The following is a 246,243-nucleotide window of genomic DNA, read 5'->3' as shown; positions in this document are numbered from 1 at the left end:
ATCAAGAAGTGTCCTCTCAAGAGCATGAAGCCTGGGTAAAGTAGTATGGAGGATATTGCCAAATTAAGGAGTTGGGTTTTTTTTTTTTTACGTCCTTCACTTCTTGTCCGACTCCATGGGGAATAAAAGGAGATTTGCCCCAAAGGGGAAAGAGGCTCTTGTTTCTTCAACACCTCAATGATTGCACATCTGGCAGGTCCACACATGAACATTCCGCACTCCGAAGGATGATCTGGGATGCTGCTGCAATGCTCATTGACTTTCTTTAGAGACCAGCACTCTTCCATTAAATTGGTCCACATACACAGGAATCACTTTCCCAGGAGGCAACCCTGTTACTACCTCATCGGAAGCAAAACCCCAAAACACGTGAAGTGCTCCCTAAGTTATTTTAGTAGCAGCCTTCATGGATCGGAATCGCCTTCCTCCGACACAATGAGGAATTTGTCTTGGGGACGGGGTTGCGTCATCTACGAACCCGCACACTAAAATAACTGTTTGTGGTAGTTGCTATGATGTATGTAAGATCAATGCATCGAATCATGGCGGTGCAAGGTCTGAAGAGACAAACCGCTGCAAGCACAAGGCATTTGGTGTTTGAACTGGAGCCTACCAGTCACATGGACAAGAACCCTACATCTGTGCAGTGGGTAGCAGTTTTTAGACACCACAAGTACTGTAACAAGTGGATGCTGGGTACGCGCAGCCTTGCTCCTGTCCTTCATAAGAAGGGTCCAATTACGTAGTCCAAAATTCAGTTCTCCTGCTGATCAGACAGATTCTGGAGAGAGTGCATTGCCATCGTTCTTCATAGCCATTGATAGCCTTGTTGTTGTTACATACCGTCACGTTTCCTCCAGTATATAGACTGTGAATTAGCAATCCCCCCAAATCTTCTGTCCTCAACAGTCCTGCTCAGCTCTTGCAAACTCGAGACTGTCGTTCGGCTTGAGCAGTCAACCCATCTCACATTTAGTCTTCCTCCTGTTGCCTTCAACCTTTCTCAGCGTTATCGTCTTTTCCAGGCGATCCTGCCTTCTCATGATGTGCCCAATTTCGTCCTTTTTGCCTTCAGAGATCATTCTTGATAGCCGTATCATTCATTTGTTTAAATGCTCTAAAAAGAAACTCAGTTGGTAACTGTCATCCACCCTAGGTTTAGGAATGAGAGGAGAACATGATCCAACCAAGGACAGATAGCCTTTAAGCAAAACCGACAGACAAACCTAACCTTTTTGAGGCGGGGATTTAAAAACACATTCTTGCTTTTGCACTCCAATCACAACACCATACATGTCTACTTGGAAGCAAGCCTTCCCAGAGTTCAATTAACTTACTCAGCATTATGTTACGTATAAAGACGCAACTCAGCCCCTTCCTTAAGGAATTCACCTCTTCCTGAATCCTCCTCCCCCCAAGTGTGCATGGACCAGATACACCATGTACTGCAGCTAAAACTGTGCTCATGACCTGGGGTTCAAATCCCAGGTAGCCGGCTCAAGGTTGACTCAGCTTTCCATCCTTCCGAGGTCGGTAAAATGAGTACCCAGCTTGCTGGGGGGGCAATGTGTAGCCTGTATAATTAAAATTGTAAACCGCCCGGAGAGTGCTTGTAGCGCTATGGGGCGGTATATAAGTCCAATAAATAAATAAATAAATAAATAAATAAATAAATCTGAAAGTGAATTCGACAATTTTAAAACGAAAGACAATGATAATTAAAAACATGACATTTAGTATCCCCTTCAAAATCCATCCCAAACATTTAGTCTAGCTTTGTGCTATTTTTCTTTCTGCAAGATCCTCACCAAGCCCTGACTAAATCTGTTGCAAACCTCTGCAGAACAGTGCAAAACTCGGGGCTTATGGAAGAACAAAGCAATACTGTACAAACCTTTGGCTTAGAGTTTGAGGAAATACCAAATGTTAGGATTTGTAGTAAACGGAGCTTACTTTTAACTACGTGCTGCGTGAACATTTCCTTCTGTCTCAGATCACCAGCTATGGGCTACATTGAATAACCCCACTTTCTAAGAAAGAGAGCAACAACATGTATAACATCCTTCATATCACATCCGTGTTATTCATAAAAACTTCACCAAAGCTAGCAAGCCTCAGTGGAGCATAATGCAGTGATGGTACATAATCCCATCCTGGCTCATTTGTAAAGTGCTCAGTACTCAGATTTTACTCGTTTTGCTTCAGAAGCATTGTTCGCTTTGCTCGAGAAACGCTGTGCTTGAAGAGCATGAGTAAAAGGAGACAGGAAATCCTTTATTCAAATCATACCTTGACCCACTAGGAGGCCTAAAGCATCTAATTATTGTCTGAGCCTTAGCCTGATTTCCCACCCTGTTCAACATGGGATCAATTATATTGGCCTACTTTACATAGTTGTTTAAAGTTAATACAGACGGGGCAAGCATGAATAATATACCTATGACACAGCTATTCTGTCTTTTTCTGAAGGAGATCGAGGCATATTTGCGTGGTCCCTTCACCCCATTTTATCCTCCAAGGAATCCTGTGAGTTAGTTTAGACGGAGAGAAAGTGTTCCAATGAGCTTTGTGGCTGAGAGGGGATTTAAACTGGGCCTCCCAGTCCTAATCCAACACTCGGATCAGCTACACTTACTGTGGCACCACCTTCAACTTAGTAGTTGTATTCGACACAATCTTTTATTTTTATTGACAATCCTTAAGGATAAGAAAACAATATGATCTATATACAAAACCTATAATCTAATACATGATACAATTGTATACCATCATTTTATATACAGTACACCAATAATATTGCTTCTACAGTATTTCAGTCTTTTTTCGCACAAAAATTTGTGGCATGTGCCCCACTTGATCAGGTGTGAACAGACTGCAATCCATAAAAGCTTTTGCCAAATAAAACATCTCAAGTGTGTAAAGTCACAAGATGCATTGTTGTTTTCGTTGCAACGGATTTACATGATTCCCGCCTTATGCATTTTTGCTCTTGTATATTATTTATACTAATGTATATTGTATAATCTATTGCATTTCAGTTCTCTGGACAATGAGAATTTGTGGGATACAAATCTTTATGGACACATTTGATTAACTTGGACAATGATAATTAAGTTGTTTGTGTAACATTTGTATTTGTTTACCAATACGCAGTGCAAGCATAGTCAGACGTTTAATCACTTACACCCCTGAGGCAGACTTTTCCAAGAGCTCTCTTTTTCATCATTCGCTTTCTAATGCTAACAGCATAAGTTTTCCGCTGAGAGCCACCCAGTTCTTCAGGTGTATCTGTTCCAGTTCTACTCTAATTCTGCAGGATGGTACATCAGTTTCCTGCTTATGCACAGGCTTTGGTCCATCAGTTTCCTGCTTATGCACAGGCTTTGCCCAAGCACTTGAGGAAACCCTTCCAGGTCCGGCTAATGTAAATGCACCTGAACGATGGGAACACTTCAAGACCGCTATGTATAACACTGCCTTGTCCACCTTTGGCAAGAAGAACAAAAAGATGGCTGACTGGTTCGAAGCCCATTCGGAGGAGTTAATGCCAGCCATCGAGGATAAGAGAAGAGCTCTAGCAGCATACAAAACCTGTCCTAGCGAGTACAACCTGCAAGCTCTTCGAGCCGCTCATAGCCAAGTCCAACAGGCTGCCAGGAGATGCTCCAATGATTATTGGCTTCAGCTCTGCTCTCAGATACAGATAGCAGTGGACACAGGTAACATCAAAGGAATGTATGATGGTATCAAGCAGGCCGTAGGTCCATTACAGAAGAAATCTGCTCCCTTGAAGTCTGCTACAGGTATGATCATCCAGGACCGAGCACAGCAGATGGAACACCGGGTGCAGCACTACTCCGAGCTATATTCCAGAGAGAATGTAGTAACCGAAGAAGCATTAAATAACATTGAGTTTCTGCCTGTCTTGGAAGAGCTGGACAGCGAACCAACCTTAGCAAAAATAAAAGCGGCCTTGGATTCCCTCGCCTCCAGCAAGGCACCTGGAAGGGACAACATCCCTGTTGAAGTGCTGAAATGTGGTAAGGAGATCATCACCACCGAACTGTATGAAATCTTTTGTCTCTGCTGGAGGGAAGGTGGAGTACCACAGGACATGAAGGATGCAAACATTGTCACATTGTACAAGAACAAAGAAGACAGGGGCGACTGCAATAACTACCGTGGCATCTCTCTTCTTAGCGTTGTAGGGAAGCTGCTTGCCCGTGTAGTGCTAAAGAGGCTCCAGGTGCTTGCAGACAGAGTCTATCCAGAATCACAGTGTGGATTTCGAGCTAATAGATCCACCATTGACATGGTATTCTCCCTCCAACAGTTGCAGGAGAAATGCAGGGAACAACAACAGCCACTCTTAGTGGCCTTCATAGACCTTACAAAAGCATTTGACTTGGTTAGCAGGGATGGCCTTTTTAAAATACTTCCCAAGATTGGATGTCCACCTCGTCTCCTTAACATCATCAGATCCTTCCATGAGGGAATGAAAGGCACTGTAGTTTTTGACGGCTCAACATCAGATCCCTTTGACATCCGAAGTGGAGTGAAACAGGGCTGTGTCCTCGCACCAACACTTTTTGGGATCTCTTTTGCTGTCATGCTGAGGCATGCCTTTGGAACTGCAACAGAAAGTGTCTATCTCCGGACTAGATCAGACAGAAAGCTCTTTAATCTCTCTAGATTGAGAGCAAAGACCAAAGTCCAACTGAAATGCATGCGGGACTTCCTCTTCGCAGATGATGCAGCCATTGTTGCTCACTCTGCTGAAGACCTCTAACAACTCATGAATCGTTTCAGCAAGGCCTGCCAAGACTTTGGACTAACAATCAGCCTGAAGAAAACACAAGTCATGGGCCAGGGCGTGGACTCACCTCCCTCTATTACCATCTCCACACAAGAATTGGAGGTTGTTCATGACTTTGTGTACCTTGGCTCAACCATCTCTGACAACCTCTCTCTGGATGTCGAGCTGGATAAACGCATTAGCAAAGCAGCTACCATGTTCTCTAGACTCACAAAGAGAGTATGGCTCAATAAGAAGCTGACGACACATACCAAGATCCAGGTCTATAGAGCCTGTGTCCTGAGCACCCTTCTGTACGGCAGTGAGTCCTGGACCATTTGTGCACGGCAGGAGAGGAAGCTGAACACCTTCCATATGCATTGCTTCCAACGGATTTTTGGTATCACCTGGCAGGACAAAGTTCCAAACAGAGTAGTCCTAGAATGATCTGGAATATTCAGCATGTATGCATTACTGAAACAGCGACGTCTACGTTGGCTTGGGCACGTCGTGAGAATGGCTGATGGTTGGATTCCAAAGGATCTCCTGTATGGAGAATTAGTGCAGGGAAATCACCCCAGAGGGAGACCACAGCTGCTATACAAGGACATCTGCAAGCGGGATCTGAAGGCCTTAGGAATAGACCTCAACAGATGGGAAACCCTGACATCTGACCGTTCAGCCTGGAGGCAGGCAGTGCATCACGGCCTCTCCCAATTTGAAGAGACCCTTGTCCAGCAGGCCGAGGCAAAGAGGAAGTCACCAAAGCAGCAAAACCAGGGAGCTGGACAGGGGACAGATTGGATTTGTCTTCAGTGTGGAAGAGATTGTCACTCTCGAATTGGCCTCTTCCGCCACACTAGACGCTGTTCCAAGTCTTCCATACAGAGCACATCACCATAGTCTTTCGAGACTGAAGGATGCCTAACTAACTGGCAGCTCTACATTAGCACAATCTACGCTGAGGTGGGGGAGAGGAGAGCCCACTTCCAGAACAGTCCAGGACTGCCTTCTTGTCAACTGAAAGGCCAGGAATAGCTGGCTATTACATTAACGTCCAGAACAAAGGAAAGATTCCTAAACGACTAAACAACAATAATGGTACAAGTGACTCCTAACCAACCACTCCAATTTTCGGGGTGAAGTTTTCCTTGGTCCTTCAGCCAGCCTGGCTCTTTGGGAACTCTTGAGTCCTTCCATTCTTCTCTAAAAACTGTCTCAAGTAGAAAAACTGTGGAAGAGACCCTGCAAGAAAGATCAGAGGACAGCCATGTTATGCCCCCACCCACGGCAAACTAAACTCTCGATGTGGAAGTAGCCAAGACGGTGATGGAACACACTTTTTTCTGTTAGCAGGAAATTAACAACCCTTTCAAAGGATATTGTAGTCAGCGGTTGCTATCACAACAGGTGAGCAGATGTGTTCTGTCTGTTGTAGTTTCACTATAGGAAAAAAAAATCAGCTTTTGATTTCCTTCCACCACCTCGATTTGGTGAGACCAATGCCTGTAAGTTCCATTTGCTGACCATCAGTCAAAAACCAGATACTGTACAAATGGACCTCTAGGATGCTGTTGACCAGCAAATCTTGTTGCCATGACAGCTGAGCAGGACAGTGGTGTGAGAAAGCCACATGGCCAGGTAGAATTGTGAACTGGCCAGTGTCGCTCTGATTCAGCAATAGAGAAAGCAGCCTAATTTTTTTGAACAAGTATGAAGGGAAATGTTTCAAGTTGGGTCTGAACACAAACTTTTATTTAAAACTCCGCATCTTTGTTTAGCTAGTTACTTTTACCTATTCCTGCTTGCCAACTTTAAAAAATGTTTAGGCACAATAGTCTTTTAGTAGGAATCATGTGTGACAAAAGTTAACAACCTACACACAGGTGTTTTTGAATTCTTGAATTCTGTTGTCTTTGAATTCTTGTTTTGTTTTTGTGCATGCTACAGGGCTTTATGCTTTTAATTAAAAAAAAACAGGCTACCAATAACTTAAAATGTCCAACTCAAAGGGAGTTTGGAATACACAGAAATCTCTTTTGCCTGCAGAAATCCCCTAATAATGCCAGCTAATAACAAAGATTTGCCAGTAGAACTAAGAGGACAATCAGGTGAAATTGTATTGGCTTTGGTTTGGTTCACCCGGTTTTCCAGCAATCACATGTGTTTTAAATAAAAGCAATATTTGGTGAGCTGTTCTGCTCCTTTCTGGCACAATGCTAGTGTTGCAGTTTATTTGATGCAATTGAGAGCATTCCTGATTATCCCGTTCCGCAGCCTGTGTGATTGCTTAATTCGCTCCAAACAGAGCCACAGACAGCGTTAATTTTGGTGAAAACCATGTGACATACACAGTGGGTTGTGACAATAGAAAAGCTGATGGAGAAACCTCCTCCTCTATTTTCCTCTTCTCACAATTTTTAAAAATATTCTTCTAAGTGATACAGTGTGGTTTCAGACATAAGAGGATCTATGCTAGGTTGATATAGTGCTGTAGCGCTATGCCATTTACTAACTTAGACCAAAAAAAAAAAAAAAAAGCAGAGAAGTTGCCATAGCCCATGGAATTACAGCTGCAACAAAATGCCAGGAAAGGTGTAGAGGCAGAGATGTCAATAACAGAAGTGGGGCAAACTGGAACACTCTGAAGAGCTGTCTGGATCCTTCTCACAGGAGAAGAAACATCTTCCATGTGAATGGAGGGATTGCTTAAAGGTGAGATAAAATAGATTGCACCAAGATAAGAGTTTTTAAAGCAAGACATGGATCAGTCCAAATTCCCTGTTTAGTCATACTCTGATTTGCTGACTAAGACCTATTAGCAAAAGAAATACAAAAAGGGTGAGGGAGGTACTGAGTTATACCAGACTGAAACCAAGGACACAGCTGTTAGACATACACAAAGTTAGGCTGAGGTGATAGGTTTTACATAATGTAAAACCTATCACCTCGGAGGGTTTCGCTGGTCTTACCAGTCACCAGTCTGGCCTTTAGAATTGCAGATAGCGAGGCTCACCTGGACATTAAAGTAAGTCCAGAACATGGACGCCAGATGGATGACTGGTCTGAGCACATCTGAGAAAATCACTCCAGTTTTGGCTCACCTGCACTGGTTACCTGTTGCGTCCCAGATCAGGTTCAAGGTTTTGATGCCCACGTACCAAGCTCTCCACGGTTTGGGACCACGTTGCTTTGTAAGACCTTCCGACCCCAATGTCATCTGCCCGCCTCACTGGATCCTCCCATACCTGCATGCACCATGCGGCCACCTTGAGGGAGGCCCGAAAATCTTCCACTAGAGCAATGGTTCCCAAACTTTTTCCACTTGCAACTCCCCTGAGCAGCAGCAGCAGCAGCAGAGCAGGAAGAATGGCGAGGGAGACGGGGTGGAGCAGAACCAAAGAAGCACGAAGGAGCCAGAGCTGAAGCCAGACGAAAAACAGGCACCAGAAGTGCTGCTGGCTCAGCGAAAAACAGAACAGAACAAAGAAAAGTGTTGGCATCGCTCCTGGCTGATTTGGAGGCACACCAGGGAGATGCTTTGAGGGGCACTACAGCGCACACTCTGGGAAACTCTGCACTAGAAGCAGGGCCTGCTCCGTGGTGGCTCCAACTTTATGGAATCAGCTTCTGGAGGGGCTACCCCTGGTTCATTCAGGAGAAAATGGAAGACATTTTTTAGGGTGGCCTTTCACACTGACCTGGGTTGAGATTTTGCTCATCTCTCATCCTGCTGCTTTTGGAAATTGTTCTGGTGCCATCAGAGTTGGTTTGTGTTTTTTTTTTTTTAGACTGTTGGTGTTTTTAATTGTTTGTTTTGTCTTTTGTCTTTTGTTTTAATCTGTTAAACAAAACCCCAGAATAGTGCTTTTGTATGAATGGGGTGGTAGAATCAATCAATCAGTAAGTTGTGGCACAATGGATAGAACATGTTGGAATCCGTGTCCTTTCACCCCCTGTCAAGTTTCAGAAGAATAATCACATTTAACATTTTGAGGACTTCCAGAAAGAGGTGTCAAGTTTTGAGAAGAGTAATTGTTATCATAATGATACATAGAACAGAGGAAGCATTAGTTAAGAAACTGCAGAATATCAGAACAGGTAAGAGTTTTTTGGTAGAAGGGTAGCTGTTAAAAAGTGATAAAGAAGTCACCGTCCAAAAAAAAGTAACACACCCTCACATCACTCCCTGGTCGGGAGTGCATTTTGGACCCCTTTCAAAACAGCCCTTCTGAGACCTTTTCCAACTGTGGAGCCGTGGATGAATGCAACAAACAAACAGCCATTTATTTGTTTTAAATGAAAAAAAAGTGTAGGGAGGGGGGAATGCTTTATATAAAGTTAAGTACAGTAAATCCTGAGTCGACCTTGTCCATGGCCTGTTGTCTTTGAATTTTAAATAGCACCTGAGGGGAAAGAGACTCAAGCAAAGCAAAATCCAAGCCCCACCTGTGAACAAAAAAATAAAAAAAAATTCAGTGCCCTGCAAAGTTGAGGGGATGTTTCTCTTGTTGATGGTGGTTGTGAGTTTTCCGGGCTGTTTGGCCTTGTTCTTAATGTTGTTTCTTATTTCTTATTCTTCTTCTTATAATTTCCCCCCCGGTTTAGGAGCAGCACCTGCTGGTGGGAATCAGAACAGCAGATATCCAGGCAGCTCTCCCCAAAATGCATTTATTGTCAAGATGGCTTTCTGGCCCAACTTTTATTTATTTATTTATTTATTTATTTATTTATTTATTTATTGGAGGGGGGGTGGCAAGCAGCCACGATGGCATTCTAGTTACTGGAAGAAAACTCTTTTCAAGTGAGAGGGAATAGGATTGGTTTTTCCGGTTTTGTCACCAGTCCTGAGGGAAGAAGCCATTGATCCTAACCCCTGAATAGAATTATGTGATTAAAAAAAAAAAGAAACTGGAACGAAAATAAAAAGCTTGCGCCCAACGTGGGGCTCGAACCCACGACCCTGGGATTAAGAGTCCCATGCTCTACCGACTGAGCTAGCCGGGCGATGTAGGCACACCTTTCACAGAAGTCTTCTTAAGTTTTGAAGCATGCGCACTTCTCACCCGCCCCACTACGCGCGTTACCACCGTGACTCGGCTGTCTGTGGTGAGCGCGCACGTAACACGAACGTAGCTCCGCCCCCTCCGGCCAGCCACCTCCACCATGCGACGTCATTGGCCGAGAGTCCGGACCCAGGGCCCAATGGCTTCGCACGTTGTTGAGCCGTGGCCGGGAAGCGTGAGTGGGTGATTGTCTGAGGGGGAGGCCCGAGAAGAAGGCGACGGAGAACGGAAGGGCCGGTGAGGAGGCGGGAAGGCGCTTTGCTGTCAGGTCTCCTTCGCCATGAGTTCCATCGGCACCGGGGTGAGCCAGCCTGCCTGAAAGGAAGGGAGGGGGAGGAGGCGGGGAAGCGGCGCTCGCCTCTCCCCGGTGAGCCAGCCAGGCAGGCTCCCTCCTGAGGAGAACCGGGGGGGAGGGGGGGCAGAAGGAGGCCGCAACGGCAACCTCGGGGGGAGGGGCGCTCCGGCTCCCGTCACAGACTGAGGGGAAGGGATGGGCTCCCGGTAAAGGGCGCGCTTCCCTCTGTCGCTACTTCGAGCGGACGGGGCGGCGTCGGGCCGCTGAGTCACGGGGCGAAAGCGAAAGCGGAGGAAGCCGGACGGCCGGAGGGGTGGGGATTCGGTGTGTGTGTGTGTGGGGGGGGGAAATAGAGACACCACCGACCCTCCGGGCCAGGCCGCCCTGCTTGAGAAAGGGAGGGAGCGGGCCGTGGCCGGGGTTAGGGTCGGGGTCTGTTGAAGGGAAGCCCGAATCGTGAGCGGCCTTGAGGGGTAACCTTAGCTATTGCACGAGGGGGTTGGGTTTCCCAGGCCGCTCGGCTGAAATGCGGGGCTTCCGAAGAGGTAGCCGTGGGCCGGACGGTTTCGGCCGGCGTTTAAAAAGCGGCGGCATTCTGGCCCTTTGAAGGCTGGCGCTTACTTGGGAATGAGCGGCTCCTGGATGACGATCCCGTTGGCTCAGAAAGAGATGAGATCGGAAATCATGTATTTTATTGGCTTTGGTTTGTGTGCCTCCCCCTTAGCACGGATACTTAGCCACAGGCTTGTATGCAGTGAAGACGGGATGGGGGGGCAGCCCCCTCCCCGTGAGGAGAGGGTACGGCGAAGGACATGAAAGTTCAGAGCGACCCTGGCATTATGTTGGACTCGTCTGGGGTATTGGCGGGAGCCTTGCAAATGGGCAGTGGGATACATTGGTTAAACTTTTAAAGTGTTGGACTGGGATTCGAGAGATCCGGGTTCTAGTCCTCACTGAGGCACTGAACTCACTGGATGATCCCAGGCCAGCTGGTGTGTCTCACTCAGACCCCACCTCACAGTAAGATAACACGAGGGAGGAGGGGATCATGCTTTTGTGTGATCATAAGGACTAGGACTGAATTACTAATAGTAGAATCCTGGACTCATCACCTCCAAATCCTAAATCCAATGGCTGGTTCCGTGGGATTTAGCAAGTACATAGAGCTTCACTGTGTAAGTACTGTACAGTGAGTTTTTGAACTGCAGAGTGGAATTGGCATATACAGTAGTGTGAATCACAAGTCCATGTCACTTTTCATATTAAAGTTTCATTCATAGATCTTCAGGAAACAGTTCAGTAGTGAGCAAATCATAATTTTAAAAAAACTTATTTTCCACCTGTCCTTTGTAACCGGCTGTGTCTTGGCCAGGAATTTTTTGAGAGTCTGTGATTGCTCTCCACAAGTTGTATGTAATTTAAAGAAGTCTTTGATAATAGGTGCTAATATAAACTGGAGATTCTGGCATCTGTTACCTGTGCTGATATTCAAGATCCGTACTTCACACTTTGCTTCAAGGTGTTTTCCATTGTATACTGTGTAAAATGGGCCTAAGATCAAGAGCTGAACTCTGAAACATTGCAATTCTTAGTTGGCCAGCAGAGGTTGCTGTTGACTGACATCAGTCAAACATCCTATGTAACTCTGGGACCAAACAACACAAGAGAGTGGAATGGATTTTGCTGATAACATAATTATTAATATAATTGCTTACAATACACTTATTTACAGTACACAGAAAAGAACCCAGGATCGCTGCCTTGCTCACCTGAACATATCAGATGTCTGTATTTTTGCAGTCACATTAAAGTAACCTCACATTTATACTGGATTTTTATAAAATAATGTACCCAAATTGAGAAATAATGTATTAGTGATTCTCATAGCATGTAATTGTTATGTCTACAATTCTCAGGGGACTGGAGCTTAAAATGTCGGTTTAACATCTTTTTATTTCCCTGTAATCTCTTTTAATGATATTAACATTCTCTTAATATCATTGCGCTAGTCTCTCTATACTTTAGTTAGTTGCCTTTTGAGTCATAGTACATTATATGTAGTATCTCATTCTTACTCTATCCAAATTAACATCAAGTTAAATTGGTGTGACTAGATGTTACCTTGGCCACTGGGAATACAGTGGTGCCTCGCTTAGCGATTGCTCCGTTTTACGGTGAAATTGCTTAGCGACGCTGTTTTTGCGATCGCAAAAGCAATCGCTTTGCGATGTTTCCTATGGGGAAAATTCACTTTGCGATGATTGCGGGGAAGCGATCATCGCAAAGCCTGCATTTTCGGCCAGCTGATCGGCGATTCCAAAATGGCCGCCGGGGAAAAAGTGGCCGCCCGCTGTTTTGCCTCGCTTTAGAGGCACCGAAAATGGCTGCCGCAATGGAGGATTTTCACATAAGGTTAGTTTTTAAGCCCATAGGAACGCATTAAATGCGTTTTAATGCGTTTCTATGGGCTTTTAAAAATCGCTTAGCGATGTTATCGCTTCGCAGCGAGTTTTTGCTGCACAGATTAACATCGCTAAGCGAGGCACCACTGTACTGTATTTGTAGCTTTGTTTAGCTGTAACATTAAACCATGGTTTAGCATTAAAAGAATACATAGTTACAGGGCTTTGTTGTTATCGCAGGAAGTTTTAGTTCAATTTTATATTAACTAATTTGTCCAAGCATGGTCATCAAATTGCAGTAAGCTCAGCTACTACTTCCTGAAACAAGAGCACTTCAAATTGAGGCATAACAAGCTTGTATGTTTTGGTAAAACGTGTTAAAATTATCCAGAGTACAGTGTTTGGATGGCATGGCAAGCCACAGCTAATTTAAAATGAAAGCAAATATGCACAAGCCTGGATCTGTGAGGGCTCATTCTTATAATCCTAAATGAAGCCTATAATTGCTGTAAGATCTGAAACAGAGGTCCCTAAGATTCTGTGCAAAACCTTGCTCTCCAGGTTAGTTAGGTGTGACGTTCTGTTCTCTTCTGCATCTGGGTATTTCAGAAGACTGTTGGATTCAACTGCATTGATTTTAATCTAGACAGTTCAAATGGCAATAAGGAAGTGCTACTTCATATCACTATGCTGCTTCTTATTTGTACTTTCAGATAAGTTATAAAAATAATAAGTAGGGATGTGCCCTTTTCTAAAAATCCCTTGTTCCAAAATTCTCCAAGAATTCCCCAGGCAAAATTCTGGAAGTTCTGCTTACAGACCCTCCCACCTTCCATTTGCTCACATGCCACATAACCCTCTGTGGATCCAGAACTAGTTGTATTAGGCATTCTAGGCCTTCATTTTCTGCTGCAGTGCTTGCTGGGCATGGTAGTCACAATGCCCTTCAGAGAATGCTTCCCAAAGAACGACAATATCCAGGAAACATTGTGGCATAGGAAATGAAGGTGTAGCATAGGGAAGTCAGGATACACGGAGCCTCGGAAAATACCGAGACTTGGAGTCCAACCCCCAAGAACTCCCAGAAGCCACATCCCTAATATACAGTCAGAATTCTATTACATACCTATGCCAGTGTATGTGGAGTGATGTGACTCACAGCAGCAAATTGCTGTAAAGTTGTCACTGGTTGTGTTCCTCTTTGTATGCCAAGTCATGTGACTGGAAGGCAAGAAGGAATACAGCTGGTGACTGTTGTGATTTCTGCTGCTGAACTTACTCATCTATATATAAATAAGAGGATGCTGGTAAGAAGATTCTGGTCAGTGTGATTCTGGTCATTCCTTGACTTATAGCATGCTTTACTTAGGAGAGCATGATGACACATAAGAATTTTGTATAAAAATAATCAAGATCATGTGCTTAATAATTCTTGTTTGCCTGCTTTGCATCAGCTTGTGTAAGATTGGTAACAACATTAAAAGACAATATTTAAAACTAGGAACTACATACACTGTGATATTTCAGACATGAACATATGCCACTGCTACTTGGCTGGGTAGGGGCTATGAACGCCCATAAATACTGCAATTGATTGAGGACTGTGCCTTAAGGATTTAGCTGTATCTTGGCCTTAATGTTGCCTGTTAATGTTGTAAGATGTCTCATCCGTTATTCCTAGTTTTAAATATTATCTTTTAATGATGTTAACTACCATTTGCATACTCATTTTCAACATTAAATATTGCCTTTCATTGTTTGTAAAGTGCCTTGAATCCTTTTTCAAGGAGAAAGGCAGAGTAAAAATATCTTAAATAAAAAAATAAAATATTGAAAGTTAGTAGGGAATACCATTGAACTTTGTGGAATTTATTTCTGAATAAATAGGAGCAGATGTTCTAACTTCCCCTTGATTGGGAAGAACTGTGTCTCATTTGCATTTATTTAGTAGGCACAGTATAAATACTCATAGGTTGAAATCCTGTTGCTTAGTGTTGTAGTTGCACTAGAATAGACCCACTGAATTAGTGGGGAGTTCGTGAGTCAACACCTCCATATGTTCCATTGAATCAAGTGGAATACTCTAAGCAATACGATTTTAGTCTGTTTCAGAAACATCTAGTTCTGCAGACAACATGGAGAGACACCCACAATCTTCAGACACCAAACTCCTATTTTGTCATTCTTCAATCTGGAATCATCCCAGTGGTTATCGGGGAGAAGTTAAATCTGCCCTTTTCTTTCGCTAGTAGGAGTAGCAACATGTCTGAAGAGAAAGGTCCAGCTCATACATAGGAGAACCTGGATTTTGCAGAATTCTTGCTTACTTTTAAAGTCCACATGTGATCGGGACCTTTCTCTTTAGACTCATCACTGTTCCCAAAGGTAGAAGGGAATGGGGCGGACCCAGCTTCTTGCCTGTAACTATGCTGATAATTCCATGTTAGGGAATGATTTAGTAGGACTTGATTGATGAGATATAATGAAATTTGTCCCTTCTTGATCCAACTGTATTTGGAAAAAAAAATCAAGTTGTGTTTCTGTTTTACAGTATGATCTGTCAGCCTCCACATTTTCTCCAGATGGCAGAGTATTTCAAGTAGAGTATGCTATGAAAGCTGTTGAGAATAGCAGGTAAGAATAAATCGATCTGTGTATGTGTGTGTGTGAGAGAAAGATAGAGAGTATATAAAAAAACCCTAGATCTATGCCAAGCTAATTTTGCAAATAATTTTTTTGGCAGAGAATAGCAGGAACTCATGAAAAATCACCTGGCAGGTATCCTTTGATTTATATTCTTCCATTGAGCAGGGGTTTGGATTCAATAGCCTTATAGGCCCCTTCCAACTTTATGATTCTATGAAGCTTATTTTCATACGGCTGGTTTGTCTGTACCAGTGGACATCACACAACAGATCTCATTTTTCAGAATTTGTGATCGCCTTTCTGTTGCAGTGATAGATAAATTGATTTCACAGTCGGGTTTGCAATCAGTTGGATGCATGCCTAGAGTGACCGTAGGTTTTTAGCTGGCAAATGTAAATAAAACATGGCAAGAAAAAGTTATTTAGGAATGAAGTTGTCATTTGGCAGATGGATTCCCCATTGAAATAAAAAGGGAAATTCCTGTAGCAGTACTGTCTTTTTTCACTCTCAGGCAGGGATCTTCCATTAATAGGTACCCTATAGTTTCCCATGGTGGTGATGGGGATTGAAGCACTATCTTTTTTCATTTTGATAAATATTTTACTCAGAATTGGGTTCTACAAATATTATTATTGTTGTTGTTGTTGTTGTTGTTGTCTGTTGTTAAAATCAATCCATGCTTATTAAACATTGTGATACATGGGTTCTGTTTATATTCATTTGTTAATACAGATTAGGGCCTAATCTACACTGCGTTTCTAACTAATATACTCCGAATTGAATTCCAATCCTTTTCTATTAAAATAGACAGAGTAAATGCTCTTCATAGACACAGGATTGCATCTTCATGTTCTATCTTGATAGAACACTGATTTCAGTAGAATCTGTTTTCAGTACAAAGGAACCTAGTATGATGGCCTAGGACTCTGGAGATCATGGTTCAAATCCCCACTTGGCCATGGAAACTGATTGGGGGAGTGAAACTGGTAAAACTGCTCCTTAAATATCTCACTTGCTTGGAAAGCCCTATTAGGGTCACTATATAAGTAGGCTCTGACTTGACAGCACATAACTAGCTAAACTTTCAGTGTGTCTGTGTAGAATTGGTGCTAGTAAGGGTTATATATACATAATTAAGTCTTATTGATTTCGGTTTATTTTACTCATGAATAAGTTCATGCAGAATTGTAGCACACATCTGTACATATTGCAGTAGGTACTGTAGCTGCTGAATTGAAGTAAGGGCTATTTACAGGGCAATGTAAAATAATTTATAAAACACATAGTTTATAAATCCATTCTTCAGGGAATGATTTTGTAATTAATTTCTCAGGCAGAGTGTTGGGAGGGACTTGTTTTACATCATTTTTTAAAAGAAAACCTATTCTTTAAAAAAGTTTCGTGTTCACTGGTTTTGAAACATTTGTCCTTCATTCCTTGAGCTCCTTTTATTTGGAAATATCCTGTCAACTAACTACTGTACTTAACTTATTTTCAGTACAGCAATTGGAATACGGTGTAAAGATGGTGTAGTCTTTGGAGTAGAGAAACTAGTTCTGTCCAAACTCTATGAAGAAGGATCCAATAAGCGTCTTTTTAATGTTGATCGGCATGTTGGAATGGTGAGTTGGTGCTCAGTCATTTTATGCTTCTTTTTTAGCACATGTCTGGGATTAAAGAGTAGTTATCCCATTGTTTAATGGCCTCAGGGGTAAGCAACAGGAAGAATACAATGCCTTAACTTGTGGGGGTGGAAATTCTGGTTTGACCAGTTCCAAAAGTATGTACTTTGTAATCATGTGCCTGATGTAAAGGATAATTGGAAAATGAGACATGAAGATTGGCATGTTGAGTCTCATATTCTTGACTTATTTTTAAAATGTTTATACTTATTTCAGGCAGTAGCAGGACTTCTGGCTGATGCCCGATCTTTAGCTGACATAGCAAGGGAAGAAGCTTCAAACTTTAGATCCAACTATGGTTATAACATTCCCCTGAAAGTAAGTAGAAGTGTGTGGACTTTTTGTTTTGTTTTTCGCTGCTGTTCATACAACTTGCGAAAGACTTGGATCCTGTTTACATGTATCACTAAGTCTCAGCCTTGCACATTCCTTCCTGTTCTTCCTGTGTAGCCAAAAGTAGTAGCTTGAAAACTCATGAATAATTTCAGAGTTTGCACTGTCAACCAGGCCTGGAATTCTGGTTAATACTAAGCATGGCTTGTTCCAGTAAGGTTGCTTTCTTAATCCATGGTTTGAAGATGGCTTGTTGGAGATTAACCATGTATAAGATTAAATACGGTTTATTATTCCAGGCAGCATGACAAACCAGAGTCAACCCAAATCATCTGAAATCCTACCTGGCTGCATGTTTGTGTGTGTGCACTGTAAGCATGAGGCTCACATCTGTATATAACAAGGAACCATGTTTTATTTTGATATGTGAATGTGATCAGAGCTTACGTCAGACCTTTGACACAAATGTTTCTATTTACATCATAACTTGATCATTTCCAAAGTTCTGAAATTGCACTCTTCTTCCCTGTAGCATCTTGCAGATAGAGTGGCAATGTACGTACATGCCTACACGCTATATAGTGCTGTCAGACCTTTTGGTTGCAGGTATGAACTTTCATCTGCTATATTGCCTTTTGTAATATGCCCTGTGAATACTGGTTCAAAGTATGTAATGAAGCTCTAAAACAGTGTATTAAAATGTATTTGCAACTACTAAATGCATGGCCAGCACACAATAAAGCTCTTCCTGCATTGGATTACTGCAAGGATTTCTAGAGCTCAAGGACACTTGGATACATGCATAATATACATGATAGAATTTTTAAGAGAAGTGGCTTAATTTGAAAGATAAAATGTAAAAATAAATGCACATGGGCTGATGAAAAGCTACTTTCAAACTGCTGTATGTTGGTGTTATTACTATAAAAATACTGCAAGAGACATTTTAACAGCGCTTTCTTCAACGAAATGGATTTTTCAAGAGACTTTTCGTTGAGCTTCTATAGAATAATTTTTCAGACACATCACTTGCCTCACCTGTCCTAAACAGCATTACTAAAAATTGGTGGGGGTATCCAGAATGCACTTCTAGTAAAGGTTACCCTCAGGATGTGACTTTACTTGTGTGGTCATCTTGTTTGGTCAGTTCAAGGTGTAAGCCTGTGAATGCTAAAGAAAGACTCATATCCTCCTCTTCGAAATTCTTCTCCAAATTGCTTTCTGGTTTTATATCCAGAACACTAAATCTGAAGGGTTTTTTTTATTCCTTTCTGTATAATTCTGAGTATGCTGGAAGCTTAAATTTAATGTTGAGGGGCTTAAAAAGGAATCATTGCCCAAGAAATATTCCCTCAGGGATGCTCTCAAGCTCTCTCTTGAAAATTATGGCATTCAGTTACAATGGAGGCCAATATTCTGCTGACACTTAATAATTAATAATTATTGAGTAAAGTAATAATTTTTGAGTAAAGTAATAACTTACTGCAGCACTACATAATAATCATTACTTAAATTGACCATCTTGAACTCCTTTGCCAAGTGCTAGGAAAATGTGCCTCGTACTGATCTAGAACACAAATGTGGCAGAATTCTCTTTTGATGCTTGACAGCACAATATAGGTCAGGAGCCCCAAACTTGGGTCTCCAGATGTTGGACTAAAACTCCCAGAAGCCTTCGCCACTCGCGCTGGCCAGGATTTCTGGGAGCTGTCGTCCAAGGACTGGCAACCTAAGGTTGGGAACTATTGATATAGGTTTCTTTGGCTTACTGTAGCAATTAAATTAACATCAGAATGTGTTACTGTTTGGGGAATAATATACTTTACTTACAAAGGGTTCCTTTTTTGCCATAACTATTCTTATCTTGACTGCGGCAAGTAGAGTCAATGAAAAAGTCACAAATGATTTCAGACTTTTTAAAATAGCAGCTACAGTAGGAATTATCCTGTAGTCACCAGAGATCAAACTTTACTTGATGGCAAATGATGATTATTAGGGACTAACAGGGTTCTTTCTAGTTGGTAATTTCTTTCTAACAGAATGTCTTTTCTTTCCAGCTTCATGTTGGGCTCATATGATGATGATGATGGTGCACAGCTATACATGATTGACCCATCAGGAGTTTCCTATGTGAGTGCTCTTAATAGAAAACATAGTTAAGATTTCTGTTCATATGGTAACTAGTAAAATATTATTTTAAATGTGTTTCCAGTAAAGGTACAAGCTCCTAGGAAACCTGACTAGAAATGTTCCCTCAGGCCTGAGGGCAGGTGTGAATAAGTAGAATATTTGTGTAATTGTAAACAAAGATTTCTTCCTTTCAGCCTTCTATCCTTCCCAGGTTGGTAAAATGAGTACCCATCTCGCTTGGGGGGGGGGGGGGGGAAGCAATGTATAGCCTGTGTAATTAACTTGTAAACCACACAGAGAGTGCTTGAAGCGCTATGAGGCTGTATATAAGTAGCACACTTTGCTTTTGCTTTTCCTTTTTTGGGTGGGATCTGAAATGACAGTAAGTTTGTGATTAAATCTTGAACAGTTTTTGTCACAATGAGATTGCTAGAAATACTGGGTATTTCCTAAGAATTGCTCCCACATTGCAAGGGGTAAATGAGTCCCCCAAGGACCTGTGAAGTCTGTGCTGGACAGTATGACCATAGAGTGTTGGGGTTTGGGTATAGAAGGGAAAGAGGCATCAACGGAAGCGGAGGTAGAGCTGTGTTGTATGCAGGAGACAATAGAACAGGATGGCCAAAGCTGAAGCAGCAAAAGCAAAAAACTGTCAAAGAGATCTTGCAGCCCCCTGCTAAGTAGATCACGTTAGTTCTAAGACCCAGGGAAACAAGCAGCCGGCACTCCTCCTTTGTACCTCCTGCTGCTTTAAAATACAGAGTCAACCCAAGTTCTCAGAGTTTTGCGGCAGCTGATCTGAGAGTTAACATTGCATAGGAGGGAAATGAAGAGATTTTAATTCCTTCCTAGTTTTAAATATTTTCTGCCCTTGTGCTGGCTGGAAAAGTTGCACTACTTCCTTCACTGGCCACCACTGATGTTTTCTCTTCCTCTCTTCCCTGCCAATAATAGAGGCAAATGTATTGTTTCGTGTTCACTTCTATAACGTCTCACCTTAAAATTAAATATTCACAGGTGGGAAATATATGCTGGGTAACTGTGATTGTACTGACTTCTTTCTCCTCACAAAATTAATCCTTTATTAGTTGAATCAGCGTAAAACATATTTGAAATGCTGCCTTGCTCTCTTCAGCAGTACCACAGTGGCTTTTTAGTTTAAAAGTACTGTAATACAAACAGAAAGGAGGCTAAAAAGAAAATCAGTGCATTCAGAATGTACACAACAAACTTGTAAGATTTCTGATAGAGAACAAAGTCCAAACCAGGAATTTACCTCCTCAAAAAAATGATTTGAGAAGTCAAGACTGCACTACTATTTTGATTTTGTAATTTATAAGTTTGTTTGGCATACTTAATCACAGTACAGTTTATTGCATTTGCTACAGGGATCGGTCTTTTTTTTTTTCTGCTTCTACAGGGTTACTGGGGATGTGCTATTGGTAAAGCACGGCAGGCAGCAAAGACTGAGATTGAAAAGCTCCAGGTAAGGTAGTGTTGTCATGTAATGTAATAAGCCCGATTTCATGTAATCATGTTTCTAAAAAAATGTATCAGATGCACAAACAAAATTAATGAAACAAGACACAAAAATGTTGTGGCATCTTGCAGACTTACATTTTAATGTGAGCTTTCATGTATCAAATCCACTTCCTCAGATATTAGACTGAGATTATATGACTGTCATATTTATACATGGTCCCATGACCAGTTGAGAATACAAATAAGGACAAAGGGACAATGGTTTATTAGTAAAGGAGTAGGACTGTGAATAATTATAATTAATTAAGGCAATTAATTAAGGTAATAATAGCGTTGATACAAGGCAAACTATGGGAATCAGGATAGGATTTCACACTTAGTAATGTTTTAGGAACTCTTGACTTATGTTTAATCCTTTTCAGTGTCCGGCATTGTATGTGGTTTTAGTGGGTTTTTTTCCCTATGACAGTCACTTTCAGGTCATTCAGAGACTGCCCAAGTAGACAGAAATGTTCTGAAAAGTCCTAAACAAATGTCACTCTTTACTTAGGGATTTCTGAAACACTAGGACAGTGATTTCCAAGTACTTTAGTCTTGGTTATCTGGAACTGTTGGCCTGTCAGTAGAACACCGGGCAACTGTAGGAAAGTTACCCTGCTCCCACATACAGTAGATGGCTTTCCAAACATTTCCTTTTTAAGTCCATTCTTTATTCATATGAAGTAATTATTGCACAATTTACAATTATGGATGTATATTAAAAAAGTAAAACAAAACGTTAAGATAATTAGATTACTTTAGACCAGAATTGGGCTACTTCAATAGTTCTATCTTGGCCATTTTCTAGAGCTTTTGTACACATGATGGGGCATAAATTGCAAGCACATAAGTGCTGCATTGATTGAATTTCTCCACATCGATAGAAAATTTGTTCTGTGTCCAAGCGGCCCCATTTTACATGATTTTTTTTGAGTATTTATTTAAGGACAGGGTAGGGTGTACAAAAAGTAAGGGGGAATAGGAAAAAGGGAAAAAAGATTAGGGGGATAGGAGAACACAGAGTATACAATCATCCAATCAATTCATATTACAATAACAAATCAACTTTTTGCTTTTTCACAGTTTGATTACCCTCCTGCTTTCACCTTATAATTTAATTTTAGTTTAATTCTATGTTACTCCAACACTATCTGGTAACTGCAGCCATTTATACAATAAATCCCATGGTTCCCATCAATTCATTGTTCGTTTTGAATTGAACAGTATTTCAGCCCCTTTGACAGGATATCCATTTTTGCCAGTTCCCATATTTTAACAATAAGTTTCTCTTGTTTCAGTATCTCTGCTTTCTTAAGATTTTTAACATAATGCTTCTTAATTTTGGAAGCTGCATAGGTCACTGGATAACTCTTTATCCCATCTATGTTACCTGGTGTCATGCCCAATAAAGATGGTTCTAGAATTTGTGCAACTTCATTTAACTGTTGTTTGGCATCTAATGTCCCCTCTTTCCATCTCTTTCATCAGATCTTCTATTTTGCTAAGACCTTCATTCACTTGCTGAAACCCTGTTATTATTGTCTTTTGCATAGTACTGTAATCTGCCATTCCTTTTTTGTTTCTTGTACAACTATTCCAAAACTTTGAGATTGAACAGACCAAGTCTCCATTTGATGCCTTAAATTTTTGGAGGCCATCTCAGGCTTTCCAATGAGTGGGGTTTGTATAGATGATACTATGTCCTTAACCACAATGATCACCCCTTAAATATCCTTCAACAGTTTCCACAATTTTATCAACAATCCAAACCCATAATCATAAACCTCTCCTTAGATCTCCCTCAAATCTTTATTCAAATATAATATAAAAATATATATTTATATTTTACATGATTCTTTGATCTTCTGACTTTGTTTCAACGTCTGTGTAAAATACACATGTACAGTGTCTTTCTGTGATAAAGAGAATCTGGTGGTGTGTGCAGGATTCAGCTTAACAATTTCTAACCCTTAAGTGTCACAATGATATGCCTCAATATATGAGGGTAGTCTTTTGATGACAATTGGAAAATTCCAAGCACTTAATTTGAGAATAATAGGAAGCTGTGTTTTCCTGTTGCTGGTAGAGATTCTTCTGCCACTTCTTTTCTTTTGCACACAGTGTTTGGAAGCTTACACTTCTGGTTTTAAATAAGTTGCAGCTGACGGTTTGGAACAATTCTGGTTTTCTTAAAACAACTTACTGTGAAGTTTGTAACTAAAATTATAACTGAACCATCTTAATTTCAAATGAACTTCATTATTGTGGTTACATCCCAAACCTTATACTAGTTCACCGGTAAAAATGTGGACTTTCTTATACATGCATGTAAAACTTCAGTCTTCAGGATATTTTTCAAATCTCAGGGGAATCTGACACCACCCGAGAAGCTTGCTACCACCAAAAAACTCTCTACCATCATTTTCATGTTTTCTACAACTCTATGCAGATGATCACTGTTTAAATCTTTTTCTATTATTCTTTATTTCAAATACAGTATTTTATCCCATCTTTCTTTTTAAGGTGGCTTACAGCAAATACCGATTTTCCACTTATCCATGCAGAGCTACTTGTTCACTCTTACCTAGTGGCAAAAAAAGTTCCTTTAAATCAAATATACTAATTCACTGCTTTCAGACCATTATTTCTTGCTGTTTGATCCTGAGATAAAACATTATTCAAAAAAAGTCTATATGATCCACTGCCTGACTCCAATAGCAAAGAATAGGATATGTTCAGAAAGGTTTACTGTAAACCTTTCTGAACATATCCTGTATTTCTCTGTGTATAAAATGACACTTTTCCCTAAAATAATTAGAGGAAAAATTGAGAGATGTTTTATACACAGAAGGAGGCAGTTGCACGTGCGTTCGGGTGTCTCTTGCTGCCGCTGCTACCCAGTTGCCTCTTCCAAAGCTCAGGGCTTGTCCTCTCCTCCATTGGCCAAGGCAGCAGCAGCAGGAGGAGGTGAAGGAGCATTCACACGCACTCGGGCGCCTCTTGCTGCTGCCTCCCTCATCCGCCCAGTCACCACCTCCAGTGGGACTGCTGGCTCACGTCCCCATTTTGTCCCTGGTGGCAGAGGCAAACAAGCACTTGGGCGCCTCTTCCTGATGCTGCCACAGGATCACCTCCTCCAGCGATCCTCTCCTTAAGGGCAGGGGACAAGGTGGCGATGTGAGCTGGATGAACTTGAGCTCCAGCAGTTGCACTGGAGGAGGTGATCTGGAGGGCAGCAGCAGGAGACGGAGGTGGAGGAACAGTTGCCCATTAACTGCTCCTCCGCCCCATCAAGGGTCGAAATTAGGGCGTCGTTTTATACATTTGGGGGGGGGTCGTATACATAGAAAAATATGGTAGCTGTTTGGCTGAAAACTTAACAATTCCCCAGGTTTTGATCAGTCTCTTTTGAAAGGATTGCCATTTTGGGAGACTTTCCTGACAAGGTAATTAACAAATTCTACCTAAGGTGTGTGTGTGTGTCATTAAGCCCCTTATTGACCAAGAATTACCTCTGTTTTATTTTGGAGTGAAGAAGATTCCCCATAAATGTTTGCCTGTCCACAAACTGTACATTCTGATTTAGTGGTACAGGCAAAGTAAGTTGCAGCAAGTTTGGGGCCTTCTGTATTTCCCTCCCCGTTTATTTGGGCACAGTCTTTTCACTAAATGAGTAGAGATTAGTTTCGTGAAATCTTAATCTTTTTATGATACTAATACAGAATTTTGTCACTTTTTTTGCATTCAACAAACTGTTGGCCTTCTGAACACCTTCACAGATGAAAGACATGACTTGCCGTGATGTTGTTAAAGAGGTTGCAAAGATGTAAGTCATTCTTACTGTCTACTTTTCATGCCCAGGTGGTCAGAGGTCAGTTTTCATTCAGAGGAAATTCAAGTTGGAGTAGAAAAATTACAGATCTTGGTCTGATTTCAAATAAGGCAGGCCACCTTCTCCACTTTCTGAATCAGATCTCTCTATTTGGATAAACTGGGCTTTCCATTTTTGATCATGCTTACAACCCTATTTAAACTGACTGAAGGAAGCCTGTTCCTTACTTTAACATATTTCAGCAGCCTATGTTTTATTACCACACTTTTTAAAATGAAAATGCAAACAAAAATCAGAATCTCACACTTCTTGTTTATAATTATCTCAAATAATTAGCATTTTCTTTTTGTTTCTAGAATCTACATAGTCCATGATGAAGTAAAAGATAAAGCTTTTGAACTGGAACTCAGCTGGGTTGGAGAAAGTAATGTATCACACAAACCTTATTTTGTTATGACTGCTATCTTGTGGAAATTTGTTTAGTCGTGTCCGACTCTTCGTGACGCCATCGGTCAGAGCTTTAACTATGCGAACCTTTGTCGACAAGGTGATGTCTCTGCTTTTTAAGATGCTGTCTAGGTTTCTCGTCACTTTCCTCCCATGAAGCAGGCCTCTTTTAATTTTGTGGCTGCTGTCACCATCTGCAGTGATCATGGAACCCAAGAAAGTAAAATCTGTCACTGCCTCCGTATCTTCCCCTTCTATTTGCCAGGAGGTGATGAGACCAGTGGCCATGATCTTAGTTTTTTTTTTGATGTTGAGCTTCAGACCATTTTTGCACTCTCCTCTTTCACCCTCATTAAGAGGTTCTTTAATTCCTCTTCACTTTCTGCCATCAGAGTGGTATCATCTGCATATTTCTTCCAGCAATCTTAACTCTAGCTTGGGATTCATCCAGTCCAGCCTTTCACATGATGTATTCTGCATATAAATAAGCAGGGAGACAATATACAGCCTTGTCGTACTGCTTTCCCAACTTTGAACCAATCGGTTGTTCCATAGCCAGTTCTAACTGTTGCTTCCTGTCCCACATACAGATTTCTCAGGAGATAAAGTGGCCAGGCACTCCCATTTCTTTAAGAATTTGCCATAGTTTGTTGTCAAAAGGCTTGTGGAAATAAGCCACATTTGAAAATTAATTTATACCTGAAATAGATTTACTTAAATGTAAAAAAAATGCTATTGTACTTTAAAAATTGTAACTGTTAACATGGTCTTAAATTCTGTTTTTTAAAATGTCCACAGTAACGAAAGGAAAACACGAAATGGTCCCAAAGGACATTAAGGAAGAAGCAGAGAAATATGCTAAGGTAACCATTTGAAATTTAGAGTATTTGGAATAGCTCCAAATATTTTCACTACTTGTTTAAACACACTTGCATATTTCATAATGAGTACCCAGCTTGCTGGGGGGGCAATGTGTAGCCTGTATAATTAAAAATTGTAAACCGCCCGGAGAGTGCTTGTAGCGCTATGGGGCGGTATATAAGTCCAATAAATAAATAAATAAATAAAAGAAACAGCCACAATCTTCACTGAAATTTTCAAAGCCTGTAAGGGCAATACCTTTATTTAAATATGTTCTTAAAATAAAATATTAAAACATCAAGTAGAAACAAGTGGAGACCTGACTTCTAGTCTGCTCTTGTACTTGTGCTTACATAAAGCTGGTGTAAAACAGTCAAAACTTTTTACTCCGCAGTGGGTTTTTTGTTTCACTATAGAATGTCTACTTTTTTTAAGCAAGCAGTACAAATTGATCTTTTCTATTTTTTCCAACAGGAATCTCTGAAAGAAGAGGATGAATCAGATGATGAAAACATGTAACATGTTGTTACTTTTAACACAGACGTTAATGTGTACTGCGGGCTTGTTTATGTATTTGCCATTATGTATGTGCTGGAAGAATATTTTGAGTAACTTACTTGCACTAAACATTTTTCCAATTACTATTTAGATCTCTGAGTATTATTGGTTCCTGGACTGAAATCAGATAAAAAGAGAAGGGTTGCTGCGGGATATAATCAGAAAAAGATATTTCATGTTTGACTGACATGCAAAGAACTAACAGTTCAATATACTGATCATGACTTCCCCTGTTTCTTCAACACTCCCTTTTGAAATATGTGTTTCAAAAAGAATTGACTTAAATATGGAAACATTCTGGTTTTGTTTTTAAAAAGGGAAGGTGTATATAATTAAAGAAAAAAAATCAAACCAGTGGATTATTTTGAGTTAGAATTCTATGTTTGATAGTTTAGTGCAGCAGTGAGCAATTTCTTCTAGTTACTATTGGCAGGGGGCATGTTTTCCCTCCCCCACTTACACATGTAAACTAACCTGGAAAGTCTCAAGGGCCATGCAATTTGCCAAGTCTCTTTTTTTGAGCAAGTAATATATTTTTCAAAGTAGGCAGTGGACTGCTATTTCTGATTTCTAAAAGCCAAAACCAGGCTAGGAGATTACATTTAATGGTAAGGCATATCTTTCCTGAGAGGCCAGGGGAGGTGACAGGGTACCTGGATAATAACTACTGTTTCTCGCTGTTTGCTTAATCTCTGCCATTTGATCATCAAACAGTGCATTAGTCATTTTCATGTGAACTGAATTATGGTAAGAATTCTGTTTTCCCAAAAATAAGACCTAACCTGAAAATAAGGCCTAGTATGATTTTTCAGGATGCTCCAAAAATAAGCCCCATTTAAGTGAAACCCTGCTCTCCATCCATTGTGCAGTAACCTGAAGATGACATGACTGTATTTGAATAAATGTAGATTGTTATACATGAAAAAAAATAAAACATCCCCTGAAAATAAGCTCTAATGCTTTCTTTGGAGCAAATGAGACCCTGTAGTTTTCAAAGAAACACAGTACTGTTGCTGTCTCAAGATGGTAAATGTGACTGAATTGTTAAGCATATATGAAGTGCCCCTTTCTCTGCTCATATGCTTTGAGGGACCTGCAAGCAGTTGTAGTCCATTTAGGACTTACTGTTATTGATAATTTTGTCATCGTTCCTGATTAGACAGTGTATATTGCCTGAGGGTATGCTAGTTGCTGGCTTTGAGCTAGAATGTGGGCCTTGTGGAGTAGAAAGGCTGCAGTTTCAAAGCATTTACCAAATAATGGATTTGTGCCTTAAGGTGGGAAAGTGATATCACCAACATTTTACTAAATATGGTGATGACCATGAGTAGTTTTGTATAATGGTAATCATACAGGAACTTTGACATCTGAGCATTCAGCTTGGAGGCAGGTGGTGCATCATGGCTTCTCCCAATTTGAAGAGACCCTTGTCCAGCAGGCCGAGGCAAAGAAGCAGACCCAAAAACAGCAAAACCAGGGAGCTGGACAGGGGACAGATTGGATTTGTGTGGAAGAGATTGTCACTCTCAAATTGGCCTTCTTAGCCATACTAGACAGTTTCAAGTCCTATTTAGAGCATGTTACCATCATGTCTGGAAACTAAAGAATGCCTAATCTGATCTGAATCATACAGAGTGATCTTCCGATTATTCCTACATACTAAGTATTTATAAAGTTTGGAAAGTAGCACCTACTTACAGGCAACATTCATGGAGCCCTCATTAAATGTTTTATGACACTTAATTCACATGTTCTCCTCTCAAATGACACCTGGCAGTCATCATTTACATCCCTGCTGCCCACAAAGCAACTATGTTCCCCCGCATGCTGAATTCTTTCCATTCCAGCCATTTAATGGTTAAAAGCAAGTCTTAATGCTATTTCTGCTGTTGCTTTTGAATTGTGAAAAAAAACTTTTCTGTGAAAGTAAATATAGTGGTAGGTTTATTGAATGAACAACACTTACTTAAATAAGAAATCAGTTGCAAGTGACAGAATAAAGGTTTCCTTCAAATGAGAATTGTATTCAGATTTGTCACGAATGAGATTACCACAACTGAAAACATGGCAATGAGCTACTTCATACGCTGGGAGATGTCCACACTTTGATTTTCAGGTGACTTGAGTTCTGAAGTCAATTGCCACAATGTGTCATTTAACACAATACATTTATTAAAAGCAATGCAAAATCCCGAGGCCCTGCCCCCGATAGAACTGCAGCAAGCATTTCCTGAACGGAATCACGGGACCCAACACCCAAGTCTCTTGGTACTCGAGGCAGAGTCCAGCCGCGGCCTTCGAAGTAGGGAGGAAAACCCCTAACACAGTCAGAGGCCATCATCATTATCATCAATCCAGTCGAAACGGATTTCCACATTGCGAAGACAATGGAAGCAGACACTCCCGAGGTCCACCGGCATTAGTGGGGCGGCAAGGGAGAGAAGCTCCCGCCGCCCCCCCCCCCAGCGTGGTAACAAAAGAACCGAGGAGTCCACGCTGCCTGCCAGCCTTCCATCGAAGGCTCTCCTCCCCTCCCCCGTCCCGGGAGGGATGCCAAGGCGGAAACGCTTTGCTTCGCCCCGCCCTTCTCATGGCGGCCGCGCCGGCGATGGCGTCACACTCGACTTCCGGTCCGCCGCCCCGCCCCTCAACCCGGCTGGTCTTGGCCCGGAGCCCAAGGGCCGCCGCCAACGGCCGCTTCTTTCCCCCATGAGGGAGGGGTCGTCGTTCCTTCAGCGCCGGGCGGAGGCCCCTTTCGCTTCCCCTCCACTGTCGCCGCCCTCCCATTTACCTCAGTGCGTTCGACTCCTCCCCCCCCCCCCGCGCTGGGCTTCGTTACCTCAGGCCTCAAGACGGTGTTGCCTGGCGGCTCCCGTCAGCTCTGCGGGGCTCATCTTCTGACTCCCTGTCTCCCTCCCCCGCCCAACTAAATGGAACTGCGACGTGACCGGACCGCACACAAAATGGCGCCGGCCGAAACAGAAAGAAAAAAATAATAGCAATAATCCCTAAGGCCGGGCGACGCATGCGCGTCACGAGACTCCTGCCTTCATTAGTCGTCGCCGGAGCCAGGCTTTCAGCCGTCCCCGCCCGCCGCCTTTTCGTATCCAGGAGACGGGGCCCGCTGACCAATCACCTGTCGCCGTCTCCTTCTCTTTTTTTCCTCAGCTTCCTGCCCCGCGACGCTGCGTCCAATCCCACCTCGCGGCGCTTCACATCCGGGTCCTGCCGCCCTCCGCCCTCCCTCACTCCAAGGGCCGGGAGCGATGAAAGTGGGGGCGGGTACAGAAGGCTGGATGGGACTGGTGGAAACTTTGACTTCACTCCCTTTTAAAGCCCTGGCTTACGGCCTTGGGCAGGGCAGGGCTGCGACTCGGGCCAATGAGAGGCCCTCTTTCCTTTCTAGCGAATAGGCGAGGCGGGGTGTGCGTGCGTGAAAACCCAGCCGCCCAATCGCAGCCGCGAAGTGGCCCGTTCCGCACTCCGAAGAAAGGCGGGGGAAGTCACGCAGCGCCCAATCAGCGAGGAGCAGGGCGGGTGGGGGGGGAAAAGAGAGAGAAGCCGAGGGGGCGGTGCGCGCGCGAGGGAGCGAGCGAGGAGGGGGGAGGAGCCAATGGGAGGCCGCGCAGCGCAGCTTCGGCTCAACAGCTTGTTATTTGGGTGCTGAGTGGCGCCGCCGCCGCCGCCGCCCGAGTGAGAGAGAGGCTGAGGGGAGGAAAGAGACCAAGAAGAAGAAGAAGAGGAAGAGGAGTCTCCAGCCGCTCGCTGGCTGAGGGGAAGCCGTGGAGCCCGGAGGGGGGCGGGGAAGGAGCGAAGGCGGAGCGGAGCCGCTGCTGCTGCTGCTGCCGCCGCCGGGATCGGTCGCCCTCGTCCTTCGCCGCTTGTTGCTGGTGGTGGCGGTGGGAGTGGGACGCGGTGCCTTTGGGCCGGGCCGCCCACCTCCCTCCACCCCTCCCTCTCTCCTTCCTTCCTCACACACGCGCCCGCCCGCTCGCCCGCCGGCGGAGGAGACTGGCTCGGTTTGGGAGTTGGTGGCCGAGCTCGAACGGAGGAGGAGGAGGTGAGGGGAAAGAGGCCGAGAGAGAGAGAAGGGGGGGACTCTGAGGGGAAGGGGCAGGATCCGTCCCTCCTCGCCCTCTGGACCGGGGACGGAGCCCTGTCGCTTCCTCGCTCGGGCCCGGAAGGGCGGCTTGAGGCGGGGAGCCGAGGGGGGGCTTCCTTTCCTTTCCCTTCCTGGCCCTCCTGACCTTATTGGGGAGTCCGCCGGTCCTCGTCCCTTGCTCCCTTTCCACTTCATTTGGGGGGTGGAAGAGAGACCGTGCCCCCCCTTTTATTTCCGCCCCCCCTTCTCTTCCCCTTCCACACCCGTCCCGGGCCCTAAACCTTTTCTCGGTGGGATCTTCCTGGGTTTCCTAGTCCTCTTCTTCTTCCTCTCTGTCCCCCCCCCCCGCCACACTTACATACGCAACACTCGTCTTACTAACCCCCTCCCCCCAAAATAGGCTTCCCTGTTTCCCTCTGTCATCCCAGGGATGGAGAGGGATCTGCGGGCCTTTGGGGTCCAGGGTGGCATTGGGGGTAAGGGCCAGGACTTGCACCCAAAGGCCAAGTGGAAGGGAAAGGGGGGGGAGTGTTGTGACCTGAAAGAGGCACAAGGTTTTTTGTAATGGAAGAGGGAAGGTGGCTTCAGAAGCCGAGGTGGGGTTAAAAAAACTCAAGGTCTGTATTTTTTTATGAAGTGTGGGGAAGTTTGTTTTTTCCTAGGTGAAGGAGAAGAGCTTCAGCAAATACGGAAGTTACCAGGAAAGGAAGGAGGGAGGGAGGGTCTGTAGGTGAAGGCTAGTAGGCCCAGGATGGTGTCCAGAAGTTGAACAAGGGATGCGGGGGGGGGGGAATCTGGGGGGGGCTTCCTGTAAGGTGGGGTGCAAGCTTTTGTGGTTTTATGTAGAGGAACCGTTGAAAGTGACAGCTGGAGCCCTCTGCACATTTGGGTATGAATTCCACTGACTTCATACTTTGAAATAAACACGCATGGCATCAAACCTTTTGGTTCCCCCTTTAGAGAACATATTCCTTAGACTTGTGCCATGTATTCGTTTTAGATCTAAGAAACGTGGGGCTGGAGATGGTGGTTCAGGTTTTCCTCTGTGCAGTCTCTTCCATTTCTTTTCCTTGTTTGCACAATCTCTATGCACAGGTTCTAAGGAGGGGGAACCCTGGCAGTTCCTGGTCCTGAAGTGATATAGAGATGAGAGAGAGCCGAAGGGGGAAATGGTGTCATTTGCTGCTGCTCAGTCAGGACTTCAAACCGACCATTTTTGACACACTTTTCATCACTTGCCATTCATCTTTCTAATGTATTTTAGGTCCTGGGTGGGTGGGGTAGTGATGCAAGGTGGATGTGCTGTATACACTGCAGAGGGCTGTGTAAGTCAATTCCACTCTTTAGAGCTCTGTCACCTTTTTTTTTTCCCAAGCATGCGAGTGAATTTGGTAATAATGTTGTCTTTTTCTATTCTAGGTTTTTTTCAGCTGTGGTAAAGACAAAGGATTTGCGCTGGAATCCCTCAAATAACCTTCTAAGATGAAGGTAAATACATTTTTGGAGAGCCTGTGTTCTTAAGCTTTCCTTTATTCTTTCAGCCAGCTGCTCACTGTATATTCTTGTGCTTACTTTTTCTAAAATGTTAAAAATCTATCATTCTATTCAACACACATTTGGCAAAATGTGGTCCACATCCTGTTGTGCCAACAGGTTTGTGACTTCCTAATCTGTCCCAACTGTGACTGCACATTTAGGAGTAGAGTCCTGATACTGCACAAAGGTATAGTAACATGCTTTTTATTAGGTGAGGCCATGCATCTTAAGCAGTAGAAGCCTATTTCATTATTTACAGCCTGCAGATGGGATTTGTCTTGTGGGGCCTTGTAAATACAATGCGTGTAGTCGTCTGCTGTATAAATAGTCTCTCTTATAGAAATAGTTGCAAACACCTACAATTGGTCCAGAAAGTGTTTTCCTGTTTCTCTCTCTCTCTTTTCCCCCCATGTCCAACTCTTGCCTACTTATTATTTGTTTATATGCTGCCTTTCTCCCCATAGGGGACCCATGAGACTATACAGCATGTACAGAGCCCTGTGTTTTCTTTTTTCGATTCCCCTGTATGTTTATTTCTCTATTCATATTTGGAAGTATACAGCTTTCATTTTTGCCCTGTGTACAGATTTCCATGAATCAGAGACGTAATATGTCAGAACTTTTCCATAAACACAGTGCCTGCCCCCCAAGGATTGGCTATGCTGGTTAACACTGATGGGAGGTTAGGGTTAGATTGTTTCCAGGGAAGGGAAATACATGTAATGAGAAGTATACCTATTTTAATGATGAACTTTAGCCATCATGACAGGGAAGCAAATGAAAAATAATATTGGTAGGGTACAAAGAGAATTTGTAAAACTTTCATTTGTGCACTTACTGTAATGTTGTTAATGCAGTGGTCTGAAAATCTTAAGAAATAAATTGATGCCCCCTTTCTGGTTTCCTGTTTTGCAGAATCTGAAACCTAGTTTGAAGTGCTTGAACTTACTGTTTTGAAGGCAGTTCAGTAAAAGTTGATGTGACATTGTTCTTGCTTTGTGGAGGGAGGATCTGTGAAGGTTTCGTGAAACAGATGGAGTTGACAACTGTTGCTTCAGTTGATACTTACTTTTTTGTGAACGCAAAATTAAAAGGAACATTTCTTTGAGTGTTTCAGGCATCTGTTGTGTTGCACCTGTATTTGTGTATGTGTTATTCTTCCATGTATTTCTTCACTTTTTGTTGTCACTTGGAGTATGTTTAATTTTTTATGAGCTACATCCTGATTTCAGGACGAAGTTTGCCAATCCATTTTAAAAGGCTGATAGTTATGTGGAGCTGTAGCTTCTAAATAGTGTGTCTAAACTGCCCACGTGCAGTTTTAGAGTTGTAAGTTCTTGCCTTTTTGAAAAAGAAGAAGAAACTTTAAAAAGGAAAAAAAGTGTTGCCTGTGTTTATTTTTTACTTATTAGCCAACATCCTCTTTTGTGTGTATACTTTTTTTGCGGTTAACTTAGAGGCAAATTGCTGTAAGTTAAAAAAAATCTTGGTAAGCATTATCTGTTGCATATAGAGTTGTGTTCGGTGAGCAACAGGTACTGCCTACAGAGATTTCTTGCGGCAATACAACTTTTAAACCTATGCCTTTGTGTAATTGTGCAACAAGATTTCAGCTACTGACTGAAAGTGTTTTTCTCCTTCAGACTGTTTCTGGAACAACCGTATTTTAATATCATACCTCTAATATCTCTGCTTCAGGAACCCTTTGTGGTCAGTAGTGCTTCAAGTGCATTGGCTGCAGTCATTTGCATACAGTTAAACTTTGAACAAATTCACAGTCGTGTGGGATTGTGCTTAATTTGTTTCCAGTGTCTCTGCTTGTGTGTTTGCATTTGCTGCTGCGTGTTTCTCTTAGTTGACCTTTGTTTTTAACTAATATTCTTGTTTTTCCAGGCAGCCGATGAGCCTGCCTACCTGACTGTGGGGACTGATGTCAGTGCCAAGTACCGGGGTGCCTTCTGTGAGGCAAAAATTAAGACAGTAAAACGACTGGTGAAAGTTAAGGTAAGAGGAAACACTCGTGGCAACTTGTTAAAGGCCATTCGGAAACATCAGAGGCTGACACATTGCTATTCTGACCAGTATTGCCTTAGTGACTCTTCTATAATATTAAAAGATTTAAGCAGCAACCTTCTATGTTTCTTGACATCTGTCTTCTGGGAAGTAAGACAGATTTAACTCAGCAGTGTTTGCATTTGAGTAAGCATAATTGCCAGCAGTCAGCTGTAGCTCAGTGTGGTGCATTTTTGTCAAGAATGTAGATATGCTGCTTTGTGTACGCAAGCTTTCTGGGTGATACTGGTTTTTAAATTGCTGGCTCATTTCTTTGGTTGACACAGATGGTTTTAGTTTGCTTAAATTCTTTCTAGATTATAACAATAGTTTACTATTGTTTTATTTTGCATTTCTTGCATACATAGACTTGAGCTTTTGAACACCTTTATTTGGAAGGAAGTGTTGATCTAACCAGGATGCTCATATATCTTAACTTGGATGTGGACTTGGCACTTCCAAAATAGACACCTCCTTCCAGTCATGTTCTTTGCTGGAGGAAGAGGGTGGAGTTGGGTTTTACAGATTCCCATTGCAGCTCCTATGTTGGTTGCTATGTTGCTCCTGTACCCTCTAGAACAGGTTCATGGGTCAGGGCTGGGGGTGGAGTGGGGAGGGTTCTCAGGAGAAATCATCTCTCCCTGGCCTTCAGTGGCAGCTTCCCTTGAAGGTATCTGTGGATTAGTTGTCTGGACCCAGGCCTCTGTAGATTAAAAACTGACCTGTGATCACCCCACAAATAAAATTATTTGATTTCTTTTTCTCAAAAATATTTAGGTGATTTTAAAGCAAGATAATTCAACTCAGCTAGTGCAAGATGACCAGGTGAAAGGACCTTTACGGGTATGTATGCGGGTGCTGTCTTCAGTTAGATCAATAAAATCTCTATTTGATGACTGGAAGTTGAATTGAAAGATTCCACATTTGTTTTGTTTTCTGAATGCATAATTATCTTCAGTCACTTTCAAAGAGAGGAAAAAAATGTACTGATTAGAGAAGATTGAAGAGGTTTCCCTGTAACAAAAAGTGTAGAAAGTTGACTAGCATGATTCATTTCAGTGTTGTTTATATGCCTATGTATCTATTTCTTTAAGCAATATTGATACAAAATTTCTGATGAAAAGTGGGGCTGTTGAAGGAAAAGCTTGATTCTGTGACAGCCCATACACACTCTGTACACCTGACAATGAAATACATTTTGGACTCAATTCATTGGAGATCCTTGCTCTTTAACCTTATTGAAATTAGAAATATTTAAGTGTGGCTAATATTCCTTGGATTGAGAACATTCATATTACTGCTGAAACAGACTTTGCTCTTGAAGTTTATAGAATTACTAATGCAGGTTAGATTTGAAGTTTGACTGCTGTGAGAAGGGTTGAAAAGTCCCATAAAAATAAATTACCATGTTGGATGGATTTGTTGTTATGAGTCTAGTATGGGGCATACTTTTCTTGTCACAGAAAAGTGACATCATGGTGTGGGTGGAAACGAGGAGGGATAATCTACACAACAGCTTATAAATATAAAAGGGCATAAGACAATGATTCTTGTCGAGAAAAAGCAAGATCCAATCCTTTTTCCTTGACTGCAGAGCAAGAGGCCAGGAGACCTGAAAGGTAGTATTCAGAGCGCAATCCTGCTATAAGCAAAATGCTGGCTTATTGTTGAGAATGCACACTGGGGAGAAAAATACATGTGAGTGCTCTGTATTTGAGGTCAAAGGTTGGGTTGGGCACTTAAGAGTTTAGGAAAAACCAGCTCTTTTTTGTGGGGGGAGGGCAAAATATTTGCACTGATATGTAGTCTGTTGCAGCAAAAACAAGGAAGAGTCTTACAGCACGTTAAGCATTAACTATATTTGGCAGAAGCTTTCATAAATTGTAGCACTCTGCCTCTGGAGTTTGCTGGAAGATACAGGATACTGTCAACTGGTTAGTCTTTCAAGGGATCCCAAGGCTTTTATTGGTTTTGGTGCAAATTTAACACTTGAAGGATTTTTTAAAGAGCATTTGTTTCCAAGAAGATGTAAACGTTTAATTTTCAAAATCATAGGCTGGTGCAGTTGTTGAGACCAAGATGCCAGATGGATCCTTTCAAGAAGCTGTCATCAGTAAACTGACCGATGCCAGCTGGTATACTGTAGGTAAGTAACTACCATACTACTAGTCTAACGATCAGTGCAAAAATAAGTTATATATAAGTTCAGCTTTCCTTGTACAAACCAGTTTCCCTAGCTTTCTTCTGTGTTCCTTTAAAACATGGCATCTATGTAATGAAGATTCCTAATTATGTCACTATGGTTTGGAATGGGGGAGGTGCTGGAATAAAAACAAACTGAAGTACATTTTTGCTACTTTAAGGCTACTGTTGAACAGGTCAGGAGAAAAATCCTTTTTTTTCTGGGGGCTCTTAGAAGTTCAGAAAGGAAATCAATAAAATCCCAAATAAGCATGGGAACTGTGTGGTCATTGGAACAAAAAATCAGCAAGCAAGGCAATATTTCTACTAGCTTTGAAGATTTAGTGGCTTTTGATCAACACTTAATAGATGTGTATTGCAGGATCATCAACAGTAGCAACCCAATGGCAGCGAGCAGTTATCTGAATACCTGTGTGTGTTAAAAGCAGTTCCTTGAATGTACAAAAGTTGTATATATGTGTTGAAGAACTCTAATTGAGGTTTCTTCCAGGCATTCTAGTTTCACTTGTGTGAAAAACTAATTAATATTGGAGAATAATTCAGTTTTTAAGAGGCTCCAGCCTGAACTGAGCTACAAGTTCATCATGGTGCAATTTGCGCTCATGTCTTGCCCATAGTCTTTCTAGAGACATGTAGTTGGCTGCTGTGGAAATAGAATGTTGGAGCTGGAAGATTTAGGTATAATCCAGTAGGACACTTGCCTTGTTTTTAAAGACTTTTTCTAAGTAATTCAGGTTTTGCTTTGGAAGTTCAGCTCTTTAGGAAAAGAACATAAAACAGGTAGTGGACCCGTGATTTCCCCAGGCTGCATAATTCTTACCTGGAGTTCACTGGATTTCTCCCTTGAGAGAGACCAAGGCATTTAGACCACTGCTGGAAGTGGCTAATAGAACAAGTGATTTCTAAGCTTGCTTCTTCAGTGCTCAATTTTGTGCTCAACTATTGTGGCCAGTGATAATGGGAGTTGTACTCTTAACAATAAATGGAGACTGAAGGCCAAGAACTACCGGGCTAGACTGATGTATAATGCGGTATTATACAGCTTAATATGCTCATAGTGAGTCTCCTGCCACCTGAGAATCAGTGACTGCAGCAAAAGGAAGTGTGTGGAAGTTTTCCAACTAGCTTTTGAATTAAATAATATTGTAGTGTTGTTTTTAGAATGATCTCCATGTTGCAGAGAGATAATTGCAGGGATTTGGACTGATTTTTCATCCCATTAGAACAATGGCTTCACTTGTAAGTTGCTTCTTTCAGGTTGTCTAAGTACTTTGCAGATAAATACTTCAGTAAATATTGACCTTTTGGAGAATGACTTATAAATGTTCTACGACTGGTTCACACAAATGTGAAAGGAGAAAAGTGTAGCAATAATCAAATTGAGCCTCTATCTTTTATTAAGATGTAAGAACTAAGGCTGGTTGATAACAGGAAGTGTATTTTACTAAACATTGTAGTAACTCAGCTTTATTGTGATTGGTGCATTAAGTTGAACTTTTTGGCTCTTGGAAGTCCCTTATGTGAGCACTAGGAAACTGTTGCTGTCCTGCTGCTCCTTCCTCATAGGATATGGTCTGGAAACATTTGACAAGGCTATGTAATAAAATAATACTTTTCTTTGGAAATAGTGAGATGTGTGTATGCTTTATGCAGATTTTGGCACTATTTCATTCGGAATATGAGCCTTCTGACTTGGAGAATTTTCCCTTGGCCTGTTCTTGTGACTTTTCAGTTCTTGTGACTTTTCAGCAGCCTGACTGAATAACTTGTTTTATATTTCCTTATCTCTAGTCTCTGGTTATGCTTTTAGCGGAGAACAGCTCATACTGAATTTTTGACTTAAACATGCTAAAATTTGTGACTTCATCATACTAAAAATGACTATATGGCCAAAGTCCTATTATTGGAGGTAATAGTAAGACCATTGTTGAAAAAGCCCTCCTTGGATTTTACTAATTAATCAGTATTCTGGGAGGAATATTCTGGGCAAGGTGCAGGAGGGGGTTGTAGCTTCTCAGCTTCAGCAGTTCTTCAATGAGACCGATTATCTAGAGCCATTTTAATTTGGCTTTAAGTTGGTAAAGGGACGGAGACAGCTTTGGTTGCCTTGATGGATGACTTACGCCAGAAGCTAGACAGGAGGAATATGTCCCACTTGGTTCTGTGGGACCTCTTAGTGGCTTTTGATGCCACCAACCATGGCCTATCTCTGTGATGCGACTTGGACAAACTATTTTTCTGGCTGCCTGAGTCAGGTTTTTAAATGGGTGTATTTGGTACAAATTTTAATAAAGATCAAACAAATACCACATTGATATGGTACACAAAAGAAACACCAAAATGCATTCAAAGCAATAAGGCACAACTAGACATTTAAAAACTCCATGTGAGCAACTAGTCAGTGAGTGAAAACTTGCCTGAAGAGAAAGGTCTTTGCCTGCTTGCAGAAGGACAGCATAGATAGGGCTGGCCATGTTTGAATGCAAGCCATTTAGGGCTTTATAGGTTAGAACCAGCACTTTGAATTGTGCCTGGAAATAGATGGGCAGCAAGTGAAGCTGCTGTAACAGGGGTGTTATGTATTCCTTATGACTGGCCCCAGTTAGCAAACTGGCTGCCACATTTTGGACCTGCTAACATTTCTGGGCATCTTCCAAAGGCAGCCCCATGTAGAGAGTATTACAGTAATCCATTCAGGATATAACTAAGACATGTGTCACCATGGCCCAACCAGACCTTTCCAGGAATGCATGAAGCTGGTGCACTAGTTTTGCTGTGTTTCCCTGAAAATAAGACAGAGTCTTATATTATTTTTTCCTCCAAAAATGCAATAGGGTTTATTTTCAGGGGATGTTTTATTTTTTTCATGTACAATGATCTACGTTTCTTCAAATACAGTCACGTCTTCTTCTGGTTCCTACACAAGGTTGGAGGGCAAGGTTTCACTTAACTGGGGTTAATTTTGGGGTAGGGCTTATATTATGAACATCCTGAAAAATTATACTAGGGTTTATTTTCAGGTTAGGTCTTATTTTCAGGGAAACAGGGTAGTTATGCAAAGGCACGTCTGGCCACTGCTGAAACCTGGGCGTCCAGGCTCAGAGATGAATCCAGGAGCACCCCAAAGCTGTCTACCTATGTTTTCAGGTGGAACATATAACCCCATTTAGCACAGGCTGAATCCCTATTCCTTCATCTGCCTTTCAGCTGACCAAGAGCACCTCTGTCTTGTCTGGATTAAGTTTCAGTTTATTCACCCCCATCCAGTCCATTACTGACAACAGACACTGATCTAGAGTTGAAACAGCTTCCTCAGATATAGACGCTAAGGAGAGATAGATTTGGTGTCATTTGGATACTGGTGATACCAAACCCCCAAAATCGGGGTGACCTTTCTGAGTGGTTTCATTGTACATGTTAAATAACATAGAGGGGATACAACAGAGCCCTGCAAGCCATTGACCAGGGTGTTGAACATGGAATGGAATCCCCCAGCGCCACCTTCTGAGTTCTGTCTTCCAGGAAGGACTGGAGCCAACATAGAATATTGCCTCCAAGTCCTGTTGCAGAGAGACAGGCCAGAAGAACACCATGGTTGATAGTACTGAAAGCCTTAGAGAGGTCTAGCAAAACCAATAGGGACACACACCCCATCTATTTCCCAGTGTAGGTCATCCACTAAGGTGACCAAAGCTGTCTCCATCCCAGAACCAGGCTTGAAGTCTGTTTCATCCAAGAACTGCCTCCAGCACCCTGCCCAAGAATATTACAGTTTTGACTAATTATTCAGCATTGTGTGATCCAAGGAGGGCTTTTTAACTGATGGTCTTACTATTGCCTCCTTTAAGGTATAAACTATATGGGAAATCAAATGGGAATGGGAATCGCTGTTTTTTTGTTTTAAACTATATTGGCTAGATGGTAGTGCTGCAATATAAAATCTGAAGTGGTCCAGCCTCCCAGTGTGACTGAAGGTCACCATAGTTAAGTGACCTAGCTCTTCCCATTCAAGTTCATTGTGTGTACATGACATCGACCTTCTATTGTAAATAATGCATCATTTTGAGCCTAAGCTTTTCATTGTGCAAACCTCAAAGAGAGTGGTCTAAAATCATTGCTTTTCATATTGCTAGCTCAGCCTCAGCACTGGACAGACGTAAGCATAATGCTGGCTCCTTGCAAATCCTAATTGGTTAACTGTAATTAGTGGGGTTAAGCAACAAGTCAGTGCTGGATCTTCACTGTCGCAGTGATTACTCTGAACTGATAACCGCATCTGACAACCTGCTTACCTGTGTCTCTGACAAAGCAAATAGACATCTGGGACGCTCTGTCCCTGGTTAATTAGGCAGCGATGCTAGCTCTCTGTCATTTTGCATCTCCCTCCGCATGAATCTGCCCTATTCCGAGAGCATCTACAGGGCTGCAGTCTTGGACATGGTCTTGGAAAGGCGGCGGCATTGGATCCCGTGGTTCATGTGTGTCGAATGGTGGCCGGAGGAAGCCGGGCAGTGGAGAAGGGTGAACCGGCCAGGTGGCCTCCCCTCTCATCAGCCCCATTCTGTGTGCAACACCCCGAGCAGTAGTATTGGGAGTGAAGGCTCTCCTTTATTTTGTCCTGAACATTTCCCCCAAAGGGTCACACAACCAGGCCATGTGCTGAAATGATTCGAGTGGTGAAGGAACTACGAGAGAGCCAAGCTTCAAATTCCTACTTCATCCGTAATGGCCTTGGGCACCTCTTTTGAACTCCTCTTTGCTGTATTTAAATATAACTCTCCGGGGGGGGGGGGGAGAGATGGACCAGTTATGTTTAGTGAGATAATTTGTTTAGTTGTGCCTTGTTCCTAGGTCTTTTAACCATACTATTTATATTGTATAAATTTCAGTAAATTTAGTAGTAACGGTGGGGCCAAAGCCTGAGCCTCCGGTATATACATGAAGTGCTTTGGAAACTCTATCCAAACTCTAAATGCTATGTATCTTTAACTCAGGGATATTTACTATTCAGGAGATGAATACGTTTGTTGCAGAGAGCACAGTTATAAGAGAGCAAAACATGGTCACTGTCTTCTGTCAGTTTCTGTCCTGGAAAACCTTAATTTTATCGTATCTTAAATGTACTGTTTAACAACAATTAAGCAGTACGTTGGAAAGGTCATGCTCAGGAAGGCTTAGATTTAAAGTAGGCTGCATGTGAAGTAGATTAAAAAGAAAGGTGATTTAAAACAGCAAGGAATATTTAGCTGGGTAAAAGTCGTAGGCGGAGGTACAGTATAATGGAAGTGTGTGGTTGTAATAAAAGAAAAAAAGTGGGTGAGGAGTCATATATTTATCTTTCCTCATTTACATTGCCAAGAAGAGTAGTGACAGCAGTATATTTGATCCAATGAAATAAATGTGACATGGTCGTAATAGTCTAGTAAAGGTATCACCAGTTTCCCTGCATTTGTGTTCTTTTGAAGACCACGCGGCCTTGTCCTGAATTTTTCCTGAAATGCAACATATGAATTGCATGAACATGTTGTGGCAGAAATTTGCTCATATCACATATTTAGTGTAATTCCCTGTGTAAAAACTAGTTCTGGATAAATACTAGAAAGGATTGTTTTCTTTTCCTGCAGTGTATCTTTGACAACTAGGTAGAATGGGATACATTAAAGATGAATTATGATGGTTTTATAGCTTGTGATTTCTTTCAGTGGCTTACAGGAAAAGGAAGGTTGATGGAAGTAATTAACTACCCATATGGCTCTGGTATATATGGTCTACTGCCAAAAGGAACAAGCACATCAAGAATCCCTGTATGTGGCTGTTTCTAAGAGTAGCCTCCACTCATCTCTCACATGTACGCTGTGAATATCAGAGCCATGTGTGAACCGTGCCAGTCAAATGTCATGTTTCTTCCCCCCCCCCCATTAAATGCATATCATTCCACCAACTTTGGATTTAAAGGAAGGATGGGCATCATGTGGCCACAACCTAATTTTTCCATCCTTCCCAGATAACATTTGGAATATCTTTTAAAAACCTGTGGCAATTAAAGTCACAGAGCTTCCAGCTTCTATTGCTCTCTCTGGCACTGAGAAAGGGGATCACAAAGGGGAGAATTATTTGTGATCCTGAGATGAAGGCCTATGTTTGATAGTTGGGGTCCTGTCTTCTCTGGCTACTAACAGATGCACCTCTGCACCTAACTCAAGAAAGCTTATTCATTTAATAATTTGTCTTGTTGCAGGAATGGACAACATGTGGCCAGTTGTGCTTGAACTACAGCTCCCATCAACCATAGCCAGTGTAGCCAGTAGTGAGGAATGCTGGGAAATGCAGTCTGACAACCTCTAGAGGATAACGGTTTCCCTACCCGTTAACTAATTAATTGTCAACAATAATATACTTAACTTTCATATCTGTACTTCTATTTATCAGTGTCTTGCACTAGAAATAATTGTCTCAGATGAGGGAGGCTGAAGGTAATTTTTATTGAGGTCACGAGGAGGGAGAGAATGTTTGGAGAATAATTGTGAATACAGCTTTTTATTCTATATTTTATTTTATCTATTGAAGAGGGGGATATATGTAAGTTCTAATAGGAACAATTATGACAGAGTGAGAGCGATGACACAGGTTCACTGTGACTCCAGAGTTCACATGGCAGAATGCTTTGATTATCTTAGAGGTTTCTTTTCTGAGGATTGCTATTTACTTGAATAATTCATTCTCTCTGTTTAGCTGATTTTTATTTTTAAAAAGTCCTCCCCTTTATTTGACATCATTTTGGTCTGGCTTTGTTCAGTGTTTGATGATGGAGACGAGAGGACACTGAGGCGGACATCATTGTGTTTGAAGGGGGAGAGGCATTTTGCAGAAAGTGAGGTAGGCTGTCAACTTGGAAGCTGTAAATTATTCCATTTATTTGACTGTCAGATTGGAAAATTAGTTTCTAACATCCTTCTCTATATTACAGACACTTGACCAACTGCCACTAACAAATCCAGAGCATTTTGGAACACCAGTCATTGCAAAGAAAACCAACAGAGGAAGGCGATCCTCTCTTCCTGTGTGAGTGTTTTGTGACACTGTATTTTTAAAATAGTATTAGCAGACTTTTTGCTAACTTAATGAGGTTTAATTTTCCCCAGGCAGGAGTAAAATAGGCAGATTTTGGCTTCCACTGTGAAAGGTTTGCCTCCCTCATAAGGAGTAAACATCTGCTGAAATCTGCCTTATGCTTGGTCAGATTAAAATTGTTACTACTGAATATTCCTTATGCACCAATGATAAGTCTACCGGATGGCAAATTTAATGTATAAGACACATTTGTATACTGTTTCACGGAAGTTGTGTCACTAGCTTTATGGGAGCCATGAACATAGAAGCAAACTGCATAGGGAATTCCAGACTTTTGAACATATCATTCTAAATGTAATTTACAATTTTCAAGGCGTTATCGTGCTGACCTGACCAGGGAAGGCATTTGGGCCACTCGGCACTTAACAGAAAAAACAAACAAACAAAGCCGAATGGTCCTTACCCAACACAAAGGCAAGGGCAGGTGATACCTTTATTGGACCACTGGCTGCTTTGTTCAGTTTTTTAGTATCGCTTACCCTTTGCCTCAAGCACATACGTTTTCCTTCCTATGGGCTGGCTATTGTCTTCCATGTCTTCCTGCCAGTTTCAGTTTACGGAGGCTAGAGTGTAAATACTCTTTGGTACCCCTTCTCCAGGAGGAGGGAGGGTTGGCCGTTCATCTGGCAACCAGACCTTCAAAGGAGCACTCCTAAGCAAAAGCAAAGCGTGCTGCTTATATACTGCCCCATAGCGCTTAAAGCACTCTCTGGGTGGTTTACAAGTTAATTATGCAGGCTACACATTGACCCCACTCCCAAGCCAGCTGGGTACTCATTTTACTGACCTCAGAAGGATAGAAACCTGAGTCAACCTTGAGCACTGCGTCATGAGGCTCTTCAAGATTCAGGGGGACTTCAGCTTTTGAATGCATTTGTGTGTTTCCTTTTGCTGTGTTGTATTGTGCTGCATCGTCGTCCACCCTCCATACAATAAACCCTCTAAGCCACCAAGGGCTCTCTGTTATCATCAGGACTGAATCAAACATAGACTCATAGGAGTGCTGGACACAGTACAAAACTGTCAATTAACTAGTAGTAAGGTCTGTTGAAATTAAAACAGAGGCTGGAATCTTACCAAGGGCTGTAGGGCATGGGAAGGATTTTTCCCTCCCCATGCTTTATTTGTTTTATTTATAGGCTGATAAAGGGAGCCAATAAAGATAGCCTTGCCCTAATCGTATTAGACGGTGGTTGGAATCCTTTTGGTACAACTCCACTGGCTGGTGAAATAAATCCCTAATTTAATTAAAAACTCTAGGGATCCGTTTGACCCTAGGGAAATCTTTGAGGAGCATTTAATATTTGAAACTTGTGGCTGTCCCATTCCAAGTGGCAGGACCACTGGTGGCAATTTTTGGATGTTAAATGCTCCCCCTCCAACGTCCAGAATCTCCCAAAATTTTCCCCAGGGCAAAAGGCATCTCTAGAGAGCCTCGGAATAGGAAGGGGGAGCAGGCGGTTTTCCCTCAAGCTGCATAAACAGTTTCCATAATCAGTTGACCAACATCATCACCATTTAGCCAGTGCAGTTACTCAACTGAATTTCAGCAGATTGCTTCTGAAATTTGGAAAAAAAAATCTCCTTTGTAAAGTTGAGGTAAGTGAAGTTCCTGTTCAGAGAAACAAATGGAAACACACTTGGAATACAAAGCATTGTAAGAAAAATAGAACTAGTTGGAACACGGCCTGAAGCTAGACCAGAAATCTTAGTTTTTTGGAATAGCAAGAGGAAAGGGGGACCCAGGAAGCCGAAGTCTCTTGGGCTTCCCGTGCCCTGGCTTTTCTTCATCTCTCTTGAAACTGAATCCTCTCTTTATCCAGCAACAGCTGAGGATCTCTTTCCTTCGAAGAGTTACAAGAGCTGTAAATACTGCAAGCCCCATCAAAATGCAACGGAGCTGCAAAAAATAATAATAATTTAAAAATACCCACCCACAAACAAACAAAGCCAGTTCTATCGGAATGTGATGGGGCTGCAAAAAATAAGTACACACACCAAAAAAAACCCCTGCAACCCCATCGGAATGCGATGGGGTTGTAAAAAACCAAACAAAATTAACACCAAAACAACAACACAGCACAGAAAACATAACCCCCCCAACCCAAACCCACCCTGCAAAACCCTGTAAATTTACTCACCCAGGAGCAGAAAGCAGCACCAGGCAGTCCAAAGCCTCTTGGACGCGCACACTCTAACCCCAACAGTTATTTGAATTCCCCGCCTTTTTCCCTCCTCTTTTCTGGTTGCAACTTGAAGCTCTGGCCACAAGTCGAAGCAAAATTTTGCGGCCGGAGCTGGTCGCAACTCGAAATGGTCATATGTTGGGACGTTCGTAAGTTGAGGCATCACTGCAGTGTTCATTTTTGCCATCAGTCCGGAGGTGTTTTCTCTTAACTCTGCAGGTGGAATGTACCTTGTCTGCTCCAGAGCAGGAAGCTTTTTGAGCAGAGGGGTTAGGTGGCGAGAGTGGGGTGGTTGGGATGGGACAGAAAGACCAAAGTCAGCAGAGGGATGAACTTCAAGAGTGAGTGTACAGAGACACTCTTCAGCCTCAGAACAGAATGGCCCTTTTTGAACGTTCTGTATTGTAACTTTAGTTGCTCAGCACACAAGTTGGGTTCCTTGATTCTAGGCCCAGCACCTCCGGGAAGAAGCTACCTAAATTCACTAGCATCGGAAGAGGTCTGAAATGTCGGATCTTGTTGTTGTGTTAACAGTTTTCCACAAATCGTGGAGGCTGATATGGAGTAGTACTTGACAAATTGAGCCTACAATATAATAGCTCTGATGAGGCAGTGGTTTCCTTTTAACTATTATTTCCATGTTCAGGCTGTCTCAATCACTGTATGCCTCCTAACCCTCTAGTAATGAAGATGAAAAAGAAGAAGAAAGTAGTGAAGAGGAGGAAGACGATAAGAGACGTCTTAACGATGAATTGCTTGGTAAAGTTGTCAGTGTGACAACCAGTTCTGAGGATGGAGAGTGGTATCCGGCTTTGGTGAGTAGGAAGTATTTAGGGGATTCATAAGAAGCTAGTGAAAACTGAGTGCTTTTCTAAGAGGTGAAGTTTTGGAACTGCATTGGGGCTAAAACATTGAGTTATCATAAAGGTAGAGTGAAACTTTAAATGTTAAGTTATGCCCTTGGGTCTTCTTCATCTGCCTAAGGACATTCTGTTTGTAACGTCTTTGCAATAGCAAAAAAGAGAAAATGTATTGAGTGCTCTAAAAATAATTCCCAATTAATTCTTCACGGAAACGTGTTTCTAATAAAGTGTAATTAAACTGTTGCATATTCCCTTCCAACACAACACAGATTTTTCTAGCCCACTGTCTGGAATGTAACTGTTTTTTCCAGTTCTGTTTGTATTCCAGTCTAAAATATTAAGTACACACAAATGCTGTTTTGTCTGATCGAACTTTTTTTGTGTAATATGTATCATCCCTGCCTTGAACTACTTTCTCCATTTCCCATTAATATATTCTGAGTAATTAATTTTTCAGGGAGGTCTCCACTTAAATTTTCACCAAAGCCAAGGGCCACTGCTAAATCAATGAGACACAGCCTCTTCCTTGTCTTTGTAAAGGGAAGGAGAGCTCAATCATGCTATGCTAAAATTTGGCATAAACAGATTTTTTGTGTGTGTGGTCTTAACTATAGTTCGTATGTTTGTGTTTGAGTGCTTGCCTCTGTTACTTGAGCACAATTTGTTAGGTGCAGTTTAACTCAAAATAATTTTTACCTAAGAGTAGCATACATTGCAGACATCTGAACTTCACTTTCTTTGATGCACCTTCAAGACTGTTAAGATTTTCTGCTGTATACATTTCCTAAGCAAGAGCATAAATATTATAAAATACAGATATTCAACCAGTTTTCAGTGTCCAGAACCCTTTTCCTGAACCTCTGATTATATAGCACCATGGAATTTATCTGCTTACATAATAGATAGTTCTGAAATGCTAAGGTTTTTGTTCTTTTTGTATATGTTGAGGAGGGTGCTAAGTAAGATCATTTACTTGGCTGTATCGTTTTTTTTTCCAGAAGTAAGAACTTTAAGCACAACAGGGCTAAGCTTTAAAGTCTGAGTTCACATTTTTGTCTTGCTTTTGCTTTGCAAAGAAAAGCAAACTTTTAGCCCTGTTTGAGGTTTGTGGAACTAGCTTCGAGAGATTGTGTAGGCTGTTTTACAGTAGGTAATTTCTAGCAGGAGTGTAATACAACTGAAACCCAGAAGTAGCATTCCTACTTAAGTAGATAATCAATCTGGTTTAATTTTTTTAAATGATTGATTAGAAGCGATCTGCTTGAAAGTGCTTCTTTTGTATATCTCTGAGAACCGCAAAGGGCACCGTCTGCCATCACCATCTGCGTAAGCTAAATCAACAGTGGCAAAAAGAGACCACATTTCCTTCCCCAAGTTACAGAATTTCCTTCCACTGTAGAATTGTGGAAGATTCAAGCCCAGAAGCCTTTTTGAAGAGTTTGTAAGACCTGCCTCTTAATTTTGGAGCCCAAAAGTCAATCTTGATTTGCTTTACAAAGGTGAGGAAATATAGTGGAGTTAAAATGAAATCTTAATCAGTGGGCAAAATCTATTGCTTAGCTATGCGGCCTTAGCTCGATATTACATGTGCAGTCGCTACAAAAGCACCAAGATGAAAGTGTTCTTGGACCTGTTAAAATTATATGGGAGGATCAAGTCTGTGTGTAAAGCTTTCACTTTGTGCTCTTATTGTTTGAGCAGCCACTTTTTCTGCTTCATCAAATATGACTGGAATTTTGGGGGTTTCGTAGGGACAGGCACATGCTTTGGTCTAAGGATTGTTGGGTTCACTATGTAGTTGCAAAGGGGTCCTGTTATTGATAACAATGACCATAAACCAGCACTTGCTGTTACATATCTATCATTCTTGAATGTAAACACTGTAAATGAGCCAGTTCTATTTGCGGATTTATTTAAAAATTGTGACATGAAAGTGAAAAAAATGGGAGGAGGGCAGAGGGAAATGTGAAAATGTAAGCACCTGTTATAAATGTTGTATAATAATAAAGCCAAATAATATTGTTCAGGATAGGGCAGGGTAAACAAGTTAACAGAGTGAGTTTGCCACCTCTCTCTTTGTGTGTGATCAGATGGAATGGTTGCCACTAAACAACAGCTTAGGGAGAAAGAGGTCCCCGCTAGCAGCTGGTCTTTCTTTTTAGATACATTTCTCACTTTATTAATATATAGATATGATCTGGGGATGTGAAAGGTCAGTGTCAGCAGGGCATGAATCTCTATTTGTAATAAGATATTGTGCATAATATTTTTAGATATTTTTCCTGTACATTTCTAAGATTTTAAAATAATCTTAGAAATGTACAGGAAAAATACCTAAAAATATCTTAAAAAATCTTAGAAATATAGGTATTGCAAAATAAATGCATGATGCAATAACTAAAAATGCTAAATTTGGGAAATTATACTGTTATGCTACTGGAATTTTCCCTGTAGCCTTGTTTCTACTAAATGGTAGAATGTATAAGAAATGGGAAGAGGTTGGAATTATAAAACATAGATACTGTATAATGTTTTGCCCAAATTGGAAGTAGTTTGTGCTGTTTAACTCCCAGGGTGGTGAAGTGGATAGAATGAAAGTTTAGGACTCTGGGGATCGAATCCCCACTTGGCTATGGAAACTAACTATAGGAGTGGAACTTATTAAACCTCTCCTTAAAACCTCTCACTTACATTGAAAGCTCTATTGGGTTCATTATAAGTTGGTTCCAACTTGACGCACACACATAACATTGATACACTCTCTACAACTGCTTCAGTCTTAATCTATTGTGATAGCAAAAAAGAAACCCTTCAATGTTATATAAAACTTTAGCCCATAAATGAGCGTCACTGTTCAGTCTTGGCAGATTTGAGCATACAAGCCTGTAACAGTTGTATGGTACAGCTGGGTTAAATATTTTCTCACGCATGGGCTTAACTTGTCATGAATGAACGATGTCGAAAGTAATAAGTAGGCTTGTTACCCTATTGCTCACTGTGTGAACAGGTGGAATGGCTCCCACTACATCAGTGGTTCCCAACCTTGGGTCCCCGGTTGTTCTTGGACTAAAACTCTCCGAAGCCTTCACCACTAGCTGTGTGGGCCAGGATTTCTGGGAGTCGCAGTCTTAAGAACATCTGGACAGACAAGCTTGGGAACCACTGCACTGGATGATAGTGGGGGACCTCATCGTTGCGGATCTGGTTAGGATTGCCTCTTTTAACTGTAAAGATCAACTATTTTGGAAGCAATCATAAATACATAGATTAATTAAGTATCTGGAATAGAGATGGGGGTTTTTGTATATGAATACGCATATCCCCCGGACATAATGAGGGCCCAGCCCCCTGGGGCTGGACAGTCCACTCACTGATCCGTCACTGCCACAGGCAGGAGGTGGGACAACAAGCCTTTCTGCTAGGTCGAAGAGTGGCTCACTGAACACGATCTTTGGAGCCATTGGAAGGCCCTGTGGCACCCGTGGTGAGTGGACTGTCCGGCCCCAGGAGGCTGGACCCTCATTATGTCCACGGATACCCCCATCTCTGATCTAATTTTCTGATCCTAACAAATAGCTATCACTGTAGCTATGTCACAGGAATTTTCCCTGTCCATTTTTAAAAGACCCGATAAGCTTCTGGCAATTAGTAGTGCATATTGTATTGAATTCCATAGGCTACATTGCTTAGGATGTGAAGTACGTTCATTTCTAATGTTCATGCTAGCTTTGTTATGTCCTAATTTTACATGATGTAATATTAGGACCCTGATGTTGGGAAAATGTGAAGGCAAGAGGAGAAAGGGATGACAGAGGACAAGATGGTTGGACAGTGTCATCGAAGCAACCAACATGAATTTGACCCAACTCCGGGAGGCAGTGGAAGATAGGAGGGCCTGATGTGCTGTGGTCCATGGGGTCACGAAGAGTCGGACACGACTTAATGACTAAACAACAACAAATGTTACATGAGAGGAGGAAAAGTCAATAACTGGAGTTTATTTCATTTAGAGAATTTACTATTGTCATGACCAAGGGGAGGTGCCATTACAAAGATGGAACAATTAGGTGTGACTATTGCCTTTTCTTAGAATGAAGAGTTTTAAGAGATCCGTAATGTTCTGTGTTTTATTTGAAACTTCAGGTCTTATCCCCCAGCTGCAGTGAGGATATTTCTGTGAAAAAGGACCAGTGTTTAGTTCGATCTTTCGCAGATTCCAAATTGTGAGTATCTTGCCTGTGGTTCTTTAAATCCTGGGGTATTGCAAAAGAAGGACCTGAAAACTTAAAATTGAAACATAGCCAAAAATGCTCCCAAAGCCCAACATTTTGGTTGATTACGTAGGCTATGATTTTTGAGTGCGTCTTAACCAGGCTTCAGTATAGATGCCTTTAGAGGCAATAATGCAAATTTGCAGTCCTACTTAGTGTTCAGCTGAAGCTTTTCTTTAGCCATTCCCAACCTCATGCTCTCCAGAAGGGGTAGGCTGCAACTCTTAGCCTTTAAGTGACCACACTGAGCAAGGCATGTAGGGATTGCAGACCAAAACATCTGGAGGGGGCAGGAGACTAGGAAGGCTTCTCTCCCTCCCCATATGTTTAATGATTTGTGTTTAAACAACAATTAGTGTGAGCTTTTCTGTGTCGATTAGCAGGAGTGTGACATGCACTTCAGATGAACCCAACAAAACTATTGATGAGATCTGCATCCATTCTGTGGGAGGATGGCTTGATAGAGAGGGATGAAATTTGTACATACTGTCTCTTAATAGCCCACAGTGTTTTTATTATTATTCATGTGTTAGGCTAGTAAATAATGCAGCCATTTGGAGTGTGTCACTGGCTGAAATCCTGTTGCTTAGAGTTCAACCAGAGTAAGCCAATGGAATCAGTGGAGATTTGGTGAGGCAACTCCTGCAAATTCCATTGATTCAAATAGGCCCGCTCATCACTAGTGTAAGCCCATTAGAATCAATGGAACGTACAGAGGAGTTGACTCACCAAATCCCCACTGATTAAGTGATCCTACTTGCCTGCCACTTACCATGCTAAGCAACAGGACTCCAGCCCTTGTTTCTTTTTCATCAATTTGAAGCTGAGAATAAGAAGGTAGCAACATGGCAGCCAGTAAATCGTAATCGTAGAGGAATTTGAACCCAGCTTTGGCTCTGGTGGCCTAAAAAGCAAAAACTTGTTATAATGAAAGACTTAAGGGAAAGATATCTCTCCTGGTTTTTTTAAATTTGCCAAATTCTCTTGCAGTTATTCCATAGCAAGAAAGGATATTGAGGAATTAGACATGCTGAACATTACAAAACAGGAGTTGTCCTCTAGAAAAGGTAGGATTATTTCACGTTTCATTATCTTAAGGTATTAATTGGACATGCAGTGCAGTCATTAATAGTCAAACTCCTTGGTGAAAATGCAGTTCCACATGTATGGTGAGTTGTTCATGCCAGCACAACAGAGACGGGTGTTTTGAAATGATCAGAAAGGAAGACATTGGAATATGACAATTCTTCCACACTGTTTTTTAAAAGAGGCTTGGATGCCAGCCATGGGCAGCTTCTTGTTTTTTCATGAAGTCTATTAATATCTTATAAATTAAGAGGTACTCATTGTGGCGATCCCCTCTGAAGCCCCTATTCCCTCAGGTCTTCGCGAGGTTCTCGCTCTTCTTTCTTCGCTGCCACCAGGTATTGCGGCTTCAATACCATTTAATCAAGGAGACAAGTGTGCTTTTAAAACTTAACTCATTTATTAGATCATGGAAGTTAACATCTGATTAATATTCAATAAGTAAATCACAGGTTGCTAATCACTTGTATTTGTATCAGTTCTACTTTGACTTAAAATCTCTAATGACTCTCTGTACCATTCAGTGTTCTTACAGATCTCTAACTCACTCTTAGTTCACTTTTAAGTTTCACACTGTCTCTCACTCACAGACTCTCTCCTCATGCTCCATACACCAGCCTTTATATCCAGCCCCCTCCCCCCCTTGGCTCCACCTTCCGTCCTCTCATTGGCTGCTACTACACTGTTCATCTGTGACAGACAGGTGAGGGCAGGGCTATTTGCTACACTCATTTGTTTGTTTGTTTGTTTATTTATTCATTCATTCATTCCATTTATACCCCACCTATCTGGTCATTGCGACTATAGGCAGAAGGAGCTCTCTTGCTGCTGCAACCTCAGTTTCCAGTTTTGTCACCCTCCTATACTTGGAGAACTATGCATTTTTGTAGGTAGAGATCTGCTATCTTACCATAGTCTCTCGAGACTGAAGGATGCCTACTTATGTGCTATCTGTGGTGCCTGGCACATAAGAAGGATTTCTGCTTCAGATTTCTTATTATTCATGTGCAGGAAAGCAATGAAACGGGGTGGAATTGGAGCACTGTAGTCCTTACTCTGGTGAATGCATACCAGTTTTATCACAGCTGAATAGACCTATGGGGACATGTAGATTTGCAGTGTCAGAGCTTTATACTTCTAAAATAAAGAATATTGCTATCTGACCATACAGTTGTAATGAATGATCAATTTAGGTGGTGCATGAACATAATGGATGTAATATTAGTTCATCTAATAAATTTTAGTTCATCCCAGGTCGTCAAAGCTATAGCACAGGTGCTGGTGCTCTCCTTCTCCCTCCCCTCCCCAGGCTCAGCTTGCTTGTTTCTCTTCATCCCCTCAACTGATCTTCCAGTCCCGGCAAGAGCTCAGGCTTCTCTGCCCAGCCCTCTTGGTTGACTCAGAAAAAATGATGGCGCAGCGAAGTCTGTGCTCTTGTTCATGACTGGGAGATTAGCTGAGGAGGTGGGAAAAGTAATCAAGCTGGACCTGATGTGCAGCTGTTTGAGCCTGGGGAGCGGCAGCACCTGTGCTGCTACCTTGATAAACTGAGATGTGCCCATCTCTACTTGAGACTTCGTCGTACTTACATGTGAATCAATGGTATTTTCAGTCGCCCTTAAGAGACTGAAATGGGTCTAGTACAAGAATGACTAAGATTGTACCTGACTCACTGAATTGCACCATCCGGGGGGGGAGGGGACTAGAATTTACTCTTTTCAGTCTAAGCATGGATCCAAACCTATGAAAGTTTATGGAGTTGGAATACATAAAGTTTATGGAGTTGGAATTACATTGGCCAAATTGGTCTCTTGAGACAATCAATGGAGCATTTCAGGACTGTGCTGTGGGGGTTGCCGTGGCACATATAGAAGGCCCTGGTTTCTCCAGCCATCCCGCTACCTCCAGGCAGAAGAATCTTGTTAGAAGACCTAGGAGACATCTGCATCCTACATCTGGGAATTTGTGATTTTAGAGAATTGCTGTCATTCACAGCAAGCAAGTCTTCAACCAGTGAATGGTTGGATTCTTCTTAACTTCATGTGGTTTGGGGTCTCTTCTAGCTAGCTTCTAATGAGAGTTTAGGCTCAGTTTTGTTCTAGAACCAACATAATTTGTCTTCCTGATAATCCATGGTATCCCCAAAGCTCTCCTCTTACCACATTTTGAATAAATCCATTTTTTTTTCATACTAGCTTTTTCCATTGTCCAGCATTATTGGGAACAGTGTAATAAGGGTAATAGTGGCCTTGGTCTCTAGCAACACATCCATAGACTCTGACAATCTTTTCTAGTTCCTTCATAGCTGCCTTTCCCACTCTCAGTCTTTTCTGATTATGCTGTTCTTCTCTCATCAAGATTTTTGTCATCTTAATGTTCAGTGGCAATTCTGCTTTTGCATTTTCTTCTTTCATTAGGGGTCATTTCTGGTCATCGTTGTTTTTTGCAAGACAGATGGTGTCTTCTGTGTACTTTAAATTATTGACCCTTCCACCAGTTTTCACTCCATCACAAGCTAAATTCATCTTGCTGTGTACATATGTTCTACACTGAATATATAATAATATGTACTCTCATTTGACACCTTTGTCTATTAGAAACTATTCTGTTTCCTACCATATTTTATCCTAATTACAAAGTACAGATCATTCAACAACACATTCAAAAGTTGTTATACACTGATTTGTTGTTGAACAGTCCATTGCTGTTCATGATGTACTGAGTCATTCTTTGCTGAAATCTATAAATCAGTAATCGGTATTTAAAAATTTGATAGTATGCTGAAGTAGCAAGTGTATAGAGTAATAGATGGATGCCTAATCCTAATAAGGCCATCATGTCCAACCCCATGGTCAGTACAGGAACCCTCTGCACAGTGCAGGACTGAATATATTTGCAACACAATCTCTAGGGCCAGTTCTTTTTCCAAATGCAACTTGAACATCTGTCATGTCTTACTCAATATGTGGTATGTAGAGCAAATATAAAACCAAAGAGGTCAAACACTTCGCAGACTAAGGTTTATTTCAGTGTAAGCTTTCATAGATTACAGTCGACTTCCTCAGAACAATAGATTGCAATCCACAAAAGCTTATAATGAAATGAATCTAATAGTCTCTAAGGTGTCACACTTTTTATTTTGCTATATATGCCGAAAGGACTAACACTGCTACCTTGTCGGAAAAACCCACACATTGTAAAGATTTTTGTTGTGAAGTTCTGAGCGTCACTTTGCTTGCATGTGAAATGAATGCACTGTCCTACAATTAATCTTTCATATCTCCTATCTTTAGAGTATGTTTCCAGTCTATGGGTCATTGTTTGTTTTCCATATTTGTGTACATATTCATGCTAGGATTTTGATAGATTCAGTCTCTGTAGACTGAAAAGTTCCGCTGGTGCGCCACTTCTTCTGTGATTATTTCTACCGAGTGCTTTGAGAAGAACTTTTAAAAATCGCAGGATTTCCATTGAAAGAGTTTTCTATGAAAAAAATTGTGTTTCATGTTTGCTGTATAGTTGTTCAATATGTGGTTTCTATTCTGTCTTTATTTTAACCTGATCAGATAATTTATTATTTTCATCATTCACTATCCCTAACTTCTGCTTACACTCTTCTTTGTGTTCATGAATCTTATGGAAGAAACTCTCTCTTCTCTTTTCTTTTGTTTAATAGGTCTTTGCCACCACATGTCGTTTGCTATAAAGTTGCAGTTAGGATCCCTATTTCTGATGCTATTTTTGCTTCATAAGTCATCTGCCATGGCTATTACTTTAACTTAGCTGCAAATATTGTCTTTTTGCATCTTCCTTGATTATATTTCTGGTTTCAGACTATAGTTTTTTCTTGTTCACAGCCAATTTTGCTTAGTAATTAAGCTGGTAAAAGGGAGAATTTGTAGATGCAGCTTCATTTTACTTTACAAATCAAGAACTGCTTTTTTGTTCTGCTTGGCAGGCCAATTTTGTGACTTTAAGTTGAAATTTAAACTGACTGAGCAAAAGACATAAGGCTAGTGCTAAGTGGAGACAACACAGTTTTGATTCTTAGTACAGTAATAGGCATCCTTCTTAGTACAGTACCTTGAATGATTAAGCATGAGCCGTTTTCCTCCGAAGGGTTACAAGAGGCCAGCAGCTTCTTCAGTCTGAAAGCTATACCTGCTAATTGGAAGATGGATATGCGTGAGATTTTGGAATCCTCGAGCAGCGACGAAGAAGAAGGAGCTGAAGCTCGAAGTGATGACGAAGTGGAGGAAAAAACTGAGAATAAAGAGGAAGAAGTAGTGGTGAGTGTTTTTGGCTTTCTGTTTGTACAGAAGTGCAAATTAATGTGTTCCAGATCAGCTTCTCAGATTGTGTGTTTGAAAAGAAAAGAACGTAGCAGGTTTTGAATTTAGCACTTTCCACATCTTTTGTATATAGCTCCCACCATCTCTCACCTTTGGTCATGCTTGCTGTGGCTGATAGGGAGGTTTGGGAATGCAAACACTCTCTCTCTCTCTCTCTCTCTCTCTCTCTCTCTCTCTCTCTCTCTCTTACAGCCCATGTTAAAAACAGTTCTGTGAAATGTTGGTGGCATTTTGGTTGCATTTGCAACAAATTAATTTTAAAAATTCTGATATGTTGGTAATAAGCAAGTGTATGGTACACACAGTTTGACTGCTTCCATTGGCTTCTGCAAAGGGAAAACCTGTAGTAACCAGGAATGTACAAACATAAGACATCTTAGCATTACTGTTCAAACCAAAGTGTCTGGCTTATTGTAGCACTCGGAGGATTTCCTCCTGTGTTACTGCAATAATGCAGTCTCTCCTGAGTTGCAGCCACTTGCCTTTTACAAAGGGTATGGAGACTGATCTTTTCAAACAGTCCTTAAAAAAACTATTTATTGAATTACAGCATTGAGATAATTACAGTGGTTTTGTTAATTTGTTAATTTGTTTATAATGATGCTTTTCCTCACCTTTATTATTTTTAATGAACATGCAAAATAAAACTGCAATAAATAAACATGTGTCACATAACAGATCAGTATTAGTCATGCAATATTCTGAATGCATGGATTACAGACCATAGAAGTCTGCAGGAATTCCCTCAGCTAAACTTCTGGTGGATTTAGCCAGTGGGGGAAAAGAAAGAAAACCGGAGGTGTTATAATGACACATTTCCCTTCAACAGCATTGGAGTTAGGGGCTTCTGATGCTCATGTTGTTCAAAATCCAAGTATAACTCTTATGCCCCCCAAAATGTAGCTATACAGCATGCATGCGCGTGTGCACGCACCTCTCCCCTGACCCGTGTCAACTTCTTGGAATGCCCAAGCACCATATCTGGCTGCCCTGTGGAGGCACCATGCCAGGAGAGGGAGCCAGCCGGACCACCCCCATCCAAGCGGGGAATGCTGCATTGCCAACAAGAGGGGCTCAATAAATCTGAGGCCCACCTTTCTCAAGTCACTTCCTGGAGATGGGTATCAGCATAGTACCCTGTTTCCCCCCAAATAAGACCTAACCTGAAAATAAGCCGTGGTAGGATTTTTCAGGATGCTCGTAATATAGGCTCTACCCCAGAAATAAGCCCCAGTTAAGTGAAACCCCACCCTCCACCTTTGTGCAGCAACCAGAAGATGACATTACTATAAAATAAAACATCCCCGGAAAATAAGCCCTGATGCGTTTTTTGGAGCAAACATTAATATAGTATAAGACCCTGTCTTATTTTCAGGAAAACACTATATTTATTGAATATTTATTTATTTAGTGAATTGTATGTATGTGTGTGTGTTTGGTCATACATGAATGTTTGTTTGTTTGAATTGCATGCTGCTTATTTCCATGCAATTCAAGGGAGTAGTGTACTTTCTCTCAGACATGATGAAGATGAAGGAAGGGACTAGGCATTATGGGAACTGCAAGGCATTATGGCTCTGGTAATTTCTTGAGAAACACCCTGTATGGAGTATAATAGGCAGAGTGACTATCAGGCCCATAATGCCTTGCAGCTCCCATAGAGCTCAGACCTGCCCAGCTACTTACTTCATCTTCATTATCTACATCATAAGCCATTGTTTCTAACTGAACATGATTAATTTGTGTTTTGTTTTATTAACGCCTGCAGAAGTTTGGCTGGGGGAATTCCTGCAGACCTCTAAGAGGATTGGCTAGAAATCCCATGGCTAGAATGTGTACTTTACCTTTTGATCCTGGCTTATGGGGCGGCGGCAGTAAGCCACATCTGGATTTAGACATAACGCTGTGGCTTACTCCTAGTTACTGTAGCCACCCTGACTTGTAGGAGGAACCAGGTAGAGGAACCCCTGTGTTGGCTTCTTCCCAGTAAGCTAGACAGCAGTTTTGGCATACAGCTTTGTGTGAATCTGATTATTGAAAGGGAAGAGTGCAGAAAAGCTCCAGTTCGCATACCCAATTTGGTTTTAGGGGCATTATATTTCTAGTGAATAGCATGTTCTGCCGATGGAAAACTAGGGAACAGAAGGGGAAAGTCTTATCAAGCAATTTTGGGAGGAATGTTGCCTTCCCAGCAGCATTAAAAAGCAGCTAATGATACAAGATGAATCTGTACGTCTCAGCGAGAGGAGAAAACAAAGGTTTCATCCTTCATCAGAAGGAATAGCACTTACCATTTTCATGGAAATTCTGAATCAACCATAGATGCACAACTACAGTAGATGTATACAAGAGGTATGATATCGCTGTTGAGTTGCATTCACTCATATTTAAGATTCATGAATAAAGAGTCAGGTGAAAAATATGTGCAGAGATATCTGTTCTTAATTTTATTTTACCCTAACATACAACAGCTATGCTAGATGTCTACCGCGTCTTTTCAAAGCACTGTATACTTGAAATAGGCCTTTAATTTACCTTTTAATCTCACATAGCTTTAATACGTTCGTCCAAGCTCTTTGACATCACTAACATTTCTGAAAGCCACATACAGATTAAATTCATATGAAACAAAATATTTACATATAGTTTGTTTTAGATTTCAGTTGTAATCAGATTCTTTAACCATTTTTTCTCCTGCAGGGGTATCTTTGTGTTTTACCGTTGTTTATTTTTGCTAACTGGTGGGTAACAAGTTTCATAGTTGGTTTGAACTTGGTCTTTGAATGGGCTGTATGAATTCCCCATTTGAATGATATTGCTGTACCTTGAAATGTATGCAACAGGCTGCAAAAGTAATGGCCATACTTGCTAAATGCAAAAATCAGATGCATGATACCTTTCAACATGTTAGGCTTTGTAGGATATATACAGGACCATTAGGGGGTCCTGGTCATCTCTCAATATATATAGAATATCCTATTATACTTTTAAATTGGATAGTGACACATAATTTAGCCTTCTTAGCAACCAGTTAAAAATTGTAACATAGCACCCAGAATTAGTTGAAGAGACTTCAGTCTGCAGTGTCACACCAACTTTTCCCCCCTGAAAGGTATAGTTGGAGACAGTTGGAGATGGTTCATTTGTGTGTGCTTTTCTACATGTTGCCACTACTGATGAAGGCTTCCATTCATCTATATGTATTAAATCTGAGTTTGAAAAGGTTAAATTAAATTCCTCTGTGAAATTTCTTAAGTCATGCATTATTTCCTCCAGGTGCCATGTAGAAAACTGGCCATTTAAGACTGGGCTAATCTTATGGTGTAAATCTTTGGGGAAATTGAATTTGGAACTGTTTATTCCCAAAGTGCTTCAAGAGGAAAGCAGACATTCCTGGTTGGATGATTGTTATATGCTTCCTCTGGAAGGTGTTCGGAAACTTCAGTGGGTCCAGAACATGGCAGCTAGATTGCTAATGGGGATTGGTCATAGGGATCACGTAACTACCACCACCCCAATTGCAGCAGCTCCACTGGCTGTTGATCTGTTTCCGGGCACAATTCAAAGTGCTGGTTCTAACCTTTTGTTGTTTAGTTGTGTCTGACTCTTCGTGACCCCTTGGACCAGAGCACGTCGGGCCCTCCTGTCTTCCACTGCCTCCCGGAGTTGGGTCAAATTCATGTTGGTCGCTTCAATGACACTGTCCAATCATCTCGTCTTCTGTCGTCCCCTTCTCCTCTTGCCTTCACACTTTCCCAACATCAGGGGCTTTTCCAGGGAGTCTTCTCTTCTCATGAGATGGCCAAAGTATTGGAGCCTCAGCTTCAGGATCTGTCTTTCCAGGGACCACTCAGGGTTGATTTCCTTCAGAACGGATAGGTTTGTTCTCCTTGCAGTCCAGGGGACTCTCAAGACTCTCCTCCAGCACCACAATTCAGAAGCATCAATTCTTCGATGGTCAGCTTTCTTTATGGTCCAGCTCTCACTTCCATACATCACTACAGGAAAAACCATAGCTTTGACCATGCAGACTTTTGTTGGTAAGGTGATATCTCTGCTTTTTAAGATGCTGTCAAGGTTTGTCATTGCTTTCCTCCCAAGAAGCAGTCATCTTTTAATTTCGTGGCTGCTGTCACCATCTGCAGTGATCATGGAGCTTAAGCCCTAAATGGCTTGGGTCCAAGCTGTCTCTAGAACCATGTCTCCCTTGCTTGGGTGTTAAGATCATTAGGAGAGGTCCCACCACCTTCACAGGTGTGTTTGGTAGGGAATGCAGGAGAGGGCCTTTTCTGTTGCTGCTCCCAGACTTTGGAACTCTTTCCCACAGGAGGAGAGGTTGGTGCGGTCTTTGCTTCTTCCACAAGCATACTAAAACCTTTCTCTCCAGGCAAGTTTACCTTTATTGAATGGCTGCCTGAGTGGGGTTTTTTAATGAATTGTTGTACCTTACTCTTTTGAATGTTTTGTTGTTTTAATTTCATTTACCTTTTTTACTGTGATATTTATTTTATCCTTTTTAGTTTTTGTATACTTACTATTTAAATATTGTCTTTTAACAATATAAGCCACATTGGTCTTTTCTAAAAAGAAGGCAAGGCAGAAATGTTTTAGATACGAAACTAAATTCACAGACTCGTTTTCTTGAGATTCAGATCTCACATAAACAGTCCAAACTTTACTTCCAGGTATCTCTTATTCTGTTTTATAACATGGTGTGTTTTATCTATACGGGACCTACACTTATTGACCTGTAAACAGATATTTACATTATCCCCATCAACCTGAAACCAAAGAAAGTTGAGCAACTGATTTTCCCCAGTGCCCTTAGACGTCAAGAAATTGAACTTCAGGTTATATTGAAATAACATGTGTTCTTTTAAACCTTTTCTTTCTGTCTATACAGTGAAGACTATAATTTTTCACTACAAATTAAAAAAATCCTGTCCCACCAAAACCATACTGTTATTCTTATGCCATAGCTTAGAGTGCATGTATTCATCTTTGTCCTATAGTTCATAAAATCCTTTTGTCAATTTTTTGTTATTTGATGTTTTTCACAGACATAAAAAAATTGATTCAAGGAAAAAAATCATGTTGGAAGTATTTTTCTTTCCCTGCCTTTTGCTAATTTTGTGAAATGTGCTAAGGGTAGTAGTTGACTGATGAATAAAGGAGATATTTTAAATGAGTAAAAATCATTAGTCTGAACACTATTAGCGTCAGAATTTATCAATAAATAGAGAGACTGTGAGAACAGAAAGTTGATAAATGGGGAGAAAAGTCATATGAAGGATAATGCATTTTGAGACTTTTCCTTGCAGTATCCAGTGCATAATATAAGCTCTTAATTTTTAGTGTAGATTGGCCCTCCCAGAAAGTGAGAAGTAATATTATTTTTACCTTACAGTTTTGAGTCGTGTCCAAATTCTGCAGGAGATCCCTGATGTTAGATTAACAGTGGCTGAAATCCTGTGGCTTAGCATGGTAAATTAGCTCCTTTATTGAGCTCCCCTTTATTCAAATGAGCCTACTCTAGTTATGACTTCCTTTAGCACCCTATGTTGCAACCAGAGTAGACCCAATTGATTAAATAGAGATGAATTAGTTGACTCATCTTATCCTCACTGATTCAGTGGGCCTACTTTAATGTCGCTTACTACACTAAGCAATAGTATTTCAGCCTGTCTTCAGCCTGTCTTTCTGGTGGGGAAAAAACATGGGATTGATGACTTCATGGGGAAAAGAACGCTGCAGTTGGAATATCCTGGAAATTATCAGGATACAGTAATGGGCATCTTTTGCCACTCTGAGCTTGTTTCTCAGGATGCCAGAAATGAAAAAAAAGTATTTTCTCTGTTACTACATCCCATTTCAGAGGAGGAACCAATGCAAGTGAGGGTAATACAAAAGTGTTGTGCATATTTGTTTTACAGCAGCTATGACTCTCAGCGTACCACTCGCCATGCATGCTTCATCTTATATTGAACACCCTTTGGCTTTCCTTTCTCCTCTCTTAGTCCTGTGTAGCATCCAGTGAAGTTAACATCAGGGGTCAACCCCATCAGAGAGTGGTTAAAGACAGTGAACAATTTTTTTTGCCCATTTTGGATCTATAGGTTTTGGTGTGCCCTAACAGACAGCTTAGCAAGGTCCTGCTTGGCCCTGGCCCTTCGTTATGTCCTAAGGCAGGAATATTGCCTTACGTTGTTTTTTTTTTTAAACCTTATCTGTAAGGACTCAAGGGCTTTTATGAAATACTCAAAAATTAACCTTGAAAACTTAAGAGATTTTATTTCGCACCTTAGAACATGTTTCTTCTGGCGACATGCTTATATTTTAAATGGATCGATTGGGGGTGATCTCCTGACGTTGGGTGTCCTTTTTAGGCTCCCGTAGGATTTAAAGAGTGTGAAAAGCTCCCAGTTCCAAACGGTGTGCCTCTGACACAGGAGAGCAGACCCAATTACAAATATATATATAAGCAGTCCAATTTGGAGGGGTGGATTTATACCCTTTCACTCATAGGGCTTCCTTAGAGACCCCATTAATCTCCTTGGTTTGTTTCCTCGCGGGACTGTAAAAGCACATGGCAACTGAGCAGGGTTTTGTTTCCCCTTCAGCTGCATCTCCTCAGTGGGTGGGTCTTGCATTTAATAAAACTGCCTTGGATTTAATTTGATTTTTTTCCTCCAATTTAGCAAATATTTAAGTCACTCCTGGGTTGTTGCATCCCAATCATGAGATCCAAAGAAGTCCTCGGCTCTTCCTGAGGCGAGTTGTGTGCTCCTAGTGTGCAAGACTTTCCTTCAGTCTTGCATTGTTTCGCCAAAAAAAGAGAAAAGGGTGTGCTTTTGGGGGGGGGGAATTTGTATGTCTGATTTAAAGCCTAACCCCAAGATCTTTTTAAGGGGGGGGGGGGAGAAGGTAAACACTGCTCATCCGGTGCACTTTTTGAGATTGCGCACCACAATGTGGAATCGGGGAGAGCCACTTGGACGGGTTGAAGCCCCGGGTTGTTTCCCTTTTACTTCCCTCTTGTCAGGCTGTGGTCTTGTAAGGCTGAAAACAGAATGTCTGTTCATGCTTAGAGGCTGCCTATGGGGTTGTCATGGTGACCCTGTGTTGGTTTCCAGTGAGCATGCTCAGGAAAAGAGGGGAAGATTTAGCAGGGGCTTGGCAGGCTGCCCGGGGAGGCTTACCAGATGCTTTTGGAAATGGGCTGTCTCTTTCTTTTCCTTTCATGTAATGTCTGAATTTTTTTTAAATGTGAATTTTTTTTATTTAATATGGAAGAGAATGCAAGCGATGCTGCATAATCGTGGATTTTTGGTGCAGCAAAAGGGACGGAAGGCAAATATTTGCAACTTAGGTTGGACGTCCACTGAGCCGATTAGGCTGAAAAGCAAATAGAACCTCTCTCTTTTTTTTTTTTACACTTGAGAGAAATGCAGCACCTGGGTAAGGACTCCTCGTGCGTTCTCCTCCTCCCTTCTGTGGCCTTTCGTCAGTGGTGGGTGTGGGGCTTCCTGCAAGCGGGTGGGCTTTGGATTTCCTAAGTTCAGGGTCCTTATTTTTCCCCCTCCTTCGCCGCGTAATCCCCCCTTTTTTTCTTTGCAGGAGGAAAGGAAAGGGGGGAGGAAGACACTTCGGATCTATTTATAGGTTTTTGGTGTGCCCTAAAAGAATGGCTTTTTAACAAAATGGAGTCACTTTCCATGCAAACATGCTAAATCCTGAGCAAAGCGTAAGAGCTGGATCATTTGTGGAATGTGGAATTTCTCCCCTCCTCTCTCTCTCCCCCCCTCCCCCTCCCTCATGTTGTTATACACGGTGAATAGGCCACATTTTTGCTGGGTGTGAACTGTTGCAAGCCCTGCTTAGCATTTGTAATATCCCCTTGTTGCAGGTAAGTGAATATGGAGGCGTCTCGCTTTTGACTTGGGGGGGCAAGAAATACCGTTTTGTTCTTTACAGCTGATTTTTTCCCTCCCCTTCCAGAGAGCTTCTTTCTACCTTTCAAACAAAAGAGGGGGGGGGAGGTGAGGTGAGCTTTGTTTAAAAAAAAAAAAAAGGAAGAAGCATTCCTGGAGATTTTCTTTTTCCCCTCCAGACCTGATTTAAAGAATCATAAAGTATTGATGAGGATGTGAAGGTTTAAAGTACATTGAAAAAGAAATGCTCTATGAACATCTGAAAAATCTATTGTTTCACATGGCTGTGGAGGTTGTTCAGTAAAAGAGGAGATCTAAAGATGAATGTAGGTGGTGGAGCACGGGAGACTTGTGTTTTATGGTGTCAGCAGAAAATACTCATACTGAATCATTAAGCTTGAATTAATGAGGTTTATTCTTCAACATAAGGCATTCAGTCTTCAGTCTCTCCCCCCCCGCCTCCTCCCTTGTTTCATCTAAAAGGAATATTCAGATTTTTTTAATGTCTGATTTGATTTTCCTCTGGTGGCTTGCAATTAAATAGTAAATAAATGCATTTTCTTACGGTTTCTCTGCTTTCCAAATTGGAACATTTTCTGGGCTTTTGTTGGTATAATAATAGGGTGGAGTTCTTTTTCAAAGCAGGCTATAAAATCTTCTGACCCTGCCTTTGTGCTGAGATTTTGCCCCTTGAATGTCTTTATTGCAGTTATGGGCTGTACGGTATACCTCAGGAAGGGTGGGCCATCCTCTAGCATCCTGGGACCAAGGTAAATGGCATATGGGGCTCAATCCACTAAGTACTGCTTCAGTTATTCCAGGAGTTGACTGTAGGCTTTAAATGCATGTCCTGTTAGAATGCATGGAGCTTGTGCAGCAGTACCTGATCAGATGCTCTTATGGTGCCTCTTTTCCTGTAAGTACCTTTTTAATATATCTGCGCAGACACGTGAACCCAGGACTTCCACACTGAAGCTTAACCCATTTTTCAATATGTTTTAATGTCCTCCCACAGAAATATATATTTAACATGCATATATATATATATCTGACATGATTGATGTCATGTTCCTGATACATTCCATGTGAGGTTCCTGATCTGTTCCGTGTGAGGTTTCTCAGTCAGTTGTCATAATAATTGAATTATTCCAGTTGTGACATAGGACTTTGTTTACACAGAAAAGATCCTCTGGGCACCTTTAGCAGATTTCTGTTGCGTCCCTTGTATAAGGTGACTTGCAAAAACTGGCTGCGGGAAAGCAAAGGTGGCTTTCCACTACCTTTCAGGCACTCTTATTTGTGTTTTTACCCCAATGTGTGCAGCAGTCCATCGAGGTACTATTGTCCAAAAGATCATGTTTTTATTTTTATTTTATTTTTTTAATTTTTTGCTATCACCCTGTAATAGTGCATAGCAATCATGAGCTTTAATGGGCTGCTTTTCAGTCACAATTGAAAGCTTTCCTGTTGAGATATTATCAGTTTTGGAAGCTAGTCCAATTATTCTCCTCTTTTCATGAGCTCACATCCTTTACCTGTCCTGTTCCCCGGAGACTGAGCAGCTGATCTTGGGTTCCCTGTCCTTCAAATCGGTCAGATCTGCTTGCAGATCTGAAAAGTAAGGGTAGAATGCCATCCTTTGGACATTGCCCTCTTGCAAAACCTCGTTTTGTTGTCTTGAGGATACTGTGGTGGCTCCAGGGGCTTTTATTGAAAGGAGAGGAAAACATTGCTCTGTTGCGCTACCAGAAGCTGTCATTCTAACCTTTTCCCAGGTTGCTTTGGGTTTCCTCTGTCATTGAACAGAATGGTTGATTGGAGGTCTCACCTCGTAAAGGGTATGCATTAATTCTGGGATGGCTTTAACAGTTACACAGGCAAAGTACTCCGAGGGTTGGCAAGTAGGATATGATGAAAGCCTGGGATAATGTGTTTTAGGTGACTAAGATCACAGGAATCGTGTGGATGATGGGTAGCATTTCATTCTGTTCCTTCTTAAGGCTACTTGGCCTTGACCCGTTAGTGTAAAATGTGTGTTCAGGGATCATGTGATTTTAAAATGTGCAAAGATGTCATGCTTTGTAATTCTTTGAAATCTTTTAAATATAAAATAAACCCAAGGGGATTCCAGCTCCCTATGACTAAACACATTTTAATGGTCTCCTTGTATGATTGAGAACATCTTTATCTACTGCTGCATAATGACAATATCTGTTTGACTCTTGTGTCTTTGTTGGGCGGTACACAATTGTTAGTGAGTGCTTTCCTGCATTGAACTTGATCGGTTCTCCAGCAATTTCATAGTAACTTGGCCAATTAATGCAGTTAAAGAATATATTCCAAGCCCTCTGGCTTATATAGGAAGTAAAAATGGAATTATAACCTTTACAAGATTTCCTAGCATTTTGTTGCTTACACAGTATGGCAGTATTAGTTGCTGTTACCAATGTTTTGCATGCATGCTGCATACTTCTTTATGTCTTGCCAAATAAGAAAATTGTTCTTTCAAGTTACAAACAAGATTTGAAAGGATGGCAATCATCTATGCATGAGACACTTGGTCTCTTGTTTACCCCCTTCTGAAAAATAGCAAACTATTACATTTTCTATCATTTAAACCACTTGTAGTTCTTAAAAGGAAAACAAACTGAGCATTGTTCCCTAGTTCCTGTTACATTTCTTTGGAATCTTGCTATAATTTGAGCAAATATCACCTATGTATAGAAGCATAAACATCACAGCTTTGCATGAACAAGGTCTACCTTGATGGCTTCAGAGCAGCTGAATGAATGAATGAATACCTTTCGAAGAAAAAACAATTGCACTGTTTTTACCACTCCTGTTTGCACCTATTAAAATATCCTTTTAAAAAAACCTTACAGAACATGCAAAGGAACCAATTGGGAGTAACCAATTCCTTCATTACTACAAGCAGCATCAGAGACTAGCACTGAACTTGGTATCTTTGTTCATGAATCATAGGCACATGCATTCATCAAACAAAGAATAAGTCAAGTTTTATATGTATTTAATTCAAGTCTTAAGATTTTACTTTTTTTTTTGTTGTGAGTTGCTCAGAGACCTGTAGTAGTGTTGTTATTAATAAACAGGCTTAAGGGTGAAAATGGGTGCTTAATGTACCCAGAAAGGATTAGAGGCTGAATCTGAGGCTCTTGTATATATGCGAACCATATTACGTAGCACACCTACATATATTTGTTATCAGTGAAAGTTTCCTTGACATCTTTATTTAGGTATTTATTTATTCAGCATATAGCCTGTATTTTACCAAAACTGGCCCACAGAGAACCTTTTACCTTTCTGTATAGAAGTCTTCATATAGATTACTGTACATCCATCCCTCTTGCGTGAAACAGGTCAAACTACTAGAGTGCACATATTTAGAAGTTTACATGCACTGACTTTTGCTGGCTGCAAACAAAACCCTGGATGCCTCCATGTTATAATCATAGGATTGCTTTAGCCCAGCATTTGCCCTTTAAAATTCTGCTGTACCTGCCAGACTTTAACATTAAATTTATCAAGTGCTGAATGAGTATCACTGTTGGTTCTGTGAAATGTTAATACGAAAAGCTGAATTCATAAAGAAACAAGAAATCACAAGATATCAGGAAGTCATAGGACGCTGCTGAAGTATGTCTGTGAGGTAATAGCCACTGCAACACGGAACAAATAATTGCATTTAGTCTCCCCAAATAAGTCAGTCTTTCCCTCCCTTAACCCTCCCCACAGGTGTTTTAAATGGCATTATGCATGAGACGTAGTTTTTAAAACCAAATTTAACAAAACTTTAAAACCCAGTTTTAAAAATAACTTTTTAATATAGATTTTGCTGTATTTTAAAATAATTTTAATTTTTCTTGTTATGTATACTACTATGTGAGCACTGTGAGTAACAAATGTCATAGGTATTATTAATAAAAAATATGAAAAGACTTATCCTAATATCATCCCCACAAAACTCCAAGACCTGTGGTTAAAAAAAAACCCCAACAAAACAAGAAAGAGTGGAGGAAAATCTTGTTTTTCAGCGCAAGATATAAAAGTGCTAATCACATTTCAGCAAAGTACTATAATAAGTGTTAAATACTAGTTTTTGCAAAATATTTGTTCGTTGAGAAAGTGGTTCTCCCAGACCTGATATATCTGTTTAGTATGTAAGACCACCATTTGCAGGATGTACAGAGGGGAAAATAACAGTGCAAAGGAATATAATTTTCCATTCAAAAATATTATGTTCTTCTGCACATATGGAATCTCAGGGGGTTGATCTTCCCCTTGGGTATATAAACATGAAGATAATTTTTAAGGAAATGTTTAGGAGGTAGACATGGTAGTCATACCAAAAACAAGCCTTATGGCAGGTTGAAACCTAATATTTTTTTTTGCAGGAATGGAGACAGGGCATAAGCTTTTATGGACTGCAGCCCATTTCATCCACTGTATCTGCAGAAGTGGCCTGCAGTTGGCAGAAACTTATGGCAAATGCAATGCATTAGTTTTTGAAGGGCATCAAGGCTCTTTTTGTTGAAAGTCTTCCTTTCTGCTCCTCAGCAGTGGTTCCCAACCTTGGGTAACCCGAATGTTCTTGGACTGCAGCTCCCAGAAACCCCAGCCACAGCACGGTTGGTGGTGAAGGCTTCTGGGAATTGCAGTCCTAGAACACCTGGGCTACCCAAGGTTGGTAACTACTACTGCTCCACAGTGTTCCAGGATCGCCATACATCATTCAGCTGAATGGTAAAGCGTGGGAAGGAGTGAAAAGAACCTGAAAATGGGATTAGGGTGTTTGGTAGTTGGAGGCCTTGCTTGCAGTATCCTACAGGAGAACATATCTGGGTGGCTGAACAGAGGCACTCTTGCTGGGGGGGGGGAGGGATCATCACATGCTACAACATTTTGTTGCAGTTTATTCGCGAAGGCTTTCACGGCCGGGATCTAATAGTTGTGGGTTTTTCGGACTCTTTGGCCGTGTTCTGCTGTCCTCTGAAGATGCTGGCCACAGAGACTGGCGAAACGTTAGGAAGAACACGGCCAAAGAGCCCGAAAAACCCACAACAACCATTTTGTTGCAGATTTCACTAGTTTGGTAAAAACATAAATACTGTTTATAACTCCCACATCTTTTCAATGGAAAACTGAACAGAGGTCAACAGGTCTAAGGTAGAACATGTATTTATAACCACTGTCCACCCATGAAGGATATCTTCTTACTTGCTGGGCATTGGTGTCTTGTACCTAAGAATGGGCCTTGTTCTCCCTGCAAAAGGAAGGCTGACTCTGGTGTATCCAGGAGCTGCCGGTGTCCAACATGCTGAAATAACTCTCAGGATGTTTTTGCCTGTCACTCTCTCTCAAATGTCAATTTTTATTGTATTATATTTTATCTTGGTGTAAGGAGTCTGAAATCCGTTGAAATCTGCGCCCCTCGTGGAAATGTTTATGACACTGCAATTGAAGAAAATAATGTATCTTCAACAAGATTTAATATTTTATATCTGTGGTCTTTTGTTTTTGACAGCCTGAGGAGGAGCTTGATCCTGAAGAGAGGGATTGTTTCCTTCAGCAGCTTTACAAGTTTATGGAAGACAGAGGTAAAAATGATTAGCCTGTCTAGGAATAAACATAACTGGAGCTCATGTGAGCAGTGTGGCATTGTATTTTATTAATCCACGGCTAAAAACCTGTTGCTTCGCATAGTAAGTCACAACTGGAGTTAAGCCCATTGGATCAGTGGGGATTGATTGATTAATTGATTTAATTTCTTAAATATTTGTATCACTCTGCATGGGTAACAATCAATAGGATTTAGTGAGTCAGCTCCTCCATAAGGAGGATTCAGTGGGTGAGTTAAGTAGCAGGATTTCAATCACATTCCTGCGCGCTTTTACCTGGAATTGCGTTCCATCACACTCATTGGTATTTACTTATGAGTAGATGTAGATAGAATTGGACTGCTCTGTATGCATGCATCACCTTCCCATAAAAGCCATGAAATATAAGCTGTGTTAACAATGTAGAATCCAAGCAGTGTTTATGGGGGAGGCACGTAATACTTACATTTGTTTAATACTTTGATTAAGTCACTAAATTTTAATAGAACATGGTTATATCTCCTCCTCAAATACATCCAGGATATTACAAGAAACATACAGAATTCTGGTCTAATGTACCCTCCCATTGAGTGATTCTATTAACCTAGATGTTTAGAAGTACTTAGAATATGATTGTCTGGAAATGCTCATTTGATTTCGGCATTTACAGGCAAATGTCAGGACTCTTTGACATTTTCCTCGAATGCTCCTAAAATGCTGAGATTGCTGACAAACATTCTCTTCTGCTGGATTTTGAATAATTATTATAAAATATACCTTGAGGTAGTGAGTTTGGTGGCAACATTTTAAGTTTTAATTTTTTTCAATATGATGTGAATTGAGAATTTCTCTAGAGGAAGTGAGATGATTTAAGCATTAAAAAGACTGTGCTGTAAAGTGAAAAGGCAAAGCCAGCGTATTAATACCTTTTGTTCTCTTTCTTAATTAGGAACCCCTATAAACAAGCCACCTGTTCTGGGATATAAAGATCTTAACCTCTTCAAACTTTTCAGACTTGTACATCAGCAGGGTGGGTGTGACAATGTAAGTGTAGCATTTCTTAACACTATCCTGCATTATTAATTTTCCCATTAAATGCAAGTTTAAATTTTTATTAGGAAATGTATAAAAGATGTTAGCAACTGAAAACATCTCCTCTTTCTTCCACCCATGCACCCAAAAGATTGACAGTGGAGCCGTATGGAAGCAAATTTATATGGATCTTGGCATTCCTATTCTGAACTCAGCTGCTTCCTACAATGTAAAAACTGCTTATAGAAAGTAAGTAGTCCTTTTTCATTATTCAAACTAAAAGGCTCCTGCCTAAAAGAATGAAAGGTTCTGCATGCATAGATTTTTGTAATCACACTTTTTTCTTTCAGCAGCTGTCATTCATATTTGCTGTGAACGCAGAAGAACCAGAGAGTTAACCATTTGGGGGATGGAGAATCTAATAACAATAACTTAATTGTGCTACACACATTGTATTTAATAATCTTAGAACTGCAAAACTGGAAGGGACCCTGTGGATCATCAAGTCTGGCCCCTATCAAGGAGGCACGGTGGGGAATTGAGCCACCACTATAGTGGGCTAGTATAGTGGCAAGCATCTACATTACCATACAGTTAGAAAGTAAAATAGAAAGCTAGTCAGCAACAGCTAGGATAAATAACAATTGAATTTCCTGTTGTCTTCACTAATCTGACACACTGTTACTCAGAACATCTGGAAGATGAGTGAAGCAAAAGAAGAGAAAAGCCACTGTTTACTACTGCAGCTGAAGATAAATGTAGTAGTATGTTTAGGGGCTGTTGACACCTTGGATTTATCTCTAGATCAGGCGGTTACCTATACTAAAGAAGAATGTTGAGGTTCTTCTTCATGGCCTCTGTGAATCCACACAATTGGGTTGTTCTGCGCCTGCGCTGAAAGTCTCAGATGTTTCTAGAGCTTAAAGACACATGGTTAGTGGGACGTGCCCCCGTGGAGCACATTATCCATCCATCCTAGGTCCCCTCAGTTCCTTTTTTCTGCCATGTTGAACAGACCTGTTTGGAGAAATAGAGCACTACTGTATATTGAATCATATCTCCCTTTTCAATCATTATTTCTACAATCGTTTTCTTTATTCGACGTTTCCTCCTGTGAGTTCTTTCCAGTTTTTCTCTACCCGCATTTTGCCTTTTTTTCCCCCTTCCCCTCCTACGACCGTTTTTCCCTCCTATCCTTCCCGCTCTTTATGGGCTCCCCCCTTCCCCGGGCCTTTCAAGCAGTGCGTTATCTGTGCAAACAAGGTCCCACTAGCTGACGGGCATGACCGCTGCCTCTTTAGTCTTGGGGAACAACATCTGACCCATTCCTGTTCAGCGTGTAAGAGGCTAATTAAACCAGCTCTTAAACTTCACCTCCAAAGATTGAGGTCTTATTTCTTGGAGAAATCTCTCAACCCATCTGTGGCCTGCATGGAGTCTGCTCGATCTCCAGACCCTCAAATAGAGTGGCAAAATCCATCCATGCCTGCTTCCAGCTCCATGATTCCTTCTTCCCATCCTAAGGAGAAGCTGAAGTCCACCTCAAAGTCGACGCCAAAGACCTTGATCTCTAGATTCTTCCAAAAAGAAGACAAAATGACATAAAAGACCTCAGAATTGACTCAGCTTGATCCACCACAACCGATTCTTCCATCTCCCATTCTGGAAGAATCGTCCAGAGAGGCTCCAGGCTCTACATCTGACAGAGATGACCCATCTCTACCTCTGGTCCAAGCTCCAGGCTCTACCTATAGCCTGTTGCCGAATGTTGGCCTTTCTCTGGCTAATGTGCATTCCAGCCAGGCCTCGGCCCTTTCGAGCCCTGCACCATCAGGGTGGGCAGTTCTAATTGAGCTCTCTGGTTCCGACTCACCTCATCACTCTCTGAAAAAACATTGAGAGAAACGAAAGCATCTATCACCACCTCAGTATAGGTGAGGAGGTGATTGAGGATAATACCCAGTCACTCAATAGGTGATTGAAGATAATACTACTATTATCCTCAATCATCTCGATACCAATTTCGAGATGATACAAGAGAAAGATATCAATATGTCCCTTATATCATTGAGGATCCTCAAGAACACCTATATTATGAGGAATCCAAACAGGTCCAATATACCTTACCGCACCGCACCCCCCTCTGATATTCACCGTCACTGTCTCCATCTCCTCCTCGACAGCAACACCGATCTCAGCGCTCCATACCTACTCATTCAGCTCTCCCATCTAAACCAACTTTAAAACACCCTCTACTGATTGTGCAACACTCCCAATCTAAACGTTCCAAACATTCCTCCAAGAACCTTCCCCAAACATCATTGCAAGTCACTACCACTTATAAAGGTCCCCCTCTGCCTATCGATACAGAGAGACACTCCACATGTCTGGTTCCTATGACACAGCCTCCTTCCACACAAGCATCAGTCTCGAGACCTATCTCCCTCATCATCATCTTTATCAGTTCAAGACCTGGCTTCTGATACATCACAAGAATCACCATCAAATTTACCAATACCAACCTCCGATGTCACTGAGAATCATCCACCGTCTCCATTAGAGGACTTCACCTCTTACTCTCAGCTTGTCATGAGAATGGCCAAATAGTTACAATTTGAAATCAAGGAACCACCACCACCTAAACAAGACTTGGTCTTTGACAACATTAATCAAGATAAAATGCCTCCTCTCAGTTTGACAGTTATTCTGGCCATGCTTAACCTAATCAAAGAATCCTAGGATAAACCTCCTTCATCCTTACAGATTTCCAGATGTACTGAAAACCATTACAAGGCACATGGTCCCGATACCAATTTCCTCACGAAACATCCTACACCGAACTCAATAATAGTAGAGTCCAACCAGTCAAGAGTCCGGAACAAATCCTCTGTTGCTCTTGCAACCAGAGAAGGGAGAAAATTGGATATACTTGGCAGAAGACTTTATTCCCTTACTTTGTTCATAATGCGAGTGGCAAACTACCAAGCCGCAATGGGAGCGTACCATAGACAACTATGGAACAAATACTTGAAGCAGCTTCTGAATCAGTTAAATCAGAAGCCATCAATATCCATACTGAAGTTTCCACACTTGCTAAGCAACAAAGAATTGCATCTCGCCATACTGCAGGTGCTGCATCTAAGGCTATGGCCACCTCTATCGCCCTACGATGTCATGCATGGCTTCAGTCTGCTGGACTATCAGATGATACCAGATCTAGAATAGAAGATCTGCCATTTGGTGGAGCCGGACTATTCAACCAAAAAACGGATGAAGTAATGGAAAATCTTCACAAAATCCATAAAATAGCCCGGTCCTACTCAACCCAACAAACATACAAATATCAACGGCCACAATACCGATGACAACCATTCTATCAGCAATCATACCAACAATTTCAGCCATATCAACAATATATACCCCAATCATCCGAAAGACCCTTTCAGGGATCTTCAACCTTGGCACCGTTGTCCTTTCAGAACCAGCAACAACAGCGCCGTCAACCCTTTCGCCGCCCTCAAAAGAAGCTTAAGCAATACCCATAAAACTCCCTTCACCTTCTTTCCATTATCCAACTCAGTTCCAAACGAGACTAGGTCCATTCTTTCATGCATGGCAATCTATGACTATTGATCAGTGGGTCCTCTGTATCATCAAACACGGTTACTTCATTGAATTTAAAACTTCTCCACCAATTAGAAAAACCAAAAATACCCCATATTCTACAATTCTTCAAGAAGTCTCTCTTCTGCAAAAACAAGCCATAACTACTGTCCCTTCATCTGACTTGCATGATGGCTTCTACTCCAGATACTTTACAGTACCCAAAAAGGATGGATGACTCCGCCCCATCCTCGATCTCAGAAATCTCAATAAATTCATTCGACCTCGACGCTTCAGAATGTTGACACTGGACACTATCATTCCTCTCCTTTCACAGATTGGTTTGTCGTCATCGATCTCCAAGATGCCTACTTTCACATCTCAGTTCATCCAGATCACCACAAATTTCTTCGGTTCTAGTTAGACAACACCAAATACCAGTTTTGCTCTCTCCCATTCGGGCTTTTCACAGCACCGAGGATCTTTACGAAAAGCATGGCACCAGTCGCTGCCTACCTTCAACTTCAAGGTATCAAAATATTCCCTTACATAGATGACTGGCTAATAGTCTCAACCTCATATCACGATGTCGTCAGAGCTACCCATCTCACTCTTGATACACTTCAAGATCTCAGCCTCAAGGTGAATCTCACCAAATCACATCTCGAACCCTCTCAAGATGCAACCTACATCAGAGCCCACTTCAGTTCACTGCAGGCCAGAGTCTTCCTCAAGAGAGAATCCTCATACTAAAAAAGGCTATTCAACCCTTCCGACCTCTAGCCTCGGTATCAGCCCATCATGTCCAACATCTTCTCAGACTCATGGCCTCGACAACTTCAGTCATACAACACGCTCAACTCAAAATGAGATCAGTCGTGGTAGCTGCCCCTATTCGACCCCATGACGGATCACCCATCTATGCATCTAACTGTAACACCCAAATCTGCACATCAACTTACTTGGTGGACATTTCTCCTGAATCTCCTTGTCTGACAAGCCTTTCTCCCTCTTCAACCGATGATACAAGTTGCCACCGATGCCAGCCTATCCAGTTGGGGAGCACACTGTTTGCATCACAAAATTCATGGCCTATGGACAAATCAAGAAAAAACATTACACATCAATCATCTCACACTTTTGGCAATTATCAAGGCGTTCCACACTTTCCTACCACTTATCGCAGGATGCGTTACCATCGACATCTTTGCTTCTCGAGCAAATGCCTACATTACTGTTCTCGAGCCAGTATCGACAAGAACTCGATTGGAGACACATTCATGATAGACTGGGACAAGGAACTCCTCTATCTATTTCCTCCCATACCGCTCATGCAAAGGACCATCATTAGACTCCGACACTTCAGTCCAATGCAAGCCTTCTCGCCCCGTGGTGGGCGAGGCAACCGAGGTTCACCCACCTCAGGTTGATGTCAACCGACTCATTCAGGCTCCCTCTGATCCCCAATCTTCTCACTCAAGAGGACTGGATGATTTACTACCCAGATATACCATTTCTGAATCTGACAGCCTGGAGGATACTCCTGCCATAAAGGACGTGCTTGATCGAGCTTGAAAGCCCTCAACCCAGCTCCTGTATCAAAATTAATGGAAAGCATTCCTTTCCTTTACTGACTCTCATAATTTACCTGCAACACCAGTTTCCTTGAAAACATTACTTACCTTTGTCCTTCATCTATTCAATTTTGGATTGTCCTATTCCACTCTGAAGTCTATATCTCTGCTACTGTAGCTCATCAACCTCCCAACTCTAAATCAGCTAAAAAATTTTCTCACCCAACTGTAAAAAGGTTTTTTAAAAGACTCAACAATATTCGTCCTCCACGCCAACGTATTATCCCTCAATGGTCTCTACAACGTGTTCTCAATACACTCATGCATCCACCTTTTGAACTTATGGCTACGTGTAATCTCAAATTACTATCATTGAAAACTTCCTTTCTTGTAGCAATAGCATCCACTAAATGGGCTAGCGAAGTTACAGCCCTCCGTTCCGATCCACCCTTCCTTCAGTTCCATCCGAATAAAGTCATGCTATACTTCGATATTTCCTTCTTACCCAAAGTTGTATCTGAATTTTGCCTTGATCAACCAGTTATCCTACCAACACTCCTTACGTCACCATCAACACCTCTTGAGCGCATGCTCCATACACTTGACGTAAGACGCTCTCTCGCCTTCTACATTGACAGGACCAAGCCTTTCATGGAATCCCACAAACTTTTCCTATGTTTTCACGGTCCTCACAAAGGGGCACCAGCTTCCCCACAATCTATTTCTAGATGGATTGTTCAAACTATATCATTGGCGTATGAGTTATCAGGCAAATCACCTCCTGAACGGCACACTCCATCAGAGTGCTGTCAAGGTCCACTGCCTTCCAACATGGGATTGCACTCCCTCACATCTGCCGTGCAGCCACATGGTCTACTCCAACGACTTTTATCAGACATTACCGTTCGGATGTCAGAGCATGGAGAGATGCTGGTTTTGGCAGAGCTGTCTTGGTGTCCTTTCTACCATGACGTCCCACCATCCGGTAAGTGAGCTTGCTGGTCACCCAATTGTGTGCATTCACAGAGGCCATGAAGAAGAAAGGTTAACTACCTGTAACCGTGGTTCTTCTAGTGGTTCTCTGTGAATCCACACATCCCACCCGCCCTCCCCTCTGTCACATTTTATCTTAAATGGCTCTTTTACCTGGCGGACACTTTTCAGGAACTGAGGGGACCTAGGATGAGCGGAGCATGTGCTCCACGGGGGAACATCCCACTAATCATGTGTCTTTAAGCTCTAGAAACCTCCAAGAGGTTCAGCGCAGGCGCAGAACAACCCAATTGTATGGATTCACAGAGGACCACTAGAAGAACCATGGTTACAGGTAGGCAACCTTTCTTTTTGTACTGCCTGGAAGACGAGAAGAGTTTCTGTGTCTTATTAAAATGGCAATACATATCTCTTTCAAATGTCTTCAGGTATCTCTATGGTTTTGAAGAGTACTGCCGCTCTGCAAACATTCAGTTTAGAACCATCCACCACAATGAACCAAAAACAGTAGAAGTTGTGCAGACACAAGAAGAACCAATGGAGGAAAGTGTGAAAGAAGAGCCAGAGATGTCCCCTATAGAGGTTCAGAATGAGGCAGAAGAAGATGATTGTAGCAGTGAAAGTGAAAAAGAAGACGTTGAGCAGATGTCACCAAGGGTAAGCATTTCAAAAAGACCTTTGCTGTCTTGTAATTGATAACTTAAATTCACCCATTGGAGGTAAGGTGGTCCTTCCTTGTGTGGCCTCTCAGCCTGTCTGCATCAAGCAAAAAGGTTTTGTTATTTTCTCCAAAATTCTCTCTGCTTTTCTTCCACCTTCATTTACAAATCTTTATTGATTAGCACTTGTAGGCAGCCATAAAACACCTTTGTAGGGCAGTATTGTAAAATAAACAAAAAGTAATTTTTAAAAATTGTCCGAAGAACAGTACCATCAAGTGATCAATGCTATTTGATTTAGATCAACATGAATGTGCTGATGACTAAAACGGTGGTTCTGAAGGGGAGAAAATCCCACATTTTTGGGTTTTTTTAGACACTTATTTGTGTGTATCTTGCAAGGGGCGCTACCGTTGAAGAAGCATTTTCCCCTTCAATCTCACACCACAGGGAAAGCCCCTTCTAAGATGATGCTTAAGGTCTGTAGTTTTTAAGTACTTTTGTAGGCTTGAGAGACGATGGTAACGTGCTCTGAATAGAGGTCTTTGAACAGCTTCTAGTTTGGCTGAGGAGGCCAATTCGAGAGTGACAATCCCTTCCACACTGAGTACTTACAGTTAGAGGAATTCATATGAAAACCTTTGCCCAATTTAATCAGGGTGTATTTTAAAGTTTCTTTTTCTACAAACTTTAGATCAAATCCATTATGGTTTGTGATTCTAGCTTATACTGAAGTAGTGGGGGGAAGGGTTCAGTTCTTCTAACACGGTAAGAAGTTTAATTATGTTTTTGTATTATACCACAATGGTTTTAATTTTTATCTTTTTTTTATCACCTAGCGAGGACAGGTTAAAAAGATGAACTGAATATATCAATAATCACCATTATTTTCTAGCTTGAGTGTCAACACCCGCATGAGGACAGGGGTGCATGCTTGAGCTTCTGTATTACCTCTGCAGCAGGCTGGCTAGTTGATCACAGTGATCCGGAAGCATGACGAGATCTGGCTTTTTGTGAGCAAGATTGTGTCCTGGTGCGTTGCTGCTCCGAGGAGCAGCCCTGACTCTTACTGAATCTTAACAAGTCGTGATTTATTCAGTTGTTGGTGTTTAGTCATTTAGTCCTGTCTGACTCTTCGTGACCCCATGGACCAGAGCACGCCAGGCCCTCCTGTCTTCCACTGCCTCCCGGAGTTGGGTCAAATTCATCTTGGTGGCTTCGGTGACACTGTCTACCCATCTCGTCCTCTGTTGTCCCCTTCTCCTCTTGCCCTCACACTTTCCCAACATCAGGGTCTTTTCCAGGGAGGTTTCTTCAGTACAACATGTAAATCTGGAATTCTGGCTTGTCTGTCCCAAATGTGAGATGGTTATTATTCCACCCTCTTTTTTGCATATCTTATTTAAGCAATTTTAAAATTCATGTGTGTTGATCTCTAGCAATTAGAGTTCACATGTTCAGCTCTCTTAACGGGAAAGCTCTTGATACTAGCTTTCGATTATGGAGAAATACACCGCTTGTGTATTAATTGCGTTAAGTTCTTAGAAAATACCCTTTGTCAAGAAAAATCTTCAGCCTACTGCTGTAGCACCGTACTGTGTCATTTTGCTTTCTTGAAAGGCAGCAGTGCATTTAAGCAGCCTGGTTTTCCCTTCTCTGCTCCCTCTTCCCTCGTAGGGAAGAAGAAGGCTTGTCCGTGACATCACTGTTGCTAAAAAGGAAAGCGAAGAGGATAAAGGCCAGGACAAACTAAAAGACGTCAACAAGGAGAACAAAGATGCTGAGGAAATGTCCAATAATGCAGAAAAAAGGGAAAACGAGATGGCGCCGGGAAGCAGGAAAGCCACACCAAAGCAAAAGGAAAAGAAAGTGAAACAGGAAGAGGAATCTGACAGGGAGTCAGAAGAAGACGAGGAGAGGAGGTAAGGGGGGGGGAGAATCTTTTTTATGACTCTATGTCTGGTGTTGCAGGACATACACACTGTTGAATATGAAAGTCTATAAATCAGACATCCTGTGACAAAAATACTTAGAATGCAAATCCAGTGTATGCTTGATGAGGACCCAACAGAGGGCCTTCTCTGCCACTGCTCCCAAGCTGTTGAACTCCCTCCCACGGGAGGTCAGGTGAGCTCCCCGTTCCTTTCCTTCCGCAGTCAAAAGAGGTTTCTCTTCAAGAAAACTTTTTCTCAGAAACTTGATGCCTCCACCCTTCCCATTTTAATGTTGTTAGCCATCCTTGAAAAGTCGGGTACAAACATTTTAAATAAATAATACCTTAACGTGAGGTGGAAAAGATATCATTTAGCAGATTCTAAATGAATATGAAGTGGGCACCAGCTATTAGATTCCGTGGCTGTTGGAAGTGCTTAGAAATATGGTTGCAATGGATGTTGCCGATGTAATGCTAAACCATTTTTTTAGTCTAGACTCTTCTCCTGTGGGCATGCATGCTCCTCTCCTCTTTTTCCACAGCCCCCTACGAAGGGTTGGAAGTTTTTGTTTTAGTTCAGCTTTCCTTATTGTTTATTTATTTATTTATTTATTTATTGGACTTATATACCGCCCCATAGCGCTACAAGCACTCTCCGGGCGGTTTACAATTTTAATTATAAAGGCTACACATTGCCCCCCCAGCAAGCTGGGTACTCATTTTACCGACCTCGGAAGGATGGAAGGCTGAGTCAACCTTGAGCCGGCTACCTGGGATTTGAACCCCAGGTCGTGAGCACAGTTTTAGCTGCAGTACAGCGTTTTAACCACTGCGCCACGAGGCTCTTTAATTTGTTAAAAAATGTGGTTACCTTTCACTGTGGTTGGTAAAACCTAACCAGCTTCACAAAGTACATCTGGAAGCTGGCTTCTTCCCATTAACTTTGTCCAGATTGTCCCGGTGTAAATGACACGGCAAGCTGCAGTTTGTGCATACCAGAAATGAAGGCTTCTGAATTTTTTCCTCATGCTGGCTTTGGGGGGGGGTGAGTATGTAAACCCGGGGGGTGAAGATGGGGCTGAACCTCTTTTCACATGGCTCTTAGCCTTTGCCTTGTCATTACCTGCAATTCACCCCAGCCTTTAAAGATTCCAATTGGAAGAATTTCCCACCTCACGGTCCATTGTAATAACAGACAGTGCAAGAAAATATAAATGTCGAAACGTTGATTAATCTGCTGCTCATGAATTTTCTCTGAAATGGGTAAACCTGTATCCAAGGGAGCATAATTGATTTATAGAAAATCTACTTTGCACGTACGTGATATTCTGATTCGGGGCTCCAGAAGGCTGTGGCATGGCATACTGATAAGTTGCTGGTGCTATAGCCATAAGTGAAAACCATTAGGAGAACGAGACCAGCATAAATCTGCTTCATGTGGGTCAGTCAGCTCCAAAGACCTGCTTTAACTCCAGCAACACTCTGGCCACTAGTCCTCATGGACAGTTTACATCCCCTGCTGCTTGAGTATTTTTTACCGCACACTGTACGGGTGACAGAGTTCTACTCAATATGCCTGTCTTGGGGCTGCTTTGATGTTTGTATGGAAAATTGTGTATACCTGTGAGAAATGTCTTCCTGTTTCCTTCATTGCATCTATATGGAGCTGGAAGCCTGGCAGTGTGGTTAATTTCTGTAGTACGTGTCTGTGGCAGAATAAATGTGCACGCAAGAAATTGCATAGGTGTTATTTTCATATGGCTTTCCTTTTCAGCTTTCTGTTTTGCAATAAACCTCACTAAATATACCTTGGGGGTGGAGATGCAGTGGTGCCTGCAAACCCTTTTCTTAAGTAGCTCAATAACTGCTTAGGAAAACCACCCTGCAGCACCAAATCTGTTTTTTAAAAAATGGTGCAAGGAAAGGCTGAACACCACTTACGTTCAGCTTGACTTGGAAGCTTTCCACCGGCTCCTCCGTGTCACTGCAGGATGGATTAGCTGCTTGTGCAAGATTCATTACTTGGCAAGGACAGATTCTGCCTGGATCGCGTTGCTGAGTCATGTTGCTTCAAGGGAGAGGGTTGGCAGCCCAGAAGGGTCCCCCAGCTGCACCGCTGCCTGCGTTTTGCTCCTTAATTAGTCTGCGTCCGGATCTTTTTGCAGGGATGAACTTGAAAACCGAGGGGAATCGGAAGGCGAGGAGGGTGAAGAAGACACGGAGCCGTGCTTAACGGGAACCAAAGTGAAAGTAAAATACGGCCGTGGGAAAACTCAGAAAATTTATGAAGCCAGTATTAAAAGTACAGAAAATGATGATGGCGAAATTTTGTATTTGGTGCATTACTACGGCTGGAATGTAAGGTAAGGAGACCGACACGAACCTCGCTCTGATTTTGCTTGTTGCATTGCAGTGGCTTGTGAGGCTTGAGGAGAGGCTACCTGAGGTCACTGCAGACAAATGCCTGCAGTAATCCAGATTTTTTTAAAATGTGGGCGCTCCTTCTCTCTCATCAAACACAAAGCACAATCAAGCCATTACATTTTTCCTTGCTCTCTTAAGAGCAGAGTCATAAAGTCTTCCCCCTCCCCTTAGAGACTCTGTCACCTTGGAGTTTCTATTGTGCTTGTGTTTAAGGCAGAAGTGGGGAGTCCCAGTTCCCCTCACCCAGCATGGCCTGGGCTCAGAGATGCCAGGAGTTGTACACCAGCAGCAACCAGTAAACCTTCTGCCCCTCCCACTTATAGAGGGAAATGGTCTTGTGGACCTGCCCCCAAATAACAAGATTTGGTTTGTCCCACATCTTTTTTTTTTTTTTTTTTTTTTTTTTTTTTTTTTTTTTTTTTTGTATGACTGACTGCCATCAGTCCTATAAAAATGTTAACTCAGGGCATGGCTCAGAATGTCCCTAATAACATTCATTAATACAACCAAAATAAGGTTTTGGAAGTGGAACCTTATTAGTATCTTGAATTATCACTTACTATTTATAAGGAATAATAAGCTTTTTTGTTTACAGTTATAAGAATAATTTGTCTTCCTTTTTCCTTGAAGAATTAGGGTGCTGGACTTTTGCCTGATGCCTTGCGATCCACTGTGCCTCAGGTTTCCGAATCCTAGTTCAGGGCTCTTTCTACAATTGCCTTGTGATTAAAAGGCCATTGTTGACTGGGATGATAACCAGGTTTGTATTTCCTGTAGGTACGATGAGTGGGTGAAAGCGGATAGGATTATTTGGCCTGCAGAGAAGGGAGGACCAAAGAAGAAGCAAAAGAAAAAGGCAAAAGTAGGTAACATTCATAATGAATTAATTATCCACATGCCTGTATCCTCCCCCTCCCCCCCCGATGCCTGTTCAGTGAGTGGTACCTGCTGCTATTAACCAGTCATCCGGATACATAAGGGTTTTGCAGAATTCCCACAACACTTTTCTAAGGCTGCCTGATTCGGTGGGGGGCTGGGGGGGGGGCTTTTCCTCTTGAAGGTGGTCTCTGGCAACAGCTTAATTGCGTAACGCTGGAGAATGTGTCGAGGTATGAAGATGGAATTGGTTTTGTCCCCTTTCCCACTACTTAAAGTGAGCAGGGCAGAACTCTGTTCAGATGTTGAACTCTACCTGCCATCAGCCTTAATGAGCTAAAGCACGCTCGGAGGTAGTGCCCAAGGAGCACACGGAGTGCTACAGTTGATCACTTCTGCTTTATGAAGTGGGGCTTTCTTATGATTTTTCAAAGCATCATCCATCTATTCCAAACTCTTCTGCAGTTTTAATCCTGTGGACTGAGCAGCAAATAAAACAAACCATCCTTTAAGTTGTTCTCATCTGTCATAACTTTCCCCCACTGTGCTTCTCATCCTGAAATTCCATATAGTTCTTCCCGGCAACACCACTGTAGTACTGTAATACAGTGGTCCCCAACAGTTGGTAGGCGGGGTCTGTGCGCATGGGGGCAGGGCACCCCCGCGCTCGTGAGGGGCCAGGACACACTCGCTGGGGGCACATGTGTGAATGGGCGGCCCGTGCTTACGGGTGGGCAGGGCATCCATGCATGAAGGTGGGTGGGTGGGGAGTGCATGCGTGGGGAGATCTGTGTTCGCGGCCCGGTCCTCCCAAGGCCACGGTCCGGCACCGGGCCGTGGACCGGTGATTGGAGACCCCTGCAGTAATACACATTGCTTACTGAAACACAAGAGGAAAGTCAATCCTTCTTTAGTCCTTAAAATCCATTTTAAACAAACTAAAGACAAAAGCTTGCTAAAATCTTGCAGAGATCTTCCCTAGGGGACATCTCTGTGATATGCACACCTATAACTTACAGACTTCCTCTACCCCCCCCCCTCGGGGGGGGGGAACTCAGAGAAAGTAAAGCAAATCTCTTTTTAACAACAACATTTAAAAGCTATTTGTGCGCAAAAATGGTTAGTCTTATTTAAAAATGTACAGGCTCTGCCTCTTCAAAAGATGGGCACTCGGCTTGCAGATTCCGTACGATTCTGTTAGCAATCAAACAAGATACACCATTTTAAAATTGCTTGTGATAATGAGCGGGAAGGTAAGAGATTTGGCTTTCTTTCCAAGCCAAATGGGGCCCCTCCCAAAGCAGTGCAAGTTGTATTTGGCCTGTCTACTGAATTGCCAAATCAGAGTCGGAACCCAAAGGGGTGGTGGTTGCACCTCTCTAAAGAAGCTTCTGTTTGTGTTCAGAGTAAAGAAGACTGTGAGAAAGATGAAAAGAAAGAAGAGGAGAAACAAAAAGCAAAACGTGGGCGTCCTCCCCTGAAATCGACTCTTCTATCCAACCTTTCTTGCACTCTATCCAAAACACCTAATAGCGAAAGTAAACTGGGAGTCCGAAGTGTGCGCAACAGTCTTCCGGATTGCGCACTCTTGCCAAATGGGACAGAAGGTATTTCCGGCTTGCCTCTGTGATATATGGCATTTTCATGGGCACAAGCTGTTCGTGATGCCTGTTAGGGTGGGGAGTGGATTGTATCTTGGAAGTCAAGACAGACAGATGCATGAATGTGGAGGGGGGGGGAGCACGCCAAAAAAATGGCTGTGAAATGCTTTCTTTGATGCCTTATTCTTCTATTTTTCCATTAATGCCCCTTTTAATATTTAGGAACGCCTCGTAGGCAAACAAGACGCAGCTCAGGAATGTTGGATTCTGACAGAGGGTCAAATGGTGAGTAGGAGGTTTTTTTTTTTAATGGAAAGAAGAGAGTGTTTTATGAAACAGGAAAGAGTTGTAGAAGAGAGTAAAAAAGACAACACCTACAACGTGGAGAGAGTCATTGGGTTTGTTTCTGCCTGCCATCTGAAGGTACTAAAAGTCAAAATATAAATTGTACTCCAGAGACTATAGTTATCAATAGTTAATTAAGAGTTCCCTCCCAAGTAGATATAAATAATCCATTGCCTCCTTTGATATCTGATTGCAGTCTAGTACAGCAGTGGTCCCCAACCTTGGTCGTCCAGATGTTCTTGGACTTCAACTCCCAGAAATCCTGGCCAGCAGAGGTGGTAGTGAAGGCTTCTGGGAATTGCAGACAAGAACATCTGGAGGCCCAAGGTTGGGTACCAGTACAGCATAGTAGAACGGGTCATATCCAATCACATGAGTATATTCTTCCAAGGAATGAGGAGCATTCTCCATTATTCTTCTATTAGCAGGGGGAGAAAAGTTGTGATTTATAACTTCATGCACCTTTGTAAGAACAGACACATGGAAATGGAACCTAGCCCATACTTTCTGTAGTTTTATGTGAACAGTGTTTCTCTGGATTTTGTCTGACATTATTCCTTGATTATTCTTTGCTGTTTATGTTTTGGTAGACTCTGTTTCATCTGACAGTGATGCCGAGGAAACTTCTGAAAAAAATCTAAATGAAGAGTTCTCCCCAGCCCATTCTGAACAAGGAAAATATGAGAAACGAACAGCTGAGAAATCTGGTGTAGAGATCCCACGGATCTCACAGGTGCTGAAAGACAATGACAGGAATCAAGTCCCTACTTCAGAAGCACTGAAGTTAGACACCGAAGAAGCCGAAGAAGCAGGTCATCTTTTTGGCAACAAGAACGATCACGGAGAAGACCTGAAGAGAGAGATAGAAAAATCGCCTAAAGGAAAAGGGAGGAGGAACAGAACAAGAGAGTCCTCCCTAGAGAATGTAAAAATCGCAACACTAACCCAGGAAGAGGTAAATGAACATCTTGGAGAATCCGAGAGATTAGATACGTCCACTTTGGACAGCAAATGTTTAAGCACCAGTTTTGAAAATGAAACGGATCCTTTTGCAAAAGATAGGAAACTTTTGAAAAGGAAGATGATAGAACAACCATCCCCGGACAAACGAGGGCGACCGGAGAACGAAATAGATGTGCCAAATATTGTGAATGACAGAAGAACGCATGAATGTTCTGGGACAGAAGAATGTAAGGACGTCAGGGCTGAGGAGTCCCTCGGAAATGAGAACGAGGAAATGCCATCCTTGGTGGCAGAATCGGATCAGCGCCTTCAAGTTCAGGGAGGTGAGCATTCCGATAGTTCCTCTGAGGCCCATCAGAACGCCCTGTTGAAAGATGAAGATGACGCCATGCCTCAGATTGGGCCAGAAAACCTCCTTTGTCACGAGGTGGACTTGGATGACCTTGATGAGAAGGACAAGAGCCTGCCGGAAAGCTTTCTCATGGGTAAACAAGATGCCAGCCATCCCGCTCCGAACCCCCCTGCCTTGCCTCCGGTGATGCAGCCGGGCTTCTCTGCGGCCTCACCTCTCGCCCTCAGCCAGGACGAGTCCCACAGCATCAAAAGCGAAAGCGACATCACCATTGAGGTAGACAGTGTGGCTGAGGAGTCTCAGGAAGGCCTCTGTGAAAGCGAGTCTGCCAACGGGTTTGACGCTTGCACCACTTCAAGCAACGGGAGCGTGGCCGTCCCAGAAAGGGAGATGGGAGAGAAGGGTAAGTCTTGCCTTCCAAGTTTAAAAAAAAAAGGACTTGAAGTCAATGTGATGGGGAAAACAACTGCAGGCTGAGGAGCAAAGTTAATCCCTATTTAAGATGTGGCTTTCCAAGGGCTGCCTCAGAAACTCTTCATGTTTTGTGGATGCTTACCCCATCCAAACAGTGAACAGTAGCCCGTATTGGCATTAGTTGCAGCTTAGAAATCGGCAGCCATGTGGGCGTCTGCTGCCAGGATTCTGCAGCTCCGACAGCTGTGGCAAATGTTCTCCAACCACAGGAAGTCGTGACGGGCTCAGCTTGTCCTTCAGAGTCTCTTGAAGCACGTTTGAAGCTCAGCACAGCTGGCAGGGATTCCCCAGGTCCCAAGCTAAAATTCAGTGTAGGGATGGGGGAGCCCTTGAAAGTGTGGCGCAGTAAAGCAAGCCTCTTTGCACAGATACCAAATCCTGAATTAGGATGAGGAGTGAGTGATGGATTATGACTGTATTCTAGATTCTGGAGGCCCAGAACAAGGTCAACCGTATGCTCTTCCCCACCCCTTTTTCCCTTTGAAGAGAAGTAAACACTGACCAAGATTGTGGATCTCTATTATATATCTAAAAAAACTAAACTGCATCATAGAGGTGCACTGAATTGTGGATGTCTGTTATATATATGAAAAACGAAATGGATGCCGGTCTCAGTGCTACGCTGTCTGTCCTTGAATTAACAAATTATGTAAGTACTGATCAAGAGCTGTACAAACGCTCATTTCCTCAGAAATGACAACGGCCACCTCTCCTTGTCTGCCTCCAGTTGCTGCCTGCTCTCTCGTGCTTTGCTAGAGGGAGCTAACCCAACTGAGGGATGCAGCTGCACAGCATAAAGGACACACAGAACCTGCAGAAAAAATCTTGTAGCATGGTGTGCTCTAGCCGTTGCATTCCCTTTCAGCCGCTGTCTGTTTTGTCCTTTATTTTCGAACTGTTCTACAGCGTTTAGGCCCAGCCCCTTCGCCCCCGCAACCTCAACGACTTTCCCTTCCTGAGATTTATTTGTGTTGTCACTGTGATGGTTGTTAGTATAACTACTATTACTGTTCTCACTACTCCTCCTTGCCTTGTATTTTTGCCCTGAACATTTGGGGGTTGATTGTGCCAATTTAACTGCCTAAGAATTTGTGCTGGGGAGAATTGCAGTTTGTAGTCATACAGGTGATCATACCGAAAGGCTTTGTGTGTACATCTGTCTGATTTGCCGACAGTGGATGAGAACCCTGTAGCTGAGGGGGTGAAAGATAGTGAGGAGAGGAGAGCTTTCTGCAAGCAAGCTGCCGTTTGCAGATTCGCACCCGCAGAAGCCTGTGCTGCAGGGTCAGAAGACCAAGCAGTCGTAAGATCGAATCCACGCGACGGAGTGAGCGCCCGTCGCTTGTCCCAGCTCCCGCCAACCTAGCAGTTCGAAATCATGCAAATGCAAGTAGATAAATAGGTACCACCTCAGTGGGAAGGTAACAGCGTTCTGTGTCTAAGTCGCACTGGCCATGTGACCATGGAAGATTGTCTTCGGACAAAACGCTGGCTCTATGGCTTGGAAACGGGGATGAGCACCGCCCCCTAGAGTCGAACACGACTGGACAAAAATTGTCAAGGGGAACCTTTACCTTTACCTTTAACTTAGGCATCAAAATAACAAATATTTGGGGAGCCCCAAAAGAAATCTCAAAATTGATCAATCCTAAGCAAGAGGGTCCTAGAAGGTAGTGACTCTTAGTATGTGAGGCACTCTCATCCCTGCAGGCAAGAAAGCCGTTCGTGGAGACTGTGAATAAGAAAATAGAATGTTGAATACTTCGCTGCAGAATTTTCCCCTCTCCTCTCCACTATTTTGAATTTGGATTTCTCTGCTTTCAATATACAATTCTCATTACCATCCTGTGATGGAAAGTCTTTTTCACTTGCTTCTATGTGCCCTGCATGCTTCTCCTGTTGCATATCTGATGACTAGCAGATGGTGACACCACAAGGTTTATTATATTACATCTCTCTTCTTGCTTCCTCTGCGGTGGAACACTGTGGCCTTTCCCTTGGGCAGATCTACGTTAAATTTTCCCTCTGCAGTAACTTTGGCTTTAGTGTCTGCTTGCCACCCATTGGGGCTGAAATCCTGTTGCTTAGTGTAGCGAGTCACACTTACATTCAGGTGATTGAGTTGCAAAAGGCCATTTGAATTCATGGAACCTAGGAGGACTTGACTTACCAGATTCCCACTGATTCAGTGGGCCTTCCTCTAGTACACTTACTACGCTGAACAACAGGATTTCAGCCACTGTGTTTTGGTTTCCATTTTTGGACCTTTGTGCTTCTTTCCTATCTTGGCACTTGTGGAATAGAGTGACAATTTGCAGTAGCATGTCATTAAAGACTATTAAATAACTAACCATTGTTCTTTCTTTTACTGTCAGGTCAAAAGAGGCCCGGTGACCATATCAGCAACTCAGTAGCAAAGAAGCAAAAGCGTACCCCAAAACGAGCAAGCACTGTAGCCAAAAATGAAAAAAATGGAACAGGTACGTGTGCCTTTTTCAGGAAGGAACGTACGTTCTTGTAATAATTCATTCTGTATCAACAGATACTTTGCCTGTTTGCTTACCCCCTTGTAGAGCCAAAGTAGAGAACATCGGTAAGCCCACAGTTGCGCTGCTATGTGTTTCTGACTTTTTAAATAGGGAGCAGAGGACTGTTTTTGTTTCAATGACATGAGATTTAACAGTTCAATGATCGTGTCTTCTTCACAGCTGTATCGTTGTACTCTGTCCCTGCGGATACAAATTGAATTTTGCAAGCCTATGTAGGTTCTTAGCCTCCCTTTCCCCAGAAGTGGCTACCAGTTATAGACTGTTTGCTTGTGCAGAGGATGGTGTCCTGTATCCAAGGGAAAGCAAGGCCGAAGAAACCAGCTGCTGCTCATGAAATCATGGGATTTGTGTTGCACCTTTTAGTTGAGGGATGTACAAATGGCTCATATTTAGACCAGTGGTTCCTGTATGCGGTCCACACACACTACTTATTAGTCTGAGAGGCTTCCACTGGTGATACATGGAGGGACTGCATGAATTCATCCAGGAAGCCCCAGTCTGACTGGGTGAGTTAAATGGATGAACCATTAATAGTGTGTGTCCACAATGAAAAGGTCACAGTGAAGGAACCCTTGTTTCCTGCAGTGTACTTAAGATGAGTGCAGTATAACGGTCAGGAGCATGTCATGGACTTCACATGTATTAGAAGTTTATTTCTGCTCTGCTTTGATGCCTTATAAGTAACTTTTCAAGTGCAATATCCTAAACTCTTCATTTAAGCCAAAAGATCCACTGTTATTCATGCCAGTGTATGTTAATTAGTTAATTAGTTGGACTGTGTTACTTGGCCTGTGGTGTAGATGTTTGTATTTTTAGTGGGGGACTTTTAGTGGGTGGGGAGTGTTTGGGGAATTTTATGTGTGTGCATGTGTCTGGTCTCTGGGTGTCTGTGAATTTCGTTGTATGTGTATATACTTACAATGACAATAAATTATGATGATGATGATGATGATGATGATGATGATGATGATGATGGTGATGATGATGATGATGGTGATGCTGTCCTTTCCCTTCAGCGTTGCCTGGGGGCTGTACTGCAATGGATGCAGGAGAACGGACTGAGGCTGAATCCGGATAAGACGGAAGTTCTGAGGGTGGGTGCCCCCGTGGTAGGTGGCTTGGGTGGCTCTCTCACATTTGGGGGGACCACCTTGGCCGCGAAGAGTGGTGTCCGCAGCCTCGGCATATATTTGGACCCGACGCTCGCCATGGAAACTCAGGTGGCGTCGGTAGTCCGCACCGCATTTTTCCATCTTTGGCGGATTGCCCGGCTGCGACCCTATCTCGACATGGGGGCACTCACTACCTTGGTGCATGCGCTCGTAATCTCAAGATTAGATCACTGTAACGCGCTCTACGTGGGGCTGCCTTTGAGGCTGACACGGAAACTTCAGGTGGTGCAGAATGCGGCGGCCAGGCTCCTTACAGGAGTGAGAAAATATCAACACATCTCTCCAACGCTGGCCGCATTGCATTGGCTGCCCATCTGTTTCCGTGTCAACTTCAAAGTTTTAATGCTTACTTATAAGGCCCTAAATGGTTTAGGACCTCGATATTTGGCGGAACGCCTCCTCTCACCAAGGTCTACCCGGATTACCCGCGCGAGTCAGGAGGTGAGGCTGAGGAGCCTGATGCCGAGAGAGGCCCGGAAGGAGAAGACACAAAACTGGGCCTTCTCGGCGGTGGCTCCTCGCCTCTGGAACAATCTTCCTCCGGCGATTCGCGCGGCCCCCACGCTGGGCACCTTTAAAACCCAATTAAAAACATGGCTGTTTATTCAGGCCTTCCCTCCAGCCAACTCTTGATTTTTTCTTACTTTTCCTTTTTATCTTTACTGCTGTTCTTGTTTGAGTATTATGTATTTGTCTATGTTTTATTATTTGATTTTATATTTGGAAGCCGCCTAGAGTGGTCCGGCGGGCCAGATAGGCGGGGTATAAATAAAATAAAATAAAATAAAATAAATTATTATTATTATTATTATTATTATTATTATTATTATTATTATTATTATTATTATTATTATTATTATTATTATTATTATTATTATTATTATTATTATTATTATTATTATTATTATTAAAGTTAGGGTGACTGAAGAGCTTGAACTGCTGTCTGCAATTCATGTGCTTTTGGTTGCTGACGTTTGATTAGGCATCTTTCAGTCTCGAGAGACTATGGTAACGTGCTCTGTATGAAGGACTTGGAACAACGTCTAAGTGTGGCTGAGGAGGCCAATTCGAGAGTGACCATTCCTTCCACACTGAGGACAAATAAATGCTAACATTTATGTAGGTAAAAAAGACAGAAAGCATATGAGGAACCAACTATTCTTTTAGCTTCTCTTAGTTCTTAAAGTCACTTGCACAGTATGGGGACAAGATTGACTTGTCTTGCAGTACTGCTGTAAGCTTTTGAAATCATGTAAGTGAAGCACAGTTAAACATGGCTGTATAAAGGCCATCTAATATATGTGCGTGGGGGGTATGGATGCTCTGATCTCGATATTTCTTACCATTTAATATGCTGGCTGTGTGCACAGGCTAACCCAAAACATTGTCTTGTTTCAGGTCAAAGTAGTGATAGTGAGGATCTTCCTGCCCTAGACAGTTCCAGCAAATGTACTCCAGTCAAACACATGGGTGTGTCCAAGCCACAGAAGCTGACTAGATCGCCTGCAAGAGTAGCATCTCCAAATATCAAAGATGGGGATAAAGACAAGCAAAGGGAGAAGAATCATCAGAATGTTTCCCCAAGAGTGTATAAGTGGAATGTCCAGCTCAGTAAGTGCTTCGTATAGGATACCCGTGGAAAGGAAATGAAGTGTCAACATTATGGCAGAGACAGAGGACCTCACAAACACTACCCAGACTTTCCTAGTGTGGAGAAGCTCTGGGTGTTAGGTCGGGTGTATCAACATGCTGATGGCTGGGAAAATCTTCGAGTCGGCTCCACTCCCAATGCTCTTGTGTCACCACAATTCCCAGTGCTCCAGGGAATTACCAAAATTCACAAGGTTGCACGCTTTAACTTGCATTCCAACACTGCCAGATAGGAATACCAAAATATTCACAGAATGTACATGATCCAGTTAGGGGTATGAGGTACAAATTCTTTAGTCCCAGCAAGCCCTCTTCTTCTCAGAGTTAACCAAACAGTGGTCAGATTTTTTAAATATTTTATTAAAGATGTTGCAAAAATTCAGAAAACAAGTCACAAGCAATTTCAAAAATTAGTTCCAAAATGTTCAACGGCAGTCAGGAAGCAAATAAACATCCCAAAAGGTTTGAGGCTAAGGCAGTTCCAGAACAGTTACCACAAAAAATAAGAAAACTAACTATTCAAAACTACTTCAGCATAGTTCCAGAGCATATGCAGAGTATGAATCAGCAAAACAGCAGGTGAGCATAGCATTCTCCACAGAGAAACTAAGTTAAACTGAACATGTTCTCCATGTTATTTTTATACCTATCGTCCACCTTTCCAGACCTTTTGAGTGTATTCCACCAGCCAAACTCACTCCGAAACATACAGAAGGGAATATTTTGCTGAAGTAACTTCACTCTTTTCCCCTCCCTTCTTCTCAAGTCAAACCAGATCTCACTAATTAGCCTGGTACCAGGAGAGAGTTTGGCCAGGAGTGTTTTATGATCTTAGAAATTCCTTCTCACATCAATGAGTCCCAGCTAGCCAAACCTTCTAGTTAACAGGCAGCTTCTCCTCTGTCTAGGCCAGTGATGGCGAACCTACGGCACGAGTGCCACAGCTGGCACGCGGAGACCTCTCCCTTGGCACGCAAGCAGAGCGCTGCCCCCACCCCTCGCAACCAAACCTCAAACTGCACGATCGATCAACAGCCACCTCTCCCTGCTACCTTCCTTGGTTGCGGCACTTGTAAATCCGGCACTTGGATATAAATCTGTTCTTTTAGAGATCACGATACTCTTATGATGCCACTGTAGTACAGTACCCTTTGTTTGGTTATTTTAGCTTCTAGTGAAAGTCCACACTTAATTTGCTTTACTTGTCTTTCGGACAAGTCATGATATCTTTAAAACTCGTTTCAAACACTAAATTTCAAATAACTTAAATGTCTACTGTATACACTTTACATAGTGTATAAAATGTAGGTATACACTTTCAAAGTTTGCACTCCTATATATAGCTGCTTTTCTGAGGGTGGATTACTTTGGAGGAAACAAGTCCAGGATTTCAATGTACATAATAAGCTTTATAAATAGGGTGCATTTAATTCAATGTAGCATTTTGCACTTGACTTTTTTCTAAAAGAGTAGTCAGTTGGAGGAATCAATAAAGAACCAGACCGACAAAATGTGTGAACGACATGAGTTGTTTTTTCTAAACTAAAACCTCAGTATTCAGGTTTAATTGCAGTGTTGGCACTTCAAAATAAATAATTTGGTTTTGTGTTGCCGTTTGGGCACTCGGGCTCAAGAAGGTCCACCACCACTGGTATAGGCTATCCCTTCTAGCAGAAGCTTGCAAGTCTGTGTTTCAAAGGCAACTGAAACCATTATCCCCCCATTTCCCAGTCTCTTGACACAGAGCAATAGAGCATGTGGGCAGTCCTCTTGGATCTTGACAGTTGCTGCTTTTCCTTTTGCAGAAGGGAATTTCGGGTAGGTCTTCCACTTACTGAGCTTTCAGTGAGTGTAAATGTTTATCCAGAGGTTTTTAGTTTATTGGGAGATGCAACTGTGTAGTAGCTCAGAAGGAAACAGTGGGTAAACTTCATTCAGGAACTCCCACCACTTCCGACCTTCTTTTATATTGGGCTCAAGGTAAACTTGAGCCCAATGTAAAAGAAGGTAAAAGGTAAATACATGCCTTCGCTACCACGCAAGGTCCACGGCCGCGTGTAAAGTTTCCATGGCAGATTTACTCGTCAAAGGAGAATACGCAAAACTTTTATTTTAGGAGAAATCTCTACTGATTTTAGTTGAATTTTTAAATATCATAGTGTGTTTAAGATCCTTGAGAGATTGTGTAGGCTGTGATGCACTATACCTGTTTCACCAGCTGACTTATATAACGTACCATGCAGGTTGTGTTTGCATGGATGATTCCCTTTGGAGGACAGAACGTCTGAGGCGTTGTTTCTAGAAAGGCACTGGGAAGACAGCTGCCCGTACAAACCTCTGGCTGTGCTTCCAAGCCACTAGATTTAAGCCACGTTGCTAGGTTGTGTGAAATGCTTCCATGCAATAATATTTTTTTTTGGGGGGGAGAACTGCTTGTTCTCAAGATTGATCAGATACAGGGTCTAGAATATAACTTTTCCTCAGGACAGACTGGCTGCTGACTCGGAAGAGAGGGTTTCTGTGAGAAACCGGGCCTTCTTGGTGGCAGCCCATCACTCTGGAACTGCCTCCCAGTGGAGATTCAGCAGGGCCCCCCTTCCCTCCAGACTTCCAAGAAGCTAGTGTAAAAAAAAAAAAACCAAATTAATTAAAGAAGCATTTATGGACATTCTTCCTCTTAGCTAAATGATTTGACTCATGGCTTAGATTTTTATCTTAAATGGTAGTCATTATCATTTAGTCATTAGTTGGAGTGTTTGTTTGTTTGTTTCCTTTTTCTTTGTTTCTGGAGGGTGGTGTGGGTTGATTTCTGATTGTACAATCGGATAGAGTAGTGGATTTTCACAGTGGGGTGGTATAAATATGTCATGTATTTATTCATGCAGGCAGGCATTCATAGATGGATAGATGGTGCTTGAATAATAGAGGAAGATTGTGGCAAACGTTTCGGTTACTATGAAAAAAAAATCAGCTTTCAGTGAAGAACAAGAGAGAGAGAGCGCTTTTAAATAGGCACCTCTTTACATATTTGGTCACCTGTGTTGAGCATGACATCCCCTGATGGAATAAGCTGTTCTGTTTTATGTCCTCTGCTTCCTACATCACATCGCACTTGTCCCTGTCATTTCTAGTGAATAAAAAGTCTCAGTTTCCTTAATTTTTATAACACTGTCATTTGTTTTGTTTTGTTTTTTAAAGATGAATTAGACAACATGAGCAGCACGGAGCGGATCTCCTTTCTTCAAGAAAAACTGCAGGAAATCAGGAAATATTACATGTCTCTGAAGTCAGAAGTTGCCACTATAGACAGGAGAAGGAAACGATTGAAAAAGAAGGACCGAGAAGGCAAGTCCAGTCTTGTGAAGGGGGGGCTTGTGACTGTGGGCTTGTCAGAAGTCTGGTGTTGTTCCTTTTCCTTGATGCGAATGTGGGCTGTCTCTTTCAGTACTGGGTTTAGTCCACATGCAAATAATTGAAAGGGAAAGTTGGTGCTGCACTGGCAGAGTATTTCTTCTGCAGCTCTCAAGGGTGACCACAAGGCTGTTTGCAGCTGTTGCTGCATTTTTTTGCTACTGTGACGCAAGCTGGGGGGTCACACTCGTTGGGCATTAAAGCAAGGACTGGTGAAATGGTGGTTCCTGAGGCTCTTTTTCAACCCCGTGATCCGAACACACCTCATCTTGCTCGTGCATCCTCCCAATATATGTTTTTTTTCCAATTTTTATTTTGTTTTACATTTTAGGGCAGCAGTCTCCGACCCCCAGTCCGTGGCCCAATGCTGGTCTGTGACCTGAGCCAAACCGGGCAACGGAGACAGACTTCTGTGCATGCGCTCAACCCCGCAGAGCTGATTTGTGCATGCTCTGTGTACCCGTCTGAGTACTGCACCATTGTCTGTGCATGTGCACAAGTGCGCACGCAACCCGCATAAGTGCCACACTATCATTAGTGAATGAGTGTGCATAAGTGCTGCACCACTGTTTGTGTGTGCACACATGCTCATTCGGACTCACTCGTTTGCACATGTCCATGAGCTTAGGGGGTGCCTTGTCTTCTCCAGCCGGTCCACGGGGTGAAAAAGGTTGGCGACTCCTACTTTAGGGGGTAGAGAAACATCCTTTTCTGGAATCCTTCAGGAATAGCAGTTTAAATGGGAAACAAGGCCCTGCAATTCCATCCCCCAACTCGCCCAGAAAGAGTGTTTTGGAAATTTGAAGGGGCTGCTCTAAATCTTTCACATTTGGGGGCTTGTGCAGCACCTATTGGATCAGGAGAGGGAGTTGTGGGGGGGGGGGAAATAAGGCCATGGAAGCCAAGAATTGTTCATCCCTGTATTGGTGACTCCACTTATAGAAAGACCACAAAGGCCAGGAAAGCTTGTTGTGAAAAAGTTTCAAGTATTCAAGGCAGCAGTCAACGATACCGATAAAAGAAGGTGTTTTGTGGCTGCTGATTTATTTCCATGCCCAAGTCATAGTGCTGGTCTTAACCTGTAAAGCCCTAAACAGCATGGGCCAAGCTGCCAAGAACTTCATCTCCCTGTGTGAGCCTACCCGGGCATTAAGATCATCAGGGGAGACCTTTCCCAATACCCAAACAGATGCACTTGGTGGGGCCACAAGAGAGGGGCCTTCTCTGTGGTTGCTCCCAGACTCTGGAACTCCCTCCCGTGGGAAGTCAGACTGGTTCCCTCTTTGCTGTCCTTCCGCAGGCAGGTGACAGATCTTTATATTCGCGAAGGCTTTCACGGCCGGGATCTAATGGTTGTTCTGGGTTTTTTGGGCTCTTTGGCCGTGTTCTGAAGGTTGTTCTTCCTGACATTACGCCAGTCTCTGTGGCCGGCATCTTCAGAGGACAGCAACCTGTACAGGCCCGAAAAACCCAGAACAACCATGACAGATCTTTATTTATTTATTTATTTGATTTATTTGATTTATTTATTTGATTTGTATCTATACAACCACTCTAGACGGCTTCCAGTATGACATACATACAATAAAAAGAAAGGTTACTTACCTGTAACTCTGGTTCTTCGAGTGGTCCTCTGTGAATTCACACTAATGGGTTAAATCTGCACTTGTGCAGAGGCCTCGGAATATTCTAGAGCTTAAAGTAACACTTTTGGCTCCGCCCCCCAGGACCTCATGGTCCGCCCGCCCTAACAGTTACCTCAGTTCCCCAAATTCCGCTGCTGCTCTAAGGTGAGACAGCCGTGACGGAAAGAGGGGAGGACGGGCGGGACGTGTGAATTCACAGAGGACCACTCGAAGAACCAGAGTTACAGGTAAGTAACCTTTCTTTCTTCTTCGTGGCCTCTGTGAATGCACACTAATGGGTGATTAGCAAGCTTGCCTCTGATAGGAGGAGGGACGTCACGGCAAAACAGCAGACAGGACCGCCCGTCCAAAAATGACATCCTCCTTGGCCCGCAGATTCAGGCGATAGTGAAAGATGAAGGCTGACGAAGTGGGCCAAATGTCAGCTGTGCAGGTGTTTGAGGAAAAGCTGTAGAAGTAGCCAAAGTTCCGGTAAAATGAGCATTCACCGGGCGCAGGTGACTAGATTTGCGGGGGGAAAACAGCCCTGCAAACATAGAACGATAATGCTCTGCAAACATCTAGCAGGTGAAGAAACCTCTCTACATCTGTAGGCAGTTAGGAAAGAAAGTGGGCAGACTGATAGGCGGCCGAACATGAAACTCAGTAGAAACTTTAGATATGAAGGAGACATCTGGGAACAGGATAACTTTGTCCAGGTGACAAAGTAGGAAGGGAGGATCCACCTGAAGTGCTACTGGAAGTAACTGCAACTAAGAAATAACCTTGAAAGTCAACAAATGTCCAGCAATTGTGGTCAGTGGCTCAAACGATGAATACGAGAGGCACTCAGGACAGTGTGAAGAGTCCACTGTGGTATAGACTGGCCCCATGGAGGGTAAAGGTTTGCTGTACCATGGGAAAACCTCTTCATTTAGGGTAGCGAGTAGTAATTTTGGTAAGTGCCAGCCAATTGCAGAAATAGAATTGATTGGTAGAGGGCTTCCGGGAGTGTGATAATATGGAGTTTATTGAGGAGGAATTCTCCATGCCATGAGGTGAAGAGCTTGTAGACCTGGACGGTACGTTTTCCCTTGATTCTGGGTCAGAAGATGAGGAATAGACGGGGGTCTCAGGGAGCCTGATGACATTGTCAGCAGTGTTGTGAACCACAGCCGTATGGGTCAGTATGGAGCTATGAGGATCACGGTGGCATTGTCATGTCATATCTTCACTATTATGCACAGTAGGAGAGGTATTGGAGGGAACATGTACATGAAGCAGCCCTTACAGGGCACCATGAGGGCGTCTCCTTGAGAGTTTACCCCTAGTCCAGGCCGTGAAAGATAGATGGCACACTAGCTGTTCACCTCAATTGCAAGGGCATCTATGGCAGGGAGGAACCAAAAAAAAAAAAAAATCTCTTGCAGATTCTGATGAATGTGCAATGATCCAGAGATCACTCTTGTATTTGGTATGTTTGCCTGCTCAGATGGTCTGCCCATGTGAAGTCCTGGGCGGAGATGTGCATAGCAGACAGAAAGATGTGGAATTCTAGACACTACTCCCAAAACTGAACAGTCAGGTACAGTAGAGGAAGAGAATGGGTGCCTCCCTGTTTGTTGATGTAGTACATTGCTGTTGCATTATCCGTAGTAACTTGGACAGCCATGCCTAGGTTGAGAGTTAGGAGCGCCTGAAATGCTTTGAAGATGGACAGCAATTCCAAAATTTTTTTAAAAAGAGAAAGTTTTACTTCACTGACCAGGTGTCGTAGATATGAAGACTGGTACAGTGGGGTCCCATCCGACCAGACTGGAGTCTGTCGTGATTCTCGAGGTAGGTAGGAGTGGAGCAAACAGTCTTTCCAGGGCCAAGTCTTCTGGGTTGATTACCAGCAGGGTTGGTGTGCAAGCTCATAAGTAATCTGGAGGCATATGTAGGGCGTATTTTTCATGGGGTTAAACAGGGCAGATGCCAGGGCTGTAGGGACTGCCTCTTGAGCCTCGCGGGCTTTATGACAGATGTGGTGGAAATCATGAGTCCCCGAAGATTTTGGGCCTGATGGGCTGTGATCCAAGACAACGGAGGGGAGCAACATATCAGGGAACAAATTTAAACCATGCTATTCTGGGAAAGGAAAAGCTCTTGCCGGCCAAGATTCCAATACGGCCCCTATGTGAATACTCGAGGCGCCGTCGAGAGCTGAATGGCAAGGCGGTGAACTCTAAAATGGGCCTTCCTAGAGAGAACGGAGATCTATAAGGCTGAACGTTGTACGACCATGCTGTTTTCCTCATTCTTTGAAGGCCATCTAGGGATCGAATAACCTAGAGCCATCAAAGAGCAAGTCCCCTATTCCAAATCTGACATAATCATAAATGTTGGCTGAACTTAGCCAATCGTGTCTTTGCAAGGTTACCCCAGTCATGAGTTGTTTGGAGGTGGCCTCGATAATGTGATGCGCTATCACACTCTCTTGCTGAGTGAGGGACATGGCGTCTTAATGGAGAGCAAGCCCTTTCGGATTAAATGCTGCTGGGGCTGCCTGAAGAGAGGGTAGTGCACAGTTAGAGAGGCTGACATGGTAGGCGCCCATAGCTGCCATGTAGATGAGCTTTCTCACCTCCTCGCTGCTCGGTGTGGTAGATCTCGAGCGTGATCTGGCTTGTGTGGCGTCCACATCCACATAAGGAGGAGGATGCCTAGTTAAAAATCTGTATTGGTACCATAGGTCTTGTACAGATTTTCTACAAGCCTGGACATTTTAGGGACAGAGAAGGGCTTTTCCCAGGTCTACTGAAGCAAGCAGAATAAAGATGGGATAAGGGACAAGCACAGGGAAGGCACTGATTCCTCATCAATATCTGCATAAACCTTATCAGACCCTGTTTGAAGTTGATGCACTGTTAAATCAAGAGCCTTATCGATTCTCTGTATCATGTTAGAACATGAATGAAATTCGGAAATGAGGGATGGAGGAAAGCCATCACAAATATCAGAGTCTGGCAGGGTCAGGTTAGGAGTGGTCTGGTGCCATGGAGTCAGAAGACTCAGAGTCAGAGTCATGGGAAGTAAAAGAAAGTGGAGCATCAGAAGTGAAAAAGGACTTCTGGTTTCTTTTTCAGTATCCTTCCTCATATCATCAGTATTCAGTATCTTCCTTAAGAATACTTCCTCAGTACCAGGCGTTTCTTCTGGGCATATATTGTTTGTCTTCCGCTTGGTACCGTAGCATGGTACCAGCACGTTTTAACCTCCTGGTACCAGCAAGTTTTAGCCTTCCGCTTGGTACCAAGGCATGGTACCAGCATGTTTTAATCCCCTGGTACCAGCATGTTTTAGCCTTCCGCTTGGTACCAAGGCATGGTACCAGCACGTTTTAACCTCCTGGTACCAGCACGTTTTAGCCTTCCGCTTGGTACCAAGGCATGGTACCAGCATGTTTTAATCCCCTGGTACCAGCAAGTTTTAGCCTTCCGCTTGGTACCAAGGCATGGTACCAGCATGTTTTAATCCCCTGGTACCAGCAAGTTTTAGCCTTCCGCTTGGTACCAAGGCATGGTACCACCATGTTTTAACCTCCTGGTACCAGCCTGTTTTAACCTTTCGCTTGGTACCAAGGCATGGTACCAGCATGTTTTAATCCCCTGGTACCAGCATGTTTTAGCCTTCTGCTTGGTACCAAGGCATGGTACCAGCATGTTTTGACCTCCTGGTACCAGCCTGTTTTAACTTTCTGCTTGGTACCAAGGCATGGTATCAGCATGTTTTAATCCCCTGGTACCAGCATGTTTTAGCCTTGCGCTTGGTACGAAGGCATGGTACCAGCATGTTTTGACCTCCTGGTACCAGCATGTTTTAGCCTTTTGCTTGGTACCAAGGCATGGTACCAGCATGTTTTAACCTCCTGGTACCAGCAAGTTTTAACCTTCCGCTTGGTACCAAGGCATGGTATCAGCATGTTTTAATCCCCTGGTACCAGCATGTTTTAGCCTTCTGCTTGGTACCAAGGCATGGTACCAGCATGTTTTAATCCCCTGGTACCAGCAAGTTTTAGCCTTCCGCTTGGTACCAAGGCATGGTACCAGCATGTTTTAACCTCCTGGTACCAGCCTGTTTTAACCTTCCGCTTGGTACCAAGGCATGGTATCAGCATGTTTTAATCCCCTGGTACCAGCATGTTTTAGCCTTCTGCTTGGTACCAAGGCATGGTACCAGCATGTTTTAATCCCCTGGTACCAGCAAGTTTTAGCCTTCCGCTTGGTACCAAGGCATGGTACCAGCATGTTCTTCTTCGTGGACTCTGTGAAATCACACTAATGGGTTAATCTGCGCTTGCGCAGAAGGCCTCGGAACATTCTAGAGCTTAAAGTAACACTTTTGGCTCCGCCCCCCCAGGACCTCATGGTCCGCCCGCCCTAACAGCCATTCAGTTCCATTTTTTCCGCTGCTGCAGTTAGGTCTCCTAGCTAGAGCTCCGTGAAGGATTGGAAAGATCTGGAAGATTCCTGAGTTTTGGCTCCGCTTTTCTTGCTTCAAGGGAAGTACTTACTTCATTTTATTATTAGGGGAGTTTTTGGACTGTTTCTGAGGGCTTCCCTCGCTCCCCTACCCCCTTTTTTTTCCCCCCTTATTTCTTGGACTGTTTTCCCGCCTTTTTCTCTTTTATGGCCTCCAAGGCACCATCTTCACCTAAAGTTACTTTTAAAAGCTGTGCCGCCTGTTCTAAAAAGATCCCTTCCACAGACGGCCATCGTTACTGTTTATTTTGTCTTGGGGAGTCCCATATCCCCCAGACTTGTCGCCATTGTGAACGTTTTACCCGGCAAGGCCTAAGACTTAGAGAGCAACGTCTCCGGGCAGCGCTCTGGGAGAAATCCCTCACCGCACCTGCTATGGCAGCGTCCTCTGCGCCTGCAGATTCAGCTCCTGCACCTGGCCCTAAAACTAGGGCTAATGGCAAGTCAGCTACGTCTACCCAGAAGGTTTCTAAAAAATCCAAGCCTCCTAAGAGCCAGGCCACGGCCGCCATTCCTCCCCCGCCGTCTCCGGCGGCCACGCCTCAGCTCCAACCGTCGCCTTCCCTGCCTGCTCTTACTCCGCAATCTCCTATTGAGATTCACTCCCAGGCGTCGTCGGTAGCTTCTTCTCCACCATCCTTACCACCGCCGACCGATACGCCGGATATACCCTTCTTCCCATCCCCTAGGAAGAAGAGAGCCAAGACGAAGCATTTGGAAACAGCCTCTAGAGATTCCCGGTCTCCGAGCCCCTCGGGACCGAAGGTCTCCCCCCACGGGGCTCGACATTCTCGCCCCAAGAAACGTAAGAGGCAGGAGGCTATGGAGGACAAAACCGCTCCGCTCAAGCTTTCCAAGAGCTATTTGAGAAAATGGCGGAAGCAGATGCAAAAGCTCTATGACCCGCGGCTTCTTTACAGCCTCGCTACGCGGAGTTCCTCATCCGACTCCTCATCCTCCTCGTCGGTCTCCTCCGCTTCTTCGGTACCGTCGGTACCGTCGGCCCGCGATACCGATAGGGGTAGACGACGACACGCCCACTCGGTACCGTCCCCTTACGATATCGGAGCCAAAGGGTCTAAACCGATACCGGGAGGACCTTCCTCCTTACGGAAGGCAGAGCAACAGACCATACCGACCGGTATACCACGTCGTACCACCACCGATACCGGAGCCGGTACCGCGCCTCTCGGTACCGACGCGGCGCCACCTAAACCGAAGCGGCATCGCGACACGGTACCGCCGAAACCGCGCAAGAAGAAGCGCCGCCACGTTTCCTCTGACTCGGACTCTTTTCAATTGGATCTCCTCGATACCGATACCGATCCCGATACCGGGCACGGTACAGGACACGGTACCGAGCACGGTACCGATACCGGACCGAGGGGCAAGAAGCGCTCTAAACGCAGAGACAAGTCGATACCGGCCCCCGTTTTTCCCATGCCGGAACTCCCGCTCCCCCCGTCCCTCCCTTCTGATCATCCCGAGGACTCCTCCTCCGAATGCTCTTTTTCGGATACTTCGGCTCCTAATGATAACACTCCGGACTCTGCCATCATTGATAAGAACCCGGTTTCTCCTGCGGCCGATTTCCCTAGCTATTCTCAACTGATACATAGAATAGCCTCCGCTTTGGAACTCCCTGTCGAACGTCCGCCGGAAACGGTCCCCGACAAGGTATACGGCGATATTGATGAGGATCAGAACCTACCCATGCGTCTAGCATTCATCCCTTCACTGTTGCGCACCCTAAAGCAACCTTGGGACAAACCTTGTTCTACCCCTCAAATGTCCAGACGGGTCGAGAACTTATACCGGATTCAGGGATCTGAACTGGATTTCCTTGTAAAACACCCTACTCCCAATTCCCTTATTGTGGACGTCGCCCAGTCTAAGTTTCGGCCTGCATCAGCCGCATCCCCCAATAACAAGGATGGGAGGAAAATGGACATATTTGGTCGGCGTTCATATGCCTTCTCGTCTCTAATCGTGAGAGCTGCCAACTATGTTGCCGCTATGGCGGCGTACCACCAACACTTATGGGACTTAGCTTTACCATCCCTACAAGCTGCACCTGATGAGCTGCAACCGAGAGGTCTCTCTCTTCACCAGGAGGCATCACAACTCATTCGTCAGGAACGGGTCACGGTTCGTCACATCTTGGATGCTGCATCCCGTAATTTAATGACGGGTATTGCCATGAGGCGGCAGGCGTGGCTTAAGTCCGCAGCCATTCCTGAAGACTCCAAGGCCCGTATCCTTGACCTTCCCTTTGACGGCTCGGGTCTTTTTGATCCCAAGACGGACGAGATCCTGAAGGGTCTCCATGAAGCTAAAAAGGCTGCCAGATCCTATGCTGCTCAACCGTTCTACAAACAACGCTACCCATGGAAGCGCCCATCTTTTCCCCCGGCTATGCAGCCAGGGAAATCCTATCCCTACAAGCAAAGGTATTCTCCTTCTTCCGGCTACACCACTAGACATGACCAACGACACAGGACACGTGCCACCTTCAAAAAGGTCGACCGTAAGAATAAACAGGGCCTTTGACTGCTCTACAGCCATTTTCTCTCCTTCCTACGCCACCCGCTTGTCCCCTTTCCTCTCCAGTTGGCTTACCATCACTTCAGACAAGTGGGTCCTTTCTATCATCGCTCGCGGTTACGCGATAGAATTTTTGGAGACGCCTCCCCCCCGTCTAGTTCTTACCCCCCCATCCGACCCTCTAAAGCAAGAAGTAACCACCCTGTTACGAAAGCATGCAATAACCAGGGTGTTTCCAAATCCTGCCAATCCTGGTTTTTTCTCCAGATATTTTCTGGTGACAAAGCGGGACGACTCTTTCCGTCCTATTTTGGACCTCAGGCGTCTCAACAAATTCATTGCCTATCGTCGTTTCCGGATGGTGACCTTGGAAAGGATTCTGCCTCTCTTGCGACAGGGCGACTGGTTCGTCGTCATAGACCTCAGCGACGCCTACTTCCACATAAATATCAGGCACGACCATCGTCGCTTCCTGCGTTTTTCGCTGGGGTCAAGATGTTACGAATTCTCCGCTCTGCCTTTTGGACTTTCCACCGCGCCCAGAGTCTTTACGAAGTGTATGGCCCCGGTGGCAGCTTTCCTGAGAACACGGGGCATAGCCGTCTTTCCATACATCGACGACTGGCTACTGGTTGCACACTCCAGACTTCAGGCGGAGCGACACACTCTTACCGTGCTCCACCTTCTCAAAACTCTTGGGCTGCAGGTAAACTACAAGAAGTCTGTCCTTGTTCCCTCGCCTGTTGCCTCCTACATAGGCGCCACTCTCGATGCCCGCGCCGGCCGAGCATTTCTACCTGTGGAAAGGGCGCGGAAGATGGCTGTTCTCATCAAGAAATTCCGCCCTCTCCATCATGTCACCGCTCACACTGCTCAGAGGCTACTGGGCCTTATGGCCTCCACCACTTCCGTCATCCCTCATGCGAGACTGAAGCTTCGTTCGCTGCAAGTGTGGCTCCTGTCACTCTTCAATCCCCTCTGGGACTTCCCCAAAAAGAGACTCTTGGTGTCCAGGGAGTTGTCGGAGCAGCTGAAGTGGTGGCTCAACCCGGCCAATCTGTTTATGGGACGCCCCTTTGCTCCCATTGCCCTACAAACTCGCATCACGACGGATGCCAGCGACATCGGCTGGGGTGCCCATTGTTGCGGCCTGCAAGTCCACGACCGATGGTCTCCAAAGGAGCTTGCCCTCCACATCAACAATCGGGAACTTCTCGCCATCTTCAAGGCCTGCCGGGCTTTTCTGCCCATCATCAGGGGCACAGCCCTTCAGGTTGTTTCGGACAACACGACGGCGGTCGCGTATGTCAACAAACAGGGCGGTACCCATTCTTTCTCCCTCCTGTATCTTGCTGTTCAGCTATGGGAGTGGTGTCTCCAACATCATGTCTTCCCATCCGCCGTATACATCTCTACTCACGACAACATACTTGCGGATCGGCTCAGCAGGACTGCTGTTACCATGCACGAATGGGTACTGGACCATGCGGTGTTCCTAACACTCTGCGAGCGATGGGGAACTCCCGTGGTGGATGCGTTCGCCACTCACCTCAACACCAAATGCCCCATCTTCTTCTCCAGGGGCGGTCACGGTCCGAATTCGCACGGCGATGCTCTGATGGTGGCATGGAGCAACCGCCTTCTCTACATGTTTCCACCGTTTCCTCTCCTACTGAGAACACTGGTGAAAGTTTGCGACGACAATGCGAATGCCATTCTGATTGCTCCGTTTTGGCCGCGCCAACCGTGGTTCGCGAGGCTCATGTCGAGGGCGACGGAGTACGTCAGGTTACCTTACCTTCCGCACCTGCTCACCCAGAACGAAGGGACAACTTACCACCCGGACGTGCAGTCACTTCACCTCACCGCCTGGAGGATAGTCCCACGGTAGCTCACGTCCTCTCTCATTGTCGTAAACCGTCCACTGACACCCTATACGGGAGCAAGTGGAAGGCCTTCCTGAAGTTCACCGCTTCTCACCAACTGCCCGCGTCGCCCACTACGCTCCATGCTGTGCTACAGTTTCTGGCTTACCTTTTCCAGATGAACCTGTCTCATTCCACCCTGAAGGTGTACCTTTCCGCCATCATAGCCCATCAACCACCAGAGACGGACAGTGCTCTGTTATTCAGACACACGAAGATCAAACGTTTTCTTCGAGGCGTTGTACGCCTGCGTCCACCTACAATTAATCCTATTCCTCAATGGTCCCTCCATACCGTTTTGAACTGTCTCTCAAAACCACCATTTGAGCCGCTCGCCACGGTTTCGGAACGCCTCCTTACCCTTAAAGTCGTCTTCTTGGTAGCTATTACGTCAGCCAGAAGGGCCTCTGAATTGGCTGCCCTGAGGACCGACCCACCTTTCTTGCAATTCTTCCGAGACAAGGTGGTCTTGTACCCTGACGTGTCCTTTCTGCCCAAAGTCGCCACGGATTTTCATGTCAAGCAGCCTATAGTCCTGCCAACCTTCTTTCCCCAACCTTCTTCTCCGGTTGAGAAATCCCTCCATCTACTCGACGTTCGTCGGGCGTTAGCCTTCTACGTTCAAAGGACTTCTTCGTTCCGCCTCTCCAAGCGCCTGTTTGTCTCTTACCAGCCACCCCATAGGGGTCGTGAAGTGTCCCCGCAAACTGTATCCAGATGGATAGTTCAGGTCATCCGTCTTGCCTATGAACTGGCCAAGAAGCCTCTACCGGCATCTGTTCGCGCCCATTCTACCAGGGCTGTTGCGGCCTCCACAGCCTTCCTCCGTGGAGTCCCACTACAAGACGTTTGTAAAGCCGCCACGTGGTCCACGCCTTCCACGTTTGCATCCCACTACCGACTCGACCTGCGAGCCAAGGAGGATGCCAGGTTTGGCCGGGCTGTCCTGTCGGCTGTGCTGCCGTGACGTTTCCCTCCTCCTTCCAGAGGTAAGCTTGCTAGTCACCCATTAGTGTGATTTCACAGAGTCCACGAAGAAGAAAAAGAGGTTACTTACCTGTAACTTTGGTTCTTCGAGTGGTACTCTGTGAATTCACACGGCCCGCCCGTCCTCCCCGCTTTCCGTCACGACTGTCTCGCCTTTAGAGCAGCAGCGGAATTTGGGGAACTGAATGGCTGTTAGGGCGGGCGGACCATGAGGTCCTGGGGGGGCGGAGCCAAAAGTGTTACTTTAAGCTCTAGAATGTTCCGAGGCCTTCTGCGCAAGCGCAGATTAACCCATTAGTGTGAATTCACAGAGTACCACTCGAAGAACCAAAGTTACAGGTAAGTAACCTCTTTTTTTAACCTCCTGGTACCAGCCTGTTTTAACCTTCCGCTTGGTACCAAGGCATGGTACCAGCATGTTTTAATCCCCTGGTACCAGCATGTTTTAGCCTTCTGCTTGGTACCAAGGCATGGTACCAGTATGTTTTAACCTCCTGGTACCAGCCTGTTTTAACTTTCTGCTTGGTACCAAGGCATGGTACCAGCATGTTTTAATCCCCTGGTACCAGCATGTTTTAGCCTTCCGCTTGGTACCAAGGCATGGTACCAGCATGTTTTGACCTCCTGGTACCAGCATGTTTTAGCCTTCTGCTTGGTACCAAGGCATGGTACCAGCATGTTTTAATCCCCTGGTACCGGCATGTTTTAGCCTTCCGCTTGGTACCAAGGCATGGTACCAGCATGTTTTAACCTCCTGTACCAGGGAGGCTTCATGGTACCATCTCTTCTTATGTCTTTTGGTATCAGGAAATGATCTCTTTCTTTGGTACCGGAGCCCGCGGGAGTATCGGGACCTGGGAGGTCCATAGATGTTCAGGCATCTCCAGTAACGGAGGTTCCCTCGGTACCGATCGGTGCCTCTTCCTCCTGATATCAGGGAAGGACGGTACCGACGATGTCGAACTCTCATTGGAGGATTCCGATGAGGACTCGGAGGACTCGGAGGATGAAGCTTCCGCAGCAAGGCTGTATAGCAGACGCGGATAATACAGCTTTTGCATTTGCTGCCTCCAACGTCTCAAATAGCTCTTAGAGAGCTTGAGCGGTTGCAAGTCCTCTTCAGGCGCATGCTCTTTAGCTTCATTGGGGCGAAGATGTCGAGCCCCGTGGGGTGAGACCTTCGGTCCCGAGTGGCTCGGAGACCGGGAATCTCTAAAAGATGGCGCCAAATGCTTCGTTTTCGCCTTCTTGTTTTTCGCAAGTCCTCTTTAGGCGCATGCTTCTTTGCTTTATTGGGGCGAAGATGTCGAGCCCCGTGGGGTGAGACCTTCGGTCCCGAGTGGCTCGGAGACCGGGAATCTCTAAAGATGGCGCCAAATGCTTCGCTTTCACCTTCTTGTTTTTCGGAGAGGATGTTGCAGGGATAATTCCGGAGTAGGAGGAAGCAGGACTGACGACGGCGGTGAAGATGGAGGCGAAGAGCCCTAGGAAAGAAACTCAACAGGAGACTGAGGAGTGAGGACAGGCAAGGACAGGGAAGCCTGTGGTGGCAGGCTAGGAATAGCCGAAGAATGAGGGGTCGGTGGTTATAAAACTAAGGGTTTGGCCTTAGTTTTAGAGGCTTTACTCTTTTCCCTAGGTTATATATGAGGTAAAGGGTCGGGTTCTGCGGACGCAGAGGCCGCTTCAATGCATACACAAAGATTTTTGTGCGACTCTCCAAGGCAATGCAGCTTTTAAAAGTAACCCTGGGAGATGAGGAAGCCTTGGAGGCCTGGGAACAGTCCAAGGGGGGGGGGGAAGGGGGGAAGGGAGGTGGAAAGAGGGAAAACCCTCGCAAAGGGCCAAAACGCACACCTCCCCTCCTAAATAATAAAGTCTTTGTACTTTCCTTAATGAAGAATCGAACAGGAGCCAAATATTTTCCAGGAATTTCCAATAATTTCACGGAGCTCTAGCCAGGAGACCTAACTGCAGCAGCGGAAAAAATGGAACTGAGGTAACTGTTAGGGCGGGCGGACCATGAGGTCCTGGGGGGCGGAGCCAAAAGTGTTACTTTAAGCTCTAGAATATTCCGAGGCCTCTGCACAAGTGCAGATTTAACCCATTAGTGTGCATTCACAGAGGCCACGAAGAAGAACAACACAAGACTATTACATAAGACAACCAGTAACAAATTACAATACAAAAATAGAATAAGTAATAAAGAAAGAAAGAATAAAAGAAAAATCAAGTATTGACAGGAGGGAAGGCCTGAATATCCGTGTTTTTAGTTGGCTTTTAAAGGTACCCAGAATCTCCAGAGGGAGGTTGTTCCAGAGGCGAGGAGCCACTGCCGAGAAGGCCTGATTTCGTGTCTTTTCCTTACGGGCCTCCCTCGGCGTCAGGCTCCTCAGCTTAACCTCCTGACTCGCACGGGTGATCCGGGTAGATCTTGGTGGGAGCAGGCGTTCCGCCAAATATTGAGGTCCTAAACCGTTTAGGGCCTTATAAAGTAAGCATTAAAACTTTGAAGTCAAACTTTCTCTTCCATCAGGCTTTTCCTTAGCGAGTGGGGTCTGAAAGGGTTTTTAAAATGGATTGTTGTGCTCCATTGTTTTAAATGTGTTTAGTATTGATTTTATTTCCGTTTTTCATACTGGTTTTAGCTTTTAAATAATTGCCTTTTTTTAATGGTGTAAGCCGCCTCGGGTCCCTTTTAAGGCAAAGGTGGGATAAAAATATTTTGAATGAATGAATGTTCTCTCCCTGTATTTTGCAGTGTCCCACACAGGAGCTTCCATGTCCTCTGCTTCTTCAGACACTGGAATGAGTCCGACGTCGTCCTCGCCTCCACAGAACGTGCTCGCTGTTGAATGCAGGTGATACTGGTCTTCTCTGCCTTGTGCAGCAAGTTGCTCTCATGGACAGAAATCCTGACCTACCGTAGAAAGTACTCAGCTGGTTTGACATTGCCCAGTATATTCTGTATACTCTTCCACTGCTGGACTGTGTCTGTCTCTTCTCCTTTGCGCCCCTCTCCTCCATATTGTCATTCAGGATTTTTCTCTTTTTTAAAAAAACAAAAACTTCCGTTGTGGGGATTAATTAAATTAATTGGCAAGGTGTATTGTGTGCACTTAGACACATCTCTGTCTTGGTGCTTTTCAAGGTTTTTTTTTTTTATTTAAAACAGAAAAAGGGCACTTAATGAAATCTGGAGACACAAATGTCTAATTAAGCTTTTGGGTGCTATAAGGAAATTTGCTTTAAAAAAAAAAGAATGAAAAACGGGGAGCGAGCACACCAACCCGGCATCTGAACAGGTTCATCAAAATGCTATTGCTGCACTTTTTTTTCACCAAGCTGTATCTTAATCCTGAGTAAGAGTCCCATTGTTTTATTTTTAATATTATTATTTTGAAGAAGCACTTGCAATACAGACCTGCCAAAGTGTGTATTCAGCAACGTGCCCAATTTTAAAGGTGTAAATTGGACAAAATGTATTGTGAAAGGAAGTGTAGTTGACTGGAAACTACCATTGTAATGAGTCTTCCACTTTTTTATAGGATTTTTGAGCACATGATTATGCAAATATTTTAATGTTTAATGTTTACAGTGGAATTGTGAATAGGTTTTCAGTGGACTATCTTATCCCTTGACAAAAGTATTTTGTCTTCTTTTCTATGTAATTTCAGAGTTTTTATTTTGTTACAAAAAGGCAAAAAAATAAAATATATAACAATGAAGTTATTTAACAAGATTTCTAAAGCAGATTTTTTGTGTAAAATAAGGTATCTTGCAACTTGTTAAATATATTTATTCAGACATTGGATGTTGTATTTTTATGTGTTTTTTAAAAAATAAAATAAAATTGGGAAGAAAAAAAATCCGTTAGGTTCACTCTTTCGGTAAAATATACCTGTCACTTGAAAAAAACAATGAAACCCTGCCATATATAGGAGGTTTCAGCCATACCTGCATATGGGAGTGGTTTAATCTGTTCAACTTTTCAGTGTAAAACTAATCTGGCATCTGGATTAAACTTTATCCTGTCTTGAGAACTTTGGCAGTCCTAATACTTCTGTTGACTCTTAAGGAAACCGTTTTTCTTGGGTTGCCATTACAGTGCTTGTCACACGTCTTCATTTGCTGTTTTACTGAAGCTAGTCTTGTATCTGCCAAAGTTGATCTGTATCATCCAAGGGTTAAACTTTACTGCTTTGGCTGTGGATTGTCCCACAGTCTTGAGCTTGTAAATAACTTTCCCAAAACCATGTATTTAAGGCGGTTTGCATAACGCATTGTGTATAAAGTGATTTTTTAATCAATTTTTTTAAAAAGTTCACCTTTGTACATTGAAAAGGGGTTTTATGCCTTTTTCCTTGTTAATATGGTGTAGAGTTATAAGACAGATTATTACTATCCTGAAAATCTAGATAAAGTTCACAATCTGAAAGTCTCAACTGCAAGACTTGGGAAAGAGAGTCATGAAATGAAAGACGGCCTCTTTACCGTTTCATTTTACCACTGTCAGCTTGTGATTCCAGTTCCTTCCATATTCATAGAGACTAAAGGAAAAAGTACTCTTGTAAAAATGCACTTTTTCTGTCCTTTTCTTAAGCAGAGCTATTTCAGTGTATGATGTAAATGAAGCTCAGTGGAGAGCATTAATAAAGGTTATGTTTTTAAACATAGGCTTTATTTTATTTTTAAGTGATTTTGTAAACCTGCCATCATGTCCGAACAGAAGAAACATATGGCTTCATATTGTGATGTAAAGATGCTTCAGAGCTAACTCAGTTATATATTTAATAATAAAAGAAATTATCATTACAGTAAAAATGTGGGTCACATGTATCATGCTTAATTTTCCCATTATTATTTTGAATCAGCCCTGCTTTTCCAATTCATGGACTAGTGTTTGTGCCAGCAGACCCTACTAAATGAGGAAGATGATTCGAGTTATTCCTCTGTGCCCCCCCCCAACTAATACTAAGATTTAGGGGAACCCTGAAAGGAGGAATTTATGAAAATCCTCTCTCCTCGTGTCAGCTGGATCAGTTCTCCAAATAGTTGTGCTGCTTTGTGGTAGTAAAAACAAAAAGTACTTTTGTAGCACCTGAAAGACTAACAAATGTATTTCACATAAGCTTTCTCAAACTGTAGAGCATCACTACTTCTGATACACCACAGTAGACACACGTTTATATAGTAATGTGGAAGCTAGAATGGTGAAAACGAAATGCAAGACCTCTAGTAGTCTTGTTTAGCTGTTTCGCTCCAGAGATCTATCTTTGATGGTTTTTTTGTTCACGGATCGCCACCTTGACATCAAGAAAAATTGTCTCCACGGACCAAAGTATTCCTCACTCACCCAAAGGGTTGAGTACTACTATTTCTAAAATCAGATTTGTGTCCATGTATTACTTGGCGTAAAGGCTGGTGCATGGTATGAACTGCCACAGGACGTTTCTGCAGAAGATCAAATGTGTTGGAAGATCAAAGACAAATTGCAAAAGAAACGACGAGAACCTCAGAGGTTCAACTTTATCCCCTTTGGCTTGAACCAAGGGCTCTCTTTGTTTCATTGCATCCATGCAGGTTTGTCTACCCAATTGTTATGTTTTGTGGTAACGGGCTAATATTTTTCAAGAGTTTTACAGAGATTGAAAAGGCACCCCTTTTCTAATCTCAACCCGCCGAAAAATGTTCCTTGAAGCAGAGACTCCTGTATTTGCTATCACTGTGTGTTTAGCACAGAGTAGGCACTATGGACCATGAAAAAGACAAGCATCATCCTCTTTTTTTTTTTAAAGCTCTACTTGGCATACAGTTGCTTATTCTAATTATATGTACAGATGGAAAATGAGATGTTTTTTACAATTCAAAAAGCCCTGCAGAGTCTGGTGTTCAGGTGCTGATCAGGGAGTAGCGCTTGAAGGGTTGCGGATCCTCCTCCACCTTTCCTTTCAAACCAGCCTTGTGGACAGCCCTTCAGACAGAGAAGCTGGGATGAGGACAGCCCAGCACCTGGTGTCCTTCAACATATTGCCTCTAGCCATGGAAGCTCCATTGCTTGTTTTCTGTAGGGACAGCTGACAGGAACTAGTTTTGTTCCTTAACTCCCATCTCCGGTGCCTGTCTGCTCTTATTTTTATTATTATTTGACGTAGTAATACTACGAGCGAGAAGGGTCTTGGAATTCTTGTGAATCAAAAGCTGAATGTGAGCCAACAGTGTATTGTAGCTGCAAAGAAGGCAAATGCGATTTTATGCTGCATTAACAAGTACTGTATAGTCTTCAAATCTCATAAAGCAGTAGGTTCCCCTCTTTTTCGCACTGGCTGGGCCTCTTCTTGAGTATTGTGTACAGTTCTAGACACTGCAGTTTAAGAAGGATGCTGACAAATTCGAACAAGTTCAGAGAAGGGCAACAAGGAGGATCAGGGGGCTGGAAACCAAGCCCTGTGAGGAAAGACTGGAAGAATTGGGCCTGTTTAGCCTTAAGAAGACCGAGAGGAGATAGGATAGTACTTTTCAAATACGTGAAAGGATACCATACAGAGGAGGGGCAAGATGTGTTCTTGGTCATCCCAGAGTGCAGGACACACATTAATGGGCTCAAGTTGCAGGAAGCCAGATTTCAATTGAATATCAGGAAAAACTTCACTGTTAGAGCAGTACGACAATGGAGCCATGGCCTTGAGAGGTGGGGAGCGCTCCAACGCTGGAGGCCTTCCAGAGAAAATGGGACCACCTTCTTGTCTGATCGGTTTTTATTCAGGTTCCTGCCTTGAACAGAAGAGGGTTGGCTTCTCTGCCCTTAGAGGCCCCTTCCAACTCCATTATTCTGTCACTCTGATCTTCCTTCTTTCGGGTCCCTCTTCCTTTTTTGGAGAGGAGACGGCTTGTGGACAGTGGGCCGGGCCAGCTGCCCACCTCCTAAAACAAAAGCACCCCGAAAGGAATATGGATGCTGCCGTTGTCGTTCTCCGGGTCCCCCTCATGACATTCCCTTTGGTCTACCACAGAACACGGGAGTTCAGAGACCATGAGAAGACCCTTCTCACTGACCTGCCTGGCCTTCTTAGAAGGGTTGCCGGCCATCTTGGTTGCCACGTGTGGGCGGGAAGGCAGGAAAGAAGGGCATCCGTCATGGAGTGGGGCTGGTGGCCGGCCGGGCGAGAGTGGCTGTGGCTGGCGGCCAGCACCTGTGGCCTGGCCTTCCTCGCCTACTGCCTCTATTTCGACCGGAAGCGGCGGGGTGCCCCGAATTTTAAACGCAGGCTGAGGGAAAGTGAGCACCCAGGGCTTCGCCTCTCGTCTCCCCAGGCTGGCCACGAGGGTCTGTTCAGGGAGGGGGAGGCCACCGGCTGTGAAGGTGTCCTTCAGCCCAAGGGTGTCTTGTGGGGGGGGGGGACTTGGGTGAAAACTAAGGCGGGGGGGTGGAGGGATGCCAAAACACTGAGGGGCTTTAAAGACAGATACTTTGTTTCAGTGGGATCTTTTTGTGAGGCGAAAAGGCCAAAACATCAAAAGAAATAGTCAAACCACAACAACAAAGAAACGTTGTGGCACCTTAAAGACCGGCCGCTATGTTTTCAGGGGAGCTTTCATGGACCAGCCTACATCCTCAGACAGTCCTGGGACTGTGAGGCAAATATTTCTGTATTTATCCATGCCCCCTACAAAAACAAAGAAACTAGGGTGTCATGTTGTCGACAGGGCCTCATTTCACACGGTTGTGGATAGAAGCAACTTTTCTTCAGGCGCATTTCGGAGTTCAGGATTTGATCCACGGAAGCCCACCTTGAAATAAATCGGCCGCTCCTTCTTAACCGGCGGCCATGTTTTTTTGGCCGTTATTTTTTAAAACCTCTCCCTGCTTGGTTGGAAAGGGAGATGGAGCCGTTGGTTACTCCTGCTGCCTACTTGGGTTATTCTTATGTTCTGATAAGTTCCTTTTCCTGGACGGCCCTGTGAACAGGGTTTTCAATACATGTGAGATGTCGTTGCAAGGAGTGGTTGGCTACCACACTTCCAACATACACACCATGTTCATGGCTTAGTGAGATTTTGAACCTGGGTTTCCTGAGTCCCTAGGCTGACGTACATCATCCGCTAGAGACCACAGAGGCTCTGATCAACATGGATGTGAATAGAAAAATGACCCCATGTTGCTCAGAGGGTTTTTACTTCCAAATAGAGGTCTCTGAGGTTGAAGCACTCAGAAATTGAACATGTCCCTTCTGGAGATTCGGGAGGAGAAGGGATGGAAACATAATACAAGACAACTCAACCACCTTGCGGGAGCAACGTTTTTAAAAGGCACCCCTCAAATCTTGACAAAAGAGATTTTCAGGGAGAGTGCCCTATCAAGACTAGGCAGTCGTATTGATCTCTTTTAGCATTTATAACTCTTGGCACAACAGATTATAACCCAAAAAAAGAGGCAGAGTTCTCCTAGGGGAGGTTTGCACAATCTCCTGTGGCTAATTGCCGCTGACTGACGAGGTGCCCTGGGGGGGGTATCTCCGTTGTGTGACCAGGAACACAACTGAAATGTGCCCCGTGCCCTCATCCGTTAGCCTCAGTTAGGGGCAGCACGTCAAGCAGACCTTACACAAATACCAACAAATTTTGGGCAATGTCTTGGCTGGCAGCCCTTCTAATTAATCTGTTTTAAAGGATGTCACATGATCTGGTTAGTTCATTTAGCTTGGGACCTGTTTGGTTATATCTACCAAAAATGATAGATTACTGGTAGATACAGAAACTTCCTTCCTTCCAAAGGATTTCAGACTATCACAGCTAACCCATAAACGGACATATTTTACTTTAAATTTTGCACTAAACACACACACACACACACACACACACACACACACACACACACACACACACACACACACACACACACACACACACACACACACCTTTTACCTTTTACCTTTATCTTTTTAAACACACACACACACACACACACACACACACACACACACACACACACACACACACACACACACACACACACACACCTTTTACCTTTTACCTTTATCTTTTTAAAGCATTAAATCCTGTTGCCTCAGCATGCCCTTACGTTGCAGACTTCATCCTGTTCTTATGAACAGGAACCGTTCAGTACAATTTTCCTTTCTTGGTTCTCCTTCCTTCTAGTTAATCCCCTTATTAGAAAATCACCACTTACTGAATTCAAAATTACTTAAACTGCGGAAGATGTTTCATCGTCCCAACAATTCTGTTTTCATTTTAAAGCAACTTCTAAGGATCTAGTCCTCTCGCGCCTGCTGCAAAAGGACCTGTGATGGTTAATGTTGGGAGAAAGTTCCATTCATTCATATTGGGTGGAATACTCCGTTTACACCAATAAACTCAACAACATCAATTCCAAACTTGCATAGGAACAAAAAGCTGATCCTGGTAGAGACAATTAGAAAGCTGCAGTAGAGGAAAAATCGGGGGCTGGAATGTCAGGATAAACAGTTCTGGGTCTCCTGTATCAAGTTAGTTTGCATTTACGTTAGAGGGAGCCAGTGGTAGAGAAAGGAAAAATGGTGTTAGCCAACTTGTTAAACTTTTACAGCTCTGGGCTGTTCAATTGAGACACTAAATATTCCACATTATTCTTACAGAAAGAAGAAAAGAGCGTGAAAAAGCAAAAGAACGTGAGTCAGAGGTAAAAAAAAATTACATGCATTGCTATTATTTTGTTTTTATAGCCTGACTTTCTTCCAAGCCAATGCACTATACATAGCTCTCTTTATCCTTGAAGTTTTGTCCTCACAGCTGCATGAAGCCAATAAGGGACATGCCTAAGATCATCCAGTGAGTTTAATTGTTGGTAAGTGCTCAACAGTATGAAAAGAATGAACCTGTTGTGTGGACTGGTCAAGTTCCAGAATGATGGTGTAGTAAAAGTCTGAATGGAACCTTTCTGGTGACTCCTGCCCATGAGTCCAGATGATAAAGATGTTTTTTCTGAATCTCCAGGAAAGCAGAGGCACTGGGGAAAAGAGTACAAGAAGTATCATCTTAGGTTAGATATTACAATGTTGGCATACTGAGGCCCTTCGACTTTGAGCACATCATGGGAGAGGAGGGACACTATAAAAGACAATAAGGCTAGGAAAAGTTGAAGGCAATGGAAGAGGAAGACCAAATAAGGGGTGGATTGAGTTGATAAAAGGAGGCCTTGAGTTTGGAAGCACTGAGAACCACTGTTCATGACGTGACCTTTTGGAGGGCAGTTATTCATAGGGAAAGTGTGAAGGCAAGAGGAGAAGGGGACGACGGAGGACGAGATGGCTGGACAGTGTCATCGAAGCGACCAACATGAATTTGACCCAACCCCAGGAGGCAGTGGAAGACAGGAGGGCCTGCCGTGCTCTGGTCCATGGGGTCACGAAGAGTCGGACATGACTAAACAACAACAAATTCATAGGGTCACCACACCTTGGAAGTGACTTGACAACAGATGTCCACATACTGTGGAGCTGTGCAAGTGTCCATGGGAGGTCCACTGGTGATGTGAAGAGACCCTCCCCCTGAATGCAGAAGTAACTGAACTGAGTGCAATATGGCAGAACTGGATGGCTAGATGTGCTGTAATCCCCACTGGAAATGGCTTTCCAACGGCTTGGTGTTAAGGGCCTTAACGTCGATGGTGGCTAGAATAGTGTTTTCTTGGGAGCTATCAATGGAATGTCGTTTCCTCAGGAAATCCGTAGTATTTTATATGTAATGGGAGGAGGTCTTGATGATAAGAGTCTACATGAGCAGACATAGGGAGTGCTGACACTATGGGATACTTGTGGTTGCCTAGTTTGTGTATCCGGCATAGGAAAAACGAGACACCAGGTCCTGTGCTAGGGCTTTATGATTTGTTCATGCTTATTGTTGGGAATTGCACTGTGACTTAACTGCAGCTTTCCTTGAGGATGACATCCATAGCAACTAATGAATATGCAGACTAGACCTTATTCTTTATTTTAAGGTGAATGTCCTACTTAACCCATCGTACTGGACAAATTGTCAGCTCTGCCTCTCTAATCCTGTCTGGTACGGCAGGCGTGTGAAGTGCGTTTAGCTCTGCTGGAAATTTACTACATTGATACTACTCATTTTATCTATTGATTCAAGTGCTGGCACTTGTATCGTGGTTGTTGGTTCTACGCGCGCTCCAGTTTCAATGAATGCCGATTATTTTGCAGAATGTTGAAATAGGGGTCTAGTAAAATGGATATATTACACATTGCCACGATGGATGTCCTTTATTCCCCGGTGCCCACTGAGCATGCCCAGAAACCAAAGCTCTGCTGATGTATTGAATGAAGCTCCGCAAAAGGGCTGGATTTCTTTACAAAGCAGAGACATAGGAGCCACAGCAGGGTTAATTCCCGGCTCCAGGAACGCAATCTCAGAAAGAAATTTTAAAAAGTTGTCTGTTAACAGCTTTATTTTCATCCACACTCAAACTGATTGGTCGATGTTGCTCCTTCCAAACTTTGTTTGTAACACCCCTAGTTATCTGAGCTGAAAGATGCTGCAAACCTCCAGGACTTCTTTCTGCAAGAGATCCAAGTGGGAGAGATTTGGCTGGCAAAAGGTAAGGATAGAAGAAGGGTGTCTGTCTGTTTTGGTGAAACCTGCATATATTTGCACACGCAGTGCATTTATTGAAAATAATCTGTTGCTACAATCTTAATGGGGAATAAGCTAAATAATGATTTTGACAATTGAAACATATTCTTCTTCTTCGTGGCCTCTGTGAATGCACACTAATGGGTTAAATCTGCACTTGTGCAGAGGCCTCGGAATATTCTAGAGCTTAAAGTAACACTTTTGGCTCCGCCCCCCAGGACCTCATGGTCCGCCCATCCTAACAGTTACCTCAGTTCCATTTTTTCCGCTGCTGCAGTTAGGTCTCCTGGCTAGAGCTCCGTGAAATTATTGGAAATTCTTGGAAAATATTTGGCTCCTGTTCGATTGTTCATTAAGGAAAGTACAAAGACTTTATTATTTAGGAGGGGAGGTGTGCGTTTTGGCCCTTTGCGAGGGTTTTCCCTCTTTCCCCCTCCCTTCCCCTCCCTTCCCCCCCTTGGACTGTTCCCAGGCCTCCAAGGCTTCCTCATCTCCCAGGGTTACTTTTAAAAGGTGCATTGCCTTGGAGAGTCGCACAAAAATCTTTGTGTATGCATCGAAGCGGCCTCTGCGTCTGCAGAACCCGACCTTTTACCTCATATATAACCTAGGGAAAAAAGTAAAGCCTCTAAAACTAAGGCCAAACCCTTAGTTTTATAACCACCGACCCCTCATTCTTCGGCTATTCCTAGCCTGCCACCACAGGCTTCCCCGTCCTTGCTTGTCCTCACTCCTCAGTCTCCTGTTGAGTTTCTTTCCTAGGGCTCTTCGCCTCCATCTTCACCGCCGTCGTCGGTTCCACTTCCTCCTACTCCGGAATTATCCCTGCAACATCCTCTCCGAAAAACAAGAAGGTGAAAGCGAAGCATTTGGCGCCATCTTTAGAGATTCCCGGTCTCCGAGCCACTCGGGACCGAAGGTCTCACCCCACGGGGCTCGACATTTTCGCCCCAATAAAGCGAAGAAGCATGCGCCTAAAGAGGACTTGCGAAAAGCAAGAAGGCGAAAACGAAGCATTTGGCGCCATCTTTTAGAGATTCCCGGTCTCCGAGCCACTCGGGACCGAAGGTCTCACCCCATGGGGCTCGACATCTTCGCCCCAATGAAGCTAAAGAGCATGCGCCTAAAGAGGACTTGCAACCACTCCAGCTCTCTAAGAGCTATTTGAGACGTTGGAGGCAGCAAATGCAAAAGCTGTATTATCCGCGTCTGCTATACAGCCTTGCTGCGGAAACTTCATCCTCCGAGTCCTCCTCGTCCTCATCAGAATCCTCCAATGAGAGTTTGACATCGTCGGTACCGTCCTTCCCTGATATCAGGAGGAAGAGGCACCGATCGGTACCGAGGGAACCTCCGTTACTGGAGATGCCCGAACATCGATGGACCTCCCAGGTCCCGATACTCCCGCGGGCTCCGGTACCGAAGAAAGAGATCATCTCCTGATACCAAAAGACATAAGAAGAGATGGTACCATGAAGCCTCCCTGGTACAGGAGGTTAAAACATGCTGGTACCATGCCTTGGTACCAAGCAGAAGGCTAAAACATGCTGGTACCAGGAGGTCAAAACATGCTGGTACCATGCCTTGGTACCAAGCGGAAGGCTAAAACATGCTGGTACCAGGGGATTAAAACATGCTGGTACCATGCCTTGGTACCAAGCGGAAGGTTAAAACAGGCTGGTACCAGGAGGTTAAAACATGCTGGTACCATGCCTTGGTACCAAGCAGAAGGCTAAAACATGCTGGTACCAGGGGATTAAAACATGCTGGTACCATGCCTTGGTACCAAGGGGAAGGTTAAAACATGCTGGTACCAGGAGGTCAAAACATGCTGGTACCATGCCTTGGTACCAAGCGGAAGGCTAAAACTTGCTGGTACCAGGAGGTCAAAACATGCTGGTACCATGCCTTGGTACCAAGAGGAAGGCTAAAACTTGCTGGTACCAGGAGGGTAAAACATGCTGGTACCATGCCTTGGTACCAAGCGGAAGGCTAAAACATGCTGGTACCAGGGGATTAAAACATGCTGGTACCATGCCTTGGTACCAAGCGGAAGGTTAAAACAGGCTGGTACCAGGAGGTCAAAACATGCTGGTACCATGCCTTGGTACCAAGCGGAAGGCTAAAACATGCTGGTACCAGGAGGTCAAAACATGCTGGTACCATGCCTTAGTACCAAGCGGAAGGCTAAAACTTGCTGGTACCAGGAGGTCAAAACATGCTGGTACCATGCCTTGGTACCAAGCGGAAGGCTAAAACATGCTGGTACCAGGGGATTAAAACATGCTGGTACCATGCCTTGGTACCAAGCGGAAGGTTAAAACATGCTGGTACCATGCCTTAGTACCAAGCAGAAGGCTAAAACTTGCTGGTACCAGGGGATTAAAACATGCTGGTACCATGCCTTGGTACCAAGGGGAAGGTTAAAACATGCTGGTACCAGGAGGTCAAAACATGCTGGTATCATGCCACGGTACCAAGCGGAAGACTAAAACAATATATGCCCATTAGAAACGCCTGGTACTGAGAAGGCTCTTGATTTAACAGTACATCAACTTCAGAGTCTGATAAGGTTTATGCAGATATTGATGAGGAATCAGTGCCTTCCCTGTGCTTGTCCCTTATCCCATCTTTATTCTGCTTGCTTCAGTAGACCTGGGAAAAGCCCTTCTCTGTCCCTAAAATGTCCAGGCTTGTAGAAAATCTGTACAAGACCTATGGTACCAATACAGATTTTTAACTAGGCATCCTCCTCCTTATGTGGATGTGGACGCCACACAAGCCAGATCACGCTCGAGATCTACTACCACACCGAGCAGCGAAGAGGTTAGAAAGCTCATCTACATGGCAGCTATGGGCGCCTACCATATCAGCCTCTCTAACTGTGCACTACCCTCTCTTCAGGCAGCCCCAGCAGCATTTATCTGAAAGGGCTTGCTCTCCATTAAGACGCCATGTCCCTCACTCAGCAAGAGAGTGTGATAGCGCATCACATTATCGAGGCTACCTCCAAACAACTCATGACTGGGGTAACCTTGCAAAGACACGATTGGCTAAGGTCAGCCAACATTTCTGATTATGTCAGATTTGGAATAGGGGACTTGCTCTTTGATGGCTCTAGGTTATTCGATCCCTAGATGGCCTTCAAAGAATGAGGAAAACAGCATGGTCGTACAACGTTCAGCCTTATAGATCTCAAAAATTCCCATTGATGCATCAGTACTCTTATAGTGTATACAGACCTTATACTTCTCAACGAAGATATCTCCCTCAACAGTTGGCTCAGTACCACAATCCAATCAACGCGACCATCCCCACCATTCCTATAGGAAGTTGACAAAAAAATCCAACAGACACTGTGACTCCCTCCCGCTTACCACCGCTCGATTCTGTGACACATGTTCAGTATGCTTGCTCCCTTCTTTCTGCATAGACCCACATCGGATGCCTGGGCTCTTTCCATTGTCACCTATGGGTACACCATAGAGTTTTGGGATACACCGGCTCAGCGGGTGATTTACACTCACTCTTCTACCACTCTATGAGACAAGGTAAAGATCCTTTTTGGAAAATCAGACATATCTCCTGCCACTCCAGGTGGGGGCAGATCACTACGCCCCATTTTAGACCTAAAGGACCTGATTTTTCTTCATCAGCCAGCGCCGTTTTTGCATGGCGACCTTGGAACATATCCTTCCGCTAATTCGACAAGGAGATTGGTTTACTTTGATAGACTTGAGTGACGCCTGCTCCCACATATCGATCAGAAGTGATCATTGCGAATACCTCCATTCTCTCTAGGAAGGCCCATTTTAGAGTTCAGCGCCTTGCCATTCAGCTCTCGACGGCGCCTCGAGTATTCACATAGGGGCCGTATTGGAATCTTGGCCGGCAAGAGCTTTTCCTTTCCCAGAATGGCATGGTCTAAATTTGTTCCCTGATATGTTGCTCCCCTCCGTTGTCTTGGATCACAGCCCATCAGGCCCAAAATCTTCGGGGACTCATGATTTCCACCACATCTGTCATAAAGCCCGCGAGGCTCAAGAGGCAGTCCCTACAGGCCTGGCATCTGCCCTGTTTAACCCCATGAAAAATACGCCCTACATATGCCTCCAGATTACTCATGAGCTTGCACACCAACCCTGCTGGTAATCAACCCAGAAGACTTGGCCCTGGAAAGACTGTTTGCTCCACTCCTACCTACCTCAAGAATCACGACAGACTCCAGTCTGGTCGGATGGGGACCCCACTGTACCAGTCTTCATATCTACGACACCTGGTCAGTGAAGTAAAACTTTCTCTTTTAAAAAAATCTGGAATTGCTGGCCATCTTCAAAGCATTTCAGGCGCTCCTAACTCTCAACCTAGGCATGGCTGTCCAAGTTACTACGGATAATGCGACAGCAATGTACTACATCAACAAACAGGGAGGCACCCATTCTCTTCCTCTACTGTACCTGACTGTTCAGTTTTGGGAGTAGTGTCTAGAACTCCACATCTTTCTGTCTGCTGTGCACATCTCCGCCCAGGACTTCACACGGGCAGACCATCTGAGCAGGCGAACATACCAAATACACGAGTGATCTCTGGACCATTGCACATTCATCAGAATCTGCAAGAGAGTTTTTTTTTGTTCCTCCCTGCCATAGATGCCCTTGCAATTGAGGTGAACAGCTAGTGTGCCATCTATCTTTCACGGCCTGGACTAGGGGTAAACTCCCATGGTGCCCTGGAAGGGCTGCTTCATGTACATGTTCCCTCCAATACCTCTCCTACTGTGCATAATAGTGAAGATATGACATGACAATGCCACCGTGATCCTCATAGCTCCATACTGACCCATACGGCTATGGTTCACAACACTGCTGACAAGGTCGTCAGGCTCCCTGAGACCCCCGTCTATTCCTCATCTTCTGACCCAGAATCAAGGGAAAACGTACCGTCCAGGTCTACAAGCTCTTCACCTCATGGCGTGGAGAATTCCTCCTCAATAAACTCCATATTATCACACTCCAGGAAGCCCTCTACCAATCAATTCTATTTCTGCAATTGGCTGGCATTTACCAAAATTACTACTCGCTACCCTAAATGAAGAGGTTTTCCCATGGTACGGCAAACCTTTACCCTCCACGGGGCCAGTCTATACCACAGTGGACTCTTCACACTGTTCTGAGTGCCTCTCGCATTCATCGTTTGAGTCACTGACCACAATTGCTGGACGTTTGTTGACTTTCAAGGTTATTTCTTAGTTGCAGTTACTTCCAGTAGCACTTCAGGTGGATCCTCCCTTCCTACTTTGCCACCTGGACAAAGTTATACTCTTCCCAGATGTCTCCTTCATACCTAAAGTTTCTACTGAGTTTCATGTTCGGCCGCCTATCAGTCTGCCCACTTTCTTTCCTAACTGCCTACAGATGTAGAGAGGTCTCTTCACCTGCTAGATGTTCGCAGAGCATTATCGTTCTATGTTTGCAGGACTGTTTTTTCCCCCGCAAGTCTAATCGCCTGCGCCCGGTGAACGCTCACTTTACCGGAACTTTGGCTACTTCTACAGCTTTTCCTCAAGGGTGTCCCGCTGTCAGACACCTGCACAGCTGACATTTGGCCCACTCCGTCAGCCTTCATCTTTCACTATTGCCTGAATCTGCGGGCCAAGGAGGATGTCATTTTTGGACGCGCGGTCCTGTCTGCTGTTTTGCCGTGACGTCCCTCCTCCTTTCAGAGGCAAGCTTGCTAATCACCCATTAGTGTGCATTCACAGAGGCCACGAAGAAGAAAGAAAGGTTACTTACCTGTAACTCTGGTTCTTCGAGTGGTCCTCTGTGAATTCACACGTCCCGCCCGTCCTCCCCTCTTTCCGTCACGGCTGTCTCACCTTAGAGCAGCAGCGGAATTTGGGGAACTGAGGTAACTGTTAGGATGGGCGGACCATGAGGTCCTGGGGGGCGGAGCCAAAAGTGTTACTTTAAGCTCTAGAATATTCCGAGGCCTCTGCACAAGTGCAGATTTAACCCATTAGTGTGAATTCACAGAGGACCACTCGAAGAACCAGAGTTACAGGTAAGTAACCTTTCTATATCTGCGTGGTAGTCTTCTTTTTCTTTAAAGTGCCACCATTTTTTATTTCAGTTTTTTGTTTGTTATATAGCAGCATTGTTGAGTCTTTGGTCTTTAGAAGCAAAAACATTCCTTCAGTTCTCTCTGTTTCCACAGAAAGCCACTCATAAAAAGCAGGCTTGTGTATGCTCTACGTGCTGTCACATCACATCAAACCGATGGCAACCCTAACAGAGTGTTAAGGTATGTGAAAGACAGTGTGGCTTTACCATTGACACTTTCCAGTGAGTTTACATAGTCAAGGTAGGATGTCAACGCAAGTCTCCCGAGTTCTTATGCTTCACTCTATCCACTACGCCAAACTGTACACCAGCGGCTCCCAAACTTGTGAGACCCGGGTGTTCTTGGACAACCACCTCCCAGAAATCCTGACCATCACAGCTAGTGGTGAAGGCTTCTGGGTGTTTTAGTCCAAGAATATCAGGAGACCCAAGGTTTGGGACACCTGTTGTACACAGCTATAGCCAAACAGTTATTTTCCTTGACATAACACCCACACAACTTCCTGAAAACAGCTCCATTAGGTCTTGCTATCAAAGGTAGCAAACTTCCCCTACTATCAACTCAGAGAAGCTGATGGCTCCACCTATGACCTATGTTCATCACTACTTTAAAAGTTCAGTGTTGGTTTTTAGTCATTTGGTTGTGTCCAACTCTTCGTGACTCCACGGACCAGAGCACGCCAGGCCCTCCTGTCTTCCACTGCCTCCCGGAGTTGGGTCAATTTCATGTTGGTCGCTTCAATGACACTGTCCAACCATCTTTTCCTCTGTCGTCCCCTTCTCCTCTTGCCTTCAGACTTTCCCAACATCAGGGGCTTTTCCAGTGGGTCTCTTCTTCTCATGAGATGGCCAAAGTATTGGAGCCTCTGCTTCAGGATCTGTCCTTCCAGTGAGCACTCGGGGTTGATTTCCTTCAGAATGGATAGGTTTGTTCTCCTTGCAGTCCAGGGGACTCTCAAGAACCTCTTCCAGCACCACAATTCAAAAGCATAAATTCTTTGGCGGTCAGCCTTCTTTATGGTCCAGCTCTCACTTCCATACATTGCTAATGGAAAAACCATGGCTTTGACTATGCGGACCTTTGTTAGCAAGGTGATATCTCTGCTTTTTATGATGCTGTCTCGGTTTGTCATCGCTTTCCTCCCAAGAAGCAGGCGGTCTTTTAATTTCATGGCTGCTGTCACCATCTGCAGTGATCATGGAGCCCAAGTACTAGTGTTAAAAATTTGTTTGAGATTTTGAAATTTCATCCCCTGTGTCACTGACATCCTCTCATTCTCTTGTCATTCAATTTGCACTCCACTCCTATGTACTCCGATATATAAACCTGTAGCCTAACAAGAAAGCAGGTAGTGATCAAGGAAAGCTCACATGGAAATGAATCTGTTCAGTCTTCAAGGTGCAACAGTATTATTTGCTTTCATTTTTGTTTTTCTTATCCACACCAAATCACACAAACGCAGCTACCCCTTTGAGAAAAAAAGTGGTACAATTCTACTTGTTTGTATCCTCTCTTTGAAGGTTGGACAGTAAAAAGAAACCGTTAAAGCCTCAGAATGAACATAGGAAGTCGATAGGCAGTATTAAAAAAATATTAATTTTATTAAAAAAACCATACATAACAAGCACAGTGTGGTGTAGTGGGCAGAGTGACAGACTTAGTCAGACTCAGAAGACCAGGGTTCAACTCACCCTGGGCGATGCGGGCACTGGTAAAACCTCCCGTTAGATATTTCACATACCTTGAAAGTCCTATTATGGTTGCTGTGAGTTGATTATGATGTGCCGGCATGTAGCAAGCATGCATTGACACAGAGAGTTTTGGAACAGAATGTAAAATAATATTATCATACTTTTGGCATCTGGTAATGAAAGCTGCATCACTTGTCTCCTTTTTACTACCTCCAGTCCTTACGGAGACCTAAAGATTTAGGGCTTTACCAAACACAAACAAGCAAAAACAGAAGAGAATTTCTAAGGATGAAATTAGCACAAGGCATGCCCCTAATTTAATGGCCGCCATCCATCAGCCTCAGATCCTGTACAGTGGTGCCCCGCTTGACGACGATAATTCGTTCCAGGAAGATTCCCATTGGAATGCATTGAAAACCAGTTAATGCATTCCATTGGGGAAATACCTCATCGTCCAGCGAAGATCGCTCATAGAGAACCGCCAATCAGCTGTTTAAAATTGCCGTCGTCCAAAGCAGGGGTCCGGAAAACAGCCATTTTGTGAAGGAAGGGGAACCATTTTGTGGAGCCAGAAAAATCATCGTTTAGCGAACAAATGGTTTGCAAAGCAGGCTCCTAATCGACGTCAAGCGAAAAAAACTAATTGGAACCATCGTTTTGTGATTGCAAAAAACTCATCATAAAGCGATTTCGACATCATGCGGGGTAGGCATCTAACGGGGCACCACTGTTCAATTATGTGGGTGGAAATAACACCAGCCTTTCTGGTAGAGGATGTGGTGACGCTGCGGGTTAAACTGCAGAAGCCTCTGTGCTGCAAGGTCAGAAGACCTGCAGTCATAAAATCGAATCCACACGACGGAGTGAGCGCCTGTCGCTTGTCCCAGCTCCTGCCAACCTAGCAGTTCGAAAGCATGTAAATGTGAGTAGATAGATAGGTACCACCTCGGTGGGAAGGTAACAGCATTCAGTGTCTGGTCACGCTGGCCACGTGATCATGGAAATTGTATTCGGACAAATGCTGGCTCTATGGCTTGGAAAGGGGGATGAGCAGCACACCTTTGAGTCGGACATGACTAGGCTAAATGTCAAGGGGAACCTTTACCTTCCGGTAGAAGCTGTAACAAATCATCCCTGTAATTATGTCATCGAACTAGACACACTACCACTTTTCACAGAGAGGAAACCGAAAGGAGCCCTATATTCAGTGGTTAGGGTCCCTCTCTAGCATTCCTTTGCTCCCCTGGTGGACAGTCATTTCTGTCCTTTTCAAGGTTTTTGTGAAGACTCTCCATCTGCAGAGGCTGTTCTGTTTAAAATTATCTGCTTTAGGGTTCCCCCTAAATTTCATCTGTTTCCTTCTTTATCATGCACACTTTTCTGCTGTAAAAGAATCAGCAAGATGTGTCTAATCTATGCTTTGGATCAAATAAATTTAAACCATTGTTTTATTTTGTTTTAAATCTACAATAGCATCACTCAAGACAGGAAGGCTCCAGTTTAAATGTCACCTTGCCCAAATATTCTCTAGCCTCCGTCCTCTTGTTGCAGTAAAGCAGCAAAAAGGATGCTCACTGGCTTTCCAGATTAATTGTAAAGAATGCTGAGATAATAGGGTATTTACACACCTAAAACCTTTATTTAACTGCTATTATTTTGGATGCTGATCCTGGGCTGACCATCTCAGGAGTCAGTGGTGTTACTGTACCAGATCCGTACAAAGAGTGTCTTCCAGGCCCTTGGCTACAATCTGTACCTGATCCATTTTCCCCCAAACTCTGCCCTACAAATGTATTGGATGATGGCTCTCAGAACTCCCCCAACCAGCACAGGGCATTTGAAGGGCACCATGCTCAAGAAGGTTGCCTTGTTTTACAATCCCAAAGGAGCGAAAGCAAAACAAACTAACAAAAAAAGGGCAAATTCCCCAGTCATGTTCTCCACTCTTTTCTCTCACCAGCTATAAGGAAATTGATGATTTTTGTTCCACAGTAGGTGAGGTGGATGAAGAAAGCAGGAAGCATCTGAGATTGACGTGGCAATACAGATACTAACATAGGCTGATGCTTCACGGTGTGTAAGTGCTCATAGTAGTTCTAAGGATCACACAGGCTGCATTTCAGGAAAATTAATTAATTGCAGGGGAGCCCAAGAAGAGCATCGAACACCTCATCAATGCCATTTCGGTGTGTACATATCCACGCCAGCTAATGCAAGTTCTGGAACAGACTCTGCCACCCCATGTGTTTGAGATGCTTGTACGCAGGATTCCATATACAATGCAAGTAGGTACATTTCAAACTTTCCAAACACAAATTAATGAGGATTTGACTTCCTTCAACAACCAGCATGTTATTATTTGAATGTGTAGAAAAACCTGCTTCTCGTGTTTTGTGTAAGGATCTAAGCTGGCCATATAGCTCAGTGGGTTAGGATTTGTTTGTGAATCCAGATGTTGGGAGTTCAATTCCGCACTGAGAAGAGCCAGCCTGTGTGGCCTTGGGCAAACTGCACAGTAGTCCCAGAGCACCCCCAGAAGAAGGGAAGGGGAAACCACTTCTGAGTATTCTCGACTTAGAAAACCCTGAAAAGGGTCACTGTTAAGTCAGAATTGACTTGAGGGCACACAGTTATTGTTATTATAAGGATCTAAGATACCATTATTTGCAGTTAGAAGTTCTTTAATAAAAGCAAACAGATAAATTATGGGTTCTGCTTTTTAGAAAAGATAAAAAAATGCATCAGGAAGGGACACTCCACCCCCAATCCTGAACAAGGGAATCAAAAAGTACTGTATTCCAAAATCATAGCTGTGAATAAATCCCAAGGATTCAGTCATAATCTCCCAAGTTTGTGTCTCTGTCAGAAAAAGAGACAAGATAAATCTGGCATAACTTGATTTTGAGGAAACCACGCTGGATCTCTCAAAACAATATTGTTTTGTAAGTGCTCACAGACTTCTTGTTTGAATGAGATGGTTAATTATCTGTTCTACTTTTTTTTATATCGATATCAAGTTGCCCTGATCTTCTTTTTCTCTTTTTAAAGATGGAGATATTTTCTCACCTCCCATGTTCACAGACCTCACTCCCAAGAATCCTCAGATCATAAGCAGAGGCTCTGAGATTCAACCTCCAAGTTCCTTTTAGACACCCTTCGATCCTCCAAGGGCCAGAAGCCTTGAACTAATTCAAATTAGCTAGCTGTACCTATACCAACTCTTTGCCCATCCTTGGCAGAAGCCCCATCATTTCCTCCTGTATTCTCTCTGATTTCCTTTTTGGAGAAGACGGAAGCAAAATAAGTGTTCAGCAGTTTTGCATTCTCTCAATGGCCCATCAGTATTTCTCCATCTCCTCCACACAATGGACCCAACAGTTACTTTTTTCCTTCTTCTTCTGCGAAGAAGTTGGAAAAAAATCCCCTTGTCACTAGTTAGCAACATCTGAACGATGTATCCTTCTCTTTCAACAGTACTGTACCAAAAATGTTAAAAGACTGCTTTGGCACCCCTATACAGAAGAACAGAAGTACTGTACCTACCAGAACCAACGTTGACTAAGAGATTAAGGGAAGGCCCTACATTTAAGAGATTTATATTAATCACTTACTCTAAAATGGTGCTTGACATGGTCTCCCTCTTCAAGGATCTCAGAAGTTTCACAGTCATTCGACTGAAGTGACTCGCCAGTTTCAGATGCTCTGAAACTATTAATCAAGTCCACATTACTATTAAAGAATGTAGTGCATGCTGAACTCATGGCCAAAATCCTGTTCGTTGTGGTCAAAACATAACATTGTGCTCATGGCACTCCTGCAATCTTTGGTCTATCCTTGCATGAGCCCCCCCCCACACACATGCATGCCTTGTGAGGCACATGGCTTAGGTTTGCACAAAATCCCCCAATCTCCATCAATTAACGGAGTATTGCATCAAGGAACAGATGTCAAGGATTCTAGCCTATGAAATTAATTGGAGGTGGGAGTGGAGTTTTTCCATACACTGAAAGGTCAATGGGCACAAGAAAATACAAAGTGTGAGAAAGTGTATCATCGGTGAAGTTAAGACTGTGCTTAGAGAGGCACGTAAATGTTACAAGATTCTGCATTTGAACGTTTTAGTGCATTTGTACCTCTTCAGTTGACCGTTTTTTTTCTCCCTCGCTAGCAGCTGGAAACAAGTCTGAATGAGCAGGATTAGAGATGATGAATGCATACAGCATCATTCTAGGGGCCACCCTTAAGGAAGGACCTTGTAAAAGCCTCTGAAGCCTTCATTTAAAACGATTTATAATACAAACAGTGGTTTAAATTTATTACACTTTGATTGATAAAAAATAAACCTTGCTTTGGACATTTTTGGTTTTGGATATAATTTTCGAACCTCACATTGGACATTTTGGGATATAATTTCTGAGCCACCCACTTGTGTTTTAAAACAAACGATTCTGCATAAGAAACAAAAAAAAAGTCAGTGTTCCCTCCCCATTTCTAACGTCGTGACTGGCAGAACCAGTCCAAAGGTCTCAAGAAAAAAGTGGCATCCACATAATTCCATTGCACAGTCAAATACAATCTTGGAACAGGCTCCTCCAGTTCTATGGCCACCGTCAACTGCAACTTGAAACTTCTGATGGTTTCCCAAAGTCTCCTTCTCTGAGCTCTGAGTGGATGTTGCCGCAGGAGGGGCAGAGACCAGGGTACCTTTGTGAGCAACGCAATCAACGTTGGTACTCCTTTGTCAAGGTCGGTCCTCTGCCCTCTAGCGAGGCTGACCAAGGAGTCCTGCTTTGGCAGCCAGAGCTTCATTCTGTTGGATATGGTACTCCTGAAATCTCATAGATATCCTCTGAGTCATTTTCAAATACTTTTGTAAACAGTGTTCTGAACAAGTCATCTGTATCAAGAAGAGAGAGACAGACAGAAGGGAAGTTGCTTACATTTTTAATTCAACACTTTTAACATGCAGTGGCTCAAATCCTGTTGCACAACTCTGTCTGCACAATAGGAATGATGTCATTCCCAACAGCAAATTACTGTTGATTAAAGACTTCCTTTTGTGCTTTCACAGGATACAGAGCTTGAACACAATGCAACAAAGCCTTAATCTTTTATCCCATGTTAAAATATACTATAATTATAGCTAGGATCTGAAACTCTGCAAAACTCTAATTTCCTTAGCGTTTTCCAACTTCCACCCTGAGGCCTGTTCTGACAAGGCTGACATTAATTTTTTGTGTCCATATTTCCAAGCATGTCTCAGAACCTTATGCATTCTTTGTAAGCATTTTTTAAATTTGTTTTTTTCACCCATTGATTCATGTTTTGTGCGGATTTTTGAAATATATGTATTTTTAAGCACAAGTGTATACACAAAACTCTGAAGGTACATGTCCTACAGACAGATGAGAGAGCTAAGGCTGGGTCCAACAGCTTGCCATGTATACCACTGGAACGCCCGAGTCTGTTGTTGCATAAATATGCACATGGCATATATTCTGTGAACTGGCTCTTAAAATGTAGTTTTAAGACATGGCAACATTTTGACTGTTACTAAAAGGATGAAATTTAGAGCATCCTATCTTAAAAGAGTGCAGGATTGGACCATGATTTTCTAATCTCTGTGATGCACATATCAAGGGAAAAAATTACAAGCAAATCAGTTGTGTCTGAGGCACTGGGAGGCAGCTCGCTGGGACATGACAGCAAATGGACCTTTAAAAGGACTTGACAACTGCTAAGATGAGAAACTGATCCATAGGTGAAATTCAGGACCGCTGAGTGGAAGGCAGCTGGCAGCAGAATCCTTCACCACTCATTCAGGGTTCTTGGTTTTGGCGATTCTGCCCTAACTCATAATGTTGCTCACATCTCTGATGAACGTACCAATACTACGTGCATCAAATGAAATGTACGGCTCCTGCTTTATGTGTTGGTAAATTGACAACATATTATAACACAATTTGGGATCCCCACAGTCTACACAGAGGCTGTTTGTGAGGCAACAAGGCCAAAGGGAGAGGGAGAGAAACGTCTGTTGTACCAGCAGGTCTTCCACTTATTAGATTAGGCATCCTTCAGTCTCGACAGACTATGGTATCGTGCTCTGCATGGAGGACTTGGAACAGCGTCTAGTGTGGCTGAGAAGGCCAATTCGAGAGTGACAATCTCTTCCACACTGAGGACAAATACAGACTGTCCCCTGTCCAGCTCCCTGGTTTTGCTGGTTTTGGAACTGCCTCTTTGCCTCGGCCTGCTGGACAAATGTCTCTTCAAAATGGGAGAGGCCATGAAGCACTTCTACAATACTGGATTTCATTCATCAACAGCTAAAGGGAACCTTATGTTCAAAGGCAGCATCCCTCCAACTATCAGGGGCTGGGGAGGGGGACACACCATGTGCGAGAGCTGACTGCACTCATGCCTGGCTTTTGGTTTGGTAAGGAGAGTGGCAGGCTTATGTTTTATCCCAGGGGAAAGGCAGGCCAGCTCCTCAGAGTCTGCTTAGCACTGACTGCCCATCTGGAAGACTTTAAAAGGGAATCTGACAAAGCCCTATCAGTGGTGCTAGTTATGATGGCTACAGTATAGATGACCACAACCCAAAGGATCCCCAATGGTGTTGCAATATAGTGCCAAAGCAAGAAACACACCTTTCATCTCATTCATTTGGCTGCCATATTTGGAGACAGATATAGATATATCCATCTATATGCAAATATGACAGCCAAATAAAGGCGTTCTACAAATAAACTGAGTATAACAAGCCAAGATATCTATATCTGTCTACAAATATGACAACCCCTTGAGCAGGGGGTTGGACTCGATGGCCATATAATTCCAATAATTCCAAAAATTATTCTATGATTAAATAGTATTTAAAAAAATATACACGGAAGCTCCAGCAAGTCAAAAGTTCAAAGCATATGGAACCCCGTCATACCTCTTCTGGCTTGACTTCTCGGCTAGTGAAATCTTTAACACAATCCAGGAAGCAGGTTTCTGTTAATTTGTTGTACGTTCCAAGAAATTCCTTGAACTGTGAAGAAATCAAAGAGATCTTCAGAACACGGTGGATCCTTCATTCCCAGGAGCAACACCCATCCAGGTGGAAAGGCACTTAGGCAGCACGTAGCAAATATATTTATTGATAAATGTAAAGATCTGCATGGCTACGAAAACCAGCTTACTTAGGAAATACCATTCAAGTTGCTAAACTGCTAGTAATATTATAAACATTTCAAAAGCATCCTTAGTTTAGAGATCCAGAATTTACCTGCTTGATCTGATCAGATTCCGATATCTGCCCAGCCATAGCTTAATGCTCTGCCAAATATCACCTAAATTGAACACAAGATATGGATTATTCATTAAAATATTTTTAACCCATCCTACATCAGCAGATCTCAGGGCAGGTTAGTGAATAAAAGCCCATTTTTTAAAAAATGTGCAGAATATAAACACTTTCCAAGAGTTAAAATATATTAAAACACCTTAATGCTGGATAGCTCAGTGGTTTAGATATCTGGTCATGAAGTCAAGAGTTGATTCCTCACAGTGCCTTCTAAGTTTTTATTTAAATCATAAAAATATCTAATTTTTAAATTTAAATTGTAATATAAATCAATTCGATTTAAGTCAAATTTACCCCACTTGAGAAAATCCTCCCATGTATTTCCATGTGATGCTTCGCTTCCCCAGCAAGTGTTAATGATCAGACCAGTATATAATGGAAGAGATGATCCGCCATGTACTGTACCTAGGTCTTCAGCTGTTTACAGCTTTAAAAATCATCAGCATCTTCAATTCACACTAGAAGCTTAGTGCCATTCCTTCAGAATGGATGTCGTCCAGCTTCGGAAAGGTTTTGCTACCAGCTTTCTACCATGTTTCCCCAATCAATTAATGACAGGGGAGTGATGGAGAAGCCCCATCCCACAGCCTTAGGTCACCTCTGTCCGATGTTGAGACAGGGATGTATTTAGAAGCTCAAAGGACCAGGAAGCTCCAGAATTGCCTGCATATAATCTCAGGTATGATGGAAAGGACATTCTTCACAATCCAGTTAAGAGTGAAGGTACGACTGATAAGCACTGGGGAAATGCAAATTGGCTGCATGTAAATTGTGTAATCCTCTGACTTGAAGCCAGGGTCGGTCCATTTTTTATACTTCTCTCATTACCTAGCAAAGAGGTTCTTGTTTCAGCACGGTTTGAGAAAGGTAATTTATGTGCTTATCTTGCTTAGACCACCACCTGGCAGATCTCCTTTGACTAGTATTCCTGCATTAAACAGGGGGTTGGACTGGATGGCCTTAGAGGCCCCTTTCAACTTCAAGATTCTACAATCTATTGCACCTGCCTTCCTTTTTTTTAATACTATTGCTGCAGTTTTCAAATTGACTATATTTTATTACTGGAGGAGACTCCTGTTTAACCTGAAGAGTTAAATCACAATCACAAATTGCGACTTAAAGCTATTCCTAGGACAGAAGGATTTTCACAGCAGTGAGGCTGTGACTGACAACTCTTTGATTATGGATATACTGTACTTCTTGTGCAACTAATGACTCTCCAGAGGTTGCCCGACTACCCTTTCTATCCTCTCCAGCCAGCACAGGCCATGGTGAGGAATGGTCATCATGAAGGCTGGGTGTCAGCAACATCTGGAAACCCAAGCTTTCCACATCTGGATTTAGTCTTTAATCCAATACCACGGTTTGGACTCCTTCACGCCATTTTTGCCTTTCTTGGCTTGTTTTCAATATATTTATATATATGCTGGACTCCAACTCCCATCAGGTCCAGCCAACCTGCCCAAGGGCCAGGGATATATATGTACAGTATCTTACATGCTTCATTGATTGTTTCATGAAACAAACCATGTTGGGACGACCAGCACTAAATACATATTTTCTGCCACATAACTGACATCATGGTATTTATTTTTTCAAAGGGAGCTTGGAACACGGAGATAGCAACTTGTATAAGGCCCGCCTAGCACATCTACAGCTTAAGACGGCTGCACAAATCTAGGTTTTTTAAAATCTGTGTCCTAAACTTACGATTTCCAAAACCCTCTCCAGCGTGAAGGGCACTCAGGAGCAGATTCAGGCACCAACCAAGGTCATAGCAAACGCTTCCATTCAACCCCTTCTCTTCTTCCCAAAGGAGCGAAATTAAAAAACAAAGGGCAACGTTTCCACTCCCCCCCCCTTCCATGTTTTAATTCCTTCCCAGGGTTGCCAACTTTTCTTTGGTTCCCGCCATTCCGCTCCTATGCAACTGACAGCAAACTGATATCCACAAATCCAAGCAGGCCAACCTTTGGCTTCACCTTCCCCCCCCCCCCGACCTTTTGCGAACGAGAGCTTTACGACCGGCTTCCTTCGCTTCTCCAGGAGAAGCTCCTGCTTAAAAGCAGAAGCACAGCCAGGACTTCAAAAGGTGGCAACCCAATTCAGAAAGCAGCTTTACCTCCTCCTCCTCCTCTTTCTCCCCGCCCCCAAGTTCATTCCTTCCTTAACTGAGGCTTACCCCCCAAGCAGACGAAATCCCCTGCCTCTCGACCACCTCCGGCTTCTCCTCCGCCTCCCTCCCTCCGGACCTCGTGCTGGAGACGAATCGGCGACGGCGGAGCTCTCGAATAGCTTTACTTTCCTCCTACCGCGTGGGGTGCAACACTGAAAAGTGTCCCCCTCCCTCCTCTCCCCCCCCCCCAAATAGTTCGGGGAGGGTTCCTCTCCCCCTCGGACAAGGTCGGTAACCTGAGAGGCCGCTTGTAGGCCCGACCAACCTCACCCTTTCGATAAACAGGGCGGAGAAGTGGGAGGGCCTTTTGTGGAGGTGAACTTGTTTCTACACGGACTAATATTGGAAGGGAAAGAAGTTAAGGATGGGGATCCCATCGGGAAGAGAGAACGAGAGAGAGGGGGTGGCGCATGCGCGCCAGCATCCCGAGTCTTGATTCCCGGAAGTGTTTTGAGCTGCGCACGCGCATTTTGAGCTTCGGGCGCTTTTTTTGGTATGTTTCGCGTCAAGGCGGCCCAAGGAGGTTGGGCTAAATTTATCCGTTTGGAGCGGCGGGAACCCTGGTTGCAAGGTGTTGCTGTTGCTATGACAACAACTGTTTCCGGTGGGAGGCCGCTGGGCAGCCTAGGCAGAGGTGGGCTTACCTGGAAAGAAAAGGGTGGGCCTTCAGGGGCGCCTGGTGACCTGCAGAAAAAACAGAGAGGATGATGCTATGGACTTACCTGGAGGTTCGGCTGTGGCTGTTAATAATTATCTTACCCCGCGCGGGGGGGGGGGGCTATCTTTAAATATCTAAATATCTGATTTGGGCAGGTTGGCTGGGCCTGATGGGAGTTGGAGTCCAGCAGATATTCACGAGACCCACAAACCCCACCAGGCTTGGTTTCTCAGGGCTTGAGTAAAAGGAGAATAGGAGGTGTTCACCTTGCATGCACCTCCTCCCCGTGTTTGGCTAGGAAGCAAGTGCCAGAAACTGAACCTGAAGCTGAGGCTCCAGTACTTTGGCCATCTCATGAGAAGAGAAGACTCCCTGGAAAAGATCCTGATGTTGGGAAAGGGTCAAGGCAGGAGGAGAAGGGGACGACAGAGGATGAGATGGTTGGACAGTGTCATCGAAGCGACCAACGTGAACTTGACCCAACTCTGAGAGGCAGTGAAAGACAGGAGGGCCTCGCGTGTTCTGGTCCATGGGGTCACAAAGAGTCGGACACGACTTAACCGCTAAACAACAACAGAGTGCCAGAAAATTGAGGGCATCTGAATTGTCTGTAGCTGGGCTGGTGGTCAAAAGGATTTGGGAGCCGTTTTTAAAACCCGGGGACAGGACAACAAAATTGAGGGAGCAGCCTGTTCATTTGCCCGGTAATGTGTCTGCAGCCACCGGCTTATGTGGGTCTCAATGCACCTTTGATGGCAGAGAAATCTGTTAATTGCACAGCCCTTGTTATGGAATGATACAGAATCAGTACAGTATACCTTTTTGAATGGTGCACATGGAGGACTGAAAGCTGGGGCTGACACCTTCATGTGGTTGTACAAGGAAATGATTGTTGCAATCGACAAACATCAGATATTTGATGCAAGGAAGTCCTTAAATTCCGAAATGTTGAAAATGGTTGCATTCTAAGTTATTTGGGTGTCTAGTACCCCTTACATTTGCCAGAATGACGTGTGTTTGGGGCACTTTCACAAAAAAATAAAGCACCCTGTCCTTGTTTGAAAAGATTTAACCAACCAGGTATCCCTGGAATGGGTGGACAGTGGCTTGTCTCTATTACATCCTATGAAAGTTATTTGAAGTTACGCAGAAGGGGGAGAAGGGTAGAGAACTTCCGTATTTCTCTTCATAACTTTGTTACAGAATATACTTTGCCATGGATGATTATATAGATGTATGGCTTTGAGTGGTCTGTACATTACTTAAAAAAACCCTGATCTCTTACTTGCATGTCATGTGAGGAACGGTACCGTAGTGGGTATAAGGTGGCTTGGGAGAAAGTTGTGAGCCTTGCAGGCAAGTTGGTTAGATCACACTTTCTTCTAGAATGGATTCATTAAGGAAAATCTCATCCATGTTTCTTGCATTATCTGTAAACAGGACCCGCCTTTGTGCCTGAGAGTGTGCTTTTGTATTAGTCTTTTGTGTCAATTTTTATGATGGGAGATTACAAAATCGACTATGTTCTGTGTTTTATTGTGGTCACATCAATAAATAGGTATCTCAATCCTACTTAAGTTAAACCCTTCCTTCCTTCTTTTATCCGTAACTGTATGTCAGCTAATATTTTGTTTTATTTAACAGAAGCCAGAACTGGAGGTGGTGCTATGTGCTGTTCATGGAAGAGGAAGGAACTGCTAATTTGAGTGAGGATTCTTTGGCTAGCCTCACTGCTGAGGACGTCCTTATCGGCTCCACCAGCATCCACATGAAAAAAAAGCCCCTTGACGCTCAAACAGGAGCACCTGCTGACAGCAAAGGTGCTCCCTGCGGTAGGAAAAAGGTGTCCATTTCAGTGAAGAAGCTTCGGGAGGTTCCTCCTCCTCATTTGCCGGGGACTTTGACATTGACTAAGGATGGCACCGCTTATATTCCACCAGCATTGTTGGGAAACAAACCTATGTTTCATAAAGCATCAACCTCAACTTCTGCAGGAGACGTACAGGGTATGTTTATACTGCTGCACATTTCCCCTTGGCACAGTGGTTTATCTGCAGCACTGCAGTCAAGACTCTGCTCACACCCTGAGTTTGATCCTAATGGGTTTTGGTAGCCAGCTCAAGGCTCACTCAGCCTTCCAGCCTTCCTGAGAAGGGTAAAATTAATACAGTGGTGCCTCGCTTAGCGATCGCTCCGTATAGCGACAAAATAGCTTAGCGACGCTGTTTTTGCGATCGCAAGAGCGATCGCTTAGCAATGTTTCATATGGGGAAAATTCGCTTTGCGATGATCGCGGGGAAGCGATCATCGCAAAGCCCCCATTTTTGGCCAGCTGATCAGCGGTTCCAAAATGGCCGCCGGGTAAACAAAATGGCCGCCCGCTGTGTTGCCTCGCTTTAGAGGCAACAAAAATGACTGCCGCAATGGAGGATTTTCGCTTAAGGTTAGTTTGGAAGCCCATAGGAATGCATTAAAAGTGTTTTAATGCGTTTCTGTGGGCTTTTAAAAATTGCTTAGCGATGTTATCACTTAGCAGCGGTTTTTGCTGCACGGATTAACATCGCTAAGCGAGGCACCACTGTACTCAGCTTGCTGGGAGGGGGGAGTTTTTGTTTGCATAATTATGTTGTAAACTGGCCAGAGTGTGCTCTGAGTGCTGTGAGACAATATAAATCAGAACAACATCACCAAAAAACTTTTGATGGTGAGCAATCTGCATCATAGTGACACCAGTTAAATACATGATAGTTACAGGTATGTACAACAGTTTATCACCCATCTTTACAAGACATAGCTAGTAAAGGAGCCTTGTGGTGCGATAGTTAAATTGCAGTACTGTTTCCAGTAGCAATGTATGGAAGTGAGAACTGGACCATAAAGAAGGTTGACTGCCGAAGAATTGATGCTTTTGAATTGTGGTGCTGGAGGAGACCCTTGAGAGTCCCCTGGACTGCAAGGAGATCAAACCTATCCATTCTGAAGGAAATTAACCCTCAGTGGACAGATCCTGGAGCTGAGGCTCCAATACTTTGGCCATCTCACAAGAAGAGAAGACTCCCTGGAAAAGATGCTGATGTTGGGAAAGTGTAAAGGCAAGAGGAGAAGGGGACGACAAAAGACGAGATGGATGGACAGTGTCATCAAAGTGACCAACATGAATTTGACCCAACTCCGGGAGGCAGTGGAAGATAGGAGGGCCTGGCATGCTCTGGTCCATGGGGTCACAAAGAGTCGGACACGACTTAACGACTAAAGAACATCAACTGCTGTTTAGGCTCTGCTCACAATTTGAGTTCATTTCTAGGCTCAGGCAGCTGATTTGAGACTGACTCAGCCTTTACCCTGCTTACTGGAGGAGCATGCATAATTAAATTTAAACCACCCAGAGAGAGATTAAGCACTGTGGGAAGTTATAGAAGCAGCACACTTCGGTTTGCTTTACACATATAATGTTTCTTGCAAAATGTGTGCTCCCTTGATGTTAATACATTGCAATCTACGCTGCTCAGGAAATGCCCTCTAAGCAGTGTAGCAAACATTTTCCGTTGGAATTTTCTGTTTCTTTTGTCTTTCCTGTACTCTCAACTCTTTGGACGAGGGCCCCCTGGGCCTTAGGGCCACATTAGCTCTTGGATATACAGTGGTGCCCCGCATAGCGAGGTTAATCCGTTCCGGATTAACCATCGCTATTCGGAAACATCACTAAACAGAATAGAAAAACCCATTGGAACATATTAAACTTTGTTTAATGCGTTCCAATGGGCCCCAAACTCACCGTTCAGCGATGTTCCTCCATAGCGCAGGCATTTTCGCGCCCTCCGTAAGCGAGGGTAGGGCGCGAAAACGCTGCGCACGGCCATTTTGGGTCTTCCGGCAGCCATTTTGGAACCGCCGTTCAGTTGTTCCCCCGACATCGCAACACAAAGATCGGTAAGTGAAACGCTTAACGATCATTGCAATGCGAATTTTGCCCATTGGAACCATCGGTATGCGATCGCATTAACGATCCCAAAAAAACGGATCGCTGTGCGAATTCGTCCTTAAACGGTGCGCTCGTTATGCGAGGCACCACTGTAAATCAGATTGGCTGTTCAAGCAGGTCAGCACTAGGGAGACTGGCTTCTACCTAGTGCCCTGAACAGATTTTTAAAACTGCCATTTGTACTTATGGACTCCAAATTAGTGGACAAAGGTAAATGAAAACGTAAAAATGTAAGTGGAGCCAGAGAAAACATGCCAAAGCAAAGAGGAGCAGTAGATTAAAAAAAATTAGAATCATTTGAAATGCCTCGGTGATCAAAACTAGCTTGAGTTGCCACGTTGTGATATTTTTGCTAGTGTCACCTTCCGGAAGGTATTCCAGAGTTTTGGGGTGCCGCAACTGAAAAAGTGGGCTTGCTTCTTTGAGGGACAGAGGGTAAACTCTTGTTGCTTACTCTAGAAATTTGCACCACAGTCAGGCCTTTGAACCAGTAGATATTTGGTGAGTCAGTTGCATTTATTCAAATAGGCATATTCTAGTTGCAGCTTTCTGCACGAGTCCTGAAACAGAGGTACTTGGGGGGGGGGAAACCCTTCTGTTACGATCTGAAGTTTGCCAGAATCCTCTTGCGTAGTTACACTGGTATAATGCAAATGGCATAACTTTTGGAGGCAAATTGCCCCAAGTTTATAAATCACTACAGCCATTATCTGGTTCGTGTGACGTGGCATGCAACAGGTACTGTCTGTTGTGTTCCTAATTCCTCTGTATATGTTATAATAGCTTGTAATAAAACAGTGGATGAAATAGCTAATTTTTTCTTTGGCCTATTATGTGCGACTTGTCTTGTAGATATTAACAAAGTGTATGCATGGAGAGGTAATCGCCCACATCGGAAGAGGATAACTATTGCTTTCATAAATTAATCTTGAAGATTATAATAAAGTAAACCAACATTTCTTCTCTAGGGGATCTGAACCAAAGCACGGACAGATATTCAGAGCAGCTGCCATCACCTGAAAAAGATGGACAGCCTTCGCAAGTACCTTCAGAGGTAAATCGAATGGATTTATATTCTTCAGTCCTCAGATTATATTTTATCTGCTCATTTTCGTATGGTTAAGTTTGAGTGACCCAAATATCTGAACCCTGGCCCTGTGTCCCCATTTGATAAACTCTGCTTGTGGTTTCTGGAAGAGCCACTACGATTCTAGGTCTTTTCCACCAGTTCCGCAATATCGACAAAGTTTTGATTTTTACTCCCAAGTCTTGAAATCCATAATTGACAGAAAACCATTCTAACCACACTTCATTAGTTTCCCAGCCCTTTTTGAACCTTGCTGTCTCATATTTGAATTTTTCTATACTTCGTTCTAAAGGCTTTCTGTTTAAACTGAGGCTGTAAATATGGCAATACCCAGTTTCCCTGAAAATAAGACCTAACCTGGAAATAAGCCTTAGTAGGATTTTTCAGGATGCTCGTCGTATAAGCCCTACCCCAAAAATAAGCCCCCATTAAATGAAACCCTACCCTCTACCATTGTGCAGCAACAAGAAGAAGATGACAGGACTCTTTGAATAAATGTAGATGGTTGTACATGGAAAAAATAGAACAGCCCTCGAAAATAAGCTGTAGTGCATTTTTGGAGCAAAAATTAATATAAGACCCTGTCTTATTTTCAGGGAAGCAGGGTAGCATAGCAGTTGCACTGGGAGCTTTGAGTATTCTATGTTCCCCATTGCTCTTTGAAGTGTATCTATTTTATATTTATATTTATTTATTTATTTATTAACTTTGTTTTACTGCACCAATTAGTGTATGGTAAGGTAAAGGTAAAGGTTCCGGTTCCCCTTGGCATTGAGTCCAGTCATGTCTGACTCTAGGGGGCGGTGCTCATCCTCGTCTCCAAGCCGTAGAGCCAGCATTTGTCCATAGACAGTTTCCGTGGTCACGTGGCCAGCGCAACTAGACACAGAACACCGTGACCTTCCCACCGAGGTGGTATCTATTTATCTACTCGCATTTTTACATGCTTTCGAACTGCTAGGTTGGCGAGGAGTTGGGACAAGCGACGGAAGCTCCCTCCATCGCGTGGATTCGCTCTTACGACTGCTTGGTCTTCTGACCTTGCAGCACAGAGGCTCCTGCGATTTAATCTGCAGTGTCACCACGTCCCTACTAGTGTATGGTATACTGATATATTTGCTATTTCTGCCCCACTTCTCTCAAAAGGAGCCCAATTCTACTTTCTGCGTGGAATGTGATTGAGAAGTTTTTGCAAACCATGAGACCTTTTTTATTAAGGCAGGATGGTTTAATGTGTGGGTAAGGATAGTAGGAAATAGTTTGAAAAAACTGATGAAAAATTCTGGAAAGCTTGTTGCCTTTGAACTTTTTCAAGGTTGAGTAACAGGGTTACCCAATTTAGGATTCTGTTTCTATGAATGGCTCATATGATTACTTCTTTCTTTCTGAAAAGTTGTGTTAAACTTTCTGTATATGGCATGGAGCAGGTATTTAAGAAACTGAATACTGCAAAAGAGTGTAAACATAGATTCAAAACTAAAAGCTCTGTTGTAGTGCAAGCTTATGTCACAATATATTTCTTAGGGTCAAGATACTAGAAGCCTTCTTTGCTTCTAGATACTTTCTATCCCATACAGAAAGTTGCTGTTCTTCAATTAAGTAATGGCATGACTATATTCGACAACTGACATACAGTCATCTTTCATTCTTCTTCCCCACAACACAGGCTTACTCTCAGGAACCTGCAGGAAATGTTCCTTCGCAAGTGAGAGAGGATTCGAGTAAACAAAAAGGTAAGAGTATTTGCCCAGAAGTCTTGTGGGCATTTTTCTGAAACCAAGCTCACTGTAACTGGAGCTTGCGATCAAGTCAGAATTGCCTTAAAGTAAACCTCATTGGATTTTTTTCCAAAGCAAGTGAGATATTTAAGGAGTGGCTTTGCCGATTCTACACTCCCAGTGAGTTTCCTATGACTGGGTACAGATTTGAACTCGGGTCTCCTGAATCCTAGTTAGAGATGGGATGTTTGTATTCGTAAATAAACACGAATATCCCACATCCAGGTGGCCTGGATCCCCGGGCCTGCCTCGCAGAACTGACTCGTCCATTTACGGGTTGCGGCGCAGTGGGTGGGATTGGCGTCCTGTTTCATGCAGCAATCTCTGACGAAACCTGGCTGGCGCTCCTTTCTTGCCCTTCTGCCCACTCGGCAGCTGTGCAGGAGGACCCGCCCTCCCACCCCGTCTAGGTTCTGGGAGGCTGGCTTGGGGATCCAGGCCCCCCCAAATCCGGGATATTCATATTGGTTTATGAGTACAAAGACCCCATCTCTAGTCCCAGTCCACGACTCTGTTCTCTCCACCACACTGGGTACCCACTGTGGAGCATACTCCCAGGTAAATGTGCACGGCTTAGTCCCAACTTTTATTTATTGATTTTTTTTTTACCTTTGTTTCCCACATTTCTCTTTGCGAGTCAGATGGAATCTGGATCAACCACCAGAATAAACTTTGATAATTGTTTTTTTTTTGTGACGTGGTATATTCTGTATATATACACACAGTAGTCTGTGTTTTTCAAGACTTGAACCAGGGGAACTTGAAGCAGGATGTCGGCTAGAGGCCTGATTTCTCTTCGGGCAGGGTTTGCTTAAGTTGTCACGTGGAGTAGAGGAACGTACCACATGTCTGTGAAGTGGAGCAATAAATGGCAAGCTGCACAGACTTTGAGGCTCATGATTTTTTTCTTTCCCTGATTTGATTAAATCAGTGGGAAAACTATGTGCTGTTATGCCATCCTCAATAGAGTATTTATTGTATTGTATTTATTTATTTATTAAATTTATACCCCGCCCCTCTAGACCATGTCTACTTGGGGTGGCTTACAACATAAAGTAGTTCTTTTCTTGTTTTGGAAGCTAAGCCGTGCCAGACCTGATGGGCACTTAATTGAAAAACCTCTAGGGAGAGACAAGAGTCTCCGTTTGGGCTGAGAAACAGTCCTGCTGAAAAACCTGATTTGCTGCTGCTAGCTAGTGCCAGAAATACAGTGGGCTAGATGGGCCAGAGGTCGGACTTAATATCAGGAAGCTTCCTCTATTCCTAGTTCTCTAGATTCAAAATTTGCCTGCCAGGATTAGAAGGGTACTTTCAGTTCACTGAGAGTTTCCAGTCCTGTGGAGGAGTCCCAGGGCTGGAATGGAGGAAGCAAACATATCTCTTTCGTGTGTCTTTTCATTCTCCTGCTTCCCTGAGAACTCCTCCTAAGCTTTAGGGCGCCTTCTAAGAAGAGTGGAAAATCTTGAATTTGGAAGCAAAGTGTAAAGTTCCTAGCCCTGTGATTCGTAGTCACCTTCAGGCTTCGATTTGAGACCTAGTGTCAGAGAAATCCTGGAATCTGATGAAACTTGGGAATTCCCATTTCTGCCTTGGAGTTCCATGTAAGGTTGGAGTCGGTCAAGGTGGCATGTGGACTCCAGTCCGGCCTCTCCGCTTATAGATCTTTTGATGATGAGTTGGCCTTTGCTTTCATTTGCGTTTAAGGAACATCTTGCTGAGTATAATGTTTTGGTTTTTTTGTTCTACAGGAGCTGATATTTTTATCTCCCAGTATGATGCCGGTCAGAAGGAGGCAGTAAGAGCTGTGTTCAAGCAACGGTAAGGGTTACTGCGAGTTGATGGTCTCGTTTGTGCATATGTTTACAAACTCGTAATCTTGAGAGGTCAACCTTGAGTGCTCACTGGAAGGACAGGTCCTGAAGTTGAGGCTCCAGTACTTTGGCCATCTCATGAGAAGAGAAGACTCCCTGGAAAAGACCCTGATGTTGGGAAAGTGTGAAGGCAAGAGGAGAAGGGGACGACAGGAGACGAGATGGTTGGACAGTGTCATCGAAGCTAACAACATGAATCTGACCCAACTCTGGGAGGCAGTGGAAGATAGGAAGGCCTGGCGTGCTCTGGTCCATGGGGTCACGAAGAGTCAGACACGACTTAATGACTAAACAACAACAAATTTTGAGAGAATAAAGTTAAAGCTCACTTTGGTTGGATGAGTCTGCCTTTTTGATACTTGCTTATATTACTGTGAAGCCATTGCTTCTCCAGGACACTCTCCAGTGTAGTGTATTTTTAATGTCCATCGCTCAGGCTTTTATCTGACCACTGAACTTCATCCAAGGAGAGTCTTTGAAAATAAATATATTTCACCTGGCCACTGGATGAATGTTGTAGTATCAGAAGAGTTTTTAACGTGGAAAGGAGCCTTGGCATGTGTTCCTTCGATGTGCATTGTATGCAGAAGGTCCCACCATCAATCTGGAATTTCTCCAAAGAAGGATTAAGCAGCTGATGATGAGAAAGGTTTCCTAGCTTCGGACTGTGGAGAGCTGTTGTCAGTCAGAGCGGACAACATTATGTTACTTAGGCAAATAGTCTGGTCCTATGTAAGATAGCTTTCTCTGCCTAGTTATGGACTAGACTATTAATAGCTAGATTCTGGAAAGGTAAAAATGATATTAAATTAGAAGATTGGTATGATGAAGTATGGGACATTGCTTTAAATAATAAATTGACTACTGAACTTAGGATGAAAAGAGGGGAAATAAGTTCAAATATTTTTAATGCTATTTGGGGTAGATTTATTGAATTTGTATTAGTGAAAGGAAAGGGGAAAGCCTCTGAACAAGAATCGATACAATTTGGAAAAGAGGTTCATATTAAAAGTATTGCTCCAAAGGGTTCTGTGGGTATGGGGGTGCACTGTGGTTTAGATTGTATTAGTAAGTGTTTTGTATTCTTGTATTTGCTTTTGTTTTGGAAATTCAAAAATAAACTTAAAAAAAGAAGAGTTATGGACTAATGGTCACAGAGATTGGCTGAACTCCTATTTGCAGCCGAAGCCCAAGGTTTAAGTTTCTGTCTGTTTCTCCCTGGTGCTCCTGCTCGGATTCTTGGAGGAGGCGCCTGAGGGCAGGTCCCCAAGAATCGCATCAGCATCGCTTTGTTTACCAGAGAGGAGCAGACAGAAACTCCTGGGCTTGTGTAGCAAAGAGGACTGCAACCAATAGGTCTCAAAAAGATCTAGGAAAAAAAATTGCCTGGAAAAGATCAAACCACACACCAATGCATGTCTGCCTGTTTAGAATTCAGAACGCTCCTGTGTTTAAAGAAGTGAAGGTACAGCTTCTAGATCATGCATGCCCAGACAAAAAGGACAGCACCAGGTCAACCCAAAGCGAAGTGGATTCAGTTACAACCATTGCAGCTGCCACGGCGGCAGCTATTGCTTCGACGGCGCCACTTCTCAAAGTAAGTAACCAATGGTGGTAAGTTCCACATGTCCCTCAGGGTGCTTCCCAGACCCCATGGAGGAAATGATACACCTTCACCAAGGTGCAAAGACCTAGATAGGTTTTGTCAGTCGTGTAGAACCGTAGAATCATGGAATTGGAAGGGACCTCTAAGGCCGTCGAGTCCTGCTCAAGGCAGGAATCCGAATCAGAGCAGATCGGACGGAAGGTGGTCCCATTTTCTCTTGAAGGCCTCCAGTGTTGGAGGGCTCTCTGCCTCCCGGTCATGGGTTCCATCGTCATACTGCTCTAACAGTTAAGATGCTTTTCCTGATCTTCAGCCTAAATCTGGTTTCCTGTAAATTGAACCCGGTCTTACGCCTCCTACCCTATGGGAGGATTGAGAATGGATCCTGTGCCGCCTCTGTATAACTGCCTTTCAAGCCCAGTAAATGGCACTCACACAGAAAGGTCTCGGCAGGTACTTTGCAGCCCAGGTAAAGATCAGCCGATATAGAGCTCATTGCCATTGTGCAATATTTTACTGTGGTCTAGACCGGCCAATCTCAACCTTTTTTTTGGCTTTTAGGGGCTCTTTCTCAGGTTCTGCCCCCTGTCCGCCCCCATCAAACAAGGATACAACATGAACTTATGAATCGGTGGCCCCCTTCAAATGTGCCAGCCCTCCCCCCCCCCAAGGGGCCATCAGTTTCCCTATTGAGAATGACTGGTCTAGAGAATAAGCTAGATTTTGGCTGAAATCCTATTGTATAGCTACCAAAAAAATAATAATAATTAAAATGCGATTTTTTAATGCTTTTACTAAGTCAAGAAACTGATTTTTTTAAAATTTAAATCGATTCGAATAAAAGAAAAAAAATGTTGAGCTTTAGCCACCCGGATAGCTTCCCAGTGTAACTTGACATTTCCCCTTATAGTAGCCGCCGTCACCCCAAGGTGGACGTGGTCTCTCCGGAGTGCCTCTGCTGGTGCCTTGTGCAATCGGTCAAAACAGAAGTGGCACAACGGCTTGTGCAGTTGTCTTGTGCTACCTTTGCCACCGGGATGGAGCACTGATGATGGTGTAACTTTACACGGTGCCCTAATGAGTAGGGTTCTGGCCATTATTCCTTTGTGACCAATCCACAGTTACCTTGAGAGTTAGAAGAGGTAGCCGTGTTAATCTGTGCAAGCATATCAGGCAAAAGCCAGGGGGAATTAATAATAATAATAATAATAATAATAATAATAATAATAATAATAATAATAATAATAATAATAATAATAATAATAATAATAATAATAATAATAATAATAATAATAATAATACAAAAAACGTGGCACCTTAAAGACTATTTTAATGTGGGCTTTCATGGCCAAATCCACTTCTTCAGACATAGTTCCACTCTTATTTAATTTAAACCCCTCACCCCCCTGTCTCCCCCTTTTTTAGGTCCAGAGTGACTTGGAAGCAAAAGTGAGTTCTGTTTCTGAAGTCCTTAATAAGTTACACGAGACGGATCGGCGGCTGCAGCGTGTAGTAGAGCAGCGACACCTCGAGGGGCCCCCTTGCCATCCAAAGGCCTGCCAGCTTGACAAGCAGATGAATCTGTTTATGGAGCAGCGAATTCGCCATCTTGAAACCTTACAGCAGCAGCAAATGAATATCCAGGTACTGACAGGGGAATGTCGTATCCTGCTCTTGCTAGTTGATGCTTTTTTGTGGTTGTTTATTTATCTGGTGGGATGACATGGTGTCAGCCAATCCTATCCCTCACTTTCCAGATTTAAGATTACGGATGTATATGAAGTATAGATAAAATTAAAAACAAATTAAAATGACCTGCAGGGGACTACTTCAGTAGCATTATCTTAGCCGTTTGCTAGAGCTTCTCTTGAAACATGTTATGGGGCATCCATTGCAGGCATGTAACTGCTGCATGGATTGAATTTCTCCACAGTCACAGCAAATTTGTCCTGTATCCAAATAGCTCTATTTTAGTTGGTTGTTTTCTTGGATTTCTTCTACTGAAGCCGTACTTTCTTCTTCCTAGTCCCATTTAATTAGCTCTGCGCTGAACTCGGGTGGCGTCAAAACTGTCAGCACAGCATCCTCCACAGAACCAACAAAACACGCCATGAAGGCAGGAAGGTCACTGGGCAGTCAAACGTCGCCTCCTCAGAAAGATTTATTTCCTTCCAGTGCAACGCATGCGGAAGGTGGGAGAGTGGTCGCTTCTTCTTTTACATTTTTCTCTGTCCTTTATAATTCTTTCTCAATGCAGCTGGGAAATTAGGCAGGGGATGTATAAATGGATAGAGGGAAGCGCTTTTCCCTCTCATGCAGTACCAGAACGAGGGGACAGTTGGGAGAGTGAGAACAGACCAACGAAAAGTGTTCTTAACCAGTGTGATGTTAGTCTGTGGAACTCCTTGCCACGGGATGTGGTGATGGCATCTGGCATCTGGATGCCTTTCAAAGGGAATTGGACAGATTTCTGGAGGAAAAGTCCATCGCAGGTGACAAGTCATGATGGGGATGTAGAATCTCCAGGTTTAGAAGGAAGTTCCCTCCAAAGGCCAGATGCAGGGGAGGGGCATCAGGAGACAGGGATCTCGTCGTTTCGTGTGCTCCCAGAGGCATCTGGTGGGGCCACTGTTGAAATGTGGGAAGCTGGACTAGATGGGCCCTTGGCCTGATCCAGCAGGGCTCCTCTTAGATTCTTATGTTAAGGAGCAAAAAGCAGTGTTTTGTATTTCTTGTCAAAACTGCTTCTGTGGTCCTTGTTAGTTTATTCCCCCCCCCCCCAACTAGATCAGTGATGGCGAACCTATGGCATGCGTGCCACAGCCGGCACACAGAGCCCTCTCTGTGGGCACATGAGCCATAAGTCACCATAGAGAAATATTTACCTGTCCTCCGATCCCGGATTTTGGCACTGCCCTCTGCTGGTGCAGTAGTCCAGCGGAGGGGTGTAATGGCGACCATTACCGGTCTAACCCAATGGGGGATTGGAGTACCAGTAAGTATTTATTTGTTAATACCGCCCATAGGGGGAAAAATAAACCAAGCATTTAACCCTTGCAGTGCAGGAGCAGTTGTTCTTTCTAAACTAAAACCTCAGCATTTGGGGTTTAATTGCAGTATTGGCACTTTGAAATAAATAAGTTGATTTTGTGTTGCAGTTTGAGCACTTGGGCTCAAAAAGGTTCACCATCACTGATCTAGATGCACAGAAGATATTGGATTAATATTCAAAAGCATTTAAGTGCAAGGTAGAATACAGTAGGAGTGTGGTATCTGCAGGAGAACGATTCTAAGCCTCCCCCATGGAGACCAAAAAATGCTATAAATAACATGGTCTTTGGCTCCCTCTTGTGGCCAGTTCTGGTAATGTTATTTTTAGAAATATGTATTTATGGGATAATTCTTTTAATATTCTTGGACTGCGGATAAGTGAATCAGCAGATCCTGATACTCTGGATAAGGGGGTCCTACTGTATTTCTTTTTTCAATGATCCACCTAGCAGTTTTAATAGTGGGTCAGCTCCAGTCACAACAAAACGCAGGAAGATATCCTTTGATTTGTATTCCTGCATCGAGCCAGGAGTTGGACTCGATGGTTTTGGGTCTTCTAACTTCAGTTTCTTCTCTGTTTCCCTTTTCAGCTCTCTGGTCCGTAGGTCCATTTCAGTTTTCATAGCGCAGCAGCCTGGGATAGCAGAGTAACCTGGTCTATCAGTTTCAAAGTGTGGTCTCTAGACCTCAATCATATTGTGGTTTCTGGTTCTAGTTCTTCTAGTTTGCCATGCAGTCAGAAACTGTGGCATCTCTATTCAGAAATCTCATGACACTGTTTAAACATCTTTAGCCACGGAATGATGCGATGTCTAGACTTGAACTTATGTGAAAATAAGGAATGGTGAGCTTAGTATAGTTGTCTGATTCCTTCAGCAACCCTTAGCATATTTGGAAAGACTGCTACAGAGTTTTCTGCGTGATTATAGCTTGAATTTGCAAGCTAGAGATCAGAGGGGATGGAAGGACATAAGGGACACAACTGTCCGTCTCCCTACTAAACTCCGCCATAGGTCTTTTCTTTAGAAAATTTCCTCAATTAAAATGCTGCTTTTGAAACATGGGTACTCTGCCTAGGTCTAGAGCTTTGCAGCAGTCACAGATTTGGCAGCACATGCCATTTTGCATTAAATATTTTATGAAATGGGTGGCCAATGGTTACTCTGTGGAGCTGTCTAGTACATTTGCTACCTTCTTGATCCCCAGTTTTTTCTGTCTTCTTTGTTAACTGAACGGGTTCCATCTTGCTGAGATTCTTTTAAGCGGTGGCGAGGTCTCATTTTATTACAACCTTTATTGTTTTGAATCTCTTTTTAACATGCCGTCTTTGATGGATAAATCAGTTTTTCTTCCTGCGTTGCAGCCTCTTCACGGCATTTTGGAAGCCACGGTGTTCCCATGCAGAAGTCCCCACTGAAGACCCCAGCGCCTCGGAAATACGCTCCGGTACCCGTAGCTAAAGATGTCAAGATCTCACAGAACTTGTCTAAGAGAGAACAACCTATTGGAGAAAAGGAAAACATTTGTCAGCCGCCTTGTGGAGGAATTCTAGGTAAGATGGGGGAAAGTCCACAGTCAGATGCTCCTTTCCCTCTTGCTTACACAGATGTGCCCATGAGAATATCTCACACTTGCCTGTATTAAACATATCTCACATTCTTAAATGTACAGGAGGATCCCCCTATCCACGGTCTTGACATCCGCTGATTCACTTATCCGCTAGCTGAAAATACTAAATAAAAAACCCTGGAAGTATGTTTTTCCCAGAAGGGCACCAGAGACCATGCAATGTACAGCATTCAATGCTTCCTCATTTTTTCAGCAGCCATGGCGGGGGGCGGGGGGTGGGGCTTGGAATGGATCCCTTGTGCATACTGTGATCCTACTGTATTTTAGGCTTTTTTATTCTAAATACAGTGGTGTTCAATTATAGCTGTGGAATGGCTTGTATGAAGTTCTGGAGGCGACTTTTGTCATTAGCAGACATTGTTCCGATCGGGTCAGTGTTGAAGCTTGACCAAGAGATATTCCCCCCCCCCCATGGAGTTTCTATAAAAGATTTCTGAGTTTCTATAAAAGAGTTTAAAATTAATAGTCACTGTGTGGTATCACACGTATCTTAAGAGCCCCCTCTGTGACCATGGAAATGCTCATATTCAGGAAGAGAACCTATTAAATAATCCATATTTGTGAATGTGTACATGGAACCTTATTTAACTAAAATAAAGCATTGTGGCTGATCTCTTTTCAGGGGGTGGAAACCTTCTGGAGCAAATCTTGAATTCCCAAGAAACTCTGTTAAGTGGGGAGACATCTTCAAGGAAGGAGCCTGCAAACAACAATGCAGTGCCACGAAATTTTGGAAGACAGTAGTAAGTGTCTCCTATATGAGTTTTTGTTCTTGGCTTTTCAAGCTAGACAAGGGCCAGCTGTTTGTTGTTGTGATGGCAGTTGTTTTAAACCTGCAGTACTAAAAGGGGGGGGGGTTGTTCTTTTCTCTCCTTTGCTATTTTTTTTAGATTTCTTCTACTTCTTCATATCTTAGGTAAAGGTTCCCCTTGACATTTAGTCCAGTTGTGTCTTGACTCTAGGGTGCTGTGCTCATCCCTGTTTTCAAGCAGTAGATCCAGCATTTGTCTGTAGACAGTTTCCATGGTCATGTGGCCAGTGCGACTTAGACACGGTACCATGGTGGTACCTATTTATCTTCTTGCATTTGCATGCTTTCGAACGGCTAGGTTGGCAGGAGCTGGGACAAGCGAAGGGAGCTCACTCCGTCGCGTGGATTCGATCTTACAATTGCTGGTCTTCTGACCTTACAGCACAGAGGCTTCTGCGGTTTAACCCACAACGCCACCACGTCCCTCTTCATATCTTGGGATTTCTCAAAAACACGCTAAACTCTTTTTCAGCATCCTAGTCGTCCCTCGTTCTCACTGATGCTGTTTTGGCTACATTCCTAAAAATATATTTCCTAACCCACTTCAGTTTAGCAGTGAGGCTTTATCTTGTTGTCCAGTACCATATAAGTCAAGGATTTGCTTTCAGAGGCTTCCTTGACTGTAATCCATGTTGTTGACAATGGTTAGTTTTTGAAAACATTCAGTGAAGAAGTAGGCAATATTTTCAGAACAGGTTTGAAATCAGAGAAATAATGGATTGGATGGGAAATCAGCTTGCTTTATATCTCTGCTGAGCTGACAACAGAACACCAGCTCAGCTAACTCATGACAACTGCAGTAGCCAAGAACAGGCATGCTTGGGTGTCAAGTCTTCCTACAATTGGTTGTTGTGGCTTTTTCGGGATATTTGGCCGTGTTCTGAAGGTTGTTCTTCCTAACGTTTCGCCAGCCTCTGTGGCCGGCATCTTCAGAGGACAGGAATCAAAACGCTGTCTGTACTCTGTCCTACAATTGTCAGATGTCTTATTTCAGTAGGAAGGTCTGCCGCTCCTCAGAGTTGCTTGTTTTCAGCCACGGTGCATGACACACACAGTCCTATTTTCCAAGAATGTTGTACAAATGCTGCAGGTTAGTTGGCAATATAACCTTAACTCAGCAGAGGCCTACAACTAGAAATGGGCACAAACCAGTTTGTCCCAGCTCATCCCAGTTTGTAAAGGCAGCAGCACCAAGTATGCTTCTCCCCTCCCCTCCCTTCTCTGGCTCAGTCATCCCCTCATCAGACCTGGCATGGTAGCTTCTGCCACCTCCTCAACTGATAAATATTGGGAATCTTTAAAACCCAATTGAAAACATGGTTGTACATCCAGGCCTTCCCTCCAGTCAATACCTGATTTCTTTTCTATTCCTTCTTATTTTATTCTCACTCTATTTTATTATAACTGTATCAAATGATTATGTAATGTTCTTGTGTTTTATTGTTTTATCCTATACTGGAAGCTGCCTAGAGTGGTCGAGTAGACCAGATAGGCGGGGTATAAATCAAATGAATGAATGAATGAATGAATGAATGAATGAATGAATGAATGATCCAGTCCTGGCAAGACCTCGGCTTCTCTGCCCCACCTTCTTGGCTGATCTCCCAATCAGAGATAAGGGCGGGGCAGAGAAGTCTGTGCTCTTGCCCTTGACTGGGAGATCAGCCAAGGAGGAGGTGGGAAAAGCAAGCTAGCTGGGCCTGGTGAGTGCCTGGATCGGCTGAGGAGGCGGGAAAGGGCTGCTGCCTTTACAAAATGGGACGAAATGGTTCAAGCCCATTTCTCTCTCCAAGTTAGACTCTTGTGAGAACACACGCCTTTGTCAGCTGCACTGAACATTTTGAAATACTCTTCTTAGCAGATCCAGCCTTTTCCAGACGGAGCCTTTCCACACCTTTGAAAACACAAATCAGAATCTCAATCCGGTTGAGAGGACAGTTCAGAAAGCAGACGAGGTGCTTCGAGATCTTGGACAGCTAAAGAGGGAAATGTGTGGCATACTGCAGGTAAAGAACTCTTACCGGGATTGTTAACAGACAAGAAAAGCTCGAGCAAAATCTTGAGATCTGTATTGCGAATCAAATCCATCCTGTCTGAAAATCCAGACTTTAGACATCAGTGCAAACAGAACGGTTCTGCAGACAGAACGCCATAGATCTCATGCTGTCTGCGTAAGGTGCTCCTTAAACTCCTGGTGTACATTTTGTTTAAGAACAGTGTATAATAGTTGGAACTAAAGAGAGGCTTCTGCTCTTAAAAAGAGAGAAGGTTTCCTGTGCAGCGTAGTGTGCGAGGCAGAAGAGAGTCTTGGATTTATGTCAGGGAGAGCTGGCTTCCTCTTCCTACTCAGCTATGAAACTCACTGGGGCAATTTTGGACAGTCCAGCATGTTTTCTTCAAACCATATACAGTGGGGTCTCGACTTACGAACAGCTCGACATACGAACATTTCGACTTACGAACCGCTCTCATAGGAATATATGGACTCGACTTACGAACTTAGATTCGAGTTACGAACTCTTTTTTCCCCTTTTTTTTAAAGCTAAGTCATCTTAGGTTACTGTAAAAGGAAAAAAAGAAAAAATATCCCCCTCTAGTGGCAGAAGGCGGAATAGCAGCTTCCCGTTAGTTTCTACGGACGAAAAGAGCAGATACGGATTAAATGGTTTTCAATGCATTTCAATGCAGATTCGACTTAAGAACTTTTCGATCTGAGAACTGCCTTCCAATACGGATTAAGTTCGTAAGTCGAGACCCCACTGTATAGCACACAGTTGCAAGGAATCCATAGAATAGTTTGATCCATTCCCCTCCTTTTTGTTTATGGTTTTCCCTGTGTTGTGGAGAATACGCAACATGTCTTGATCAACAATGGACTATTCTTTTTTTCTAGTTACCTAAACAATTGCATTGATTGCACTGGACAGAGAGAGAGAGAGAGAGAGCCTCCGAAGTAATGGTTCCCAACTTTGGGTCCCCAGATGTTCTTGGTCTACCAGAAGCCTTCACCATTAGCTGTGCTGGTTGGCATTTCTGGGCGTTGCAGTCCAAGAACATCTGGGTTGGGAACCGCTTCTCTAAGGAATCAGTAACATTTTATTAGGATAAATAAGATTTTAAAAATACAGAATTATTAGAATGAGGCTTTGAAGTAGGCTGGCTAAAGGAATGGGGTTTTATTTCTTTCTTTTGAGAGCTGCAAGGATAAAGAGGGGTTTGGAAACATTTTGATTTTTAAAAAGGTGCCATGAAATGTAACAATTATGTTATATGCTACTTCCAGTGGAAATATGGAAGAGGAGGTCTTAAATGGGTCCAAAATGCTGCAGCTAGATGGTTAACTGAGGCTGGTTGCAAGGAACGTGTAACCCTTGTTACAAGCAGCTTCACCGGCTATCGATCCGTTTCCAAGCACAATCTAAAGTGCTGGTTTTAACCTAGAAAGCCCTAAACGGCCTGGATCTAAGCTATCTCAAAGATTGTGTCTCCCTTTCTGAGCTGGCTCAGGTGTGAAGCTCATCAGAGGAGGCCTTCCTCTCGGTCCCACCATCTTCAAAGGTGCATCTGATGGGGACACAGGAGGCGAGGGCCTTCTCTGTGGCTGCTCCTTTAGACTGTGGAACTCCCTCCCACAAGACGCCCACCAGGCCCCCTCTTGGCTGTCCTTCCGCAAGCAGGCACGACCTTTCTCTTCAGGAAGCCTTTTCCTTAATGGCAGGTGGTCTGAGAGGGTTTTTTTTTAATGGATTGTTGTGCTCTGTTGTTTTAAATACATTTTAGTATGGATTATATTTAACATTTTAAAATAAAATAGTTGTTTAATTCCTTTTTAAAATATTTATATACTTACTGTTACTGTTTTCAGCTTTTTAATATTGTCTTTTAATTGTTGTAAGTTGCCTAGGTGCTTTTAAGGAGAAAGGTGGGCTAAAAATGAATGCCTCGTCCCTTCTGTTTTGCTTCCGTTTGAAAATTCGTTCAGTCGTGCCATGCGATGCTTAAGCTTTTAAGCTATGCTTTGTTATTATTGTTTGCAATTTAGTGTTTTGTTTGATGGAGCTGATTTTAAATGTTTGTAAACCGCCCAGAATAGTGTTTCGGCACTAATGTAGCAATAAATAAATTAAAAGTAAAATATGAAATCAATAAAATATTTTAAATAAAGAATATAAACACAGTGTTGTTTTGTCTGCACTGGGAACATTGTCCTGAATATATGGTTCATTATTTTCTTTCTCTTTTTCTGCCTTGCAGGATGCAAAGGAGTGGAAATCGGACATGAATAGTTTTATAAAGGTTCTGTGTCACTTAATTTTTTAAAAAAATCTTGATTGCCTTTACGTTCTGAGACACTTGAGTAGAATCAATGCACTCAAACCGCAAACATGTAATCCTTAAAAATCACAAGATGGTAGCACCAGAAATGTTCCTTGGCTCTTTTCTTAGTTACTGAAATGGGACAACATTAGAAACCATTAGCTCTGGTGACTCTATATCACCTCCATTGTCAGAGGCAGGATGTCTCCATGTATCAGTGCTGTTGCCGCCCCATTTTCTGGCAACGTATCTCCTCTTGCAGCGTCTGGTTGGCCATTGTGGGAGCAAAATGCTGGGGGGGAAATTATGAACAGGAAGCCAACAGACCTCCAGAACCAGCAGAGAACCCCATATAGTTAGGTACAGTGGTGCCTCGCTTAACGGCGATAATCCGTTCCAGGAAAATCGCCATTAAGCGAAAACATTGTAAAGCGAAAATAAAAAGCCCATTGAAACGCATTGAAAACCTTTCAATGCGTTCCAGTGGGCTTAAAACTCACCGTCCAGCGAAGATCCTCCATATGGCGACCATTTTTGCTTCCTGTATAGCGAGGAATCCATCCCTAAACACAGCGGGGAGCCATTTTAATTACCCGGTGGCCATTTTGAAACCACCAATCAGCTGTTCTAAAAATGTCGTTTTGCGAAGAATCGGTTCCCGAAGCTTATGGGTTCAAGCATAGGCTGCAGGGAAAACATGAAATGTCACAGTAATCCTCAACTGATGAGGATTGGGGACAGATTAAAAAATTACCTTTCTAACTTCTATTATTTCTGACCATATAATGCTCATTTTTGTGAAGTTTGGCCAGTGATGCGGCTTTGGCAGCCATTTTGGGGGGGGTCCTAGAAGCAAATCCCCCCAAACCAGCCTTGATGAGGAAGCTCACGTAGAACAAGAATCAAGTTTCTCCAGGAGAAATTGAAATTTAGGGGTTCCCAGCTTCATGGCCTTTACATGTGACCCTATAAACATGTATAGCTGGACTTATTAATATCATCTAGTGCTGAGGGCTGTCACAATTAACATTTTTCTTGAAATTGTAGACTACCTCGCATGTCAGGAAACCTGCGCAAGTGGAGGATTGCCTACCGCCGTCTCTGCCTGCCCATCCGTTGAGGTCATCATCCGATGCTCTTAACCATGTGCCCTCAAAAACAGAGGTATTGTGGGTGGAAACCAGGGAGGGGGCTTTCTCAGATATACCCGTGGAATGCTCTCCCCAAACAATCCTGTTTGCTCTTTCCTTGGCGCAAGACAAAGACATGATTTGCCCACTTTCTAAAGAATTGTAAGGCGTTGGCTGCATGTTTTCCTGCTTGTCATTGATCTTACTTTCCTCCCTTCCCTGCATATATATTAACTTTCATAAATTAAGTCTGCACAAGGGTAAGGAGATTATCATCAGGAGGTGGGATTTTTGATAGTTAAAGAGATCCTACTTCTGGCGTGTGGCTCATCTCACTTAACTGTGATCCGTCTCGGTGCACGTGAGGTGTGAAAGCCCCCTGAAGGAAGTGGAGAATCTTAATTACTGGAATCCTCCCTTTCCTGGCAACATTACCTAGCACAGAGAGATCGTTAGCAATTTAAGAGTTCCTGCTTCTGTCTTGTGCCCCATACGTCTCACCTGTAGACTGTCTTGTTGCTGCTCTAGGTTATAGATCCTGTTGAGTCCCCTTCTGGGGAGAAAGGGGACCGATAAATAAAACAAACAAGCATGCTCTGCTGTTGTTTAGTTGTTAAGTCATGTGCGACTCTTCGTGACCCCATGGACCAGAGCACGCCAGGCCTTCCTGTCTTCCTCTGCCTCCCGGAGTTGGGTCAAATTCATGTTGGTCTCTTCGATGACACTGTCCAGCCATTTCCTCCTCTGTCGTCCCCTTCTCCTCTTGCCTTCACACTTTCCTAACATCAAGGTCTTCTCCAAGGAGTCTTCTCTTCTCATCAGATGGCCAAAGTATTGCAGGATCTGTCCTTCCAGTGAGCACTCAGGGTTGATTTCCTTCAAGATGGATGAGCAAGATTTTGTCCGCTCTTTCATGATAAAGTTTTGCAGGGTGGTGGTGTTTGTTTTTGTTAAATTGATGTATTGTAAGCAATCCAGATGAATTTGACCCAACTCCGGGAGGCAATGGAAGACAGGAGAGCCTGGAGTGCTTTGGTCCATGGGGACACGAAGATTCGGACACGACTTTATGACTAAACAACAACAAAAAGCAATCCAGAAATACGTATTTCGGAAAGAAAGTACATTTCATTCAGGATTCTCCAAATGTGGCTTTATTTTTGGAGAAAAGGCAGCTTTTATCTCTGCATATTATTTTAAGCTTCTCTGATATATCTCTTGAAAACCAGCTAGTTCAGTGGCTTTTTAGAGGGGGAAAAAAACCTCAAGCGGCATAGTGTCTTTTATGCTTTGCTCTTAAAAATGGGGGCCAAAATACATTTACTTTTCTGGCAGTATTTTCCTTTACACTGCAATCCTATGACCACTTACCTGAAACAAACCCTATTGAACTCATTGGGGCTTATTTTTGATCAAACATATATAGAATTGTCATAATATTTCTTTGCTCATCACAAGGGGGTACAGAGTGTCACTTTCAAGATATAGCTGGGCAGCAGCTCCCACCATTCTTCATTGTTATTGTCTGGCATTTTTTTTAAATGTGTTTGTTGTGTTCTAGAGATACAAATATATTTCCAGTTCTGAAACTGGCCTGTGTCCCAGAAGCCTCTTATAGGCAGTAGATGACAGAGCAAATACAAAGTCAAGTTTGGTTTTGGATTTAAAATGGATTTTAAATGTGTGTTTTAAAATCTGTTTTAAGAAGATGTTGAAAAGCTCACTATCTTTCGTTCCTCCCCCCCCCTTTGTTTTCTTCTTTCTTCCTGTGTTTCATTGTGTTTTCTTAAAAAAAAAGAATAAGAAGAATGAAACTACCATTTCTGCACAAGGGCGGAAGGCAGGGTTTCACTTCACTGGGGCTCATTTTGGGAGTAGGGCTTATATGACGAGCATCCTGAAAAATCCTCCTAGGGCTTATTTTCAGGTTAGGTCTTATTTTCGGGAAAACAGGGTACTATGTGGTGGGCCAATATATCTCTGCCTGTTGGCTGTTGGTGACAAACAGGTGGTTCTTCCCACTCCTGATGTTATTTTGGATTTCAGCAGAAAGACCCTGCGGCTCCCAGTCTTTCTGAGCTTCAGCAGCTTTCCAAGTCCTCTGTTCTGAAGTCAACCAAAGCATCCAGATCCATCTTGCGGGAGGCTGAGAAGATCCTGAGAGCTGTGCGCAAGAATAAGAAGCTCCTCGAAGAGAATTTGGAAGCTATTATTCGTGCCAAAGATGGCAACGCCTTGCATGCCTTCATAGATGAGCTGACAGCAGACAGGTAGAATATTCTTTTTTGTTTGTTTGTTTTTAAACCTCTGTTTCTTTTGCCTAATACCCGTTTTTCTCTCCCCACTTAGGTCATTTATTATAGAATATTCTTATTTTTTGTTTTTAAACCTCTGTTTCTTTTGCCTAATACCTGTTTTTATCTACCCACTTAGGTCATTTATTTACAATAGGACCCTCCTATCCGTGGGATCCGTATCTCCTGATTTACTTATTTGCTGCCTAAAAATACAAAATAAAATCCCTAGAAATACCTATTTATAGTGGTACCTCAACTTACGAACTTAATCCGTATTGGAACGGCGTTCGTACGTTGAAAAGTTCAGAAGTTGAGGCAAACTTTTCCATAGGAATGCATTGAAAACCATTTAATCCGTTCAGGCTGTTTTTCGTTATGTCGAGGCGCTCTTCACAACTAGAGGCATTAGTTCCCATAGGAACTAATGCAAAGCCGGTTAATCCATATCTACCACTAGGAGGCGATTTTTAATTTTTTTCTTCTTTTGACCTAAGATGAACTTAGGTTAAAAAAATGGGCCAGAAAGGTTTTTCTTTTTTTGTTCGTTAAGTCAAGGCTCTGTTCTCAAGGCGAAGCAACTTTTTGCGAACTGAGCCGTTTGTAACTTGAATCGTTCGCAAGTAGGGATGTTCGTAAGTCGAGGTTCCACTGTACTGTATATGTGTTTCCAGGGTGTATTTACTAGAACAGGCCATGAGAGGGAGCCAGAGACCATGCAAAATATAGCATTTGATCTGTATTTTTTCAGCATCCGCAGGTGGGTGGGGCTTTGAAATCGATCCCCCATGCACACCGCGGTCCTACTGCATTTTTGTGTTTTCTTCCTTGCAGGATGTGAGCCAGCTCATGAAATAAATTGCAGTATTAAAATATAGTTGAATGACTTATCGCATTAATTCCGCACAGGATTAATTCAGTATTTAAGAACAACAACAACAACAAAAAGAAGTGGAACAGCCACCCATCATTAAAAAACACACACCCTTTCTTGTCAGACAGTTGGTAGCTGTGTATTCCACATACCTGCCTTCAGGCTAAACATGACCACTTTGAAAGTAGTTGTGGCTGAAGGTCCTGGTTCTTTTCTTCCCTCCTTCCTTTGTGATCTCTTTCACTCGCCTTAAAAATGTTCTGCACTTCCCGATCTACCATTAGGAGGCACATTTAGGGCTGGAAGAAGGCGGCGATGGTAACCTTCATCATCCCTCTTCCTTTTTTCTAGAGACGTCCTGGAGGAGATTCGAATCCGAAAGACGGTGGATGAGTGGATTAAGGCCATCAGCTTAGAAATCCAGGTACGACTGCTGAGATTCTTTAACAGGCAGGGCAAGAGAGCACCTGGTTTTTTTAAAGGAGTGTTTATGTGGTCCACCAGACGGCTTCACTGGAAGTGTGTGCCGGTTCTGACTCCAGAACGATTTCACAGGACCCCCGGTTGCAAGCAGTTCCAACAGGAATTCTGCATTTTTGTGCTGCGTCTCTCCTCTTTTTCTCATGCAACCATGTGCATGGGTGTACTTGTGCAAGGTCTGACCTCATGAGCTCCATAATGACAGGTGCCCCACGGATGGGGGGATGCAAAAGGCGTTGTGGAGCTGGCGGTTATCTAATCTAGAGGGTATGACGTCTCCCAAAAACATAGAGGTTGGCCCTACTAGAGCTGGTGCCATAGCTTGTGCCCTTCAGCCTCATTAACCTGAGCCTCGTGGCGCCGTGGTTAAACTGCAGTACTGCAGCTCTTGAGCCAGGCTCCATCCCCGGTTGGTCAATTGGAGAACAGCTGGTTTCAGGCACACAGCATCACAAAACCCTTTGCCTGCTGGTCTGTATATATCAGAGTGACATCTGCTGAAAGCAGAACCCACAACTCCCAGAAACACATGGCACTAACCTATAATCTTCCCAGCTGCTTTTATGCTTTGTCTTTAGGATGAAATAGCCAGGGAGGACTGGCTCAAGACTCACCCCGTCACTAAGACGGTAAAGCCCAGCAGAGAACCAAACGGAAGACCTCCGTATTCGTTGGGAATCCCGACGAGGAGACTTCTGCCTGCTGCCAGGTCCCCTCGAAAACTGACAGATAAGGTGAGAACCCCGTTTTGAAAGCTGCCAAAGGTTTGAGGACTTGATCATAGGAGTCCAGGTAGAGCTGCATGTGTCTGAAAAGCCTCTTTGGACACAAGTGGGAAAAAGAGTGTCCGGTATCGGCCTCTTCGATGGTCAGCCTGTGTGAAACTGACCAGACTGTTCCCAGTGTGATGGCTTGAAACAGAAACCCTTTGCCTGCTTGGTGAATTTCCCTGTACATCTCAGACCTCCTGCTGTAGCTGCTGAGCTGGAGGGCGCAGGACTAAAAACCGATCTCAGTCTTACCTGGAGGAGATCCCTTGAAGTGAATAGGATTGTTTAAGGTAAAGGTAAAGGTTTTCCCCTGACATTGAGTCTAGTCGTGTCGGACTCTAGGGCGCGGTGCTCATCCCTGTTTCCAAGCCGTAGAGTCACCGTTTGTCTGAAGACAGTTTCTGTGGTCACGTGACCAGCGCGACTAGACACAGAATGCCGTGACCTTCCCACTGAGGTGGCACCTATTTATCGACTCACATTTTTACATGCTTTTGAACTGTTAAGTTGGCAGGAGCTGGGACGAGCGACGGGAGCTCCCTCCGTCGCGTGGATTCGATCTTACGACGGCTGGTCTTCTGACCTGGCAGCACAGAGGCTTCTGTGGTTTAACCCATAGCGCCACCACGTCAACACTCAAATAAGCCCTGTTGATTTTAATTGGTGTGTTCTAGGCAGGACTAAAATTAAACTTAGTTCCTACGCTCTAAGGTCTGGACTCCATTGTAGCTTCATAGTCTGACTGATGTTTCTAAACCTTCTCAGACAAAACCTGTTAGGAACAACGTGGGGGTACTGGAATGAAAAATTAGTTCCCCTCATGCTGGGTAGAATCCAGTAGAGTCAACAACAGCCTCTTTCTATTCTCTTAACGGAGGAGAAGAGATTGGATTATACCAGAGATGGGCACAAAACTCTGGTTTGGCAGTTTGTGCCATTTCGTTGACCTCTTCAACCGGGGGGGGGGGGTTTGGTGGTTTGGGGCCCTGCCCCCTCCGGTGGTCACCCACTCAGAAGCAGTGCCCGGAGGAGGTGGAACAGCAGAGACGTTGGTGCTCATCTCTGAATTACACCCGTCACCACTCAGGAAGTGACATGGTCTAGATAGGAAGAAAAGCAAAAAACCCCTTCCACCCTTTTAGGGTCCCCCCCCTTGCCAGCACCTGGATTTGGGTCACCTCATTTTCTTCTCCTGTCCTGTACGGTGGGCAGTGTTTGCCTCTGCTCAGTCCTCAGATCTACTCAGGCTGCTGTTGTGGCTTTATTTGGGTTTACCGCTGTCTAGCCCTCCCTACTGAGGCTTCTCTCTAAGGTGCTCAAAGCAGTTACTCCATATTTTTACTGGCAGAACAGCCTTTTTGAAAGAGCTGTGTCGGAGAGAGCCCACAGGGACCCTCTCCCCCTTTCACCCCTGAGCAGGTCTTTATACTCATGCGATGTCACCTTTTACTATGGGGGCATTGGCCGTTGATGGATCACCTACAGCTGTTTCAGATAGACTCTGAGGATGATTTTAATTTTTTTAATTTTTTTTTTATGCAGGGCCCTTTGAAAAAACGGACGGAGGTTCAAAAGGAAGACTGTCTTTCTCAGGTGTACGGCCGGCCGATCTACCAGGGTCATAGGAGCACCCTTAAAAAATCGCCGTACCTGAGGTTCAGTTCGCCCCCTCCCAAGTCAAAGCCTCCGAGGCCTAAACTGATAGAAAGTGTTCGAGGTAGGTAAATCACTCTCTCTCCCCTCCTGCTTAAAAACCAGTATTTCAAAAAGTCTGTCTTCCTCTTCTACGAAACACTCTTGTTTGCCTTGGTTTGGGGACCATTCTTTCTAGCCACTGCTATTCATGTCTTGAGCCACCCATTGTCTCGGCTTTTTTCAGAACTGAGCCAAAAGGGCTTGCTGTCACGTTAGAGCCGGAGGATGTCAGCTGGCGGGGAGTTCATGCCCCTTCCGCCTGCATTCCTCCACAACAGGAAGTGAACCGAGGGCTTCTGTGCTTAATCTGAAGTGTTTTTTAGGGGGTCAGGAAGGAACAATCGCTACCCTTCAAGCTCCGAAGATCTCATGAACCCTGGAGATTTCTGATTCTTATTCTATTTATTTGGTCTGCTCTGAAAGGGATCTTCTCGGAGCATCAAGGGTGTCTCATGACATCTCCAACCTTACTCCCCAGGTACAAAAGTAAAATCGACAAGGACACAAACCGGCCCCTCTGTCTGTCCTGAGAAGCCGCCTACAGGATCTGCTCCTCATCAAGAACTCCAGTATCTCTTCAGCCCCATCAAAGAGACATCCAGTGCCTTCGGTCCTCTTGAAGGGCATCTCATCCCAATGGCAATTCCACTAGGTATGGAAAACAAAACAAAACACAACAACAACAAGCCAGTCTGAGTTACAGACTGCCTTGATGGGCTAGATACTAAGGGATAACTTTGTTGAACCCGATTCCTACCCTCTTCAGATCTCTCATCCCTGGTCACTCATGCCCAGTTCTGATTCCATCTGTGCATTCAGTGAACATCCGTTGGGTGGCTTTCTGGCTCAAATCCAGTAGAAAATTGCAACAAGTGTAGGCTCCTTTGAATCAAAGGCGCTGACAGCTCACCACATCTCCACTGTTTCCGAGGGCCTACTCTAGTTGCGACTTATTACTGGATTCTCACCTCTTTGGTCCTTGCTCCCTGCGAAGAGAAGATAGGATTCAGAAAATAGGATTCTGTTCTGCAGAGAAGATCAACGCAGATGAAATTCGTTCATTCAGCTTGCCTGCCATCTTCTTGCCCCCCAGTTAGTCCATAGGTGTGGAACATTTACACGAAACTCCTTGTTATTATTGTTCTGTTTCTGCATCCCTAGAGGTCACTGTAATACATGACATTGGGAAACGGTACAATAGGATCTCCATATCTGTGGGGTATGAGTTCCAAGGCACCTCCCATGGATGCAGTAAACCCAGGAGAATAGCTAATTTTATACAGTGGTGCCTCGCATTACGACGAATCCGCTTTATGACAATGTTTTTGCAATCGCAAAACGATGGTCTAAATGGGGGAATTTCGCTTAGCGATGATCAGTTCCCTGCTGCGGGAACCAATTTTTACTTTACGATGATCAAAAACAGCTGCTTGTCGGGTTTTCAAAATGTCCACCAGGTGCTTAAAATGGCTCCCCGCTGTGCTTAGGGACGGATTCCTCACTATACAGGCAGCGAAAATGGCCGCCGTATGGAGGATCTTCGCTGGACAGTGAGTTTTTAGCCTATTGGAACGCATTGAACAGTTTTCAATGCGTTTCAATGGGTTTTTAAATTTCGCGTTACGACATTTTCGCTTAACAGTGATTTTCCTGGAACAGATTATTGTCGTTAAGCAAGGCACCACTGTACTGTACATAGCAGGGTCTCTGGCTCCATCTAGTGGCCAGTTCTGGTAATGATATAGAAATACATATTTCTGGGATTTTTCTGTTAATCCTTTTAATATTTTCAGGCCGTGGATAAGTGAAACACTGGATACTGGTTCCACAGAGACAGGAGTCCTACTGTAGTTTTTCTTAGGCATCCCAACTAGCATTTTTTAAAAATGAAAACGTAAAGTCTAGGGAAACTGCAGAAACAAACCAGAAGCACATTAAACTTATACAGGACACTTATTTGGAAATAATAAGAATAGATGTCATCCTGAACCTCCTTCCATGTGGCTGTGTCCTGTTCAGTGACATATTGGCCGAAGCCAGGCTGGTTCACCTAAAGCTGTTATGCGAGGCACAAGGGTCTAAATTTTTTTCTTGATGCTTTCCATACAGGCAGGGTTTGTAGATAGCCACTTTCCCCCCCCCCCCAGACTCCCGGCACGCAAGTGTGTGATTTTTATGGCACAAATGAGAAACACATGGATTGGGTGAACATGGCAGTTGGTTTGCATGGCTTTGAACAATTCCTCAGTTTCTCTTTCTAGGAAGGGCTTAGCATGGCATTGCAACTTAACGTCATGTAGAACTGTGCTCATCTCTTTGTCCAGCTCATCACATTTGTTTCGTGTTCGTTTAAATGCCAAACGGTGCCACGACGGCAGGTTTCTCGAAGGTGGCTCCCTCACCTGCTTCTTTTCGGTTTTAAACTTCCATTAGGTCAAAAACGGATCAGCAGCCTCTCCCCTCCGCCTGGCGGAAGAAGTCTGGGGGAATTCCATCCTGTTACCGTGACAGTCTCTCTTCCTCCTCCTCCTCCTCCTCCACAAAAGCCACAGCCGAAGATAACAAAGCCCAACATTGCCGTAATAGAGATGAAATCAGAGAAGAAGGACCCTCCTCAGCTTACTGTGCAGGTATGGAGCCAGGATGTTTCCTTCATTCAGACTTTGGGAAAGACAGAAAAAACACTTTCCTCCTTAGAATGGGTGGCATGGTTTTAAACACAGTACTTTCTTCTCTAGAAATGCCAGCAGCTGTGATGCATAAATAAATACCAGTTTTTTGGTTTTTTTAAGCAATTCTAGGACTTTTCCGGTCCCAGAAGTTGCCTAGAAGGCTCCCCCCCCAAGACTTCTGGGAGTGGAAGGTGGCGGCGGGGGTGGGGGGAGAGAGAGATGCCAAAGAGAGGCCTTTCTATCACCCTTGCCTGCTTCTTCCACATGCATGGGCTGGAGAGAAGAAGGGACACCTCTTTGACCCAGTGCTTGCTGAGAATCGGCCTGCGGCACCGTGCGGAGGGTGGCCTTGCTTACCCCCCTTTTACACTCAGGAGAAAGAGCCTTTCTCTCGACTACCCTTTGTGCAGACAAGAGTGGCCTTTATTGTTTGTGCACAGTCAGGGTGCTGCAGATTGCAGCTGTAACAACAGTGACAGTAACAACAACAATTTATAGTGCCTTCCAATGAAACCCATAATGTTCAAACATTTAACTGTAAGTTGTTGTAGGTTTCTCCGAGCTGTTTGGCTGTGTTCTGGAGGTTTCTCTTCCTAACGTTTTGCCAGTCTTTCTGGCTGGCATCTTCACGGCACACAAAAGACAAGCTAACAACACCCATCAATCACAGTGAGAGATCATCTCCCCCTCCCTTATTGCAACAATACACCCATAACAAGAAACACCCTGATCACCATAATCATCCAATCTCCTGAAAAGGACAAAAAGCTAATCCCACAGCTACAGATATTCAACTACCCATGCACTACACCAGAACACAGAGTTCTAGCTCCTGTCCTCTGAAAATGCCGGCTACAGATACTGGCGAAATTTTAGGAAGAAAAACCTTCAGAATATGGCCAAACACCCCAAAAAACCTACAACAACGATCGGATCCTGGCCGTGAAAGCCTTCGAGAATACATTTAACTGTAACTTTAATTCATTTTATGTGAGTGAGAGAGCAAGAGAACCAGGACCTGTACATCAACAGGAAACCCCTCAAAACAAGCAATAAACAAAAAGAACCAACTGCTGAACACAATTTTTAAAAAATACAAATTTATTTATTTATTTATTTATTTATTTATTTATTTATTTATTTATTTATTTATTTATTTATTTATTTATTTATTTATTTATTTATTTATTTATTTATTTATTTATTTATTTATCCCACTCATCTGGCCAAAACCCACTCTGGGCAGTTTACAACGTACATAAGCAAGATAATTAAAATGCAGTATAACCAAATAGAAAATAAAAAAATAAAAAAATGCAAATAAACAAGTACAGTCGAAGGATAAAAATACATTGACATAAAAGCATTTAGAACAAATAAAATTGGAATGGATGTCTCCTGAGATGCGTAGGATATATTCACAGTTATGTTTGTGCAGAACTGAAGCTTTATATTTTTTTAGGTTTCATAATTAGGCCAACTAGTCCAATTCCATGTTCCAGCTAAGTTAATAATCAGACCTGTTGTATCGCTTAAAGCAATACAGGTTGGGTGTAAAAAAAATTAATAGTGTGCAGAGTTCAAGTTTCCCCCTACATTTCTGTATTTTTTCCTCTTCTGGCAAATAATAAACCTTCGCCCCTCGTCCCGGCTTCAGCATTTCTGGAAATAAAACATCTCATCTCTGCCTCCCTTTGTTTGCAGAATGCAGTTCTGCTTAGGAGCTCAAAGCATCAGCATTGTTTACAGAGGGTACATCGTTTTGTTAGTGGTATTTCCTAATTAATGGCCCACCCATCGCTGGAGTATTTAGCACCAGAGGGCAAGCATTTAATGGCACAACCTAGGCAGCACTCCAGGAGCAGCCTGTGGCCTTTTGATACTGTAGAGCTTGGGTTCAAATTGTGAGCATTTTCTTTCCAGGTGCTGCCGAGCGTTGATATTGACAGTGTTTCCAGCGACAGCGCAGCATCGAATCACATTCCATTAGCACCCTTCCCTCCAACGACCATGCTCCAGGTATCTGAATGTACTCCAGACAGTTTCTGATAAGTACCCATAGTTTTCCGTGTATAAGAGGCCCAATGTATAAGATGCCCCCCACTTTTCTAATCAAAATTAAGAAATCTAAGTGGGGCTTATCAAGTGTAGGGGAAAAGGGATCAAAGCCCTGCAGGATCGCTTTGATCCCTGCTTTCCCCTCCACTTGTTTTTGTTCTCTCCTCAGCTTGCTTCCGTGTATAAGATGACACTCAATTTTAAGTCTAAAGATTTTAGACGAAAGTATAGTTTTATACATGGAAAAATAAATGTTGAGTGGCTGTACAGATATGGCGGTGGTGGGGGGTTAGAATGACAAGCTACCCCCAAGAACTTGGTGCACAGCCTGAGGAAGATGAATGATCATTGAAAGCTTGCTGTTTGTTTTTTCTTTTGTTATTTTATTTTAGTAGCCCAATAAAGATATCGCCTGTTCCTGCATTTGTATTGTTTTGTGGACCACATGGCCTTTTCCTGATTTTTACTAAACGAGGAGACAGAAGAGCTGGGTTCAAATCCTCCCTTGGCTGTAGAAACTCATGGGGGGGAGGCAGATTAGAACTGCATGAAACTGCTCCTTAAATACTTCACCTCCTTTGAAATTATGGTCAGTGCACATCGGTCCTGACTGACATATAGACATCATCACGGACTCTCTTCATCCCAGTAAAGAGGTGTAGAAGAGTGGCTTCTGAAGGAGAAAACGTGACATTGAAAGGGCAGAACAGCCTGGGGAGGGTTTTTTTCTCCCCCTGCAACAGGTTTAACTATATTTCCAGAAGTTGTGAAAGAGGTACCATTCAGGCCATTTTCCCGCCATGTAGTTCCTACCTAGCGAGAAAGCTTTGTTTTGTCTGCTTTACGTGGTAAATCTCAAACTCTTGTGTAATCTGGGTTTTTCTAGGCCAGTCCAGAGGAGAGTTTGCTCCAGGACGATGAAGCGCTGAAACTTCCTGGGGCTGACTTTGTGGATGTGACTGATGTCGCTCAGGTGGGTGTTCCAATGGCCTCTCTCTTACAAAGGAGAAAAAATGAGTCCGTTTCTGAAAACCCCTGTCTTTACTATTAAAAGAGCCTCCTGCAGCAGGCGCTCATTAATTTTGAATCCCTCAACGTTGTGGAATGGCATTTGTGAAAGCACAGCCCTCCTTATTCCAGTTGGTTTTTGTGATGCGTATGAGTTTGACACGAGAACCTGTCTGGATAGTTTCCTGTTATCAGAAAAGGATGCAGTAGGACCACGGTCTGTGCGGGAGATCAGTTCCACAGGCTCCCCTCCCCTGGGTGCTGAAAACCAGGGAAGTATCAAACAGTTGCAAAAGATCTCCTGGATGGAGAATTAGTGCAGGAAAATCGCCCCAGAGGGAGAGCACAGCTGCGATACAAGGACATCTGCAAGCGGGATCTGAAGGCCTTAGGAATGGACCTCAACAGATGGGAAAACTTGACTTCCGAGCGTTGAGCCTGGAGGCAGGCTGCACAAGAACAAGCACTCCAAACCAATGCGATGAAAGCTAAGATCCAAGGAGTCAGGGCTAACAGCAAATGTCGACTCTGCCAAGAAAAAGATGAAACTGTGTCACACCTCATTTGTGAATGTCCAAAGATGGCACAAACAGATCACAAAGTTAGACATGATAGAGTGGCAAAGTTAGTTCACTGGTCCTTATCTCTGGCCAGCCTCCAAAAACGCATGGGAACCTCAGGTAGAGAAGGTGTCAGAAAATGAGGATGTCAAGGTCTTGTGGGATTTCCGGATCCAAATGGAAAGACACCTTGAACATAACACACCAGACCTAGTAGTAATAGAACGAAGAAAGATTTGGATCATTGACATTGCCATTCCAAGGGATGCCAGAGTTGAAGATAAAGAATTGGAAAAACTAACAAAATTCAGAGACCTGGCCATCAAAGTATTTCACCTTTGGAAGAAATGCAACTCAGCGGTCCCTATAGTCGTTGGGGCTTTGGGAACAAGATCAAGAAACGTCACACAGCATTGTAAGCAGTTGCAGATCTCAGAAATCACACCACCCTCAAAGATACAAAAACTGGCTATATTAGGAACACCATACCTACTGCGCCGATGTTTAACCAATACTTAGGTTTTTAGTTAAAATCTGGACTTGTTATATAATACTAGTCAATGATTGACTGTGCCTGGTGTTTTTGAAGAAGAATAAGAATAAGAAGAAGCATCCATGGGGGGGGGGGGACAGGACTTGGAGGCCCTACTGTAGTATCTCTCACACACAATGATCCTTATTACTTACATTCAGTGCTCAATCTTTTAAGACATGAACAAGGCATTTCCGGCCCCTCCAATTCTTCAGGAATTGCTTTTATCTCGCATTTGTGGCACTTGCAACGATGTGTTCAAACACAAACCCTGCAAAAAAAATGTTCCAGCTCCCGCCCACGTTTGGCTTAGTTCTGCTTAGACAACGAGCCGCGTGATCCGTAAGAGTCAACTTTAATCTGGAAGCAAGTATTTTGAGATTCTGAAAGGAAGGAAAATGTTGAGACATCAAAAGAAAAAAAAATCTTCTGAACCACTTTGCTGGAAGCACACGAACCCAAAGAAATGCCTGTAAAATGTTGGCTAGACACTCTTTGTTATGAGAAGCATGAGAGGGAAGGAAAACCAGCTTTCCCTATGGTTGAGTCATTTTGGGGGGTCGTTTCATGCCAATTCCTTGGCTTGGCTGCTGATTCTTCTAGGCTCTATTTTTACACTCTTTTGATCTCACTGGCTGTGACCCTGCTTGGCCCGAGAGTCTCGGGGTTTTACCACAATTTGAGTAGCACAGCTACACAACATTCTCATAATTATATTTAGAAAAGTACTGCCTCTCCTGCGTTGTTGATCATTGCTCCCATCAGGGCTGAAGGTACTGTTCTTTTTTTATTGCAGACTACAAAGCAAGTACAGTTTCTCTTCATAGACAATTTGTGTTAGCCGTCAGGGATTAGAGACATATGCTGTATACTCTGCATATTTCCTTAGCCATCTCTTTACGTGGTGCTTGCCCATTTTGTCGGATTCCCGTGCCTGCCAGATCAGTATCCACAGTTTCACTTATCCACAGTCTGAAAATATTAAAAATATTTTTTAAAAACTGAGTGTGAAAAGGTTCGTTATTTCCCTCAGGCGACCCCTCCATGGCGGTGCAAAATGATAACGGATGCGTCTTTTTGCATTTAACATCAGAACTTTTACTTTCTTTGACATCCACCTGCACTTCTTCAAATGACAACAACAGTTCCAACACCGGCAACTGGCCGTTAACATTAACCCTTCACACTGAGAAATACAGTCGTGCCCTGCTTAACGATTACCCCGCATTACGATGAATCCACTTCACAATGATGTTTTTGCAATCGCACTTGTGATTGCAAAAATGTTTTAAATGGGTTTTTTTTTTCGCTTTGTGAAGATTGGTTCCCTGCTTCGCATTACGACAATCAAAACAGCTGATTGTCGGGTTTTCAAAATGGCCGCCGGATGCTTAAAATGGATCCCTGCTGTGCTTAGGGACGAATTCCTCGCTAGACAGGCACCGAAAATGGCTGCCGTATGGAGATCTTCGCTGGACGGTAAGTTTTTACCCCATTGGAACGCATTAACCGGGTTTTAATGCGTTTCAATGGGTTTTTTATTTTTGCTTTACAACGTTTTCGTTCTACAGCGATTCCGCTGGAACGAATTAATGTCGTTAAGCGAGGCACCACTGTATGTATTTCCCCAATGTATTTACCAGAACTGGCCGCTAGAGGGAGCAAGAGACCAATGCTAGGTATTGGAGATGGGCACCAACCTTGGTTTGGAGTTTCGTGCCAGGTTGCAGGCACAGCATCCCAGTGGCCACACATTCCCTTCCCCCACTTCCCCAGCCCATGACCCACTCACCAGTTGGAGAGTGAGAAGGAGAGGAGTATGAGCCAGCTGGTGAGTGGGGGGATCCAGCTGGGGAGGTGAAGAAACGGAACATGTAGCACCTATGGTACCATCTGTACAAATCAGCACAACTCTCCGACCCAAGAGGTTCATGCCTGTATCTAATCCATAGTGTGATCTCTGTCTCCCTCTAGTAGCCAGTTCTGGTAATACACCATGACAATACTTTTTGTTCTGGATTTTTCTTTTCTTTTCCCATGCTATGTCTAGCGTTCACTATTATCCACAGTTTTCAGCATCCATGGCAGGGCTTTGAACCAAATTCCGAGTCATACTGGGGTCCTCCTGTATAGCAGAACCACATGGTAGAGTAAAATCGCCTCTGTAACAACCTACCTCCTGAGTTTCACGCAGCTCCCTCGCTGAGTATCTTTAAGAATCAATTAAAAACATGGATGTTTTGGCAGGCCTTCCCATCAGATAATTCCTGACACCTTTTTCTTCCCTCTCCTATTTTCTCTTCCATCTTGCTTAATGCTTTTGTTATGTAAAAAGTGTTTAATACATATATTTGTTGTATTTTATGTTGTTAGCTGCCTAGAGTGGTCCTGACCCAACCAGATAGGCGGGATATTAAATAAATAAATAAATAAATAAATAAAATGAAAAGGCAGGTTAGTGAACTATAGCCTTCTGCTAGCTTTCTTTGCTCACAATGTTTACTAAGAAACGGCTATTTCTCAGAGACACTCCCTTTGATGCAAGTTGACTTAAACCTTGTGCTGGTCAGAGTGTATACGGGCATGGGATTACACCTTGAACAACTGTGCTTAGATAAATGCAGCTAGGATTCTACATTTATCTAAGCCATGTGACCACGTAAACTGTCGACTGACAAACACTCGCTCTACGGCTTGGAGACGGGGATGACCACTGTGCCCTAGAGTCGGACACGACTGGACTCAATGTCAAGGAGAACCCTTTACCATTACCTATGATTCTTGTGGCCCATTAAAAACTAGCGTGTTGTGTTTGGTATAAGCTCCTGTCGACTGTAGCCTATTTTTTCAGCCGTGTAAGTTCATCTTTGTTTCCACTAGAGTCAAGAAGATGATGATGGAATACCAGACTTCTCAGAACCAGTCCTGGAATTCAACAGGCAGCAAGAAAGAGAGTCTCCAAAATATAACGGACCTCCTTTCCCACCAGCAGCTCCTGCCCCTCAGCTCTCAGCAGACATTCTAGATGAGATAATTGAAAAACGGGAGACCCTGGAAAACAAACTGATTGGCTGGTAAGTTCTCTGATCCTTTTCAGATACAGTGGTGCCCCGCATGACGACGATAATCCGTTCCAGGAAAATCGCTGTACAGTGAAATTGTTGTCATGCGAAAAACAAATTCCCCATTGGAATGCATTGAAACCCCGTTTAATGCATTCCAATGGGGAAATTACCTCGTCGTCCAGCGAAGATCTTCCATAGGGAAGCCATTTTGGGACTGCTGATCAGCTGTTTTTAATCACCGTCGCGCAAAAACTGGTTCGGAAAACAGCGGGGAGCCATTTTGTGAAGCCGACGATCGTCGGAAAAAATTGTCGTTTTGTGAATAAACGGTTCGCGAATCATGGACCTAATCGTCGTCACATGAAAAAAACCCATAGGAAACATCGTTTTGCGATCGCTATAGGGATCACAAAAATGTCAGCGTCCTGCGGATTTGTTTTCATGCAGCATCGTCATCATGCGGGGCACCACTGTACTTGAAAGACTGTCCTACAGAGGAGGAGCTGGATCTGTTCTCAGTCATCCCCGAGTGCAGGATATGTAATAATGGGCTCAAGCGACAGGAAGCCAGATTTATGCTGAATGTCAGAAAAATCTTCCTAACTGTTAAGAGCCGTACGACAATAGAATCCATAACCTTGGGAGGTGGCAAGTGCTCCAATGCTGGAGGCGTTCAAGAGAAAATTGAATAATCATCTGTCTGATTTGCTTTGATTTGGGTTCTTGCATTGAGCAGGGGGTTGGACTCGATGGCCCTATAAGTCCCCTTCCAACTGTGATTCTATGACTATTGGTTATTAAATGGTACTGAGTTGTACTTCTCCTCCCACTGATTCTTGGTAACCCTCTCCAAATTGTTTATTGTCTTCTGGTACCACTGTTTACCTACATTTTAAAAAGCAAAACGAAACACACATGTTCCTTCTCAGCTACTTCATCAGAGGCAGGGATGATGTGATGGGGAGGAGATTGGAATAACTGCTGTGGGCAAATACTGTGACATGTAGTTAAACTCCTAATTTTGGTTAGATGTACAAAGTAAAGACCCAAGACAATAGCTTCTCAGAGGAATAGGTTTTGCAAGATTTGTAGATGGAAAGATAGGTGAGTAATCAGGGCATAAGGTCTTGGCAACAGAAGCAATAAAGGAGAATGGAAACGTCCTGTAAAGAAATACATCAGAAGATTCACTGAAGAGAAGTTCATCGGAACCTGCTTTCCTCAGGATGTTCTCTCCTTCGACTCTTGACCAGGGTCGTCAGGAATTTAAGAGATGTAGCCCAAAAGAACTGGTTGAGAGGAAGGCCACAGAGTATGAAGAGCTAAATTTGGAGATAGGAATGGATATAAGATAGTTTAGGTCAAAGCTGCAAATGGATCAAAAGGCCAGGACCGAGAATATGTTCCAGATATGGGGAGCGGGAATAGGAAGCCCGTGGTAAAGTGTTTCAACTCTGCTTCACGCAGTGTAAAAGCAGGTGGCTTTAAAATATCAATATTTATTCCTCCAGGGTGGAGCAAGAAGTAATGGCACGCATCATCAGCGAGATGTACCCCACTCAGAAGGAGGCAGTGCCCGACAGAAGCTTGTCGGAAAGCGAGGAGAGCCAGGCTGCCTCTTCGGACATCGGTGAGTGAGAGAATACAGTGGTGCCTCGTATAACGAGTGCCCCGTTTAACGACGAATTCGCATAGCGATGGCATTTTTGCCATCGCTTTTGCGATCGTATAACGAAGGTGCCTATGGGGAAAAATCGCTTTGCGATGTTTTCCCCGTAAGCACCATTTTCCCCCAGCTGAGCGGTGGGAGCCTCCAAAGGAGCGCTCCCGCCACTCAGCTGGGGGAAAATGCCTGCGGTGGCCTTCGAAGGACCCTTCCGAAGGGTCCTTTTGAGGCCACCGCGGGGGGAGGGCGGGGGGATCCGATGCCTGTCAGGCATCCCGGGCTTGTATCCCACCCGCCGCCGGTTACCCAGCCTTGGGTAACCCGCGGCGGGTGGGATACAAGCCCGGGATGCCTGAAAGGCATCCGGATCCCCCCGCTCTCCCACTCTCCCCCCGCCGCCTTGGATCGGACCCGCGGGGGCTAGCCCTGCCATGGCTGGACTCCCAAGAGTCCAGCCATGCCCGGGGTAGCCCCCGCGGGTCGGATCCAAGCCGGATCCAAGCCGCGGGGGGAAGGTGGGGAGACCCGATGCCTGTCAGGCATCCTGGGCTGGGCAGCGCGGGGCGGCAGGGACAGGGTGGAGGGGTCCCGAAGGTTTCCAGGCTTTTGCCTGGAAGCCTGCGGGATCCCTCCCCCACCCTGTCCCCTTCGCTGGCAGCCACCCCTCGCTGCTTTTCCCAGGCTGGATCGGGCTCCTGGGAGTCCGATCTGGGCTAGGGAAGGCAGCGTGGGGCGGCGGGGACAGGGAGGAGGAGTCCTGAAGCCTTCGGGATTCCCCCTCCTCCCTGTCCCCTTCGCTGGCAGCCACCCCTCGCTGCTTTTCCCAGGCTGGATCGGGCTCCTGGGAGTCCGATCTGGGCTAGGGAAGGCAGCGCGGGGCGGCGGGGACAGGGAGGAGGAGTCCTGAAGCCTTCGGGATCCCTCCCCCACCCTGTCCCCTTCGCTGGCAGCCACCCCTCGCTGCTTTTCCCAGGCTGGATCGGGCTCCTGGGAGTCCGATCTGGGCTAGGGAAGGCAGCGCGGGGCGGCGGGGACAGGGAGGAGGAGTCCTGAAGCCTTCGGGATCCCTCCCCCACCCTGTCCCCTTCGCTGGCAGCCACCCCTCGCTGCTTTCCCCAGCCTGGATCGGGCTCCTGGGAGTCCAATCTGGGCTAGGAAAGGCAGCGCGGGGCGGCGGGGACAGGGAGGAGGAGTCCTGAAGCCTTCGGGATCCCTCCCCCACCCTGTCCCCTTCGCTGGCAGCCACCCCTCGCTGCTTTCCCCAGCCTGGATCGGGCTCCTGGGAGTCCAATCTGGGCTAGGAAAGGCAGCGCGGGGCGGCGGGGACAGGGAGGAGGAGTCCTGAAGCCTTCGGGATCCCTCCCCCACCCTGTCCCCTTCGCTGGCAGCCACCCCTCGCTGCTTTCCCCAGCCTGGATCGGGCTCCTGGGAGTCCAATCTGGGCTAGGAAAGGCAGCGCGGGGCGGCGGGGACAGGGAGGAGGAGTCCTGAAGCCTTCGGGATTCCCCCTCCTCCCTGTCCCCTTCGCTGGCAGCCACCCCTCGCTGCTTTTCCCAGCCTGGATCGGGCTCCTGGGAGTCCGATCTCGGCTAGGAAAGGCAGCGCGGGGCGGCGGGGACAGGGTGGAGGGGTCCTGAAGGCTTCCAGGCTTTTGCCTGGAAGCCTTCGGGATCCCCCACCCACCCTGTCCCTGCCAGTTTTTAGTCAATTGGAACGCATTAACCAGGTTTTAATGCGTTTCAATGGGCTTTTTAATTTCGCTGTACGATGTTTCCGTATAGCGATGTTAATCCTGGAACGGATTAACATCGCTATACGGGGCACCACTGTAGTTGTCTTTTCCCCTCCTTGTGTCTCCGACGAGGAGAAGAAAGAAGCCAGGGGTTTAAGTAGGGCTGAGTTTAGGGAAGTCATTTCTAATAGAAAGCTGGCGGTTGCTTCTAGGGTCCCAAATGTCGTCGGAGTTGTATGTCTTGGAGAAAGAGTTTCTTCTTCTTTTTAAACTCCAAATCCCAAAGTTCTCTAAGAATTTCCCAGGCGGAATTCTCAGACTGCCAGCCCTTAAGCACCTACATACACCTTCATTTCCACTCACCTGGAGAAATTCTAGGCCTTCTTCTCCATTTCCTACTTCAATACTTCCTGTGTTCCAGCAGGAAATGGAGGGATCCACGCCGTGGGTCTGTAGGGTGGGGCAAATGTTGTTTCCATGGAGAACAAAACTCCTCAGTCTTAAGATGCAATCCTTATGAGGGTCTGTTCGATTTTTTTTTGCCTGCCTTCTGATTTATCTTTAGTTGAAGCCGCAGGTGCCAGCGGTTTCCAGCTGTTTGTCGACGCCGGCGTCCCAGTGGATTCAGAAATGATTCGACATTTTGTAAACGAGGCACTGGCTGAGACAATTGCCATCATGCTGGGTGACCGAGAAGGCCAGAAAGCAGCTCCTCCTGCTACGGCCCTTCCTTCAACAATGCCAGAAAAGGTGAGTTATTTCCTTAAAAAAGAAAAAGCCTAACAGGGGTTTGTGCTCCTATAATCAAGAAATCTATTACCAAGGCTCAACCTGGCCTGGATGTTGCGTTGCCTGATTTACATGGAGTATTTTTTGTCTGTTAGGAGTGGAGATTGTATGGGGAAGGGATATAATTTATGAATTCTCAGAACTACACACTCCTTTGCTACAAGATGTCCCCAGATCCGGCTTTGTCCTCTTGCGCAGAGTTTTACCATGGGTTGGCCAGCTTTCATCCCCGGAATGAAACTTTGAATATCTTGAGCAGTGATGTATGGCACACATGTATGCAACTGAAATAACTGAATTATTAAGTGAAGAGCATCATTTCTGTTCTGTTGCCCTCATTGCAAACGTTTAATAACCCAGAGTCGAAAATCTGGCATTTGTCCCAGAACTGCCCCAAGCTTAGAAATATGCATTTGAAATCTGTAGAGGCTGGAAAGTTGCTTGATGCGAATTTATTTTTTAGATATAGCTCCTGCAAGCAATAGTTGGATGCTGTTACGTTTCACTGATCTTATGGTTTTAAAAGGGCAGTCTTTTAATACCTATAAGAAGAAGGTTTATTTTATTACTTGCTTGCATGTTTCCATTCTCCTCCGTGACATTCAGAAGTAATTTGCGAACTGGGCTAATTTCCATAAGCATGGTCTCTTCTTTCTTGTTGACCTCACTGTTATAAGAAATCCTCCCTCTGTTTCTGAAAGTACTGTAGTAAAGAAGTTTGTAGTTCTGAACACCAGTCTAACCTCCCTTGTGTCCTTCCAGATGTTTTGAATTAAGCCCACAATATCCCTGTCTGTTGGCTGCGTTGCCTGGGACAATGGGTGTTGTAGTCCTCAACATCTGGAGGGATTCAGGTTGGCCAAGCCTGTTGTAAATGAAGTCATGTAGGGGTTTCTCTGAGCTTGATTTGGCTCAGGTGACTGACCTATCTGGTGGACAGAGGCATACTGTGAGGGGAACGAGGACGCTGCTCAGGATCACAGAAACCTATCCAGATGTTCTTTTCGCAGTTTTAGCTCCTCTCTCTGTGTGTGCCTATATAGTTCCTGCATGGAACAAGGGGTTGGACTTGATGGCCTTATAGACCCTTTCCAATTCCACTATTCTGTGATTCCTCAGTTGAGTGCATTATATTGAGTTTGTTTGAGAGTCAGCGTGGTGTATTGGATAGAGTGACAGACCTGGTCTCAGGAGGCCTGGATTCAAATCCTGGCTGCAGGGACTGGCACTGTAAAACCCCACCTTAAACACACCTTGGAGACCGTATAAGGGTCGTCGTAAGTTAGAATCATCTTGATAGCGCCTAATACACATTAACTTGACTTTGTAAAGTTCACCCATTCCCCCAACATATGGAAAAACTGGCTCGTGTTAAATTTTTTTCCCCCCTCTTCAGATCCCATTGCATGTCAGACTTTCTTTATTGAAGGTTTAGGGTTTGTGGGGTGTGTGTGTGAAGTTTGCTGCTTGGATAAATCTTTTGCGTATCTAAACCTTTTCAGTTAAATTGAAAGAGACTTAGCCAAGGTTGCTCAGAATGGGCTCAGGACCAGCCTAACTGTTTATGTCTCATTGCCTTTGTGTGGTTCCCCCCAACCCCAGGAAACCACAGTATCGACTCCCGTGGTCACCCCCGAAGCCACGCCGCCTCAGTCACCCCCGCCCTTGAAAGAACCGCTTGGAGTAAAAACGCCCGAGTCTTCCCTGTCAGCTAACGAAATGGACGGCGGCACTGACGAACAGCAGCTAACCGCAGCAGGTATATAAGAGCAGGATTTATGACCGGGGAAGAGGTGCTGATTTACTTCCACGCGTCCATTCTGCTTGAAAGCAGAATGGGCGAGTGGGAAGCTCTTAGTGGAACTGGATTAGTCCTGTGGCCAGGTTGGCCTCCAGAACCAAGCCAGTGGCGTGTCGCTTCCTCTGCTATCATAAAGCTAATCCTGTCCCTTTCGTAGCATAGCAAAGGACCCTGCTCTCTCCACCCAGAGACCAGAGGTAACAGGGCGCCCCCCCATCATGCCAGTAAGGGAAGGCCTGGTTCTGAACATGAGCAGGGCAAGGGGTGGGTGGGTGGGTGATCTCACGGTGACTTCCAATAATCATGTTGCCTCCAGTCTTGAGATCAGAGAGCAGCAGCAGGGGATCCGAGCAGGATGGAGAGCTCAGCTCTTACCTCCCAATCTGAGAGAGGATTATTTTTTGTACAGTTTCGCTTTCCCAGTGGAAGGTCAAAGACGGACAAGGGCACCTCCCAAACTCAGTGAGAGGGATGTCGGATGGAGAGGGTGAAAGGCGAGGTTGGGATCAGAGAGCATTTCCAGCCCGTTTGTGAGTCAGAACAAGCTCATGGGGTGGAAGTCCCCAGGTTTTTTTTTAAGCATCCTATGAGCCTTTTTGGAGGAAAGGAAAAAAATTCTTGCCGGACTGCCTCATTAGATGTTGTTGTTTAACTACACCATGAGGCAGGAAGCTTTGCTGCTATCAACTCCCCAATCTTTTTTCCCCACCCCTGGCAATTTGTCTGCTTTTTTTTTAATCGGGGGGGGGGCTCAAATTTATTCTTGAGTTGGTTTCCAGCGACATTTGGATGAGCGCAGGAAGTCTCTCCTCCGCCCCCCCCCGGCCACTTCTCTGAGGAATAGGTTCTTCTTCGTGGCCTCTGTGAATGCACACAAATGGGTTTCACTGCACCTGCGCGGGACTCCTTGGAATATTCTGGAGCTTAAAAAGACGTGATTAGTAGGACGTTGCACCATGGCGCGCATGCGCCGCCTGTCCGTAATACCTCAGTTCCTTTTAGCCACCGCTGAAATCGGACTCCTGTAGCGATTCCTAGAGTGATTTTGCGATTTTCTGATTCCTGATTTTACAGTTTTTCTGATCTTTCAGACTGCCTAAGGTTTTTGATTTCATGGACTTAATCAAGTTTTTTTCTTTATGGACGTTTCCCTGTGAGTTATCTCTTCTTTATGTCTCCCCTCTTCCTTCCCGCCCTTTTTTACGGACAGGCGGAGCATGCACGCCACGGGGCAACGTCCTACTAATCACATCTTTTTAAGCTCTAGAATATTCCGAGAAGTCTTGCGCAGGTGCAGTAAAACCCATTTGTGTGGATTCACAGAGGATCACTCGAAGAACTGTGGCTACAGGTAAGTAACCTCTCATTTTTCTTCCTGCAAACCACCACTGGCAGGTTTGAGTCCGAGATGCCCATTTCGTTGGGCAGAGATGATTTTCGTGGTGGGCACAGAGTAGATAGGATCTCGTTAGCAAGTTGCAATGCAGACGGAAAGCAGTAGCTTGGTATTTATTTGCCCACTCGTGCTGCTGAATTTAGTTTGGACCCCACTGCACTGCCGGACCGCTATTTTGCCTTGTAGGAAAACAAATAATTCCGAGTCTTAAATGCCGCAACGTAGCCTTCCTTTCATGTTTGTTTCTCTTGTATCTTGTGGGGGGAAATTGTGTAGGAGGATCTCAGGCAGCCGTTGTGAGACCAGTGGCCACACCTTTGGCTACCCCTGCGGCCACCCCACCCAGGGCAGCTACACCAAGCTCTGCTCTGTCTGAGCAGCCTCCAAGCGCAAGGCCCAAACCTCCAGATGCCTGGGGAGATGCAGAACTTCCTCTGGATGAGGAGAAACCGAGTCCACAGAGTGAAGAAGGAGGCTATAACCCAAAGGCTGTGTAAGTTGTTGATGGTGGATTACAGACTCTCACTTTTCCATTCACCTCTTTCCATTTTCTCAACTATTTACAGCGGCGCCTCGCATAGCGATTGCTCCGTTTTATGACGAAATTGCTTTGCAACGCTGTTTTTGCAATCGCAAAAGCAATCGCTTTGCGATGTTCCCTATGGGGAAAATTCCCTTTGCAGTGATCGCTTCCCTGTGATCATCGCAAAACCCCCATTTTCAGCCAGATGATCGGCGGTTCCAAAATGGCTGCCGGGTAAACAAAATGGCCGCGCGCTGTTTTGCCTCGCTTTAGAGGCACCGAAAATGGCCACCGCAATGGAGGATTTTCACATAAGGTTAGTTTTTAAGCCCATAGGAACGCATTAAATGCGTTTTAATGCGTTTCTATGAGCTTTTTAATATCGCTTAGCGACGTTTTTGTTCTGCAGCGATTTTTGCGGAACAGATTAACGTCGCTAAGCGAGGCACCACTGTATTTATTTATTTGGTGCATTTATATACCCCTGACTTAGTGCAATGCACTGCTCTAAGCGGTTTACAACAAACCTCATGTCGCCTCTGGAACAATCTGCCTTTGGAGATTTGCGCAGCTCCCTCGCTGGGTACTTTTAAAAATCAATTAAAAACATGGATGTTTAGGCAGGCCTTCCCCCCAGTTAATTCCTGACTCTCTCCACTCCTTTCTCTATTTGATTTATTTTGTGTGCTTCCCTTCTTGCAGAATTAGTTAATTGTGTAATAATTTTTTTCTTATATTTGTTTTTTTTTTTTATGTTGTAAGCCGCCTAGAGTGGTCGCAATGACCAGATAGGCGGGGTATAAATAGAATGAATGAATGGATGGATGGATGGATGAATGAATGAATGAATGAATGAATGAATGAATGAATGAATAAATAAACAAACAAACAAACAAACCAACCAACCAACCAACCAACCAACCAACCAACCAACCAACCAACCAACCAACCAACCAACCAACCAACCAACCAACCAACCAAGCAACGATAACTCATCAACCCGCCAAACCAACAATATGCTTTCAAACATAAAACATATACAGTAATTAAAAAGAACCCCCAAACTACAGCAGGTTAAGAGAAACACTAGTAAAAAGAGAGCGAGAGAGATTATTCTACAGCTACCTTGTTGCCAGGTTAATGTAATCTTCCTGTCAGTGAAATGGAGGGCATGATGGTGGTCTTTCTATGTATTGTTTGGTTGTGGCTCCCAACATATCTCATTATTGGCCACGGCGGCCAGGGCTGAGGTGTGTTTGCAGTTCAGTAACTTTTGGAGGGCCTTCCTTTTCTCCATATTTAGACTGAGTATCAGGACAAATGTCTTAACTGTTAGAGTGGTACAGCAATGGAACCAGTTATTCTGGGAGGTGACGAGAGGAGATTGGACAGCCATCTGTCAGGTCCGCTTTGATCTGGATTCCTGCCTTGAGCGCAGGGGGTTGAACTCAAGTAGCTTCACAGGCCCCCTCCAACTCCATTCTTCCATGATTCTAGGATCCCTAAACCAGGCTCCACGGGACATGGCGTGGCCCTTTAGAGAAAGCATGTAGGTTTGATTAGAAAGTATGGAAGCAGGCAGGGGGGATCGCAGACCTGGGCTAAATGGCCCCCATCCATCCTGGATCTCTTTTGGGGTTGTGTAGGATATTTGTTTTTCTACGGCAAGCAAGGAAAGTGCCCATGTTTTAACTCTGGTCTATGAAAGTGTGGATACCCAGTGTGGTGCAGTGGATCGAGTGATGGGCTAGGATTCTGGGGAACAGAGTTTGAATCCCCGCTCGGCCACGGAAACTCACATGGGGGGAGTGAAACTGGCAAAAACCCCTCCTTAAATCTCTCACTCACCTCGAAAGCCCAACTAGAGACACCCTAAGTCGATTCTAACTTGTCGGCACAGAACAGCGAGAACAACATATTAAGATTAAGCTGCGCTCATCTTTGTTGCTTTTCCTTCAGTATCAGCCAAAAAGATGTGATTATTACAAAGACAGAAGAAGACCCCTTTATGGGACATCAGATTCATTGAAGGAAACATTATATACTTACTGCAGGGCAGATGCTGTCTCCGAGTGGGCAAAATCTCATTGCTAACCAAACAGAGCAGAAGTCATAGGAATTACAAATTGTCTTTATCTTCCCGACGTGTTTTTTCCTCTGCGTTCACCCTCACCCGGCATTTTTTTCCTGAACTCTAGAATGTCTATTCTTTGTTCTCCTTCGGCTGTTTCTACTGTTTATTTCTCAGTTTACTTTCTGTCGTTCCTTTCCGCTCCGCTTCCCAGCTTCTTGGCTTTATTGTTAATATTTACGATTTTAAATTCTTCTGACCGTCCTTCGCTATGGCCTCATTGGGAAAGCGTTGGGGAAATCTTCAAAATCGGCCAAACCGGCAGACGGAAAACGGGATACCCCCGCCTTATTATTTATTATGTATTTATTTGATATACTTTCACCTTGTCTTTCTCCATTAAAAAAAAGACCAAGCCGGCTGAGATCATTAACTGCCTGGCTCTCCAAGGAGGCCTTTCCATTCTCCCTACTCTGCTCCGGGTGTGTTGTTGTACAGAAGATTCGCTTGCCAGCCAGGCCTGTTGCTCCCCCCCCCACTCCCCAGCTACCTCTTGTCATGTTCAAGTTTTAAAAATAACTGAAGGGTTTGATTAGTGGTTCCCAGCCTTGGGTCCCACCCCCCCGGGCAATGTTCTTGGACTACAACTCCCAGAAATCCTGGCCAGCACAGTGAGTGGTGAAGGCTTCTGGGAGTTGTAGTCCAAGAACATTTGGGGACCCAAAGCTGAGAGCCATTGAGCTAGTTCATGAGCAATATGTGCCACCGGTTTTTAAGAGTGCATTCTTAATTTTATTTTCCCCCTCTTTGCAGTATAATGTCTGTGGCTAAACATGAAGAACCGGACAGCTTGGTTTGGCCAGCTTCCGGGATGACCGAGCCCCACGATCTGCAGCCTCAGGAGCCACCCAAGGCTCCCTCCCTTTCAGTCCACACCCCCAGTTCTGCCCCGTCCACCGAGGAGAGTAGCCTGAGTACCACGGAAACGGAGACGGCAGACCGACCGATCTCAGAAGGAGAGGTTTTGTACAGCTACGGACAACTGCTGGCTGCAAAAGGTGACGTTATCTCCCGCAACCTGTCCTTGTGTTAGCCAACATGTGTGCTCGCGCACGGGCATGCAGAGCTCCATCAACACCGCACAGCTGTAAGCACAGCTGTCGATGCTTGTTGGCTTCCAGGTTTTGGATGAAACCCCCACGCACAGATGAGTGAGGCTCCCGCACAGTGGGAATGAAAATTTGAGGGAATGTTGATTTATTTTTTAATTCTTTAAGAGTGAGAAGATGTAACACATCTCCATAAGAGTGCTAAGGAGAGAGTCCTAACATGCTGAGGATTGCATCCAACTCTTCTGCATATTGGTGCAACCTCAAACCGTAGAGAGATTCTAAACGGGAGTATATCTTTTAATCATCCACCATCACAGCTTAGCTAAGCGAAGCACCGATTTCTTCTGCAAATGGATGCGTTCGCCTCCCCATCTCTCATTCCCAACTCTTCAGAGTCAAAGCAAAGCAGGGGGTTTTGTTTGCCCCCGTTGGCATCCTCTGTGCAAATCTGCTTGGCCATGTGCGGCCATGAAGTCACGGCCTTCTCAGCGAGATCCCTGATGGGCTAGCAGTCCCGTCAAGGCAAATCAAGAGGCCCTGTCGCCTTAGGAGTTGAGAACGGTGTGCCGAGATCAGGAGCCTGGGGGAACAAGTGGCAAAAAACGTCTGCAAAAATATGTGCATAGAAAAATGGATGTCCCTCCTCTGCCGCGTGTTTTTCATTATAGAGATACAGTGGTGCCTCGCATAACGTTTTTAATTGGTTCCAAAAAAAAAAACCTTATGCGAAAAAAACTTTATGCGAAACACCATTTCCCATAGAGATGCATTGGAAACCGGTTAATCCGTTCCAATAGGCACGGATTGCCATCCTTAAGCGAAAAAACCCATAGGAAACATCGTTAAATGATACAATGTATCCTCCATTGGAATGTATTGTAGCTGACTCAATAGGTTTCAATGGCTTTGCGAAGTCAATTTTTGCAAAATTAAGTGTGTCATAAAAGGGTCAAAAATGGTTTTAAATGCTTGGATTAGCTTCTGCACCCTCTAAAACGGATGCAAAAGTTAATTTGGCTTTGATCTGACTTTTCGTTAATTAATGGTGAATTTTTTCCCCCCAACTTTTGACAGCTGTCAAAATCTGACAGCTCCATTATTTCCTATGGGGGAAGAAAAAATTCACAAAAAATTAATGAAGACGCAGCAACTGTTCTAAATTCTTGGGTTCGTTAGAGGACCCCCTAAGTTGTGTGCAAACCTGATTTGGCTTTGATCTGAACTTTCGTTAATTTTTTGTAAATTGTTTTCTCCCCCATAGGAAAGCATGGAGCTGTCAGATTTTGACAGGTCCATTGGTTCCTATGGGCCAAAAAACAAAAATTCACAAAAAATTAACGAAACGTCAGATCAAAGCCAAATCAGGTTTGCACATGACTTAAGGGGTCCTCTAACGAATCCAAGCATTTAGAACCGTTTTGGACCCTTCTAAGACACTTTTAAAATTGAAAACAAAAAAAACGTTAAGCGAAGCAGGGGACCTAAAACCAAAAACGTTAAGCGAAGCATGGTCCCAAAAACGCTATGCGAAAATCACCCATAGGGAAAAACGTTATACGAAGCACAATCTGCCTCTGAAAAAATAAACGTTAAGCGAAAAAAACGTTAAACGAAGCAAACGTTAAGCGAGGCACCACTGTATTGGCGAGTTGAACTGGACGGCAGCCTTAGGCCTAATTACCTGTGGTTTTTCCTTGTCTTAGCTTTTGCAGAGGGAGAACTCTGTCTTCCGCACATCAGTGACAGTTTGGCGAGCTCTCTGCGTGACGTACGCGAAATGGTAATGAAACCTTTCATGACCTTGAAGCCAGCAGAATGAACTGGTCTAGTTTGGATGGATTCTTGCAACAATTGAGTGGATAAACAAGTGGTAGAAAAAGCCGCGGAATCTAATACTCCACACCCAAACAGTTCAGTTTCCCCCCTAAAAGTTGGGAGGAGGAACTGGATGAATTTTATAAAATAAATGGCTAGTAACTCATTTCTTCTTCGCCTTGAGCAGCTCTGTTGATTAGCTGTCCACTTTTTAAAACTCTTTGAATTATGGGGCCTGGAGCAGTAACTAGCAGTGGTCCCCAACCTTGGACCTCCAGATGTTCTTGGACTTCAACTCCCAGAAATCCTGGCCAGCAGAGGTGGTGGTGAAGGCTTCGGGAGTTGTAGTCCAAGAACATCTGGAGGCCCAAGGTTGGGGACCACTGAACTAAAGAACTCTCCTCTGTTTCCAGTACGGATGGAATATGACAGAAGGTGGCCTTAGCCCCTGCAGTGCCCTAAGCCAGTTGGTTCCCAGGCTTGAGTCACCCAGGTGTTCTTGGACTGCATCTCCCAGGAACCCCAGCCAGCACAGCTGTTGGTGAAGGCTTCTGGGAATTGCAGTCCAAGAACATCTGGGTGACCCAAGGTTGAGCACCACGGCCTAAACCAGAGTGCAACCTTTTCTGTCTTCATCCCCACCTTGGTCAGAACTTGGTCAGAACAACACAGATGATCATCTTCATATTTTTTTCATCAGCAGTCCCAGGATTTCAGGAATCTGTGATCTAGCTTGAATCTGTAGGTCCTCTCTGATTTTTCATCCCCATCTGTGCCGTTTTCTAGAAGAGAGAAGGAGCGTGTGGGGGGAGGCAGTGTTAGCAAGCACAGTTCCTGTTGTGCAAAGGTTGGATTTTGTACCAATGTGTGTAAGCTGGGAGGGTTGTGCTAAGTTCATTGGCAGGCCATACACTCTGAAAGCACAGCAAGACCCAGATTCAGGGGCGCTCCCAACTGGATCTTGAGAAGCAATTATTGGAAGGTGTCTTATTCTTTGATGACCTGCCATGAATAGACAGTACAGGGCTTGGTGAACCCATAGTCATAATAAGAACTGCCGGATAGCTCAGTGGTTTAGGTCTCTGGCTGTGAAGGTCAGAGGTTCGGAGTTCGATTCCCCACTGTGCCTCCTTGACAGGGGCTGGACTTGATGATCCACAGGGTCCCTTCCAGTTCTGCCATTCTAAGATTATTATTCAAAGGTTATTAAATTCTGTATGAGGCAGACTCATGCATTGGTAGTGTCTGTTCTTCCAAACAAGGCCGCCTATTTCACTAAGGAAAGTGCCTTTCTCCTCTGCTTTGTAAGTTGTGTTCTAGTGCCCCTCATCACAAAGTGGTTTTGATGCTCCAGTTTACAGTCGTGCCCTGCTTAACGATTGCCCCAAATTACAATGAATCCGCTTTACGACAATGTTTTTGCGATCGCAGTTGCAATCGCAAAATGATGGTCTAAATGGGAGAATTTTGCTTAGCGATGATTGGTTCCCTGCTTTGGGAACCAATTTTCGCTTTACGACGATCAAAAACAGCTGATCGTCAGGTTTTCAAAACGGCCGCCGGGTGCTTAAAATGGCTCCCTGCTGTGCTTAGGGACGGATTCCTCGCTATAGAGGCACCAAAAATAGCCGCCGTATGGAGGATCTTCGCTGGACGGTGAGTTTTTAGCCCATTGGAACGCACTGAACGGTTTTCAGTGTGTTTCATTGGGCTTTAAAATTTTGCTTTATGATGTTTTCGCTTAACAGCGATTTTTCTGGAACCGATTATCGTTAAGCGAGGCACCACTGTACTCCTGTTTCACTTTGCAGGTGTGGATAGCTTAACATACATATTACACACAGTTCTCTCATCCATCTTTTAGGATTACGATCCTCCCAGTGAGGGGCAAGTTCTGCACCGACCCCACAGAGGGTACCATCGGGATCCCGTCCTCTCCCTCTTTTCGAAACTGAATCCAGCCCCATTGGCTTCCCAGGAAGAGATCTGTGGATCAGAGGTAATAAAATAATGCAGACCACGCTGGTCATTCTGTCCTTTATACCCTGGTTCACATTGGCAGTTGTTTTCAGATCTTCTCCTTCCAGAACAAGTCATTACGGAAGCTGATTCAGCTGGCCAGTGGAGATGCTCAATTTGATCTGTTTGCTTCCATGATTTCCATTGTGGACACAGTCCTTTGAACAAGATGCTGGCCTAAGACATTCTAGAGACACTCAGTTTCCCCCCAAAGCATTCAAGTAAACAGCAGTGCTGTTGATATCCTGGATGCTATTAAGCCAAAACAACGAATCGCCAAGATGCTTCCCATTCTTTCTGCACCTTCTCCTTCCAGCTGCCGCTGCTGTCGCAACATGTCTGTCCGTTGGGGCTGTAAGGCCGTTGTCTTCTTTACTCTCCACCCACCTTCACTCCAGAATACACACAGCACAACCTCGCAATGGTTCTTTCCTTGCCCACTCATTTTTCATTTCCTACTGAGAGGATTTTTAATTTTGCCTCCTGGAAACTGGTCCGTTGTCGCTTAAGGCAGCGCGTGTTACATACGTCAGTTTGGAATCCGTCCTGAAATGTAGTGTTAGCCAAGTGGGGCAATCCAGGCTGAACAAATAAAAGCAATCTTCAGCCTGGATCCGTCTCTGAAGGGGGACAGCAAACGGGGGTGGAATAGAATTGTGGTCTTCGTGGTTCTAACGGAGGAGGTGGAAATGTTATTATGTTCCCCCCCCCCAATGGCTCGCCAGAGTGTGCTTGTAGGAAAAAGTAGGAGACGCTGCCAGATCCTGTTTGGCCTCATGCGACTGGGGAATGCAATTGGGGAAGAGGGCATCAGCATGAGCCTGTCTGTCTGTTGGGGCAGTAAGTCTGTCGTCTTCTGTCCTCTCTACCCACCTTCATCCGAGACATACACACAGCACATCCGGGTGCTGTTTGGCTGATCAATGGACACCCCCCCCAGGAAAAAAAAAAACCCAAATGCTTTCTCCAGTGAAAAAAGATGACCCGGCTGTCTCAGGAAACTCCTTGGACAGCCTTGTAAATAGGCCACCAAAAGCAGTTTTTAACAGCAAAAAAAGAGGTTTTTTTCCCCCCTCAGAATTGGGAAGCGGACTTCTGGTCACTTCTGACTTTGCTTCTGTTATAGGTTTGCCTTTTTAGGTCGCTGAGGCAGGGGACAGAAAGTGGCTTCCCAGAGACGTGCTGTGGAATTGCTCGCTCTCGATCTGCGACCAAACCTGCCTTGTACAAACGGCGGCTCAGAAGGAACGGCCAGTTCTTCTCTCAGCCACATTTCTGTCCCTTTTGTTTTAGTACACGGACAACAGCGCGGGGGAGCTCAGCGAGGGGCAGAGGCCGAAGCTGACGAAAGCTGCAGAAAGTATCCTGCTGGGCCGCTCGGTTTACATGGGCCAAGCTGCCGATCCGACGTCTAGACGCCCGACTCAACGAACGGCATCACCAGGACAATGTGACGGAGATGCAGGTGCAAATTTAGAAATATTTTTTTTATCGGGGAGTGTCTTCTGTGGAGCACGCCAGAGCTTCAAAGTGTTTCCTTCTGCCAGTTCACAATATTAAAACAACAGACATTTCAGACTGTGTGTGTGTGTGTGTTTGTACTTTATAGCACCCCGACAGAGCCTTGTGCCTCGTGGGGTGGTGACTGATGAGAAAGGGTCTGTAGAAACCCTTGAAAATGGGGAAATCAAAGATTATATCCACCGCAGCTGAGCTCTGCTGTTTTTTTACAGAGAGAAGCAAAAATCTACCGGGTATCCTTGGGATTTGGAGCTGGGCAGAACACTCTGTTTCTTACCCTCTGCTCTACAATTTAGATTCTGAATCCCATAGCACATGAATATGAACTTCAATGAAGCTCCATAGCATGGTGGGGGAGGTCGTACCTTGACTGCAGAAGGACTCTGAACCGATCCCTTTTTTAATTGGTTAAAATTTCCATTGGAAAGCAGCGAAAGGTTGCAGATAACAGGCTGCAACTGTGATCGTGGACCGGCCATGCTTGATTCAGTGAGGAGAAAAACGTTTGCTTGTCCTGTTGCCGGCTTGTGGAGCAGTGAGTTGACAGGCCATCTCCTGAGTTGCCTGGAACTAGCCACACTTATCTGCAGTAGAAAGGACTGCTAAAATCCTGTTGCACTAAGGTATGCCGTGTAAGGCTGGCGATGTCATCACGGTGGTGATTTTTTTTTAAAAAAACACAAAACATTCCCGATTCCTTCCACCTGAGGTTTTCGAGACTCAGAATTCCTTTTGTTCTTAGAACGCCAGCATGAGTTGGATCAGAAATGTTTTATTTCTGAAAAAAACCACGGTGACTGCATACATCTTTAGCCTTACGTGGTGTAACTTTATGGCAACAGGATTTCGGCCACTCTCAGGTGGCAGAGCTGGGAGGCTTTTACCCTTGACCCTCAAAAGGCATCGCCTGTTGAGTGGGCCTCTGGAAAAATCACTTTCTTGCTAATATTGATATCTCTTTAATTGAACACGTCCTGATAGCAAGAGGGAGTTACATTGTGAGAAGCATTTTTTTCCCTCTGCAAAAGGATTGAGGATTAAACCCCACCCCACCCCAGCATCTAAAAGCAGCATGGTTAGAAACGCACTCTCAACACAGAGCAATCTTTTCCAGGAAAAACTGAAACTCATGATAATTACTTTTTGAATGGCTGCCACTTTTCAGAATAATTCCTTTTAAAAAAATTATATGGGTAATGTACAGCATGAGGTTATGCATCAATCCATCAGCAGTTAAGGTTAAGTGCTATATTTTATTTCAGTCCTGTTGCATGCATTAGAATTTAAAAGTTCAACAATTAAGCAGGCCATACATATGTCTAGGGCCTGACCTTGTTTTAGAGGAATACATGCTAAATTAATGAAGTTGCTTAAAAGCAGGCAATTAGCTTGGATAATGGTCATATAAAAGATGTGCATATTGAGTGTTACAGGATTGCATGCTAGGGACTGTGGACCATGTGTTCAGTCATGGGATCTGTCTGTTTGTGTCTCATGAATTAAGTCGGCATTTCCAAAGGTTCATGTCTGAAACAGCCAAGCAATAACTGTAGCGCTGTCCGTGTTCCCAATATAAATCCTATGATTTCTGTAGCTAATGGCTCAGGTATTTTAAAAAGGTCGAGTCTTGAGTTTGAAGCCCAGTGAACTCCGTGCTGCTGCTGTGATGCAAATGCGGCGTGGATCTTGCAGAAAATTATTCTGTTTTTAATTAGCATGGGGCTGGCTTTTCTGCTTTCTCCCCTAAGAAAATGACATGCTTTTATTTTCAAGATCCCGGCTCGTAAATCTAGACCCATTTGGAAAGTTCAGGTCATGAATGTGCGTGCTTGGAATCTTTCAACCTCTAGAATTGAGCACGAATGTCTGTTATGTTTGATAATAATAATAATAATAATAAAAAACCCCAACAGTTGATAAGTCTACAAAGTTGTAGGATGGCCAGTCTGCTAATCGTGTGCCTTTTTTTCACTCCTTCCTGCTGTCGCTGGCATGCACGCCTTCCCTCCATTATACCCAAATATTTTATTAGCACTGCCTCCAACTACCATTCAGAGCTGGACAGGTTCTCTGCCTGACCCAGATTTTTTAGCCAGATTTAGACCACTAGTTTAGAATCGTTAGGAATTCTGGGGCTGGGTGGGAACTCATGTTAACCACCGTTAAGGCAAATGTGATGTTCTCAGCTGTAATTAAGTGATTGTTCCCATTTTGTCTACACCAAGTCTCTTTGAAATCTTTCACCATGTTTTTTTTCTTGCAGCGAACAAGGCTTTCGAAAGAATAGTATTTAAGAGATTCATGGTAAACCTTGTAGAATACCAATGATAGCTAGTTTGGGGATTCTCGGCTTCAAAGCTTTTTCAGGATCTTGGCAAAAATTTTCCGCTGCCTTTTTTTTCAAAATAATTCCCAGTACTTAGACAAGCAGCTACAAAGATCCCCCCTGCTTTGTTGACACAAGAGTCGTGCTCCAAATATATTGAACAGGAAAGAAAACAGCTTTCTTCTTCTTCTTCTTCTTCTTCTTCTTCTTCTTCTTCTTCTTCTTCTTCTTCTTCTTCTTCTTCTTCCTCTTCCTCTTCCTCTTCCTCTTCCTCTTCCTCTTCCTCTTCCTCTTCCTCTTGAGAATAGCCTAAATCTAAATAGTACATCTAAGGCCAAGCAGTCTAGGGTGTAGGGCTGGCTGTCGAAATTCCCCAGGATGACGTTGGAGTATGGTGAGTGGTTGTAATCTGTAGCTTAGCCTCTGTGTTTGAAATATGAATTTAACTTCTCAGGAGAAGTTCTCGGAGATGCTGACGTGAGCTGTGGGCCAATGAGCATGGCTGAACTGGACCAACCTGTTTCTCCAACAGCTTATGAAGAAAGCAAACCAGCTTCTCATCCAGGCAACACAACTCTGGTAAGAATCATAAAATCATGGAGTTGGAAGGGGTCTGTAAGGCCATTGAGTCCAGCCCCCTGCTCAATGCAGGAATTCACATCAAAGCAGATCTGCCAGGTGGTTGTCCAATTTTCTCTTGAATGCCTCCAGTGTTGGGAGCACTCCCCACCTTCTGAGGTCATTAGTTCCACTGTTGTACTGTTCTAACAGTTAAGAATTTTTTTCCTGATATTCAGCTTAAATCTGAATCTGAAAACTTGAGCCCATTGTTGCGTGTCCTGCACTCTGGAATGATCAAAACAGATCCTGCCCTGCCTCTGTAGGACTATCTTTCAAGTATTTGAAAAGTGCTATCCTCTGTCCCCTCAGTCTTCTTTCTCAAGGCTAAACATACCCAGTTCTTTCACTCTTTCCTCATAGGGCTTCGTTTCCAGTCCCCTGACAATCCTTTTGTAATAGGCATCATTTTATAAATCTCTGTTTTAAAGTTCCCGCCCTTTATTTTAAACAAAACACTCAGGGTTGATGTCATACAACCTGAAGACAGATTGTGATGCTCTTACTGGATGATGCTTTTGTACCCAGAAAAGTGGGTTCCTGAGGAGGGCCATCTGAAATGATGAGGAGAATTTCTAACCTCAGTTTTTTTTAAAGTCTTGGCCAGTGGATGGGGAGCTGCATAAGTCTATTACAGAGAAATGGAATTAGTCTCGTGACACTTTAAAGTTTATCAAGTTTTATTTGCCATTAGCTGCTGTGAAGTACAGCTCAAGTGTGTCGCACCTCCTGAAAGTTTGTACCAGGCAAAACTTCTGTAAGGTTCCATGAGACTCTTTTCGGAAAAGCGTTTATGTTGTTCAACAAAGTTCGACATTGTAGTATGTTTCTTTATCTAGTGTTTATCTAGTGTGTTTCTGTTTTCCATTCCACTGAAAACATTCATTTTCTCAGCTCCTTTTGGTGCTGTTGATGGTGGCAATGGTCTTCTCCGAGGAAACACCATCAGCCACCCTTTTGCAGTCTCAGAGCTGAAGTAAATGTAATGGTTGAACAATTTTTAAGAATGGAAATAGTATTTTAGCAAACTAAATTACGTACTGGAATGCTAACATGACCTTTTTAAAATAACTGTCACCACAGAAAAAGCACCAAGAGACACTGCAGGCAGGACCAGTGAAATCCAGAGTCATCTGCGTGAAGCCCAAATCTGAAGTTGCAGAACAGCAAGGTAAATAATTCCTTTTATAACTTCTTAAGCTTTTGATAAGCTGTTCTATACTGAGAAGGTGCCAAGGGTCACTTTAGACCAACACACAATTGATCCTTTTTTGACATCGGAGTGGCTGACATCACGGAGTGCGTCACGCTGAGTGGTTAAGTGAGGTGTTAGGATAAGAAACTAATGAAAGGATGATGGTAATACTTAAGAGAAAATATGAGAACAGCATGGTTTCACTTTCTGGTCCTTTGATTTCTAAACAGAGCTTCCTGGCCATGTATATGTAATCTTAATTGATTAGATAGGCGGGATAGAAATCAAATAAATAAATAAATAAATAAATAAATAAATAAATACACACACACACACACACACACACACACACACACACACACACACACACACACACACACACACACACACACACACACACACACACACATACTAAGGAGAAAGTCAGATTATCCAAGTTTTCCCCCATTTGTGCCTTCTTTTATAATTTTTTTAAAGCATGATAGGCTGTAAACTTTTGCTGTTCTTACAATAATGCTGTAATGTCTTTTGTCCTGTATGTTGAAATTTCATCCGGATTGGCAGTTTTGTGGGAGTAGAACCGATAAAAGAAAGAGGAGGCTTAACTGTAGAGACTGTGTTTGCTAAAGACATGTTTTACATTTCTAGATAAAACGTTAAGATAATTTCCCGAAGATTTCTTTAAGAATATAAAGCATTCATCCGGGGGGGGGGTGTCATGTGATGGTGTTTAAATTGAGAAAAGAAACCTTTTAAAAAGCAGATTCTAAATTTCTCGGATAGCAGAAGAAAATTATAGGTGAACTCTGTGGTCTCATTCTTATAAGTATTCTTATACTTTAAAAGAGTATGCCTGAGTACCTGAATGTGGCAAATAAATTTTTGCATGTATGTGTGATACAGCTATATGTGTCTGGGGTTAGGATGATATGCGGCTTATTGTCAAAGTGTCTGCTGTTCTGGGCTGTTGAGTCGCAAATCATTCATAGTGACCCTAATAGGACTTTCTTGCTGAACGAGATACTTAAGGGAATGTTTTTGAAAGTCACCCCTCCCTCGGTAAGTTTCAGTGACTGACGGGGGGAGATTTGAACCCAGGCCTTCCTAGTTGTAGTCAGTTATTGTAGTCAGTTATTCTCTTCATTACACCATACTGGTACCCTATAGAAGCAGTAAATCAAAATTTATGTAGGTCATTAAATCCCACACTTTCTGTGGAACTGCAGCTTTTTTAACCACAAGGTGGCAGCCCTTACGTGCATTACTAAGGAGACTGGTCTTCTTTTCGTAGATCGATGATGGCACATTTGCTTTTATTTCAGAACGTGAAAAGGAAAGAACCTGGTGCAACTTTGAAAAAAAAAATAATTCTGGTCCTTAAGAGAAGGGCGTTTGAGGGATGTGCGTGAAGTTATAACTGTTACGCCGTTCAAGAGGGGTTTAAGCAGCCCCGAGATGTGATGTTAGGGGTTCTCTAAAGGGCATGCCTCCCATTCTTGCCCAGCAAGGGCGCGGTAACTGGACGCTGGTTGCAGACCCTTTTAAAGTGCCAGGGAATGGGGGAGGTGATGTGTTTTCCTTAATAAAGCCACTGGTTTTGCACATGAATCAAAATAATTCTGTGGGGGAGAAAAATCTACTGTGCTCCTTTTTTAGATGATACACTCGTTCTATATTCCAGCTACTCCCACCCGTTGAAACTTGCAAAAAAGCATACTTTGTGTGTGTGTGCTCCCATCTGTAGCACAGTTACTTAGCGGATGATGGACAACATTTGGGGGCCCTAAAGGCTAAGGGGGAGTGCTGTGGGTGGTGTTACGTGCCATCATGTCACCTCCGTTCCATGGCAGCCCCACTCAGCCCTTGCAAACGGAAGGCTATGTGTGGGGCTGCTTTTATTGAGTCAATGCATCTCATACTAGTTCGTCTTCTTTCCCTGTTGCCTTCCACTTTTCCCAGCAATTACTGTATTTCCCAGTGAGTTCTGTCTTCTCACAACGTGTCGAAAGGGCAGCAGCCTTCACTTTATCGTTTAAACTTATAGAGGAGAGTTCAGGCTCTAGGCTCTAGGACCCCCTTGTTCATCTTTCTGGTGGTTCAGCGTTTCTGCAGATCTGCCTTCCAGCACCCTATTCCAAATGAATTGATCTTTTTTCCCTGTTGGTTGCCTTCGTAGTTCCAACTTTCACACACTGGGGGTGTAAGTGGGACAATGCTGTGGGAGGGTTGGCCACCGGACACCTTCTGTACATCCCCCAGAGTGTCTGGACTCTGAGGACCCCTGTATCCAAGCATCATCCAGATAGGGGCCACCTTATGGAGGCAGAAAGGTCACAATCCAAGGGAAGAAGGGGCCCCAGTCTCCACTTTCTCCCCCTGTGAGTGTTGCTATCTAGCTGCATCAGGAGTGTGTAAGGTGAGACGGATTCTGTCTGAAGACGTTTACTGCCTGCCTGCTCAGTGCTACACTCCATGATTGTGGATGGGATGCTGGCCAATAATTTTAAGGGATGAAATCTTAGAGCTTTAGATTTCCTGTCACCTTCCCCCTCAGGGTGTATGAAATCAATGCAATAGGATCATTGGAAGATTGCAGCAGAATCCTGCCTTATAAATATGGGGACCGGATTCCCTTAGGAGCAAACAGGCACCGAGAGGCAGTCTTCTAGCTGTCCTTCCCTTCTGGCTTGCCTTCCTCGGGTAGAGGAGGCACCCAACCGTTTCCATGGTCTGAGGAAGCAGATGAATTCAAGCTATTATGGGTAAGAAGAGCTGTTGAAAATACACTAAGAGAAAAGGTTCCTTGGTCTAAAATGCAGTGGTTTAAAGCATGATGGAGCACACAGGTGGTGAAGTTCATAATCAGTTAAGAGGTTCCGAGAGAGAAAAGAATTCTATGGAATTTATTCTACTCTGGAAGATTACCGTATTTTTCCGTGTATAAGACACCCCCATGTATAAGACCACCTCCCCCACTTTTCTAATCCAAAATTAAGAAATCTAAGTGGGACTTAGCAAGCAAAGGGGGAAATGGATCAAAGTGCTGCAGGATCGCTTTGATCCCTGCTTTCCTCTCCACTTGGTTTTGTTCTCTCCTCAGCTTACTTCCGTGTATAAGACAACCCTCAATTTTTAGTCTAAAGATTTTAGACAAAAGTATAGTCTTATACACGAAAAATACATAATACTTGAACATTACATACAAATGTGTTGCAAGAGGCACATCAGTGTATTAAATCAATGTAATTTTTTTACAAGCATACTATGTACCGTATTTTTCGCTCCATAAGACTCACCTTTCCATAAGACGCACCCATTTTTAGGAGAAGAAAACAGGAAAATATAATCTGTTTCCTTCGCTCCATAAGACGCACAGACTTTCCACCCCCCTGTTTTGTGGGGGGAAAGTGTATCTTATGGTGTGAAAAATACGGTATTTGTCTTCTGTTTCTCTGTTTTATATATATTGCCCTGTGAGGGTGGGCATAATCAAAATGTTCATGCCGCAGAACGATTCACATACTTTAAGGAAAATGAAACAAATAGAGGAGCTGAACCAGGAGAGGGTCACCGAAACTCAACCTAAGGGGTGACTAAAACATCGTATTTATTTCTACTCTCATTGGTTTTAACATTTATGCCATGGTAACCTCCCCCTACTCAGTCCTAGCCATAGCACAGGTGAAATTATCTAAAAGCAGATAAATTTCTTTGGTGTAAAAGTGACGGTCATCAAAGCTGCCAAAAAGGGAATGTTTCTTTTCAAAATTATAGCTGATGAATTTCAGCATGGAAGGCGGCTTGATACACATTTGCTCGCTAGCGTGTGTGGAAATTCTGATGTCTGGATGATTCAGAGTATCCCTTAATCTTTCTCCTATTACCTACAGATGTCCTCTTCCGTTACAATACATTAAAATTTATTTGCAGAAGCTCAAGCGATTATCTCTGGTGGTAAAATCATGTAAGCCGCCAGTTACGCTAAAAAAATGGCTTTAGTCTCGTGATTTGTAGGTTTGCCAAGACCGGGGGGGGGGCTCCTGGCTTTTGGACGCGGCCTTGCTTTGCGTTCCGGTCTGTGCTGGCTTTACTAAAATTCAGTGTACAAATAAAGCCGATGGGTTTTAACCTACAGAATTGACCTTCAGTGACTTGGGTCTCTCTTCCCGTTGCTGTTAACAAAGTGGTAGTGCCATTTGTATGCAAGGATCAGATGTTGAAGCGATGTAGAAAAGGCTTCCAGGATGATGTTTGACGCATCCTCCCTTCAGGGTGTGTGTGGGGATCGATCTGTGGAGAAAGTTGTAAAACATGTCTCATCTTATGTATTCTTGCCTAATCTTGAAGACTATTATTGTAATATACGCAGCCCGAGGGCTGCAGCAGAATGGTAGAGCTGTGCTTGTCAGCAAGACGTCCAACGCTCGTTACCCGGCATCTCCGCATAGCACTAGGGAACGTTCCTGAAATGGAGGTACTGCCACCTGTAGACAAGGTTGAGGTGTGGATGGAACAACAAGGGCATGATTAAGTGCCGGGCATCTCCCTGAGTCTCTGGATACAGTGGTTAAGCTAGTGGACTGCAGGGAAAACTCTGCTCGCAACCTGAATTCAGTCCTTTCGGGCTCAGGGAGCGGGTTTGAGGTTGACTCATCCTTGCATCCTTCTGAGGTCGGTAAAATGAGTCCCCATCTTTCAGGGAGCAAAGTGTTGTCTGCATAATTATGTTGTAAATACAACATATATCGCCCGATGGGGCGACATGTGAGCACAACACTTTGCTTTTGCTTTGCTCCCGGAGTCTGCTGTTTCGGGGTGGCTCCTCGCTATCCCATGAGCGGGAACAGCAAACCACCATGGAGAAACAGAGAGAGAGCTTTTTACTCTCTAGCACCTTAACAGCACAACGCCGTTCCGGATCGGCAACAACAACGGCCTTGTTTGGTGGCCAGGTTCAAAGGTGGTGGCTCACAGGAAACCTTTTGTTGTTTCATAAATAATTGTAGTGTTGTTTTTTTTAATTTCATGGATTCTCTCCTCCCCCAAAAGACCTTACGATGTAGGGGAGGGTAGAAATATTTTGATTAAATAAATAAAGAACAACAACAAAAGGCCTGTATTTCAAATGAAAAGGTCTTCTGTTCTGGCAGCTGCCGTTTCACACAGCTGATCAACCGCACAACCGATCTCACAGATAGTGTGAGATAGATAAATATGGTGCAGCCATAGACTCAAACCAGTGCTGGAGCACACTAAAGCTTAGGGAAAATGAAAACTAGACTCAATAGGTACTACGTGACTTCTGGTTTTAGTGTGAGACAAGACACAGGAAAGGAAGCCTGCTGTAGCCGGGGGATCCTGTTACGATTTCTCCATCAACCACCACCACCCCCATCTTAGAACTGCAGAGCTGGAAGGGATCCTACAGATCATCAAGTCCAGCCCCTATCAAGGAGGCCCGGTGTGGGAATTGAACTCCCAACCTCTGGCTCCACAGCCATATACCTAAACCACTGAGCTATAATGCCACAGGATACTAACCAAACTATTTTTTTTAATGTAAGCCCCTGCATAATATGTCCTACAGTACCTGCGATTCTATTCCAAAAATCAGCAGTCTCAAGAATTTAAGAAAGACAAAAACGCTCTTGTTCCCTCTGTTAGCTCCATGTCCCTAAACCGGGAAGGGAAATCGCTCTACGTGATCATTCTGTTTTCCACTCCACAACATCACTGTTGTGTTTTCAACATGCAGTTGAGATCAGTTAATTTGGGGCAACGTTGTGGTTTTTCTGTTTTTGCTTTTTTTTAGCAATCACATGTTTTAATATAAAAATCCTGCTCCCTGAAAACACAGTGCTCATGGAGCAAATTAAGTTTTGGACCCACTTCATGTATCCAGTTCTAAGCGAGGGTTCCAAAATCATGGCTCTACGCCATTGATGACTGTTCGTTAGGAGCTTGTTTGTGGGCTGGCATGTCCCATAAGGAGGCCTGACTTAACATTTCAGTGAACAGCCTCTATCTAGCAAATCCAGCAAGTGAGGGTGGTCTAGAATGCAGTCTGTAAAAGCTTCCATGCTGGAAATAACATCCTTCTTTCTAGGGTTGGAAAATGGCTACGTGTCACAAAATTCACTTCTTCTGTTCCTATATTCACGATCCTGCTTTGCAAGATACTTGACTGTCATCTATTCATTAGGTTGAAATCAGTCTTAACGAATGACAGTACTTGCCATCTCTACCAGATGTTGGAGCTGGAAGGGACAGTATTGGCAAATGGAGGGCAAAAATGGAACTGTGTGGGTTCGGGTTGGTTTGCACCTCTTTATCTGTGTGCACGTGGGGGTACTTGTGAGAGAAGCAGAGGATGGTGCTGTGGTGCTGTTGCCTGTGTTGAGAAGTCTGTAGAGCTTCCAGGGAGCACAGAATAGTTGGGCAGGAAGGGGTGGGTTTGGGGTAGCAGAGAACTTGTCTAAATCAGGACCTTGGACAGTTCCTAGGGGCAGGAAGAGATTATCTGATTAATTATCCAGAGCTCAGTGGAGTTTCTGGGGGTGGAAAGGGTGATGATTGCCAGAGCATTGCCCCTCCTGCAAATTTGCAAAGGGATGTAGAACCCTAACGCCCTACTGGTCAGTGATTGGGCAGTTTTTGGGGTCTTTTCCGAGAGGAGAATCCCTAGAAAGCCAAGCAGGTTCTGAGCAGTTGGTTGTTGAACGGACTGAGGATTTCTTTGAAACCTGTGCAGGCCCAGCTGTACTTGTTTCCTGGAGAGGTCTGATCGGGCTAGGGTCACATGTACCTTTGTTACATCCCGGCTAAGTTATAAAATATCTAGGCATAAATATGCCTAAGAATTTACTAAGAAAGGTTAATTTTGATCAACTGAAACAAGAAATTAAAGGTGAAGAGTTACAGGAGCTTTGGATTGTCATGGTGCCGGTGACCCAATAAGGAAGCCAAAGCTCGCAAAAGAGGTGTTTTCGGGACCTAAGCTTCGCAAGACAGCGATTTAGACAGCTGATCGGCGGTTTGCAAAGCGGCTTTCCTATGGCCGATCTTCGCTAGACAACAACGATTCTTCCCCCTTTGGAACGCATTAAACAGGTTTCAATGCATTCCAATGGGGAAATGCTTTTCGCTAGACAATGATTTCGCTAAACAGCAATTTCAGTGAAACGGATTATCATTGTCTAGCGAGGAACCACTGTATAAGCAGCCCCCTTGGCTTTGCTTTTTTTTTTCTTTTGCTCCCCCACCCCTTCCTGTCCTCCCTTTAATTTTTGGCCACGATGTCAGTTCTGGTTCTGGCAGGGATTCTTTCAAAAGGGCACATGTGTCGATGTAGCCACATCGTGGCGGGTGGAGACGTGAGCCTCCTAAAGGGAGGTTCAGAATCCCGGATGCAATCCAGGTGTTACAGCAGGAAGAACGGTCTTCTGGGCCTTCTCTCCTCTTTCCCTGTGTGAAAAGGCTCCGTTCCCAGCTACCATTGCTAACAGTTCCTGGCAGGACTCAGAAACTTACCAGGGTGTAACTGGAACGGCTTTGTCCTTTCTACACGGTGAGCGGTAGTGTGTGCTTCATGAGACCAGTAATTGCTGCCGCCTTCGTAGAGAGAAGCAAGGCAGGCGGCCAGCCAACCAGGCAGGGATCCCGTGGGCACGAAAGCCGAGCGGTCCCGAATAAAAGCTGGCAAGGCTGACCTGCTTTCACCCTCCCGCTGCATACATCGCTTTACATAAAAAAAAAAAAAGAGGAGGGGGTCTGGTAAACAAAATTAATGAACATTAAAGGAAGAGTCTCCCTGTGACACTAATGACTGTGTTAGCCCAAGAGCTATTTAATTTCCTTTCCCTACACTGTGGCCAATTAGGGCTGTCACAGCACGGTGCCTGTCAGTTCCGACTTGCACCGGGGCAGAAAATGGGAAGCTGTCCTGATTTGCCCCCCCACCCCTCCCCGTGTGGCCTATATGGTGCGGGTGAACGAGAGAGGCTGACCCTGGAGCCGCTTGTAGTTGGCACTTTGTTGGGAATGGAGTTGCAGGACAGTAAGTGTGTGTGTGGGGGGGGGGGCAGAAGGAATGTGAATTTACAGCAGATCCTAAGTAGAGGATCTGGCTGGATAGCTCTGTGGTTGAGGTCACTAGCCGCAGAACTGAGGTTGGGAGTTCAATTCTGCACTGCGTCTCCTGGGAGTCGAGCCAGCCTGCACAGTCCCGGGGCGTCCCCCCCCCCCCAGGAGGATAGAAGAGGAAGCCACTGCTGAGTCTTCCGTACCTGGAAAAAAACCAGAGAAGGGTCACCCTAAGCCAGATTTCGCTTGACAGTCACATGATGGTGGTTATTGACTGTGTAGAAGCAAAGACTTGGAGATGGGAGGAGAACTGGAGATTTCTGCTCGGAGAAAGAGCCGTCCTCTGACAACGGGGGTTTGGTGGGGAAGGTGGATCTTAGCAAGGAAGACTCAGCCCTCGGTGCTTCAAAATGACATCACACAAACCAAAGCCTGTCATTCAAGGGCTCGAGATGTCTTTGAAGTTCCCTTGGAGGCCCTGCACTCTATGGTAGGGATTTGTACATCTCTGCTTCCACACCGAACAGTACCTTGTTTGCCAAATGATCCAGATTACGTGCCTGCGTTGTAATTACACAGAGTTAAGCCTTCTTGATTATGTTGCCTTGAAGTGGGAAAAGGGTTACAGATCTCAGTGAAATCTTTCTATTATTTATTTATTTATTTATTTATTTATTTATTTATTTATTTATTTATTTATTTATGCATACCCCCGCCCATTTACACTACGTCTACTCTGGGTGGCTTACAATAGAAACAGCATAAAAACCATAATTAAGAGGAACAATTTAAACAGCAATATTGGTAACATTCAAGATGGAAAAATAGAAATCAGGATAGACAGTGAAAATAAAAAATAAAAATCGGGAAGTGATATTGGGGAAGGCTTCCCTAAAGAGACAGGTCTTAAGTCGGGTCTTAAAAAGTCCCAGCAAGGGAGTGTTTTACCTGTCGCTTCCCAACTGTACAATATTTTTTGAATGTTCTGAAATTGTAATTTTGGTAGAGTAGCAACAGCTAATAGATATTCACAGTCCTTCCTCTACTTGCTTTTCTGAACTTCTTTAAAGCCATTGGAGCCCAGCAGCCATTCCAGTATTAAGCAGCAATTGAGCCCATAATTTGCATGCTCTGTGAATCTTTTCCCCTCTTTCATGTTTCATATCTCCGATGGGTTCTCATATTATACCAGAAGTTAAGAAAAGTTAGGAAAAATGACGACTGGCATTATAGGGGACATAACAAAGCTTGGGAAGAACTAGTTATGAATAATGTAACTACTCGTTGCTAGTTCCTTTTGGGTAATGCATGACATTACTAGTAGTTGCAAAGTTAGTCTAGGTTTAATGAGCCTACACCCAAGTTACAAGTGTAAACAGTATTTACTTTCACTATTTATTTGCCTGTTTACTTTCAAAAGTTACTTTAAAACTCATTTTATACGCACTTTGACATGATTTTTTAAAAGCTTTTATCACATTCTCTGTCAAAGGAAATATTTTCTACTTTTTAAATATAGTTTCAACCTGCAGTATCAGATTTGGCCAGAAGGGGCAGTAAAAGCATTTTACTATCTGTACAAAATGTAATGAACTACAGTGGTGCCTCACTTACCGAGCGCCCCGTTTAACGACGAATCCGCATAGCGATTTGTTTTTTGTGATCGCAAAAGCGATCTCATTGCGATCTTTTTAATGGCAAAAAATTGCTTTGCGATGATCGGTAAGCTGTTTCGCTTACCGTTTTTCACATAGCGATGTTTTTAAAACAGCTGATCGGTGGTTCCAAAATGGCCGCCGGGAAAAAAAAAAGTCCGCCCGCTGTGTTTTCGCGCCCATTCCTCACATACCGGGCAGCGAAAATGGCGGCCGTATGGAGGATTTTCACATAACAGTGAGTTTTTTGCCCATAGGAACGCATTAAACGGGTTTTAATGCATTCCTATGGGCTTTTTCTTATCGCATAGTGACGTATCCGGATAGCGACGATTTTTCCAGAATGGATTATCATCGCTATGCAGGGCACCAATGTACTTCCAAAATTGGAGGAAGAATGATGGGACAGCCTACTAGCAAGTGTAGCCCCGCAGCAGCCGGGCTGCTGAGATGTAATGCAAGGAGTTCCTTTTTAAATGTAACATTCCAAGTGCCAAGGGCATAAGAACATGAAAAGAACCACGCTGTGACCAAAGGCCACAGATCAAGTCCACGAGGCCCATCAGAAGTTGCAGCTGCATCCACGGTCTCAGTCAGTAGCTATGATATGCCAAGATGTTCCCCCTTTAATGTTGATTTGCAAGAGTCAGAGATAAATGGCCGCCGTATGGAGGATCTTCGTTGGACTGTGAGTTTTTACCCCATTGGAATGCATTGAACGGGTTTCAATGCGTTTCAATGGGGTTTTTAATTTCGCTTTACAATGTTTTCGCTTAACGGCAATTTTTCCTGGAACAGATTATCGTCGTTAAGCGAGGCACCACTGTACTTCCAAGTCGATGGAGCTGAAATTAAAGGCAGGGGGAGAAAAACAGCATTCCAACTCCCATCAGCCACATCTAGCACAGAAATTTCCATAGCAGCCAGACAGGGAATTCCCTCTGACCTGCATGTTTGCTGCAGCAGAATGAATCCTCAGGTCTAGGAGCCCAACAAATGGATGTGCTACTCCTGTTCCATATTTAATGCCAGGAGCATTTGCTAGATACGCCAACGCTGGCAGCCTGTGCGCCTTTTGTTCCTGATATAATCCAACATCAAGAAGATTTACATCAATTCAGTGAAATGCAGCCTTTAACTCAAAAGAATCCTTTAAGATTTCTAGGGAGAGCCAGATTTATTTTGGTGGGTGCCTAATTGGCAGTGTCTCAGTATGCCTGGGTTCCCCACCACCACCACCTCTTTATACCTCTTCAGCAGTAATTATAGTTCTTCAAGCAGTTGCTGTGTTTACTTGACAGGTCTTAATGAATTTCTTTTAATAGCCCACAGTCTTGAAATTTTTTTTTTTGAATGCAGGAACATTAGTATGAGTGTTTTCTGTTGTGTAAGCTAGTGCAGTATAGATCTTGAGATAGGTTTCTTCTTCATCATCATCATCATCTTTGTCTTCATCTTCTTCATCTTCTTTGTCTTCATTTTCTTCATCTTTTTCTTTCGTCTTCTTCATTTTCTTCTTTGTTTTTGTATTCCTTGTCTTCTTCTTTGTCTTTGTCTTCTTCCATGGCAGCTGCATGGATTTCCTAGCCAGTCTGGTCCATTTCTCTGCCCTCCCCAACTCTTCCTTGACAGTCATGCTCTTCCAAAATAGATCTTCACTGCCTGTTTTGTTGGGGAGACTTAGGTGAGGAATACAGTGGCTTTTGTGACTTGAGACACTGGCCAGTGGCCACCACAAACTCTGCTGCACTATAACTAGTAAACATATTGGGTTTTGGAGATATTTTAAAAAATGATTGGAAGACCAAGTTTCAAAACTCCTTGTTTTGTAATTCAAATGTTTATCCAGAGCCTTTTACTCTATTGAATTTGTGTGCTTCTGGGCCAGTGGAAGTGATACCCTGATGATGATATCTCAACTTGATAAGCCAAGATGTTAATCAGCCCTACATGCTGAGCCACTTCGCAATATGTGTGAATGCACTGTGGGAGTTTCCAATTAACCATAATTTCCTGCTCAGCAATCTCCTGTTACATTACTTTGAAACAAGGGCAATCTTAAACCATGGTTTCAAGTTAGCTTGGAACCCATGCTTGTTCCAAAGGTGGTAACCATATTGTCTTCCAGTTCAGACAGAATGGCAAACCAGTCAATCGTAGGAACTGATATCATCTGAACCAGGACTTGTGAAATCTTACGGGCTGTTTTGAATGTTGTGCTACAGTATAGGTTAATATTTTCTCAACGATCCTTGAGTTCTTGCAGTCTCTCTTCCTTCTCTTGTTGTAAGAGCAAAGAAAACAGACTCCTCCACTTTTAACGTTGTTTAAATTTATTCAGACTTATCTTAAACTTGCTTTTAAACATATTCTGTGTAAAGTGAAAATGGATACAGTGGGCCCTCTACTTACGAACTTAATCCGTTCCGGAAGGAAGTTTGTAAGTCGAAAAGTTTGTAAGTTGAACCAGCATTTCCCATAGGAATGCATTGAAAACCATTTAATCCGTTCCGGCTGCTTCTGGTTCTTAAGTCGAGCAGCGGTTTGTAACTCGAATCATTAGTTCCCCTAAGAACTAATGCAAAGCTGGTTAATCCGTTCCTACCACTAGGGGAAGAATTTTTTCTTTTTTTGCTTTTAACCTAAGATGACTTAAGTTTTAAAAAAAGGAAAGAAAAGAGGGAGGGAAGGAGGAAACAGACACCTTTTCAACAGAACACCTTGAAAAGCACATTTTCAGCCAAGACAAGCACCTTGGGACAGCAAATGAGAGAGGGAACAAGCACCTTTCAGACAACAAAACACTTCTCAGCACAAAGAGAGACCTGGCTCTGAACTCCATTTTTACCCTGCTTGCAAGCAGGCTTTCTTTCCAACAGAATTCCTCAGCACAAAGAGAGACATGGGTCCAGACAGATTCAGAATGCACACCCCCCCCCCCAAAGACATACAGCAAGGAAAGATTCCAGCAAGCATACAGCCATTTTAAAACTAAAATCTACCCAGCAAGACCCATGCCTCCATTGCAAAAATGCCCTCTGGGTCCACATTTTAACCTGTATACTGATGCCAGGGCCGCACTAGAGGAGGAGAGCAGAGTCTGTATGTGGGCTGAATCTTGAGTACATTAATGTATCCGAGCACTGTGTTGTGTGTCTGAACTACCTCTATCCTGCCCGTACATAATCAGGATTTTTCCTGTACCGTCCCAGCATTTTGGTAGGGATGCAATGTAGCAGCTGCTGAGGGAAACATTTTTTTTTTACTTTGTGAGATGAAGCCTGTTCATTATTGCCACAAAATTAACAAATACAGTAGATGACCTGCTGTAAGTGTGAAATATCTGACTGCAGACAACAGATATTCTTGCCTGTGGTTTGTGTGGTCTCATATAGAACAGCCCAGTAAGGCTGTTTTAGCAAAACAAAGCAACACTTGGTTGGCCACTTAGATAGAAGTGGGTTCTGTAGGAAAACTGACTCATATGTGAAAAATTTGTGAATTTACTGTCATCGCAGTAAAATGTCTGCACCTTTCTGAATGTCTTCAAGGAAAAAAACAAAACAAAACACCAGTCTGTCTTGCCAGGAACTTTCCAAGAGAAGTTAAATAATACAAGCCAATCCATCTCTCGTCATGCTTTAACGTTACTCTCCTCTTAATATCTTTTCCGCTTTAAGCAGAATGAGCAAAACCCAGCAAGATTTCGGAGGAAAGGGAAGGCGCTGATCTGCATAGAAAAATTAATGCACCGAGAAGTTAGAAATCCAAAGTTTTGTTTAGTCTGAAGAGAAGAAAATTCCCTGCAACCTGAGCAGCACCAAACGGTTTCTGCTTTGCTTTCACTCCGCTTAACCGTTGTTGAGTTCTGTTCGCTCTCTGGGGCAGTGGCTCGGGCGTTTTGTTGAATGAACTGATTGTTTTCCTTTTGTGTTGCCCGTCAAGCGAGCCCCCCATCTGGTTTCCATCAGACTGTTTTCACAGCCAGCAACTGCTGCCTTTCCTATATCCTGACACTTAAGGGCCCCCACGCTATCAAAGCATCGCCGTGAGAGCTTGTCTGGCTGGGACCCCGCACAGCTGTGCCCCCGCCAGCTTGAAGCTATTAGCCGGAGCATGGCCACGGAGAACTTGAACCAGCTCTTATTCCCATTGGTGTCATGTGCGCCTACAGCGAACAATGCCACGCGGCCGAACCCCATCGTCCCTCTGTAGGAACCCCGACACATACCCTTCCACAGACCTCATGGTTTTTAATCCCTTCTCTTTCTCTTTGCAACAGGTTCCTATGTCCGAAAGGGAAAAGGTTCCCTTCTGCTAAAAAGCAACAGATTTGTGTAGGCGTGTGTGCATGCACCAGCTTGTTCCCACAAAGCCAGAGAGAAAACGTTGACTTAGTTTCCTGTAGCGTTGTCTGTGCAATGGCTGGCATGTAGTCATTGGCTTGATTGAACTGTAGTTTTTATGATTGGATTGCTGGTGGAAACGAGGATGGTTTTTGTATTCCATAAAATAAGAGTTCATGCGGAAACTTCTCAACTTGTATGGACATCATGACTTCACACTGCACATTGTTATGTGCTGTGAAGTCGCCTCCAACTTATGGCGACCCTATGAATGAGCCATTTCCAAAATGGCCTGTCCTCACCTGCCCAATTCTTTCAGACTCAAACCTGTGGTTTCCTTTAGAGAGTCACTCTGTCTCCTCTTTAGCTGTTCTCTTTTCCTGCTCCCTTCATCTTTTCCCAGCATTATTGTCTTTCCCAGAGAGTACTGACGTCTCATCATGTGACCAACGTAGGACAGCCTCAGTTTTGTTATTTTAGCCTTCAGAGGAAGTAGTTAAAGCTTGGCTGGCTGTAGGACCCACTTGTTGTTTCTGGCACTCTGGGGTATCGGTAAAGCTCTCCTCCAGCACCACATGTCAAACAACTTATTCCCCTCCCCCCCCACCTCCGGTCTGCTTTCTTTACCATCATCTCCTGCATGAGGAGTGTAGCAGGCCACTCTCAAGCCCACAAGGAGTTCTTCATCTAGTGCATAATTGTGAACCACAGGAACCTCCCCTTCCACTTTTTGAGAAGGAGACCTATTTAGTCCTCCTGGTTCGTCCACCACGTTTTAAAAGACTGAAAAGGATGCTGCCTCTGGAGTCAGGCTTTCACCTTGCGTAAATCTTTCCATGCCGTTGTGAAGAACGCTGGAAAGAACAGCACAAAGGTGCAGCGCTGTGGCTGCCGGTACCCCATCTGATGTGAGAATGGAAAGTCTGTGATTTTTCAATGCATTAATTTTGTTTGTTCCTGCCACCCGCTGTGTTTAGGGTTTAGGAGCAGCTCTGGGGTGGCTGTAAGTGGGGCCTCGTATTCCATTCTCAGGAATTCCTTCTTCCCTTCTTGCTAATATGATTTTTACCAGGGGTTGTCTGCATACCTTCAACTTTATCGTGATAATCTGGAAACCTTTATTGAAAAAACAAAGAAAGCTGGCGTTTTCGGAAAGCAGTGTTATATAGGTAAAGGTTCCTCTTGATATTTAGTCCAGTTGTGTCCAACTCTAGGGTGCAGTGCTCATTCCCGTCTCCAAGCCATAGAGCCAGTGTTTGTCCAAAGACATTTTCCGTGGTCACGTGGCCAGCGCAACTAGACACAGAACACGGTGACCTTCCCATCGAGGTGGTCCCTATTTATCTACTCACATTTTTACATGCTTTGGAATGGCTAGGTTGGCAGGAGCTGGGACAAGCAACAGGAGCTGTTATATACCCGTGGTGATTTTAAAAATTAACTTATTTGGTTAGATAGATGACTAAATCACAATTAAATGTATTGTACAAAGTCAACATTTAGAGGTGCGCTTACCCGTATTCGGTTCCCAGGCTTTCTGCTTGAAATAATTACCATCTTGTATGATGTGACTTAACCACCATGCCTTAATTGCGTCACACCTTGACTCCTGCAATGCCTTCCGATGGGGGCTACCCTTGAAGAGAGTCAAGGACCTTCACTTGATGTAACATGTGGCAGTATTGTGATCATGTGATCCAAATACATAAAGATGTGCACTGGTATATATAACGACAGTATAAGCTATCCTGTGGGGAAGATATCTTGAAAAGCTTCTTTGAAAAGATGCTTTTAATCTGATTTTCTAAATGTTAGGAGTGAAGGAGCCTGGTACATCTCTGCTGACTGGGTGTTCCATAACACAGGAACCACCATTGCGAAGTCAGTTCCGGTAATACGTTGTACATGACACGGAAGCACGCAGGCCAGGACTGGGGACATATGATCATATCTCAAGATGCCTAAAACCAGCCTGGCCACCGCATTTTGTACCTCCTTTATCGGCCAAAGAGCTGTTCCCTTTAAGGTCCTCCTTCTTAGATCCTTGCAGGCCACATAATGCTAGGATAAAAGCATCTGGCAGAGGTAGCTGTTGAGTGGTGGAGTATGTTTGTTGGATGCAAGATTCACCCTCAAGCTTTTCCAGTTTCAGGAGCACAGTGGCCAAAGGTCATGGACAACAATATCCATGTTGATGATACTGGGCTACCTAGACCAGCGGCAGAGCTGACTCCGTCGACTACAGCTCCTGGCATCGCCCAGACATCCATGTCCAGTGGCCGTGCTAGCTTGCAGGCCCTGGGTGTTACATTCCAGAAAAGTCACTTTGCACAGTTCTAACTAGCTGACAGTGTGGTAGACGTACATGGCGGATGGCAAATCTGAGCTTTGCTGAATATCTTTTCAGTGTTTAGTGACTTCCTTCCCTCCCCCCCCCATGATCAATGTGCCCCTATTATATCGGGGTTGTCCCTGCAATTCATCTTCTCTTCCTTCCCCTTCTTAGGTCAGCAGTGGGCATTGTGAAAGGGTTGCCAAACTTGGGTAACCAGGTGTTCTTGGACTGCAACTCCCAGAAGCCTTCACCACTAGCTGTGCTGGCCAGGATTTCTGGGAGTTGCAGTCCCAGAACACCTGGGTTACCCAAGGTGACTCCAGAGGCAGCATCCTTTTCAGTCTTTTAAAACATGGTGGACGAACCAGGAGGACTAAATAAGTGGAGAATCAGTATCTTACAGCTATGTGCAGCTACCTTAGTACTGGAGAGTGGAAGCATACAATATAGATCAGGAGTCGGAGAATATCTTATTGTTTTCAGGACACAACCATGGCAGCTGAGACACTGTCCGTTGTCTTGACAGTACTTTGTGAGTTGGTACACTAGTTCTTCTGTCTCTCCGTAAGGTAAAGATGTATTTTATAAGTCTTAAAGAAATCTAATCATGTGTGCTGGGGTTCGGCTCTCTCCCATGTGTTCACACTTGTTACAAGGCGTGCTTTCGAGAGGATGTGTCAGTGTTACGGAATTAAATGATGTCCTCCTTTCTTTACAGTTTCCACATTTGGATGGTAGAAGCCCTTGAGCATTCCCAAATGGTACCATGAGAAGCATTCCTCAGATTATTTTTGTACATCTAGATTCCCTTCCCAGCAAACATGGCCTCTTGGTATAAAATTGGACCCTCCAAATTAGGGTGTTTACTGCCTTGATGCTAGGATGCCTTCCTTGTTCAAAGAAAAAAATTTTCAAGTAGCTCAAGATGAAGTTAGCAACTTGTCTCTCTGCCTTTGGGAAGAGGCGGTTGGTCCAGTGACAGTCTTCTCAGTTCTTGATGAAAGTAGTTTGGAGAACATCTGCAACCACACAAGTGTTGCTGTCAGTCTTAAAGAGGTGGGGGGGCAGAAAGTCGCCACTTGCCGTCTGTGCTTAGCTGCCCAGGTTCATTTCTACATTATTATTTTTAGGGTACATTTTGATTGGGTTCTTAAAATATGTCCCACGGTCTAGTTGTTTATACCCTGTGAATCAGTGGCAGTTCTGCAATTGCGGACTTTAAGAAGTCTTTATTTTTTCAGTTGCTGTATTCCATAAAATCAAGAAATTGTGGAGTCCGACGGGTTCCAGCGGTCATCTAGTCTAATCCCTCCACAGCTGGCACTTTCCCAATATATGACCATCCAATATCTTTTTTTTTTAAAAAAAATAAAACTTCCAAGAAACTTCTGTCTTCTCCACCTTCAAGCAGGTCTTTCTGTCCAGAAGTTCTTATTAATGTTTCTTTGAAAACCCCTGTCTTGTAAATTCCACTCATTCATCCTTTGGGTTCGTATGCCATGCTTGGCTCATACACTTTGGAGGCGAGGCGGACGTCCATCATAACGCCATCATCCAGCTGCCATCACTATCGTATGTTTTCCGAGGTAGAGGTTGGGTGGGAACCAGAAATGAAAAGGGTCTTGTGTTTTCATCAAAACTAACAAGTTTTACAGTGGTGCCTCGCAAGACGAATGTAATTTGTTCCGTGAGTAGCGCTGTCTTGTGAAAAAATAATCTTGCGAAAAGGGGTTTCCCATAGGAATGCATTGCAATGCATTCCTATGGGAACTTCGAAAGATGAATGAAATTTTTTCATCTTGCGAGGCATTCGCCTCGGGGGGCAAAAAAGCCCATCTTGCGAAGCATGGCCATAGAAGAAGCCGTCTTGAGAGGCACCATAGTGATCACAAAAACCAATCGTCTTGCGGGTTTTTTGTCCCGCGAGGCGTTCGTCTTGCGAGGCACCACTGTATTTGCATAACGTTTTGTGGTGTTCAGTCTTCTGGCGAAGCAGAGAGATGACCCTTTCTCGTATCTTCCATTACTGCGGATGGGGAATGGTAGTGCTTGGAAGAAGAAGCTTTGTTTTTCAGCGGCGTTTTGCTAATATTTTAATATTTGTTTTAAAAAACTGCCAGGAAAAATTCTTTGTGCTAATTAGGAGATGGATTAGCTAGATAAAATGATGTCCACTGGAAAATTTACGGTGAATGTACTGGATGAGATTTTCTCTTTCGCCACAGCCCTCCCAGAGCTGGTTTGCCACTTTGACGTTTTATGTAAGTTTTTGATATTATGGCCAGCATTAGAGATAGGCACAAATCAGGAAAAAATGGTGATTTGTTTTGATTCGTGATTTGTCAAGGTCAACGAATCATGAATTACAATTTTTTTCTGACGAATCGATGAAAAGCCTGCCTAAAGAGAAAAGTCTTTGTCTGCTATTGGAAGGACGGCAAAGATGGGGCCAGCCTGGCCTCCAGTGGGAAGGAGTTCCAAAGTCTGGGAGCAGCGATAGAGAAGACCCTCTCCCGTGTCCCCATCAAGCATGCTTGTGAGGGTGGCGGGACCGAGAAAAAGACCTCTCCTGCAATGGAGCTGTGAAAAACACTGGCTGACTGAACCATTCACACACTCATTCTGGCTTACCTTGCAGGGCTGTTGTGAAGATAGTGAGGAAGAGCAGAGTCAGTCATGTATGTTGCCTTGAGCTCATTAGGCAGAAGGTGTGATACAAATGTAACTAATACACATGAATAAATAAACCCCATGATTTTATTCTACTGCTTTTACTCTTAGTTCTTTCACTTTATTTTGTCTTACATTTTACTGGACTGCTGTGTATTTCATGTTCCCATATGCATGTTTTTATTTTAGCTTTATTTTGTTTTATTATTTCTTGAGCGACCCTGAGAGGATAAGGTTAGAGGACAGCAGGTATAATTCTTAAATGAATAAATAAGATTCCTTCCTTCCTTCCTTCCTTCCTTCCTTCCTTCCTTCCTTCCTTCCTTCCTTCCTTCCTTCCTTCCTTTATTTATTTATTTATTTATTTATTTATTTATTTATTTATTTATTTATTTATTTATTTATTTATTTATTTATTTCTGTACTGCCCAATTAGTGGCAAAGGCTACTCTGGGTGGCGTACATAATAAAACAAGCGAACCCCACCCCACCACCAAACAATCAACATAACAGGAAGCATTAACAAAAGCACAAGCAAAAAAAAAAAAAATTAGGCCAGTGGCGACATCCAAGAAAGGAAAAAAAAACGAAATGAAGCCACAGAACAGGGTGGTGGTTGTGTATTTTTTGTTTTCAGAATCTGGGGGGGATGCTCTTAATCCTTTAATTTTCACTCACAAGATTGCTGTGTACAAGGCTCCTCTGGATAAATCAAGGATTTATGTTAAGTCCCAAACAAAAGGAAGAATTCCTATGCCAGCACAGTGGAGGCCTGTAGCTCTGGCGGTTAATTCCGTGCAAAAATTGGGGCTGGCGGAGGAGCGAGCAGGCGAAGAGAGACACGCTCTTTCCTTGGCTCTTTTGATTCCCAGGCCCGGCGTTCTTGCGAGGAATCTGGGCCGGTCTCCGAGGGAGGCTGGGTTGGGCCGCGGATGAAAGAGACGGGATGGAAGTTAAAGCACTTTTTTTCTTCTTGTCTGCCTCCTTTCAACTCAAGCCCGGGCAGTATGTGTTCGCTTCACGGCTATCTCCTTTCACTAAAACAGAAACAGTTTATCCCAGTGTAATCGTCTTTTGTTCCTGTTTATCTTCCTAGCCTTCCCTTATATAGCTTTCTTATATAAAACATTGTTGAACATAAGTTACCAATAGTTGTAATAAAAGATGAAAGCTTCCTTTCCAGAGCCAGAGAGAGGGTGTGGGAAGTGGTTTCTAAACAATCATGGATTCTCCCTATGCTCAAGTATTTTTGAGTTCAAGGTTCACTGTTTTGCTTTGCAAGCGGAGGATGTTTTTGCTGGTGGAAAACAAGGAAGGAGGGGGATTTCAGAGTGCAATTTTGCAAGACAAGGCGTTGTTTGAACCGCCTGTGTCAACCTGCTCTGAACAGTCCAATGATGGGGCGGGATGGGGCTTTTTACTCGGTCTTCTTCTCTTGAGAGTCCCCTGGACTGCAAGGAGATCAAACCTATCCATTTTGAAGGAAATCAACCTTGAGTGCTCACTGGAAGGACAGATCCTGAAGCTGAGGCTCCAATCCTTTGGCCATCTCATGAGAAGAGAAGACTCCCTGGAAAAGACCCTGATGTTGGGAAAGTGTGAGGGAAAGAGGAGAAGGGGATCACAGAGGACGAGATGGCTGGACAGGGTCATCGAAGCGACCAGCATGAATTTGACCCAACTCCGGGAGGCAGTGGAAGACAGGAGGGCCTGGCGTGCTCTGGTCCATGGGCTCACGAAGAGTCAGTCACAGCTGAACGACTAAACAACAACCTTGGTCTCGAGACTGAAAGTAACAGATGCCCAACCTATTGGGAGTTTTGCCTCACACTTCTCTTTCGTATCTTGGTTCCCAATTCAAAGCCAGTTCACTGTGTTGTCCAGTCATAGATTCCACAGTTTGACCAGGCATAGTGTGAGGAGGCATTTCCCAAGGGGGGCTTGTAATGTAAGGGGAGGTGCTTGTCCGAAACAATGTGCCCTGCTAACAGGCGCCCTCCACTTGAATGGGGTGCCTGAAAGGAAGGGTGCGTGTTCTGCCGTGCGCTCTCTCGGCCCTTGCAGGGAGACTTATGGGAGCCAGAAGGGAGTGTGTATCTTGGAGCCGGCCCCTGATGCCGTGCCACTTGTAGAGTGGTTGTGGCAGACGAGATATAACATGAACAAATGAGGAGCCCATCACCTTTCAGGTCAAAAGAGAAGGCATCTCTGAAGTCAGGAAGTGTTTAACAACCAGTGCTAGAGACCAAGGAAGGATCGCTGTTTTTGCACATACAATGAAAGGGGCAGGATGTTGAGGGCCAGATGCAGGTAGTGCCGGGCGCCTCTGCAAGCCTCCGGAGTGGCCCCAAGGATGTGCTTCCACCTGGCCTCACCCTCTGCAGGCCCCTCTTGGGCTGGAGAGGATGAGGCCAGGTGGGAAGCACATCATTTCCATAGGGAGAACAGCTCACTGTTCACTCCAGTTAAAAACCCCACTCAGGCAGTCAGTCACAAAAGGAAAGCTTACCTACAGAGAAAGGTTATTGCCTGCTTGCAGAAAGCCAGTAAAGATGGGTCCAGCTGGGCCTCTTGTGGGAGGGAGTTCCAAAGTCTGGGAGGAGCAGCAGAGAAGGCCCTCTCCCTGTGATGGGAAAGTGGAAAGACGGCTCAGTGTAATTGCACCAGCATTCTTCTTTCCAAAGCCTGTCCTCCTCAGCAGGTTGGAAAAATTTGTCACTGGAATAGGGGCTGTAAAACCCACGCAGAGATCTCTTGCAGTTGCTGTCCCTAAAATAACTAAGCAATAGTATCCACCTTTGCATTCCCTTTCCTTGTTCCTCCTTAGCTTTTTTTGTGTGTGTCCCACCCTCTAGAGTGAAAGCCTAAGGATGGGAGACTCCTTTTATTTTTAGTATCTGTAAGCCACAGTGGGATTGGGTTTTTGGCTGACGAGCAGAATTCAAAGCCGTTGATCCGTTGAGCAATCCCTTAATGATAGGGTGGTCTCTTCTCTCTCTTTTTTTTCTGGTGTGGGCTGGAGGATGGGAAGTGAAGGGCTCCTCAACCCACAGTCCTTTGGGGAGGAAGGCATCTGTCCCTCCCGGAGAACCAGCGTTGGAAACGATGGGCCAGCTAAAAGGGGTGGGTCTGTGTTTGTGCAGAACGTCCATGGCAAAGATGGAAGGACAGCAGTGGCCAAGTGGGCCAGGGTGGAGTCAGAATCGGGCACGATCCAGTCCCAAAATTAGCAAAAATATTAACTGAGGTGGGTCAAAATGCATCTTGGTTCTTGATTGATAGAGAGGCAGCCCCTCTTTCCCAATTTTTACGCAGACAGAAGAACATGTCTACAAGACGTCATCACCCCAGTGGCCAGAATCTCGTTGGTTGGGGTCTACCAGCACAACAGGAGTGACATCTCCTGCAGCACAAGATCACCAGGGATTCAAGGCTACTTTCTGTGATTTTTGGGGATGCACTTGCTTTTGTCATATGGCCTGCAAGCTACGTACAGCCCAGATCCCCAAAAGGAAGCCTTTGATCGTCAGCTGTTTGACACTGCCAGCCATGTTATTCCCACACTGCAAAAGCAGAGCTCGTATGAGAGGGTTTCAGCTATTTTCCTTCCTTCAGAAAGCTCGCCCTGGGTTAGGTGGGTACTATCACATTTCCCCTGGACTGCAAAGAGCACAAACCTATCCATTTTGAAGGAAATCAACCCTGAGTGCTGACTGGAAGGACAGATCCTGAAGCTGAGGCTCCAATGCTTTGGCCATCTCATGAGAAGAGAAGATTCCCTGGAAAAGACCCTGATGTTAGGAAAGTGTGAAGGCAAGAGGAGAATTTTATTTATTTATTTGATTTATATCCCGCCCATCTGGTACTGTATATTCTACCACTCAGGGACGACAGAGGATGAGAAGGGGACGACAGAGGACGAGATGGTTGGACAGTGTCATCGAAGCGACCAACATGAATTTGACCCAACTCCGGGAGGCAGTGGAAGATAGGAGGGCCTGGCGTGCTCTGGTCCATGGGGTCACGAAGAGTCGGATACGACTAAACGATGACGAAAAAGCTTAAAGTCATAGCATCCACCATGTGTATGCATGTGTGTGTTAGGGTGACTCCCTGGAAAAGACCCTGATGTTAGGAAAGTATAAAGGCAAGAGGAGAAGGGGACGACAGAGGATGAGATAGTTGGACAGTGTCACCGAAGCGACCAACATGAATTTGACCCAACTCTGGGAGGCAGTGGAAGACAGGAGGGCCTGATGTGCTCTGGTCCATGGGGTCACGAAGAATCGGACACGACTTAATGACTAAACAACAACACCACCACATTTCTTACTTGTTGGAAGTGTTTTACCTTAACCCGCTCTTCTCCAACCTAGAACCCCCAGAGGACTTGGATGAGAACTCCCATGACCCTCAAGGATGCTGGATGGAGATAAGAACAAGTAAAGAGAATTTCAAGAAAGATATAGACAATCACCTGGCAGATGTCCTTTGATGTGTATTCCTGCATTGAGCAGGGGGGGTTGGACTCAATGGCCTTATCGGCCCCTTCCAAAGTCGCTATTCTATGATCCTATGAAATGGGGTCAAAATATCCAGACAGCATTTTCTCTTATAGTCCAGTTGCCAAGACTCCGCACAAATACACATTCTTGGCAAAGGAGAGCATGAGTAACTTGTCTTGAATCCTAGTGATCATTTACCATCTTGGGGTAAGTCTAGTTCTACTGAGACATAAGGAGAAAAGACACTGCCTTACATATCTGACACCATTCAGTCTTCTCTAATGCCTCCATTGGGATTTCCTTACAGTGTACCGCAGTGGTTCCCAAACTTGGTTAACCCAGGTGTTCTTGGACTGCAACTCCCAGAAACCCCAGCCAGCAAAGCTGGCGGTGAAGGCTTCTGGGACCTGCAGTCCAAGAACCGACTGGGTGACCCAAGGTTGGGAACCCCTGGTCTACCAGAATTCTCACCTTGAATACTTCAATGATCTTCCCTTGCTCTTGATCACTTACTAATTAAATAGCTTGTACACATCTTTGAGAGACTACATTGCTTTCTGCAAGGAACCGTATGTTTTCCCCCCTGCTTGCTGCTTCCTGTTCCTTCAGCTGTTAAACCCTAAGCAGACCCTTCCTCTACTTGAAAACCTCCCCCCTCCTCATGCTCAGCTCAGTGCGGCATCATCCCCGAAGGAGAACGACACATTCCTCACTTACTGACCAGTCTGCCCTGAATCATGCTTGTGAGTCACTTTGGAAGTGCTGGCTTTGAGTCTGGTAGACGGTCTCCAGGGCAGTCTGCTGTAAAAGCAGCTGAGCTGCGGACTTTTTCACACTATTGCATTCCTTACGTTATCATAAATGCTTCTTGGCCTTCGCGTGTGTACCAGACGTCTCGTATTCCAAGACGCCTTTCTGCCCCTGGTTTTGAAAACCATCTTACACTCACTCTAGGAGAACTCGTATGACGTCAGTGGGGCGAGAGGGTTCAAAGCAATGAGAGAAGGAGACCAGCAGAGTATTAGACATGGAAGTAATGTTCACGCCCTGTTAGACTGTCGGGAAGCAGACTCCCAGAGAATACAAACCAGCTTCGGAAGACCTTTGCTTCCATCATGGCAGTTCCTGGTTGGTTTTGGTGCTAGAAACAAGGCCACCTAGCCCACCATATTCCTCCCTTGGTTGCTTCCCCTGTAATACATTTTCAGTTGGAACATCTTTGGTGCTGGGAACTACCACGCATACTCTGTAAATATATATAATAATGCAAGAATTGCCAGGCTAAATAGCTCAGTGGTTTAGGGCAGTGGTTCTTAACCTTTTTGAAAGAAACGCCCCCTTGAGCCATTGAGGAAGTTATCATCACCCCCCTCGCCATGGTGGTAATATCTTATTTATTTATTTATTTATTTATTTATTTATTTATTTATTTATTTATTTATTTATTTATTTATTTATTTATTTATTTATTTATATTTTTTAAGACACTTAAATCCAATGACCCCTGAAAACACAATTAAATTCCAAGAAAATGAAATGCCCCCAAAAAGTAACATTTAATGATTTAGTTGCAAGCGAATTTTAAGATGCAAAAAGAAATATAAAAAGGGCATAAAAACAAACCGCAATGCAGGAACTAAAAATTTCAAGACAAAAACTATGAAACTAAATTAAGATTGGAGGAAAATATATATTCATGTACATTGTAAAAAGGCTGCAGCCATCTTCACAGGTTTGGCTTGCTCCAGCGCCCCCCTACCGCCCCCCTTCTGCTCCAGCGCCCCCACGCCGCCCCTTTTCGTTCTACTGCCCCCCTGAAAAATGAAATCGCCCCCTGGGGGGCATTATCACCCACGTTAAGAACCACTGGTTTAGGGTATCTGTCTGTGGAGCCAGAGGCTGGGAGTTCAGTGTTCCCAACTGGAAGGAAAGCCAGCCTGGGTGGCCTTGGGCAAGCTGCACGGCCCCAGGGATCCCTCCCCAGAAGAGGGGAATGGCCAACCACTTCTGAGTAGACATTAGTTCTCCTCCTCCTCAGAGCTTAATGTCCCAAATAATAATAAGAATTGTGCACCGTCAAATCCATTCTTATTATTATTTGGGACATTAAGCCCTGTGGAGAGAGAGGCCATAAGGTGTTGGTTGTTTATTCATTAAGTTGCGTCCAACCATCTCATCCTCTGAGGAGGAGGAGAAGGGGACGACAGAGGACAAGATGGTTGGACAGGGTCATCGAAGCTGCCAACATGAATTGGATTCAACTCCGGGAGGCAGTGGAAGACAGGGGGGCCTGGTGTGCTCTGGTCCATGGGTCAAGAAGAGTCGGACACAACTAAACGACTAAACAACAACAACAATACCTGACTAGCCCAGTAGTTTTCCTACTTTCTTCAGTTTAAGCTTCAGTTTTGCTCTAAGAAGCTGATGATCAGAGCCACAGTCAGCTCCAGGTCTTCTTTTTGCTGAAAGTATAGAGCACTGGTTCTTAACCTTGGGTTACTCAGGAGTTTTGGACTGCAACTCCCAGAAGCCTTCACCACCAACTGTGCTGGCTGGGATTTCTGGGAGTTGCAGTTCAAAAACATCCGAGTAACAAAGGTTAAGAACCACTGGTATAGAACTTCTCCATCTTTGGCTGCAGAGAACATAATCAATCTGATTTCGGTATTGCCCGTCTGGTGATGTCCATGTGTAGAATCGCCTCTAGTGTTGTTGGAAACCCATAAGGGATGTTAGCGTAAAACCCAGTGGGAGGAAAAAAAAACTGGGCATGTGAGTTACTCGGGAAAAGCAGCTCCCAGGCTGTGCGGTGATAGGAAGCAAGAGTTACGCAGGGAAATGCTGAGATACAGTAAGTTGATGTGAAACATCAAAGAGCTCAAGACAAAGCAAGCTTTTAATATTTGCAGTAGGTCTGAGACACGAATTTGTATAAATAGCTTTGGAGCAGAATGCTGTTGAAATGGAGCAAGATCTGACCCTTATTTGCATGCGTCCTTTATAAAACATGTATTTGGCCTGGCCCTTGGCTATTGGATTGTAAAAGAAGGTGTTGTTATGTTATTTTTTCCCTTGTTCTTTCTTTTTCTTTATTATTATTATTTTTTTCAAATGATTAATGATGACCGGGGGAGATCATTCCTTCCATGACTACAAACATGGTATGTGTTTCTCTTGGAAGTCAGAAGTAGGTCATTTTTTTTTTCAAATGCTAGAGCTGCCTGTATTCCTCCTGCATTTGGCAGAATTGGGATCCTGGAAATAATTGTTAGCTTTCAAGGCTGTGTATTCTGCAAGCTGAACATTGCACTCCCTTCCACGAGATCAAATTCTGCAGCACAAGGGGAGTTTCTCATGGTGGTGGCTTGTTTAGATGCCTATATTCTTGGTCCCTCACATCTTTTGAGCCCATGTGTTGCTACCTGGGTGCTGTCATGGGAAGCCACCCAAAAATCAGCTGTGACTCAGAAACAGGACCCTTTAATGAGTGGTGGGCAGAATTCTACAGCTTTTCCTTCGTCCAGATACAGTACAGGCGTACCTCATCTATGACAGCCAGAGCTAAGTTGCACTGGGATGTCAAGGAGATAGTTAGCACACATCCTTGGATATTCAGCAAAGTTCAAAAGGCTGTTTATTTTAAAGTGTGCCAAGATAAGAGTGGCAAACACGCTTGGTTAACTTCCATGCGTTCCTTCCTTGTTGCTTGTTGTTATCTTAGATGTTGCAAAACCAATGCCTTATTTTCTCCTTATGCAGATTTTCCAAGAGATACAGATCGGACGCAGATTGAGCCCAGCATGTATCTTACGTCGCTTCTTTCAGGTAGGTTTTGTAGACTCTTATTACCTATTACCTACATCTGCAAGCGGGATCTGAAGGCTTTAGGAATAGACCTCCACAAATGGGAAATTCTGACATCTGAGCGATCAGCCTGGAGGCAAGTGGTGTAGCATGGCCTCTCCCAATTTGAAGAGACCCTTGTCCAGCAGGCCGAGGCAAAGAGGAAGTCACAAAAGCAGCAAAACCAGGGATCTGGACAGGGGACAGATTGGATTTGTCTTCATTGTGGAAGGGATTGCCACTCACGAATTGGCCTCCTCAGCCACACTAGACACTGTCCCAAGTCCTCCATACAGGGCACGATACCATAGTCTCTCAAGACTGAAGGATGCCTAATACTAATATTACCTATAGCTAATAACTTTGGTCATCTGATGCCTTTTCCTAACCCCCTATCACCTTAGTGTAAAGATCTTTGCCCCCCCCCCCCCCACGGTGCTATTTGATCATTAAGACTGGATTCCAGGGGTAGCCACTGCCTGTTGGGAATGAAGCTGAGGTCAGGAGCAGGCAGAGCCACTTAATTTCACCTGCATCCTCTTCTTCCTGCCTTGCAAGGTTACTCCTTCCTCAATATTTAACATTTAGCTAGGCTGACGAGAATAGTCTCTTACCTTGACTCATGAGGCTTGCAGGCTTGATTCTTTGTTGCAGAAAATGGGTGACTTCTGCCTTCTTTTCTAATGACCTCATCATCAAGTTAAGAAAAAGGAAAGTGGGAAGGAGGCAGGGGTAGCGAACAGCTGGGAAAAGGATGGTTACCTGCTTTGTCCTGATGAACTGGCCTCCACCGTTGGATCCTTACACCTGGAATCTGAGACGCCATGGTTGGGGAACTCCACCTGGACATCTTGGGCTAAAGGAGAGAGCAAACAGGCAGCAGCAGTAGGCTGAAATGTTCCAGGTGGTATACCCTGATTTCCCTAAAAGTTCGGATTAACCCTAGTTATATAATTAGCTAGTTAGGAAATCAACCTTGAGTGCTCACTGGAAGGACAGATCCTGAAGCTGAGGCTCCAATCCTTTGGCCATCTCATGAGAAGAGAAGACTCCCTGGAAAAGACCCTGATGTTGGGAAAGTGTGAGGGCAAGAGGAGAAGGGGACGACAGAGGACGAGATGGCTGGACAGTGTCGTCAAAGCGACCAACGTGAATTTGACCCAACTCCGGGAGGCAGTAGAAGACAGGAGGGCCTGGCGTGCTCTGGTCCATGGGGTCACGAAGAGTCAGACATGACTTAATGACTAAACAACAAGAAGATAATTAGCAGATCTGACACTGAACAGGCTGAATCCAGACAAAACTGTGTTGATGTTTTTGGGAAGGCCACCTACGGTGAGAGGAACATCTGTCTCCAGGGAAGTTTCATTTTTGCTTTTGGGTTTTTTAAGGACTGCAACTCCCAGAATTCTCCTAGAACTCCCAAGGATGGAATTCCAGGCATTTCTTATATTTTGCTTACCTGGATTAAGTTCCTAAATCCTTGGATTTCCAGGGTTTCCAGCCGCCGTGCTTTTTGGGAGTGGTAGCCTCGCTGCCCTTTAGTCGGAAGAAGGGGAAGAAAAAGGCTCTGTAGCTCTAGATGGTTCAGTAGGGATGCCTTGTTTGTTCATTGGGTATGTCAGCTTTCTGCCAGAAAGAAAGGAAAGAAAAAAGGCATTCAAGGCAGCTAACGACAAAGTGAGAAAAAAAAAGCAAATGCCATTAAACATGAAAAATATATCAATAAAAAAGATAAGGACAGAAGTGATTCAAACCCAGTCTCCCTCTTGTCTGATCTCCTGTTCCAACCCTTTCTCCTCCTGTCTTCCCAGTCCACTGCTGCAAAACATGTCATTGGACCTCCTCTCTCATCTCCCTGCCTCCTGCCGGGCTGTTTGCTTTATTGGGAAGAGCGTCCCTCTTCCCTTCCTCTTCTCTCTCAAGATTTCCTTGCTCTATTTTTCCCCCTCCTCCTTCAGGATCCTTTTCCTAACTCATCTCCAGGATCGTTTCTCCTTCTCAGGTGTCTTGCCTCAGCCTCCCCTTCGATAGTCCTCCACGAGGCCTCCTCTCCTTCGCCTCACCTGAAGCGTATAGAACGTGGGTATCTGAGAGCATGCAGGCAGAGCTCTGCTCACGTGGCGTCTTTAAGTTGACCCGTTTTCATTTGGCACAAGCTTTTGTGGACTTCTGCCCATTTCTTTATTTCTCACCAGAGATCCCAAAGCGATGCGGGTTAAACATAATATTCTAAACAATATTTTTTCTTAAAATGAAAGCCTCCTTTAAAACAGACCCATAAACAGACTTGAAAAGCTAGTTTTAAGAACCTCTCCTGTAGACTCAAAGGCCTTTTTGAATCCTAACTGTTGGAAGCCTGGAAGGCATCTTTGCATCTGATTCAGTCTGTGACGTTTCTCTTGGGATGCCGTTAAAACCCTAAATCCATCCCCCAGTGACGTATTGCTCACCTATTGAGCATACATATTGAGGTCTGGCAGCTGCCGGGATCTGATGAAGCAACTTCTCTGTAGCAGGCCTTGTCCCAGACTCTCTAGCCACGGAACGGCTCGGTGTGTACGGCCGAAGAATTTCATCTGTAAATAGAATCCAGATGTGCTGCTGTTTCAAGCCAGAAGGTGGGGCTGGGGGGGAGGGAAGCGCAGAAAAAGAACAAAGAGGATCAGAGGGATGGTTTAGGAGAAAGTGTTGTTGCTTCCCTGCTGGAAACATATAAAAAGTTGGATTTCAGGGGGTTTGCAGGTGTGGGCTCCAAGCTCGAAGGATCAGGCTTGAGACCATGCCATTGAGGGGGGGAGGCGGGCAGGGACAGAGATGCTGGACCGTGGGAGTGCTCAAGCTTTGAAGTTTTGCATCCAGTAAAGAAAAGCAGCCAGTATCTGGCAGTGCAAGGGACAAGCCACTTGTGTCAACCCTGCTCTTAATGTAAGGCGAAGACCGTACTGGAAATGTTGTTCCAGGTGTCCTTTCAATAGAGTCTAGCAATTTTATTTTTGGAGCAAGTTGCAAACTAGTAAAACCAGTGCCTTGGATTTTTCTCCTTCCCTCTTTCCATATGCGTGGGGTTGGGGCATATCCAGAAACGTAACTTGAGGAATAATCAGTAAGAAAAGGCTCTTACTGTATGTATTTAATTTACCGGCTTGCAGGCAGTCTTCTCAGGTGTTTTTAAACAGTCACTAATGTTTTAGATTTCCCAGCGAATGTGGGAGGGAAGGATCCAGTTTGAGGGAGTCGGGTAGAATCTGGCACTTAGGATTCCTCTTTTCATTGTAAACTAACACTCACTCCAGCCCCCATGCAACCTTTCTTAGATTTTATGTTTTTCAAAGGAATCAGCTTCCCAGGGTTTTCTCATTTTTATGCGCATCTTGAGAAGTTCTGTAGAAGAGCCTGAATCAGTTAGGCAGGACCGGATTAAAAGGAAGCAAAGGGGCTCCAAAACTGGGTTTAAAAATTAAGCCGTCACGTGGCCTTTTTGGCAGATGCCAAACTGTCCTTAACTCACATTCCCTTTTAGGGAAGAGGAGAGTCCCAAATTTTCCACCCTACCTTCAGAAATCACTTTCCGAAAGCTGCCTGCTATCAGCTGCCTCTTTGGCGCTTCCCGGGGCCAATGGAGCACCATGACAGTGTTACCTATTAAGGTGGGATCAAGGTGAGAACTTCAGGCTGCAGTTTGCACAAGGTTGCTCTTTTGTTTCCATCTCGCTGAAGTGCACTTGGAGCAAATGATGCCCATCTTTTTTTTAAGTCCATGGGATGCGGGCTTCTTCGAGAACTCTTTGGATGCAACCACAGAGCCCCCTTTGAAGGCAGCCCCCATCCAAGGTCAAGACCAGCCATGGTGCAGTCCAATCTCCAGCAGGAGAGGACCAGGAAGGAGTTGGCCCTAGGTTTTTTGTGCTTTGCCCTACAATACTCATAGAATAATAATAGCTTAATAATATCCTGTGAACTCCAGAGCCGGAAGGGACCCTATGGATCATCAAGTCCAGCCCCTGTCAAGGAGGCACAGCGGGGAATTGAATCCTTAACCTCTGTCTCTGCAGCCAGAGACCTCAACCACCAAGCTGTCCAATGCAATATCCCTTTATTGCACTAGACTTGATGTTCTTGTGATGGTGCTGTGGGTTAAACTGCAGAAGCCTCTGTGCTGCCGTTGTAAAATTGAATCCACGTGACAGAGGGAGCTCCTGTTGCTTGTCCCAGCTTCTGCCAACCTAGCCGTTCGAAAACATGTAAAAATGTGAGTAGATAAATAGGTACCACCACGGTGGGAAGGTCACGGCGTTCCGTGTCTAGTTGCGTTGGCCACGTGACCATGGGAACTGTCTGCGGACAAACGCTGGCTCTACGGCTTGGAGACGGGGATGAGCGCTGCGCCCTAGAGTCGGACACGACTGGACTCAACGTCAAGGGGGACCTTTTAATGTTCTTGTGCTTTCCCAAGCAGATGTCTATGCACTCAGTGACAGAACGAAAAAAATGAGCTTGCAGGGGGTTGTAGAGTAGAGTACTTAGCTTGCGCATGCTGGATTAGCACATGCCAGATAAAAGTGCAATTAATACAAGCCAGATAAAAGCAACTGGGAGTTGAGTTACAGGGCTTTTAGTGTACAGTGGCCTTTTGCCTCTGGATTAGGTAGTCATTAACCCGAATCTCTTGAGAATGAATGTCCACCGAAGGAAACACATGGATTAAAGGCAGGAATGGGAGATCTATTTTAAATGAACAGTTATAAGATGGGTGTGTGAGTAATAAAACAGCAGACTACTTAACGCCAATGAACCTGCCGCTTTCTAATTTGCCTTTTCCCAACGTGTCGTTTCTAGAAGGAAATTGGTCCGGTTAGTCTTGCAAAGTGTGTATCATAGAGCTTGTTAACGAATCTGCCTGGGCTTTCACCCCCTTGGATTCCAACGCCACAGGTGGGGACACGATTCCCGTGAACCTCTGAGTCAACCTGGAAACACCTGATGAAACAGTGATGTCATGGAGCAGAGTGTGTTATTGCAGAAATCTAATTATAATGCTTTGAAAGTGCCAGCCAGTAAATTGTAAGGTAATACTGTTTTAGTGTGTCATTTTTAAGCCAACAGCTTTCTAATTTCCCCTCTTCCTGGAAGTTTTCAAAGATCCTTTCTCTGCCACAAAGCGGCCACATCTGTCGGAGAATCGCTGCAGATCGCAGATGATGTTGGGGCATTTTCTAAGGTGTCAAGCCATACAGGTCATTGCTGACCAAGTCCATTGAGCCCCATTTGTGGCTCTGAAGAGCACAATGTCAAAGGCACCCCCTCCCAGCTACTTCCTACAGTCTTAACTAAGCATAGAAAATTGATCTCAAGGGGAAACGAGTTCAGCTTTCCTTAGAAATATATTACGAAAGTCTAAGTAGTAAGGGAGAGTTCTCTCTGCTGTCACTCTCGCCATCTAAAGAAAGAGTGGTTGTTGTGGGTTTTTCGGGCTGTTTGGCCATGTTCTGAAGGTTGTTCTTCCTAACGTTTCGCCCGTCTCTAAAGAAAGAGTCTTTAGGGGTAGGTAGACCTTGCAGAGGTGCAGCCTGGACCAGCCAGATGAAGGGGAGAAAAGAATGAAAAAAGCCAGGTGTCCATTCCTGGTTTATTTCGGAAAAAAGGCACTGGTCTCTTGTGTACGACTGTAGACCTCGCAAAGCCACGTGTTCCAGGGCTGATTGGCTGACTAGCAGTCTCTGAAGCACATTATGGAACAGACCGCATGAATCTGAGCTGCTACTGCGTAGTCACAGTAGGTAAGCAGAGAAAAGAGGGAAGGGTTGGTAAATATCCCATCGAAATTGAAGAGGAAATGTTCGTTCCTGTGAATGTCCATGAGAAAAGGAAGTTTATTAATTTAGCATGCTTTAATAATAATACAGTGGTGCCTCGCATTGCGACGTTAATCCGTTCCGCAAAAATCGCTGCAGAACGAAAACGTCGCAATGCGAAATAAAAAAGCCCATAGAAACACATTAAAACCTGATTAATGCGTTCCTATGGGCTTAAAACTCACCGTTCAGCGAAGATCCTCCATAGCGCAGCCATTTTCGGTGGCTGTAGAGTGAGGAATCCGTCCCAGAAAACAGCGGGGCGGCCATTTTGTTTACCCGGCAGCCATTTTGAAATAGTCACTTTGCGATGCTCGGTTCCCAAAGCAGGGAACCGATCATCGCAAAGCGAAATTCCCCCATAGGGAACATCGCAAAGCGATTGCTTTTGCAATCGTAAAAAATGCATCGCAAAGCGATTTCATCGCTAAACGAAGTGATCGCTATGCGAGGCACCACTGTACAGAGACTTTGAGTTCATGGCAGAACATGGTTGCAAGTCTTCACTTTTCTCACGTTCAATTTTACTTTGTGAGCTATGTATGGACAAGGGCCGTGGCCTGTTACGGAATATCTCTGCATAGAAGTAACTGCCTCCTGGATTACTTCTGGTAGCTTTAGTTTACATTTGTAGATGTTTGTGGCAACTACATTAGCAAGAGTGCAGCAATGTGAGCTTAGGGCTTTGAATTGTAGTCTTTTAAGTATTTGTAAGCTGCCTTGCATGCTGGCGTTGTGGATTAAACTGCAGAAGCCTCTGTGCTGAAAGGTTGGAAGACCAAGCAGTCGTAAGGTCGAATCCACGCAACTGAGTGAGCTCCCGTTGCTTGTCCCAGCTCCTGCCAACCTAGCTGTTCGAAAGCATGTAAAAATGTGAGTCGATAAATAGGTACCACCTCGGTGGGAAGGTAACGGTGTTCTGTGTCTAGTCACACTGGCCATGTGACCACGGGAACTGTTTATGGACAAACGCTGGCTCTGCGACTTGGAGATGAGGATTAGCACTGCCCCATAGAGTCAGACACGACTGGACTCAATGTCAAGGGGAACCTTTACCTTAAGTTGCCTTGAGTCCAGTGTGTTCTCGAAGACAGAATTCTAGCTCCTGTCCTCTGAAGATGCAAGCCGCAGAGACTGGCGAAACGTTAGGAAGAAAAACCTCCAGAACACGGCCAAACACCCCAAAAAACCCACAACAACCATACCTTGCGTCCCATTACTGGGAGGAAGGTGGAGTACAAATGGAATGAGTAGAGTGAATGAATTAGGAGTAAGGACTCAAAATGTTTGTGGCAAGATAAAAGAAAAAAAAACTTAGGTTTTATCCATCCAGGGTGAAACTAGACTGCAGAGGCCCGTAGTGTATCTGCAGCTGAGGGGCAGTATACAAACTTTTCAAATACTTGAAAGGTAGTCATACGGAGGAGGGCCAGGATCTGTTCTCAATCACCCCAGAGTGCAGGACTCGTAATAATAGGCTCAGGTTACAGGAAATCCGATTTCAGCTGAATTATCAGGAAATATTTCTTAACTATCAGAGCAGTGTGACAATGGAACCCATGACCTCAGAAGGTGGTGAGCGCTGTGATGCGGGAAGCATTTTCAAGAGAAAATTGGACAATAATCTGTCGGATTTGCTTTTATTTGGATTCCTGCCTTGAGCAGGGGGTTGGACTCCATGGCCTTACAAGCCCCTGCCAACTCTATGAGTCTGTGAAATAATACATAAATACTGAACGGTCAGGCGGGAGGCACCATGGTAGCTGGAACAAACTGTTTCGAGAAGCAAGGGGAAGTGGGCTAATGAGCATTCTACATTTTAGCAGAAAACCAAGGCGCCCCCCCCCCAGCTGGATGTCTGTCTCTGCCCTCTTACTGATTGCTTTAAATGCAGTGTTGCTACACTTACTCTAAGGTTCCTTTGACATTTAGTCCAGTAGTGTCTGACTCTAGGGCGCGGTGTTCATCCCCGTCTCAGAGCCGTAGAGCCAGAGTTTGTCCGTAGACAGTTTCAGCAGCCATGTGATCAGCACGACTAGGCACGGAACGCCGTGACCTTCCCACCGTGGGGTACATATTTATCTACTCACATTTACATGCTTTCGAACTGCTAGGTTGGCAGGAGCTGGGATGAGCGATGGGAGCTCCCTCTGTCGCGTGGATTCGATCCTATGAATCTTACTGTATGAATGTACTGTATGAATGACTTTAGAAGAGAATAGCTTCCATGTGATGATGAGTCCTGGTTTAACCACTATCTTTGAGGTTTGTGTTCCTATGCTTCCTTCACTTCCTCTCATTGCATGCCTCGGTTCCCTCCCTCTCTTCGTTGTTCAAGGAGATCATAGCTTCCTGTTAACATCCAAGCAGATGTGCTATTTGAGTTTGTTTCTAGCTCCCAGAGTAGAACTGGAAACTACATTTTGCAGGGGCAGTGTGCCTGTAAGCCTGCATGCGGGCAAGTCTGGTTCAAGTCCCAAGTCCAAGTCTTTGGTACCAAGTACCAAGTCCCTATTAAAAACAAGCTCCCCCCCCCAAAAAAAATGGGAAGGGTGGGTAGATTCTAAATCGTGAGTTGAATCTGAGTCAATGGGGGGAAAAAAACTCAGAGTCAGGTCGGAGAGGAGTCATCCGAGCAACTGGACAACAATTCCCGAGACTCAAGTTCCCATCCCTGTCTGTAGATCTGATCGTTGCATACGTGGCTGCTACAGTGATGGAGCCCATGTTAAGAAGATGTTGTGGTTTTTGGATGTGTGCATTGTTATGGATGCTTGGAATCAACCTGGTTAGCTTGAATAACCTAATACTTAATGTCTATTTTTGGATTTGGGTAGAAATTTGCAGACACGCGCCATCTGGTATGATCATTTTGTCAGTGGGTGGCTGACCGACATCGAAGTACACGCCCAAGAAAATGTGGATCAACAGTGTGTCTCTGTAAAATATTCTGATGGTGTCTTAACACTGGACGCATGAGGCCCTGTGGCCCGTTTCCCACATGAAAATGATGAAATCAGCTTGTGGTTTTAGTGCATATTATATTTATTTGGGTTGGGCTGTGAATCATTAAGTATTCTCTCTGTTTCAGGGGGAGAAGCCAAGCCCCATTTACGCTCCCTGCCCGCGCCAGCCAAAATGTCTGTCAAGGTACCATCTGCTGATATAGATGACGAGATTCAGAGCTTCAGTTCTTTCCATGGGAGTTCGGGCTCATCTGGAGCAGATACGCTGTGAGTCCTGCCTCCACGTCCCAGCCCACAAAACCGTAGGCGGCAAGAGAAAGAGTGGGAACAGCTGGAAATAATGTAGCTATCGGCAACATTTGGACATCAAATCCTCATCCTAAACTTTTTAATATGCCACTGTGTGTTTGTGTGTGTGTGACTTGCATGTGAATATGTACGCTTATTTTTAAAATAAAATATTTCCATTTTGAAAATGTGTTTAATCTTTTAGGTGACTTTCTATCCTCGTGGTTTTTGATTGCTTGCTGCAGTGACTGCATTTTGGAAGGAGAGGTTCAGTCGTAAAAGGATTGTAGGAAGTTGCTTTATGATAGGGGTTCTCGATCTTTTATATTCCACAACCCACCCTTTTGATTAGAGATGGGCACAAACGCTGGTTCGGTGTTATGTGCCGGTTCGTTTTTTGGCCCAACAGGTGTACAGCACTTCCTGGTGGGCACCCATTTGGAAGCAGCTGCCAGGCTTCCCTACTCTAGGTACTAACCTCAGAGCAGGAAGTGCCAGACGCCTGTTTGGCCAATGGACGAACCAGCGCGAACTGCCAAATTGGCGGTTTGTGCCCATCTCTACTCTCAACCTGGCAACAAAAAACCCCAGTGTTCCCCGAAGCATATTTTTGGGTTTACAACCATTATGTCAAACCTATTCTTCGTTTGTACCATTTTAAGGATATTAAAATTGTGGTCTTATTGCTAGGAGTCAAGAGAAACGGGAGGTGGGGGAAATAACAGAATTCCATCAGTTAGTACTGCTACAGGAGCTCTAAAACACCAAGATGGGGGCCTGAAACCTATTGGTATACATGGAGCCAGAGCCTTGACTTTGGGATTGCGGTTCAAGGCTGTTAAGGATAGGAAATTTTGGAGATCCTGTCCATAGGGTTGCTCTAGGGTCAAAGGCCACTTTATAACATAGCTCGCTACAGTAACAACCACCACAAAAAATGCACTGACATAAATTTGAGCCGTGAGTTGCTACTGAATTGCTGCTGATTACAGAACTACCGCTCCTTCATTGTGCACCAGCTCACAACGGGGGATACAAGTGATGATCCACTGGCAGCCGTTGGCCACTGACTTATGCCTTTGCACTTAAACCAGCATAAAGAACCACTTGCATTCTGGTCAACGAGTCAAAAAGTGCAGCAGTATTCTAGGGCACTAGTTCCCAGCTGTGGGTCCCCTGATGTTCTTGGGCTACAACTCCCAGAAATCCTGGCCAGCACAGCTCATGGGGAGGGGGTCCTAGCTTCTTTGGAATCTGTTCCACAATCAAGCAGTGAAACCTGGGCTGGCAAGGTCCTCCATCTTTGCCAGAGCCCTGCATAGCAATTTGGGTGCCTGGGCCTCCACTGCCCCACCTCCTCTGGCAGCCAACCACTCCAACAAGGAGGCAGGGCGGGGATCCTTGCTGCACACCCATTGATTCATCGGCTGCTGGAGGAGGTGGGGAAGGGAAGCCCAGGCTCCCACCTGGACTGGACAGCCACTTCAGGAGGACGACCTGGCTAGCCCACACAGGCTTGTGAGTGGGGCAGTCGGCCGGGGGGGGGCGGGAGGGAGAGGGGGAAGGAACATGTGCCACCTGTGGTGCTATGCATGCGAATTCGGCTGAAGCATGACAAAGCACTACATGCCTGTGTCAAGTCATGTGAGAGTGACATATATAGAGAGGGACAGAGGCATGTTAAGTGTTTCTTGATGCCCCGGGGAGCAACATTTGGAGATGGTATACATGGTACGCATTAGTGGGTTTGCACCCTTCCAACACCAAGCACCAATGGGCGGGTTTGCACACTTCCAGCTACAAATGTTTACATCTTCTAAATTTCGGCCTCATGGGTCAAAGCCCTGGTTGCCCCACCCTAAGTACAGCTCTAAGCTTTGTAGAAAAGCACGGGGGAGCAGGGACCGACAGCAGGCTGGCTGTTTATACCAGAACAGCATCCCAGGGATTTTCCATTTCTGCCATGGCTGGGAAGTCGCAAGTTCCCAGTGTTTCCCGGTGTGATCATGTGAATGGCACCGCATGGACTTCCTTCCCTTAATGCCCTTTTCCTTGTGCAAAAAAACCCCCTTCTGCTCCCATTCTGTGCAAATGCACAGTACAAGCATAGCAGCCTATCCTCCCTGGTAACCCTTCACATACCCACCTCGGCTGATTTTGGAAACGGAGGTGGGCTGGGCTGCTTCGGATTTTTGGATGCTCCCAGATCATCCCAGGCAGGGGTCTTCAGGTAGGGCTGGGGGTGGGGGTGGGGAAGATCCTGCCTTAAACAGCAGACAGCCGCCATCACAATCGAAAGACTGGACAAATGGCCCTGATGTAGGAGACAGCCTGATATGTTCCAGGGCAGAGTCTTGCTTCACTTCAGCTCACAATTAGCTGCCCAGATTAACTGTAGCCCCTTCCAGGGTTTCCAACAGAGGTTTTGAAACCCTCATGCTTGAGGACAGAACATTTTCATTCCTCAGAGTCACTTCCCCCACCATCTTAAAGTTCACACAGGACTAGAGCCTTAATTCAGACCTCAGAAAGATCCAACTGACTTGGGAGAGCAGGGCGAGGTTCACATGAAAACGCAGTTAGGACCTGAAAAGGTCTTGGACCTTCAACGTAGGCATTCTGGCACTTCGTCACCTGAGGAGTTGTAAACCATGGGATGTAGTCGCCCCGTTCAGCAAGGAAGGCAGGTGAGCAGTGGCATGATCTGGGGGTTCAGGGAATGAAAGACACCTAGATTTGGTTGTTGTGGGTTTTCTGGGCTCTTTGGCCGTATTCTGAGGGTTGTTCTTCCGCATGTTTTGACAGTCTCTCTGGCCGGCATCTTCAGAGGACCGGAGTTAGAATTCTGTCTGTGTTCTCATCTCTCCCTCATACTACACCAGAACACAGACAGAGTTCTGACTCCTGCCCTCTGAAGATGCCGGCCACAGAGACTGGCGAAACATTAGGAAGAACAACCTTCAGAACACGGCCGAACAGCCTGAAAAACCCATAACAACCATCAGATCCTGGCTGTGAAAGCCTTCGAGAATACATCTAGATATAATTCGTTCCCTTCTTTGAACCACTCTGCCCACCTGACGTCAAAACAACCTTATATAAATAAGCAGTAAAAGCGTACAAGTAGAGCCAGACACAAATCTGGTATGGAGCAAACTCAACCTGTAGCCCCGGGAAACGTAATAAAAATCAAGAGTTGTGGCAATGATTCTGATCCTAATAATATCATGGCAGCATTCCTGCTCTGAGAACTGTACAAATTACTGCTGTGTTTCAATATTTTGAGCGTTCTGAAGTGCTACGGCACACTACATTTTGGAATAGTTTTTAGGAACAAGTTGTTGGACCAAACACACAGAGGCGCACGCATCCATGCACACACACAAATCCTAGCAGAATGATTTTCATCAAAGTATTGTCAAAGCAAAGTTTCTAGTCTATTCTCTTTCTTGCCCCCATAGTTTATTGGCTTTAAATCCTTAACACATCAAAGTAACTACCTAATTGCCCTGACAGCAACCTTGTCTGTCTGTTTTTTTAAATAAAATGCTTAAATAAATCAAAAATGGGACATCTAAAATCCATGTCAATCCAGTAACAATTCAAAATGTTATATACTGTACTCATAGAATAACCTTAGGGTTTCGGTGATAAGACACTGTAATCAATCCTCAATGTCAAATATCTTGCTCGGAAAGTGCAGTGACACACACACACAAGGGGAATTTAGGCAAAAAACCATTGCACGCTTGTTTGGAAGCATGTCCCAAACCGCCCAGAGAAGGACATGGCTCTCCAAAAGACGACACAGATTCACCTCAGACTGCACATGCTAATTTATGTGTGGCTGATGGATGGGTTATGTGCCCTGCCACTTGTGTGAAGGTTGTAAAGGGAAGGAGGGATAAACCACTTTTGAGTAACAGACCTAAAAGAACAACAATAATAACGTATGAAGGCCACCAAACTCTGAAACAACTAGATGGCATGTTATAATAATAATTACAGTGGTGCCTCACTTAACAAGTGCCCCATTTAATGAAGAATCTGCATAGCGATTTGTTTTTTGCAATTGCAAAAGCGATCGCATTGCGATGTTTTTAATGGCAAAAATCGCTTTGCGATGATCAGTAAGCGTTTCGCTTACCGATTTTCGCATAGTGATGTTTTAAAAACAGCTGATCGGCGGTTTCAAAAATGGCCACCTGCAGTGTTTTCGCGCCCTTTTCTCGCATACCGAGCAGCGAAAATGGCAGCTGCATGGAGGATTTCCGCATAACGGTGAGTTTTTTTGCCCATAGGAATGCATTAAACGTGTTTTAATGCGTTCCTATGGGCTTTTTTGCCCCGCATAGCAACAAATCCACATAGCGACGATTTTTTCGGAATAGATTATCATCGCTATGCGGGGCACTACTGTATAATAATTATCCATAAATACAAGACACAATTTTTGATTGGTATTATTTAACAGATATATGTTTTGACCAAAAACCTAAGTATGAGTACGCTGTTCCTAATATTGCCATTTTTTGTAGCTCTGTTGATTTATTTATTTATTTATTTTATTTATATCCCGCCTATCTGGTCAATAGACCACTCTAGGCGGCTTACATCTGTTATTGTTATTTCTTACATCTGCAACTGCTTATAATACTGTGTGAAATTTCTTGATATTGTTCCCAAAGCCCCCACGACTAGGGGAACCACTGAAGTGTGTTTCATCCACAAGTGAGATATTTCAATGGCCAGATCTCTGTATTTTGTTAGTTTTTCCAATTCTTTATTTTCAACTCTGGCATCTCCTGGAATTGTACTATCAATTATCCAGACATTTCTTTGTTCTATTACTTCTATGTCTCGTGTGTTATGTTCAAGGTGACTGTGTTTGGATCCAGAAATCCCACAAGAGCTTCACTTCCCCATTTTCTGACAGCTTCTCTGCCTGATATTCCCATGGGTTTTGGAAGGCTGATAAGTTACATTTTTTTCTTAATGATAAGTACGCTAATTTTGCCACTCTGACATGCCTAATTTTGTAATCTGGTTGTGCAATCTTTGGACATTTGCAGGTGAGGCAAATATGACACCGTTTCATATTTTTCTTGGCAGAGCTGGCATTTGCTGTTAAGAGTAATTCTTTGGATCTTAGCTTTCATCACATTACTTTGGAGTGCTTTTTCTTATGCAGCAAAAAGTGAGCCTTTGGTTTCTTTCTTAATGGTCCCCAATTTTAGCCATGCCCATGATGAATTATTGTCACGCCTTCCATCAGTATTTTTCAGATGTCCGTGCAGTGGCTTATTTTTCGATTTATTTTCTTTTCAATTTGTTGTTTCTTATATTGAGTCTTTGTTTCTGTTGTTTTCAAAATGTCCTCCATTTTCACTACCTTAAGTAATTTGTTATTGCTATTCAAAAATATCAGGCAAAGTCAATAAAAAAACATTGACTGGTATTATATAAGAGATACAAGTTTTAAATAAAAACCTAAATCTCTGTTAAATATCGGCACCGTATATATGCTGTTCCTAATATTGCCATTTTTTGTAGCTCTGATAGTGTTATTTCTGAGATTTGCAACTGCCTTTAGTATTGTGTGAAATTTCTTGATATTGTTTCCAAAGCCCCAATGACGAAGGGGACCACTGAAATGTGTTTCATCCACAAGCGAGATGTTTTGATGGTCAGGTCTCTGTACTTTGTTAGTTTTTTCAATTATTTATTTACAACTCTTGCATCCCCTGGAATGGCAATGTCAACGATCTAGATATTCTTTCATGCTATTGCTATTAGGTCTGGTGTGTTATGTTCAAGGTTTCTCTCCGTTTGGATCCGGAAATCCCAGAAGATCTTAACTTCCTCATTTCCTTATTGTTGTTGTTGCTGCTGCTGTTGTTTTGGACCATCACAATAATCAATGTTGGATGGCAGTTAAGAGTGTTAAAAAAAGAACACCTGAGCTCCAAACCAGTTAGCCATAAAGTTTCCTAGGCCTTCGGTGACACTGTCCATCCATCTCGACCTCTGTCGTCCCCTTCTCCTCTTGCCCTCACACTTTCCCAGCATCAGGGTCTTTTCCAGGGAGTCTTCTCATGAGATGGCCAAAGGATTGGAGCCTCGGCTACAGGATCTGTCCTTCCAGTGAGCACTCAGGATTGATTTCCTTCAGAATGGATAGGTTTGATCTCCTTGCAGTCCAGGGGACTCTCAAGAGTCTCCTCCAGCACCACAATTCAAAAGCATCAATTCTTCAGTGGTCAGCCTTCTTTATGGTCCAGCTCTCACTTCCATACATCACGACAGGAAAAACCATAGCTTTGACTATTCGGACTTTTGTTAGCAAGGTGATGTCTCTGCTTTTTAAGATTCTGTCTAGGTTCGTCATCGCTTTCCTCCCAAGAAGCAGGTGAACGTTGCCTGGGCTTTAAAGCCAAGAGACACAATGGTCAAAGCTTATCTTTTGCCAGCACTTCTGACCATGAGCTTTGTCTCCCTCACCTGGAGACCCAAGGAAGCACAGCCATTCCCTGGGACTTCAAACAGCCCCCTGATGCTGGGCAACTCAATGTGGGCACAGCGATCTTATAGGCCCTCAGCTTTTGCGACCTTTAACTTGAAATCAAGACATGAGGGACCCTTGTACAAAGCTGGAATGAACAGCTGAAGGTGCTCAAGGAAAAGACTGGTTCTTCTTCGTGGCCTCTGTGAAATCACACTAATGGGTTAATCTGCGCGTGCGCAGATGGTCTCGGAATATTCTAGAGCTTAAAGTAACACTTTTGGCTCCGCCCCCAGGACCTCATGGTCCGCCCACCCTAACAGTTACCTCAGTTCCATTTTTTCCGCTGCTGCAGTTAGGTCTCCTAGCTAGAGCTCCGTGAATTTGTGGAATTTATTTGAAGATTTTTCTTCGTTTGGCTCCGTCTTCACACCAGTACTTCAGGGAAGTACAATACTTGTTTTTGGAGGGGAGGTGTTTTTCTTTGGACTCTGTTTGCCTTCTTTTCCCTTCCCTCCATTCCCCCCAGATCCTTTTCCCGCCTTTTTTTGTATGGCCTCCAAGGCCCCTCGATCCCCCAAGGTCACTTTTAAAAGCTGTGCGGCCTGTGGGAAGAAAATCCCTTCCACGGACGGTCACCGTTTGTGTTTATTTTGCCTTGGAGAGTCGCACGTTCCTCAATCCTGTTGACATTGCGAAAGTTTTACCAAGCAGGGGTTGAGACTTAGAGAACAGCGCCTACGTGCAGCTCTTTGGGAGAAATCGTTGCGACCTCCAGATATGGCGGCAACTGCTTCAGCCATGGTTCCCGACCCTTTACTGGACTTAAAATCCAAGGGGAAGGCTAAAGCTTCTAAAGGCAAAGCCAAGGCTAAACCGCCGCCCAAACCATCGAAAGCCGAGGTTCTGGCCTCGCCACCCCCTCCGCCTCCGCCCTCGCCTCCGCGGGCCACTCCTATTCTAGTGCCACCAACGTCTCCATCGTTGCCGGTGCTGACCCCACAGTCTCCTATTGAAATCCCTTCCCAGGGTTCCTCGCCGCCATCTTCTCCTTCTCCGCAGGTTCCATTTCCACCTACACCGATGCTACCTTCGTCTCCTAGAAAGAAGAAAGCGAAGACCAAGCATTTGGTACCATCTGCTGGAGATTCCCGGTCTCCGAGACAATCGGGACCGAAGGTCTCCCCCCATGGGGCTCGACATTCTCGCCCCAAAATCACTAAGAGGCATGCGTTACCAGAGGAAACACCGCCTCTAAAGCTCTCCAAGAGCTACCTTAAAAAATGGAGAAAGCAGATGCAAAAGCTATACGATCCGCGCCTCTTGTATAGCCTCGCTACTTGCGACTCGTCTTCCTACTCCTCTCCATCCTTGTCGGACTCTTCAGACGAATTCTCCTCTCCCCCGGTATTGCCCTCTCCAGATGCCGGCAAGAAGAGACACCACTCGGTACCAGGCGATCCTCCGGTACCGAAGAAAACAAAACACGGCGATCCGCCCAGCTTTCCGATGCCGCCTCGCACGTCGATACCGACGAATGGCGACTCATCTCACCCTATCCCCCGGGACGGTACCATACCTTCCGGTACCGAACCCACCGGTACTGCACCACCTTGCAAACGGAAACGGTCTAACCCGTCTATACCGCAACCGAAGAAGAAACATTGTCACCTTTCGTCTGATTCTGACTCATTTCAGTTGGATCTAATCGGTACCGACCGAGACTCCGATACCGATGAGGCTCCCAATACCGGGAACATCAATCCTCAGGATACCAACACTCCACAGGGTCATGGTACCGACCCCCCTAGGGAACGTGACCATAAGAAGCGCCCTCCTGACCCTCCGATACCGAGACACCCGGTACCGCAGATGCCACAGCCTGTCTATCCCGAAGGCTCTGATGATTCCGATACCGATTTCAGCTTCTCCGATGCTTCAGCACCCAACGATAATACCCCTGACTCGGGGATCATTGACAAACATCCCGTCTCACCGGCGGCGGATTTTCCTTCCTATTCCCAGATGGTCCATCAGATCGCCACCACTCTCGAACTCCCTGTAGAAAGGCCTCCTGAGATGTCTTCGGACAAGGTTTACGGGGATATCGATGAGGACCAGAACTTGCTGATGCGGCTGTCCTTTATTCCGTCCCTACTGAGAACTCTCGAGCAGCATTGGGACAAACCATGTTCCGCCCCCCCAAATGTCTCGGAGGGTGGAAAACCTGTACCGCATTCAAGGCTCTGAGTTGGACTTCCTGATCAAACACCCCCCTCGCAATTCCCTTATAGTGGATGTGGCTCAGTCTAACTTGCGGCCTTCGTCGGCTGCTACGCCTAATAATAAGGACAGCAGAAAGATGGACATCTTTGGACGTCAGTCCTACGCCTTTGCTTCTTTGGTAATCAGAGCCGCCAACTACGTGGCAGCCATGGCGGCATACCACCAACACTTGTGGAACAGGGCATTGCCTTCTTTGCAAGCTGCACCTGATGTACTTCAGCCTAGGGGTCTCTCTTTACATCAGGAAGCCATGCAGCTTATACGTCAGGAGCGGATTTCCTTAAGACATATCCTGGATGCGGCGTCACGTAACTTGCTGACCAGTATCGCCATGCGGCGTCAAGCCTGGCTGAAGTCTGCGGCCATTTCTGACGATGCTAAAGCTTGCATCTTAGATCTTCCCTTTGATGGATCAGGACTATTTGACCCTAAGACTGACGAGATTCTCAAGGGTCTCCATGAAGCGAAGAAAGCAGCCAGGGCTTACGTCCCACAACCGTACTTTAGACCACGTTACCCCTGGAAACGCCAGGTCCCTGTAACCTCTTCCCAGTCCGGGAAGTTCTACCCTGCCAAGCAGAAGTACTACACTGCTCAGACTAGCTACACCACTAGACATGACCAACGACAAAGGACACGCTCCGCTTATAAAAAGCCTGACCGTAAATCCAAGCAGGGACTTTGACTCCTTTTGCACCACTTTCGTCTCTTCTTGCACCACCCGCTTGTCACCCTTCCTAGCAAATTGGTTGCTCATTACTTCCGACAAATGGGTACTTTCCATCATAGCCAATGGCTATGCCATAGAGTTTTTAGAGACGCCTCCTCCTCGGCTCGTCTTCACCCAACCCTCCCCTCCTTTAAGGGAGTAAATCAACACTCTCCTCAAAAAGTCGGCCATAACCCGGGTATTTCCAAATCCTTCAGATCCCGGTTTCTTCTCCAGGTATTTCTTAGTTCCAAAAAAGGACGACTCTTTTCGTCCTATTCTGGACCTCAGACGTCTCAACAAGTTCATAGCCTATCGTCGTTTCAGGATGGTGACTTTGGAGAGAATTCTTCCGCTCCTTCAACAAGGCAACTGGTTCGTGGTGATAGACCTCAGCGACGCCTATTTTCATATAAACATCAGGCAGGACCATCGCCGTTTCTTGCGTTTTTTGCTGGGACCAAAATGCTACGAATTCTCCACTCTGCCTTTTGGACTTTCCACCGCGCCACGAGTCTTTACGAAATGTATGGCGCCAGTGGCAGCATTCCTTCGGACAAAGGGAATCGCCTTTTTCCATACATAGACGATTGGCTTTTGGTGGCGCACTCCAAACATCAAGCCGAGCGGCACACCATCACTGTTCTCCGTCTCCTCAGAACTCTAGGTCTCAATGTAAATTACAAGAAGTCGGTCCTCATTCCCTCGCCAGTTGCATCATACATCGGTGCTATACTGGATGCTCGGGTTGCAAGAGCCTTCATGCCCCTAGAAAGGGCCGAGAAAATTGCTGCTCTTGTCAAGCGGTTTCGACTGCAGGGTCGGGTAACGGCGCATCTCGCTCAAAAACTACTGGGCCTTATGGCTTCTACAACATCGGTTATCCCTCACGCGAGGCTGAAGCTTCGATCTCTACAAGTGTGGCTTCTCTCGCTTTTCAGCCCACTGACAGACTCTCCCAAGAAACGTCTGCTAGTAACACAGGAACTTTACTGGCAGCTGAAGTGGTGGACCAATCCAGCCAATCTCTTTATGGGTCGCCTGTTCGCTCCCTTGACTTTGACGACCAGAATCACAACGGATGCGAGCAACACTGGCTGGGGTGTGTACTGCAACTGTCTGCAGATCCACGATCTGTGGTCCCGCGAGGAGCAAGACCTTCACATCAACAATCGGGAACTACTGGCCGTATTCAAGGCCTGTCGAGCGTTTCTACCTTTCATCCAGGGCACAGCCCTTCAGATTGTCACGGACAACACAACAGCTGCTGCATATATCAACAAGCAGGGTGGCACCCATTCACGCTCACTCCTATATCTCACTGTCCAGTTTTGGGAGTGGTGCCTCGACCATCATATTTTTCCGTCTGCGGTGTACATTTCCACTCACGAGAACATACTTGCAGATCAACTCAGCAGGACTGCTGCGTTAATGCACGAGTGGACGCTCGACCAGCAGGTCTTTCTAGCTCTCTGCGTGAGATGGGGTGCCCCGGTAATAGATGCCTTCACCACTCACCTCAACGCGAAGTGCCCAGCCTACTTGTCGAGAGGCGGTCGAGGTCCACACTCTCGAGGCGATGCGCTAATGAGCTCCTGGAGGGACCATCTGATCTACATGTTCCCACCGTTCCCACTGTTGATGAGGGTGATAGTGAAGATCTGCGTAGACAACGCCGACACCATACTGATAGCGCCCTTCTGGCCACGCCAGCCATGGTTTGCGAGGCTCATGACCAGAGCGAAGGAATTCATGAGACTGCCTTACCTGCCGCACCTTCTGACACAGAACGAAGGGACAACCTTTCATCCAGACGTACAGTCCCTCCATCTCACAGCCTGGAGGATACTCCCGAGGTAACCTACATTCTCTCACATTATCGCAAGGCATCTACAGATACCCTTTATAGTAACAAATGGGTGTCCTTCCAAAAGTTTGCCTTACCTCATGGACTCCTAGTATCACCAACCTCTCTTCAAGCCGTTCTACAATTCTTGGCGTATTTATTTGAGATGAACCTGTCGCATTCTACTCTCAAGGTTTATCTCTCTGCTATTGTGGCGCATCAGCCTCCTGACTCTGACAGTGCTCTTCTCTTTAGGCACACAAAGGTGAAGCGTTTTCTGAAGGGGGCCCTCAACCTTCATCCCCCTCGGACCAATCCTGTTCCTCAATGGTCCCTGCATACGGTGTTGAACTGCCTCACCCGCTCACCGTTTGAACCATTGGCGACCATCTCCGACCGCTTACTCACATTAAAGGTCGTCTTTTTGGTGGCTATAACTTTGGCTCGGAGAGCCTCGGAACTGGCCGCTCTACGAGTTGATCCCCCTTTCCTGCAATTTTTCCAAGACAAGGTGGTGTTATACCCAGACGTGTCCTTTCTACCAAAGGTCACCACTGACTTTCATGTTCGGCAACCTATTGTGCTACCTACCTTTTTTCCTCACCCTTCTTCTCCTGTTGAGAAGTCTCTGCATTCGCTCGATGTTCGCCGAGCGTTGGCCTTCTATGTACAAAGGACTTCAACTTTTCATCTATCCAAGCGTCTGTTTGTTTCCCATCAACAGCCGCATAAAGGACAGCAAGTGTCCCCACAGACTATCTCACGATGGTTGGTTCAAACTATCCGCCTTGCCTATGACCTGGCGAAGAAGCCACTGCCGTTGTCAATCAAGGCCCATTCTGCTAGGGCTGTTGCAGGCTCCACTGCCTTTCTACGTGGTGTTCCACTACAGGACATTTGTAAAGCCGCTACGTGGTCCACACCTTCCACGTTTGCATCCCACTACAGGCTCGATCTGCGAGCAAAGGAGGATGCGCGGTTTGTTCGAGCTGTCCTGTCTTCTGTGCTGCCGTGACGGAGCGTCCCTCCACCTGTCACAGGTAAGCTTGCTAATCACCCATTAGTGTGCATTCACAGAGGCCACGAAGAAGAAAGAGAGGTTACTTACCTGTAACTTTGGTTCTTTGAGTGGTCCTCTGTGAATTCACACGGCCCGCCCGTCCTCCCCACTTTCCGTCACGGCTGTCTCGCCTTCAGAGCAGCAGCGGAATTTGGGGAACTGAGGTAACTGTTAGGGCGGGCGGACCATGAGGTCCTGGGGGGTGGAGCCAAAAGTGTTACTTTAAGCTCTAGAATATTCTGAGACCATCTGCGCATGCGCAGATTAACCCATTATTGTGAATTCACAGAGGACCACTCGAAGAACCAAAGTTACAGGTAAGTAACCTCTCTTTTTCTATGGCTTCTGGTGTGATGTGCAGTCGCTAACGCTAACCCACTTGGGCTCCTCTCCCAACACAGTTGTGCTAGATTAAGCTCTCCGCACTTCTCTCCTTGCATGGTTTTCTATCTGAAAGCGCTTATCAGCCATTGAACCGCAGGAGAATAATGGCTTCCCTATCAGCCTGTTGACTCTGTTTGAAAGCAATCCCGGTTTTCCCATGGCATGTTGTTAACAAGTCTAATTTAACACCGAGCACTTGAAAGACTTTGTGTAGCCACAACATTTCATTTAAATGTGGCTCCTGGGGAACCAGACAAGGCAGAGATCATTTCCTATGGGATCCAGGCTCCGGTGTTGAAATGAACTGCATTCCTTTCCTAAAGTAGGCTACGGGAAAATCAGCATTAAGTTTTAGTAACTTCAGCAGAGCTGGTGCCTTTCTGGCTTCTATATTCTTACGGGCTAAATTGAAAAACGGCCATGTTCACACGCATGTTGTGCTGATGTTACATTTCAATCAATGTTTTTTTCCCCATACAAAGAAATAACTTCATCCCTAGGTGGAATTATTTGAAATCTAAAAGTCCCAGGGTAACCTAAGCACATCTCATGTTTCACAGCATATCTGGATGCAATTATCATAACAAGATCATCCTCATCTTACAACGGTAGAGCTGGAAGGGACCCTACAGATCATCAAGTCCAACCGTTGTCAAGGAGGCACAGAGTGGGAATCGAACTCCCAACCTCTGCAGCCAGAGATCTAAACACTGAACTATCCAGTATGTAACACAGGGCTGGGCAGATTTCAGGAATATAGGCTCAGTTGTCATCTTTCAATATAAATTGGGAATTAATCAGCAGGAGCTACGGACAAAATAACAGTTTGGTGTGGTGGATTTGTGCTTAGAATTAAAGGACCATGTTTCTTTGACTCCGTTGGGGACTGGGTTGTGTTGTGTGCCATCAAAACACCTCCAACATCTGAACTGGAGACCTCCAAAATGTCCTGTCATTAACCAAATTAACACAAACTCAAGGCTGCAGGTGCCTTTCATGAGTCAGTCCACCTCGTACATTCTGCACTACAGTTCCCAGAATCCACAGTAACCCTGCGGCTGGATTATTTTGCAAGTTGACATCCAAACACATTCCAAAAAAGGGAGTTCTACTGGTGTGTTGTAGCAGCAAAACCCCCACAAAGGGTGCGGTGGGTGGCATCTTACAAACCAAAAAGTCTTATTTGGCATAAACATTCATAGATTCCAGGGATTATGGTCCATGAAACTTGCTCATCGTTAAGGGGCCATGAGACTCTTTGTCATCGTCCAAAAAGTAACTTTTCTAAATTCATTCTCAGTCTAGGAATTTGTGATAAGTTCCAGAACTGAGCTCACAAATCCTTTCAATAAAAAACAGAAAGAAAGCCCAAGCATTTTTTTCAACAGGCTAGAAAAGCAGTGTGTTTATTCAGACAAGGGGGAGTCAGAAATATTTGCCATTCTACATTTGCAAATCAGGCCCAAATCTCCCCATAGACCCAGATCTGCTTTCTGCCCGTTCTGATGCAGAGACATTCATCGTTAAGAATGACGACATTGGGTGGTGTAACCACCGCAAGGTTGACTGTCTTTGCTCTTACAGAATAAAATAGGGGAAGGCGAGGCACTTTTCAAACACTGCAGATCAGTAACTCCCCCTGAGCATCTTCTCGGAGAGTGAACGCAGCTTGTGAGGTTAACCTCTTACTAAACGAGTCGATGCCAAATTTTGATTTATAAGCATGCCCGCGGGATCAAGCCTTGTGAAATTTTTTTGAGCACAGGCTTTAAAAAAAAAAGAGGGGGGCTCCCAGCAAGTTCAGAAAGGAGGTGTTGAGAAACAAGTAGCTAAATCCTCACTTTTAAGCAAGACGGGGGCTGGGAGGTGGGAAAACCTTTGGCTCTCTCAATGTCTGGAGACCAGCTGGATTCAATGATCCATAGAGTCTCTTCCAGCTCGGCAGTTCCAAGCTTTCTAACCTCCATCGGCTCTGCCAATGAGTAGAGAATCCAGTGATTATTGTAGGCCTTTAAAAAAAAAATCTAGATGATAAAATGTTCTCCAGGCCTGGACAAAAACATGACTTAAGATCATATTTAAGAACTGCATCTGATAGTATGGAAGGAACTGGCCGAAGAACTCTCAGAACCGCTGTCCATTATTTTCTTGAAATCATGGGAAAAGGGTGAGGTGCCAGAGGACTGGAGAAGGGCCAATGTTGTCCCTATCTTCAAAAAGGACAAAAAAAGAGGAACCTGGGAACTACAGGCCACTCAGCCTAACCTCAATCCAAGGGAAACTTCTGGAACAAATCGTAAAGCGG

The 246,243-nt window shown here is 44.3% G+C and overlaps 5 protein-coding genes, 2 long non-coding RNA genes and 1 other non-coding gene across 16 annotated transcripts; 4 read left to right on the top strand and 4 right to left on the bottom strand.

The window, feature by feature from the left end:
• Positions 1-9,729: 9,729 nt before the first annotated feature.
• Positions 9,730-9,802, bottom strand: TRNAK-CUU (transfer RNA lysine (anticodon CUU)). Its single transcript has one exon. It is a non-coding gene; the product is annotated as a tRNA-Lys (tRNA).
• A 169-nt stretch (positions 9,803-9,971) lies between these two features.
• Positions 9,972-26,652, top strand: PSMA3 (proteasome 20S subunit alpha 3). Its single transcript, XM_020802500.3, has 11 exons — positions 9,972-10,162; positions 15,110-15,192; positions 16,703-16,826; positions 17,103-17,204; positions 17,752-17,825; positions 19,277-19,349; positions 20,770-20,835; positions 24,650-24,696; positions 25,059-25,126; positions 25,948-26,012; positions 26,485-26,652. The coding sequence occupies exons 1-11, from the start codon at positions 10,142-10,144 to the stop codon at positions 26,527-26,529; spliced, it is 768 nt and encodes a 255-aa protein (XP_020658159.1). The 5' UTR covers positions 9,972-10,141; the 3' UTR covers positions 26,530-26,652.
• LOC140703278 (uncharacterized) lies at positions 24,995-29,643 on the bottom strand. The gene is made up of 2 exons (XR_012082706.2): positions 29,408-29,643; positions 24,995-25,623 (listed from the first exon to the last, which is right to left on the bottom strand). It is a non-coding gene; the product is annotated as an uncharacterized LOC140703278 (long non-coding RNA).
• Positions 29,644-30,533: 890 nt separating this feature from the next.
• On the top strand, positions 30,534-111,934 carry ARID4A (AT-rich interaction domain 4A). The gene is made up of 25 exons (XM_072986835.2): positions 30,534-30,628; positions 32,090-32,158; positions 34,100-34,210; positions 35,036-35,101; positions 36,314-36,404; positions 43,257-43,336; positions 43,428-43,522; positions 46,460-46,592; positions 50,784-50,863; positions 51,902-51,978; positions 56,117-56,286; positions 69,823-69,895; positions 70,845-70,939; positions 71,079-71,176; positions 77,526-77,754; positions 79,434-79,678; positions 81,855-82,052; positions 82,891-82,975; positions 84,395-84,596; positions 84,813-84,875; positions 85,526-86,653; positions 89,100-89,204; positions 91,844-92,056; positions 95,294-95,440; positions 109,872-111,934. The coding sequence occupies exons 2-25, from the start codon at positions 32,153-32,155 to the stop codon at positions 109,973-109,975; spliced, it is 3,894 nt and encodes a 1,297-aa protein (XP_072842936.2). The 5' UTR covers positions 30,534-30,628; positions 32,090-32,152; the 3' UTR covers positions 109,976-111,934.
• Positions 111,935-113,302: 1,368 nt separating this feature from the next.
• TOMM20L (translocase of outer mitochondrial membrane 20 like) lies at positions 113,303-130,918 on the top strand. Of its 2 annotated transcripts, XM_072986834.2 has the most exons (5): positions 113,303-114,389; positions 116,746-116,789; positions 118,637-118,718; positions 128,707-128,849; positions 130,733-130,918. In XM_072986834.2, exons 1-5 carry the CDS (start codon positions 113,789-113,791, stop codon positions 130,763-130,765), a joined length of 903 nt encoding a protein of 300 aa, XP_072842935.2. In that variant the 5' UTR covers positions 113,303-113,788; the 3' UTR covers positions 130,766-130,918. The 2 variants fall into 2 exon arrangements, with proteins under 2 accessions (XP_072842935.2, XP_078240153.1); XM_078384027.1 differs by lacking the exons at positions 128,707-128,849; positions 130,733-130,918 and adding an exon at positions 124,967-125,029.
• Positions 130,859-136,238, bottom strand: TIMM9 (translocase of inner mitochondrial membrane 9). 3 transcript variants are annotated; one of them, XM_020802494.3, is made up of 4 exons: positions 136,101-136,238; positions 133,841-133,904; positions 133,508-133,603; positions 130,859-131,461 (listed from the first exon to the last, which is right to left on the bottom strand). In XM_020802494.3, exons 2-4 carry the CDS (start codon positions 133,877-133,879, stop codon positions 131,327-131,329), a joined length of 270 nt encoding a protein of 89 aa, XP_020658153.1. In that variant the 5' UTR covers positions 133,880-133,904; positions 136,101-136,238; the 3' UTR covers positions 130,859-131,326. The 3 variants fall into 3 exon arrangements, with proteins under 3 accessions (XP_020658153.1, XP_020658156.1, XP_078240162.1); XM_020802497.3 differs by having other exon boundaries at positions 135,629-136,122; XM_078384036.1 differs by lacking the exon at positions 136,101-136,238 and adding an exon at positions 134,058-134,157.
• Positions 136,239-136,504: 266 nt separating this feature from the next.
• KIAA0586 (KIAA0586 ortholog) lies at positions 136,505-231,339 on the top strand. Of its 5 annotated transcripts, none has more exons than XM_078383926.1 (34): positions 136,505-136,587; positions 138,397-138,758; positions 141,703-141,788; positions 143,488-143,554; positions 145,348-145,417; positions 146,902-147,067; positions 148,502-148,720; positions 149,103-149,268; positions 151,491-151,679; positions 152,379-152,499; positions 154,426-154,573; positions 156,822-156,863; positions 157,932-158,048; positions 160,064-160,284; positions 161,534-161,606; positions 162,241-162,396; positions 163,975-164,149; positions 164,606-164,779; positions 166,561-166,757; positions 168,723-168,818; positions 169,744-169,830; positions 173,838-174,031; positions 175,534-175,652; positions 177,986-178,170; positions 179,812-179,968; positions 181,683-181,899; positions 184,814-185,058; positions 186,816-186,892; positions 188,792-188,926; positions 190,240-190,411; positions 193,248-193,372; positions 194,495-194,582; positions 221,959-222,024; positions 230,989-231,339. In XM_078383926.1, exons 2-34 carry the CDS (start codon positions 138,431-138,433, stop codon positions 231,132-231,134), a joined length of 4,824 nt encoding a protein of 1,607 aa, XP_078240052.1. In that variant the 5' UTR covers positions 136,505-136,587; positions 138,397-138,430; the 3' UTR covers positions 231,135-231,339. The 5 variants fall into 5 exon arrangements, with proteins under 5 accessions (XP_078240052.1, XP_078240048.1, XP_072842932.2 ...); XM_078383922.1 differs by having other exon boundaries at positions 160,061-160,284; XM_072986831.2 differs by having other exon boundaries at positions 136,547-136,728; positions 160,061-160,284.
• On the bottom strand, positions 214,604-224,818 carry LOC140703277 (uncharacterized). Of its 2 annotated transcripts, XR_013540924.1 has the most exons (7): positions 224,496-224,818; positions 223,505-223,671; positions 222,805-222,898; positions 218,046-218,116; positions 217,372-217,473; positions 216,204-216,317; positions 214,604-214,731 (listed from the first exon to the last, which is right to left on the bottom strand). It is a non-coding gene; the product is annotated as an uncharacterized LOC140703277 (long non-coding RNA). The 2 variants fall into 2 exon arrangements; XR_012082705.2 differs by lacking the exon at positions 217,372-217,473.
• Positions 231,340-246,243: the final 14,904 nt, after the last annotated feature.

Source organism: Pogona vitticeps, chromosome 1 (genome assembly GCF_051106095.1).
Source record: "Pogona vitticeps strain Pit_001003342236 chromosome 1, PviZW2.1, whole genome shotgun sequence".
In the NCBI taxonomy this organism is placed as follows: domain Eukaryota; kingdom Metazoa; phylum Chordata; class Lepidosauria; order Squamata; family Agamidae; genus Pogona; species Pogona vitticeps.
This window is presented reverse-complemented; position numbering and strand designations above follow the sequence as displayed.

Coding starts and splice junctions, on each gene's coding strand:
- TOMM20L (XM_072986834.2), top strand. CDS start 113,789: ATGGCCTTGAGAGGTGGGGAGCGCTCCAACGCTGGAGGCCTTCCAGAG. Junction 118,719..128,706: donor AGAGATTTGGCTGGCAAAAG/GTAAGGATAGAA, acceptor AATTAATTGCAG/GGGAGCCCAAGAAGAGCATC. Junction 128,850..130,732: donor GGATTCCATATACAATGCAA/GTAGGTACATTT, acceptor CTCCCTCGCTAG/CAGCTGGAAACAAGTCTGAA.
- TIMM9 (XM_020802494.3), bottom strand. CDS start 133,879: ATGGCTGGGCAGATATCGGAATCTGATCAGATCAAGCAG. Junction 133,604..133,840: donor AATCTGATCAGATCAAGCAG/GTAAATTCTGGA, acceptor ATTTCTTCACAG/TTCAAGGAATTTCTTGGAAC. Junction 131,462..133,507: donor GAGAAGTCAAGCCAGAAGAG/GTATGACGGGGT, acceptor TTCTTGATACAG/ATGACTTGTTCAGAACACTG.
- ARID4A (XM_072986835.2), top strand. Junction 34,211..35,035: donor AACGACTGGTGAAAGTTAAG/GTAAGAGGAAAC, acceptor AAAAATATTTAG/GTGATTTTAAAGCAAGATAA. Junction 84,597..84,812: donor CTTGCCAAATGGGACAGAAG/GTATTTCCGGCT, acceptor TTTAATATTTAG/GAACGCCTCGTAGGCAAACA.
- PSMA3 (XM_020802500.3), top strand. CDS start 10,142: ATGAGTTCCATCGGCACCGGG. Junction 10,163..15,109: donor TGAGTTCCATCGGCACCGGG/GTGAGCCAGCCT, acceptor TCTGTTTTACAG/TATGATCTGTCAGCCTCCAC. Junction 26,013..26,484: donor AAGCAGAGAAATATGCTAAG/GTAACCATTTGA, acceptor TTTTTCCAACAG/GAATCTCTGAAAGAAGAGGA.
- KIAA0586 (XM_078383922.1), top strand. CDS start 138,431: ATGGAAGAGGAAGGAACTGCTAATTTGAGTGAGGATTCTTTGGCTAGC. Junction 161,607..162,240: donor CCATCAGCTTAGAAATCCAG/GTACGACTGCTG, acceptor CTTTGTCTTTAG/GATGAAATAGCCAGGGAGGA. Junction 178,171..179,811: donor CTTCAACAATGCCAGAAAAG/GTGAGTTATTTC, acceptor CCCCAACCCCAG/GAAACCACAGTATCGACTCC.